Source organism: Miniopterus schreibersii (genome assembly GCF_964146895.1).
Source record: "Miniopterus schreibersii genome assembly, chromosome: 6".
In the NCBI taxonomy this organism is placed as follows: Eukaryota; Metazoa; Chordata; class Mammalia; order Chiroptera; family Miniopteridae; genus Miniopterus; species Miniopterus schreibersii.
The window spans coordinates 89,652,667-89,935,715 of NC_138107.1; the positions used below are offsets into that span (position 1 = coordinate 89,652,667).

At 55.0% G+C, this 283,049-nt stretch overlaps 6 protein-coding genes across 10 annotated transcripts; 1 reads left to right on the forward strand and 5 right to left on the reverse strand.

The window, feature by feature from the left end:
• Positions 1-18,122: 18,122 nt before the first annotated feature.
• PRR18 (proline rich 18) lies at positions 18,123-18,755 on the reverse strand (the record flags this gene model as incomplete). The annotated part of the gene is made up of 1 exon (XM_081141443.1): positions 18,123-18,755. One exon carries the CDS (start codon positions 18,753-18,755, stop codon positions 18,123-18,125), a length of 633 nt encoding a protein of 210 aa, XP_080997569.1.
• A 2,576-nt stretch (positions 18,756-21,331) lies between these two features.
• Positions 21,332-32,830, reverse strand: SFT2D1 (SFT2 domain containing 1). Its single transcript, XM_081140921.1, has 8 exons — positions 32,692-32,830; positions 29,978-30,064; positions 29,383-29,465; positions 28,196-28,277; positions 26,234-26,269; positions 24,679-24,737; positions 23,179-23,208; positions 21,332-21,833 (listed from the first exon to the last, which is right to left on the reverse strand). The coding sequence occupies exons 1-8, from the start codon at positions 32,752-32,754 to the stop codon at positions 21,794-21,796; spliced, it is 480 nt and encodes a 159-aa protein (XP_080997047.1). The 5' UTR covers positions 32,755-32,830; the 3' UTR covers positions 21,332-21,793.
• Positions 32,831-41,824: 8,994 nt separating this feature from the next.
• Positions 41,825-49,066, reverse strand: MPC1 (mitochondrial pyruvate carrier 1). The gene is given in 5 exon segments (XM_081139910.1): positions 41,825-42,311; positions 42,632-42,764; positions 43,387-43,483; positions 48,857-48,904; positions 48,908-49,066. Coding segments are annotated over 5 exon segments (375 nt in total). The 5' UTR covers positions 48,980-49,066; the 3' UTR covers positions 41,825-42,286.
• A 7,040-nt stretch (positions 49,067-56,106) lies between these two features.
• On the reverse strand, positions 56,107-137,681 carry RPS6KA2 (ribosomal protein S6 kinase A2). Of its 2 annotated transcripts, none has more exons than XM_081140980.1 (21): positions 137,416-137,681; positions 87,823-87,939; positions 85,751-85,832; positions 79,751-79,831; positions 79,471-79,550; positions 76,314-76,420; positions 75,881-75,918; positions 74,804-74,946; positions 74,615-74,685; positions 73,104-73,192; positions 72,455-72,519; positions 72,179-72,281; positions 70,424-70,554; positions 69,295-69,420; positions 67,202-67,291; positions 66,608-66,766; positions 65,986-66,147; positions 65,132-65,208; positions 63,433-63,550; positions 59,672-59,809; positions 56,107-58,946 (listed from the first exon to the last, which is right to left on the reverse strand). In XM_081140980.1, exons 1-21 carry the CDS (start codon positions 137,605-137,607, stop codon positions 58,821-58,823), a joined length of 2,295 nt encoding a protein of 764 aa, XP_080997106.1. In that variant the 5' UTR covers positions 137,608-137,681; the 3' UTR covers positions 56,107-58,820. The 2 variants fall into 2 exon arrangements, with proteins under 2 accessions (XP_080997106.1, XP_080997107.1); XM_081140981.1 differs by lacking the exon at positions 137,416-137,681 and adding an exon at positions 116,426-116,635.
• Positions 137,682-206,275: 68,594 nt separating this feature from the next.
• On the reverse strand, positions 206,276-219,109 carry RNASET2 (ribonuclease T2). The gene is made up of 10 exons (XM_081139500.1): positions 219,040-219,109; positions 218,696-218,877; positions 216,608-216,671; positions 215,961-216,016; positions 214,560-214,617; positions 214,173-214,243; positions 210,579-210,692; positions 208,722-208,770; positions 207,379-207,453; positions 206,276-206,654 (listed from the first exon to the last, which is right to left on the reverse strand). The coding sequence occupies exons 2-10, from the start codon at positions 218,791-218,793 to the stop codon at positions 206,472-206,474; spliced, it is 768 nt and encodes a 255-aa protein (XP_080995626.1). The 5' UTR covers positions 218,794-218,877; positions 219,040-219,109; the 3' UTR covers positions 206,276-206,471.
• Positions 219,110-227,342: 8,233 nt separating this feature from the next.
• On the forward strand, positions 227,343-253,655 carry CEP43 (centrosomal protein 43). Of its 4 annotated transcripts, none has more exons than XM_081139502.1 (13): positions 227,343-227,538; positions 227,857-227,910; positions 231,000-231,054; positions 231,476-231,564; positions 232,413-232,550; positions 235,083-235,163; positions 237,567-237,626; positions 243,099-243,319; positions 244,301-244,413; positions 245,690-245,758; positions 249,726-249,765; positions 250,542-250,638; positions 251,661-253,655. In XM_081139502.1, the coding sequence occupies exons 1-13, from the start codon at positions 227,431-227,433 to the stop codon at positions 251,739-251,741; spliced, it is 1,206 nt and encodes a 401-aa protein (XP_080995628.1). In that variant the 5' UTR covers positions 227,343-227,430; the 3' UTR covers positions 251,742-253,655. The 4 variants fall into 4 exon arrangements, with proteins under 4 accessions (XP_080995628.1, XP_080995630.1, XP_080995627.1 ...); XM_081139501.1 differs by having other exon boundaries at positions 227,350-227,538; positions 243,096-243,319; XM_081139504.1 differs by lacking the exon at positions 237,567-237,626.
• The last annotated feature ends 29,394 nt before the right edge of the window (positions 253,656-283,049 follow it).

The following is a 283,049-nucleotide window of genomic DNA, read 5'->3' on the forward strand; positions in this document are numbered from 1 at the left end:
ACCATCTCCACGAGCAACACACTCAAAAAGGTGGACTCATTGGGCACCAGAGCCCCGCTGAAGCAAGTCCTGCTCTGTGGGGTGGGCCCCTGTGCAGCTGGTCCTCCACGGTGGTCGGAGGTCAGTGGTCACAGCCAGTCCTTGCAGCCGATGGGCCTGGTGGTAAATCCCTCCCATCAATGCGCCAACAGCAATGAAGGCTCCACTACAAGAGGAGGGTGTCCCCAGCCCACACAGGGGGCACCTCGAGTGCCCAGCTCGGGTGACGGGGGAGGCTGTGCACAGGACACTTGCTACGCTAGGCGACTACCAAGCCCGGGAGGCGTCGCAGCTCTACCTAAAGCCACAGACACAGGGAGGTGGCCAAAATGAGGAGAGAAAGAAACATGCCCCAAATGAAAGAACAGAACAAAACTCCAGAAGAAGAGCTAAACCAAAGAGAGACAAGTAACCTAGATGCAGAGTCCAAACACCGGTCATAAGGGTGCTCAGTGAACTCAGTGGGAACTTCAACAGCATGAAAAAGGACTGGTCAGAAATGCGGGATTTACCAACTTAAATGAAGACTAATTTACTGGGAATCAACAGTAGAGTAGATGAAGCCAAGACTCAGATCAGTGATTTGGAGCTTAAGACGCAAAAACGCCCATCGGAACAGCAACAAGAAAAAAGAATTTTCAATAACGAGGGCAGCCTCAGGATCCCCGGGGCAGCTTCAAGCCTGTACCCACATTCGCGTCAGGGAACGGCAGGAGAGAGAGCAAGGAATGGGAACCTACTTGAAATAACAATGACAAGAAACTCCTCCTACCTGGTGAAGGAAATGAGCACACAACCCAGGAACACAGAGGGTCCCAGACAACAGGAACCCAGAGAGGCCCACGCGAGACACGTCCCATGAAAATGCCGAAGGTTACGGACGCAGGGAGGGTCTCAGAAGCGGTGACCACGTGGGGGCCAGGCGGGTGCGAGGTTTGTCAGGACGGTCGCCTAGTAAGCGATGTGACGCTTAATCACTGCGGCGCACACCTGAGACTAATCTAGGAATGTACGTCAGCTGGCACTGAAAATAAAAATGATTTCACAGTTAAGTAAATGAAGGGAACAACGGAACCATGGAGAAGTAAAAACAAATTCCAATGAGGCACAATAAAACTCGCCCTCACATCTTCTTTAAAAAGGTCATTACATTCTAGGACTGGCTAAAGAATTTCAAAATGGAAATACGGAACAAAAAATCAATGAAATATACTATTGAGAAAATAATCCTTCTTCAAACTTCAATGAATGCAACCCAGTGCACATTTACTGAGAGCCTAAAATAAATTCATGTCCTAAATGTAACTAAGTAAGTAATGAAATGAACACACAGCTTGATGTTGTCATGTGGATGCACGGTCGTCACTCCCGTGGCCTGTGAGCCCCTTTCCTTCCTGAACAGACAAAGGTCTGTCCTGCTCCTCCGGCCTTGTAACTCCCCGCAAACCCACGCGCTCTCCCACCCATCCTGACGATCCTCCAGCATTAAAGAGGGCTGCGCAGTGATGAAAGACAATTACGTGGCCCTTCACTGTGCTGCGGAATAGGCTTCAATATATTTAGCTTAGCCACGGAAAATAAATAAGTGTTTTTTTTTCTTTTGCCAAATGACACCACGTCCCTCTCAGATAGGTTTGTATTGCTGGTGACTCATCGGACAAGAGCAGCGACTCTGGAAATTCTAGGCTCCATGAAAGTCCTGCCCTAAACACCTGAGCAAGGAAACGGTGCGTCATTTAAGTGGGAAATTCACTCTGATTATGTTTCTTGTAAACGTAACTGCATAAAACCAGCCCAATCCCTCAAAAGTCCATTTTAAAATTCGATTGAAAGCAGAGCCTTTGCCCACCAGACTGAGTCCTCAGCTCTGTGCCTGAGGAAGGGACAGGGGATCTGGTGAGGGTGACGTGACCTGCCTGACACAGGTCACCTCCGGCAGGCGGCAGGCAGAGAATCTCGGGCCGTGGTAGCAGATGAGATCCAGGGTGTCTGGTCCGTCCCGCCCATCTCCCCGCCCTCCCCTCCCCCTCAGCCCTTTACAAAGCTGGAAACAGGCTGCAGTGGGCGAGGGCCCAGGGAGCCTACACCGTACAGCACTGGGTCCGAGAGCCCCCTCTGAGCCCACTTCACGGGGACTTCCGAGCCTGCGGGTGGTTTTAGGAGCGAGGGCAGGAGCTTTCCGCGAGGCTGAGTCTCTGTTAGACTAGTGCAAGCCGGGGGGCCTCGCTGTCCCCCGGCCCTGGGCAACACTGCGGGTACAACAAACCCGCTTTCCCTTCGCTTCCGTCAGCGGGACAATCGCTTGGGTGGCTCAAGGCCGTGAATCCCGCCCCAAGCGGGCGTCATCCCCGCAGCACTGAGAGCCCTGGGGGGCAGCACCCACGTCTCGGCCGCCTCTCTGGGGCGTCCCTCGCTGGGGGGCAGACACCGGGCACAGGCATGTCCAAGGTCTCTTCAACTCCACAGCCCGGCGGGTTTTAATAGTTTCATATCTTTGGTCATGAGAAAAACAAGGTAACTCAGTAAGTCCATTCAAGCTGTTAACATCATCAAGAAATCAGCCTCAGAGACAGAAACTTTTGTCCAAAAAACCCCCTATTTGACTTCTTGGAAGCATCAAAAATATATCCATATTTGCTGACGATCATGAAACCCTCTAACCTTTGCATTAGAAGCTGACGCGTTCTCGTGTTTACTCTCAGCACCATTTGTAATCTGCCTTCAGGGCCGAGGGCCATTCTGAGTAGGAAATCCAGCCCCGGGTCCATAAGGCCCGCGCCGTCAGTGACCACCCTCCCCCTCCCCGGCGAAGCCTTAGGTAGGAGCCGGCACAGATTCCCCGACGCAGGTCCTTTGTAGTCCCTCAATCGGCCGCAGCCTCACCTACGGCTCTGAAAGCAGCTGCGCAGCGCGTCCCGGGCCCCATTAAGGGCTGTCCCTCAGAAGTCTGCCCGCAGAGGGAAACGGGGGTAATTGTCCTTTAAAATGGAGAGGAGTTCCTTGCGGAAAGGAAATTCCCTGAGGAAGTTGTTTTAAAACAAATAACCATTCAGGGGGAGCCGGCAAAAGGTGGGAAGCCTGGCCTTTGATTCCCAGGCTGTGTATTTGAGCTCAGACGGCGCTTTATGCACATATTAGTAGAATGCTAATGAGCCTCCTGGGAGGGTGGCCGCGTTTGACACTCGGTACCGTCCGCAGAGGGGTCTGGGTGTGTCTTTTTACCCCCATCAAGGTGCAGGGGGGCCCTGGGGGGGAGGGGGAGATCCCGGGCCCTGGGAATGGGCTCCCGGCCAGACCTCCAGGTGGGTGGAGAGCAAAGTGATTCCCGGGTTTATCTGCACATCAAGGAGCCTCCTGAAGGTGCCACAGCCCGGTCCGCAGGTGGCTGTGTTTATTTAACCCCCTGGATCCCCGGGCAGGGCTTCGGGAACCCGAGTGGGCACCAGCATCACCTGGAGCCTCTCCCAGGTTTGCAGCCCCACCCCCAGGGCTGGGCGGGGCCTGAGCCTCCGCATTTCTAAGGAGCTCCCAGAGACACCCCGCCTGCTGGTCCGAGGACCACCCCCAGACACCCACTGCTCCCCAGCATCAATTTAGATCATCAGACACCCCGAAACCGTCATCTGTCCTCACATGGCCTCCTCGGTATGTGTCCAAATGTCCCTTTTTATTAGGACACCGGTCATACTGGATTAAAGTCACCCCTACTCCCGCATGGCCTCATTCTAACAGTTATATCTTCAATGATTCTATTTCCAGAGAAGTCACATTCTCCTTCGAGGGGACATGGCTTAACCAGTGACAGAGCTTATTCACAACTCCCCTGCTGGGGGGTTCTCCCCTCCTCTGTGGGTGCCTGCACCCTCCCCAAGTCCTCCCCCCCACTACTTACCAGGGGCCTGCCAGCTGCCCCAAGTGGTGTCTGGCCCCCAACAGCCACCTGCCCAGGCAGCTAATAAACATGAATTGCCTTGCTTGTGACAATGCTGGGGTCCTCTTCAAATGGGATGTCTCCCCACAGTTTCACAGGGTGCCCTGCCGTATTGTTTTAGGAGACAGGAGAATTTCCGACACATGCCGGCTGCGGAATACGCTCTATGGAAAGGAAACACCGTCTAAATTCACCCGTGGACAACCTCCGCCACAGCGGCAATAACACTGAGGGGCATCAGACTGGATCTGAAGGGCGGGAATTGTTAACTGAACTAAACCGTTTATGCCCATCTGCTGTTAAAACCCTGCGGCGGCTCCTCACTGACCCAGAGTAGCAGCCAAAGTCCTCTCTGGGCCCTAAGGACACAGTGTCCCCATCCTGCCCCCTGATGGCCTGTCACTGCCTCTCTACCCTCCAAGCACATTGGTGTCCTCTCTCTGTTCCACACATACCACAGACCCCAGGGCCTTGGCACCTGCTGCTTCTCAGCTGGACGGTCAGGCCCAGGGACCCACAGGGCTGCCTCCCTCTCCTCCTCCCAGTCACTCCCTGGGCCAGCCCTGAATGTCCCCCAGCACCCCACGTGTCCCTTATCCTAACTCACTGCCTTGTTCGCAGTCTCAGAGGGAAAGAAAGGTTTGGTTTTTTTCCCCTGAAGTGCAGTGTGACTGGTGTGGTTTTTGTATAGAGCCTTATCAAGGAGGTTGCTTTCTGTCCCTATTATCCTGACAACTTTCATCAGGAACTAGTGCTGAATTTTGTCAATTTTTTTTTTTTTTTCCTGCATGGATTGATACGATATGATCATTAGCCATGTAATTAAATTGATTGATTTGCAAACACCAAACTAGTCCTGCATACCTAGAAGGAGGCCTACTCGGAGGTGGAGTATTATCTGTCTACGTATTGCTACATTGTACTTGCTAGTGTTTTGTAAAGGATTTTTTAGTCTGTTTTAAGGAAGGATATTGCTATGTAGGTGTTTTGGTTTTCGGGGGGGGGGTTGTTTAATTTTGTACTGTCTCTTTCTGGATTTGGTATCAGGCTAAAAGCAACTTCATGAAATTAGTTGGGGTGTTCACTCCTATTTTCTGGAAGAGATTGTATAAAATTTATGTTAATTGATAGAGTTCTCCCGTAAAGCCATAGAGATCTGGGAATTTCTTTTTTGGGGGGGAGTTTTAAAATGACAAAATCAATTTCCTTAACAGCTACAGGGCTATTCAAGTGACCTATTTCATATTGGTTGTGTTGTCTCTGGGTTTTTTTGTTTCTCTGTTTCCTTTTCCCTGCCTTGCTGTGGGTTATCTGAACCATTTTTAAATTTCCATTTTGATTTAACTATAGTGTTTTTAAGTGGATCAATCTGCACAATGTTTTTAGTGGCTGTTCTAGGTCTCACATTATATACACATCACTGGTCTTTGTACAAGTCTGAGTGAAGGATAGCGACCATACCTCCTTCCTTCCCCTCCACTGTTCATAAAAATAATTGTCCTAAATATTTCCTATATGTACATTTAAAACCATATTAGACAGTGTTGTACTTTTGGCTCCAACCATCAAACATAATGTAGAAAACTCAATAAAAGAAGAAAAGCCTATTTTATTCACCCACATTTTTTCTTACTGTGCCCTTTCTTCCTCTTGGATGTTCCAAGATCCTTCTTTATTTCCTTTCTTTCTTTTCAGAAAACGACTTCAGTAATTATTTTAGGATATGTCTGCTGGTGACAAATTTTCCATGTTTTTCTTCATCTGAAAGAGTCTTAATTTCCCATTCATTCCTGATGGATATTTTCACTGGACATGGGATTCTGGATTGATAGTTCCCTCTTTCAACATCTGAAAATATTATACCACTTTCCTCTGGCCTCCATGGTTTCTGATGGGAAGTCTTCTGTGAATCTTATTAAGGATAAGTTTTCAATTTTCACTATCAAGCATGACAGTAATCAAGTTAATATTCCTCTATTCTTATTCATGTAGAGTTTCTTTTAATCAAGGATAAATGTTGAATTTTATCCATTTCTTTTAAAATATTTATTAAAATCATATTATTTTCTCACCTAAAATAATACTATGATGAATTATGTTATAGTAGTATATTTTCTAATATTGAACCACTCCTTCTGTCTTAATACAAACCCAGCTTGGTCACATATTATTGTTTTTATATTTTTTTAATATTTTGATGGATTGTAATAGATAGAAATTAACCTAGGATTTTTGAATTTATATGCACAAGACCAGGTTTTTTTATTTTTAGGGGAACTATCTTTTTCAAAATCAATAATTTTTATGTTTCAAAAAGTTGAGTAGCTTCTTTCTTCATGCCCTGGATAAGTTTGAATAGCAGAAAATGATCTGTTTTATGAAAACATGTTACAGCTCAGCTGTGAAATGTCAGAGTCCATTTTAGAAAGATCATTCTTTGATTACGTCTTCTGTTCCCTATCTGCTGACCTTCCCAGGCTTCCTTTCTTCCTCATACACACTTAGAGGACCATCCACTCCATGGAGATGTTCAGACTGTTTACTCCAGAGTTATACACAGTATGATCACACATTCTCTAACCAGTGGGCTAGTCTGGGGCTGTTCCTCCCAGAGTGACAGCTGAGGCACAGGGGCCCTGGCCCATCAACATGTTTGAAACACAGCATGCCCAATGTGTCTGCTAAGAGTCCATCAACTGGAGAAAATCACATGGCCCAGTTCCAAGCCGAATGTTGGGAACACAGACTCTCCACCAAAGATGTGAGAACTGCATAGGGAAGTCGAAAGGTCAGGAGTGCAGGGAGTGTGAAAACCTCACTCTACCATAGAGTTCATGTTCTTTCAGTGAAAGGACCCTTGGTGATCAAATCTCGCTCAAAAGTGGTCGCCCACTGCTACTGAGGTGTTATTGCTTCCAGGCCTTCCCAGGGACACATCTTAAAAATGAAGCATAACTTCATACTAATATTTCTGGGGCAAACATAACATTGCAAGGCTTAGCATAGACCCTTATTTTGTATCCACATTTTCTCTCTCACACTAAATACCCTTTTTTGTATCCACATTTTCTCTCTCACACTAAATACCTGGGTTTATAAGAACATTAAAAAGTAGTACTTTTTAAAAATCTTCTAACATTCATAAGTTAGTTTCAAAGCAATAATTCTAATATTATTATAACAACAAAATTACTATGTGAAGTTTAAGATATTTTTGTAATTTATTTTATACTGATACTATATTCCACTAAGCACATACAATAGCATAAGTAATAAAAATACTATGCTTTGAAAACCCACGAAATGATTTTTTTTTCCTTTTTATGGTTATGGTATCAATTTGACATTGTTAGCTTCACCCATTACAGTTTCCAATGTTCAGGATTCCTTTTTTTCCTGTTAATTACATGATACATTTACACGGTTCAAAAATCAAAGATGATTAGAGAGTTTGCGATTGAACCTCACTTCAGGCCATGCTGTTCTCTCCTACGTGTTTCCTGTAGGTTAGCCTCTGACCCCGAGTTTCTGGTTTATCTGTTTTCTTTTGTGACTGTCTATCCGTATATTCTGTTTCTCACCTACGGTACACAAGATGCGGCATTCTGTTTACTTTGTCCTGACCCTCGCTACTTTCCACCCGGTGGTATTTTGGAGATCATAGTGTCTCGGCACTCGGAGAGCTTCCTCTTTGCTCTTGTAGATTCCTAATGCAGCCCTGTACTCATGGGTGGTTCCATTGGTTATGGTCTTGCACCATTACAAATACTGCGGCGATGAAAACCACTGTGCACGGGTCATTCTCTCCCTGTGCGGGTAGGCATACCTTGTGATAGATGCTAGAAGTGTGTGTGTATGTTGGTAAGTTTCATAAGTTTTGGGGATGGGGGGTGGTGCTGCTGGGTAGCCGGGCCTATACTTTTCCCAGTATTGATATTTTTGGTTTCCATCTTTCAAAGAAATTTATGGGTCTCCCATTAGCATTTTTTTAACCTATGACCCAAATCAGGGAAATGTTATTTATTTTGCCTATTTGGGGATCCAGCTGACTGGAGATCCAGAAACGAGAGATGAGTCAGCAGCCTTTCGGGGGTTTCACTTCAGCTGCCCCAGGTGAGGTCAGAGGTAGAGGTCAGCACTGAGTTCCTCTGCCTGGGCCACTTGCGGGGACAAGCACGCCGCTCGGCCCCAGAGCCCTGGCGGGACTGGCTCCCTCACCATCACGGCCTCAGCTTTCCCGTGGTAGCTGCGTGCAGATTCAGGCACAGCTCCGCGTGTGTCACACAGATGAACCCATTAAACCGCCACGGGCACCGAGAGGTGGGCACAGCATTGGCCTAATCCTCAGACGCGCAGGCCTCGCGGACTTAACGAGGCTGCCACGGCCACACGAGGCAGAACACGAGCTGAGGACTTCAAACAGCAAGGACCACGCATTCAGTCGCTGACACGACGCCGCGGTCACCGCCCGGGGGCCAGACTCAGCCCCAGCCGCACCTGGGCCGCCCCCTCCCTGGGCAGCAGGTGTTCGCAGGCTCCCCGGGCCCCGCCCGGGCTGCAGACGCTGCCTCCTGCGTGAAGAGCTCGGAGAGCTGCGGGTCACCTCCAGTCCGCTCCCCACGCCCCGTGGCCTGCGAGTCCGTGGTCTCTGGGGGGAGGGGCCGAGGTCTCCCGGGGAGGCACCTGCTCCCGCGCCGCTTCCCCCGCCGGCCTCCAGGGGGCGCCGCAGAACCGGGAGCCGCGCAGCCCCCGCCGCTCTGAGCGTCCGTCCTGGCCCCGCGCGGCAACGTGTAAAACCCCGGACGCCCGCGGGTGCTCCGGGTTCCCCGGCTGTGTCAGTCTGTCGTGTTCCCCTTCGTGACCGCGGATGACCCAAGCTGCGTGAACTTTTCACGCGCGTTCTTGTAAAAGTGACCTTTTCCTGAAAGCCCTGATGGAATTTGCAGCCTGAGCCCCCGGCTCTACCTGCGTAGACTGTGGCCTGAGCCCCGGCTCTACCTGCGCAGACTGTGGCCTGAGCCCCCGGCTCTACCTGCGCAGACTGTGGCCTGAGCCCCCGGCTCCACCTGCGTAGACTGTGGCCTGAGCCCCCGGCTCCACCTGCGTAGACTGTGGCCTGAGCCCCCGGCTCCACCTGCGCAGACTGTGGCCTGAGGCTGGGGCTCCACCTGTGCAGACTGTGGCCTGAGGCCCCGGCTCCACCTGTGCAGACTGTGGCCTGAGCCCCCGGCTCTACCTGCGCAGACTGTGGCCTGAGGCTGGGGCTCCACCTGTGCAGACTGTGGCCTGAGGCCCCGGCTCCACCTGTGCAGACTGTGGCCTGAGCCCCCGGCTCTACCTGCGCAGACTGTGGCCTGAGCCCCGGCTCCACCTGCGCAGACTGTGGCCTGAGGCCGGGGCTCCACCTGCGCAGACTGTGGCCTGAGGCCGGGGCTCCACCTGCGCAGACTGTGGCCCGAGCCCCCGGCTCCACCTGCGCAGACTGTGGCCTGAGCCCCCGGCTCTACCTGCGCAGACTGTGGCCTGAGGCTGGGGCTCCACCTGTGCAGACTGTGGCCTGAGGCCGGGGCTCCACCTGCGCAGACTGTGGCCTGAGGCCCCGGCTCCACCTGTGCAGACTGTGGCCCGAGCCCCCGGCTCCACCTGCGCAGACTGTGGCCCGAGCCCCCGGCTCTACCTGCGCAGACTGTGGCCTGAGGCTGGGGCTCTACCTGCGCAGACTGTGGCCCGAGCCCCCGGCTCTACCTGCGCAGACTGTGGCCCGAGCCCCCGGCTCTACCTGCGCAGACTGTGGCCCGAGCCCCCGGCTCCACCTGCGCAGACTGTGGCCTGAGCCCCCGGCTCCACCTGCGCAGACTGTGGCCTGAGGCTGGGGCTCCACCTGTGCAGACTGTGGCCTGAGGCTGGGGCTCCACCTGCGCAGACTGTGGCCCGAGCCCCCGGCTCTACCTGCGCAGACTGTGGCCCGAGCCCCCGGCTCTACCTGCGCAGACTGTGGCCTGAGCCCCCGGCTCCACCTGCGCAGACTGTGGCCTGAGGCTGGGGCTCCACCTGTGCAGACTGTGGCCTGAGGCTGGGGCTCCACCTGCGCAGACTGTGGCCTGAGCCCCGGCTCTACCTGCGCAGACTGTGGCCTGAGGCTGGGGCTCCACCTGTGCAGACTGTGGCCTGAGGCTGGGGCTCAACCTGCGCAGACTGTGGCCCGAGCCCCCGGCTCCACCTGCGCAGACTGTGGCCTGAGCCCCGGCTCCACCTGCGCAGACTGTGGCCTGAGCCCCCGGCTCCACCTGCGCAGACTGGAGCCTTTTCATTTAAAGGCACAGCGATAGTTTCTGCCTGTGAAAATGCTGGTGGCTGAGGCCTTTCCATCCGCTTTCTCAGATGACCTCCCAGGATTCTTGACCTCCTAAGCCATACATTTCTTTTTAAAGCCTGTCAGATTTGGGGTCAAATCTTTCCTCTAAGGCGTGTTTCACATTGTGTTTTCCCACGCATTTGAGAGCACGTGGTCCCGGCGACAGGCTGGAGGGAGGTCCTGCTGTGCAGCTTGCTCTGTGCAAACTCACGTCCAGGAGGAGGGGCAGCAGACGGTGACCAGGGTCCACACAGTAACTGGGGTCCTAGAGCCCATGGGCGGCTCCCCTTCCCCACGGTGCCCGCTCTCACCCATGCCCTTGCTACCAGCTGAAGGGACTCCCCAGACCCGCCCCTCTCTCCCAGGCTCACTGGGGGCCTAGGATGGGCCAGGAGCAGGAATAAGAGTCTTCACTTGGGAGAGGAAGGTGGTGAGAGAGGGGAGTGCAGGAGGGAGGAGTTGGGTTTCCATGCAGCTGAGAGGGAAGGAACTGCCTTCCCAGGAACAGCCCCCCCCCCCAGGCTCTCAGCCACACAGAGGCCTTGTTCCCTCGCCTGGTGGTCACTCCCTCCTGGGTGCAGCCTAATTCCTCCAGCTTTAACACACACCCACCAGCCACCTGCGACCATCCCCGCCCCCCCCACATGCCCCCTGACCAGGTCAAGTTCACCTCCAGGGAGACAGAGGCCCCCTTTCTGCTGTGCAGGTGGTTGGTTGTCACCAGGTGTCTGCCTGTCCCACCCCTGCTCTCACCTGACTCTCGAGGAACCAGGTAAGGAACTTAGTGCCCTGCAGGAAGGGTGTGGCCCTGTGACTAGACCTCCTGCAGGTGGCTGGAGGGCCTTGCATCCTGGTGCTCAGAGACTGTCCGCGTGCCTCAGACTCCAGGCTGCTTGGGTTACAGCAGTTTTGTTGCAGGGCCGACAGTGATTCTCCACATCTCAGTCCCTCTGTCCGGCCCCCCGGGAACCAGCGCTCAGGCCTTCTCATGAGCTGTGCTGCTCAGAGGAAAATATTCCCGAGACAAGAGGTGGCCTCTTAAGGCACTGTGAGTACACGTGGTCACTCTAAGTGACCACATAATGAATATTCCCTTTCTTCAGTAATTAACTTTTCTGGAAAAAACTGCCCGAGTGTGCAATTTGTAAGTTTTAAGGTTTTAGGAGCTAAGTTCCTGCAACAGTGTGGTTACCTTTTTAACAGAGATTAGTATAACACTCATAAATGCATTGCGCCCCTGGGAAGCTGCGGTCTACCGGGGCTCCTTCTTTCTTCTGCTCTGTGTGGGTACTGATTTCCAGCCACGGTCGCCTCCGAAATTCCAGGTGGTTTCCATGGCAGCGCAGTCCAGAGCCACAGACCCAGTTCCCCTGCCAGAGAGTTGGAGAAATGGGGCAAAGGCCTGGAGAGAGGCTTCATGTGGCCATGAACGCCGGTGTTCCAATTTCCAGAACACTGGAGGCCATGCGGGGAGCTACAAGCATCACGCTGCGAACTGCAGGCCAGGCTCTGGCCCACAGCTGCTCTGGGAACTTAGGGGTGGGGGAGAGGGAGGGAGAGATGGAGAGAGAGAGAAGGGACAGAGGAAGGAGGGGTGGCAGACAGGGGGTAGGAGGAAACAGAGGCCAGCACAGAGCCAGGTCTCTGCAGTTTGAAATGAACTTCCCGCTCCTCTGTGGACCCCTTGACTGTGTTTCTCTGCAGTTTCCTTTCTTCCGTGATGATAGGAACAGCCGTGGCTCCTCCTGACTCACCACACTGTCAGCTACTTACAACTCAAGAGTGTGCAGCGCTAAATTCTACAATTAGAAATATTTTAAATTACATAAATTTAATTTTGCAAACAAAAATAGAGAGAAGTTGAAATGCATTTCTAGAGAAATCCGTTCTGACAGTGCGCATAAGCCTCCAAACCGGAGGAAACCTCCCCAGAAACTTGGCTGAAGTTTGAGGTGAATCCCTTCGGGAGACTTTGAAATCCTAAGACTGTTAACTCTTTTCCTTGAAAAACTTACTGGAAAGAAAAAAGAGGAAAGAAGAAATGATTGTCCTGCACCTTTATCGGTCCCGTATCAGTCAGATCCTTCGGGTGAAGACCAGGGTCCCTCCACGAGGTCCCCAAGGAAGGGGACCAGCACCTGTGGGCGCTGGGCTGCTGGTGCGTGGAGAATCCACGGAGGGCGGGTAGGAAGTACAGGTGCAGTCAGTGGTCCCCACCGCCGGGCACACATCACAGTCACCCGGGTACTTTCAGCGGATGCCCAGGCCTGACCGAATCGCCAGGGCTGGCTTTTGTTTTGTTTTTGTTTGTAACTATGGGGGAGGGGCAGCCAGGGCCTAACACGGGTCACTCACTCTGGGCACAGCAGCCAACTCAGCTGGGGCGGAAGAAGATTGTTTGAAAAGTCATTTCAGTGACTCCAAAAACTCCGCGCTATTGCCGAAATATTTAAGAATGTGATACGTGTTTTTTTTTTTTACTCTTTTCATGGAAATTGGAGGGGTATAACCATCTGCTCCCCATTGCTAGATTTATTTTTGCAAAACAAGAAGAAAAAATCTAAACCATACCAAACAATGTACTGTTTGTTTCCCGAGGTGCTGTTTTAAATAAAGGGGCCTCACAGGCAGAGGCCACACTCTCCAGGGGTTTTTAATCTCTAATTCTCTAGAGTCACAGTCGCCTGGGTCCTTCCTGGGCCAATGCAGGGGGCCCTGGTGGCCGCGCGAGGGGCAGGTGCTCTGAAGCGTCTGGGTGCCCATCCGTTTGTCCCCAGGGCCCCCTCCTGTCCCTCCGCGGTCTCAGGCTGTCTCTGTCTTTCACTTTCCTCCCCTCACCCCATCCTGGCCTTAACTCTCCAGCAGTCCGGCCACCTGGACTCACTGCTCCTGACTCTCCAGCCGGTTGTCACAACATGAGCCTGACGCCCTGGTGACGGACGGGCTGAGTGTCCATGGCCAGCATCCCCGTAATTCTCATTTTCCACCCGTCCAGCCGCTGCCTGGTTCGGACTGGAATTCACTGCTCTTTTTAGATTCTTCCTCCCGGCTCCCCGGGGTCTGGCTGCTGGAGCCGGACTGGAAGTCATCAGGCCCCGGGAACCTCTGCGTGCTCCACTGCAGGAAGCTCCGCGCACAGTGCGTGGTATTTGGAATCATCAGGTGGGGCACCGTGTCCCATGGTCGGGAGACACTGCGGCCCTTCCTTTTACACTGAATTTTACTCCAACCGGGACGACAGCAGCCCCCCATCAGAGACAAGGCCCTCGACCGTCCCATTTTAGAGTACGAGTCAGATACGAGGTGCGATGAGTGGCTTCAGGGGAGCGAAAAGCTCAGTCAGGGGGAAAAGGGGTCACTGAGGTCCCCGAGCGAGGCTGGGGCAGAAGAGCCAGGGGCCGGGAGGCGGGGGCCGGGTCTGTCCCGCACCCTGTTCCCGTGAGATTTAGGGGCTTCAGCACCAAGCCCTCGTGGACAGCGCACCTTTGCTCTGGAAGGGCTCCGGGTTCAGGTCCCGCCCGTCCGGGTCCCTTGGTTCCAGGGGGGCAGACACTTTGGCTCTGGGTGTCCTCTCCTCTGCACGAGCTTCGGCCCCTTCCCTTCTGGGCGGCACTTAAAACAGTTTAGCTCATTTTTCTAAAACTCAGGCAAATCTTCCGTTGCTTGTGGAGCAGTGGGTAGACTTTCTGGGCGTCCCTGAGAAGGGAGCCCGTGGCTTTCAGACCCATTGTTCGGATGAAATCGTCCCCTTGATGGGGCTCCCGGGGCCTTGGGCGCCGCAGGCTGTGGTCGGCCCCAGAGCCGTGCTTTAAGGCAAACGGGCAATTATTCGAGGTGATCTGTCCTGAGGTTTTAGGTTTGCCCCTCCGCCACTCCGGGTGTTTCTCCGCACACCCGCAGACGACTCAAAGTGGGGCTCACTGGACCTAAGTATAAACGAGCCCTTTGTCTGAGGCTCTGGCTGCACAGAGCGGGCACTGTCCCAGGACTCCCGTGCCTGTCTCTGCCAGGCCAGCTCCGCATCTGCGGCTGCCAGGCAGGGATCACCGCTGACTGACCACATCCAGCACCATGTGCCACGCGCCAGGCTAGCTGGCACCTGCCAAGCTCCGGGCAGCACCCATCACCCTCGTCCAGATGGGGACTGAGGTCACTGAGAACGCAGCGAACCTGGTGACATGCAGGCATCGTCCCCCTCCTCAGAATCCTTCCCAGGCCTCACTATGTCGTCTTAACACCATTATATGGAAGCAGAGATGCAGGCACAGTTTAAATAAGAGACTGCTGATGGAGGGCTGTCGGTATGGGAACCAGCCTCGAAGGCCAAAGGCCACCCTTAACCCTGGTGGGTACCTTGTCCCAGACCTGACTGGGGAGGCGCCCAGTCTCCAGCCGGGCAGCCGCCGGCCCAGCCACGGGAGCAGCAGCCCCTCTTAGCCTGTCAGCATCTGGACCGAGGCAGCACTGGTCCGAACTGGGCCACACGGGGCACTCGCCGCTGTAACGGCATTTGTGTGCGGCTCCTGTAACACGTGTTCTTACTGCCCGTGGTACATGAAAGACACACCACAGTCGGCTGAAATTTCCATCTAAAAAGCAAAGGTATAGAATTAGGATTTCAGACCCCACAGATCACCCAGAATTGTGCCATTTCTGGGGAAACCACACGACTAGTGGTTCTGACTTTCTGGTGTCCACTTTTTCCAGAACACAGATCAAGACAGAATCCATCTTAAATGCCAGGTTATCCCCTAAATACATGGAATTAAGTCCCACAGGCTCCTCCTTGGAATCCACCTGCACTTCCGCTCAGCCGATGGGTGACGCTGGGGATCTGACTGGCACGGAACCAGGGGCGGCCCTCTGCAGGGAGCCCGGCGGTAACAGTCCTGCTGGCACAGAGAGGGCACAGTGCCCACCTCCCGACTCCCACACACACCTTTTCTGTTTTCTCTGGGGACCCAAATCTTTGAAGGACAAACCGCATCTGTAAGTGGTTTCGACTATTGAAGGGTCTTGGCCATTTTCCAAATTGACCTTTGAACTTCTGACTGCTGGGCCCGACCCTTTTGAAATTACTTTTGGCAAAAGAAAAACACTCTAGTGAGTGTGTACCGGCGCTCTGGGGTCCGTGAGCTTCCTAAACCAGATGCCAGCGTCCCTTGCCGTGCTGGGCACGCTCTCAGGAGTGTGGAGCACAGCTCCCGGGGCACCGCGACCCAACAGCCTCATTACGACGGTATTTGACCATCGCTGAGTTTTACATCCTGGTCATTGCTGGTGGCGGTTCAAGCCCGAGAACCGTTGCTGACGCCTGTCAATCCCAGACACCCGGGTGGGGGCACCACAGAGACAGCACCTCGGACAAACCCGAAATGCCTCCGAGACCCCTGGCCAGATTTTACACCCTCCTCAGACAGAAACACCAGGCACCGGATTCCTCTTTTATTTAATGTTAAGAAGTTGCACCACGGCGACTCGGAAAACTTTCTCGGGATGTCAGTAGCAACACGAATAGGCCTCATGGTCGCCTCTTTTTTTTTTTTAACTAAGAGTCATCGACCGAGCAACATGGACGCCCCCAGATCCGCTGCTCGGGTGAACCGGGCACAGGGGACTCTACGCACCAAAGGCAGTGAGAACACAGTGACCCGCGTGGGGCTGCGGCTGGTCACATGGGGGGCGGGGAACCCGAGAGGGGGCGAGGAGAGGAAAACAAAGAGGCAGGGACGCAGAGACAGGCCAGACGGACAGACCCGGACGGCACCAGGACAGGAGACACGAAGGCAGAGGCAGAGGGGGGCTCCCCAACGTCCATTACTGTAGGAAAGTCCTTAAAACGTTATTGTCACGCTGGGCACAGACCGGGTCCCTCAGTTATTAGTACCTGCACTCAGTTTACGTAAATGAGACCACGTTACGACGCTGCCCACTGGGAACTCAGCTCTCTCTCCGCCTGCCAGTGACCGTCCAGGACCCAGCCCTCTCCCGGGAAACAGCCAGAGCTCCCTCGGGGACAGACGTCTCAACACCAGCTCAGCAGGGCTGCTGACTTTGCCTCTCTGGTGCTAACGGGTCCAGTTCAATGAGAAACTGTGGATCTCTCTGCACTCGGGGGTCAGAAAAGACAGCCACTCAGTGGGAGGGCTTTGCTTACGCAGCTCATCTGGGGGCTGACCCAGCTCCCACTGAGTTAAACGCATCGTCTGGGGGGGGGGGTTAGCACAAGATCTCCACAAGAAAAATATAAAATTGGTTTTAAAAAATGTAAGGCTTCAATGCAAACTCTAATTAAGACCTGACATACTAAAGTCTGACAAGAGAAACATTAGTCATTGGCTTTTACAAAACAGGCCCCAAACTGAGGGAACACATTGTTTTACCATAAACCTGTCTAATCTGATAACAAATTTTTCCTGCGCAACCTTATGTGAGTTAAAGGTAGTGAGATGCAAAGAGAGGGTACCCAGGAACTGGCCCCGAGTTAGCAGGGAAGGGCGGCCCCTAAAAGGCAGAGGAGTTTTACCCTTTATCCACACAGCAAACAGAGATCTTCTGTTTTAAAACCACCATGTGCAGCTGCACAAAGCCGCCTTCCACTGCTTTTCACGCCGCGGTTCAAAACCTGGGCCCTGCCCCCGCCCTGCCCCCCCAGCCGCTTCCAGCTGTGCCACCGACCCTCAGCTCCGGGCCCCCAGCTCCCGGGGCCCAGCTCCCGGCGCCCAGCTCCCGGCGCCCAGCTCCGGGCGCCCAGCTCCCGGCGCCCAGCTCCCGGCGCCCAGCTCCCGGGGCCCAGCTCCCGGCGCCCAGCTCCGGGTGCCCAGCTCCGGGTGCCCAGCTCCCGGCGCCCAGCTCCCGGCGCCCAGCTCCCGGGGCCCAGCTCCCGGCGCCCAGCTCCCGGCGCCCAGCTCCCGGGGCCCAGCTCCCGGGGCCCAGCTCCCGGCGCCCAGCTCCCGGCGCCCAGCTCCGGGTGCCCAGCTCCGGGTGCCCAGCTCCCGGCGCCCAGCTCCCGGCGCCCAGCTCCGGGCGCTTTCCCCGTCCAGTGGGCCTCGTCCCTCCCCGCTGGTGACTCGCCTTCGGTACGTGGCACAGACGACATTTGCCGGCAGCCCAGCGCAGGGAGACGATGGGTTTCAGCGGAGGCCGCGGGTCCCGCCCACAGCTCCCGGCCGTGCTGGAGGAGATGTGTCGGGGTGCGGTGCGCTGAGGGTGTCCGTGCGTCCGCGTGAGGGTGAGCCGGGCTGTGTGCGTGGGGTGTGGCGTCAGCGGAGGCTGTGGGCGTGTGAGTGAGTGTGAGCGTGTCCGCGGGGTGCCCCTGGCTCACAGCGCGAGTGCCGCCCGCAGGGCACCCCCAGGACGAGCTGACAACAGCCGCCAGGTGCACAGCCCCCCCCCCCCCCCCGGGCCATTAGGGCGCCTGGGTCCCGGGGCTGCCCGACCCGGCACCTCTGTCCTGTTCCGGAGAAACACAATCCCAAGCGCAGCCCGACCGCCACGTCCACCACAGACGGACCCTCCTGGTCCCCACCGTCCTCCTGCCGGCCACGGAGAGGTCCTGGGGCGGTCCGGGCTGGGGGCGGGAGTGGCCTGGGCAGGAGGCTGTCTGTGTCCACAGGGGCCCGGGACACGTGGGTGGTCCAAGGACGAGGCTGCGTGTCGCCCAGGGGGTCGCCCGGGTGGAGCCGCAAGTCCAGGGTGGGCTGTGGGCGCCGGGCGAGCGCGTCCGGCCCGGCGGCTCTGCTCCCGGGGCGCAGGGAGCGGGGGCGGGTGGGCGCCGGGCGGGTGGGCCGGGGGCGCTCAGGGGGGCGCGTCCAGGGCCCCGGGGCGGGGGCGCGCGGCGGTCGCCGACTCCACGCCGCGCAGCCACTCGGTGCACCTGCGGACCAGGCGCTCGTCGGGGGCCGCGGGCTCCAGCTCCACGTCCTCGTACCGGTGCCGGTCGCGGAGCAGCGACGCCGGGAGCGCGCGGCGCGGGCCGGGGCCCTTCGGGGGGCGCGCGTCCTGGGCCCCGGGGTCGCCGCCCCTCCGCGGACCCGCGGCCGTGGCTCGGGGGCCGGGGGCGAGCGGGCGCCGGGCGTCGGCGGAGGGCGCGGGGAGGGCCCGGTGGGGCCGCGCCGGCAGCTGCTGCTCCAGGTGGCGCCGCGGGACGGGCCGCGCGGCCTCGGGGGTGCGGCTCGGGGGGGAGCCCGCGGAGGGCCCCAGGGCGCTGAGGCCGGAGCCGCGCCGGGCCGGGGGCCGCCTCAGGGTGGCCGAGGGCCAGGAGCGGGTCGGCGGCGCCTCCGGCCCCTCCGGGGGCCGCTGCTTCTCGCGGGCGGGCGGCGCGGGCGGGGCGCAGGCGGGCACAGCCGCCTTCCGGGGGGCTCCGGGCCTGCGGGGGGGCGGGCGCGCGCCGGGGGCGCCCGGGGCCGGGGCGGGCGGCGGGAAGGGCATTGTGTCGCGCAGCCGGAGCGGCGGAGAGGACGCGCGGCCCTTCCTCCAGGCGTGGAGCCGGGCCCCGGCACTGGGGGGGCGCGCCCCTCGTCTCCCCTGCTACCCCCCCCCCCCCCCCCGTCCGCGCCGCCTCCCGCTCACCGGCCGGGAGCCAAGTCCCCTCCTTCCCTCCGCCCGGCCCCGCGCCCGCAGGAGGAGGCGGGCGCAGCGGGGCGCGGGGCGCGGGGCTGGAACCCGACGGGCGCCCGCGGCCAGGAGACGGGAGACGCCGCGGGGGGAGAGGGGACCGGCCCGGGGCGCGCGCTGCTTGTCGGCCTGAACCCCCGCGGGCCCCGCGCCTCCCACGTGCGGGGAAGGCGGCTGCGGGGCGGGCGCGAGGCTGGGAAAAGGCGTCTCGGCTCCGTGTCTGCGTTTGAACCCCGTCGGCCCCCTGCTGAGCGGCGGGCGCTTCAAAATTAAAAACCTAGTTTTCTGTGAAAAAGCAACGGAGGCGCTTTGGTTCTGCGGCGACGACACGGGAGAAACTGGACAGTCACGCGCCTGCGTGTCCGCGGCCGCGGCCGGGCTCCAGCGGAGGCGTCCCCGGTCCCCGGTCCCCTGCGGCAGGTCGGAGGCCCCTGAATAGCTGAGACCCGACGGCGAAGGCCGGGGACCCCCCCCCCCGCAGGGCCGCGTTGCTCCAGGGCGCCCGCGGGGGAAACGGGGCGCCCGCGGCACCTTGGACCGTGTGGGCGCCGAGGAACAGCGACCCCGCCGAGATCCCCAAACCGCGTGGGCCCTGCCCTTCCCGGGACCACCAGCGCCGCGGCCCAGGCGGGCGAAAGCCACGCAGCGGTGGGTGCGCCCACGTGTGCCCAGAGCCAGCGGTGCCCGGGCAGGACGCCCCCGCCCCCCCCCCCCCCCCCCCCGGCCGCCGCTGCCCCGCCGCACCCCCGCCCGTGTTCCAGCCGAGGTGGCTGCGGGCAGGGCCGGAGGCGCGCACGACCCTGACGGTGCCAGAAACGGTCCTCACGGCGGCCGGGAGGGGAAGGTTAGCACCGCGATCTCCCCCAGCACCCCCAAACGCCCCACAGGTCAGTCTCCAGAAATGTGCAGGTGCAGCTTCAAGACACAGCTCGGGCTGTCCCGTCACTCGGAGGCCCTCCGGCTCCCACCGGGGCCTGGGGCCCTGTCCGCCCGGCTCAGGAGTGCTGAGCGCCTCGGCGCAGGTCTCCGCAGGCTCAGAAAGCGCCCGTGCGCCGTCCCCCAGGCTGTGGGACCAGCTGTGAGCAGGAGCAGCGGAGTTTTGCCAGGAGTGGAGGACTGGAGATGGGGGGAAGGGGTCAAACACCTTTTCCTGTGGGCACAGCCCAAGAGGGAAGCTACTGAGACCAACCAGCAGTTGGACAGACACCCAGAGACTTGAGCGGGGCGTGGCCCCGGCAATGGCTTCTCTCCGCTCCCTCCCTCCCGGCAGCCTCCCAGTGCTCACGGGGCAGTCCCATAAGAACCCACGTGTCCACTGAAACTCCCCTGGCTTGTCACTCTCCACTCCACAGGGAAACGGGGGCCGGGGGCACCCCAACATCACACAGCTCCAGCAGGTGGGTGGGGAGGAGCTACGACCCAGCAGTAGGGTTCCAGAGCCCCCACACTGAGGTCTGTAGGCTGGGGACGGGTTAAGCAGAAACTAGCAGAAACTGGGCATTTCTTCCAAGAGAAAGTGAGGTTCACCACTGCCATGCACGTCTCCCCAGACTGGTCACTGGAGACCTGGCCTGAGGGATGTCAAAGGTCAGCCAAAGCCTTTTTTTTAAAATCCTCACCTGAAGATGCCTTTTTAGAGAGAGGGAGAGACACTGATGTGAGAGAGAAACACCAATCGGTTGCCTCCCAAGTGCACCCGACTGGGACCCGGCCACCACCTTTTGATGCACAGGACGTTCCAATCACCTGAGCCACACCAGACAGGGCACCTGCGAAGCCTTTTTTGTCCCAAGAATTTGGGATCCGCAGCTGGTTGAATCCACACGCGTGGAGCCTGCGGATGCAGTGGGCCGGCTGGGCCGTTCTGCTTTCCACGGAGCACAGGCCCACCCCCAAGGCTACGGTCAGGCCTGCGGGAGCGTGTGCCTTCTGCACCGAGGCAGCACTGTGCCCGTTCCCCAGGTGGGGCCGGACCTGCGTGTCCCTTTCAGGGTCTCCTTTGGTGAAAACCCCACCATGCTGTCTGCTTCTCCACCTCGGCTCCACCTCAAGCAGGCTCTTCTTTCCCTCGGTCCCCCAGCCCTGGGTTGCTGGTGGCTGGTCACCTCACCTGCCCAGACCTGGCTGTCAGCTCCCTCCACCCTGCACCCAGACCCTCCTCCTGGTCTTCCCCCTTGCTGTGCTCAGGACACACCCTGGACAACACACCTGCAAATGCACTTGGGGCACAGTCCTACCATCTTCTACACACCTGTGCCGTGAGCATCAGCGAGACTGTGGCTCACACATGCTCCACAGAGAAACCAGAGTCCACACCAAGTTCTACCAAACTGCACCAAAGTGCCGCTCACTTAAAAGATTTTAAATTTGATCCAGAAAAGGTTATTTTTCCAAGAATGGGTTTATTTCAAAAGTGTAAAGATTTATATATTATTTTTATTACATATAATAAACAATTTTTAGTTTAAAGTAAAAATTTTCACATTTAAAGTATTTTTTTAAAAAGTATTTTTAAAGTCTAGATATTTTAGAAGAACCAAAAAAGTTGACTATATGGCACAGCACAGATTTATCCTTAAATATTCACATCTCAAATGCTGTTTAGAAAAGATTAAAAGACTGGCTAAAAGTCATTCACAATGGGCGATGATTAAGCTCTCCCTGTGTCTGGAAGAGTATTAATGACACAGAATCTAGCGTTACAAGCATCCTGCAGTGTATCGAGCTCGACTTCACCAGGGCACAGGCGTCCCGACTGGCACTGCAGTGGGCAGGGAGTGGCCACGTATCAGGAAAACATGTTCCACCCAGAACAGCAGCAACTTCAAGCCCCTTTGTGAAGTTGCTGGGGTTTAGCCCAGGAGGGAGGAACAGCATTTCAGGACGGCATCCCTGGTGGGGAAAGGAGAAAACAACGTAACCACCTGCCCACTGTCAGAGAACATTTCTGCCAACAGACAAGTGCACGACCATCTGCGTTAGAACTCGGGGACCGGACACCTCACTGTGCTGAGCATCCTGGAATCAAGAGCGCAGTTGGACACACTGGTTAATTTCTGAAGTGACACTTACTTTAGGAACCTTTACCAGCACATCCACTAATCTTACTATAAAGGAACAGATTTAAATACCAAAGATAACCAAACAAAAGGACTCATTTAAAAAAAAAGGCTGGATTTTAAAAAAACAAACTGTAACTGCATGCTCAGAATTTTAAAAATTCATGTGATAAAATCCATTTGCCTTTAGTACTTTCTCTGTCTGCAGTATTACTAATACTTGTGTTTACTGGAACCTATTGTTTTTATGAAGCCTGTCAGAAGCAGGCACCCGAGCTGGAGCCCTGGGGGCCGACCTGCACCTTGCTCTCTGTGCAGGATCCGCACTCTGGGGGGAGGGCGGGCCCCGTTCTGGAAGCCTTGCCATGGCTGTGAGCTCGCGTTGCGGGGAGTGGCACCTGTCTAGGCGACCTCGCCCCTCGCTGAGAAAGGGCAGGGACCTCCTGCAAAGGGCCAAGCAAGGAAGTCACTCCAGTGCTCTTGCTCCGCAGCTTGCACACTGGACTCAACCACAGCTGGCTTTTCTTCCTTGAGTTTACCCGAAAGAATTATCCCCTTGGAATTCAATAGAAATAGAATTTCTACCCGTTTCCTTCACTGTTCTTATTAGGCACACAACTGCTGTTTCTCATGCACAACCTGTGTTTCCAGATTTTACAAAGAAGCAAAGCTGTGTGTCAACAATGTTTCTGACTCAGATTTAAGGCTACAATCAGTCTTGCTTCCCCCCCACGACCACATTAAGTGCATTTCTCTGAAAAAGCATAAATGGTCTTGACAAAGAATAAATGTTTCTACTGGCTCAAAACAGCACCCATGTGTCAGACCTCCCTTTTCCACTAACTTCCTTTTTTTAAGTAGAATTTGTTTTGCTGGTGTCTCCACATCCTATTTACTGAACATTTGCAGTCATGGAAGGATCCAGAATCCCGTGTCCAGGTTCCACGGCTGCAAAGGTTCTGGTTGAGGCAGAAGTTAAGTCCCAGCCTGCCCACTACACGCGCTGAGTGCCCTTACACACAGGCTCCTCCTACTCACCTCACTTACACTTTCATCATTTCCTTTAGGGGGAAAGTCAGCCTCATAAGTAACAATTTAATGTGAAAATTACTAAAACTGATGTATTTTTGTGAAGCTACTCAGAGGACCAGAAACCGATGGGATTCAAACAAGCTCACCTCGCATACGGGATGTAGGACAGGCTGTACCTGCAAGAGAAAGGCCAGCTGTTGAAACGTAACCTAGACAACGCCGTGTTCCAACACCACAAAGTAAAGCAGCACATTACAGCAAGGTTCTTCTCCACACCTGCCCAACCAGCACAACAGCACCGCCCAGGACGAGTTAGAAATGCAGATCACTAGGCCACACCACCCATCTCCTGAGTGTGAAACTCCATGTTTTCAAAACTCTCCAAGGAACTTTGACGCCTGCTAACGTCTGAGCTTATTATAATAAAAAGGCTACCCCCTTAAAGTTACTTTTTAAAAACATATTTTTACTGATTTCATAAAGAGGGGGAGAGAGAACCATCAATGATGAGAGTCACTGATCGGCTGCCTCCTGCATGCCTCCCATTAGGGACTGAGGAGCCTGCAACCCAGGCACATGCCCTGACCGGGAATCGAACCTTGATCTCCTGGATCATAGGTAAATGCTCAATTACTGAGCCACACTGGCCAGGCTAAAGTTATTTTCTAAATAGAAACTATCAAACAATTGAGAATAAACATATTCTCCCTTAGGGGCAAATCATTAAATATAGATAACGAAATAAAAAGCAACATATTACAGAAACGACTGAGGGATTCAAGTTAAAAATTTTCACATTTCACCAAGAGTGAAACCTCTCCACAGGGTCCCTTTGTAACAGGCAATAAGGGCATTTAACATTCGTTGACGGTACATGTATTGGTGGAAAGGTAGAAACAGGCCCAAAAAAGATGATCCCAGACTGGGTACCATCAAACAGGAGACCGAAAAGAGCAAAACCAGGGAGAGGGTTCCTGACTCCTGGAAGGAAAAAACAAAAAGCTCTAAAGGTAAAGGAAAAACACTCTAATCTCTAACGTGTGGGAAGCCTTCCCAGTCTCCCAGGGAAGCGTGCAAGGAGGGCACATCGAGTCCATCGCACGCGAAGGGCCTTCCCTGCAGCTGGACTGGGGGCGGCCAGGATGTGCTCACCAAAGGCAAAGCATGAGGGGGGAGGAGGGGTGACTGACACTGGGAGGGGCAGAGGCAGAGCAGAACCTTCAGTGCTCATCGCTGCGGATTCCCACGGAGTCAGCAGCAGCACGAACTGCAACACACCTGCCCAGCGAGCTGCAGACCCCCACTCCCCCGGGCTCAGCCGTGACACGGCCTCACCCCTGTGGATTCATGTGGTGTCATTTTTGCTCACATATCAGAAGACCAGTGAGTCATCCTGGTGTAACTATGCCAGTGCCCCCCCCCCCCCCAAGTCTCCCTGCCTGACTGCAGCCACCCCTGAGGCCGGCCTACGTCCCACGGGGGACACTGCAGACTCCACTCATCTGACCCCTCGGGAGGCCGGCCCCCTCCTGGGCTCATGCTCAGCCACCAGATGAAACCCCAACAACTTTCCTAGGCTCACAGGCTCAGAACAAGGTGCGCATCACAGCTCAGGGATGGTAACTTCCTGTGAGGGCAGGACTTACCAGGTCATCGACAGGAACTGCAATATGCAGAATAGTAAGGCCAGCCCCTTCTTGTGCCACTGACAGCAAGAGACAGACATAATGAGGAAAGGATTTTTCAAACCATTTTTTCACAACCACGTTTAACTCTTCCCCTTCAAAAATGTAAGACGATAGGTCCATTTTATTAAATCTTAGTATGACAAATTTAAGACTCAATAGATGTGAAACTTAACTATCCATAGAGTATATTTCCTTTATAAAATTCTGTGTCCATTAACTTAGATACTGCTAAATACATGGCATTAAATCAGTGAACTGAACATACCAAAACTCTGCAATGTGAGGTCCTTAAAGCAAATGTTAACGTTCCTAAATCAACACTTAAAACCCCACGGAGTTACTAGACTTACATCCTACGTAGAATTACAGACTTTACTTGGTCTCACTTGCTCCTTTCCGTGAGTTATTTTTTGAAGGAAAACTGTATTTTATTGTGATCTTCTGGAGTAATGTATAATAAACAGTTTCCACGAAAGTTTTTAAATGACCCATTTTTAGAATTCCTTGTCCATTCTTAATCTTCATTTATTTATTTAACCTACTGATTATAAACAAACAGGCTGCTAGCCCATTCCAAAATCAGAAACCAATTTTCCACAGGGATACGCAAAAATTGTTAAGAATATTCCTTTCACTTATCAATGGGAATGTGTTGTAAGTAAATTCCCACAGAACTAAAGTTCAGTCCTGACAGTGTCAAAATTAAAAGGAAAATCAGAACCGCTTTTGCTACAGCATTTCTAAGACATGACACACTACCCCTCCTTTAAACGGAGGCGTTTTGTCGATGGCTCAAGAGCCACCTCAAAGCCTTCTGGGGAGCAGGCCGGAAACCATCAGTCCACATGAAGGGCCAGGAGCCAGGTACCTGAGCTGAACTGTAACAGTGAGCTCTGTAGGGATAATGAAGCTGTTCGCCTCGCCCGGGTGGTACGGGACTAATGGAAGTTTTTGCTCATTTGTTTTGGTTTGATTTCTGGCCCTTCCTGTGTAGTGGCTTCGACAGTCTGTGCCCATAACGTGCCTTCGTCAGCGGCTACCTCCGCCCTAGCCGAGCAGACAGAGGCCTCTCCCAGCTCAGGGCTGACGGAGGAGCCTGAGCTACAAGGAAGGACAAGCTCGCCTCTGCCCATTTCAGGTGCGGAATCGAAGGCAAGTCTAGCCACCCACTGGGTGTCACCACACAGTACCTTAGGGACACATCTTTGGGGGGTTTTTTGTTGTGCTTTTTTTTTTTAAGTATATCTTTATTGATTTCAGAGAGAGGAAAGGAGAGGGAGAGAGAGAGAGAGAGAGAGAGAGAGAGAAAGATCAATGATGAGAGAGTCATTGATCGAGCCCACAACCTGGGCATGTGCCCTGACCGGGAATTGAACCCCAATTGCCTGGATCCCAGGCTGATGCTCAATCGCTGAGCCACGCCCGGCCGGGCTTTGGTGGGTTTTAAGAAGCCAGACTTTGAGCTCCTCTGAGGTAGCCCAGTTAGTGAAGCAGGCGTGGCCAATGTACTTACCCAGAGAGCAGCACACAGGGTAAGCACGAAACACAACTGGGGGAGGAAAGAAAGAACTGTGAGTCTGCATCCTCTCAAAGCTTAGTAAGAATGCATCCACTCCCTGCCTTCATCTGCATGGATAACATACTCAGAACAAGCCGGTGAGACAGCCGACTCCTGCTCTGTGCACACACTCCAGGGGCTATTCTACTTTAGAGTCTACGACCGCAATGCTCCCTGGCAAATGGAAGCACCTAGAAAATAATATGCTGAGTAAGTCAACAGAAAGAATGTTAAAGAGTGATTTAGTGACAAAAGCTGTTCTTAGGAATGACCATGTCCATGCTCAGTCACCACACTACCAACATGGCACTTAGTGCCGCTGAGACACAGTTGATTGCTTTACCCAGTTCATTCCATGAGGAGCCTCCTGCGATGCCGTTCACACAGAGACAGCGTTACCACTCCACATGTCTGTGCCCTCAGGAGGCAGGGAGTTGCAAGGGGGGGGCAGGTAACAGCAACAGGGACAGGCAGGACTCTGGAGACAGAGAAATAGGCGACATCCCAGTCTGACGCCCACTAGCCGAGTGTTCTGGGTTAAGACAGTTACTTGTCTAGACCTCAGCCGTCTTCCCTTTGAAAGGGCAGCAGCTACCCACCAGCTCTACAGGGGCACGTGAGAAACACATCAGAGCATGTCTGTAATGCGCTCGGGGAGGGGGGGTGGCTGGCACTTAGAAGGCGCTAAGTGTCCGTATTCCTTTACCTTCGCTATTGGGCACAAGCCTATGTCAGCAGCAAATGAGACTCTGCCAAGCGTCCGAGTAGGAATGTTCTGACAAGTCATCACTAACATGAGACCAGTGAATAACTAATGGTCTCGCTGGGGAGACACTTTATGTTTCTAAGTGTCTGAACACCTCCCGACCTTGTGCTCGTTAGAGAACATCACTGAGACCGGTCTCAGGGTGTCCCAAACAAAATAACCTACGTAAATCTTAGTGAAATACCAACCTGCCACAGCCCAACAGCGTAAGGTAACTTCTCAGTGACCTGGGTAAGTTAAACATTAATACGTATGCTGCTATACGAGCTAGTATAGGAAACTCAAAACTGTTGAGAAAGTCAGAATATGATGAAGCTCAATAAAGACACAAATAAAAAGGCTACAAATAAAAAGCAAGGAGAAGGCACACGTCACAGCTGAAAATGTTTCCAAACCTGTGAAACTGCAAGATTAGCTGTGTTTGAAAAGCAAATTAATAGTTAAAAGGATAAACTAGCTACGCTAACATTTCAAGTCAGAAACATGCTTTCAGGGGAAAGAACTCTGGGAGAGACACCAAACAGGCACATGAGCACCAGAGGCTCCGCGGAGAGGGGCTCAGGTCCCCTCAGCACATCACACCCCAAACGGCCATCTGTGAAGACCCCCAAATGCAGGACAGAGAACCTTGAATGAAAGAGGGACGACCCAACAGCCACAGACAGGGCCCACCCGCAAGGGCTGGCACAGGGACAGGAACTGCAAGTAAAGCCCTGCTGTTGGAAGTGTTTGTCAACTAGCCAACCGGGAGGGACAAAGCCAGGGGACAGGCCACTGAAACCAATGCCAACCCTCCCTGAGAAGACTCAAATGGACCCAGAAGTGACCTGTCCTCCAGCCCTGTCCTCCAAAGAGCACACACAGCAGCCCATAAGACACGCTCCCAGGGCTGGACCATAAAACACAGCGAGCTTGGATTTTCACTTTAACTGCAGAGCGCTAGCGTTAGACAGGTGCATGGGAAGTGGGATGTACCCAGGCGATCGTGTAGGGGACGCTGCATCACCCAAACTCTTCAGTCTCAGCCCTAAGGACACCATTGTCAAGCACAACAAGAGAAACGCGACAAGTACTCGCAGGAAAATGGGCACTTGCTTATAAAATAACACAACAAATACTTCAATAGTTTTTATGTTTTCATGTTTACTTACAATCATAATAACTGTCGCAAGCAATCTTGTGGTTTCAAACATTTTCTTGAGTTGCTTGAAGGGTCCCATCAAAAAGCATGTGCTGTTCGAGACAAACAGAAGAGCTGAGAGGCGGCCGACTGACCCCTGGTTACACAAACGCTCTCAAGAGAAGACATCCTGAGAGTTGACTCAGTAACAATCTCTCACTAAACCTGGCTTATTTTTCCTTAATGTTAAGAGGAACCTTGAGTCTTCTATCAGACATGAATGCCTTTTCACAGTGACCCACACTGCTACTTACAGCTCCACGTGAGCACGGGAGCCAAAGCCACCTCAAACTGGCGAGGCTGTTTTCACTGTGTGCCAGTGTCACCACCACCTTCTCATCTGCGGGCACAGTCCACAGCAGAACAATGAAAAAAGGACACCAGTGACCGTCAGGGCAGAGCCTCTCACAGCTACTCCAGAGCCGTGCTAGTCAGCTTCCTTCAGACCAGTCTGGACGACAGTCACAGGAACGAGCCCAGGAGAGCGGGCTGAGCCTGGCCTTGGCTCATGCACATTTACTGGACAATACCCTGATCCAGAAAACTCCTGGAGACACAGTCACCTCAGAGAGGTAAGCGCACAGAAACGCAGAGCTCTTAAATCTGATAATTGCACCAGCATATGTCAGTACAAAGATGCACCCAGGAAGCCTCAAAGAGGGGTCCCCAAGGCCAACCACCATGCCTCTGTATCACCACCCTGACTTCCTGCACAGCACATGTCCATACCTTCCCGCTGGGCTGCAGGTCACCTGACCAGCTCCCTCACTGAGAGTGGGACGCAGGCTTCCTGAGAGCAGGGACTTGGGGCTCCGCAGAACTGTCGGGGGAAGACTGCCTCATCCCCTCACTAGGCACATCCCCAAATGCTGGATGGGGGTGGTAACAGTGCCCACCTCATAAACTGGGGGTAGAAGCAACTCTGGCACACAGCGAGTGCCCCACATGCTAGCTACTCCTACCTTGAACACTATGATAGCAGCTGGCACACACGACAGCAGTCAACACATAGTTACCCAACGAATGTGGATTTTGTGACTGAGTCCACCCTACATCAGAGCTACAGAAACATGTCCTATCAGGAAAATGTTCATCAGGAAGGAAAATTTTGAGGCGATAGCAAATGAAACATTTTGAGAAGCTGACGCGGGCACATACCTGGCTAAGGCGGCAATATTTCCAAAGGTGTAAAACACTGCGAAAAGCTTTATGCCCCCTGGGAGCCACAGCAGTCCAGTCCCCTGAGTCAAGACACCAGAGTTACTTCAGTTTACCATGGCAACGGCATCAAACGAAATGCACCACAACAGTGTAATATAAATGTGCAACAGTGTAAGTTCTCAGTATAGATGTGCTCCATAGTCTCTGATGGTATCATTTTAAAATGTTAATTTTCAATGTTATTTACTAATTTGTATCTTGTGTCTATCTGCATATAAATGAGCCACAACACAATGTCCTATACGTGAATCTCCCTACTTAAACATTCCTTTCCAATGGCAAGTTAAAAAAGGTAACTAACATCTAAATGACTGACTCTGTGGCTCTTTTGATTCTTCTTAAATGACATTATTTTAACAAACCATGGCCCCCCAAATATTAATTTCTACATCTTTGTATTGGTCTCTGCTCCTTTATTCCAGTGACTGACTAGGCCCCATCAAGCAGTCTGAGAGCAATCCAGATAGGGCGACTGCTTGTTGGCACATGGGGCACAGAGCAGAAATGACCACACAATCCCATCTTCACTCACGAGGATGGAGAAGCAGATGCCGCTCACAAAGCAGATGGCGAACCACTTCAGCCTGGTGTTGAAGCTCAGGGATGAGGCGTCCAGGACCTTAGGAGGCGGGGGATCAGAACATGTGCTTAAGTCACCACACACCAATCGGCTCTTTATGCTAAGTTAAGGCAGGTTGCATTTTAACCCACAGTGTGGATGGGTCTCTGTGCTATTCTGCATATTGTAATGCCGTTTAACAACATTAAGACCCCATGACTGTTAAGAGAAGTATGAACATGGTCTGGGACCAGATGGTCCTGAGGAACCACTGTCACCTTCGGTAGGTGTGGTAGCAGGGCTGTGCTCATGTTTAAAGAGCACTTATCTGCTGGGGCAGTACATACACTCTGATATGGATGAAATGACATAATGCATAAGACATATTATAAAACACAGGGTAAATAAAAAAAAGCAAAGATTCAACAAGATGGGCAAACTGTTGACAGGTGAGGCTGGGTCGTGGTACAGGGGCTCACCATACCTCTCAGCGGCTGTCTAGGTTGCTTAGATTTAAGTGTCCTATGCGCAAAGCAGAGAAACCCAGGCGAAGTGGGGGGAGCTGGAGAGGGCAGAGGAAGGAACTGGGCAAGGACGAGGCTTCAGCTGAGTTCAGGGCAGGGCTGCAGTGCCAGCTGCTCAGGGTCAGTGCTGCCTTGAGCAGGGCCAGCCTTCTGGAGCCTACCTCATGCCAGCTGCTCACTGTCTGGAGGCTGGGGGCGGAGTGGGGGTGGCTGCAGGAGCTCCAGGGTGAGCAGAGGGGTACAGCCACTGGGGGATACACCCCCCTGATGATGGGGACCTGGGTGGCAACCTGTAGTGCCTACCATTAGACACACTGACAACTTTCCCTGTAAAGAGTTCTTCCCAAACCAGCTCATGAAAGCCTTGGTATCTGCCCAACCAGCATTACAAACACATCTGTCAAACCACCATTTATCCTAGAACAACGACATTCCGTATGTCATGCAAATTCTAACCACCGTGTGGGAAAAAGCAGTACTCTGCATACTTTACACAGCAGGACAGTGCAGCATGCAGCAATGCTAAGTACACCATTAAAACTTATTTTCCCAGTAAGCAGAAAAGTATCAAGAACAGCTCCTCCAAGAAACTAGAAACATACAATAAGAGTGTATTTTCCAGAATAATGAAGTAAAAACAAAGGTTTACACGCAAAAGCTCAAAATACCTTTGGCTACATCCTTACCTGAGTCGATTAATCTGTGAATCCTTATGTAGCATGAAAAGTAGATAAAAATAACTGAATAAAGATTCTGTCAAAGTAACACATCACTTTTTAACACACTTTAAATCTCTTAAAATATTTCGTTTAATTCAGACATTATTTCTAGCAGCGTCATCTGTTCGCTGGATTTTAAACAAAGAACGAGCTTGCCTGTAAAAACATCTGAATTTCACTCCTTCCACTAGGAAGAACACCCATCAAGCATATTTTAACCACACAGAACAAAATGAACCCTGAAGACTGCACACGACGTAGGAAATGACCCAGTCGCGCCTGGAAAACGGGAACCGTACCCCGAGACAGGCTGACTTCTGCGTGGTGAGTCCGCATGACCGGAGCGGGCACGAGAAGAAAAAGCGCCCGTTTCACTTTCTTACAAGTTCAAATCGCTCCACTGTTAGCAAGTTCAGTGCTTGGCTCGCAATGGCCAGTTTATTTTCTCTCAGATACATTGTACTTGTTTTTCTAACAGGAGGTGTTTCCCCGTGTTCCGTCTTCCACGGGATGATCTTTAAAATGTAACTGATCCAGTAAGTAGGCAGTAGACAGACAGACAGACAGACGGGAGCAGAGGAGGACAGGTGCAGAGCGCAGAGGTCACCAGGGCAGAAAGCACCCCCACCCCCGTGCCTAGCAACGGGCAGAAACGGGACCCCAAGGACCCCAGGGTCACCTCTCCCCCAGCACATGGTTGGTCGTGAGGCTGGGACCCCCCCGACCTTTCCTCCCCTGGCACGTCACTAGTCGCGTGGTAGGCCCCCTTCGAGGGCGAAGTGTGCATACATTTCGGGGGGACACCCTGCCTTTAGGGGTTCCTGCGTTACCCTCATGATTTGCAAACTGGTTCGCCTCGGGCTCTGACCCCTCCGGCTAGTCCGGGGTCCTGCCCCAGCCGCGCTGAACAAGCACACGGAAGGGAGGGCGGGCGGAGGGGCGAGCGAGGCCCCAACCCTACCCGGTTCCGAGCGCCCGTCCCTGGCGGGCAGGCCGGCCCGCGGCGCGCCCGGCAGAGCTCGCAGGACGCAGTTTCACTCCCGTTTTTAACTCGGCGGAGGAAGCCGCCTCCCCAGACCCCGTGGGAAAGCCGGCGCGGGCTCGTTACCCCTCGCGGCGCTTCACGCGGCTTCGCTTCGCTCCCAGCCTCCAAAGGACGCGGCCCCCCATTCACCTCCCGGGCAAGCGGGGGCGGCGGCCTCAGGGTCCGGGCTCCGCAGCTCGCAGGACCGAGCCTCCCCCGCGGCGCAGCGGGGTGCAGCGGGGGGCGGGCTGGCCGGCAGGGAGGACGGGCAGCAAACGGGCTCGGGCTCAGACTCCGCGGAAACTGGGGCGCCCCCTCCTCCCGGAGCTGGCCGAACCCCCGCACCCCGGCGCGGGCAGAGCAGCCCCGCCCACCTTCCCCGCTCGGCCCGCCGCCGCCGCGGCCCGGACGGGCTCCCACCTGCGCGGTCAGGCCCTGCTCCTCGTCCTCGTCGCCGCTCAGGACCCGCCGCAGCTTCTCCATGGCCCCGCTCCCGGGCCGCAGCGGCCCGCACTCGCTCCCCGGCCTCCCGTGCCCGCGGAAGAACCCGGAACCCGGAAGTCCCCAGGCCGACCGGAAATCCGGGTGCCCCGCTTCCGGCGCGTCAGCGCTGCCCGTGCGGCCGCCGCCGTGGCAGCGCGCATGCGCACCGGGGTTCCTCGGCCTGAGGGTTCTGAGCCCTCCCGCGGTGGTTCGTGGGAATCTGAGCCGGGGCCGCGCTGCTTCCCCGCCGGCCCGCTGGGTGGACTGGCCTCGAGGGGTCGCAGAGCAGCAGCTCGCGTGTCCACAGTCGCTGCCTCTCATCGCCTGAGGTCCGGACGCAGCAGACGCAGGGCCGCTGCTGGGTGGATGAAACCGACCCACGAACGCAGTGCTCAGGCCGCGGGGTGCTCAGACCCATGTGCTGCGCTCGGGCCCACGTGCTCAGGCCCTCGTGCTGCATTCACACCCACGTGCTCAGGCCCTCGTGCTGCATTCAGGCCCACGTGCTCAGGCCCACGTGCTTCATGCACCCCCCCACGTGCTCAGGTCCACGTGCTATGCACACCCAAGTGCTGCACTGACCCACGTGCTCAGACCCACGTGCTGTGCTCACCCACGTGCTCAGGCCCACGTGCTGCATTCACACCCACGTGCTCAGGCCCTCGTGCTGCATTCAGGCCCACGTGCTCAGGCCCACGTGCTTCATGCACACCCACGTGCTCAGGCCCACGTGCTTAGGCCCACGTGCTGCATTCACACCCACGTGCTCAGGCCCACGTGCTTCATGCACACCCGTGCTCAGGTCCACGTGCTGTGCTCACCCACGTGCTCAGGCCCACGTGCTTCATGCACACCCACGTGCTCAGGCCCTCCTGCTGTGCTTGCCCACGTGCTCAGGCCCTCGCGCTGTGCTCACCCACGTGGTCAGGTCCTCGTGCTGCGCTCAGACCCTCGCCCCGGCCCCCTTGAGGAGAAGCGCAGGGGGGGGGCAGACGGCGCCGACAGATGGGCCGCGCGGGCAGCATCTCGCCAGGAAGGAGCCGGGGCAGCAGGCCCGCGCTCTCCCGCCCCGCGCAGCCTGGCCCCACGGCACCGCACACCTGCTCTCCAGAGGCCCACGAGAGGAGACGGGGCCCCTCACTCACACCGTGGGGTGCTCACGCGGTTCCCCTGCGACCCGGAGCTTGAGCGAGAACCCCTCCGCCTGGGGGACAGCAGCCGGCTCATGGTCCCGGTTTTGCATAAAACTCTGCGGCCGCCGGAGCAGCGCCCGCTGCGCCCTGGCCAGCGCCGGGTGAACGGCCCGAGCAAGCTGGGGCGGCCTTTCCCCTCTTACCCTCCGTGCAGTGTGGATGCCAGAGAGCCTGGAGCTTTCCACGCGCGCCACGGCGAGGTCACCAAGCCACAGGCTCCGCTTTGCAACTTGGGGTGGTAGTGACAAGCCCTGCTGTTTTATTACATCACCCACTCTGTTCCCTAAAATCTGACAATTAAAGGTGGCAGCATCTCGCCAGGAAGAAGCTGGGGCAGCGGCTGCCCTCCTGAGTTCAGTGGAGAGTTTATTAACCTCATTACAAGACCCCCTAGAAAAGCAGAGCACACGCTTCCTCTGATAAAAGCCCAATGCTCACATTTGTCAGGCAGAACATGATTACATTTGGCCTATTTATACCAAAGAGTGAGGTCTTATCGTGTCCTTAACTGAAAAAGTCAGAAAACATGATAAACATCTGCTGCAAAATAATAAACCTCAATGGTTCTAGTTAATAAAAGTACATCTAGAAATATCCTTAAGGATTTTCCTTTTGAAGTATAGTAACTTCAGTTTTCCGTGTGCAAGACGATAACTGACACCCTCGCTTTCCAAGGACGCAAGGTTGAACCATGTGAAATGGTCTGTGTCCACCTGGCTGCAGGAAGCAGACTGAGCCAAAGACAGGTTCAGAGAGAGGAGCTAGTCAGCGAGGCCGAGGCTGCCTGCCCGGGGCTGGCCCATGGGAGCTGGGGCGTGTGGTCCTTTCTGCAGGTAACTGCCCCCAAATGTGGCCAACACTCCATCCCCTGCCCGGAGCTCTGCCCCCAAGGGACCTCACGCCCAGCCACCGCCCTACACCAGCTGAGGAAAGGGGCTCTGTTCCTGGAGGGTTTTAGAGGAACCCCGTGAAGGCATGTGGGAACCCTTCCCTAATGGCAACATTGTAACCATTTTGAAAGGTGATATAGAACCTCTTAAATTTCCTCTTCCTGTCACTAAGATTTCATAGTCTTGGTGGAAATGTGGAGTGTCAAACTCTCAAGTGACAATGACACTTGAATTGAGCCCGTGTGGTTGGAAGTACCTTGGAGGGCAGAACCCAGGAGTGTGGGATAGATGCAGTAATATTCAATCACTGGTCGTTCACTGTCCCATCAGATTGCCTGAATCACTTCTGTGGACGAGACCGCAAATCTTGATACAAAAAGGAACATAGTAGCTTTTCTTCCTTAAGGACCGGCCCCAGAATGCTCTGTGAGTGAGCAAGTCGGTTGCCTATTAGCAGGTCCGTCGCCATAGCTACCTGAGCCCACACAGCAAAGGATGGAAGGAAGGAAGCAAGCCCGTGGGAAGGACTGGTTGTCAGGTGTGGGTGGGAAAAAAGAAATTAGGGATGATTGCTTAGAGGGGATGACTGGAATGAAAGGAGCCAAACCTTTAGAAAAACACAGCGTTGGTTCTAATTATGCCTCTCATTTTCCAAGGAGACCCTGATTCTTGTCTGTGGCTTTTCAGTGTGTCTGTTCCTGACGTCACCTCTAGAAACAGGAGAACTGCTCTGACAACCATCGAGGCTGTGGGAGGGAGTGTCCGACTAGGACAGAGAGGGAGCCCCGTCCTCACGCAGGTACTTCTAGAATGATGCCATAATGACTACAGCAGATTGAAGATGCTGAGACATAAACTGCCTCCATGTGACCACTAGGGTTAGTTGTAGGGGAGAAAATAAGTCTTGGTGTCAACTAATTAACAGGTATGTGTCCCGTGTGGCAGGAGGCCCAGGCTGGCAGATGATGGAGGAAAGTCCTGCCCCGCCCTGAGATGGGACTGGCTGGAAGACAGGAGTCTAAGAAATCAACGGAAAGTCTACTCCCTGGATGGGAAAATGAATTGCAGTTTGGTGTTAAGCAATCTGTCTAATCAAAGAAAAAAGGAGAATATCGTGCTGCTGTGAAGGCCCACACCCAGGAGGCAGGCGCTGTGGTCTCGGTGCACACGTGCCCTCACTAGGGGCCGAGAGAACTGCACAATGTCTTTACTCCAGGGCAATGGACATGTGAACATCAAAAAATACACTGAGCATCCACCACAGTGACCAGTGCGCCTTCATCAGTTTCCCCATCACGACAAGGGGAATGTATTGTACAAAACATCCACATACTTATAAAAATCCCAGGCAAGCCCCAGCCAGTTTGGCTCAGTGGTTACAGTGTTGGCCCAAGGCCTGAAAGTTCCCAGGTTCAACTCCAGCCAAGGGCACGTACCTCGGTTGCAGGCAAGATCCCCAGTCCTGGTTGGGGCACGTGCTGAAGGCAACCAACCGATGTGCCTCTCTCACATCGATGGTTCTGTCTCTCACCCTCCCTCCTCCCCCCAAAAAGTAAGGAAAAAATATCCTTGGGTGAGAATTGAAAAAAATCCCAGGCAAGTGCAGTAAATACAATTGATTCAGATAAAATTTCCTCAATGATTAAATGAAAAACTGCTCAGTCCAGGCACATATGTGTTTCATATTTCTCTTAACGTAAATGGATGACTTGTGACAAACAGTAAACAAGTCAGGCTAATCCAAGTGTGTGCGCCCAGTCTCTAACCAGCCTGTCAGCGCTCGCTCTGGAATCGCTGCAACTGGAGCCCACCTGCTTGGCGAGCTCACTAAGTGTCCAGGTGGGTGCCCAGCTGTACCCGGGGTTGCTGCGTGGCCGCTGGTAGGGGCCGTTTCCCCAAACGCTACAAGGATTTCAGCTGGGTGCCCTGGGAGTCCTTCAGCCCTGTACAGTTTCTCTAGTAGCAGAGTTTGCACGTGTAATTGTTGCTTGGTAACCAGTGATGTGGTCTTCCTGCCCTGACACCGTCTCTTCTCCTGTGAAGAGGTGGCGCATCCCCTCGCTCCAGGATCAGCTGCATGAATTTAGGCCCCGAGTCTTTATCACCGTTTTTCCTCTCTCCACGGGTTCCTGGATCCAGCAGAGTCATATAACGCAGTACATGCACCAGGAATATTTTTCGCATGAGTGAATGAGAAGAGTTATAACGTCAAAAGTTCACTGGAAATTATCTTTTTTAATTTTTAAAAATTATTTATTTATTTAAACAAACCAAAGGTCCAGGGACATTCAGTGGCATTCTTGCAGTCTTACAGCTGGTTAGGAGCTGAGCAAATGACACCCGAATTAACAAAACCCTTTGTGACCAGAGACTTACTCCTCCGGGCCGGCCTGGGTGGGAGATGGGGCACCAGCCCCCAGGCTGCCTTCCTGACTAGACGTCTCCCCTGCCCACCACCTTCACCTCCCACTCAGAAATGTGGATGGAGGAGGGAGTCAGCTACAGGGTAGGGTTGGTGTGTTTTTATTTTGCGTCAGGGTCATTTGTTAATCGTGCCTGAGCAGGGGTTGGTTCAGACAGAAAAACAACGGTCTACAGTCTAAGAACTTTCTCGGCCCGTCGGCCCTGCCTGCCCTGCCCGGACACGAAACCTGGGAAACCCGTGCCTCCTGCCCTAGCTTTTCGTGCCTGTTAGCAGATAAGTGGTTGCTCACTAAGGAGGCTGTGTGTTTTGAAAAGTTTTTATATTCCTAAGGACAAACATTAGGTGAGCGTGGAGGGCAGCTGCCCCTCACCTGCCTGTTTTTTACTCCAATGAGGCCACAAGGTGGCGCAACTTTGCCACAAAATAGTCTCAGCGGGGGAGGGGCCGTGCTGAGCCCAGGCCCGCAGGAGGGAGGAGGGCCAGGGTGTGCCGGCTCCAGGTTCCCCCTGAAGTGCCACTTGCTCCCCGGAAGTCCACGCTGCACTCTCTCCCTGCACCCCCGTGACTGTGTCACTTAGAGACCTCAGCTCACACTGGGAAGAGCAGTTATCCCTGCAGATACACTGACGGCACGGATTTTGTTGACATGTATTTTATTACAAACTCCAAATATGTCATTGTTTACTAAAACTAAACAGACTGACAGATTCCTTCCTTCCCCGGTCTGTGCCGCAGGGACTCCTGCTCCAACTCCCCTCCCAGACTGCACTGAAGTCAAACGCAGTCACGTGTCCTGCCAGCAGGAGCTGCGTGGGTCCACGTGAGACATTTATCTCTGCAGGTGTTCAGGAGGCAGTCATGTTTATACCCCGACTCCAGGGCATTTAACTTGAGAGCTTGCAGAGCCCTGGGCAGTGACGAACCCTTCCCGGGGCCTCCCCTAAGACACTGCACTGTGGTAATGGTAAAAAGCACTTCTAGAGCCACCGATTGATTTCTCATCAGGAATTGTGGACATAAGACTAAGACGCCCTGCTCCCTGTCTGAGAGCCCTTAATGGCAAACAGAATCTCCTCCAACCCACTGAAGCAGGAAAGGGGTTCACGACACACTGCGATGTCCCTCACGGTCATGCAGTGTGGGAGCGAGCTTTGAGATTATGCTGCCAGGACCACGGCCCACGCCACGCTGGGGGGAGACTGGGGAGGCTGTCGTCACAGCTGCCGCCACCAGAACTGACGCCGTTCTCACGTGAAGGCCTGTGGGCCAGCAGGGTGGACAGAGTGCAGAGAGCCGCTCACTTTCAAAGACAGAGGGAGGCCACCTGCTTCTAGCTGCTGGGGAAGGCGTGGGGACAGCTGACAGATAGGAAGTTCGGGAACTTCCTAAATGACCTAAAGGCTATTGAAATCATTATGGGCTATGATTATGACAAATGTGCCCCTCGGGCCCGAAGGAGCCCACAGTCTGCAGAGGAGAGAAGCAGACGTTCAGAACTGCCGGCCTGAGGGCTGAGGCCCGAGCTAACCCAACTTGCTATATCTAATCTAAGACAGAGAGAACATGGAAAAGTGCCCACATTTTGTAGAGGGCGTGCCTAATTCTCCTTTTCAAATGAAAAGGGAGCTTTTTAATAAAACTTGCCGAGTTATCACTCACATGTGCAACAATTTTCAGACTAGTTTAACATCACAGTGAGCTTGCCCGTTTGGCTGAGACGTCATCTCAGTGATTAGAGAATGTTCGGGCATCTGTCCAGAAGTAACTGCTATGGTGCATTCCTGACCCTCGACTGGCCTGTGTACCCCAACTATGGTCTAAGCAGCACCGTTTAAAAACCCAATAAAGCCCGGCCGGCTGTGGCTCAGCAGTTAAGCGTTGACCTAGGATCCAGGAGACTACAGTTTGATTCCTGGTCAGGCACAGGCCCGGGTTGCGGGCTCGATCCCCAGTAGGGGGCAAGCAGGAGGCGGCCAATCAATGACTCTCTCATCACTGATGTTTCTACCTCTTCCTCTCCCTTCCTCTCTCTGAAATCAATAAAGATATATATATATTTTAAAAAGAGGCAACATATTATAAAACTATTAAAAAATAAAAATAAAAACACGGCATATCCCAGGTAAGGATCAAGCACAGAACACGTTAAGTCTATGAAAAGTCATGAGTCTGCTCTCATGCTCGAAATAGAAAAAGCCAGAAAAAATTCAAAACAGTTACAGCTGAAATAGCTGTTGAATCAATCTCTTTAGAATTGGGTGGAAGGGACAGAATGCACCTCAAGCTGCTTTGCTGGAAGGGCCAGTGTTTGGTGAGAGTGACGGCCTAGTCAGCAGAGGAAGCTGCACTGCACAGCAGGCTGTGCGGTGACCAGAGCTAGAAACCGCCCGCCTCCTTGGAGTGACTAGTTTAGGCGGTGTCAGTCCCAGCAGCATCACGCCTGCCTCCGAAGGGCCTTTCGGGCACCTGGAGGCAGCGCTGGCTGGTGAGGAAGGAACAGAGATGAGCTGGCATTTCCCCCCACCACTGATGGTGAGCGCCCTGCCGCTGCGCCAGTCTCTGCCCCGAGACCAGCCTTCACAATAACGTGCTCAGGGAGCAGCGAATCCTTGCTGGGCTTTTCTGTGGTTACTGTTAATTCCTCAGTTAACAGACCACCCTGGGGTCCCGTGGGCTGACCTGGCCCAGGTTCGCCCCAGCAGCTGCCCAGGGTCCAACGGTGAGGACCAGGTGGCACCTCTGCTCAGGACTCTGTGGTCTGGTGCCCTCACCCTCCTCAAGGCCACTAACCTGCCAGGTGCTCCAGGCCCACGTCACTTGAGCTTTGCTTTTGATGATGCAGTTTTGATGTTGGCTCCTCCTGTAGACCTTAAACAGGAAATTCTGAGATGATCGGGTGACTTCTATGTAGCCTGACGTCATGTTAAGGTGTCGGGACCTCAGGTGTTACGGCTTCTGTCTCCTTCCTCGCAACTGCCTGTAACCACTCTGTACAAACGAGTCTGAGAAAACAACTGAGAAATCTAAAGAGAAAACGTAGAAAAGATGGAGCAACTGAATGCAGCCTGAGGTGCGAACAGCGGAGCTGGGCTCCCACCGTGCGCAGTGGGAGGACCAGGAAGGAGGGACCGGCCCTAAACCAACCGCAGCCAGAGGGGACCTGGGAAACAAGAGGCCCTTGACTTCTCCAGTTTCCTGCCCTTGGCAGAGCTCACCTCGTGCAGCCGGGGGCTCTCTCCAGTGCCAGGACTCCCGCTGGCCCGGCCTGTTCTGGTGGTGCAGGAAGTACTTCACAATCGTCACCTCTGTCCCTGAATTCATTATGACAGAGGAACCAACACCGCACTTCAGTGCCGACGTCGGTGTCAGCTTCGTCTCGGACGTCAGTTGCAACTCATCTGGGTCTTCGAACTCTCTGTACTTTATTATTTGAAATGAAAAATATTTTGAGCCTTTGAATATGATTTTTAGAGAAAATGTTGTATGTGATAGTTTAAAAATTTGAGCATGTATTGCTGGGCTTTCAAATAACCCTTGTTTTCACATTTTGTTCTGCAGCAGTTCCTTCAACCCTCTGACGGCCAGTGCATTTACATTGCTAGCTGTGCTCCCCACCAGTAATCCCAGGCCCTCGGAGAATGCACTCAAGGGCCAGGTCTGAGGGAACCGTAAGTGTGCGCTGCTCTCAGACCAGACACTTCCCATGTCTCTAGAAGGCCGAGCTCTGCAAATCCCAGAAGAGAGACCAAGAGGAGCCTGCCCAGGACTCCTGCCACCCCATCAGTAGGTGTCCCCCAGCTTCTTGTCCAGTTCCTCACCCTATAAAATGGAAGCAGCCCCAAGCCCACTTGCCTCCCAGGGCTGAGGAGCTGAAAACAGCACCTGTGAAAATGCTTTGTCAACTGATACCTTGAAGGGGGAGAAAGAAACAGTGACATAAGAGAGACCATTCAGAGGGCGCAGGTGGATGGGGGACTGGCGCTCCTGGTGGGTACAGACCCCACGTCAGCTTTGTCTGGTGCTCTCATCCACCATCTCCAGAGCGGAGAGGCTGCTAGTGTCCCGGGGAAGTGTTATGGCCTGACTAGACTGGCACTGTGAGTCCTTACAAAGTGGCCACACTGCTCTCAGGTCCGAGTCACTGTCCAACTCCGGGACCACTCTGGGTAACAGGCTGTGCCCATACCTGGAGGTCCAGTCCTCTACTGGTACCTGGTGACTAGCACAGTGCCTGCTTCTGTGCAATCTGGGGCTGTGATCCCACCGGACACGGCACAGCTCTGATCACCGCTCCGGGAACCTTAGGGAACAGGAAGCAGTGCACCTTCAGGGCCAGTCCGAAGTCCTACTTCCGGGCATCTTCAGGGCAGCATTTGGGTGCATTTTCTAGTGTCGCCCATGAGAAAGAGTAGCTGGGACTATAGGTACCTCCAGAAGCTGCCTCCCGGCCTGCCATTTCCCACCATCTCAATCATTCAAGGAATTCCATGTTATCCTGTAATTGTCTCATATGGATACAGTCCTATGGTTTCTTAAAAACACAAGATATTTTGTCACTCTCATTTGACAAATATTTAAATCATTTATTGCCATTAGGTTACAGCATTTCAGAACACACGCTGCATGGAAACAGATACTTTTTCAGGCCCTGGTGATGAGATTTTACCGATGTGGCCAGCTGTCGGTTGTCTCATGGTGATTAAACAAAAGGCAAGAATTCTGAGTACTCAGGTTCTCAGAGTCACAAACTGTTCTCTTCTGCTTTCATTAAGTAAATGGTAATAGGTAGTATGCACGTGACTGCAGATAAAACGAGCAGGGTTACTGAAATGATTGCCTGTGGCTACTCTTTATGAGAAGTGGGGTACTCAGAACTTGTGCGCCAGCAGGTACAGGGGCTCTCGCTGTCCCTGTGAAAGTCGTCTGGTTGGTTAAACAGCATTCAGCGTGTCTCGATGATGGAGGCTGTGACTCAGCAGCTGGCACAGCCTCCCCTTGGAGCGCCAGGCCCTCCCCTTCCGTTGTTATGACGATGCCTTTTTATTCATCCTGGAAATAAACATCAGGGAAGTCAGTGAGAAGCAGCTTCACTGTGGCCTCAAGGCCTGGGGTAGCTTTAAGAAGACACTTTACATAACATCTAGTTCAACCTACAATTCTATACACACACCCTATTTTGTGCTATAGTAATTTGAGTCTGCACTGCCTTGTGTAACTGCCCAGTCACTGTTTCTAATACAACTGCAGTTTTGCTCAGCATCAAGTTTCCCATCCATCTGCACACTCACAGTCCGAAATGCCTCTTAGGAAAAGACTGGGCTTCACTGTCCCCATCCCTCCAAACAAAAAGGAGCCGAGCATCTGCTTACTTGTATTTGATGAGCCGCCCGCCCTGCACGAGCTGGGCAACCTCGTTGGTCGCGTGGCAGGCAAACAGGAGCCAGTTGCGAGGCTGCACCTTGTAGGCAAATCTCATGAACGTCAGGGAGTAACAGCAGAGGGCTGTAAAATACCAAAGCGAAAGGGAAGCGATGATTTCAATTTAGGAGACCTGGTGTGGAAGGGACCACCCAGATCAACAGCTCAACTGCTGTAATCAAAAGAAGAACCTCTTCTGTTGAAGCCTTGGACAGAGACACACTACTGCTAAAATGCGCCCGTGAATAGGAAGCTCATCAGGCATCTGACTCCTGTCAGGTGCTGTCGCTCCTCACCTGAACATTTAAGAATGGGGGTGTCGGAGGGAGTGGGCAGACATGAGTTCCAGTCACATTACTGTCCCATCGAACCATTTACAGTTCATCACCTGAAGGAGCTGCTATGTAGTCCCCTCGACAGTTTTCTGGTCAAATATCAGGGTTTCAAGTCAATGTAAGGACATGATTTCCAAACACAGTTCCAGAAGACACATCCTTCAACTGGGTACAGTCAGCCCGACAGGCAAACAGATCCCAGTTCTTCCCAGACACGTATTTCAGTCGCCTGTTTCTCCTCACCATGGAGAATTGACACCTCTGACACGTCATGTTGTGATGTCCTACCTGGAGCTACTGACCAGAGATGCGTCAGGAGCTGTTACGACTATGCAGGTGAAAGTCCCCCAGGTATTCAACGCTGCACTTACCGAACGTCATGCGCCCACTGATAATCTCTGGAGACTTCTTCATGTCATTGATGGCGGCAATGGGAAGACCCCAGTTGGCCACTGGGCCCCAAAAGTGCTGTGGAAAAGAAGGGAGAGAGAACTCAGGGCAGAGCTGTGAGCAGCTGTGGTTTCCTACCCCCCACAGTGTGAACCGCAGTATAAACTAGTGTGAACTACAGTGTGAACTGTGGGAACACATCTCCGTGTTTACGTCCCTCAGGGGTTTGCCTGTCAATCAGCACTTCTTGCAAGGTGAGCCCAAAGCCAGGAAGGATTTGGCAGTTTGCCATGGTCCTGACCTCCTTTCGGCTCACAGCTAAGTAACCTCTGTCGATTCACAGAACTGCAGAACAAGACTAACTCACGATTGCCGTGACTTAAAACCTATGGTAGCTATTCTCTACAATTTAATGTTTAAATCTGTCAAAACTTTTTTTTTTTTCAAATTTTCAGTAAGATATTTGACATCGCTTAAAGTACAGACCCTAAACTGGATACTTTTTCGGAAGAAAGGGACTTTATTTAATATGGGAAAATTGTTTCGGCTCATATGAGCTATTTTAAGATCAGACAACCTGGAAATCTACACTCAGAACCCTAGATATTAAGAAATTAAGATTAGAAAATGCTTTTAAAGTAATAGCAACAACTTATATTTTAAAAACGAACCAACAGTTTTTCATTTTGCAACTACACAAACACCCCAGGAAACCAATACTAAGCTGTCCATGTTTAACAGCAGCAACGTCCAACTTAATTTCTGAGGCTGAAATAAGTGCGGTGGCTTTTCCATAAAATTAACATTTGTTTTATCAACGTACAACTTACAAATACTTTAAAATGTGAAAGAAACCACACACTGTTGGTTAACCACTCTTTTTAGGTATCAGAACATTTAAGAGTGCTAACTTCTGCCTGTCAGCATTCGAGATAAACTTAGACTGCAAAATACATGTTTGGAGCTTGCATTTTTAATATTGACCAGTAATTAAAATCACAAAATTCCGTAAGAAGGAAAAACAAAAAAACTATATAGAAGCACACTGGGCACGATATAAGAATATCTTGAAATGTTGACTTAACAAGCTTAACTGTAAGCACGAGGCCCAGGCCCTCAACAGCTATAAACTGTCAGAGCTCCAACGTGGCCAGCATGGTGAGTACAGAGGGTTTGACATCTGCAGAGTAAACCCTGTGGACCAGAGAGGTGGCATAAAGAATCTGAGGTTCTGGGTGGCTCACCAGTCCCCTCGTCTTTGGGCTGGATGTGACCAGAATGAGAAACCCCACTGGAACTCAAACACCTCCTGTCTCTGGATGAGGGGAGCACCTTCCTCAGGCACTGGGCCTCTGCGAGGAGGGTGTGCCTCCCTCACCACCCCCTTCCCTCCTTCTTCCCATCCTTTCCTGGGGTCACTCCATTTTCACGCTTCTTATTCCAGGGATCTTCCTTTCCTCCTTTTTTGATTAGTCTTTTTCCACTAGGGTCTATTTTCACTTTTCCCCATAATCTCTTTCCGCTGCTCTGCCTGCCTGATGGTCTTGAGGTCTACTCCATGTGCATCCTCTCTCACAATGGGGACCAAGTAGAGACCATGCACCACCTGAAAACTCCAGGTGCCCTGGGGGATTTCCATCAAATGCTGGTACTGCAGGTTTTAGTGTGAGAGAGTCAGGGTTGTGTGCAACAGGGAAAAACTGGATGTGCACTGAGACTGAGACCTATGCTTAAAGTGACTTCTTAAAAAGTAGGTAAAAATAACTTCAACAGTATTACTAGGATATCTACCTTAGAAGTTTAATGCACGCTTTCTATGTAGTGCAAGGTTCTCCTTTCCCTTTTTGAAGTACCTTTGGTCTGTACTCTATTAGATATTCACTAGCCAATGTCTAGAAAAATGAGGAATGTCATGATTAATACTTGAAAGAAAAAAATGAACATTTTTGGATTACATAGGAAAATACTTTTATTCCACTATAATTCTTAACTTGGATAAAAGCACATTCACACACGAGGAGCACCATGGCCTATCTCTTGGTTTGCAGTCTCTGTCTCCAGTTCGTCAGTGGTCGGGCCCTGTGTTTACTGTGGTCAGTAAGGCCCAAGTGGCATGGGTCCCGCAGAGGCCTTCACCCTGGAATGGACCAGGACAATCACCAGGACACCAGGAGTGCACTTGGCCCATAGCTCACCGTCATGGTGGCGAGTCAGGCAAAGGCAGCCCGGCCTGCTGTCCATAACTTTGTTAATGTAGAAATCTGCTAAGGCTGAAAATAGGAACGACTTTCTTACCGTGCTATTTTGTGAGACATCACCGAGGTTCAGACAGGGGGACATGAAAAGAAAAAAAAGAGAAGAGAAGATGAGATGAGATGCTTTCAAAGGTTTGGTTCCATTGGCTACTCCAACTTCACGCTGCTCGGTCCCGCAGCAGACGCCCAATAGGCATCCCTTTCCCTTACATCAGTCTCGTGATATTCCAGTAACAACTTGGGCCTAATAAAGTCAAACCCTGATTTTATAAAAAGTAAGGTAATCCTTAGAGTGCTCCCATAGAAATACTGTGTAAGTCACCAACAGGAGTTGCATGTGCAACTTTAAATTTCTAAAAGGAAAACAGAAGTTAACTTTATTAAGTTCATTTATTCCAACATATCAAAAGTACTTTAATCTGAACACATAGCCAGTGAAAACTTATTAATAAACTATCCTATGTTCTATTTTGTAGCAAGTTTTCGAGGCCCGGTGTGTGTTGATGCTCACGGCACCTCTTGGTCTGGATGAGCCACAGTTCAGGTGCTTGGCTGCCCTCTGTGGCTTGTGGCTCTCAAACTACACATCACAGGCTTAAAGGGACCGTTTCTTTGAAAATGACAAGTTGGAGAGAAGCACCATGCTGCAGAAATCTGTTAACAATAAACTTTCCATTTTCATTTACTAATAGGTTACTGCCAGAATAAAGCCCCTAAAAAGAGCCACGTAATTTTGTTTTGTTTACTACTGCAACCCTGGAACCTAAAATGCCTTCCATTTACAAGGCTTTCAAAAAATATTTGTTGAATGAGTGAACAGTAAAACCTTTTGATGTTAAGCTTCACAACACTTAAAACATATCCAAAATTTTATAGTGAATTACTTTCATTTCTGAAATGGCAATTCTTATTGCCAGAATATGGGTTAATTGTTCCGTTTAGGCAACATCTTAAAGTGTATCTACTAAAAGAGTTATTGAAATACAATGATAAAATCTCTATGGAGACACTCACGCCCAAACGACACTTCTGGAGGTTTTGATCCAGAGACTGCAGAGGTTCTAGTTTACAGCACTTAGTTAACAGCATGAAATTACTTGTTGACAGTGCTAAACAGACTTCAAATAGGTCCTATTATGAAATATCAAAAGCAAAAAGCCTAATAAATTATGTCCCAGACTGTCCAAACGGAGCACAGCACTGTCCCAGAGGCAGAGGCGAGCAGTGACCTTACCAGGTCAGAGGGCGCAGCCAGTAGGACAGCCGCTAGTCCCTCTCCTTACCACATCTTGGCTCAGGGTCTGAACACAGGCCTTTTATTGAACCATATATTAGCAACAGCGCGTTTTTCTTTCCCTACAAAAATATTTTTAAAAATGAAGTGCTTAAAATCTACAATGTCACCTTGGAGATCATTTAGTTTTCAATTCAGGACTCTCTCCTTGAATTGTACAACAGTTCAGATTCTACCCTATTTTACAACAGGTGACTTTAGTACAAATACAAAGGGATACAAAAAACAAAATTCCTACCTTCCTACGCTGCTCGATCCAAAAGTCCTACATAAAAATGACTGGCAGCCATAATGTGAAATCCCACTGTTGCCAAGAATGGCAGGGAAAACAAGTTCCCTTAAAAAACTAACGAGTCAAACCTTAATTCAATTAAAGTAAAAGGGAGGGGAAAGGTACACAAGCATTAATGCTCCCTGAAGTTAATACTGGGATACAGGTTAGGCCATGTACCTACGTATTCTATTGAAAAGCCCGGCTCTCAGAAACCTACCTAGCAGCAAAAATACATATAAATTTAGAAAAGCAGGGCTAGCTCTCTTCCTGGAACATATACCTAACAAACTCGCCCTATGCAGCAGAGCGCCAGGTAGTAACTAGCACACTTGCTGTATGGATATGGTCCCAAAGCTTTACGCTCAGTTATACCAAAGGAGGTTGCCCTGGGCTGCACCTAAGGACTAGAAGGCACATTGCACAGGAGAGCACAGGATACAAGCTCCGGTGACATTCAGGGGGACCGTCACCAGGGACTAAGGCACCGCCTTGTATTACTGCTTTGCTCAGACTTTCCAACCGGAGAACCCGATGCGCCGCAGGATTAAAAGTAGCAGCAGCCCTGGTTACACTGGCCAAAGCCAGGGGCCTGTGGCTGCGCCCGTGGGGGTCACCCCGGGCCTCTCCCCGGGCAGCCCCCTACCGCTCAACCACTGTGACAACGGAAACGCCACGCAGCCCGACACCTGCCCGGGTTTAAAATCACACACAGAGGACTACCTAAAAATTAGACTCCGAAATAAACGGCTTAAACTGCTTCAAAGTTACTTTAAGCGTCTTGAAATAAAAGCCGGCATCTGAAGGTCACAGGTGAAATAAAACACGGAGGCGCGTCCTCGGGACTCTCGGCCGCGAACGCCCCGGGCTCCGGGGCGGCGACCGCGGGAACAGGGCGGCGAGCCCCGCAGCGCGTCCTCCGGGCGGCCGGCTCCGCTCCCCCGACGCGCCGTCCGCGGGGAGCGCCCAGGGCGAGCTGACCGGCGCGCAGCCCCCGCGCCCGGCTCCCGCCTCCGCCTCGGCGGGCACCTCCCGCAGCGGGCGAAGCTCCAGGCGCCAGGCGCCCCGCGCCTCCCGGGCGTGGCCACGGCACACCTGGGCACACCTGGCACGCCGGGCACACCTGGGCACACCTAGGCACGCCTGGGCACACCTGGCACACCGGGGCACACCTGGCACACCGGGGCACACCTGGGCACACCTGGGCACGCCTGGGCACACCTGGCACACCGGGGCACACCTGGCACGCCTGGGCACACCTGGCACACCGGGGCACACCTGGCACGCCTGGCGGGCAGGTGCTGAGGGACGGAGCGCCCGCCCCACTGGGCCAGGAAACTGCCCCGTCGCTGCCCGGAGCCCTCCTCCCCGGCCCCGGAGCCCCCTCGCCCCGTCCGGAACCCCCACCCCGCTGTCCGGAACCCCCACCCCGCCGTCCGGAACCCTCGCCCCGTCCGGAACCCCCACCCCGCTGTCCGGAACCCCAGCCCCGCTCCCCCCCAGCCCCGCGGTCCCGAGCCCCCGCCCCGCTCCCCCCAGCCCCGCGGCCCCGCGGTCCAGAGCCCCCGTCCCGCTGCCCCCGCCCCGCGGCCCGGAGCCCCTCCCCCGCCCGCCCGCTCGCGCCCCCCAACCCGGCGCGGGCGCGGCCTCCGGGGGCGCTCGGCGCTGGGCCCGCGTCGTCACCTCATGAGGTAGTCCCGGAAATCCTTGCTCCGGACATAGTCCGCCGCCTTCCGCACCAGCGCGCCCGCCATGGCCGAGCCGGACGGCAGCCGCCCCGGTGCCCTCGGTGCCCTCGCCGCCGCTCCTGCAGCCCCCCAGCGCCCGGCCCAGCGGACAGAGCGGACGCCCGCCTCCCGCCCGCCTCCCGCGTCACGCACTCGGCCCCGCCTTACGCCCCGGGCTCTCGGCCTATGGGAGGGCTCGGGGTGGGAGGCGGCCAGCGGATTGGCTCCCGCGCGCCGCCCACCTTCTCCCCGCCCCTCGGCGCCGCGGGGGCGGGGCCTCTGCGTAAAATGGCCGAGCCGGGAGGTGATTGGCTGGCTGTTGCTAGGCGGTGACACCCGGCCCGCAGTCCCCGCAAGGGCGCGGCGCCCGGATCTTCGGTCCCTCGGCCGCGCGCCCGGAGCCCCCCGCTTCCCCCGGGCCCGCGGGCCTGGACGCAGTGGGCGCGGGCGCGGGCGCGGGCGCGGGCGGGGCGGGGCGGGGCGGGCGCAGCAGGGCCGCGCGTCCCCGCGGTCCCAGGCATCCTCCCCGAGCCCACGGGCGCGCGCGGCGCACCGACTCGCGGGCTTGTTTCTGTTGCTTATTTTTCACAGTGGCCCAGACGCAGGCGGTGTGAGCCCGTAAGATGCCTGCGGTGAGCGGCGGGGCTCCCGGAGGCCCGGACGGCAGTGCGACTGTAAACCTCCCCGGAGAGGGTGGTGCGGGCGCTTCGCAGGAACAGTGGACGCGCCCCGGGCCCAGCTCGGCCTGGTGCAGGGAGGTCCCGGGACAGACGGCAGGGCCGCGCAGCTCCCCTGCAGCGCTGCCTTCCTGTGGGAGGGCAGGGACCCGGACGCCCCCCTTAGTGAAGTAGGGCGGGGAGCGCGCATTCGGTGGGATACTACAGAGCCGGCACAAAGCGCGTGGTGGAATACTATACAGCCGGCACAAAAAGCGCGCGGTGGAATACTATACAGCCGGCACAAAGCCCGTGGTGGAATATTATACAGCCGGCACAAAGGCCCGTGGTGGAATACTATACAGCCGGCACAAAGCCGGCGGTGGAATACCACACAGCCTGTATAAAGCGTGCAGGGCCTCTGTGTGCTGGCGTAGGGCGACCTTCAGCACCCACGAGGAAAGCATCAAGGTGCAGAATCGTGTGTAGAGCGTGCTGCTCTTTTGTGCACAGGGACAACGGAACTGAAACTTTATGTTTGCAGAGATTCAGGAGAAATGTTAGCAGTGACCACACATACGGACGGTGTAGGGGCTAGGGAGGGGGGGGGCGTTTCACTGTACACTCTCATTCCCTTTGAAGTTTGTAGAATGAACGTAAGTTACCTATTCAAAACAAGTGACACAAAAGAAGAAATGCATTTAAGAATGAAAATAGCAAGCCTGGATCAAATCAGATGCACTTTCTGCCAGGCTCTCCCTGGGTCATAGTCGGCCTTGACCTGTGAGTGTGCCTCAGGACACAACATTGCAATGTCATAGCAGCACCAGGAAGGTTGCTACAGTCCTCCGGTGCTTCGTGGAGGAGGGAGGAATGCATGACCTAAAGAGAAGCAAAGGGGTTTTGATTATGAATAATATCAGTAGCTACCTTTTGTTGACATTATTTCTCCTTCTGATATCAGCCCAGAAGGTGGGTGTAAGGAGACAGAATGGCTTCTTGAATAAAAACCAAACTGCCCCTGCAAGATTGAAGGAGAAGGGAGACCTGTCCCTCCTCGCCTGCCCCCCTCCCAACCCCCAATGAGACAGGGGGCTTCTGGATCTCGCTGTGTTCAGTCTTATCCCCAATATGTCTTTTTTCCTCTCATGAACAGAGGTTCTGAAATTTGAGCTGTCAAAATCATCTGTAGATTCTTAGACCCCCACCCCCCACCCTGAACTTTGGGGGGTCTGGAGTGGGGCCCTGAAAGCTGTGGTGTTAATGAGCATGTAGTGGTTCTGCAGCGGCTGACAGCACTTGGTTACTGTTACCTGCCCCTGGTTACTGTTACCTGCCCCTGGTTACTGTTACCTTGCCCCTGGTTACTGTTACCACGAGGCCCACTTCAGAGGAGTCCACTTCCACATTGGCTGCAGTTGAACCTTTGAGCTTTCTGTTTTGGTTTCCCATTGCTGAGCTGCAGTATTTAAGTAAAGAGTGAGTATTTCTATACAGGGACTAATGTCCTACTAAGTAGCTAACCTGGGCTCTGAGTCCAGTCCTCTTTGATTCTCCGTCCGTGGCTCCCCACTATTTCACGCTGCCACAGGGGAGGGCTTCTTTCCCGCTAGTATGCATCTTGGCTACTTGAAATACGGAGCAGGCGCTACAGTCTCACGTAGAAGACACAAGAGTAGGTAAGGAATCCAGCTACCTCACTTCATACAATTTCCAGAGGGCCCAACCCTGCATGCTCCCCGCACGGACAGTGTGGGGAATGTAAAAATGCCCATGTCACCGGTTGTAGTGATGGTGGAACAGCTCTGAATGTGCTAAAAACCATCAAATTCTACACCTGAAAGGGGTGAATTGGATGCTTTGTGAATTATTTCCCAATAAAGTTACTTTAAAAAACTTAACAGTAATAAAAGCCCTCAAAAAATGTATAGAAAGGCAAATAACACAAAATCCCTGAAATGCTGTCATAATCAGTGCGCAGATTCTGGGTAATTTCAGAGAAAGAGCTCTCACTTATATGAACTATTTCAGGTAACCTCGTAATGAAGGAATGTTCTTTCGAAATTAGTCCGAATAGGAAGAAATGGTAGAATTAGAATGCCAGTTTGCAATTCCTATGAAGTGACTGATTCAGACAGTAATCATCGAGGGGTGGGTGCTAACACCATTGGGGGCTGGGAGCTCCAGGGCAGCAGAGGCCCTCCCAGGGACTACTCACAAAATTGCAAGGAGGGACCAGCAGATGAGTTGCTGATGCCTCCCGGGGCAATGCAACACCCAGGAAACGGTGCGGGAGACCGTCCACCCCACACCTTGGACCTGAATCCCACTGAGCCTGTAGCCCCACCTCCAGGTCCCAGGAAATGAAAGGGTTAGAGGAACTAGTGAAGAATGAAACGTGTCCAGGGCGTGGAACATTTCAGGGGACAGCAGGAGGACAGGCCCCTCTGGTCCACACACCCGGCACGAGGAAGGGACCGACTGGCCAGGTGGGCGCAGCCCAGTAGAAATGTAACAGGAGCCACGTTAAAATGTAAAAAGAAACAGGTGGAATTAATTTTAGTAACCGAGTCAAAACATCCAACATTTCAATATGTAATCAATATAAAAATTATTGTTGAAATATTTATGTTTTCCTTTTCATACCAAGCTTTCAAAATCTGGAGTGAGTTTTAGACTAACAATTCATCTCCATTCAGATGCCAAATTTTCACTGGCAATGCTTGATCTGTATTTAAATTTCGTGGAATTTACATTTTAGAAAAGTATACCCATGTACCCAAGTTATTCCAAACACAGTGAAAAGTTTCCCGAACTGAACCGAGCACCCCCCAAACTCACTTTCCTTTCCCGTTTGCACGCACCTCGACAAAACTGGTTCATCTTTTTTTAAATAATTTACTTTGAAGCAAAGCAGCATTAGTTTGAAAATGACCTCAGTTCAAGTTGAGTAAATTCACCTCCCCTTGTTGCAACTCGGTTGTGTTAACATTGAACTCAAAGGTTAGTTGTTGCACAAACGGAACGGCATCTCTCCCGTTTGGGTGAATTTTGCAACTAATTTGCACAACGCTGTCTGTCACTACTAACCGTCTGCCTGTTCATGTTAGAAATGTTTCTGAAGTTGTGATTACTAATCTGTATTCCAAAAATTTCCACTGCAAATGAGTTCTACCTGTGTACCCGTTGAGCTGGGTCACAAATCCTCTTCCAAAGGGAGTTTATAAGCCCCGGGTTGAGCTCGCTCAACGCACTGTGACCCTGGTTAGGAGACAAAGCACGCCGCCACGTGTCCTCGATTAGCCAGCCTTTGGCACGTGTGCCCTTTATTTCCAGGAATTCTTGAACTGGAGCTAACGTCGGAGTGAATCTTGGGGAACTCCCCCAGGCCTCAGCTGGCGAGGCCCGGCAAACATCGGCACATTCCCTGGATTTGATGACTTCCAGTGGCTCTGTGAACATGCTAACAGAGCAGTTTAAAATCTCTATCCAGGGCTACTCATCATAGCGTCTGCCTCAGAAAAGGCAAAGTATTTTCAACATGTGCCACATTCTGGAACGAAGCAGTAAGAAAACATAGGTGTCTTTTTAAAAATTCTAATAAATCTCAATTTTCAGCCAATTGAAGTTATTTTTTCAAGTCTAGCTGACACCTTCAAAGACTCCACAGTACCCTCTCCACGCTTCTATTTCTCAGGCCTCAGCTTGGCAACGTTTCTGTCTGCACTGAGTCTGGCGTTGGCCTGGGAGGCGGCTCGGCCCCCAGCAGCCCAGCTGGTCTTCATTCATTCCTATCCCGTTCCCTATCAGGGTTAGTTAGGTGCACTTTAGATCAGTTTATTATTATAACACTTTTAAAACCTAAATGATGTTCCAAGAAGCCAAAAATTGTATGCATACTCTTAATACATAATGTTGGCTTAACGTGTTTTCCGTGAATGTGAATTCTCTTTACCCACCATGAGTTGCAGGACCTGCCGTTCTCTGAGCGTCGTCAGTCACTGGTTTCCTCTGACACTCACTCCCATGTCTCCCTGGCCGTGGCAGTTGTGCCACTGTCCTCCTGTCCTGCCTAAGTCACCCCTGGGAGCTCGGCCAGCCTCCCACAGCGGCGCCCCCTCTAGGCCTGGAGCAGTGGGCTGGAGACCTGAACACTACTGACTTGGTCAGGGCCTCAGTGGGCATGTTTCTAAACATGACAAACCCCGGAGATGGGAACCGCCAGCTGAACTGTGACATATTCGAAGTGAATACGCTGTGAGTGTGATACTGTTACGAAGACCAGCCAGAAACATTGAAGCACAGAATGAGCTCAGCCTGTTTCTCCGGAGACCTTCCACCTGGCAGGCGGGTTAAAGTCTGACGGGTTCAGTCTGTTGACCTCGGAGCAGCTTCCACGTGGGCCTGCGGCTGGGATCTGATGGCAGTTCTGAGCAGCGTATCTGAAAGCTAATATTTGGCCTCTCCGCATCCAACATCTTTGGCTGCTTTGTGCTCGACAGAATTGTGCTGATCGAGCAAACCCTGGCCTCCTTGGGTTGTTCGGCTGAGGCAAAGATTGACCTTGCTAAGGAAGCTACAGACCTGAGATCAGAACGGTCATCTGTTTGGAAACAGGCATTGACCAAAAATATTATTCACTTCTGTAGATTCTTTTAAATGTTGAAAATGAACTATATGTTCATAAACACTGGCTTTATAATCATTCAGAGTGCGTATACATTTTGGGGGTCAACCTATCGTGGTTTGTGCCCGGCATTGCCTGCAGCTGGGGACAGAAACAGGAGGTTTCTGTTGCAGGGCTGCTCCGGGTGGGCAGGTGGGCTCCTAAACCAATTCCAGCTTCAGTGTCTGCCTCACGGGACAAGGTTTAGTGGCGACAACGCCCGAGTTGAATGAGAGGATCGGGTGGACTTTGTCCCCTGGAAGGTCAGTACCTGATAATTTTAATAAATACTCGTGACCAGATTGCTCTCCCTGTCGCCCTGCAGCCCTCTTGCTGGCCCAGTGGAGCCTTCCCTGGCCCAGCTGAATTTGCCCACCATGCCCTCCCCCATGTCCCAGGGCCCTCTGCCCTCTGCCAGGCCACATGGTCTGTGTAATTTATTTTGTGAATGAAAAAGGGGCAGTGCACTAAACCTGACAAACTCAGTGATTGAAAGTGACCATACAGGGTGAGCTGGTCACAAGTTCCTACCTGGGCAGGTCACAGTGGGCAGTCAAGTCTCCAGGTCTGCAGCTTCCTTAGCAAGGGTCAATCTTTGCCTTAAGTGAGCCTTGTCCACTCTTCTCACGCACCTAGGATGACATACCTTCAAAATGTCACAATCATTTTCTTTTCCAGACCCCTCAGGGCACAACCTCCCACCAGAGCTCGACCGCAGAACCCCTCATTGTCAACTTGCTCCCCACATGCTGCAAATGTTCATTGTTAACTAACCTGTACCAGTCAATGTAAAAGACTGTGTCTGTCCACTTTGCTTTTTATCCAGTCCAGGGACAGGGGACATGTGCACCCCTGCCGGCGGCAGAGCCTGACCCACTCGGGGCTCCGACTCTGGGCCCTGAGTCACGAGGTGCTAGGATCTACTCCGAACAGGAGATCAACTCATTTTACCTGGCAGGTCACAGGCCAGGTAAGATGTCAAGGGGCCATTGGGCCCGAGAATTGGCAACTCTGGGGCTGTGTGTGGAGCCAGGAGCCCGGCCGTGGCTCCTTTCCCCGCCTCCCTTGTCCTCAGCATCTGGGGAAGTGGGTGTGGCAAAGGCCTGGGCCGGTGTCACTGAGGACGAGTGACCCTCTGAATCTGGAGACCGCGCTCAGCACTCTGATGGAACGGTGTCTGAGAGACTATTGTGAGTGGACGACACTATGGTGTTCGGGGGACTGTTTTCAGTCCCACAGGAGAGAGTTCTCCTCTCAGAGGCACTTGAGACGCAGTTGGCTGACGTGCCCGAGATAAAGGCAGCAGCCCACGCGGGCCAGGCCCCTCTCCCCGGCATCCCTCAGACAACGGTCGGGTCAGCATCTGGGGGCACAGACAGGGAGGAGCGCGGAGCCCCCGGCCCTGCATTTCTGCAGATCTTCTCAAGGAGCCTGCACGGCGCTTGCCCGGGAAGATAGGGGCCGTGTCACCCTTGGGGCAAAGGGCAGCCCTAAAGGACTGGGTTTCCTACGTCGGGGTGCCCGGCTGTATCATGAGCCCATGGTGTACGCTCACCCCCTAGGGCCCCCTGAGACCTGGGTGGGGAGGGGAGCTGGCGTGTCCCATGACAAAGCCAGGCTCTGCGTGGAGCGCACACACACGTATACACGCTCACATGCACTGCGCACACACGCTGTCTCAGTGGGGAGCTGGTGGCCCCCGGCCACCTCCCCCGCGACGCGCCACCTCGTGGCAGCAGGGGTGACAGCAGCCGGGAGTCGGGGTGTTAGGTAAGGAGCTCACCTGCAGGCCGTTACTGGCAACAATACAGAAAGGCCAAGACACGATGCTAGAAAAATATCACACTTCATAAAACCCGTGTTTATTTAAAAAAATCTATTCAGAAAGTCTGGAAAGCGTAATAAATACCTGTACAGGGGCCGCCATCTCAAACACAAACCGCAGCGGGGACAGAAAGGCCCGTAAACAGAACTCGGCTCGTGGACAAAGTGCAGGGCCAGGGGTTGGGCACAAAGCGCGCTCTGAGCGGGGACCACGAGCCTGGAGGGTTCCTGTCCCTTCCCCGGACCCCTGAGCTCGGGAGGCTGCACTGCAGTCACCTGTCTTTGCCTCACGCTCAGGACCCTGCTCCACTGTCTTTATGGTCCTGGCCGAGGTGAAGGACATGGGCTCGCGGGAGCCAACGCAGTGCAGTTGGCCGCCATGCACCGGGGACCCAGCAAAGGACTGGGACAGTCCCCGCAGGCGGCCTCGGGAACAACACCGTTTAGTGAACAACACTGGTCGACAAGTTATCACTCAGAAAGCAAACAGCCTTCCAAACATCGACACACACGAAGCCGATCAAAACACAGACAATCCAGCCGAGAGGGCGACACCGCGGACCGAGGGTGGCATCTGCAAAAAACTTCACACCGAGGGGCGCCCAGCGGGGGGGTGACACCCTAGAGGGTGTTGTGAAGGGTCTGTGTGGTGGTGGGCTAGGGGCCCGAGGTCCAGCGTGGGTTTCTCAGGACAGATTCTGGGGGTTTATGACCCAGGGGCGTGGCCATGTGTGAGCAGGGGCGTGTGAATTCTGACATCTGTGCGAATCCGGGAGCCTCCCCGAGCTCCGGGAGCCCGCACAGGCGCGGTGAGGACCCTAATAACCGGTCATGCCCTCGCCAACCGTGGCCACTGGCTCCTTCTCTAAGACTTCTGGAAGCTCGGTTTCCAAGGTGGGATCATCGCTTCTCTAGGCTTGGGGACAGCCCCGGGCAGACAAGCCAGGCCGAGGGCAGGTGGGCAGCGGGGGGCTGAGCAGCAAACCTGAAACAGGGCTTCGGTCTGTGTCCAGGAGGGCAAAAACTGGCCTGCGGGCGCTCTTGTGTTTCCTGTTTCTAATAATAAGTGAAGTGATTCAGACCTAAGCAAATCTATTGTGGGCAGAAGTCACCTGAGCCTCGGGGAAGCATGTTCTACTGAGGAAAGAACTGCCTGGCCGGGCTCTGTGGGAACAAGGGGCACAAGTCTGTCCCCACCTGTATGTCCTGTGGTTCTCTGAGGAAAAATACCTGTGGAATCATTAAGTTCACGTTCTAAGGTCTGAAAGCCACAGACCGAGCTGAGGAGTGATTTTTCAGAAGACAGCACATGTGCATGTGCGTCTGTGTGAGTGAGTGTGCGTGCGTGTGCATGCGTGTGTGCGTGTGTGCGTGTGTGTGTGTGAGAGTGAGTGCGTGTGCGTGTGCATCAGGTACTAGAGGGAGTTGAGATTGAGGGACAAGAGAAACAATAAAATATTGTCTTTTTATGGAGAACCTGGCTGTGACCAGCGGGTGCTCCTGCAGCCCCATCTGAGGCAGAGGGGCAGACAGACTAAGTGGCGAGGGATAGACGGACGAGCGGTGAGTGACAGTCCTCCAGCCCGGTAGGTGGGTGGCTCCTTGGTTTGGGGGCACCTGGAGGAGCCTGAAGGGCACAGGCACTGTCCCCTCCAGACCTGGGCAGGGGGCTAAGCCTGTCACGATTTTATTTAACAAAGGAGCGCACAGCTGGTGGGCGGCCCGCAGCGCCCGTGTGCACGTCCCGGGGACACGCTGACCGTCACTGAACGCCAGCAAAAACAGACACAAACACAGAACACAGCACAGCTCCACAAAGTGCCTCACCACCTGCCAGTGCTGCCCCTGTCCCCCCGCCGTCCCCTCCGGTCCCCAGTGGGGCGACACAGAGGACTGGGCTCAGGGTCCTGGGGGTCACAGTTTCTCGGGGACGGGAGGGGAGCAAGGTGAGAAAACCCAGTGCTGTGGGGAAGCAAGGCCTTGGCCGGCCAGGCCCTCAGACAGTGGACGCCCAGCGCCAGGGGGAACTGCCATCCAGAGCTGGGGGGGGGGACACAGGGCCTCGGGGACAAGGGACTGCAGCACAGGCTCCTGCTGGCTCCTTCCCGGGATGCGAGGTCCTCGTGAGAAGTGGTACCAAGGCAGAGCACAGGCCGGTTCTGGGGGCCCCTCAGGCTCAGGTCTGCCGCAGAGGACACCGCCTGCACCTCCGTCAAACACGCCGGGCAAGGAGACAGGGCTCTTTGGGTCATCTTCAGGGGGCTGGGCTCTGCTCCTCGAGTCCTGTGCCCTCTGTCATCCTTCAGCCGGGGGCAACCCCGGGACCCCGAAGCTGGACCCTCCCGAGGAGGCGCAGCCGTAACCTGCTCCCTCCTGCATGACCGGGACCACGCGTTGCAGATCTGAGGCGTGAGCTTTGTCGCTGGGAAATATCTGTCCGATGAACAGGGGCCGTGGTGGTAAACGGCCTACGGAGCTGGCAGGAACCGCAGGCCTTCGGCGAGGTGACTGCGGTGACCAGAGTGACCACTGTGACTGGAGTCCATGCGGCTTGCTGGGGAAGCAGGTGCGAGGTCGGCAGAGCGAGGCATTAGGAGGTCACGGTCGGACCGTCGGGCTGAACCAGAGGACGCGGGCCCAGCGGAGGCACCTGGAGTCACCCAGCACCGCCCGGGCCAGGCCCAGGAGGGGGCCCGCCGGCCGAGCGCCTGGAGTCCTGCCGCTACAAGCGCGTGGACGTGAGTCTCTTCATGCCCCTGCGCTGCGCCAGGCCCGACGCCAGCACCGGCTCCAGCCGCGGGGCCTGCGGCGTCCGGTTCAGAGCCAAGTAGGTGGCGGCCATCGCGCCCTGCAAAACAAGGGGGGCTGGTGACTGCAGTGCCACCACTCTGCTGGGGCCAGCAGCAGTGCCTCTCTGGCCTCAGTTTCCCCCACGTGTTCGGGGAGACAAGGCCGCTGTGGGACACCGAGCTCCACAGTGACCCAGGGTCCTGTCCCTGTGTCCACCTGGCACCCCAGGCCAATCTGAGCTCTGCTGCGATGTGGGGTAAATATTTCACACTCTCCAGCCCAGGCTGAGGTCAACCACCCCACTTCCGGCTGGGGGGCAGTCCTTTCTCTCGGTCTTTGTCTCTCTCCTTGTCTCTCTGTTGCGTGGGCACACACACACACATACACGCACATACACTCACACATAACATATACACACACGCATGCACTCACTCACATATACACTCACACATACACACACACGCACACACTCACACATACTCACATAACACACACGCACACACTCACACATACATACACTCACACATACACACACACACATGCACACACACACACACACTGAAGCTGCCAGAATGTTAACAGAACCTGTAACTTACTCAGTGTCCTGCGTGTGATCGTGTGTATGTGATGACATGTGCAAGTAAGTACATGTGGGATTCCCTTCGGGCCTGCAGTCAGCCCCCTTCCTGCACAGGTGATTCTCTGGGTTAATGGGGAGGCTTCACAGAACCTTTTCTGGGTCCCCCAATCCCTCCATTTTGCTCTCATGAGGCCTGCACGTACCTTCACCAGGTGGACATCCTGTCTGCTGAGCTGATTCTGGGACAGGTACTCTCTGTTCACAATCCACGGGTGTTTCAGGACCTGAACAGCAGTCAGGCGCTGGTGCGGGTCCACGTGGAGCATCTTGGATACCACGTCCTGCGGGGAAGGTCAAAGGCCGGAGAGGAAGGTCAGAGGCCGGAGAGGAAGATCAGAGGCCAGAGAGGAAGGTCGGAGGCAGGAGAGGAAGGTCGGAGGCAGGAGAGGAAGGTCAAAGGCCGGAGAGGAAGGTCGGAGGCAGGAGAGAAAGGTCGGAGGCAGGAGAGAAAGGTCGGAGGCAGGAGAGGAAGGTCGGAGGCAGGAGAGGAAGGTCAAAGGCCCGGAGAGGAAGGTCGGAGGCAGGAGGGGAAGGTCGGAGGCAGGAGAGAAAGGTCGGAGGCAGGAGAGAAAGGTCGGAGGCAGGAGAGGAAGGTCGGAGGCAGGAGAGGAAGGTCAAAGGCCCGGAGAGGAAGGTCGGAGGCAGGAGGGGAAGGTCGGAGGCAGAAGAGGAAGGTCAAAGGCCAGAGAGGAAGGTCAGAGGCAGGAGAGGAAGGTCGGAGGCAGGAGAGGAAGGTCAGAGGCAGGACCAGAAGGGGTGAGCCGTGCTGCTAACTGAGCCTCCCCAGCAAAATTCCTCTCTCCTTTGTAGGGCAAAACCTAACTGTTGTTCTTAGAGTGATCTATGCATTTTGAGGTGAGATTATTTATTCTCAGGTTTATAAGTATGTGATTGGTTTTTAAGTTTTAACCGTCACAGGTTTATATTGTGTTAAAGACGTTATGTCTACAGGGAAATCAGATGTGGGGATGTTCAATGGCGCATGTATGTTCCTGAAATACTGTTTCAGTAAAGATGTCATCCTCCCAAATCAGAAGCTGAAATAAGGAATGTCCCACAGATAATGAACCATTTCACAACAATGTATGTAGCTACATTTGTATCAGGATTGCCCACAAATATTTGCTACAAATGATCGCCAACCGTGGAATTGACAACCAGTAACCATCACACATGTCCCACAGGCTCCTGTCCCATAGACATGATTTGATTATTTGATTGTAAAGTGATAATAAAACTCCTAAAGCTGGTTAAGCACAGAGCTCCACATTACAGGTACATGTTGTGTTACATGTATGCACATGCACACACATGTAGTTACTGTGATTTCCACTTGCACAGCATTCGTGCACCTGTTCTTGTGAGTCCCCAGGATCATCCTTGGGGGAAAGAGGTGAATGTACTTTCCCTGTTCTACAGATAAAGATGCTGATGTTTAAAGTCATTAACTAAGTGCCCGAGGAGGACCCGGGATGAGAACCCGGGCTTTCTCACTAGCCCGTGTCCCTCCACACTTCAAACAAAGTAAATGAACTAGAGTGTGTGCACAATATAAAGCTGAATTACTCAGCAGAATTTCTGGTCATAAAACACCACAAGGAAATGCTATGTACTATAACACCACCCTTTCCCCACAGAAAAACCCGATGCCTTTTAACATATGACATTCATCTCCGTAACTTCTCGAACAAACACCTCCTGGAGGTACTGTTCTCATATCCACGTGTGATGGAAATGGAAGCAGAGACACCTACATCACCGTGCTCAAGATTCCCTGGTAAAGAATGATGTTCTTGTACATTCAGAAGGTGGGTAAAGTAAAAGCAAATGAGTCTGTAGGCTCTGCCTGTTTCTGGAGGATCGGGGGCTGCATTGTGTGGTAAGCACAGAGGTGGGGAAAGGCACTGGGGACTGGAGGAGGAGAGGACGTGGCGGTGAGGGGGCAGGAAGAAGTCGGCGAGGTCCCGGCAGCAGGGAAGTGCTCTGTCTGCAGCTGTGGGCTCGGTAATGCATCCTGCACTCAACTCTACTCCTTTCCCAACATCGTCTCCCTGCCCCTGGCCCCTGCTTTGGAGATCATGCCCCAAAGAAACCATCAGCACCCAAGTCCTGAACTGAGAGAATTCCATACTCATGTGAGACAGTACAGATAGAAGGGAGCACTGGGAGAGTCAGGGTCACTAAGGGCCAGCTACCATCACCTCTGCCATCACCTCCTCCATGACCACCACCATCTCCTCCACCATCTCCACCATCCCCACCATCCCCACCATCTCCACCATCCCCACCATCTCCTCCACCATCCCCACCATCCCCACCATCCCCACCATCCCCACCATCCCCACCATCTTCACCATCCCCACCATCTCCTCCATCATCCCCACCATCCCCACCATCTCCACCATCCCCACCATCCCCACCATCTCCTCCACCATCTCCACCATCCCCACCATCCCCACCATCTCCACCATCCCCACCATCTCCTCCACCATCCCCACCATCCCCACCATCTTCACCATCCCCACCATCTCCTCCATCATCCCCACCATCCCCACCATCTCCACCATCCCCACTATCCCCACCATCTCCTCCACCATCTCCTCCACCATCCCCACCCCCCCACCATGTCCACCATGTCCACCATCCCCACCATCCCCACCATCTCCTCCACCATCTCCACCATCCCCACCATCCCCACCATCCCCACCATCTCCTCCACCATCTCCACCATCCCCACCATCCCCACCATCCCCACCATCTCCACCATCTCCTCCACCATCTCCACCATCCCCACTATCTCCACCATCTCCTCCACCATCTCCACCATCCCCACCATCCCCACCATCTCCACCATCTCCTCCACCATCTCCTCCACCATCCCCACCATCTCCACCATCCCCACCATCCCCACCATCTCCTCCACCATCTCCTCCACCATCACTGTAAGAGGTCACGCAGTGATGGTGATGGCAGAGTTGGAGTCAGAACCCCAGATCTTCTTCTCTTCTTCCAGTCACTTTACAGTAGCACAGGAAATAGAATATTGGTGCTGCTTCTTACTAGTGCTTGGATTCTAACTTACTATTTCATTAGAGAGAAATTTGATGATGTCAACTAAAAAAGACCAAGTCTGATGAACAGAAGAAACAGGATGGTCACAAACAGGGCAGCTGCAGAGAAGCCCAGATGCAAAGTATCTAAAGTAACAGAGATGCACCTCCGGACCGGTGCTCTGCTCAGTCATTCTGTCATCAGTTGGGCAATCCTTTGGCAACATCACTAACAGTGTGGTGGTTAATTTTAGGTGTCAACTTGGTTAGGCTGTGGTAACCAGGTGTTTGGTCAAACACCAGTCTAGAAGTTTCTATATTTCTAGATGTATTTCTTAGATGAGATTAACATTTAAATCAACTGACTATGAGTAAAGCAGATTACCCTCCATAGTGTGGGTGGGCCACATCCAATCAGTTAACGTTCTTAAGAGAAAAAAGACTGAGCTCCTTGAGGAACAGGGAATTCCGCTGGCAGGTGGCCTTTGGAGTAGAGCTACAACATCTACTCTCCCCTGAGCCTCCAGCCTGTCACCTACTTTGTAGATTTTGGGCTTACCAGCCTCCACAATCATGTAAGCCAATTTTAAAAAATAAACCTCTCTCTCAGTCTCTGCCCCTCTGTACATACATATACATCTTATTGGTTCTGCTATACCAAGACTGTAGAAAATGTGAAAAGTGCTATAAAATATTTTTGCCCCCAATTTTTTTTTAGCTGAGCAGCTTTAAAAAAAAATCTTGAGGATAAATTATCTGTACTGTTGATAGGAAAGGGGTCCTCCGGCTCTGTCACAGATAAGATGGTTGCGAGAGAGTCTCCGACTAAGGAACAGCATGGGCAGAGGGCTCACCTTGGCCGCCTCGGAGACGGAGTCCCAGTTCCCCCCCGAGAGGGCGTACTTCCCACTGCCGATCCGCGCCAGGATCTCCTCGGGGGTATCGTCTGGCCCGTTTGCAAAGGGGGTGAATCTGTGTGATGAGAGGATTTAGGGCGATGACCTTCCACTTTGTAAACTTAAATGAAGTCCACAATGGAATGCAGCCTCTTTGTTGTTAAAAACAGCCTTTTCTTCCCCATTTCGCTCCCAATCGAGGATTACGGATAAACCATTCATTTCTTAATGCTCCGCCCATTGTCCTTACGTGGTCACTACTGGGGGTCGACAGAGCAAGTGAGCAAAGCTCTGTGGACCCAAAACGAGCTTTCTGGACCTTTTCGGGCTTCCCCGGTGACAGTGTGTAGCAGTGGTCTGCCTTGTGGCTCGGTTTCCATGGTGACGGCGTGACATCATGGATGGGAGCCTGAGACCTGAGCCTGGCTGATCTATCGCCCACTCTGGGATCTTTGATAAGTTAACTTTTGAGCTTGCAAAACGGGCAGAATCGTGTGCTCACAGGGATCCGTCTCAGCCGTGACACTGCAAACACGCAGAAAGTATGTGCCCCACCACGAGAGCGGGAGGGGCGCTCACTCTGCCTCCCTTTCTGTGCCCGGGGCCCGTGGGCACACACGCTGGGGGGATTACGTGTGGTTCTCACGGTGAGGCTGTGGCCCCAGCTTAGGGAGCAGCACCGTGAGCATCGGAGGAGCCACATGGGGACCCAGTGTGACGCCAGGAGGTCACGCTGCTCTCCTCTCATGGTCAGCACTAACTACGGATTTATTATAAATCCCTCAGTAAGGCCACAGAGACAGCGGGCCATTCCCATCCATTCTACTAGGGTATTTTGTCCGTTTCGCTACGGTGAACAGGACTGGATGTGCCCTCCACTTGAGCATTTAATAGACTTAAAAACATTGGCCCGGCCTGTGTGGCTCAGTGGCTGAGCATCAGCCTATGAACCAGGAGGTCAGGGTTCGATTCCCAGTCAGGGCACACGACGGGGTTGCGGGCTCCATGCCCAGCAGGAGGTGTGCAGGAGGCAGCCGATCAATGACTCTCTCTCGTCGATGTTTCTCTCCCTCCCTCTCTCTCTAAAATGAGTAAAAACATATTTAAAAACAAACATGACATTGGGAAGCAGAGGGATTTTTAAAAATTCTAGACCCTCATGGTTGGAAGGAGCCTCAAATGCCACCTGTGTTTCCCCTCATTGAGAGTGAGGGAGGTGAGGCCAGTGGAGGCCAGGAGTCAGCCCGGCAGCGAGCGCCTGGGGGAGACAGGACCCGCTTCCTCTGACCCAGGGGCCTCGTCCCAGGAAACCGGTCCACGCAGGTCTCAGGGCCGTGGCAGTCGGTCCCAGCACATTAGTGGCCGCCTCCTTCAAGAGGCTGTTTGACCGTGACTTTTATGGGCGCGTCCTGGCTCAGGAGGATGACTTTGAGGAGCAGGTGTTCGAGGTTTTTAGGGAATGCGGGCGCCTGAACCAGCGGCCTGGGCGTTCTGGGGGGAGCCCAGCTGTGCAGCCCACGTTCCCTAACTCTGCAGATGCCGCCCAAAGCAAAGGCAGGGCTGCCTTCCCTGTCCTGTTCCCAGCTCTCCTGAGAGGGGCCGGGAGGTCTGAGGTTCGCCCACGCCCGAGCCCCAGCCCCTCGGGGGCCTGCGTTACCCCGCCAGCATGGTGTAGAGCAGGATCCCTAGGCTCCAGACGTCACAGGCTGCGTCGTAGCCCTGCCGCTTCAGCACCTGCGGGAAAGACAGCAGCCGGTGAGCGCCTGGCGAGGAAGGCTCAAGGTCACGGAGGCGCGTTGTGCCCGTGGGACGGTGACCCCGGCAGGGCGGGGAGCAGGGGATGCCGTCTGCTAAGGCAGAGCCGCTCCGGTGTTCCGAGTGGGGCTCCCCAAAGAGCAGCACACGCGGGAGCCCAGGCTCCTGCCGGAGACGGGACAGAGTGGGACGGAAGCGTTCAGCTTCTAAGGCAGAAGGGCTTGATCACGGCGAGACGGGCACAAAGTGGACCATCTCAACCACTCTGAGAGGGGCATCAAGCACCTCCACAGCCATGCAGCCGTCACCCCGTCGTCTCCGGAGCTTCCAATTCTGCCCCATCCAGCACTCAGGCCCCACGGCCGGCCCAGCCCGGCACCAGCGTCCCCTCCGTCTCTGTAAACCTGACTCCTCCAGGCGTGGGCATCTATCCCTCTGTCCGGCGGACCTCACTTCACACTGTCCTCAGGGGCACCGGTGCCGCGGCGTGGGACAGGGCCTCCCTCCTTTCCAAGGCTGGGTAATATTCCACCGTGCGGCCGGACCCCACCCGGTTGCTCCATCCGGCCGCCTGGGTGCCCCCCCTTGGCCACCGTGCGCGCGGCGGGCAGAGAGCGACCAAAACCATCGACTGCGTTGCGTGCGAGCAGGGTCGGCGGCCGAACCTTTCTGACTCACGTCTGTTCCCCGACGTGACCGCTGAAACGACCCGCGAGGCCGCCCCGCCCCGTCCCCTGCCGGCCGGAGCCCTCTCACCTCCGGCGCCACAAAGTTGGCCGTGTAGCAGGGCGTCATCAGAAGCCCGTTCTCCGCACGCAGCTGCTTGGCAAACCCGAAGTCGCAGATCCGGATGGACTCGGGGTTCCCGGACTCGTCCATGTACAGTATGTTGCTCGGCTTCAGGTCGCGGTGAACCACCTGCGGGGCGGGAGGACCCGCCTCGGTGGGAGCCCAGGACGGGGTGGGGGGGGCGGAGCGGGAGGGCGGGGGCTCAGGGCGGCGGGTTCGCTCGGGAACCGTTTGCTCGGAGCGGGTCCCACAGCGAAGCAGCTCAGGCTGGGTGCTGCGGTTAGGGGCCCACCCCGTCCTGACACTCGGCCTGAGGAGACGGCTAACCCGAGGGCGAGTGAGTATCTGAAGGAATAAATGTGATGAGGGGACGGCGCAGGGGGCAGGAGAGAAAGGGGATGCGGTGAGTTCAGGTGACGTGAATGTAAAGGTTTCCGAGGGCGAATATTCTCCCCGCGCCCGCCACGTCCGCGGGGTAGGCGTCGGCCACCAGTGAGGGACACGGTGACAGGGATGACAGTGACGGGGATGACGCGGTGGCCGGGGCGGCAGCCGCCCTGAAAGCCGGGCCCCGCCGCCCGGCGCTCACCCCCTGGGAGTGCAGGTAGTCCATGGTCTTGGCAATGGTGCACAGCACGTCGCTGGCCTCCCGCTCCGAGAAGTACCTCTGCCGCAGGATGCGGTCCAGGAGCTCCCCGCCCCGCATCAGCTCCGTCACCAGGTACACGAACTTCCCGTCGTCGTAGACCTGGGGGCCGGGAGGAGCGGGCGGGTCAGGGCGCTAACAGCCCGGGGGGGGCGCTGGAGCCGCTGGCGCTCTGCACCCGGAGCTGCATCCCCGGCCTCACCCACCGGGGCCCCACCTGCGTGTTTGGGGATGCTCAGGAATGACGGCGGAGAGCAGGTACCCGTCTGGACCGGAGCTCTCATCGGTTACCTTCCCCCCTTTTCCGCTATGGGATTTGGAAGGACGGGGGGGGGGGGGGGGGATGTGAATGGTTGACCCGCACGCAGGTCAGGCAGACCAGCTGCTGCGCATTTCCGGGGGCGCGGGGCAGGAGCCCGCGTGGGCTCGCGCTCGGGCGCCACGTGCGGTCGGTGGACCGTGCGGAAAGCTGGCGATTCGGCGCCCGCTGGAGAGACACAGGCGGCAGCCTGGCCGCGGCTGCGGGGAGACACTTACGTCCTTGAGGGTGATGATGTTGGGGTGCTGGCCATACCGCAGCAGGATCTCGATCTCCTCCGAGGGGTCTCGCCTGCTCTTGTCGATGATCTGGAACAGACAGGCGTGGCCGTGGGCTCCCGAGGCGCCTGCGGCCGGGACCCTCTCCGTGCCCCTCCCGCCGGCTCGGCTCCTGTCCCGGAAAGCTCGCGGCTGCCCAGGAGTTCACGGCGACCGGCTCTCCCCACGGCACCCGGCCGGCGGCCCTCAGACGCTGACTTTGACGTATCACAAGGTCTCCGGGGACCGAGTGACGGCGATTTTAGCAAAGCTGAGTTCAGAGGGCGTCTCCATGAGCTTCGGATGGGAACACGAGGGAGACACGCCAGGCCCGCGTCACCGGGGCTGTTGCAGAGGCCGGCCGGGGCGATGGGGCTCCGAGCAGCGCCGTCCCGGGCGGGCGGGGTCGCCAGCTGGCCGAGCAACAGGCCCGTCTCTTTGCGCTCACTGGAGGCAGTGGGGGCTGCTGCCAGTCGCCCCACAAACTAAGGGGATCCTGTGAGTCGTGGCCTACGCAGGAGGAAATTCCATGACGCTAAGTGAGCATATGAAGCGTGTGCAAAACACCGCTCAGCGTGTGAACAAAGTCCCCTGAGGCAGGAGGCGGGTCGCCGTCCTCACATCTGCGCGGAGGGCGTCTGGATGGACGACAGTGGCCTCCTTCCCACCCTCCCGAGGAAGAGCGAGGATAGTCCAGAGCCTAGGATTAGTCGACCACGCGCCCGGGCTGCAGCCGCAAGCGGCCCGGGACACCGGCGGGTTCCCCACTGTGACCTTGGGACACGGCAGTGGCCTTCACTGGTGCCCCCCAGTCCTCCCCAGGACTGAACTAAAATTCGCGCTGAACTCCCTCCTCCACCCTCTCCTTCGTGTGCTCACTGGGCAGGCTGGCCGTGGGACTCCGTCAGCGGGGCTCACCGATTCACTGTTCCTCCACATTTAGATGTGCTTGCTTTGTTTGAGGAATTCAAGATAAATTTGTAAAAGGCCATGAATTCCTACCCTGAACGGAACCAAGGGGTGTGAGTTTTTGGGGCTGGTCTCTCGTCTGGCAGGTGAGCACTCCCTCGGGGTCAGTGTGGGGACACTGGGCAGGTGTCCCAGGGGACACGCATGCCGTTCCCGGGGATACACCTCTGGAAAAACCTGTTTCCATGAAGGGCAGGAGAGCGCGGGTGAGCTGGGAGGGACCGGGCCGCCTCACCGGGTCATCGCTCTGAACAAGGTTTCAGAGCTCAGGAAAATCACAGCGGGTGGCACGACGCCGTCCACACGGCTGCTTCTGGTCACATCTGTCCCCAGATGTTCTCTGAAGACCACGAGCAGCGCCACAGGCCGCACATCTGGGACAAGCCAGAGCGGGTCTGGGCTGGACCTGGCTGCTCGGGGTCCAGTTCAGCTTCGTGGGCGGGGGTGGAGTCGAGCAGCTTGGACAGAATGCACAGTCCCCGCTCCCCCCTACGTCAGATCACGACGCAGCAGGTAACTGGCTATAATCCACCTCACCAGCCGGAAAACCCCGGAAACCGATACTTTGTATTTCCAGATCAAATACTTAATCTTGCAACAATGACAGAAGCTGAAGCTACTCTGTGGAGAGGGACAAATTGGATTATAGATGATTGTTACTATTTACTGTCCTTGATGGTGGCCAGTGAAACCACCAGCTTCCGCCGTTGCCGACGTGACCCGTTTGCGCTTGTCTTTATTTCTTTGACTTGATTTTTGGGGACTGTATCTACCTTTCCTCCTTCCTTCCCCCGTCCCTTCCTTTGCCAATCGCTATGCCCGTCCCCAGCTCTACTTTCCCAAATACGGGGTGCCCAAAGCTATCGCTCCAGTGTGGATTCTCTATAAAGGGGGGCAGTACCTACATGCTGAGTAGAACTGAAAATATTCATGATTAGCAAAGTAGTGTTCAAATGGGTGACCCAGTGTCAAAGCAAATGGACTCCACTGTGTGGGAGCTCGGAAAGGTGAAGGGGCCAGGGCAGGCGAGCGGGGCCTGCGGGCCGGGCACACAGCTGCAGCGTCCCCCGCGCGCACGGCCTTACCTTCACGGCGTACTCCGCGTCGGTGGCTCTGTGTACACACCGCTTGCACACGGAGTAGGAGCCCACCCCGATGTCCTCCTTGATCTCATAGCCGTCGGTGAAGTGGATGTTGTTCCCGTGCAGCTGCTGGAGAGGGAGGAGGGCGCCTCAGAGCTCTCGGCAGGCACCGAGCGCGGGCACAGGGTGGGGGGTCCAGACTGTGCGCCCCCGACGTGGAGGCCAGAGGGGGCAGGGCCCTCTCACAGAAGCCGTGGAGCGTGCAGCCGTGGCTCCCGATCTAAATCCCGGCCTCCCTCGCCTCTCGAGCTATGACCACTGTCGACGCCGTAGTGCACCGTCGGCTGACCAGCCACGTTCCCTGACACACTGAGTGAGGATCTGGAAGGGCGGGGACGGAGCCCAGGAGCCCCAGGAGCCCCAGGGCGAGAGCTCTGACGCTGCATCCAGAGCGCGTGTCTGCATGTCAACACCTAACTGGAAATCTGACCCCGTGATGTCCCAGTGGCCACCTGCTTCTGTCCCTACAAAGCCTCTGCCCACCTACTTAGTGGGGACAGAAAGCACCCAGCCCAGGGTGCACCGTCACAGCCAGTGTCCATTAGGACATGCCGAGTTTCCAAAAGGTCATGGGGAAAGAAATATGAAATCCATGCCATCCAATCCACCCCGACTGGGCTCTTAGATAAAACTTCATCATGATTCCTCTTAGAGTTCTCCACGTCTGGTTAGATTTTATAAGGTGGAAAACTCTATAACAATGTCCCTTCCCTGACCTCCCACAGGAACATTCACGCAGGGAAGTGGCTCCCACGCACGGAACCGCTCTCCTGGGGTCCTGGCTGGGCTCCCCACAGCACAGACGCCCCCGAGGGCTCCGGCCACAGCACACCACGTGACCCTCAGCTCGGGGCTCTTTCCCTTTCTTAGGCTGAGTGCAAAGCCGGGGCAAGAGCCACGGCCAGATGCCACGGCCAGCGCGCAGAGACGCCGCGAGGCCGGAGGGGTCAGGATGGACAGCACCTGCCTCAGCGGAGACGGCCAAGCTGAGCTGGTCGCGACGCTGGCGACAGAGCCCCCTGACCGACCCACAGGCGCCAAGGGGTGGGCGCAAGGAATGGGGGAGGGTTACCTGCACGATGGGGTGAACGGCGGCTTTGTGCAGGTCCTGCTGCAAGGGCTCCTGCACCAGGTTGGAGGCCACGAAGCTGAAGCCTCTGAACAGATGGTGAGCGTTGGCGCTGGGGGGGACGCCCGGCGAGTCTGCAGGTAACAGGAGAGAAGTCAGGGTCCGGGGGAGCAGAGGGGCTGTGGGGACCGTGGTGCGCGGGTGTGGGGGTCAAGTCTGTGTCGTGTGTGCAGTGTAGTGAGAGTGCCGGTGCTGGAGGCGATCAACGGGCTGGAGATGGGGAACCGTGTGGGGCTACACTTTATCCTGGGTGGTGCCAGACGTTTGATTTTTTTAATGGCAAAAATACTCAGAACAAACACTGGATAATCATTGATCACAATGCACTAACTACTCCTTTCTCTTTTTTAAATCCTTACCCAAGGATATTTTTTCCACTGACTGGAAGAGAAAGAGAGGGAGGGAGAGGAACATCGACGGGAGAGAGACACGCCTCCCGCACTCGCCCTGACGGGTCGGGGATGGAGCCTCGCCCGAGGTGCACGTCCCTGGCCGTAATCGAACGCGAGACCCTTCAGTCCACGGGCCGAGGTTTCAGCCACTGAGCCAAACGGGCCCGGGCCGCACCAACTATTCCTAACGACAATCTACCCAGAACGGAGAGCTCTCCACCCCGCCCGCTGCAGACAAGGGCCACTGGGCACCTCGGGGGGTGCGTGTGTGTGGCCGGCGCACAGGGAGCCAGTTCTGCGTTTCGAGGTTCAACCTCGTGCGGAGACTGAAGCCTGGGGGTAAAGGACCCGCCCTGTGCCACGCGCCCCAGCCTGCGGGGTCCGCAGCGCCCCCGCTCTGCTCTGCAGGGCACTCGGGGGGGTACAGCCCTGCCAACTCCAGCTGCGACAATTCCATCAGCGGCTGGAAACTTGTAGCCAGATGAGCACTAGCTGCCGGGCCCCTCTCCCCGCAGGGACCGAGGAGGCTACTGCGGCTCCCAGCAACCTGCCCACGCTCGGCCGGTGGTTAAAGGTTAACGGCCGACGCTCGATCCGCGTGGCTGGATGGTCAGCGACGGTGGCACAAGTAGCTTCAACAGCATTAAAAACGCTTTCTAGTCACCCCGGGGCTGCTGCCTTTTAGGGCAGTTCCCACAGAAGAGCAAAGATAGGAGCCGGATAAAAGGAAATCTAAAGCTGAGCGCAGCGATCTCTGCAGACCCCGCGGGTATTTTCTGACGTGCGCTCAACGTTTAATGGGTTTTCAATCCTCGACGGGCAGATGACACGCGACCGGGACTGCATGCTGTCTTTAGCACTGACTTGAATAAAAAGGAAAGGCTGTGAGGCACTGCAGGAATCCGCCACGTGGCATCCAGGGCCCCCGGCCAGGCCTGTCCGCCCGCTGCTGCTGTTTCCCTCAACCCAGCCGGCGCCCGGCTCGCGGGCTGAGAAAATCCTACCCTCTTATCAATACATAACCAGAGAGAAGGCGATTCTTCCGCGTCCTCAGTGCTCCCGTTACCACCTGCCTCAAGGCGAACCGTGTGGGGTAACAAATCAACTTTAAGTAAAATCAACTGCAGAATTCACGAGGCGGGAAGGCGCCGTTTCTAGACAGCACGGGAAGGCGCCGTGTCCACGACTCTCTTAGTCCGACGTGAAAATAACGCTGAATCCCGTGTGCAGGGAAGGCCGCCGGGGAGCCGAGGAACGCCTGCTGCTCGCGCCGGCCCGAGAGGTGGGCGGTGCCGCGGGCACCCACCTGTGGGCGTCCGGGCCGTGAACTCGGGGTCGAAGTGGAAGGTGTCCTCGGGCCGGCCCACCGCGGGCTTGAAGGGTGGCTTGATTTCCCTTCGGTACAGCTTCTGTGGGGGCGAGACAGGGCCGAGCCCGTGAGACGCCGGCCGGCTCCGGAGGCTCCTGGGCGCCCACGCGGGCGACGGGTCCCCGGCGACCTCCGGTGCGAGCCGAGTGGCGGGTGTGCCCCTGGCCCTGCCACCCCATCCCTGTGTGCAGCGGGGACCACGGGGCCACTCACGTTCCAGTCTGTGGTGACGAAGAAAGGGTGGCGTTTGATCTCCTCCACGCCATCGCTGCCGGCACCTGCAGGACAGAGCACAGGGCGGGGCCTGACTCCGGCGGCTGTGTGAGCTGGGGGTCCCGCCTGCCCAGTGACATGCGGGAGGGACAAAGACCCTAAAGACCACTGTGGGAACCCCCCGTAGAGTTACTATGGATGAGTTAGATAAAAATAAATGACAATTTCACTGCTTTAAAAAAAGAATCACTATGGAAATGAGTTAGTATATAGGTGACCCGCATGTACACCTTGGTTTTAACGTTTGCTGAGGTGTCTTAAGTTAAAAGGAATTAAACTAGAAGCAGCCTCTCAATGGCTCTGTCCTTAGTTTTAGTTACAAAAGTAAGGAGGTGACACAGGTAGAAAAAAGTGCCACTATTTCGTGTAAAAACAGTGACCTTTAGGAAAGAGCTCGCACCACGTGGGCAGTGGCTGTGCATTTGGACCTCGTGGGCCCTCGTGTCCTTGGGGCTCGGGCGCAGGGAACGGCATCCTGACCCCACCCCCGTCGTGACCTCGGGAGACGGTGGAGCTGGAGCAGAGCGGGGGGCAGGTGGCCCTGTGGGCCCCTCGCTGTCGCCGGAGTGGGGCCGGGCCGGGCGCTTACCCAGCCGGTTGACCGGGTTCCGCTTGAAGAGGGCTCTCAGCAGGCTCTGCGCCTCGGGGCTGAGGAACTGCGGCATCCCCAGCTTGGCCCTGGGCAGAGTCAGGCGAGAGTCAGAGGCGGCCGGGGACCACAGCCCGCCCTCTGTCCCGGCCCAACCGCGCTAACAGACAAGTCCGCTCCAGCAGCGCCCTAATTTTCCGGTCTCAGGCCCTTTGTTGCTGTTGCTAACTCTCACCCGAGGATGTATTTCCACTGATTTTCAGAGAGAGTGGGAGGGAGGGAAGGGGGGGAGAGACATCGACGTGAGAGAGGCACATTTATTGGTTGCCTCTTGCAGGCAACCCTGACCGGGCCACGGATTGAACCTGCAACCCAGGTGTGTGCCCTTGACCAGGAATTGAACCCGTGACCCTTCGGTTTTTGGGCCGACGCTCTAACCACTGGGCTACAGCAGCCAGGGTGTCTTAGGCCCTTTTGCGCTGTGAGGTTTGTGAGAGCAACAAAGGGTTTTTGTTTATGTGGGTTGTACCTGTGATGTCGCCATATTAGAAATTAAAACTGAGAAAACGTTATAATAGCTATTTAATAATTTCTTTAAAACAATAAAGCCACTGAAAAGAAGCCACAGCCATCTCATGAACACAAGGACTTTCTAAATGGAAGGTGACTGATTTCCAAAGCGGCAGCAAGAGGGCTTTGGCGAGAACAGCGGCGATGCTCCCACCTGGGGAATCTCCTCGGGGGCCGGGGGAAGGAGGGCCTCGCACGCCCTGATGGGGGTCTCAGCCCCGGGGACCTGGGACCACAGCTGGGAGCTGCCCTCAGAAATGCTGTCACTCCCAGGGGCCCGTCACGAGCCCACACCCAGGGTTTTCTGGAGGGAACTAGTCCAGCTTTACAGAAAGTGCAGATCTTTCCCCCTTGAGATGAAAAGGAGCCGAGGTGATCACTCAGAAATGAGGGGCCGGGCTACATGTCGTCCATGACGTGAACCCAGGACTCTCCCCCTGGAGCTCGCTCGACGTCCCATCACAGGGGCCTTGGGCACATTGAAGATGCCACCGCAGGAGGCACTGGGGTGAGACTTCTGTTGGGGACTCTAAGGGCAAAACCCATCAGTGTGGTAACTGACTCACACTGTTTGCATTCAGTGACAGGGCAGCAAGGGCCTGCCCCGGGCAGGCGGGCTGGGGGACCTGCACCCACGGGGCCGACGGGGAGCGGGAAGGAAACCCCGCCCCCGTCCTCTGCCCCTCGGAACCTGTCAGTCATCACATCCCCCAAACCCACTATTGGTCCTCAGAGAGTCTTTTCTGGTGGGTAACCCTGTCTAGGGTGGAGAGTCCCTCAGAACTCCCAGTGGCCCCCAGGGCTGGCCATCCCCTTCATCCGCCGCGGTTATCATTACCCCCAGCACCTACTTAACGGCCCCGGTTTCCAAAACTGGGGCTCTTCATGTCAGAAGGTGCTGACAGGTGTGGGGGGCCCCCACGGCAGGCGCTTCTACTCACTTGAGGATGAGGGCCATGGTCTCCTTCCTGTCCTTCCCCTGGAACGGCAGGGACCCCGTGAGCATCTCGAACTGCAGACACAGAGCGGGGGGGCGAGTTCAGACCCAGGGACCCAGCGGCCGAGAAGGTTCCGGCAGTGCCCGTCCTGTCCCGGGACAGGCGCGAGGCCGACGCGGACCCAGCCCTCACCATGAGCACGCCGAAGGACCACCAGTCGGCGCTCTGCGTGTGTCCCCGCCGGTTCACCACCTCGGGCGCCATGTACTCGATGGTCCCGCAGAAGGAGTAGGCTCGCTTGTCGTGGTCGATGGCCTCCTTACTCAGCCCGAAATCTGAAGGTACAACAGCACCCGGCACTGAGTCTTTGAGGGGCGCAACGAGTGGCTTCAGGCCCACAGGCGGGCAGCTGGGACTGAGCACACGGGCTGCCTCCTGCGACGCCGTGTTCAAACACTCGCGGGTGAAGGACACGGTGCACACGTGGGGCTAAGTTTAGAGCACCTCTAGTTTCATCACCTATGAAAACAGGTGCCATCACCTCCTTCCAGGACCACGCGGGGCAGCGAGAACCTCACACCCCCCGTGGGCTTGCTCACTGCTGCCTAAGTGACTTGCTTTGCACCCCAGTGTTCGGGGGGTTGTTTGTAATTTGTGTCCGGCCAACGGACGCGGTGGGTCCTAGGGGCTGGTGGAGGCGAGGAAACGGATGCTCCCCGGGGCCCTCGGAAAGGAGTCAGCCTGATGACACCTGGATCTTAGCCCCGTGAGATCCACTTGGGCCTCTGGCCTCTGGAACTGTGAGGTGACAAGTCCGTGTTGTTCTAAGTCACCACGTGTGTTAACAGGAACAGCATCAAGGCGACTGGGACACCAATGGGGGCCGTGGGACTAGAGGGTGTGTATTGAGTTTGACTACACTTGGTGTCCACGGGGAGGGGGGTCCCTCAGAAACAAAGGCAGGAAGGGAAGTCGGGGCCAGGACCCCACTGGAGTGAGATCATGGACATTTGTCCCGAGACCCGCGAGGGCCACTAGAACTCCTGAACCAAACACCCGCGATGCTCAGTCGGCAGGGACGGAGCGAGAGGGCCTCAGGTCAGCAGGAGAGAAGGGAAGGCGGGACAACCTGGGACACCGTAGCATTCAGGACACCCCCCGCAACACAACTAAGCCACAGCTACGGGAAATCCAGCCACAGCCGGCGAGGTCGCAGCTGCAGCTGCAGCGGGAGGCGAGGGCCCGGGGGAGCCGGTGTCGCTTACACACCTGTGATCTTAATGTGGCCCTCTTCGTCCAGGAGGATGCTGCGGGCAGGGAGAGAACAGAGGCTCTGTCAGCGGCCGCGTGCGGGGCACGTCGCCCAGGGACCCAGGGCTGCGTGGGGCGCAGGCTCCACACGGGGCTTGCCTGCTGCCCAGCATATAATTAAGGTGAAAGTTTATCCTGTTTTAATCTTTTCTTTTCAGTGACACCTGATCTTTGCCCAGAAATGAGCAGCTTTCGGGATTAATTCCTCACTCACTTTAATTGACAACAGGACGTATTTTCTCCAGCCCTGCAATTACACGTCACTATTTTTCCCTAGAAAGATCCTTTTGACCTCCTGGTGAGACCTCACAGGGAAACGGACACGGAGCAGGCGCCACGGGCGGGACCAGCAGGACAGGGCGTGGGGCCGCGCCCCGCTGCGCCCACTTACTTCTCGGGCTTCAGGTCTCTGTAGATGATCCCCAGGCCGTGCAGGTGGTCTAGAGCCAGGGCCAGCTCGGCCAGGTAGAACTTGACGTCCTCCTCCGTGAACATGACCTGGCGAGCGGGAGAGAGCGAGGCCGTGAGCTGACCGGGGGCTGGTTTGTTTTAAAGACGCTGCCAGAGAGACAGTGACTCAGCCCACGAGATACACACTCGGGTCGGTCCTGCTCTGCACGGTCACCCCCAGGCCGGACAGCGCGCTGCTGGCTGGTGCGGTGGAAACACGAGTCCTATTTATAGTTTGAAGGTCAGGGAAGGCAGAGAGCACGTCCTACAAACATGCCATTGGCCTTGTGAGTGGGGCACCTGGAGCCTCCTGTCCTCGGGTCCTTCAGGCCCCACAGGTCACCCAGCTCTGGAGTGTTTTTCTGGGTTTACTTTTTCTGTTGTTGCTGTTAATCCCCACCTAAGGATATTTTTTCCATTGATTTTCGGAGAGAAAAGGACCTTGAAGAGGGGGAAGGGAGAGAAACATCGATGTGAGACACAGCGATCGGATGCCTCCTGCACGTGGCCCACCGGGGATGGAACCTGCAACCGAGGTGTGTGTCCTTGACCGGGAATCAAACCCGAGACCCTTCGGTGCGAGGGCCGATGCTCCGACCTGTGAGCCATACTAGCCAGGGCTGGGACTGCATTTTAATCTAAGTGCTTCTGATGTGAATTTGTAAGATTTAACACAAAACTGAGTCCGACAGGAGCTATTAAAAACAGGCTTGGAACTCACTTCTCCCTCTCACCTGACACCTTCACCTGGATTTATGCCAACTGGCAGCTGCTGTCTACCCAGTGGGGGATGGGCTCTACCAAGGATGACACACACGTGGGGTAGTGTCGTGGGGGGGGCACCCCAAGCCTGGGGCAGTGGGACAGGGGACACGTGGGTGTCAGGGTCCACGACTCAGGCACCCTGATTCAGGCTAGAAAGTCACACACCAGGTCAAGGTCATCGTCTCATACGGACATCCCCCATCCGCAGCGGCTGTCAGAAGTAGCACATACTTTCTGTGGCCACCTTTCAGGGAGCCGGAGTGTTATCAGAAACCACTGTTCACATTCCCCATGGAAATCAGTGTCCCAGAGGCGAGAAGTCCACAATTCTCCCTGCAGTCAGACACATGAAACCCACTCCAGGTTCCCTGGAAAGCGTGAGCTCATGTACGAGCACCTCGGGGACAGCAAGGTGACCGAGCCAGGCTCGTACAGGGGCAGGGACCCAGGCCCGCAGTCCTGCGGGCACGTCTGGTGCTGCCACCTTCCCTCCGGCCTCGGGGGCCTCCTGCTCTGTCTTCCGTGTTCAGCCAATGCCATTCCTGGCTGGGTGTTTCTTTCCTAAACTGCTGACCGGTCACGAGTATGCACATGTTTCCGTGTTCAAACACTGCTGACCAGTCACGAGATAATTGTGCCTGCACATGCATTAATTTAAGTGATTTTAAACACTTTGCTGACCAGTCGCGATGGAAAAGTAGCCGCCTGCACAGGTGAGTTCTGGCTCGAAAGAGGCGGCCAGCAAGGTGTCGAACATGTTCACGGCTCCCGCACGCCAGCCGGGGCAGCCGGGTCCTCCTGCCCCAGCCTCTGCACCTGGGTATGAGCACCAGGTGGGTCTGCGGCTTGGCGCTCAGAGGGGCCCCGCCTCCTCCACCAGGCCAGCTCTCCAGGCTCGTCTCATGGGGTCCCAAGTACACAGGACAAGGCGTGCCTCCCAGGAATGAAACACGGGAGTCCCTGAAGGCCGTCCGCGCAGTGACCAGTATGCAGCGGACACGCCAGACGACAGCAAGGGAAGCCCTTCCTCGTGTTCCCGGGAACCCCGAGAGTCTGCTCTGCCCTCGCTTCACAACCTCGCCTCTCCTCAGAAATAAAGGGTCCTATGGAGTCACACGTCCCTGCTGTGAGGCGACATAGGGCTTTTTGCTAATTGTTGTTGCCTTTTTGGTCAAGACGACGAACAGGGTGTGTCACACAAGATGCTGAACAAAACCAAACCCAAAGAGGCCTGATTCCCTGGAGATGAGAGGGGAAGGGAACGAATAAATGGACATCAGACGAGAAACTGGCAGATGCAATGATTCTGCGCCTTGGAAAAGCGGGCACAAGCTGGGGGGGGGAGGTGGCAGATGAAGGGTCAGACACCTGCCCCAGAAGGGACCAGACACCTGCTCTGAACGGGCTTTTACCAGAACTTCGATCTGGTTCTCCAGCTCCAGGCTGCAGCAGCCCAGTATGTCCCAGTGCCGTTGCCTGGGGGGCTGTCAGGAAATGAAGGGACACAGCAGGCCGAGGCCCCTGGGACCCCCACGCCTGTCCCACCTGACCTATCATTCTTTTCAGGGGCTCATGCAAGATGGAGGGACCTCCTGATACAAGAGTGCAGGGGAAGAGGGAAGGGCAGCTGGAGCCCACGTTACGCCCAGTACATCCCTGTGACACCAGGCTGCTCTAAGGATCATCAACACGAGCTGGGCCTTCATCACTGTCTCCACAAAGGACTGTCACACGGGCTCTGGATCGAGAGCCCAGCGTCGCCGCTGTGGGCAGAGTGTGGCTGGGAGCTCCTCGAGGCAGGTGGGGCCGGGGGCCTGCATGGGGCACTAGTAACACTCTGGGCTCCTGCGAGGCCGAGGAGAACCCTGGGCTAGGCGCGGCCGGGGTCATGGAGACGCGATTAGGTGTTCCTGAGGCTGCTCCCCGGAGGAGTGCTCAGCGTGTTAATAGCACGGTCCTGCCTTGGACAGTGAGATGTTGTGAGAGTCTCTCCCCACTGTCACCACAGACCAGCCTCCTGGGCCCACCTGTTCCACACGGGGCAGTAAACAGAGTGAACGGGAGGTTCTAGAGCTTCGTGGGGATCATTGGAAGATTCAGTCTACGGTCTTTCAAGGACCACAGGGGTCTTCCAGATGCAACTTATATTACTTTCTGAAGATACACACACACACAAATACACACACAGAACACACAAGCACACATGTACACATGCACACACACAGCACACACATGCACATATATAGGTGTGCACTCTCCATCCCTCTTTGTCCCTCGAATCCCAGACAGAAGCCGGCAGCCTGCCCCCCTGGAGGGCTGGAGGGGGACGTTACCTCTTTGGAGAGCCGGGAGAAGAGGTCCCCGCCCCGCAGGAAGTCCAGGATCAGGTAGAGCTTCCCTTCCGTCTGAAAGGCTGTGGAGGGAGAGTGAGTGGTCAGCAGTCCCTGTCCTCACGGTCCCCTGGCCCCTGGAGTGGACACCGTGCCCTCGGGCTCAGTCTCAGGCTCATACAATCCTGTGCGGTCTGTGACCCTGGGCCCTGTGATATGGGGAAAGCTGCCCTGGGTCCTCCCCATAGCAGGTGATTTTATATTTTATTTTTACTGCATTTACCATAATGGAGCTTCACAATGAAGGGGTGATTCACTTCTGCCAAGATGTCTCTCTCCATCTTCGACCTGACTCGGTCGCGAACTGCAGAACAGAAAAACGAAGGATTTCAGGAGCAGGAATCAGGGTTCTAGGGACACAGAATAGAAACACTGATGCGAATAGTTTCCCCAAACTTCTGCTACAAAAAATTTTAAACGTGAACAAAAGTTGAAATAGTAGGATAATGATCATCCCTAAACCCTCCAATAGATCCAACATGCACACACATGCGCACGCGCACACACACGTGCACACATGCACACACACATGCACACACACGCAGGCGCACGCACGCACACACTCACGCACACACGAACACACACATGCGTGCACACACATGCACACACATGCACACACACACACACGCAGGCACACACAGCCTGTAGCCAGAAACCTGACAGTAAGTGGCTGCCACCAGGACCCTCAGGCGCACCTCTGGGAATAAGGACGGCCCCTTACAACCAACGGACGGTTGTCCCTGAGGACGTTCGCTCTCATCCCACAGTATCGCCTAACGTCCACCCCAGACTCAAGTCCGCCCCCATGTCGCTGACAGCGGGCTTTCCAACCCAGGACGCCATCACGGTCACAGGGTGTCTGGCCGGAACGCTCCGTTACTCTCTCTGTTTTGGGAACAGAATGGCCCACCCCTCCCGGCATGTTCCCGGCGCATTTGAATTAGGTGTGCAACAGCGCTATTCACCATGGCCCCCGTGGCCGTCCACAGGTGCGTGGATGAGCAACAGGAGGGTCATCCGTACCATGGAGTGTAATTCAGCCTCAGAAGGGAGCGCCCCCGGTGACAGGGTGGGTCCTCCCTCTGGCCGGACTGAGGAGATGCCCTTATAGCTCGCGGGGCCGTGGGGAGCACGTGGCTCCATGCTGCTGTTTTACAAGAGAAGCAACTGAGGCTCGTGGAAGAGAAAGGCGGGTGCTCCACGCCCACCCCAGGGGGACCGCTGGGGGTCTGGCAGGCCTCCTGAGGCCAGCGGCTCGTCTGTTGGGAGGGTCCATGGCCACCCCTGAAGAGAAGCTGGAGGCGGAGCCTGGGTGGGGTGGGTAAGAGAAGGGGGTCTCTGGGTGCCACTCCGTGTCACTTAAGAAGTCCTGAGGCACCTTTATCAACACACACTTCACCCCCTCGTTCTCCAAAAGCAGTTTATGATGCAATGAAACAGGAGAGCCTGTCATCAAGCAGGACGCAGCTGCGCACCAGGGGGAACGCCTGCAGCACCTGCGGGGCTCCATCGGACGCTCCCCCGCACGAGAAACACCGCGGAGGCCCGAGGGCTCCCGTACCTGCCCCCAGCGCTGCAGCTCAGGACAGAACCCGGGAAGGCAGGCAGTTCGTGGGGAGCCGGGGAAGAGGAATCTCCCATTGCCTGCCGTCCCGTTTCAGGTTCCAACGGGCCACCTGGTGGACGCCGCAGAGAGGGTTTCAGGTAACAAGCAAAAGCTGAAGTCAGTCACTGATGAAAGATACGGAGGATGCCGGCCAAGGACCCTGAAGGGAGAGAGGGCAGGTGACGGGCAGGTGACGGGCAGGTGACGGGCAGGTGGCGCAGCGGACGCAGGACGGCTCAGAGGCACAGGCTGAGGAGGAGGCCTGCCCGGCTGGTCGGCAGACGGGTGGGAGCGAAGGGAGGGAGCGTCAGGAACCGTCCGGCCACGGGACTGTCCCTTCTAACGCTGTCCGACAAGAAGCCTCTCTGAGCAAGCCGTTGCGCGGACACTCGGGCTCTGCTGCGCCCCAGAGTTGGCGGCCTCCTCGCGGTGACAACCTCAACCAGTGCTGGTGGCCGGTCCAGGATGGCAGGGCCCCTGGGAGACCAGTCTTCTATCACCCTGAGGGGGGCCCTCTTCAGGGGGAAAGTCCCTGTTCCACCTGCCTGTCCGACCCCCACTCCCTGGCCCGATGACACGACCATCCAAAAACGGACGTCGGGGTCCCACACCCATCTTGCCATCCCCCTGCAAAGCCCAGCCTTCAACGCCGGTTAAGAGAATCCGAAAACCCTCCGGGATCAATGTTGTTGTCACGAAGCTCAGATCCGTTTGGAATTAATAGAACTGTTTGGTCACACACCTGACTGATAATGGAAACCAAAGGCCACACGAGCCTGGGGCAGAAACTGGACAAGATCCCACGTTCAAGTTTCCAAGGGGCTGTCCAGTTACAGCGGAAAAATAAATATCTATTCCCACCCTACATTTTACACAAAAATACCCCCCAGATCTGTTAAAGAGTTAAACGTTAGAGAGAACCAAGCCGGGCAAAGGCTCCCACAGATGAATTCTGGCCTGATGTCTGGGAATCTCTGCTTAATAAAGGCGGTGGAAGAAACAGCACCGGAAAGGGCGACAGGCCGAGTTACAAAACATCGACAAACTGACCGTCCAAAAAGGGCAAACAAAAAATGTAGGGGTTATCTGAAACAGAGCAAAAGGGCCGGATCCCAGATCAACAGGCCCTCTACACACCCTCATCGCGTCCGAACAACAGAGAAGCCCAGGCTCAGCCCGGCCTTGGCCTCGTGGCACGCAGATTCAACAGGCCGGGAAACATTTCCACCGCTGTGTTTTGTAAGACGGACGCCCTGGGCGCACACCGACCGAAGGCGGCAGAGCCGGGCCGGGGCAGGGGACAGGAAGAGGCTGCGACGGTCCGGCGGGGCCTCATCACCGCTGACAGCGGCTACGGGGCTGACCGGCGGCTGCCAGGGCCCAGCGCGGGACACGTGCAGGGACGCGCCGCACACCAGGGAATGCAGCTCTGGGGACTCCACGGGGGGGTGATGCGCGAAGCGGCAGCCGGTTGGTGTGGCTGCGGGCCCCGCCCGGCTGGGGGCCGCTGCGGACCCCTTTGCCCTCCGCCCACAAACCCCCACGAGGGCCGAAACTGCTTCCTGAGCAGCCTCCGGATGCAGAAATCCATCCCCACACAAGGCCGTTTGGCCTGCGAACAGCTAACCCGTGGCACAAAGTGGCCCCGCGACAAGCTGTGCTGCGGACATGGGGTGGCTGGAACTTTGCGGTGTTTATTACTCCAGAGAGAAAAAAGTAAGAAAACCACGAATAATAAAAATTTTAAAACGTTATCCACAGTGATCATGTATCGGGCGAACTCCCCGGGGCATCTTCTTCGCTCTCTGTGCTAAAGTACCCAGACGAGGCCGCGTGGTTGACTTCTCTCCCCGAGGATCTGTGGGCAGCCCTCAGCCCCACGTGCCCCCGCCCAGGCCTTCAGGGTGACAAGCAGGGAAAGGTCCCTTTCCTGCTTTTCACCTGTTTACAGTTCGAGGGGCGCGGTGAAAATGCAGTTCCGGTAGAAAGAAGCACGTAAGGGACGCCCAGGTAACAGGCGTTCGAGTGGGAGCCCTGTGCCTGCCTAAGAGACAGGGCGCCTCCCCGAGGGCCCCAGAAAGCGGACACCTGTGGGGGGTCCTTTCATTTTACTTTTGCTCTTCACCGGCTACCGGAGAGCAGAGACCCCAGCGCGAGGGGCCGGGTGCGGCTGCCTGGTGGGGATACGGGCCCCGGTGTGGCAGGGAGGAGCCTGGGATTCTGACCCCGCACCCGCCAAACCTCCTGCCTCAGTTTCCTCGTTTGTAGAACGAAGGTGAGGCCAACAGGGGCACTTAGCAAGCAGGGTTGGAAGCCGCCTTACCCACTCCACCCCCAGGGATCTGCAGTCGTCCACACGGGCATCGAATCACTTGAATGCCTTGGCGTGGAAATGCAGGGTGTGCCAACTAGGGCACCGACGGGCTCGGGGTCTGCGGGAGTCGGTGTTCTCCACGGAAGCTTCTCGGTGCCCGAGAGAAGGGCGGGAAGGAACGGTGCTGACGGCCACGTCCTGAGATTGCTGGACGGCCCTGACTTCCGTCCACCCTTTTCTAAGGGACGTCCCAGTTCCCGCTCCTCGCCCTGTCCTTGGGCGGCCGGCGTCCAGGTTTCACCGCCACCCTGCTCACTCCGCTCCTCCGCCTTCTTCAGGACTAACTGGCCTGCGGGCGGCGAGGGCCCGAGGGTGGGAGACGAGTTTGCGGAGCGTTTGAAGGACTCAGGCCCACGATGCACAGGTGTTGGAGCAAAAACAAGTTTAAATGGTTCTCTGAGCCACCCCCCTCCTTCAGCGGTGAGGGGAGGTGACGTCTGGAGGGGCCGGGCGTCGGCCCGAGCTCTGCACCCTCCGCCCCCCGTGACCGCCGAGGCACCCTCACGAAAAGGACTGTTTTGTAAACCCACTTTTTGTTCTCTTAAGAAAATAAATTCCAACTGCGTTTCTGGAAGAAAGTGCCTATTCATTACCGATGGACTGTTACGGAGCCTGATTTTATATATGGCATAAAATGAAGTTTGCTTTTACAGCCGCCCAGGGAAGTGGGAAAGGTTCTGCTCCTTGGTGCCTACACGGCTTATTCGCAAGATGTAAAAACGATTTTACATAGTCGAGCACATTGTTCCGGAATATTCCGCAAGCGACTTCACGTTACAAAAAGTCAGGGTTTTATTTTGATTGAACGCTTGAAATATGGAGCCTGGAGAAGAAAATAAAGCCAGCAATCAGGAGCAGTCTCCACTCGGGCACCTTCCTGCCGGCTCCACGTCTGTTCAGTGCTCGCTGACACCCGCTTCTCCCGGGCCTGCGGGACGCCTGCGCCCTCAGCCGCGCCGGGCTCCCTCATCCCCGGCCTGGCCGAGCAGCACGCACCAGGCGCTCTCGGGCCTCCGGGTCAGGTTGTAAACAAGGAGGAGACACAGCGTCCACCGAGGGACAGCTGCGGGAGGCCACGGTCAACTCGGACAGGCGGCAGGCGCAGCATCGGGTCAGACAGAGGACCGCTCGTGGCTACGGTGACGGGGAGGAGCGTCAGGGGGTGCGTGGCCCCCGGGAGCAACCCGATCGCAGGATGGACCGTATGGCGCCTTTCCGCTTCCACCTGCCTCTGTCGCGACCACGGCACCAGCTGCTCGGTGACCGAAGGGCCCATCTCAGCGCTTGAGGATGGAAGAGGGGGTCTGAGAAAATGGCCCCGCTGTTTAGCGGCTGTTGGTGTTTACGAATTCAATTCTCACAGTGGCTTTCAGGATGCTCACGGGGGCTGCGGCCGCCCCCACCGTCAGCTTTAACACAGTTCCATCGTCCCAGCCCCACGGCCACGGCCAGTCCTTCCCTTTCTGGCCGCACCCCACCCCCAAGCCCCTGAAACCACAAACCTACTTTCTGTCTTGGGTTTGCCTTTTCCAGACAAACCCAAGGGGCCCCTACGGTACTGGGAGCTTTCCTTAGCGTAACGTTGGCGAGATTCACCCCCGGGGTGGCGTCAATCAACACGTCCTTTCCTTACGGCCGAACGTGTCCACTGTGTGGCTGAACCACAGTTTCTCTCCCCACATTTAGCGCACGGATCCCTCACCAGCAGCGCACAGTGGGTCAGGGCAGGCCAGGCGGGGCTCAGCCTGCGCCTCGTGGCCCAGGTGACCACGGACGGGGGCGGACATCCGACGGCAGCCCCGTTCCCACCCGCTTAGTGCTGCTGCTGCCCTGAGGGGTGGGCGTCCCGAGGGCCGGGGGCAGGGGTGGGACGAATTTCTAAACCCGTCGCTGGGGCAACAAAGGGAAACAAAGCGGCCGAGAGTCACGCTTCGGGTGAAAAACTGAGCAATCCCGCCCAGGGATTCAGGCCGACCCGTCGTCCGCAGGCGGCACAGCCTGCCCGCCTCCCCCGAGGGTCTTCGTGCCAGGACAGACGTGGAAGGAGGGTGTTTGGGCAACGTGGCCCCGCTCCCCAGGAACCGCGGCGTCTGCGGGGCAGCGAGACCCCAGGGACGTGTTTACTATCAGCCAGGGGAACGCGCCTGGGTTACGCCCGAGAGACGTCTTCCAAAACCACGAAACGTGGCGCCGGCAGAGCGTGACCACAGCCCCCCCCCCGCCGTGGCGGCCCCGCCCCTCACCTTTCAGGGTGGCCTTCCTCAGGACCTTCATCGCGTACAGCTGCCCCGCGTCCGGGCCCGCGACCTTCCGCACCAGGAACACCTTCGGGGAACAGACACAGACCCGCCAGGCTTCGCGTCTCCGTTGTCGGAGGGACAAGGGGACGCGGGGGGGAGTTTACAGAACTTCTGATAAAACAAACACGCGGCAGGAAAGTTTTAAATTGAGAATGTGCGCCGCCGTCCGGGCCGCTGGGAATCGGTTCGGCTCACCCAGACGCCTCGGCGAGGCCTCGCTGTTCGCGGAGGACCGTCGTTTGTTTCCAGTGCCCTTACCTTTCCGTTGCTCATTTTAAGTCGGAAGTGAACTCCACCCTCCTTTTTAAAAACAAAAACCAGCCCGGCCGGCGTGGCTCAGCGGTGGAGCATCGACCCATAAACCAGGAGGTCAGGGTTCGAGTCCCGTCAGGGCCCAGGCCTGGCCGCGGGCTCGATCCCCAGCGGGGGGCGCGCAGGAGGCCGCCGACCAATGACTCTCATCATTGATGTTTCTCTCTCTCCCTCTCTCTGAAATCAATAAAAACATATTTAAAAAACACAATATTCACCAGTTTTAAGGGAGAGCGCCGGGTTCCTTGTAAATACCCGGTAACCCCACGGTGAAGGCCGCCCCCGTTACTTCCGGTCACACAGGACGGGCTCTCACTCATCCTCAAGGGAAATGTTGCTCGTATGTTGAGCTTTCTTCACCCACATTCTAGCTTTGAGTAGCTTCAGCTTATAGACTGGCCTCTAAATGGCTCCTACACAGACTCTGTGGACATTTAACACCTTCGGAAGCGTTTTAGACCAGCGTTTGAGGGAGGCTGAGCGGACAGTCGTCGTGACGGTGCTGAGCAAGTTAGTAAAAACAAAACAAAACACCGAACACAACGAGTGTCCTTTATGGAAAAAAAACAGTAACAACAAAAAATCCCACCTCCCATGCAAACAAAAAGCTGGCGCGGGGTCTCCGGCCCGTATTTCCCGGCCCATGTGGCCATCGCGCAGGCGATGGGGGGTGTCCCGCACACGGGCGATGGGGGGTGTCCCGCACACGGGCGATGGGGGGCTGTCCCGCACACGGAGGTGCTGCCGAGGGGTGCGCAGCAGGGAGGGCGGGAAGCTCCCCGAGCCCCGAAGACCCGCCACCCAAACAGGACCAGCTCCAGGGCCAGGTCCCTCGGCGAGGAGCCTGTTCCCTCCCCGCCTCGTCCCAACCCCACGTACGCTCGTGGGTTCCAGGGGGACTGAGAACCCCGCTCACTAGGCCTGCACTGAGAACCACACTCACACGAGCAGCCCCATTAAGACTCAGCTTAAAGGACGTCAGATTTGCATCAATAGTTGCACAGAAAACCTTTTCCTTTCTTGAATTTCAGGCTTTAAAAGTGAGGTGATTGACAGTAATGGCTATTTTGCTCGTCTGTTTTAAAAAAAGAGTTCTACGTGTATTTTTGGAGAGAACGGGAGAAAATCCGTTCTGTGGATGGTTGTCAGGCTGGCGCCGTGCGCCAGGGGCCCCAGGGGCTCCCAGCCTGCGGCAGGAGCCACCCCGGGGCGAGCAGGGGGCCCACTGGGGCATCAGCGGCCTCGGAGAGAAACTGCAAAATACGGTAAAAATCCGTTTCAAAATGGACGCAGTCCGCAGAGCCGGCTTTCGCAGCTGCGTCCTGCTAGTCCTCTCCTCTCCCGTCCCTTTAGGTTCAGGGACACACTCTGACGTCCTGAAGCCAGTTCCCAGCAACTCTGACAACTGCGCGAAACGCAGTCCCTGGAGCTTGAATATCTAATGTCGCTGGCTCATTACAGGCCCCTCGATTCGTTTTTAGAATTGCCGCATCAGCAGGTCAGCCGTGTCTCCCCGGAGGTGGCCCCTGAGGACGCGTGGGGCAGGCGAGGTGTCATTCTAAACCGCCCCAAACCCCCACATCCGCGGGATCAGCAAGACCCCCACTTCCTGTGCCCCCCCAGACATCCGGGGGCTTGGTAGTGAGGTGGGGGCCAGCCACAGGGCCCGAGACTCGCTCAGAAGGGGTCAGAGATGCACTTACCTTCCCGTAGGATCCTTGTCCTAAAACCTTCAGCAGCTCGAACTGGGACGGGTCGGCCTTTTCAAATCCCTCCTTCACATGGTGGCTGATGTCGATCTCCTTGACGATGCCTTCTTCCTGCGAGACAGCAGGGCCTCAGTAAACAGGCGGGCCCGGGGGTCCCCGCAAGCGTCAGGCTTTCGTCCCACACCCAAGTCATGACTTCGATCAGCTCAGTTTTTGTTACTATTATTATTATTTTTTGGTGAAGCCTCACCTGAGGATAGTCTTTCCATTGCTTTTCAGAGAGTGGGAGGGAAGGAGAGAGGGAGGGGGAGAGACATCGACGTGAGAGAGACCCACCGACGGGCTGCCTCTGGGACACACTCGGCCTGGGGTGGGGAGCAAACCACAGGCCAGTAGGTCCCTTGACCAGGAACCGAACCCCTGACCACCCTTTGGTGTGCAGGCCGGCGCTCTAACCACTGCGCCGCGCCGGCCAGGGCTGCAGGGAACAACCCTGCGCTTGGAGCCATCACCGAGCCGCTGGCCCAGCTCCTAAGCTCAGCTTTCAGTCCTTCATCCTCGGGACTGTTCAGATGCGCGTCCCCGGAAAGTTCCCGCTGCCCTTCCCCGTAAGGGACGGCTCGGCTCCCGCTCCGTGTCAGGCCTCAGGGCGACCGCGCGCCAGGCTGCCAGGCGGCCGTGTGACGCCGAGTGTGGCACAGGCTCAGCCTGCCTCCCTGTGCTGTGAAACTAGACGCAAAGGGTTAACCACCAGACCGGAGCTGCTGACGGATCAGGTCCCACAGGGCTCCTGCGCCCCACTCCTCTCCCACCCGCCTGCGTCCTGTGGGGGTGCTCAGGACCCGGGTCAGGGCAGGCCTGCTGGTGCCAGTGAGGGCGGGTGTTGCTCCCTCCGCTGCTGTCCCCGGAGATGTGAGATCAAGCGACCGAACCAGCACACCGTCCTCAACAGTTTTCTTTCTTTCTTTTATTTTTTAAGAAAATAAATGTGACCTCCCGCCCCAGGAAACGTTCAGGTGAGGTGACGTGCCTACTCTGACGCCACCAACAACTTTATGGCAAGTGTTAAAAATACACATACAGCCCGGCGGGCGTGGCTCAGTGGCTGAGTGTCGATCCATGAACCAAGGGCTCAGGGTTCAGTTCCCGGTCAGGGCACAGGCCCGGGTTGAGGGCTCGATCCCCAGTCGGGGGCGTGCAGGAGGCCGATCGATGACTCTCATCACTGATGTTTCTCTCTCTCTCCCTCTCCCTTCCTCTCTCTGAAATCAATAAAAATATGTTTTTAAAAAAACCATACCAAAGAATTTATATGCATATATGCACAACCCAAGGACACGGACAATGGTGGGGAGAGTGACTGGGGAGGGGGCAGGAACGGGGGGGAACAGGTCATTGGGGAGAAAAAAGGGACATCTGTAATACTTTCAACAAAAATAAAAATTAAAAACAAAACAAAAACCATACAAATCGCATGTACACTCAGGCCCCATCAAATGAAAACCAATCATGAGCTTTACAAAAATAAATTGGAAATGTACACAATCTCGTTCAAAATGAGCGCAGGGCTTTTCAGCTCCTGGGCCTTTTGCCTGTGTAACTAGAACAAGGTTGAAGCAACGGCAGGGAACACCCGTCCACGCGCCGCCAAGGGTGACTGATTCCGTCAGCAGCCTGGACTCAAAGCTGCCGAAACAACTCGGACAGCGGCAGCCCCGGGAAACGCTCTCCTCGCAGGTGCGCGGCAGGTTTCACGCCAGGACAGGGTGCCGTCCTTCCGGTCAGTTGTTGGTGCATCTCTTTACGATCATTCCCCCAACCCCTCTAATATCTGAGATTTCACATTCGCAAGAGGACACAGGGTCGCCAGGGAGCGAGGGTGCCCTGTTCACAGACGGGAAAGGGCTGGAGGATTGCTGGCCACCAGGCAAGGGGCCACGCCTGGGGGTTCGAGCCCCCCAAACCCCTACGTTGAAGCCCCAACCCCTAGTGATGGTGGAGGAGGTGGGGGCTCTGGGGGTGATTAGGTCTGGAGAGTGGGCCCCCCTATGGGATGAGTGACCTTAGAAAACCTTAGAAAAGGGGCCCCAGGAGCCCATGTGTAAGCTCTGGGGAGCTCTGCTGACCGGCCAGGACCCGCGTGCAGAATATCGGGGCCCCACCGGGGCCCCACGGTGAGTAATTAACCAGGTACTGGATCCGCCTCCTGCTTCGTTTCCTAAGGAAACGGATCTACTCAGAGAGGCAGCCTGTTAGTGTTTCCCGGGGAAAAGGCAGAATTCACCCGATGGCGTCATCAGGCCCCGTTTATGGCCCTCTGCCCCCGGCCTCTCGCTGTGTCATCCGGGCCTCTCCCAACATCACATCGGAGGCTGCCTGTAAGTCTCGCGTGGAGAACGACCAGGTGTTGGCCTCATTGGCGCCGCCCCGGCCGCCCTGTGTTTCCCCGACGTGACCTGGGCCTCCCCGGGGCAGAGCCCGCTCGCTCACGGCCAGACCGGGACGAGCCTGACGTTTTCCATCCGCAAAGCGCCGACAGGTCCCCGGGCTTTTCACTTTCCTCCTCCATCGGGTGAGGCGCTCGCTGTCTGTCCCACGCTCCCCTCCCTCTGCCTCAGCCCCAACCTGCGTTTCTGAAGGAAACGAGAGACGCGTGGACGAGTCTCCGGGCGACCTCTCTTCCTCTCGGGCGTCCGTCTCGCGCCCGTTCAACATGAACCGTTCTGGGTTTTCCCCGCTGCGGGAGTTCCCAGCCTGACAGTCAGCACAGACGGATGGAAACTCGGGAACTTTCCACTGCGGAACATCCTGCACGCCCCCGGTCACCCAGTGGAGGTCGCCCCCCCGCGGCCCTCACCGCGGCCCAGGATCGCCTGCCCTTCCCAAGAGGCGGCTCTGGTTTCAACAGACCGAGGCCTGGGGAGGGCGGCGCCCGGATCCCCGGCCCTTTTCCGCAGCCGAGCCGTCCGTGTGCGGCAGTGACCGTGCTATCAAAGGTGATGCCGCAGATTGGGGGTGGCATCGGGGTGGGGGCGTCACCTCGCCTGCACGTCACAGCCCCACCCAGGGGCCACGTTACCCCGGGTGGAAGGTCACATTTCTTTTCTTAAAAAAACAAAAACAAAAAAACCCCCACCGAGCTGTTCCCCACATGTGTTGGTCTGGGTGCTTGAGCTCACGTCTCGTGGCCACGCAGGGGGCTCTCACTGGGTTCCCCGTACGAGGCTGTGGCAGGAGGAATTGGCTTTAAAACGTAAGGTCCTGGGCTTTCTCTCCCGTGTTGTTCTCCTGTCTTCCTTCCAACTTCCCTCGGGAGGCGCCTGATGTGACAGGCGTCTTATTCCGGCTCACGGGGCCCTTTGCCACCCTGGTGATGTCCAGTGTCGGGTGGTCCTCCCCCGCTATGGAACCAGCGTCCTCGCCTGGCCACCGGGGGGGACGGAGCCCGCTGGGAAATCAGCGGTCACTTCAGATGAGGCGATGGGCTCAAGACGAGAGTGAGTGACAAAGTCACAACCAGGACAAGGCAGGGTGGGAACCGGGCTCCTGACCCCAACACCCAGCCGGGAGCTCCTTCTACCCGAAACCACGGGCCACGCACCCTCACCCCGGCCGGGAACAGGTGGCCGCCACACACACAGGTGGCCGTGATTTGATTGAAAGTTTAAAACTGAGCAACCTCAGGATCTGGGACCTCCTGAGACAGCGGATCCGGAAGACCCACCTTGCGAGGGCGAGGTGGCCACCGGCTCTGGGACCGGGGCCTGGGGCGGGCTGCCGGGTCTCTGCCGCTAGTGGGCATGAGCTGCGTGACCGTGGCAAGTGCCTCAGCCATTCCCCACCTCACTCCTCTCCCGTGAAGCAGCGAGAGGTCAGGGTGCAACAGGGAAGCCTAAGGGGAGAGGACCTGGAGCCGAGCAAGCGCTGGAAGGATCTGAGCCCTTACAACACCACAGTGCTCTTCTCTTTCTCAAAGGCTATGACTCCAAAAGCCCCTCCTGACCCGAGGCTCCCGCAAAGGGGAGGTTTGGCAAAGCTGGTCCTCGGGTGACGCTGGCACCTGAACCAGGGGCTTCCTGACACGCAGGCGCCGGGCCTGGGCCGTAATCAGAACCTCGGGCCGACCTGGTGGCTTTCACCAGGTGTCCCAGCCCGTTTCTGTCCAGCGCCACCGAGCAGGTGCTGCGGGGATGCCCACAGGGACGGGCCCAGCGGTGTGACGAGGGAGAGCGAGACCCAGGAGATTCTGTGTTGAGAACCCAAACGTGGCTCAGTGCCTTCGGGAGATGCAAGACCCGGTACCCGTCACTTCAGTATTTAGCGAGAGGCCCAGGTGGAAGGAAGCAGCCATTCTGGTGTGGAAGGTAGAATCCGAAAGGTCACAACCGTGCGGAACAAGACGGGATGAGCAGCCGGGCGAGTCAGGCAGCCGGGCCCTGGGCACGGCCAGGCCCGCGGGAGGGATTGGTGAACACACCCAGGAGTCTGTTTATGCAGCTCAGGAAACTGTATATAGTTGTGCTCTGTTTTCTGGGGTCAGCATTTTTTGAGTAAAGTGATTAAAAGCCCCGGTTGCCACGAGCCCTGTGTGCGACCACAGCCTTCGGTGCAGAGCGGGAGGCAAGGCCCCGCCCGGAAGGCGCGCTGACCTCCCAGGGAGCAGGGGGCGGAAGAGATGGGAGCGAGGGGACTATGCTGCCAGGCCTTGTGACGGCAATTCTACTGTGAATATTCAAATACATTATCATTGCATCGCCAGTTATAATAAGACTGCATTTAAAGAAAATTTAGACATGAGACTATAGAGAGAAAATCCTAAAGATTCCACCAAAAAAACTATGAGAACTGAGAAATGAATCCAGTAAAGTAGCAGGATACAAAATTAATATTCAGAAATTGGTTACATTTTTATGCACCAATAACAAACTGTAAGAAAGAGAAATTGTGAGAACAATCCCATTTACCATTACATCAAAAAAAACCCTAAAATATCGAGGAACAAATTTAACCAAGGAGGTAAAAGACCTGTACTTGGAAAATTGTAAGACACTGAAGAAAGATACTGACAATACAAATAAATGGAAGCATATGCCATGTTCGCGGATAGGAAGGATTAATATTGTTGAAATGTCCATACTACCCAAGCCACCTATAGATTTAATGCAATCTCTATCAAAATACCAATGACATTTTTCAACAGAACTAGAAGAAATAATTCTAAAATTTATATGGAACCACAAAAGACCCCAAATAGCCAGGGCAATCTCGAGAAAGAAGAACGAAGTTGGAGGGATCACAATACCGGATATCGTGATATCACAAGGCCATCGTAATGAACACGGTAGGATACGGGCGTGAAAGCAGACATAGAGATCAGTGGGGCAGAAGCAGAGCCCAGAAATAAACCCACGCCTGTGTGGGCGATTAATCTACAACAAGGAGGCGAGAACACACAAGGGGTAAAGACAGTCTCTTCGGTAAGTGGTGCTGGGAAAACTGGACAGATACATGCAAAAAAAATGAAACTGGACCACTTTCTTACACTCCATACGAGAATAAACTCAAAATAGGTCAAAGCCTTAAATGTAAGACCCAAACCCATGAAACTCCTAGAAGAAAACACAGGCAGCCAACCTCTGGCGCTGCTCCCAGTGATATACTTTCTGGCGCGTCTCCTCGGGGAAGGGAAGCGAAAGGATAAACACACAAAAGGGACCACGTCAGACCGCAGAGCTTTCGCACAGCCAAGGAAACCATGAGAAAAACAAAAAGACGACCTACCCATCGAGGGAAGGTATTTGGCAATGGCACATCCAATACAAGGTAAATATCCAAAATTTATAAAGAACTCATGCAACTTAACACCAAAAACAAACAACCAATCCAATTAGAAAATGGGCAGAGAACCCGAATAGACACGTCTCCGAGGAGGGCACACAGATGCCAACGGGCCTACGGAAAGATGCTCAGCGTCACTAACCATCAGAGAGATGAAAACTCCATTCTGCTTTTAGTATTATCTGCTTTTCTCACTACAAAAACTTTTCCGCAGGGACACATATCAGGACCACGGACAGGGCTCCCGAGCCTTCCCGGGGTGCCCCTGTGCTGTCCCCCCTGGGCCTCTCGGACCCCAGGCCCCCTGCGCCCAGCCCAGGCCCCAGCCCCACACCCACCTGGACTCTTTCTACGCCCCTCTCACAGTTTACCCTCCGAGGGGGGATTCAGTAGTCCCCGCGCCCAGGAAGGGACCCCAGCAGAGGTCAGGCCACGGCTGGTGGGGCGGCGGGTAAGGTGTTGTAAACATTTCCCCTGACTTCTGTCACCTTTCCATCTGAATTACGGGGAACTGAGCCGAGACACACACCAGCGTAGGTCTGAAAAGCCGCGAGGAGCCAACTGTCCCTTGAACCTCGGCTGAGCGGCTGGGGTCGGGCAGGAGGGCCCAGCAAATAGGACACGGGGGAGGCAGAGCACCGGCCGCTGATCTGCTGTCCTGCCGAAGGCCATCAGGTCTGTGAGGCCGGCAGCCGGGGCACACACTTTTGGAAATAAAGCTTTTTCATTTGAATGGGGCACGTCTGATAAAACCAGACCTCTAGGGACAGTAAAGGCTTTTAAATCACTGCCTCCTAACCCACTGCACGGACCATTCACGGCGGCTTAGCCCCAGCGACATCAGGAACCGGTGTCGGGACAAGCAGTGACGACACTTACAAGCACCAATTACACTTGGAGAGCTAAACGCCCGCGGGTCTGTCAGTGATATTTTCCATCGCGAGGTTTCTGGTAGGACTCTAAGTTTTACAAAATTCCTAGCATAACGTAAACACATAAAAAAGTGAATACACATTAATTTTCTCTATGGAAAAAGTGCCAACTGTAAGCTGGCGGTAATGGGATTTCTATTATTAACGATGTTAGATGTGATTTGCGTCTTAACTAAAAAAGCAAGCGGCTCCGAAAGGAGTGTTAGAGGCTCTTATGTAAGAGCTGCCATGATGCATCCAATTTATAGGGTAGGAAAAAGCCTCGAACACTGAAAGCTGGAAAATTTAGCAGTGTGGCGAGAAGCTGGTTTTAGAACTTAAATATTTTTGTAACTTGCTGTGGAGAAGAATTCGGAGGTTGAGGGAAAATGCCCACTATATTTTCCCCTTTCCGCGCCTTCGAAATTCGTTCCCTTTATCTTAATTTGATGGCTGGCTTCTTGGAGTCACAAAGATCCACTTGGGGAAAATAGAATTAAAGCATATACACATATTAAAACTGGAAAAACAAAACCATCATTTCAGCATCAACTCTAATGAAGATAAAGCGATCTGGTAAGTTTTACTCCACATCTGCACATTTTTCAAAGGATGACGTTATACCTCGGCTAGTTCCTGGGAATGGCGGGATTGCTATCTGTGAGCTAAACGCACTGGAATTGTGCTTACTGAGCAAACACAGGGCCTGGCGTGAGGTCCTGGTCCAGCCTCAGTCACGGGCTTCCGGCGGGACCAGGTCATTGTCACCTCTGACCGGTGAAAACGGCCCCCCCACCTTGCATCCCCTGCATCTTAGGGACTGAACAGTTCACGAGATCCTCGCACAACTTCACGAGCGCAGAGGGGACACCGGCCGCCGGAGGAAGCGGGTTGGGAGGGCTCGAGTGTCCCGCACACTTACATAGCCGCGGTGGGGGCCGCGGGGGACCCATTCCCCCCACGGCCCAGACGGGATGAAAACACACCCCTGAGAGATACCTGCATGTGACAGGAGGTCATGAAAAACTAAAGCCAAGTGCATCGAACTCCTTTTGGGTGCTTATTAAAAGCCCCTGTAACCGAGAGGGATGACGGTCTCGCAAGGCGCCCGGCGTCCCCGCGGAGGCTCCTTTAGGCTCATTTCCATCCAGGAGGCGCCACAAAAAGCAAAGAACGAATCTGCCCAGGAAGAGACGTGCGGATCTGCCGGTTCCCATATCTTCCTACAGCATTTTACGTCCATAATAAATGTATCACAGTCAATACATTTATTTATCGTGATTTCACAAGCCCACCCAGTGGGGACAGAGACACTTTAAGTACCAATAAAAATGTGCATCGTGCAATGTGTCTTATGGCTGGAAAATGCCGTATAGTTGTGCCATGAAGCATCATCGATACATGAAAAGCTGCTCGGGCTCCCTGTGGACACACAGCCCTCAGTACGGAACAGACGCAACACTGTACCCCAGTGTCCTCACTGTCACACGTGGTGCTATTTGTCACTCTTTTAACTCCCAACTGAAAGTTTAAATGAGACGGGATGACGCTGCTTTGCCAAGTTTTCGGTAAATCAATTCTCTGAAGAGCTGTGAACACAGACATCAGCTCAGTCGGATTAGTTTCCCGCTGAGCAGATCACGAAGGATCTAGCGGAAAGGTGATGTTGATCCAGAAACGCAGACACTTTCGGCGGGACGCGGGTTTGCGTGAACAACCGTGACTAGAGAGTCACGTGGGGTATTTTAAGATGGGCAGGGGGGAGGCACACCAGGGCGTCTTAGAGACACGGCAGACGTGGGGACGTGCAGCTTCCCGGCTGCCTCTGGCCCTCGGGGCGCGGCCCACAGCGGACGCACGTCAGCAAGGACGTGGGCCCCGGGAGGTCAGGTTCCAGAAGATCAGAACAAACACGCTTTTCTTCCCACCCAGGATGTCCCGAAATAGATAAGGGGGCGCAGCCCTGGTCCACGCAGACCGCAGGGGCTTGGGGGGCTGGGAGTCACGCCCCCCCCCCCCGGGGCAGCATTTCATTCCCACAGGGGCAGTGACTGTGGCCCCCACATCGTGACGTGTCCTTTGGAAAATGAGGGACTGAGGTTGCTTACGTATCAGTACGATTAGTTCTCCGTGTGCAGGCCCGTGAGCAGGTCGCGGGAACGGGCGCGGCTCTGCCAGGGCCGATTCCACGGAGGGGAGGAGGCGCGGTGGTTGGGGGCTCTGGGAGGTGGGTGGCCGGGGAGCGGGCCCTTCGCAGAACAGGTGGAGAAAGCTCTGAGCCCTTGATGAGTCACAGCCGAAATTAGTAACGTAGCTCCCGGGGACGTTGAGTTGCCACCAATCTTTCATAAGTTTAAGTGCTTTAAATAAGAGCCCAGACTCTGTGGAAACAGATGGCCAGATTGACACAAAAATGCTGCCACGGAGCCAGCGCCTCCTCCCGCCAGCAAAGGCGGGACGTCCCCTGTGCTCAACCCCTCGCCCCGGACCCGGGTGCGCCCAGGCCCGCCCGGCAGGCCTCTGCCCATCTTCACACGGAGAAAGAACGGGGTGGGCAGGATCTGTCTGCAGAACACTGGACCGCGGTGTGGCCCTGTGGACGCTGTGTGTGGCTCCGTGAGCACATGTTCTAATGTGTTCTCACTGTTACGATTCGCGTGGGCCCTGGAAAGAGAGCCAGCGTGACTCACTGGGGGGACCCAGCGTCCACTACTGCGTCGACCCTGTCCCTGACACCGGGAGCTGCGCCTATAGAACAGAAGCCACTGAAATTCCTCATTTTATGGAAAAGCTGCACCCACAGTGCACTCCGCCCCGAGGCCTTAGTCACGATGAGGCCTGAGGCAGAGCTGGAGACTGGGGACTGCGCTCGGCTCTAACACCAGCTCCAGCGCTGACTTCCAGCAGAAATTTAGGGAAGAGACGTGCTTTAAAGATGCCTCACGGGGTCCCCAATGTCTCTTCCTTAAAAGCAGAGTGTGTGACATTCGTCTCAAAAGGATGTTCAGGAAATGTTTAGGCCCATGAAGTTGGGTCTGGTAGAAACATTTCCCAGGCATCTAACTAACTCTCTTACTTTGTAAACAAGATAAACCAAACTCTTGTGCTGTGAGCAGATGGAGATAAACTTGTAATCTAGTTGGGGAGACAAGATCTTCTGTCCCCAAACGCAGACATGGAGGTCGTGGACATGCCACGTGAGATGGGTGGACAGTGGGAGCAGGAGAGGTCAGAGGCGTCCGGACGGGCGGCTTCACCAGGGCCGGCTCCCAGGAGGAAACGGGCAAGGCGAGGGCCCAGAGACGGTGGCAGGGAAGGGCCCTCAAGGTGAGACCAGCAGCTCAAGGGAGAGGCAGGGACTGGAGGGGGCAGGCGTCTCGGGAACAGCGGGGACTACATCTGATTAGATTGGCTTCATTGCTGCTGTTTTGTTTCTACCTTTTGCTTAAAACTTGGAAACAGTGGGGAAATAAGTTCAAAAAAGTAAGTTACTGGTTTCCCGGTCGCGGGCTGGGAGGAGCACGGCCGTCCCAAGAACTGGCAGGAACGGGGGCCGTTGGGGTCTGGCAGGTACGACACCCATTTAAGGTCGATTTACAGATTCCCGATGTGACCTCAACCCCCCCTGAGACCCAGGAGAGGGGAGATCCTATTTCAGGGCACGGAGCACCCAAGAGGGAGGGACGCTTTAATCTTTCATAGACGGGGGATGGAAAGAGCCAAGGTCAAGGGCTCCGCAAAGATACCTGCCAGGCCCTGGGAGGAGCTGAGGCACAGGAGTGACATCAGATGGAAAAAGCTAAGCGGTCACGGTGGGAGAGCCCCATGGGGAATCAGCAGCGCGCGTTAGACGGGCCGTGGCGGGCTGCCTCCGCCAGCAGGGTAATGGGCGGGTGTTAGGGGTTTAAGTGTGTCCCCAAGAAGTATGCGGTGACGTCCTGGGCCCCAGGACCTGAGAACGACCTTATTTGGAAATGGAATCGCTGCAAATGTAACTAGTTAAGATCAGAGCATACTGGGGGGGGGGGTAACCCAACATGACTGAGGCCCGGGAAGAGGCCACGTGAGGCACACGGGAGGAGCACCGCGTGAGCAGGGGCAGAGGCCGGCGTGATGCTTCCACCAGGCCGGGCCCCCCGGCCCACCAGGGGCTGGAGGCAGGGAGGGGGCCCCCTCCAGAGGCTTTGGAGAGGGCATGGCCCCCCCCAGCACAGCTCGATTCAAACTTCTGGCTCCCAGGGCTGTGAGAACACACACTTCTGTTGTCTGAGCCCCCGGTTTGTGGTGGTCACGACATCCACAGAAAACCGACCCAGCAGGTAGCGGCCTGACTTTTACTAAAACATCGGCAGCCCCCACGGACAGTCACGACACTTCTGTGGGTCCGTATTGTGCAGTTTGTACCACAATATGTAGCAGCAACAAAGCCCAGGCCGACACAAAAGTCCTTCATACCTTTGCGGGAAAGAAAGTGTGTCTGACATGGAAATAATTCAGAGTGATAGATCCAGAGCCACAGCAGCATGGAACAGACTGCGGGACCCCAGAGGGAAGGCGGGGGGGGACGGACTAATTAAAGAACTTGTACGCACATGTGCATGACCCAGGGACACAGACAAGTGTGGGCAAGGCCTGGGGGTGCGGATGGAGGGGGTCAAGGGGGGGAAGCGGACAGCTGTAATACTTTCAACAATAAAGATAAACTTAAAAAACAGAGAAATAGTTCAGCGTTTACATAATGAGAATGACGGGAGATTTACTTCATGAAGAGACCAGCTTGCCGGACAGGCAGGAGGGACGCAGCAGGGCCGGGCGCTCGCAGACCCCCGGGGGGTGCACAGGAGACGGGGCGCCAGCCAGCACACTGGCGTCACAGAGCAACCGAAAGAGCAGCTCTGCCCGGGCCCGCCGGAGGGAGGATCAGGCCTGACGCTCGGTCCTGGCGAAAGCGACAGGAGAGCGGGGGAGCCGGTGCGGGGGGAGCGGCCGCAGGGAACAGCGGCCGGAGCCGCATCCGACACCAACCGCACTCACAGCGCAGAAGGGCGCGCTGGCTGGGCGGCCGGTAGGGAAAGGACGGGTCTCTCTTCTACTGGAAAGTGGGGGGGAGGGCGATGCACAAAGAAATTAAATGTGTACGTTAGAGTTAAATTAACATGTTGGAGAGTTAAATTAAACTGTCAGTGATTTAGGGAGAAAAAGGGCAATGATCTTGTCGTTGACAATGCACAAGACCAGCTCCAGTGGGTGCCACAGGCCAGACCGTTTCCACGAGGTCTCTGGATTTAACCGCCGGGTCGGCACGGGTCTGAGTCGGGCCCGTGGGCGGAACGGCCCCACATGCCCGGCGCCGCTCTCCGGCGGGCAGCCCGCTGTGCACAGGCCCATCCTTGGCTGCCATGGACAGTGCCCGTTGCTTTATTTGGAGCACTTGTCCCCGTAAAGGACCGCGGCGCCCACGCGGCACACGGAGCTTTTGTGCGAATGGTGCTTGTCTTCCTGTTAGCATGGTCCAGGCTGTTCCCATCTGAATGGGCTCAGAAGTGGGCTCGGCGACATCTCCAGTCACGCTGGGCACAGGCTGTGGCCACATGGGCGCCCGATGACCATAATCGCCGCTATTATTTCCCGAGAGGCAGACAGTAAACAAAGCCCTGCTCGGGAGGGAGGGAGAAGGCGGGAGGCATCGTGGGACGGGGCCCTGCCGCCTGCCTTCCTCCCCGGCCGCCTGCCTTCCTCCCCGGCCGCCCACAGGGGTCCTGCAGAAGGCGGACAGGGCAGGTGCCCACCTTCTCTCTCACGGGCACCCGCGCGCGTGGCCGGGTGGGGCGGTGTGCGGGGTCCAGCCAGGCCCTCGGCAGCGTGGGCGGGCGGGGCACTGAGAGTCGGGTTCCGTTCAGACTTTCAAACCAGTTCTGGGAGGAGAAGCTGGGATCCCACCATCCTCTGGACTTCAAGACCTTTGCTTACCGACCTGGAACCCGCCCACCAGGAGCTCAGTCTCGAGTGCGCTGTGCGGGGAAAGCTCTAAACATTTTGGTTCGAAGTGTCTGTGTTTATGCAGCAGACTTCCCTCCTGCGTCAGGCCAAGGAGCCTGTTTTCTCGCTGGGAGACGGCGGGCGGGGGTGGGGGGCAGCGGGCAAGGAAGGGAAGCACGTCGGGAAACGCAGGACGGCCCGGCCTGAGCACCAGCATGTCTCCTTCCCTCCACCCCCCTGCTGCCCAGCCGGCCAGGGCTCAGCCCCGCGGGCGCGGCCTCCGTGGTCCCTGCCGGCCGGGCAGGGAGGGGTGGTGGCAGCAGGGCTGCCAGGGCCCAGGTCACCCGCCCAGGTCAGCCAGGGCGTGGGAACCGCCCGTCCAGGCTGGTCACAGCATCGCGGCTCCGGGTGTGAAGACCTGCTCGTGGTGATGCTTGAGGAAGAGGGACTGATGCTGAGGCCAGGCGGAGGTTTCGGGAAGGTGGGGTCTGTGACCCCCGGGCCGGGGGCCCCGAGGGTAGCTGAGCGCAGGTTGGATAGGAAGCCGGGACTGAGGGTGGCCAGTTACACTAACCGGGAGCCAGGTTTCTCCCCTTCCTTCACGCGGCTACGAGGCAGGGAGATGGGGGAGGCGGTCCGCACGCTGTCCCTGCCTTCGGGAGATGTCCAATAAGGTTTCCCCACAGCCGCACCGCGTCAGGTGAAGCAGGAGCGACTGGTGGCTTCTTTGCTGCCTGACCAAGTCCACCAGAGGGGAGCAGCTGACCGATCCTGCCAGCCGGGAGGGAGGGCTCTGCGGGAGGGAGGTCTCTGGGGGAGGGAGGTCTCTGCGGGAGGGAGGTCTCTGCGGGAGGGAGGTCTCTGCGGGAGGGAGGTCTCTGCGGAAGGGAGGTCTCTGGGGGAGGGAGGTCTCTGCGGGAGGGAGGTCTCTGGGGGAGGGAGGTCTCTGCGGGAGGGAGGTCTCTGCGGGAGGGAGATCTCTGCGGGAGGGAGGTCTCTGCGGGAGGGAGATCTCTGCGGGAGGGAGGTCTCTGCGGGAGGGAGGTCTCTGCGGGGAAGGAGGTCTCTGGGGGAGGGAGGTCTCTGCGGGAGGGAGGTCTCTGGGGGAGGGAGGTCTCTGGGGGAGGGAGGTCTCTGCGGGGAGGGAGGTCTCTGCGGGAGGGAGGTCTCTGCGGGAGGGAGGTCTCTGCGGCAGGGAGGTCTCTGCGGGAGGGAGGTCTCTGCGGGAGGGAGGTCTCTGCGGGAGGGAGGTCTCTGCGGCAGGGAGGTCTCTGCGGGAGGGAGGTCTCTGCAGGAGGGAGGTCTCTGCGGCAGGGAGGTCTCTGCGGGAGGGAGGTCTCTGCGGCAGGGAGGTCTCTTCGGGGAGGGAGGTCTCTGCGGGAGGGAGGTCTCTGCGGGGAGGGAGGTCTCTGCGGGAGGGAGGTCTCTGCGGCAGGGAGGTCTCTGCGGGAGGGAGGTCTCTGCGGCAGGGAGGTCTCTTCGGGGAGGGAGGTCTCTGCGGGAGGGAGGTCTCTGCGGCAGGGAGGTCTCTGCGGGAGGGAGGTCTCTGCGAGGCCACATCACGGGCCGGGCTGGGGGAGCTCCTGCAGTGAAGGGACAGCCCACTCGCAGGGCGACAGATGCGTAGCTCTAAAAACACCGACAAACCCGACGGGATTTAACAGACGACTAAAATCGCAAAAACAACGGACCGTCTTATTCCTGATAAATGAAGACAATCGAGCTGTAAACTCGAGGAGCCGACTCACAAGGAGTCATAGTCCACTCTGAGCTCAACCATGTGACAATGACAATGGTGGGAATTACAGAAACGGGGAGATGACCGCGTGGCCTCCCTGGGCAGGCAGATCGCATCGTGGAATCAGTCACGGCCACTGTCCTCCAGGCGCTCCCTGGACTTGGGCTGTGGGGTCACGGTCCCCTCCGACCAGATCACCTCCCGCTCACTCCCCCGCCTACCGTGCGATCTCCACCCATCGCCCTGTCGGACTTGTCAAGACTTGGAGCAAAGGCCACCTCCCCACGAGCCCTCCCTCATCACCCGTCAGGTCCGACCCCTCGGTTAGCGGCCCGTGGCCCCAACAGTGCTGGTCAATGTGTGTCTCCCGAGCAGACAGGCTCTGCGGGCGACACTGGACACTGCTCGTCTCCTTCCCGGAGTCTCCCCGAGGCAGTGCCCCCCACGTGGCCGGCACCCCGCAGAGACCAGCTTCAGGGAAGCGAATGCACCGCCCAGCCAGAGGGCACTTTCCCTCCCTGACCGGCTGCCCTAGGAATTTGGGGACATCTCTTACTCCTGATGGATTTAAGATCCTCTGGTTCGGGGAACACGAATGCTGACCTTTAAATAGGCACCTATGCGAATGTCATGCCCACAGGTTGGCTGAGCCCGGCCAGCGCGGCCCAGGGGTTGAGCTTCAACCTATGATCCAGGCGACGGAGGTTCGTCCCCCGGGGCGGGGGAAAGGGGTGCAGGAGACAGCTGATCAATGACTTTCTCATCACTGATGTTTCTCTCTGTCTTTCCCTCTCCCTTCTCTCTCTGAAATCAATAAAAACATGCATGTATATATATATATATATATATATATATATACACACACACACACATATATATATATATATATATTTTTTTTTTTTTTTAAAAAAAAGGTTGGCTGAATAAGTGAATTCAGGGAGCACAAAACAGTGGTTCTTTTAACATAAAAATTGCTGTTCTTACCCCCTTTTCAGGACTAAATAATAAAGCTGCCTGCAGACCATTTTGAGTGAAATGAAATTTCAAACATGTAGAAATGGGGGGCGGGGAATCTCCTTATTTCTCAAAGTGAATAGAAATGGCGAATGGAATGCACGTGCATTTTTTAAATGGTCTTATAAAAATCAGTAGAAATTAAATTCCGAACCTGAAGTCATCTTTATTGTATTTTACCTGTTGAAATCTGTCCTGCTTTTGCCTCGTGGGCATGGGGAGCAACTTATTTAAATATTCTACAAAGCCAGTACTTCTTAGAAGAAAACACCTCTTGCCTTCACCTCAAAAAGACAGTGATAAATAAAAAAAGAATTATTTTTAAAAACCCAGCTAACTGGTCTACCTGAGCCTGACTAACTGAGGACTCCACGCAGGTATTTCCTGAGCACCCACAGGCTACATGGCATTGTAAAGAGAGAAATAAAAATCACAGCATATCTCTTTGCTTGTGAGCAAGTCATATACTAGCAGACACATGGGAAACAGAAAATGCTCTTAAATCCGTATAAATCACAGCTGTTTGTAATATGAATTCACAGCTGAACTCTACACAGCTCCACACTGCGTACAAAACACTCCCACATAAAGCTTATTATTTGATTTGTAAATTAACCCAGTTTAGGTTACAGAGCCGTGTCCATGACCAGCTGTCTCTGAAGGCTGCTGGGAGCGTGACGCTAGGATAATATTGAAGAAAAGCAGGTGAAGGTGGGAAAGACCTGCTGTGTTTGGAATCAAGACTGACTTTAAAGCAACGGTAAGACTGTGGTTGGGCACAGGTGAGACAGGGCACAGGTGAGACGGGGCACGGGTGAGACGGGGACAGAAACAGACCCAGTCCTTCTAGGGACTCCCGGGACGTGGCAGGGTGGCCGGGGGTCCGTGGAGAAAGGATGGGCATTCGGTAAGCAGTGCTGAGAAACCGGTTATCCTAATGAGCTCCAGGCCTGGGTAAAGAGCTCCAGCGTGGGACAGGGGGTCCCTGAGAGGTGGTGGGCAGACAGCTGGCAGGGCACCGAGGAAGACGCCAGCACGTCTGGGCTGACCTAGGGCACGAGTTAAACAAAGGCACAGGTTCCATCAGGGGTCCTGGTGTGGCCGGGCCTTGGTGCGGGGAAGGGGCTGGGGGCTGGCTGAGGCTCAGGTGCACCAAACGAACTCCTCATCCCACTGGCCAGAGAGAAGCAGCGACTTACAATCAAGGCAGCGAAGTCACCTGCACTTGGGCCCCGGCTCCGGAGGCCCACGGTCAATGGACACTCGTTCACTTTATCCACGGAGACTGCGGCCCTCAGAGCCGCTCCTCCTTCCAAAGCCCTGGGGTTCCACGGCAGGTTTACTTAGGGTAGGGCCCAGCTGTGGTCTACACCTCGCCTGTGACACGAGGTCTCGCAGCATTCAGGCCTCGGCAATATCCCTCTGTCTCCTTGGTTAGATTATAAGCTCCTTCGAAGGGAACTCTGGGCGGCACAGCCTGAAAGACGCACTTTCCTGGAAACCCTAAAGTTCTGATTTGGAATTTAGAATCACCTGCTAGGGTCATTCGGGTTAGAATACAATAACTTATCCCTGCAAGTCTCTAGTAGATATTCCTAAGTTTTAAAATGTCACGCGATCTAGCACTTAAATCCAATGTGACATTCTCGCGAAAAGCTAACACACAGCCTGTGATTCTAACTGAACGAGGGCTGCGTGGGGGGCGCTGGAGATAGGAATGCAGGCAGGGACGCCCCCAAGCATTCAGCTGAACTGTTTAAGGGTGACATAGAAATAAAAAACGGCACACACATTTTACAGAAAAGGGCAAACCCAAAGATGGCTTTCTGTGGCAACAGGACCCAAAACCAAGATGTGTGATGAGTGGTTGAGACGGAAGAGCCTGATCCTGACCAAGACTTAACCGCCCAAATAGAAAGCCTTTTACTTCGCTCATGTGAATTTAACCAAAGGCACAAACCCCTCCCATCAGATCACCGGCCTCCTGGGGTGGCAGAGCCCCGATCAGCTCCACAGGGAAGCGAGGCCGCCCGGCTCCCCGCCGACGGGCAGAGTGGGCGCCGCACAGCGGAGCCCTCAGCACCTTTTGTTACAGCTGCAGCCGGGCTGTGGCTTCCCCGCTTCCTCCCCCGTGAAAATGAACCGCTGAGCACAGCACAAGGCTGTTCCCTGGGCCACACCCCAGCCATCGCCACCGTTTGAGACCCACAGACCTGAGCACTTGCAGAGTTAAAATGGACCCTCTGAAACGCGCCCACCAGCTCACTGCGGGGGGCCAGGCTGGAGAGGCCCCGCCTTCCTGCTTTATTCCATGAGAAAGGCAGGGGTTTCATGCTGCAGACCCGCCGAACACAGCCCGCGGGGATCTGAGGGGCTGAGCAGGCCGCAGAGGCCTCCGGGGGCCTCAGGCCACGGCGGGATGGCCACTGAGCGCGCAACTCGTGGCACCTGTGCTACAGACGACACCACCAGGGACTGCATCCAGAATATTTAAACACCTCTTGCACCTCGACAGTAATTTTTAAAATCACGTAATTTTTAGCAACGGGCTAATGACAGACATCTCTCCAAGGAAGCCACGACTGGTATCTACATGCAGAGATGCCCAATGCCACCGGGCACAGGGGCATGCCCCTCAAGCCACCGCAAGGAACTGCCCCCACCACTGAGCAGGTGAACCGCAGCGAGCGTCGGTGCCAAAGCGGAGCCCTTATCACCGCCGGCGGGAAGGGAAAGGCTGAAGCCGTGCTGGAAGGCGGGCTGGGGGGTCCTCAAGAGCCTGGCCAGTTACCCGTGAGCAGCAGCCCAGTCCCAGGCGCGCAGCCGAGACGCATGAAAACACATCCACGCAAAGCTCGTACCCCGTGTCCACGGCTGCCAGCGTGGGCCCAGCCTGCGTGCCCATCAGCTGACGGCTGGACAGAGGGGGTGTGTTTTAGCCACCAAGCGGAGCACTTGGTGATAAAGGGAAACCCCTGCCCCAACACAGGCGAACCGTGACATCAGGAAGCACGTGTGAGGCCGTCACAAAAACGTCCTCTGGTTCCGTTCACGTGAAATGTCCAGAACAGGCCGATCCTCGGAGACAGAATGTGACCTGGGGCTTGGGGAGGGGCCGTGGAGTCCCTGCCAACGGCACAGGGTTTCGGGAGGGTGACGGAAAAGCTGTGGATTGTGGTGATGGTCACAGCTCTGAAAATACTGAAAGGCACGGAAATGCCCGCTTTAAATGGGTGAATTGTGTGGCATGTGGATGAGATTTCATAAAGCTGTTTATGAAAAAAGTCCTGGCATTCGAGGGAATTTGGGACAAATGACCCCTGAGGGGGCTCAAAGGGGAGACTGCCCCAGGGCAGAGCTGCTCTTCTCACAAATCTAATTTCAGTTCTGAGTCGATTCTCAGGGAAAATTTGGAATTCTTCACGGAGACCCCAGGAGGCGCTGTCTCGGGGTCCGGGGGCAGTGACCACAGGATATTTGCTATGAGGAGTCTAGGATGGGACATAACCCACTTGGGATGCGAGTCCCACGGGCGTGACTGCTGCCAGGCGGAAAACAGCCCCTGGGCTCAGCAGCGGGGTAATTTCACGGGGGTGCCGGGAACCGCACCAACACAGCCGCGCAAACTTCGTCCAACGGGGCGCCGCCAACGTGAAAATGCTCGGCTCAAAGTGCTCTCATCTCCCTTAACCTCCGGTGGTCCCTGAAGAAAACACTCCACCTGAGAATCCCCAGTTACGGACGTGGGGTGACTGCGCCTGGGAGGGAGAATCAGGAGTGGCTTTTGAGGCTCGTAGAAAACTGGCATTTTGACTCTTGTGTGGACGGAAAAGGCCTTGGGACAGACGTCCCCAGACGCCCCACGGGGAGGGCCCCGGCGGCTGCTCCCCGAGGGGCCTTGCGGGACTGTCCCCCTGGCTGTCCAGGTCGGCTCTGGGGGAAAGGACCTTCCCGGTGTCGCCGCCCGGGCCCCTCCCAGAGGGGCCGTCCTCTGGGTGCTCATCCCGGCTCCTCCGCGGGCTGATCCACATTTACACAAAGTCATGTTTATCCCAAATCCAAGCAGCCAGGAAGCTAGGAGCCCTTTTTAAAAATAGAACGTTTATGAAAGAGAAACAGGAACTCGGGTGAGCGACAACAATGCGAGGTCGGGGTTTACTGGGAGCGCCGCTTCCGGCCCCGGCAGCAGCCTCGGCCCCGGGTCTGGATCGGGGCTCACATCTGGAAAACCGGCGGGCGGGGCGGGGCGGGCGAGCTTTGGTCCCTGCCCAGTGGGACGAACGGGCGCAGGTGATGAAGATGTTCCTCCCCCGGGGATAAATGCTGGTCGAGACGGGTGGTTTTCAAACTGGGGTTCTCTGGGAGCCTGGAGTCCCCGTGGCCAGGCCACGGGAAGAAGCAGCAGCCACGGGGCAACCAGAGCGTCTCTCCTTCCAAACCTGCTTTGTACAGCGCGGTTCTGGGCAGGATGGTGAAAAACGGGAGCCCACGGGTGAGACAAGTGCTAAACCGTGATTTACGCCCAGGGACAGAGCAGGGAGGACTGCTGGCCGCCTGGCAGCTGAATCCCACGACCCATCGCTTCTCGGTGAGACAACGTTGTTGCGGCGACAGTGGCCGGCCCGCGTTGGATATTCACACTGACCCGGGCTCGTCGAAACATCGCAAGGTATATTCTGAATCACCGGACTCTTAATTTTATTTAGAAATGCTATAGCGTCGAGTACATCTTATTAACCCGCGACTACTCGAAAATGGGGGGTTCAGGGACTGAAATAGTCAGGGAATCAGAAGACACCTTCCCGCACTCACATCAACGTGAAGAGAACTTATTAGCTTGGAATCACAGTCTTGCTCTTTTACATATTTTTCTAACCATCCTCACTCTCTTTTCTCTTTCATTAGGTAGAAGCCCGGCTTCCTGGGACGTGGACTCGGACACCGATTTGTTCTAGAACCAGCATCACTCACGTGAGGGCGGAAAAGCAACAGCCCGAGGGCTCTGCCCCTTGTTTTGACTTTTCCCCGCTCGCGTCTCCTCTTACAGCTCTTGCTGTTTATTTCAACACAGTATCTGCTACTCCCAAGGAGCTTGCCAGAATCAGCCGTCTTTAGTGGTAAATACCGCGAACAAGAGGTACCCCGGGGCGGCTGTGCGCGTGCGAGGCGTCCCGCGACGTGCGGCGCGTCATCCAGGGAAGGTGTGGAAAGGGGGCCGCTCTTTTCACTCCAGCAGCAGAAGCAGCACCGCGGGGGCACCCGCAAGGAAAACACAACCCGACCAACACAGACGGCACAGTGGAGGCAGAGGACCCACGGGAAGCGGGTGTGAATCTCCCGAATCCTGAAAGAATCGGCTGCCCGGCGCCTCGAGGACACAATTCAAGGGGGGGAACTCGTGGCAAATGCAGGCGACAGGTTTAATGACGCCAGGCGGGCGGGTGCCTCCAGGGCAGGAAAGGCTGCTGGCTCCCGAGTCTCGCGTGGCATAGTTTTGTCCTTTGTCGTATATAACAAATTCCTTCTCCCAATTTACCAAAATACAGTCACCACAGTTAAGAGACAGCGCTGGGGAAAAAAATTGGCCACAAAAGCATATGAAATGTAACAGCAAAGAAAACAATGTTGCGATGTTCTCATAAAATTTATTTGATAAAATGAATACATACATAATCGTTTATTGCGTAGAGTTGTAACTTTAGGAAGCAGGAAGCTAAGTATAATAAATAAGATAACTTTTCTAGACTCAATCTTGTTTTCTATCTTGTTTTGAATCCTTTCTTTAAATCGTTATTTACATAGTGCAGGTTTTAGACTGCAGATGATTGTGAGAAAGAAAATACACAGAAAAGGAACGGAAGTGTCCTTAGGCCCACAAAACACACTGGAAGACTAAAGAATTGCAAACATTATAAAAGAATATATTTCATTTTTTTCAATGAATAAAAAAATCTAATTACGATCTGAGTTAAACTGGGAAATCTGACAAAGTGTTTCTACTATGTTTTGAAACATAAATTTAAAAGTGTCATTGTCTTTTCCAAATACACGTACTATTAAGACACGTCAATATTCTTCACGGGTAGCGACTTGGCGGACTTCTCTCAACGTCTCCAAGAACCCGATGGACCACGAGCGTTAGAGCGTCAGGGGACCCGGCCCCTCCTTTCCCTCGGGGGGGCACGAGCTTTGCCTGCCGCTGCCTCCGGGACGACGTGCATCTAGGAGAAACGTCCTCCAACGCGCCGGGGGCCGCCGGCGATGACACGGTGCTGCGAGAGTGAGGTTCCTAGAGCTCGCGGCTCGTGAATTCGGGGAAGTACACGGAGATCTTTAAGCCGTCGTTCTGGAAGCTTCCACCACAGACCTGCTGCCCCATAAACCCGTCCCGTGGCTCTAACAAGTATTCCCACTGTCCCACGGGCGACGATGCCGTCTCACATTTATCTGTCTCCACCCCTGCGCGCCAGGCTCTGCCCACCAGGCTCGGGTGGCCTCTGGGTCCTCGGCTGTCCCCCAAGGGGAACCCAGAGGGCTCTCCACATCCCCACCCCCACCCCCGTGTCCCGGGTGTGACGTAAGAAACCGACTCCAGTGTGTCTGGGTCTCAGTGCCGGCTGACGGATGTTTACGATCAGCACATGGGCCGTACCTGGACGTCCCAGCTCTGCCGGGGGACAGTTCCACACACGCCCGTGGACAAGCAGACACACCTGCAGACACACCAACGCCCGTGGACGGTACCGGCGGGCACCGCGGGCCTGCGCCCTCCAGGGCCCTGGAGCCTCTGCGTCTCCAGCCCCTTCCCGGCTCCTCACACCCCACAGTGAGGAGCCGTCTACTTTTTCATCCTCACAGAGAGATCGGCCGCACTCTGCTCTGGCTGCAAAAGCGCATTTGGATGTGACCGTTCTACCCTGTTCTACAAAGGGTGCAATTACCGGGTCAAAAGTGATAAACTTGGGACCTGAATGAGCGATTTCTACCATAGCCATTCCCAAATAGAGCCTTTCAAAGGAAACACCCCATCCGTTTCCGATAAATTCGGCAGCACTTTTTTTTAACGGATATGTTTTCCGTTGCGTTTCAGAGAGACTGGAAGGGGGGGGGAGAGAGGGAGAAACATGGGTGTGGGGGAGACACATCAACCGGGTGCCTCCTACACGCCCCCAACCAGGCCGGGCATCAAGCCTGTAACTGAGGTAGGTGCCCTTGGCCGGAATGGAGCCGGGGACCCTTCAGTCCGCCGGCCGATGCTCTAAGCACTGAGCCAAACCAGCCAGGACTCGGCCGCACATTGGAATGAGAGTAAGTGCTGGGGGCCTGTGGGCCTTGGACGTCTCCCTGCAGAGAATGACACGGCTCACGCTGACCAGGCACAGCAGGCGCCCCCTCGGGTCCGGCTCGTGTGCACCGGACGGTCCCAGCGCTGTGACTGGCGGACAAATCGTTCCCGGGCAGCGCGTCCTTCTTAGCTTGGCCGTCTCGCCTAGAGCGTGTCCTCGGGGAAGCAGCGTGCGGGCCGGCAGCCTCCACGCTCATCCTCTGATTCATTTTTCAAGCCTTTACTAATTTTACGTAGGACAGTAGAACCGCCCAAAAAGGAAAAACAGTTCTTTTCTGTAAAAAGCCAGATCAGACCCCTGCCGCCTCCCCCCTCGGCTGGCTGAGCCTCGGGCTGACCTGGGCAGCGGAGCGCGTCCCCCGCTGAGTCACGTTTAACACGACAGCCGGGTGGACGGAGCCCCACGCTCGCAACCGGAACAGTTACAGCCTGGGCAGAGCCGGCCTCGTGGTGGTAACACGGCCTTGAAACACGTGTGCTCGGGGGCGGCGGGGAGGAGGCTGGCGACAGAGGAAACCCATTTTGTCAGAGTCGTAGAGGGTCGGCCGAGGCCAGCGCCGTGTGACACCCCAGGGGCCAAGCGCAGACCCTTCCCTGACAGGGCTCGTGCCACTCGGCAAGCATCCGGGGGCGTGAGGTTAGTGTGACACGGTGGTCCCATGTCGCAGGAGCCAAAGGGATGCAGCAGCTGACGAGGCCATAGGAGGACGAGGGGATGTGAGGGGCCGGGGCAGGGGCAGCCAGCAGGGTGGGCTGGGCCGGGGCAGGGGGCAGGGGGCAGGGGCAGCCAGCAGGGTGGGCTGGGCCGGGGCAGGGGGCCGGGGCCGGGGCAGGGGCAGCCAGCAGGGTGGGCTGGGCCGGGGCAGGGGGCAGGGGGCAGGGGCAGCCAGCAAGTGGGCTGGGCCGGGGCAGGGGGCAGCCAGCAGGGTGGGCTGGGCCGGGGCAGGGAACGGAGCACAGTGCTGGGCTCAGTGCGGGTGTCCAGGGACAGGGACACTGCCTGCGGGGCTGCAGGACCTTTGTAAACTGGAGCTTGTAGCTCATGGAGAAGGAGTGGCCGCTGTATTTGTAGCTGGAATCAAGGGGGCTCTCTGACCAGCAGGGCCCTGGATGCCCTTTAAAGGGCCTCAGGGAACATGTGCCAACTGCCAGTAACAACCACCGTGCCAACACTTTCTAAAGACGGAGGAAGACTCTTCAAGGGACCCTGCAGAGGGGTCGTGCAGCAGGGGAAGGGCTGAGCCCAGCGCCAAGGCCACGGGGAAGGTGGGGATTTATGGCCGAGGGCCGGCCGTGGGGGGCGGTGGATGGAGATGTGCTCAGGGGACAGGCTGAGCGTCTCTAGACTGACCTGCCAGGTTCCTGTTGAAGGCACCACCTGGGGCAGGTGGGATGAAGAATTAGGTCAGATATTGAAGGGGATCGAATGTGGAGGGTGGGGTCCCTCTAAATCCACTCAGCAGGGTTCCTGCTAAAACTGGGTGTTGCAGGCCCACAGGGGCCGCAGGGAAGCCCGAGGTCGAGGAGAGGGGTCAGGGGATGCCGGGTCGAGTTTGGGGGACAGTCCTTGTCCGTGCACCTGGGTGGTTTCAAACGCCGGCTCCTGCTGGGCGACGGCACACAGCCCCGCGGGCCCCGCGGGCCCCGCACGTTCACCCCCCGCCCGTCGGCGGGGGCCCGGGTTTAACATAGCTGCCCCGCAGCAGGTCCCCTCAGCCGGCTTGGCGGTGGGGAGGCTACCGACACAGCTGCAACTCGGAGGTGACGAGCGATATTTTGTCCTGAATACATCTGCATCCGACCCATTCGCGTGATTGAGTCACACTACAGCTCAACAGAGACTATTTGTTGATAATTCCGACTTGAGTTTAATTTCACAGCTTTTACCAGTTAAATATATCAGCAAACATATAATGCTGGGGAGGGAGAAATACAGCACAACACGTCCCAGCGTCATCAGAAATAAAAGCAGGGCACTGGCGGGCACGGGACCCGCCCGGCTCGTTTAACAAGCAGGGAACCTTGGAGAGAAGTCAGGAGTGTGTCTGCCTCCGTCTCTGGTCACTTCATACAAAACAAACCCATCCCAGCCTCCCCTCATTTCAAAGCAGCGCCTTCCACTAGAGACACGAGTGCACTGAGTGAGCCACCGACGCTGTTAATATTCCCTCCCTTCCTCTGCTCACGGCCAAGGCCTGTCCCCCAACCCGCCCCCGTCTCGGGGAGTCCGCACATCTGTCCCCTACCCACATCGAAGCAACGGATCCCCCAGCGTGCAAGACACAGAGCGAAACCCTGGGTGACAGTGAGTCGGACGATGAGGACAGTCCGTTTTCATGGAGCGAGCTTCATTTCATTCCTCTACTTCCAAACAAATGCACTCAAGCAGTCTCGCTGCATCGAGACCTGGGGCAGAAGACAGCGGGCACGTGAGCTTGTTGGAAAGATGGGGAAGGGCGGTGAAGAGAGGAGAAGGGAGGACACCTCAATATATTTGGGTGTCTTTCCACATATTTTTGAATAAGCCACTTCGGGCATCTTCTTGGGTGTAAGGAGAAAGTATGTAATGAAGTTACACAGATAGGCATGCCGCAGAAACAGCGACCGCAAGTAAGAAACTAGGCTTAGTGTCTTTAAAATAGAATGACGCATAAATAAGCAAACTTATAAACCAATTAAACATTCACTGACTAACATGGACCCTCTATCGTGGTCGCCTCTGATTTTTTGTTGCTGTTGTCTGAAAGCCCGATAAAATCAAGATTAACATAGAACTTCTTTGGGGGCATTTCTTAAAAGTACCTGAAAATTGTTTTAATTAAAAATGGTTTTTCTGGAAAGCGCCCAAGACCTAGAAGAAGAGCTCACCTACCCGGCACCAAGAACAAGCCGAATGTTTAACTCTCCAGGAAGTTTCCTCTGCCCCGTGGCCGGAGCCAGCGCTGCCCACAGTATTTGCTGAGTCCCTTAACTTGACTTTATTAGGACGCCCTGCTTCTCTTAAAAAAGGGGTGGGCAGGTAAAATACATTCATGTTCCCACATAGGTAAGGCTCGATCATCTGAGGCCATGAGAATGAAAAAGAATTGACAATTGATATAGTTAAACGACCTCCAAGGACATCAACAATTCCACAGGATTTACACCCTACGCAGCAGGCGGCTGCCACTGATGCTCCGCTCAGGGAGGGTGGGGATCGATCTTCCTGCCCCAGTTACTCAGCACCGTGCACGTGGCCCTATATGCTGAGCACGTGTCGAGTGTGCAACAACTTAGCAAAAAAATAAGTAGGATTCTTCTCCCACTAAGCTTACCAATACCAACATCCCAGTTAAAAACCTTGCATTGGATTCTAGATACAAAGTTAAACATAAAAGCCAGTATGAGAACATTCTCTCCCTGAAAGCCTTTATAATAAAGATATTGTTTTAAACTTAAAGCAACGACTCTTACCTTCCTGTTTGTGTCACTAGATTTCAAATTTCAAAAATCAAAATTTTTCAAGGTCTCCATGTATATTTTTAAATATAAATGTAAATTTCAAAGAAACAAACTTTTTTTTGGAAAAATGTGTTATCTTTTTCATTAGTCCAAACACAGGAAATATGCACATGTTAAGGGCTTTCTATGTCCTATGTCTCAGCCTCGAATTATTAACTGGCCTCCCCTCTTAAACGTGACATTTTTTGATGAGTGATTCTTAGCTTATAATCTGCTGTGAGAATACAAAGAGGCAGCTTCTCTGGGAAAAGATGGGAGGGTAGCTGGGCAGAGTATGGAATCTAATGGACCAACGCACAGGGCCGGCCACTTATTAGATCCCCCAAGAGGCGGAGGCACCCTGAGGCCAGGATTTCTGGGTCCGGTATTTCTGAGCTACAATGCCCTGAAAAGGGCTGAACACATAGCAGGTTCCCCACAAACACCTGCAGAGTGAATCAGCTGGTAAGCCTTCAACAAGACCCTCAGTTTCTCAGGGTTTTGCCCCTCGCGATAGAGCGAGGACCTTAGGGCACGCCTACTAGTTTCACAGCGTCCCAGACAGAAGCTGGTGAGCACACCTGCGGAGAGTGGGGCACCGTGTGGGTGCTGGTCATCTTTATTACTCATTAGTAGCACTTCTCTCCAGCACCCCGCACGGGCGTCGGGTCAGGTGAATGCTCATTGACGACGCGTGGACAGGCCACATTTCTCCTAGACGGTCAGACCTGCCGCATAGCTGATGGTTTATCAATGGCTTTAGGAATGTAATTTTCATATTGAAGAAATTTCATTTCTACCCCCTCCCGCCCTCGGTTCCATCACATTCTCTGTGGCACTTACACAGCCCAGCTCCCTCTGCTGAACCAGGTGCGCGGACCCTGCCCCGGGACAGCTGAGCCTCCCAGTCCACCCGGCATCTTCCTGAGGACCCTCGGAAAGGACAATAGGTGAAGGAGACAAGCAGCTGGACAATAGGCTTGGTACCTGAATGAATAAAAACCTGTCAGGCATGCAGGTAAATGCTGTTCTGAGCTGCTGTTTCTGTCAACTCCGGCTTTCTAAAGCGCCTGAGACCCAGGACAACGACTTGTCTCAATGAACCCCTGTCTAATCTCCGCCGGCGCGGGGTTTAAAGCAGACCCTCCTCCGTCATTTGATTTAATAAGTTGCGTTTGCTTGAAAAGACGTTTTACCGGCGGAAACGAGCCCCAGCCACAAAGATCCTTTCCAATACTTTAAATTCTGATTTAGCGATACCGCGACAGGAACTTTTTAAGCAAGTAATTCCAGGCTGCTTTTGTGTCTACCCCCAAGCTTCGCTTAAAGACCGTGATTGTCCCCGAGCCCCTGCCTGTATCTCAGATCATGGCAGCTCGAACAAAGAAACCCCGATGGAACAGGGGACATCGTTCCAACTACTCTGACTTCGTTGGAGACAGACAAGCCACAGCCTCCGTGGCTGCCAGCCGTGTGGCAGAGGCCAGGGCAATGCCGGAGGAAATCCCCGAGGTGTGTTATCCGCCCCCGGGGCCCCCACCCCAATGTCTCTTCTTCACTTGAACATATGTCACCATTTTGTCGTCTACAGATTCAACCATGCGACCGGGACACTGCATTGGAGAGAGTAAGCCTGGGTCGCTGGAATGGAAAACGCAGCAGAGAACCGTCCGCCGATGACTTTGGAAACCCGAAGATGACCCGCCGGGGGGCCGGAGGAAAGAAAGGCCGCGACTCCCCGGGGCCCTGGGTTCCGGGGGATCTGCGCCCCGAGCCGCAGGCTATTGCATCAGCGCTCGGGGCGGCCGAGTGGGTCCGGCTGCGCTCACACGCCCTTTTTTGTTCACCCCGCGCGGAGCCCAGCACGCCCGCCGCCCGCCCCGCGGACGCACCACGCGGCTCCGGGCTCCAAACCCGCCCGCAGCCGCGGCGGGGGTAGGGCGGGAGGTCCTGGACCCCGGGCCCCTGGGTGCCACCGGAGCAACGGCCAGCCCCTCCCCCAGGGCACCCGGGGGCACCCCGAATGCTGCCCAGAGCGCGGAACGGCACCGGTGAGAAATTCGTTAGGGGCAGAGTTGAGTCTCCACCGGGGCCCGAGGGCCGTCCCCGGGTCCACGTCCGCAGCAGTAACGCTGGGCTTTAAGGAAACGGGACCGGCTCTCCCGTAACTTTCGCTCCCTGGCAGCGCTGCGGGCACCGCGCATGTGACAGCGCGCAGGGCGGGAGGGCCCGGAGCCGCAGCCCCGCGGGGCGCGGCGGGACCCGGAGCCCGCCCGGGGCGCCCGCAGTTACCTCGAGCCGGCCGAGGCTGGAGCTCTTGGAGCGCGACTTCCTGCGCAGGTAGACGGAGAAGAACCTGCGCACCGTGAACTTCCTCATGCTCAGCTCCATCGCCCCGCGCCGCCGGGGGAGCCGCGGGGCCCGGGGACGCGCATCCCCGGGCGGGGTCAGGTCCGCGGGCGGGCGCGCGGGCCGGGGCGCGGCGGGCGGCCACCGCGCGGGGCGCAGGCTGCGGGCACAAAGGGCAGGCCGAGCCGGCCGGAGCGGCCGGGCGCCAGCGGTCCCTCCTCCAGCACCGCCGCCTCCAGCTGCGGCCGCGGGCGAGGACCAGCGGCGCCGCCCCGCCCGCCTCCGCCGCCGCCAATCAGCGCCCGCCGCCGGGGCGCTCCCTCCTCTCCATCCAGCCCCGTGGGGGACCGGCCCCGCGCGGCCCCGCCCCGTGCCCCGCCCCGTGCCACTACCACCAATCAGCGCCAGCCGCCACGCCCGGCCACACCCACCGCCTGGTCTCCTCCACTACAGCCAATCAGCGCCCGCCGCCGGGGCGCTCCCTCCTTTCCATCCAGCCCCGTGGGGGACCGGCCCCGCGCGGCCCCGCCTTCCGCCCCGCCCCGCGCCACTACCACCAATCAGCGCCCGCCGCCACGCCCGGCCACACCCACCGCCTGTTCTTCTCCACTACAGCCAGGCAGCGCGCACCGCCCCGCCGCCCCAGGCGCTCACTCCTCCCTCGTCCTCCTCCCCCCGCCCTCCGAGTAGTACTCGCTCGGCGCAGCCCCGCCCACCGCCCTCCCGCCAATCAGCGCCCGCCGAGGCGCATACCTAATGAGGCGGGCGGAGGGCCGCGGGGCTCAGCCGCGCCCGGGCTGCGCTGGGCTGGGCTGCGCTCCGCCCGCCTGCGGGGCGGTTTTCCTGGGTAAGGGGCGTCCCTACGGTTTCCATCCTGAAAAGGTGCGTTTCCACTCTTCGCCTTAACGCTCTGCGGTGCCGAACCAGACTTTAATTTCTGATGAGCCAACAGCTGTAGAAAATGGAACAGAGTCCGCGAGGGCACGTGCTCTCTGCACCTCCTCCGGCCCCACGACCCTCTCCCCGCGCCCCACAGCCCGGGCGCCCAGACCTGGGGTCCCCCCGCCACTCCCGGCGGGGAAAGGATCCCCACGTGGCCGGGCCGGGCCGCGTGCGGGGGAAAGCCGCCCCGGGCTGTGGTCGGAAACAAAGCACGTCCGTCCTCCGCCCTCCGACTCCTTATATAGAACCTCGCGGGCCGCGTGACCCGCGGGCCGCGGAGCCGGCTCCCAGGGGCCAGCTGCTGGCCGCGGGCGGCAGGGATTTGCCTTAAAGGGAAACAGGCTCCCCCCCCCCAAATGCTCGCGGGAGGGCGGAGGCAGCCCCAGATCTGCGGGCCGGGGTCCGAGCGCCCGTCTGGTCTGACCCTTGCGCGTGTCCACGTGCTGCGTGTGTGCAAGGCAGGGTCCAGCGGCCTTGTTAGCCTGCTGCCCCAGCCCCTGAAAAGCCCGGAGGCAGCGAGGCGGGGCCAAGCAGCCTGAAAATCCACGGTCACGCCATCCCCTGGGCAGAATCGAAAGCTGCATTAATACCCGTGACAGGCCATCGGTGCTCAGTGAGGAAGGGGGCAGGTGACCCCAATAAGAGCTGGCACGGTCAGGCTGCATGCAGGTCACAGGTGAGGTCAGACAGCTCCCGGGGTCTAATGGAGGCTGCAGGCTCCAGAGGCCAGCACAGAAACCAGTGTCCGGAGGCCGGGCCTGCCACTGCCTTGCCTGGTGAACTTGGGCTCGCTGGCCATTTTATGCTCCCACTGGGGATCTCTAAGGTGAAAACATGCCCGTCAGGCCCGGGCCCTGCTTCCCCGAGGGTTCTGCGGGAGGGGATTACTCCTACTCTGGGAACCAGCTCCTTACCACCCTGTGTTCACCCCGCCCCAGCCCCCGCCACACACACACCGCTCAGGCACCCCAGGCCTGAGCCAATGCAGACAGGTGGGGCTGTGCCACGTTGCCGTCTGGCAAAGGGAGCCGCTGACTGACGCTGGACACCGGCCGGCCACCAGCTCCAGGGCAAGGGAAGGACCATCTCCACCAAGCTTCTTGGTTGGGAGCGGGTACTACTCACGAGACAGAGATGGGTACCTTATGCCAACTGCCAGCTCAGGGCAAAAGCCTCGGGGGTGTGATGGGGCTGGAAAGGAAACATCTTACGGGACATTCACGACTCCCCTAAATTTGAGGGCATCAAAACTGTCCCATTGAACTTGAACAACCCAAAAGACCAGAAGAAAAGTTTTCATAATTTAACTGTGGAATTCATTTCATTGCCAGGACAAATCTGTTTCCTCTGTCTTTGTCCTGGTAAAACAGGTGTCTCAACATCCCTACAGCCACCCACCTACCACAGTGCATGTGCCTGCGCAAGGAAACCCTCCAGGCCACCACGTCTGCGGTGGGTGTCAGGGTCCACTTCCCCTGGGTCCAAATACCAGAGGACAGGTGAACTTCATTAAGGCTGGTGCCGAGGAGGGAGAGGGGAGCTTGGAGAGGAGACACGGAGCCCAGCAGACCGCTGGTTACCTCCAGTCGTCTCCGGTTTCTCTCTGACATACGCACAGCGTGTGGGACTGGGTTCCATGGCTACGTTCGTGTCTGGGAGAGCGCCGGGCTGGCTAACGCGCACTCCACTCAGGCCAACCAGTGATGGCGGATCACCTCCCAGCACCCAGACTGCGCTCGCATTAGGGATGCGGAACGATTACACGGCTGCTGACCTCCAGAGGTCCACAGGCATGCGGGTGTGGAGTGGGCAAACAGACACACAGGATGTGGCTCTCAAGAAATGCGAGGGAACGTGTAAGAAATGCTGCATGACCAGAAATAGATGAGAAGTCGGGCGGGGGTGGCATTTGGGGTGACTCCTGGGGTTAAGGGGACATTTCCCTGGCAGATAGAGCAGGTGGGGCCCCAGGCTGCAGAAAAACAGGGCGACTGAGAACTTGGACAAATAGGATTTCATGATTGATTAATGAAAATTAAAATTCTTACCACCAAGTCCCCAAGATACATGAGGCATAAAATTTCAAAATTTCAAGGACAAATAACTATGCCAATTAAAGGAGAGGCCAGAGCCTGTTCTCCAGGCCTGGGAGTCTCATTCTCTGTGAGAACACAGAATGTCCTAGACAGGGAAGGTGGGGGAACCTCTACTGCAAGCCCCCCCATGAAATCTGTTGTTTGCTGGGCACATGGCAGTGTAGGCCTGGCGTCTGGAGCACAGCGCAGGGATGAATACCGCTCAGGGAGGCACAGAGGGGCTCTTCTCTGAGTGACCTATACCCACAGGGCTGCTGTCGGAGGCGACATGACAGTTCCCTATGGGTCAGAGGTGGCCATGCGAGAGAGGGACCAGTCTGGAATCCCTGAGACCCTACCTGGAGCAGAAGCCCAGGGCACCAGGCCCAGGGCTGAGGGACGAATTCTAAGAAACCCCAAACCGAGGGGCCTCTGTCTTGAAATCCTGACCCCTAGGGCCTCGGAACATGGCCTAATTTGGATATAGGGTGGATGGAGGTGGAATTAGTTAAGGTGAGGTCATACTGGAGTAGGGTGGGCCCACTTCCAATATGACCAGTGTCCTAACCACAGACACAGCGAAGGCCAGGTGACCGCCGAGGCAGAGACTGGAGCGACGCAGCCACCAGCCAGAGAGCATTACAGCCACGCGGCAGCTAGGGGAGCCGAGGCAGGGTCCTCTACATGTCTCAGAGCAGCATGGCTCTGCCCACACCTGGATCTCAGACTTCTGGCCTCCAGAACTTGAGATGAAGCATCTCTGTTGTTTGAAGCCGTCACAGGAGACCCACCTTCTCATTCTGAGGGCTCCAGGGAAGCTTTGAGTCAATGATGGTCACCAAAGAGGCGCCTTATTAACAGAGCACTTGGTCTAACAGTCTAGAGGGAAACCCAGCGGTGAAGAGAAATGAGGGGCTGTTTGGGGCCAGTCACGCCTGTATATAAATTACAGAGGGGATTTAAACGGGAGGGAGTCAGCAGGAAAGAGGAAGCGGGTTAAAACTATAGCAGGAAGGATTTCTGGTTACTTAAAAAGGAAAAAAAAAAAAAAATCCCATCACGGGAAAGTCTCTCAGGCCCTGGAGTGGGTACAGAGGAGACTGTCAAGTCCCTGCCAGAATTTTTTTCTTTTTAGCAAGAAATATTCATCCTTTAAAAACATATTCCATAGACATCTACAGCCTTTCAGGCACAAAATGCTTATATCAGAGATGGGAACTCACTGCACACGTACAAGAAATGCTCAGGGAAGTAAACACAGTGGGGTGCAGGCCATGGCCCCTGTGCCTGGGGTCCACCTTCCCCTCTCCCCAGTCAGAGGGAGGAGGCGGGGAGGCACCAGTCTCGGCTACCCATAGGTTACTGTGTGGAGGGCGGTTTCCTGAGACACACACACGTGCTGGATAAACAAGGGGAAATCGTGATCTTTCGAAAGCATGGCTGATCCAATAGTAAGTGGGCGGGGAGTGAATTTAGGCCAAAAATGAGGCTAAGACGGTGTTCCCCAATGCTGCAAGCTGCATTTGTCCTGCAGTCTGTGTCAGTCCCTGTAACCAGGAGCCGAGGTTATAACAGGGTCAGGAGAAGGGGGAGACCTGGAGAAGGAGGGGCCTGCAGCGTGGGGTGAGGCCAGAGCCACCCTGAGGAGGTGAGGACCCTCCCAGGTGAGCCGGGACCAGGAGCTCCTGCCCTGTGGGCCTGGAGGGGACAAGGAAGGGACTCTTTCCTCCCGGATTCCTGCAGCTTCTGGCTGCCTTGTGAGGCCATCCCACTCCCAGGGCCAGCTGAACAACTCCGAGCCAAATTTACTTTCCCAAAGGGCCCAGACTGCAGCACCCCAAGGACCAGACAGAGGCAACTGTCCGACCTCTGAGACACGCCTTAAACCTGTCTCAAAGCTCGAATACAGAGCAAGCCTAAGGAACACGACTCAATCATAAATGTAAACACGCAAGGAAATAAGCTACCGTGAGCAGGGGTCGGCAGGCACAGCAAACTGCAGAATCAGACTCGTGAGGCCGCACAGGTTGACATTGTTGTACAAATAGTATAAAATGTTTGCTTAATGTTTTTAAAAATCAAAAGAGGGGAATGACCGCATTCCAAAGACATTAGAGATTACGAAACAATCAAGCAGGTTTGTAAACATAAGTAAAACTTTTAAAATTAAACTATAATAGTTTAAATCAAAAACGTGATAGATTAGATAGATGATAGATAGATAGATAGTTAGATAGATAGATAGATAGATAGATAGATAGATAGATGATAGATAGATAGATAGTTAGATAGATAGATAGATAGATAGATAGATAGATAGATAGATAGATAGATAGATGATAGATTAAACAGCAGTTTAGGTAAAGTCCAAGGAAGAGTTAATGAAGGAAATGTTTGATCTGCTGAAAATGGACAGAATGCAAACCAGAAAGTCAAACAGGAAGGAAGGAAGAAAGGCAGGTAAGAGGTGTGGGAGCTGGAGAGAGAGAAACCCAGCCTTGCCGAGCCTCAGAATGGGAGACACAACAGCGGAGAATTATTCAGAGTCCACAAAATACACCAATCCTCGTATTCTCAAAGGCCCCCGAATCTTAAGAATTAAATAAAAATAAATCCACACCTAAACATGTCATATTAATCCTGCAGAATGCCAAAAGCAGAACAAATCTCTCCAAAGCCACCAGAAGACAAGACAGATTTTCTACCCATGAATGTGAGACTGTCAGCTAACATCTCCCCCGGGAGCCACAGGAGGGACAAACAACATATGCAGCGAGCTAAGAGGAAGGGATTTCTCTACCTTGCGGAAGGTCTTTCAGAAACGAGAGCAAAAGAAAGACTCTTCCAGATACACCACCCAAGGACGTTCGCACCCAGTGACATGAACAGGTGACGCTAAGCGCTCACGGACGCACAAAAAGAAATAAGAGTATCGCACACTTTGTGGACCAATCAAGCTAAAAATCTGATTTTAAAAATAGCAATTGAAGCAGGAGGGTGATCATCGAATACAGCGATTTTCAACCTTTTTCATCTAATCGCACACACAAAATAATTACTAAAATTTTGCGGCACGCCAAGAAATATATGTTTTGCCAATCTGACAAAAATGTAGGTATAATTTTGATTCACTCACACTGAACGGCTATTGTTGTGTTGGCTGTTGTCATTTTTTAACTTGACAATCTAAAGGGAAAGAGGTCAGTGCCCTTGACTAAATAGTCCGGTGTTGCATATTTTAAAAATCCTCGTGGCTCACCAGTAGGTGCCTGCAAATCAAAGACGTGCTGCGTGAACAGGCAGGTGGGCCGGGCAGAGTGTGGAACGAAGGCCCACGTAGCAAAGTCAGGTCCCCTCCCCTTCCCATCTCTCACCTGGGCTAACTGAGGGGACAAGTCAGTGACCCTAAATAATACTTGTAGGCTTGCTAGGGACATATGACATGTACTATGTACAAAAAAAGAATTCTTTAGTAGGGAACGGGTGAGGATCCCCGTAGTCCATCCTGAAGTTCAACGCTGTGTACAGCCCCCATTTCCCAGCCAACGTGTGCCCCCTGCACCGTGCCTGCGCCTCGGTCCGTGACGTCACCGCTTCTAGCTATCCTGTGGTCATCCTTCCTTCCCGGGACAACTGGCCGGGGAGTCTGGCGACGGTTCAGGAAGTCTGAGACTCCAGTCCCGTCACCATTTGCCGGGATGCGAGTGCTGCAGCTAATCTCCCAATCTTTTCAGGGAGGGATTAGACATAAGCTGCAAACATGAAAGCATATTGCAAAAGCATTTTAGCTCGGAAGTATTTTAAGTAACAGCTTAAAAATATGAAAAACCAAAAAGAAATGGAAGTCTGAGAATTCTCCACTTCCACGTAGTAGTGACAGGACTAGTGTTGTGATTGGTGTCCCCCAATCTGTATTTATAACATTTCCTCCAACACCCGCATCTCGTCCGAGCTCCTCACCTTTGTCATGTCCCTGCCCATCTCCTGACCACTCAGCCATCAGACCCAGACGTGGGTGCCTGGCCCAGGGGGAACCTCTACCCTTCCCTCTCACCACCCCTTAGGCATCCCTTCCATCGCCAGGTCCCGTGGAGTTCACCTGGGCCATGTCTGCAGATTCACCTTCCCCTGCACAAGCTCCGCCCCAGGTCAAAGCTCCCCCAGCTGACCTCCTTCCTGTGATCTTATCCCACCCAGTCGGCACATCACGCACCGATTAGTGCCTCTGTACTGGGCGGCCCTCAACCTCTGTGCCACCAGGGCCAACTCCAACTCCAGCTGCCATTCAAAACACCCACAGCTATCCCCACCTGCCCTCCAGCTCACGTCTCCAGCCAGCTGGGCCAGACAGCTGCCAGTCACGTCCTGTCCTTGCTCTGCCCTGGCTCCCCTGCCCCACTCCCCTGGCTCTGCCTACAGGCCTTCTCTCCATCTTTGAAGGTAAAAATCAAATAGAGCCTTTTATTTGTGCATTCTCTTTTCCCAGTTAGAGAAAATTTTTGTCTGCAAAACCCTTGGTACTTTGTAGCTATTATATTGATGATCATATTTTTTAAAAACTTATCTTTATTGTTGAGATTATTACAGATGTCCCCTTTATTTGCCCCCAATGACCCCCCCTCCTCCCCACCCCCACCTCCTCCCCAGGCCTTCCCTGCCCTATTGTCTGTGTCCACGGGTTATACATTCGGGCATATGAGTTCTCTGGTTAGTCTCCTCCCGCCCTGCCACCCCCCCAGAATTGTCAGTCTGCTGCATGTGTCCATGTCTCTGGCTCTCTTCTGATGATCATATTTTAACTCTCATTCTAGTTACTTGTTTTTATCATCCTTCCCGTTAAATCACACACTGCTTATGGGCGGGGTTCCACCTCACTCGCCTACGCTTCCTGGCCAGCGTCTCCTGATACGCAGCAGGTGCTCAGCGACGGGCTGCGGAGCTGGACGGGATTTCAGACCCTGGGCTGAGCTCACGAGGATAACCAGGGCGTCGGGGGCTCCTCGCGCCTCACCAGGCACGGGAACCTGTGTGCTCAAGGGCGGGGGTGCACAGCGATTCCTAGGGGAGCGCACAGCGCCCGCCCGGCATGAACCGGCAGGACCGCAGGCTGCTCGGGGCCTGTTCTGCCAACTCTCCCAGTACAGGGCTCACCAGAGGCTTCAGGATTGGGGGTCAGATCTTACGCTGACAGGTAGAAGGTGCCATGAGGGTAGGGAGATGGCAGCCTTTAAATTACGCTTACTTAAAAAATCCTGTTGCCCTTCAGGAGACATTGGGCTCAAGGCTGAAGGGTTAGATGGGGTGACGTGACGGCTCTCAGTCCCAAAACCACAGAGGCTTGTCTGCCGCGAGGAAGATGCCCTCAGCACCGCGCTCTTGTGTCTTGTTCAGGATTATGCAGAATTTACTCCCCCAGCCCCCAGCTGCTCAGCAAGGTCCCCATCTACCTCTGTGGGATGGAGAGGCCTCCCCCAGGTTTCTATTCTGGGGTCCCCACAGGAATCTCATCACTGAACTCTCACTCATAGACTTGGAAACAGTGTGGCGTCCCCTCTGCATCAGGGGCTGGGACAGGGACAGGGACAGGGACAGGGACAGGGACAGGGACAGGGACAGGAGGGGCTCTGGCTGCCCAGAGGCATGGGGGTCGGGGAAGAGGGGTCAACGTTCATAGTCTCTTTTTACCGCCATCCCTTGAAAGTCAGAAAACGATCTTTCCAAGCCTGCGTCCTACATTCACTACAACGTGTCTCAGACACAGTCCGGCAGCATCTTTCTCCCTAATGTGGTGCGTAAAGGTAAACTGAGTCACACTCATGCGCTTGGGAGACATTCTACAAGCTCGGGAAAGCCAAGTGCTGGCTTCAAACTCACCCAGTTCCTCCCCCCACCATGTCCCCGTTGAAATCCTGAATGATTTCAACTCTCAGAGCAATTGCAGGAGGGTGCCCCAGAGGACCACAGGCAAGGCCGAGGGCGTGTCTGTCGGGACGGCTCAGCGGGACTTGGGTGGTGCACCAGCCGGGAGGCTCAGGTTGGTTTGGGTCTATACCTGGATGGCCCTTTTTTTGTTTGTTTCAGCACCTGTCATTATGACCCATGGACATCTCTGTGCAATGGTCCCCCGCCTGCCGGGACGCGTACTCGCTGTGACCACGTGACAGACTCTCACTCCAGAGCTGCGGACACCGTCCACCAAAAACGTGGGAGCTTTGCTCAGGATCCCAAGTTAGGTTAGAACCCAGGTCTCTGGGCTTCCCATTGAGGCTTTTTCTACTTTATCTCATAGTCCCATCTTTTTTGGGGGGGGGGGTGGAAAGCAGAACATATCTTTCACTTCTAATTGACCATCTGCAACCATTTGCACAACTCAGCAAGTACAGAAAAGTGTGGCATCGTGTGGGCAGCAATTCAGACTCTTTTATCTGCTTATGCAATTACCTCGATGCGCCCGTTACGTAAGTGTACCTGACAAACACGTTCCTGCAAACAGCGGAGCTGGAGGCTTGCAGTTCAGCAACCGCTTCGGTATTTCTAAAGTTTGCAAAAGATCTGTAATGTCCACAAGGCCACTGTCTCGCTTAGTTAAACATTTTATCAACAGTAGACAATTCTTCCCGGAAAGGAGAGGGGAACCCAAGGAAAGCTGTGGGAACTGTCATCTTAGGAGACAGAGAAAAATGTCCTCGACGCTCTTTACAAAGTATTGGTGGCAGGGATCAAACATGCCCCCAGTGACTAACCCGGCTTAGGATCCATTTAGATGACAGCAGCCCTTGCTCAGGATTCCCGAGCAGGACGTGTGCCTGGCTAGCGAGTGAGGGTTACGCAGCGACAGGTGTCCCCGCCACGGTGACCAGTCCCCGCCCTGAGTGCGGACCGTGTGCTCCGTGGGATGGCAGGGGCGGGACACGCAGCTCCCCAAGCATGTTTCGTGCCTGCCTCGCCCTCGCTGACCTCCACTGGTTCTTGCTACCAGGTTTTGGCAAACATTGATGCTAAAGGGATTTAAGGACGTCGGAGGATGTTAAATAGAGGCCACATGAGAATATTGTTCTTCACGCATCGCCGCTCCGTGAAAAGCAGGGGACTGGAGCCAGGGACCGTCTCAGGAGCACCTTCAGGTCACACGTGGCAAAGGCCATTTGGGGGGATCCGTCTTCTCATCTCCACCTGCTACCTTTAAAAAAAAATCTCACCAGGAACTTATTTCCATGGGCACTTTCATTCCAGTTTCCTTTCCCACTTCAAAAATTGTATTCAGTGCCTTCAGCTAACTTTCCTTGGGAAATTTACACCAACCGGTTTCCCGGGCGCGGTGGTCGAGATTGCTCAGCCCCGGAACGTCAGCGGGACCCTCCCTCCCCACCCGCTGCGTGGCCCACGTGCCAGCTGCGACGGCGCGCTCGGGGCAAAGAGGGGACGCGCCAGGAGCATGAACCCCATTGCCGCCTGACAGGGGATCGAATAGCCAAGTACCACGAACGAAGGCCTCCCAGTGCTGCCCGGAAAAGGGTTTGAAGGACCCGCCCCTGGTCCCTTCCGGGCTCCACACGCTTCCCCGGCAAGTGGGCTCCCTGCTTCACGCCACTCGTCCACCCTCCTTCCCGCCCGCTGCAGGCGACGGCAAAGCAACTTAACTCTCCAAGGCTTTCTGTGGCTCTTACGCGGGGACCACAGAGTCATCTGCTGACGGGGGACAGATGTCCCAAGCGAAGCACTAATGAGGCAGGAAGAAAACAAGTCAAATATGCTAAATGTATTAAGACAGAAAGTCCCATTTCCCAATATCAGCCTATCAATTAAAAACCAAAATGAAAATTATGGAGGGTCGCTCGTTACGTCTTTCATTTAAACACAAGCTGACACAACTAACTGCACGAGGACTCTCCCCAGCTGTCCCCACGGCCTCGGCTCTGGAAGGACTCCCAGGGACCGAGGCATCACAGAGGGTGCGCCATCCGCAGGGAGCCCGCACTCGCCATGGTGCTCGTGCACAGGGGACAGGGCTGAAGTCACTCAGAGGGATGGACTGTGTCATCTTCATCACTGTCCTGGAAAGAAAGCGTGTGCTTCCAAATATTGTTTTTTTCTTCCCTAAACGGGCTGTAACCACACATACACATTTTATTAAAGGTCTACACTGAGCAGGTGTGGCCCGTTGTTAATTCCAGGGCTCAGGCGTAAGCAGAAGGAGTGGCCCAGGGCCGCTGGTCCCCAAAGGCGGTGGTGGGAGCACATGGGGGGGTGTCCACTTGGAGTCCGAGAGCTCCGGCCCACGTCCATCTGCCCTCTGGCACCAGCACCAAGCATGTGGGCAGGGACAGCGTCCCCTGGAGCACAGGCCCTGAGTAGGAGAATGGGGGAGGCCGGCTCTTATCTTACGGGTGAGCGACAGGAATCGAAGGGAATCAGGGATAGTCAGGAATTACTTCTGTGGAGCGGAAGGCACCGGCTGTGTGAGGCGTTAGTAGTCGCCATCAGGAGAACTGAGGAATTTCAAACTCGTGCTAATTTCTTTCCAGAGCTAATAGCAGGCAGTGGTTTCATACGTCAGGTGGAGACAGGCCGTTTGTTAAAAGGAGAGAATCTTACTTGTGTAAACAGCACTACGGTTTTGGTTTGTTCTCTTACAACGCGTGTGCGTCCGCCTGCAGCTCACACACTGTGTGCGCGTGTGAGAGAGAGCGAGTTTGCAGGCTGGCACTCCAACTACTGAACCACACCGGCCCGGCCCGAGTATTTCTTTATTTCTCACTATTTGATACCTTAAAATCCAAAACAGTCTTAGAATTTATTACATCACATTTTTAATAGAAGAATTTATTACCAAATTTGGTATCTGTACTTGAAATAGCGACTGTTTTTTTCTTTCTTTTTTTAAGAAAGGAGGAGAGTGGGCATGTGGGCCATGCTGAAACAGTTATTGGTTTACGGGGCTCTCAAGGAGGGAAGGTCCGTGCCCAGCCTAACAAGCACCCACCTACGTTCTGCTCGGAAGAATCGGCCCTAAGCAAGACCAGCCTGTAGTCCCATGACTGTCGTGGGGCAGACTCTCCAGGGCAAGTGTCCAGAGAAGTGGCCTAATGATGCTAGCGGGGGGGGGGGTGTCATCTGGCCCACACACTGTGGGTTCATCCACAGAGCACTTGAGGTGTGCACTGGTCAGAGCGCCTCTAGGGTGGTGTCAGAGTACAAAGAATTCACTGAGCCAAAGGGTGTTTATAAAGCCCTTTGTGACAGGCGCTGAGCTTCCCCAGTGTGTCTGCACCCCCCTTTCCCAAACCCCAGCAAGGCTTACGGCCCCGGGTGCTCAGGCCCAGCCCCGGGAGCAGAGTCATCCACACAAAGCACTCAGGAGGGACCACGGTGCAGAAATCCGAGAGCAAACGCAAGTCTCTGAGGATCCTGTTTCCCTGGGAGACTGGAGAGCTGGCCCAGCCTCACTCAGAAAGGATCAGGGACGCGCAGCAAGAGGCTAAAATCGCCTGGCTGGCCGGAGGCAGAGCCCTGACCCAAACCCAGGGGAGACGAGAAGCCCCTGCCACAGAATGTACCCAGAGCCTTGTTTAGGGGGGAATCTGGTTCTCCTGTCCCCGTGTCCCCAAGAGGGAAGCTGAGGGGGGGGGGCAGCAGCCGCAGCAGAGAGAGGACCTGGTCAGAGCAGAGCCCACCCTGCCGCCTGCCCCTCGGCGGCACATTCAGGTAAACAGTTCATGTCACGATGTGAACCTGGTGACACATGACAACTGAAATCAAAGTGGGAAGCATACAGGGCTCTCTGTCCACCTCGCCTTCCCTGGGCCCCGATCTGAAAAGAGCGGCAATCAGTGATCCCAGAATAGAAACGCTATTGGAAGGCAATGTTCTTGCCACCGATTGATCCAGAAATGATGGAAGAAAGAGGCTGAGCTCTTGTCAGACGCCCAGGTCACCTCGGTGACCTCTGTGCACCCGGCCCCAGGTCATCCTGTGTGGCAGGCAGAGGGGACGTCACCCGGCGTCTTCCCAGGGGAGCAGAAGAGCTCCCTTTAAAGCGCCGATGGTCTCTAAGCCCGTCCACCTTCCTGCAAATGTCAGGAACAGCGTCCGCTTCGTTACGTGGTCGGCCAGGCGGCTGGACCCTGACACCTGTCTGCTCTGCGGAAAGGCAGGAAAGCAGTTTTAAAAGCCAGTGTGTTTGTGTTTGTTTGTGAAACAGGAGGATCCTTTCTGCAGAGGAGGGTGCAGGTGGCCAACAGGCACGTGGGAGATGCCCACAGCCACTGAGGCTGGGGAGACGCGGGTCGAAGCTGCCGTGAGACCCCCGTTGGGTGGGACTGGAAACCGGCGGGGCTGCTGGGAAAACAGTGCAGCCGGTGCTCAGCGAGTGAAGCCCGGGACCACCCGGGTTCAGCGACCCCCCTCCTGGCCTGCACCCCGAGGAGCTGAAAGCACAGCGTCAAAGGGGCACCTGCTCACCTACGTCCACAGGAGCCTCGGTCGGCCTAGTAGCCAAATGAGTGGGGGAAACAAGCCTGTCTGTCCCCGGGATGGACTGTACTTGGTCTTAAGAAGGAAGGAAATTCTGACACGGCTACACCACGGGTGAACCCTGAGGACACTGTGCCGAGAGAGGAATTCGTCGGTCACAAAAGCACAGACACTGTGATTTTCACTCCGAAACCACCCAAACTCAGAGAGGGAAGAAGTCAGCCGATAATACTCATCGGTCAGCTTAACACCAGGTAATAAGCAAAATTAACCAGCTAACCACAGACGCCAGGTCCTGTTATTTCCTGGGTTCTCCGTGTGAGCGCCAAGCTCTTAGTCACCCCCCTGTCCACGGGGGAGGTGTCCCAAGTGCCCCAGTGGACGCCTGAAACCGTGGATAGTACCAAACTCTATAAATACTAGTTTTTCTTACACATACATAACTTTTCACTTAAAGGAAGCGTTTTTAGGCTTCTTCCCGACGCATCCTAATCGCCAGCATCCCCACCCTGGCGCTTCGGGGCCATTATGAAGTGAAGTCGGGCGACCTGAGCACCAGCACCACGGTCCTGCGACGGTTCATCTGGTCACCGAGACGGCTGCTGAGTGGCCGAGGGCCGTGGAGGGTCCCTGGAGACGCCGGACAAAGGATGACTCACATCCTGGGTGGGACCGAGCAGGAGGACAAGAGGTGGCATCGCACCGCTCAGAATGGCGCACGGCCCGAAGCTCACGAATTGTTTATCTCTGGAGTTTTCCCTTTAATTCTCTCAGACCTTGGTTCACCGCCGGTGACTGAAACCATGGAAAGCAAAACCGCAAGTAAGGGGGAGCCACTGTCATGGGCAGAAATGCCTCAGACTGTCCCCTTGGTTCTGTGAGTGCAAAGGGGTCAGGCGATCCCCACTCCGTCTGCAGGGACAATTCCAACCGGATATTTCCAAATCTTTTCCTTGATTTCAGTTCAGAATAATAAAATCAAAATTGTTGACTCCTTTGAAAGACCTGTTGTGATTCTGACTGTAGCGGTTGTTTTGGGGAGAAACCGGACTCCCTTGACCGGGCGCCAGGAGATTTCTCAGAGGGCGACGGCTGGCCGGACAGCAGAGGGTCAGAGGGGACAAGGCCCCCTCAGTCCCGGGCAGCCCGGAGGGGAAATCCTTGCCTCTCAGGGGGGAAGCCTTGCTGGTGAGAGGGAGACGCTCACCTAGAGCCGCCCTTGCAGGAGCGCCCACATTCCCTGCGCCCCCGCCCTGAGCACGGTTTCAAAGGGGCCAGAGCGGGAGCCGGGCAGGACTGCCCCGTTGGGCCCCCAAGCCTCGGTCCTGTCTTCCCAGCTGTCCTCTCCCCGACCCCCCGTCTGCCTGTCCAACGTTATTCATACACTTATCGTAAAGGTCAGTGCTGACCGCAGTGACCGCAGCGGGTCCCTTGGGCCTGGGCACCTGTGTGCCTGTGGGCACCTGTGCCCCTTCTCTGCACCCCACATTCTCAGCCCTCCACATCCACGAAGGCTGCTCTTAGGGGCTGAGAGTCTGCACGGAGCTGGGACCCTGGGAAGGGCCGTGGAAACAGTCCTGGGCCAGAGCAGCCGCATCACTCAGTTTACACCCAATGAAATGGGTGGGGAGAGGGTGCTCGGCCGGGCAGGCGGCTCTGTCTCGGGCAGGGCCCCTGCTGGCTCCGAAGGCACAGGGGCGGCAGGAAAGGGATTGCACACCCGACACCAAGCTTGCGCTGGACGCCCCGAGGTGGCCACTTTCCTTATCATTTGTGGCTAAAAAGCACCTCGAATGGCGACCCAGGCCTAACGTGTAGGCCCATGGGGTGCGTGTGTGGGGCGCGGCTGTCCCGTGAGGGGGCCGCAGGGCCTGAGGAGCTGCCCCTGGGGCAGGGAGCCGGGCAACGTCCTCCCTCCTTTCTGACCGGCACCGTGGGCAGCAGCCCCGCCGCCCTGCAGAGCTGGGACAGGAAACGCCGAGTCCCTCACCAACACAATCGTCACAGCGTCCATGTCAATAAATAGATTGTTTTTAAAAGGAAAGCTACATAATGCGTTCAGGAAGTTATTTATGGGGCAGGAAGGCTCTTATTTGAAAAGCTCCTATTTGAAAAGCTCTGACTTCGACTGGGGACAATGGTGCTTTGAACAGGGCAGGTGGCTGCTGTGGAGGGGCCTGGGAGGGGACAGCGGGCGGGCGAGGTAAACGGGCACCTCTGCGGGTCTTGGGGGGGGAGGCTGGTAGGGCGCCAACCCGCCTGACACCACCCGCGTCTCAGGGGACAGCGGGCACCCAGAATGAGGCTGCCGTCCCTGCAGGGAGGCCGGGTGGGGAGGGCCCGGGGAGAGGAAGCACACAGTAGGAAGTCCGGGAGCTTGCACAGTGTGACTCGGGAGTCACAAATCCTACCCGAAAGGGGCGGGAGGGGACCGGGAACAAGCGCTGGGATTGCCGAGCGTTTCTTTGTTAATCTTGTGTTTCTACAAAACGCTCCTGACACTCATGCAGATTCGTGGGAAGTGACCGTCGGTGAACAAACACGTCGGGCCTGAGGCTCCAGATCCCTCCGTCCTCCGTCCGTGGCCACCGTGTGGGCTCTGCGCCCGGCCCCTCCCGGCCCGCTGAGAGGCACCCAGGGCACTGTCACCAGGTCCACTTACAGCCGCTTGGCAACGAGCAGAAATGTGAAACAATCGCCCCCACTGGGTTCCGAGGAGAGCAAGGGGCAGAGGAGGCCTCTGGGCTGGCCCCGGAGGGAGCCCACACCCGGGCGGGCGGAGGGGGGCCTGGCGGACAGGAGCTGCGGACAGACGGGACGGACTTCGGCTGGAATCACAATTTCGTTTGGGGTCCAGGAAATGTCCCAGGTGAGCGACTCGACCCAAATCCTGTGTGACAGGCAGGCTTGGGGACATGCCTTATACGTCACCAGGCTCACAGCAGCCTTACACTTGCCTCATGTCTCAGTTTCCCCTTCTGTAAAACGGGGTGGTAACCGAGTGGCCTGCCAGGAATCCTGAGGTTAAGCGAGTTCTTCTGAGACACGCACTGAGGGTGGCGGCTCCGGGTGGTGTGGCCCCTGTCAAACGGGCGTCAGAATCTCGGATCTCTGAGGAACCCAGGGCTCCACCCAGATTTAAACCTGCCGTCCAGGGGCCTCACCGGCTTTCTAACAGCGCAGCTGGTGCTTAGGGAGACCCGGGGTGAGAACATATTTGTCACAGCTGCTGTGAGGGACCGAGGGTCGGAACTGAGAGGTTGGGAGGCAAGGAACCAGCCCAGGGGACAGGCCCCGGGAGCTGGAGTGTGGGTCAGCCCCGCGTGCTCACAGACATCAGCACACGGACTCACACGGACTCACGCATGCACACACGGGCACACACCCGAGCTCCCAGGGTGTCATGACCGGGAAGAGAGCCTGGACGTAACCCCGGTCAGCAGGTGTGGACTCGTGGGGCAGAGGGAACACCTCCAAGACGGAAGGAAGACAGAAGTGACCGAGGCCTCGGGAGCTGACGGGGAGTGTCCCTGAGGCGTGACTTGTGCAGCCAGGCCTCCCCAGCGTGGGACCAGCCACAGCGCTGGGGGCCCCGCCAGCACACGCCCCTCGCATGGCAGACCGGGGTCGGGACACGCCGGCCCCTCAGACGCTGTCCTGGTGCCACAGCCCCTCCAGCTCCAGGGCCTCCCCTCCTCCCGCCCCCAGGGAGCGCTCGTCCCAGAGGGCGGCTGCTGTCCTTGGGCTACAGAGCGTGTCCCAAGTGCCTGGCGCCCAAACAGGACAAAAGGTCAGAGTTTCCTGACTGTGACTCACAGTGGGCACCTTGCAGGGCTGGGTCCCCGCGTCCGGCTCGGCTCCTGTGAGAAATGGGTCCTCACGCCCGCGGGCCCCGGGCTCATCCGTTTCCAAGAGACACAGTGGCCTGACTGGGCCTCCCCCGCGGCTGCTTTTAACCTCAGCTGGTTCCTTCAAACGCCTCCCATTTCACGAGGAGGGTCTGTCCCTCTGCCCCCCAGGCGTCCTCAGCATGGACACAAGTGCTTCAGCTGCGTAAAGACGCATCACTTCCCCAGCGGCAGGTGGAAGTGGCAGCCTGAGCGCCCAGGCCCCGCACCCCAAGGACCCTCTGGACCGTCTTCCTCTCAGTCCTGTGGCACTGGGGCCCCAGCCCCCTCTGTGCTTGCCAGGCCGCGGCTGTGACGACGTCACTCCAGGTATCAGCTCAGGTCCCCGACCCCGTGAGCCTCACGCCTCCACGAGAACCCACCGATTCTTAGCTTCTGTAGGAGGACTGGTCTCCCTTCCCCCACACGGAATCCACGGGAGAGAAACTCAAGCCTGGTGCCCGAGAGTGAGAACAGAGATCTCGACATGCCCCCGAACCATTCGCAGGGAAATCCTGACGACAGCCCTCCCAGTGTGCCTGCCATGGGCATCTCGCGGGAAGGGGCACAGACAGGCACACAGCGTGGAAACCACGCATCCCAACCCCAACGAGCAAACAGAGGCCCCGAGGAGAGAGGTGGGAGCACCGAGCGGGTCGGTGCCAAGGGTGAGAATCCCGTCGTGTCCTGGGACCGGGTCTGCCAGCTGCCCCCTCAGAGCGGTGAGACTCCCGGCCCAGCCGAGGGACCCGGGACGGGGTGGGTGACTGAGTGCACCTCTAAGGTACCCGGTAGAAGTCTGTGCACTGAAATAAACTCCCCCCAGTCTACAGGCAAATAAAGGTCTTGCCGCCTCTGGACAAGACCATAGCCTGTGGCTTGGGGAGCCCGTGGGGCAGCCGCGGCACCTTCTGCTTGTGAGGCTGGGCCCGGCGTCCGGACCGGTGGCTGGGACAGCATCGGCCACCTGCTCTGCGGAGGGCACCCATCAGTCTGTCCTCAGGCCCCAGGCTAACGGACAGGGAGGGGGGCAGATCCACCAGCCTCACCGAGGCCCTGAGGTGGCCGCTGGAGCCCAGGAGCCCTGGCCACGTCCCTCCCCAGGGAGAGGCAGTGTGGGGCGGGGCTCGGGGGCCCTGGGGGTGGCCTAGAGGGACACGTCCACGTGAGGACGGGGGAAAGACGGCAAAGACCAGAGGCTGCAGATCTGCAACGTGGACGTGGCAGCCCCAGGTCACATCCTGCACTCGGCCACGCTCAATGCTCAGGCCCTGGGTCATCAGCTCTGCTGCTGGGGCTGCAGAGGCCTCTCTCCCACGGCTCTCACGTAAGTCCCCTTTCCCGGGACAGTGCACGGGGTCCTTCTATCCAGAGGGGCCCATGGGAGCCGAGACCATCTTTCCACGTCACAGACTCTATTCCCAGGCACAGAGCATCCTCTGCCCAGAGCTGACGCAGACACGCAGACACGCAGACACGCCACCCCAGAGGCCAGGCAGGGTGGGCCTCTGCTGCCGCAGTTCCTCTGACCTCCCAGCACCGTCCCACCTGACCACCCGGCTCGGCCGTTTCCAGACACACGGCCAGATGCGTCAGGTTGGTCCCCGAGCCCTGGCTGTCCTCGCCTGTAGACGGGACACGAGTCACGCAGGGGGCAGGGCTGCCTGGGGGCCTGGCTCGCCCGCTTCCCCACCACTGTCTGAGTAACTAAGCAGGGCGTTCACGGAGAAACCCTCCTTCCCTCATCCACAAAATGGGCGGAAGCTTCCTATTTAGCAAACACCGTGGTAGGTCCTAGAAGCTATTTGTTTCAGACTAAATGGCCATTTGTGTACATCGAACACTGTAGACTGGCCTTGGAGATGCAGGCCTGTGCTTCTCAGTTTTGTTTTTTAAGTCTCACCTGAGGATATTCTTTCAGTGCTTTTCGGGGGGCGGGGGAGAAACATCGATGTGAGAGAACCATCACCTGGCAGCCTCCCGCACGCACCCTGACCGGGGGGATCGAGCCTGCACCCGAGGTACGTGCCCTTGGCCGGAATTGAACCTGGGACCCTTCAGTCCGCAGCCGACATCTAACCACTGAGCCCGCCGGCCAGGGCTGTGCTCCTCGATCGTAAAGGCGACCTCTGAATGGCCCCCCACGGGCGGGCGTGTGTGAGTTTGCGGCTCGGCTCACACGTCTCCGCTGCGGTGCTTTACAAGGAGCACCCACTGGGTGAGAACACTGGCCAAGCGGCCGGGTGGCCTGGTCACACCGTGAGCAGTGCCTGCGACACCAGGAGCGCGCAGCTGCGGGATGTCTCCTTGAAGGCTTTGAACAGGGAGTCGTGGAAGTAAAAATGACAGAACCCCAGGCTCCAGCTTCAGGCCTTGGCCGTCCATTTCGGGAAGCCGGGGGGCTTGTGACGCTGTGTTTCTTCCCTCGTGTGTGGCCGTGACCCATGACGTCGTGGACACTATGAGAAGGGAACCGGCCTCAGACCCGTCCTCACGGCCAGGCCGGTGGGGCCCCCTCAGCCGCCCTCCCCTCCTCACCCCCGTGCCCGCCTGGCCTTCCCGGCCTGCGACCCGCTCGCCGCAACAGCCTCCAAAAGGCTCCCTGGTTTCAGTTTCTCCCTCGTAATCCGGCGCGAGACCTGCCAGGCGGACCTTCCCAAAATAGCTCCGCTCCGTGTCGCCCGCAGTGGTCAGGAGGAGACCAAGTCCTGGGACAGCTAGAAGGGCACGCCCCGGGCCGCAGGCCCCCCGCGGCCGGTCAGGCGCTCGGGGAAGGCCGCTGACCAGGGAGATCCCCCTGTATCGGGATCAGCAGCAGGACGGGGCATCCTGTCTGGGGGGAAAGACTACGAACTGCGAAGATGCAGAGACTGGACGGCGCCGAAGACCCAGAGAGCTGGGCGTCCGGGCCCTTGTGACAAAGTCCCGGAGGCGGCGCCTGGAGCAGGACCCCCCCCCGCTGACCGTCACCCCCCCCCCGCACCTGCTCTCCCGGGGAAGGACCAAGGGGTGGCAGAGGAGACTATGGGGTAAAACAAGGGGAGAAAAGCAAAAGAAACATGAGGGGAAGTGTAAGGAAAAATAAAAGGAGTGAATGCAGCCGACCCCCCCCCCCCCCCCCGGGCTTCGAGCTCTGGATAAACCACCACCAGCCTCACGGAAGCGACGCCACGGGGAAGCCACGGCCGGCACCCACCCCGGGCCGGCGCCCCCGCAGGCACGGCCCTCGGCAGACTCAAGAGCAGGGCGTCGTCGCAGACAGAGGAGGGACCCACGCGAGCGGGACGCTCTGCAAGCCGAAATTTAGAGAAAACCGGAACACAGGGCCCACGTGTCTGTACCTAAACAAAGTGAGAGAGTGGCTGTAAAAATCACACCCTAAGTTTCATGTTCAGTGAAGCAGTGAGAGGTGAGGCAAAGGTTACAAACGTCACGCTTGGTTTTGAAAAAATAGCTCCCGAACCGACTTCCAAACAGGATCGGGGGCCACCTTTAAAAGAAAAACACAGCACCGCCCGCTCCAAAGTGCGCTCGGGCAGGGAAACGGGGTACTTACTAGCAGCGCCCCGTAGAATCTGGAGAAGGCTCGGCGGACGCGAGAGAGCATAGCGCCCGGTCGGCGAGGACGGTGGCGGTGGCCGGGCAGCCGGGCAGCCCTCCTGCTCAGGCATCGGGCTCGCGCCCCACGTGGCCCCAGCAGCCGCAGGTGGCGCCTGCACACGCTCGGCTGACTCTCGGGAGGCACCATCCCGAGGCGGGCGGAGGGCAACGCTCCCTTTCCTTCAGCAAGGGAAAGTCAGAGCCACTTTTAGTAACTGACTCGAGCCATCACCTCGGGGTCATTCGCTTAATATAGGGACTGCTCTTCCCATTGGGTGGCCAGTTAGCCAGGTCGGCCACCTGTTCTGGTGCAAGCCGCCCGTCTTGAGCGAAGCCCAAATCCGAGGGAGCCACTAGCGTGCAGCCGGCGGTGGCTCTGGCCACGGGATGACACCCGAGGCCACTGCTGCCCAGCCCAGGTGTCCTGTTCCTTCCACGCGCCCCGGGGAGACTGCAAGCAGGTCACTGGGAAAGGGACTCCGCTTCTCGTTGTTAATATTGTTTTGATGCTTCCCCCCCGCCCCCGGAGACTCTATTTTTGTCATTTTAAAACCCTGATTTCCTTGTGCCATTGGTAAGGCCTCTACTAAAGAAACCTTAAACCAAGAGAATATGAGCCCCGTCCAGGCAGCCACGCAGCTTAATCTCAAAGCCACCGAGATCCCCTGCTCCTTCCGTGCTGGCCGCCTCTCCTGGCGCCTAAACCCAAACCTCTCTCCAAATCTGTGGCCGTGAACATCTAATGTAGATGCAGGTCGTCCATAAAATGACCCACATACCTGAAAAGGATCTGAACCGTATCAATATTCCACCCCTTGCCCCGGGGGCTGCCACACGTGCTCCCACACTCCCTGCTAACACGGCCTGCCCACGGCCTGCCCACGGCCTGCCCACGGCCTGAAACCAGCTGTGCCCACGAGGCTCCTTCTCTGTGTTTCCCCTAACAGCAGCCTAATTGGCGTCAGCACTTTTGGGGAGAAAGCCAACAAAACTAAAAGCTGTTCATACAAAAGAAATGCACTCGCCAGGCTCTGGCTCAGACGCACCCCTCAGCCCAAAGCTCCTGGCCCTGTTCCCTGAGCAAAGGGGCCAGACCCTCCGCGGGCGTCACCCCTGGGGTAGAAGTGTCTCCTGTTCTCCCTGCGGGGAGGCTCCTCTCGCTTAATTACCCCATGGAACCCCCGCGGTCTCCTGATGCTTTCAGTTTCAGTCATAGGTGGAAACGCCCATCTAATCGAGAAGGACGTCTGTCCAGGCCAGGAGACTGGAACCCACCTGAGCGGCAAAAGACACGTTTCACGTTAATGGTTCTACTTTCTATATCTTTACACTGTGTGCCCCCCAAAACCAGAAAGCTGGGGGCCGCAGGCCTGCTGAGTCCTGGCTCGGCTGCTCCCAGCCTCCGACCGTGAGGAGCTCCCAGGACGCTGAGCCCTCACTGCCTTCCGCTCACGCGTGGACATGAGCTCCCGTCCCTGCTCCCCGGGGAGGCTGTTGTGGACGTTGGGAGGTAAGACCCACGAGAAACACGGGGCGATGCCACGCTCACGGCGAGCGGGCAACCACGGCTGACTCGTTACTGTCCCAAGGTCAACAGAAGACGGCACATATGCCCAAAAACAGCTTTACCCAAGGCGGGGCTCATTGCTCCCGATGCTGTAACTCGAGATGTTTGGTCCCTCGCCTGGCGGGCTTGCTGGCCACCCGCACAGCTTCCCTTCCTGAACTGCCCGGGGTCGCCAAGTGTTGCCCTCTGGGCACGTCCGCTCCAGGAGCCTCCTCTCCGTTCTCCTCACTGCTGTGTCCGGAGGAGCCAGAGCGGAGTCTGGCTATTATTTCTAATTTTTTTTTTTTTTAAGAAATTGGCCCAGATTTCTCACAGAACTTCGAGGAGCCGGAAGCTGACTTTGCATAAGAGGTGAGGTCACACCTGGGCCCTGGAGAACCACAGTGATACGTTCAACTAGGTCGGGAATCAGACACTTAATACCGCACACTTACAGGAGAACCGTGAAACAGTAACAGCGCGGGTGCTGACACTATGTAGCCAAGAAGCTGCAGACAGCCAGCATCCCCCCACCCGGCCTTCTACCAAAAAAAAAAAAAAAAAAAAAAAGCTCAGACATCTGCGAGCCCCTGGGGGAGGGTCTCCATACACGATGCCCTCTGACCGCACGTCTTCCTCCTCGGGGTCCTGCTCGGCCCCAGGTTGGAGGTGTCTTTGCCGGCTCCCCTGGGTCTTGGCCCGAAGACTCAGCACACACAGCGGCCCAGGCCCCACTGCCGGCTGCAGCCGTTCCGGGCAAAGCCTGCAACCTCCTGCGTCTCTCCGGGTCTCCCAGGTTGGCCCCACCCACCCGTCCTCACCTGTCCCCTCCCCCGGGGCCTCTGCCTTCCTCTTTATTGCAGGAAAGTTCCATGTATTTATTAGGAACTCAGTACTTTTTCCTACACTGGGACTTTTAATTAGGATTATTTCTCCACGAGAGCTCTGGCGCAGACTTTCCAGGGTTTTGAGTTTCCATTCCTCCCGTATTTCCCACAGGTTGCTGTCTTCAGTGGCTGATTCTGCACCCAGCAAGGGAAGGCACATTAGCATCTTAATGGTTCATGTTTAGTATGGAAACTTGGAGGAGTTTATAATTATTCATTTATCCAGGCATTTAGGTACCAGTGCCACGGTGTGTGATGTTTACGCCTGTGAACCAACTTCCTGCCTGGATGGGAGCCTTTTCCACTTCCCTGCAACCTAAGAACCTCTTAAACTGGGTGCTCTGCGCCGGCCGGCGTGGCTCAGCGGTTGAGCGTCAACCCATGAGCCAGGAGGCCCCGGTTCGATTCACATCGGGGCACATGCCGGGGTTTCGGGCTCGATCCCCAGCAGGGGGCCTGCAGGAGGCAGCCAATCGACTCTCATCAGTGATGTTTCTGTCTCTCCCTCTCCCTTCCTCTCTTCTCTCTGAAATCAATTTTAAAAAAACTTACTTAAAAAGATCTGTTCACTTTCACCTTTAATGACATTTTCTGAGCAGACGGCTTCTGAAGCCTCCACCGTTGAGCTTCATGAGCAACAAATGATAGAAACAGTAAATTGTCCCACAAAGTTAAAATGTATTATGTTTTGTGGATTCAGTTGAGCTAATTATACAGACGGGGGGGGGGGGCAGGGGGATAGAAACAGGGGTCTCTCACTGCCACCACTCAGTGCTCAAAGCAGCAGCAAACGTGAGCAGGATGCGCGCCCGCCGCAGGCCCTGAGCTGGACAGTGGCCGTGCCGGACTCCGCTGACCACCGCCCGCCCTGGGGCATCACCCGTCCTGGTCACTCATACCTCTGAGTTATCACGGGGCAGTAACACAGGCTGCCTCCCTCTGGGGCTTCGGGATGGTGCCCGCGGGCGGCCTGCTCGGCTGATGTACAGATCACGGCTTCCGCTAAGGGAGGGACAGGAACCATAGTCTCAGAGGCAGAAATAAAGGCGTCGCGTCCTTAAGGGGAAACACAGGCCAGTCCATTTCCAGCCATTGTCATTCTCTGCACCACCCGTGTCTCCTGAAAGGCAGAGTCCCAGTGAAGCTGGTGAGGACCCCGTCCCTGTGGGCTGAGAGGGTTTGCAAATGAAAACAGCAAAGAGGAGGGGAGGGCGGCAGTAACCCTGGAGCGGCCTTCAGTCCTCGCGTTTAATCCGGCCGGCCCCCCACCTCCCTGAGTTACAGGCGCCGACGTTCCTCCTCTAGTCTCCGCGGCGAATTTAATTACTGTCAGGAGTAGCTTTTAGATAAACACTTCAGTTCTGCTCCTGCCGCTGACTCACCGCAGCTGGAAGCGAGGGGTGGACAGGCCCACGCTGCGAGGTTTTCTAAACAGGGGACAGCGTTAGACACCGGCGAGGGCTTCAGTTTTCACAGGTGCCATCGTCCGTATTTAACCAGGGTGTCGATTCTTATTTCAAAGCTGGGACAGTGAAGTAAAACTTCAGCTCTGATCTCTACACGGCGCCAGGGCTTTGAATCAGTTACGGACCCCGAACATCGCTCTGGGCACCAGGCTTTCCCAGCATACGCACTCCTGTGTGTGTGAGCGTGTGTGCATGTGAACGTGTGTGTGAGCATGTGAGTGTGTATGTGTGCGTGTGAGCATGTGTGTGAGTGTGCGTGTGAGCGTGTGTGCATGTGAGCATGTGTGTGAGTGTGCATGTGAGCATGTGTGTGAGCGTGTGTGCGTGTGAGCGTGTGTGTGTGTGAGCGTGTGAGCGTGTGTGTGTGTGAGTGTGCGTGTGAGCGTGTGTGTGTGTGAGTGCGTGTGAGCGTGTGTGCATGTGTGTGTGTGAGTGTGTGTGTTAGCGTGTGCACATGCGTGTGCACGTGCATGTGCACGCGAGGTCAGGTGCCGTCTCTCTCCTTTGCGTCCTGGGGGTGTTCGCATCACGCACTCGTCCTCCACCTGCAGGATGATGGGAGACGTGCTTTTCCTACTTCTCTCCCTAAGAGTAACTAACACCTCGGACGTTTCCTGTAAAACAAGCCAGGGAAGGTGCTGAAAGGTGGGGAGGAGGCGGGTCGGGACCCGGGGAGAACACCGTGGTTAGTTCCACGCCCGACCTGGAGCTGGAGAAACCAGCGACCCGGAACTGCCAGTGGGCACAGACAGAAAGAGACGCCCACTGTCCCCTGTGGGGAGCCCGGCGCTCCACCTTGCCAGGCTGCAGTGAGGCACCCCAGCATCCCCACACCGGTGGCGCCCACTGCCCCGTGTTAATGAGGCCCCCCCCGTGTCAGTGGAGGTCAGCGGGGGGCAGGGCAGCCGCCCCACTGGAGAGTCGATCGAGCCCCTGCAAACCCGGGTTCCTGCGCCCTCCCTGTCGCAACGAGGTGGCCCCACTTCCCCTGGTGGCGACAGAGCCGCCGTTAAACCCAAGCCTTAGGCAAGATCTACGGACTCGCAGCCTAACAGCCACCAACCCGGGCTTTCAGTTAAAAAGTCTCTCATCTTTCCAAGGACCAGGGTTTTGTCTCAGTCAGAGCGAGACAAAGACCGACGTGTCAAACCGAGATGACAGATGAGAAAATTACCTGACAAAGACTCCAAAGCAGCCATGGAAACAATGTTTCAACAAGTGATGACAAACAGGCCAGAAACAAACGGAAAAACAGAAACAGTAGCAAGGAAATGGAAAGTCCCAGCTGAGGAACAGAAGATGCAAAGAAAGAACTAAGGAAATTTGGGATCAGAAAATACAACAAGGGAAGTAAAGCTCCCAGGTCACACTCGATAGCTGCACGGGGGGGAGATGAAACGCCGGAGCTCGGGCCTCAAAAGCCTGGAGGGAGAAGAGCAACTGGCCCCAAAGCTAACGCAAGGGCGGGCCCAGTAAGCACGGAGGGGACGCCCAGCTTCCCGTGCTGGTCGGTGAGGAGGAGGTGAGCCGGCCGGCTCCCCGCCGAGGGGGCTCACTGGAAACTCTGGCGCCGGGCTCTCCGCCTGCCCGTGTCTCCTCACCGCGGCCTGCGATTCGTCACTGGCGCCCCTGCCCTCGGGGGGAGTCGGGCCCTGCTGGGCACGGAGGGAGCGTCCGTGAAGGAGGCTGGGCTCCTGACGCCTTTAGGAAGGAAGCCGCGAGCGCAGGCAGGGATGGAGAACGCGGTCACGTGGTCACGAGACACGCCCCACCCTCCCACGGGAGCCACGTCTCCCGCCACGCTCTCGGGCTCGTGGGTTTAGACGCGCTCCCATCCTTCCCTGCGATCCACAGGCTGCCGCGCTCCGGGCACACGCATCCCCTGCCACAGCGACACTTTCCCACCCACCCGGGCAGGATACACCGTGCGTTTCGTTTCTTTTCCAGGCACAGGGACCCCAAGTCCAACAGGACCCCCCTACATCAGAACAGAATGAATCCGTGCCTGGCTTTCACACCTGAGCGTGTGGGTTTTCTAAAGCCATACCTGATTGAATAAAATGAAGGGCTACTGAAGGGCACGGAAGAGCAGATTTTCATGGAAAATGGATGTGATATCTGAGCAGATGGACTGTGCAGGAAAAAACATACGGAACAGCTCCTGCTTTTTGCCTGCTCTTTTAAAAGGCCAACGTCTAGAAATCTGGGTCACAGCCCTGGGCAGAAATAAAAACACTCATGCATGATACGGAGGGGACCAGACAACAGAAACATCCCGAGTGGCCGAAAACACAAAAGAACAAACAACGGATGAGTGATGAGTCGCAGCAGCAGAATCATCCCTGACCCCCGGGGTCCTCCGTTCAGAGTCACTACACCAGCAAGTAAAACCCCAAACCGAGTTTCCTGAAATATTCAGAGAAGCCAGAAGCAAAATACACGAGTCTCACCCGTGACGTGCCGGTCGAATTTGGCCGTGCTATTTGCAGAGGTGACAGATGTCCTGGCGAGATGCTCTAAAAATCAAAGAAACCGGCCAGCTTGCTAGTCTACCCATTGTGGCCGGCCAGTCAGTCACCAAATCCGATTGATTAACCCTATTGATTCCCTCTGGTCACCCACATTAACCATCACAGTCGCCATCACCCAGTCCGAGGCCTCACTGTGTCCTGCCTCGCCCCCCACGGTCGCCTGTCTGATCCTTTCTCTCCCTTTCTGTTCACCTCAGGACCTCTGCTGAGCTAGTCTCCCCGACGCCCCGCTCCAGCCACGCCGATTCCCCGTCAGCCGCCTACGATGGCGACTAATCCCCGCCCCACGATACCACACAGGTAGGTGCCCCAACGCTCCGCAGTGGGCAGCCTGGGAGGGGCTCGAACACACGTTTTGCTTGTTTGTGTGCCTCTGGTCTGAAACAGGACACACAGTCTCACACCGAAGCCACGCTTTGGGCAATACCTGGTTTTTCATGCTAAGCCACGGAAAAGCCACGTGGCTCAGAGCTGAGCCCTGGTAGCCTCCGCTCAGGTCTTGAGAAGACACAGCCGAGCCCGGCCGGGCGTGGCTCAGCGGTAGAACATCGACCTAGGATCCAGGCAATCAGGGTTCGATTCCCGGTCAGGGCACATGCCCGGGTTGCCGGCTGCAGCCCATCAATGACTCTCTCATCACTGATGTTTCTCTCTCTCTCTCTCCCTGTCCTTTCCTTTCTCTGAAATCAATAAAGATATATTAAAAAAAAAAGAAGACACAGCTGTGAGGTGGAAGAGGCAGGAGGGAGAAAACAGGGTATCTACTGGTCTGTTGTGGGTTAAACTGTGACCCCAAAGAGGTGTTGAAGTCCCACCCTCCAGAGCCTGTGGCCTATTTGGAAACAGGGTCTTTGCAAACGTCATCATGTGGAGATGAGGTCAGCAGAGTGGCCCTAATCCAGTGTGACCAGTGTCCTTTTAAGAGGAGGAGACAGATACAGAGAAAAGAAGGCCACGGGCAGAGAGATTGGGGTGATGTGTCGTCAAACCAAGGACCCCAGACGGCCCACAGCCCAGGAGCTGGGAGAACGGGGGGGGGGCGGGTTTTCCTCGGGGCTCTCAGAGGAGCCAACGCTGCGTCCGGGCTCCGGTTTCCGGCCCCCAGATGGCGGGAGAATTGATTTTGCTGTTTAAGCCCCCAGCGCATGGTTATTTCTTTGTTACAGTGGCCCTGGGAGACAGAGACCTGTCCCTGGGCAAATTTTTGTCAAAGTGCATGAACCGCATGTTCTAGATGGTTCTCTCCAGGCCCGAAGACCCAGGTCTCACCCAGCCCTGGGCACTCTCTCTCTTTGGATCCGGCCAGGGACTTGGTAACTCAAACACGTCACCCACCAAACACAGCGGTTTAGTAACGGGCCCCAGACAGCCCTCTGTGCGGCGACCGTGACGGAGGAAGGTGAAAACTCCAGAACAAATCCAGGCACGTGTGAGAGCTCAGGGCACGGTGATAGCTGAAGTCAGGACGGACAGAAAAGGCTATAGTCACAGTGATTCAGAAAGAATGGGCGAGCAGTTTGGAAAAAATAATTAACCCCCTAGGATACGCCTGCCTCACAACCCACCACACCAGAAAAATGAATCGTCCAACGGGAAGACTCACCCAAAGCACTAAAGTAAACCAGGCTGAACGTTCAGGTTATCTCTTGACGGATGCAAGTTTTCTCAGCATGAAATTGAGAACGAATTTGAAACTTCCGGATGTTGAAACGCCACAATCAAAATTTAAATAAACTGCAAAGAAATACGGGCAACGTGTTCAACGCAGGGTTGACGAGCCTGTAAGGAGCTGGCGCAGCTTGGCGGGGGACGGGAGCTGCTTACGGGCTGGGCAGAGGCCCCGGTGGGCGGGAGACGGGAGCGGACAGATGGACGGAGGAGGACGGACAAGGAGGGACCGGGCGGCCGAGAGCAGCGTGGGGGCGGGCGGGAGCGTGCCGGGCGCCAGACACGGCTGTGCGAGTCCCGGAGCCCCAGTGGTGTCGCCGGCCTCGCCTCCCGTTAGCTTGCACCGGGGGCAGGTACGTTTGACACTGATTTTTCTCTCATGGTTATTTCGTTGGAACTTTTTCTACAGAGACCGAAACGGCCCTGTGAGTCTCCATTCACAGCCCCTTGAATAGGCTCCTCCGTCACAGACGAGGGCGGCGGAGGGGTCTTACCTGCCACGGCCGCCTTCGCGGGCCTGGGGGACGCGGCGCCCCGGCTCCCGTGGGCAGCAGCCTCGCCTGCCGGCTTCCACTGAAACCAACCCTCGGAAACGCCGACAGCCTGTGAAAATGCTGCTCCCTTAACAAGACCAACGCAGCCCGGCCGGCGGGGCTCAGCGGTTGAGCGTCGGCCCAGGATCCAGGAGGTCGGGGTTCGATTCCCGGTCGGGGCACAGGCCCGGGCTGCGGGCTCGATCCCCAGTCGGGGGCGTGCAGGAGGCAGCCGGTCAACGACTCTCATCACTATGGTTCTATCTCCCTCTCCCTTCCTCTCTCTGAAGTCAATAAAGATATATATTTTTTAAAAATAAAAATAAAAAGACTAACGCATTCCACGTCTGTCTGAGTAAAATGAACATCCCTAAGGCCACACCCAAGCCTAAAGCAACACGCACCGACCTTAATCCTACGATAGGGTCGAAGATGTCTGATGGGGCGTGTGCCCCACCCCGCCGCCCGCTTTAATTAAACGTCTCACGGGCGCGAGCGTCACTCCCCGGTGCGTCACTCCGAGCAGACTCCCCCCGAGCCCGCCATGGAAGATAAACACGGTCCCTCCCTCCCCACCTCCCTTCGCTGCGGGTTATTAAATTCAATACTTAATTATTCCCGTAACTCAGTATCTTTACGCTTGACGCGTGAAGCTGCCCGACCGACTCCCCAGGGACTCATGGCCGGGGGCAGAGGAAAGACACAGGCCTCCCGGTCCTGCCCCCGGGCCGGCCTGATGGCTGCTTCGCGGGGTACACTCGAGACACTGACGCTCGCTCGGCTCCGCAACAAAATCCCGGCTGTTTGGCTTTGGTTTTACATTTGAACAGACCCAATGCTTTCTTTTATTTCTCCCCCTCAGGACTTTCCTGTGTGTCCTTTGCTGGCTGGACTCAATTTAAAAAATATTTTTTTAAAAAAGCCTGACTGTTGCTCCAGCACCTGAGCACGTCCCTGCTCTGGACTCTGAGATTCCTCTTCCGGGCCCGGGCGAGGGGAGGGGGGCAAAGACCCTCGGGGTACGGGGGACGTGGGAAGCTGGTCGCCCCAGGGATCCTTCAGCCCCCTTGAACCACAGGGGGGTCATTGCTCGGAGGTCGGAGGGGCCCTGCAGAGAGAGGGGGTTCCCCACGGCCACGGACAAGCCAGGAGAGGGGACAGGGCGGGTGTTAGCTGTGCTCCCCAACTTCAGCCACCGCTCCTGGGACGCACCTGAGCACCCCCACCTGGCTCTCCTCTCTCCAGGGAGCCTGCGGTTCGACCTGGACCGTGGGGTGACTGTTGACGCTGAGATGGATGACGGCGCGGTTTCCTCCCAGCCAGGGACTCGGGGAAAGGAATCGGGTTCTCCCTCCACATCCAGGCTCCGGAGACAAACCCGCGTCCTCGGCAGTCACGTGGCCATCTCCCACGTCAGGCGGCTGCGATGACCATGCTCACAGCAGCGGATGGCGGTCGCAAGGTAATTAGGAGGTTCTGGCCATCGGCAGCCTCAGACGCCCGTTAAAACGCTCAGCCGCTATTTATTACGGGCACCGAACAGCCTAGCGGATTTAACACCGGCGACGGGATGCAGGCGCCACCGGAGGCACCGATGGCGGGTTCATGCCCCCGAGACACTGGCTGACTTGTCACCGTGGACAGGAGCGCGGCCGCTGTGGCTGGCTCCCCGGGGCCGCCGGAGCCGGGGCCTGCGCTCGGCGAGGCCGTGTTTTAATCATAAAGCAGTTTCTCCTCCGGGGCACTTACACATGTTGCACGTTTATCTCGTGAGATATTAAACAGCCTCACGTCTCTCGCGGCCGTCTTCACGCGCAGAATAAGACGCCACCGGTCGGCGCAGCTCGGCCCCTGGCACCGCCCTCAGCGGAGCCTCCTTCAGACGGAGGCCCCGGGTCACCGGGCGGGTCTGTGCGGGGCCGGTTCCAGGGTCTGCTTCCCGGGAAGACGACCTGCGGCCGAATTCCCATCAAACCTGAAAGAGCCGAAGCGTCGCTCTGCTCATCCACGTGGGAGACCCGGGCGGCGACGTGGCCAACGGACATGAGCGTCCGGCTCCCAGATCCTCCACGTGAGGCCCAGGCACCGGCGCACAAGGAAACGGGCTGGCCGAGGTTTGCAGAGCGAAGTCGTGACACATAAAAAACGGGGAAATTCTGAATGTCTGCAGGTCACTGAACTGATCGAATCCTCACGGATGGGAGCTTTACTCTAAACAGAAGAGCTCGGTAGGAAAGGGGCCGAAGGAGCCGTGATTTACCGGCGCGAACGGAACCCAGTGGGGTCACGCAGGAACCGCCGTGTTAAAAATACGTTGTGCAGGTTCCCAAAGGCTGGCGGTCACAGGGAAACCCCTAAGGCAGCCGGTCCAGCGGAGCGGAACGGGGGCTGCACAGCGGCTCGTCCCGCGGGGGCTCGGCCCCGAGAGTTAGGGGGCTGGTTCCGCGCCTGCGGTGCTGCGGGTTCAGCGCCACGAGTTTCCGAGGCGCTGGGAGCTGAAGGCGGCTCCAGCCTCACACCTTAGGAGACGGGGGGACGTTACCCCTCTGAGAACACATGCAGGGCCCCAGCCGCTCAGTCGTCCCGGGGGGGCTACTGCGAAGCGGTGGCCCCGGCCGAGGCTCCGAGCGCCGCGGGAGTCACCCCGACGGAGGAGCGGCCCCTTGTTCCCGGAGACTCCCGGGCTGAGCGCCCTCCGCGTGCCTCTGAGTCCGGGCCTGTTGTCCCCTGTCTTCTGTTGCGCTGTCCAAACGCCCCCTGCGCCCCCCCACGGCCGCGTTTCCTGCCTTTGGGCTTCCACGCGGCGCGTCTCCTCCGCTCAGCACTGTCCTTGCCCCTCTCGCCTCTGCCCCAAAGTGCCCTGAGCCTGCGGCTGGCTCCGTCGTAAGCCCCCGAGGGCATCAGTTCCAGCATCCGCCCAGCCGGCGGTGCCTGTGATGACCGGAGCTCAGACGCCAGCTGATTCACCGGGAGGTAGAAAGACGCGTCTCCTCTCCGGGAAAACCTAAGGCAGGGGTGCGGTTAGAGGACACGAGCGGCCCCCCAGGACCGGGCAGCTCTCGCCACGCTCGCTGCCCCCAAATCCCGAAGATCGGAGATTCCCTGTTTCCATGAACCCTCAATTCACTTCAACTCTGCCTTCTTACCCTCTGTTTTTTCATAAAGAGAAGTTACCTTACTTTCCCGATTATGAAAAAACAACAACACTATTTCTCGTTGCAAAAGAAATGGAGAATACAGTACATTTACCAAGAAAAACAGAAATAACCTGCAGCGCCGTCACCCACAGAGTCACTCTGGGGTCCCTTCCGTCGCCCGGAGCTCACGCGTGTACACGTCTGCTGTTGGCTAAGGCGCCAGCTCTGCTCTATTACTGCCCCATAGCCTGCCCTTTGCATTTCATAACGTGGATATTTTTATTATAAATTAACGTTTGAAAATCGATTTCACTGCTAAATATTCCAATCCTGTATTAATGTACATTTAGGTTGTTTCCAGTTTATTTTTATTATAAATAAAATGACCAAAAGGGAAGTTATAGCTCAACAATCCTCAGAGCCACTGTTTTGAAGGAAAGTCCCCAACGCTTTAGAAACCCTCCCGGCAAATTCCCTGGGCCGGTCCCCAGGCACGTATCTTGCAAACCATGACTTTCGGCCGGGAGGCAGCAGAGCACTCGGCTGGGGGCCTGGCTTTGGAGGGACATGTAGGAGGACAGGTGCAGGGAGAAGGGAAGGGCCAGGCACCAAGGCCACTCGAGGGCAGAGCAGAGCAGAGACCGGGGCAGAGGCCTCCACGGCAGAGGTTCCACGGCAAGGCCACGGCCACCGTGCAGGCCGCAGGCAGACACCGCGCAGCAGCTGACGCGCTTTGCCTCTTACGGTGCCTCCGAGCAGGTGCCGCCCTGTAGCTTGGCCTATTTTATCTTTTCAAGCTTGACTAATTCCATTGTCCCTATAGCCCCAAAAGCAGTTACCAGGATTAGTTCCATTTTACAGATTAAAGAGAATAGAGCTTCTTAGGTTAAAAAAAAAAAAAATCTACCTAATTGGATGCAGTGTGGTCTGCCGGGGAGGGAGCGAACTTTACTCAGAGCTGGGGGATGCCAATCGCGGGGTTTCCAAAGGGAAGTCCTGGTGGAGAAACGTCTGATCCCAGCAGCGGGAGCTCCACGCCCCCCCCCCCCCCCCGAGACAATATCCAAAGGTTTTCAAGGCTATTTGTGCCTTTCCTGCTAGTGGCTCTCAGGAGACACCCCCACCTCACACGACCGGCGCAGCGAGAGCCCAGCACCTGACGTGCGTGTTTGTGAGACGAGTGTTGTGAAAACGCACGCGGCAGGTTTGGGCGCGTCCTCGATCTCAGACCCATGCCAGCAGCACTGCTTCAGTGGAGATGCAGAAAAAATCAGGAGTTATTTTTAAGCAGAGAGAGGAAAAGAAACACCCTAACACCAGAAATAAAATTTACAAGAGTTAGCAGATGTTTATAAAACTCATGACAATCTTCGTGTCTGCGGTGAGTCACTCAGATTTAACTTGTCTAAACGCGTGTCTTCGACAGTCTCACATTTCCTCTTTTCCTTGATATTCTTCAGGGTGCTGTTTCTATATTTAAATAGTTCTGATCTGCAAGTCAAAGCTATAATGCAAAAAAAACCCTAAGCAGATAAACTTAGAAATATGACTTTCAGGAAACCCACTAGGTCTAAGGATCCCCACGCGAGTTACTTGGACAGAACTGTTTGGTCAAAAGCACAGCCCTCGCTATTTGTGAAAACGCCCTTGCGTTCTGTCAAGGAAGTGTGGACCAGGCTGGGAGTCCGTCGGTTTCATCCGCTAAGGTGTCACCTATCCTGGGTCAGGTGGCTGAGATGTCACCGCACTGACCCTGTGTCTTCCAAACAGGACAGAGAAAGAGCTGTTGTCTCCGGATGAAGCACGAGCCTCGGGTTCAGGGGCGCCCACGCCGTGGAGGACACTCGCGCCTCCACGCAGCCCTCCCTGGGGCCAGCCCGGCCGCAGGAGACCCTCGACGGCAGGACACACACCTCCACCTGGGCCAACCCTTCGTCCTCGGGAGGCTCCGGGCTGAGAGGAGCTCAGTGTGACCCAGGCCTGCGTCCTCAGAGCTGCCAGCCATCGGTCCCCGGAACAACTACGAACACGCTCGTGGTGCGTCTGTTCCTTACGAGTGGGGGTGTGAGCCGAACAGTCATCGGTGTGAGCTGAGCCCTCGGGGCCCAGACTCAAAGCCTCTTCTGCACCAGGACAGTCTGACTTAAGTCCACATTGTCAGAAAGTGCGATTCGGAGTGGACAAGCTGTCCTAGGCCTACTTCAAAAGTCACGTTAGCCTAATAGTCTTTACTAGGGGCTAAGGGCTCATAGCACCCGAAAATGTGCATGTAAAACCAGCATGTGCACAGACACACAGACACACACACACAGACACTACTCAAAATGGGCTGTTCGATTGATCCACAGAGAAAAATTGTCTTTTCATACGAAAAATAAAATTAGATTCCTATCTCACCATATACAAAATCAAATTTACAATAATTTAATATTAGAAGAAAAAAGAAAGTCTTTGTTTTTAAGGAGGAAGAACTTCTTAAGCAACAAACAAAAATAATTTTTAAAAATGTGGGTTCATCTGAGAAGCATGAAACTAACCCCACCCGCAGAGGGTTAGAGACAAGAGACCATGTGGAGATATTTGCAGCATTTCTGACAAGGGATCAACGTCCCCAGTTTACGAGGCATGTCAGGAACCATCAGGAAGACAGACAACCTAACAGAAACAAAGATGGGAACAGACAATCCACAGACAGACAAACCAAATGGCCAGGAAAATATTTCAATAAATGCCCAACCTCTCCAGGAACAGAGAAACATAAAATATTTCAGGCTTCAGGTTGGCAAAACTTTCGAAAGGTCTGGAAACGTCGAGAGCTCGCCCACTGGGGTGGAATCTACGGGAGGGACGCTGGCCATGAACCGACTTGACGATACAATCCTGCTCTGTGCACGTGGCCCCAAGGACCTCCAGACGCCATCGCGGGCGTCACGGCCCAAATCCGGAGGCGCGGGAAGCCAGCACCACGCCGGAGAGGGCGGGGTACAGAGAAGTACGTCCACTGATCCCCATGAGGCGTTAACTACGTGGGACAGCTCTGTGCTCGGTCTGTGTTCTCATGCAGACGCCCCAAAATGCGCAGGCGCAGGCAGGAGGGGCGCCCGCCGCCTTCAAGCCCGTGGCTGCCTCGGGCGGGCGAGGGGTGGCTTGATTTTAACAGCGTCAGAGGCAACCGTTCGGGTGGGGCGGGCGCTCGAGTGTCACACCTAAGTCCCGGGCGTCACCCAGCGCAGGGGTCGCAGGGGACCTCAGGGCACTTCCTGTGGGGGCAGAGCCTCCACCCCAGGGATGCGGCCCCTGAGCGCTAACTTTGCAGGGTCCCGGGCTCACGGGGCAGGGAGGCCGGCGGGCCCTCGGGCATCCCCACGGCCCACGGCGGGACCAGCTCGGGCAGGAAGGCGTGTGGACGGAGGACGGTGCCCGGGACTCGCACGGAGCCGGCGGGGAAGGGACAAGCCCAGTCCCCCGGTCCGGGTTCCGACGGCACTGCCTGAGGCACGTGCACCGCAGGGGACAGCTGGGCCGCGTGCCCCCTCGCTCGCGGGAACGCCCGCGGCAGCTCCGGCTTCGTCTGTAACAACCGCGCTGCTCACTCTGCGGAGCTACTGGTGTCCCCGCGCCCGGGGCCGTGGACCCGACACGTCGCCACCTGCAAGAGGGCTCACGACGCGCAGGGCCCGGCTGACGCCCACCTTCCTGCCACCTGGAAGCTGCAGGGCTCCCCTTCTCCCCTTTCCCACGCCTGCCACCCAAGTTCCAACCGGCTTCCGTCGGGCCGGCCGGGCTCTCGGCCAGCGCAGGGCCCCCCTTCCCAGCAGAAACAGAAAAACAGGACAGGCACGGACCCCCCAGCGCTCTGAACAGCGTCCTCCTCACACCGGCCCCTCGGGCGCCGTCATCCCCACCGACCACTGAGGGTCAGGCCGGACCCGTCCCCTGAGCCCCAGGAACAAACGCTAAAGCCTGTGCAGGGCCACCCCCCCCACAGCACCCGGAATTCGCCACCAACCTGCATTTTCCTTCCCAGCGTCTCCGAGGACACGCGCCCTGCGCCCACGGGGCTCCCCGCGGCCTGGCCCAGGTCCCTCACCCCCACTAGGGAGCAAAGGCCTCCGAGCACCTGTGCAGGGCCCACCGCCCTGCCCGTCACGTGTGGGCCACGGTGGCCACCGACCGGGGCACCGGGAAGAGCAGCAACTGCTGCGGGCGCGTTCCCATGAGCTGGGAGGCCTCTGGTGTCCTTAGGGCCCCGGGGACCTTCCCGCCTCCGCAAACAGGGCCTCTATGGCGACGGCTGGAGCCAAACAGCGCTGGGTTCTGCTCCCTGAGAACAAGGGCCCTGCGGCAGCTGTCGGGGCACCGGGCGCTGGGCAGGGAGGTGCACCCCTGGGAGACAGCAGGGCCCGCAGGGTGGGGACAGAGCCGGGACAGGCCAGGGGCAGTGCATTCCCGCGGCTCAGACGCCTGCATCTCCCCGAGGGCGAGGCTCTGAGGTCAACTGTGAGGCCAGCCGCGGGGGGCGGTGTGGGGACTGGACAGCGCCATCCTCGCTCAGGGCAGGAGGCGGAGGGGCTGCCAGGGCCGGTGGGTGACAGGGTGACCGGGGCCGGCTCAGGGGTGTCTGCGGCGGGCGACCTCCGCGCCCTCCACGGTTCTGCCGCGTTTTCAAGCTGCTCTTCTCAGGGTCCCTGAAGCTTCGCTGCGACAGACTTGCTTCGAGCAGAATTTTCGCGGATGAGACGGGAAGACGGAGGGAACAGGCGAGTGCCGACCGAAGCGGCCGTGGACTCTCCCTGCCCTTCCTGCCGACAAATCCCGGCTTCCGAGCGGCCCGGATAGTACGTGTCGTCGGCGGGCTGTTCTTACGCCGCATTCAAAGTAAACTGCCTTTTAAAACTCCTCTCCTACTTTTATTTTAAATGGCTCTTCGAAGTGGTAGAAATCTTTCTCAATTTCACGTTTCTGAGGAATATAATTACGTTCCTCCCCCCGCAAAGCTCACTCCACCTGGAGTTTATCACGAAGCCCGGCCGGGTCGGTGCTCGCTCGTTACGTCGCGGAATAACTGGGCGACGCCGTCGGAGGGCTTTCTCGTCCTGTGTGAAGCAAAAGGGCCTCTGTTCACACAAAGCGCCCTCTGCGCTGACCTGTCACTCTCCTTAGTCACAGTCTCAGAGCCACTGCGTTGTAAAGACAAAAGGAACGTGGCCTCGGGGGTGAAGGACCAGTCCCACGGCCGGTCAGAGGGGCGCCCGCGGGGGACGGACCTGAGCGCTCGCCCGCGGGAAGCCGGTCACCGGCCGCCTCAGGCCGTGTCCCTGTGACCTGCTGCTGTCCGGGGCCTGATGATCATCACGCACGCGGTGGGCGTCCGACAGGCGGCACCGGGGCCTCTGCAGACAGACGGTGCCGTGGGGACGCCGTCCACCCCCGATGGGGCCGCAGGTGCTTCTCTGCAGAGACGCGCTCACCGGACCTGCTGGCCTTCAGGGCTGGCTGGTTGGTTTGTTTGGCTGTTGGTGGTTTTTCGGTTTGTCTGCCTTCGGCTGCGTCAGGTTCCCCTCCCGGGAAGCCGGCGAGCTCGGGGTGAGACCGCGACCCCCCGTCCGCAACCCGCTGGCCGTGGGTCTCTGTCTGGGCTACGAAGCTCAGGCCTTGCTTCAGATCCATTGTTTTTCTACCTTATTTCCTTCACCTCAACATATGTGCTCACTTATTTTTATCTCCTGTTGAAAATAGTTGTTAACTTGGTCAAAGTCCTTGGGAGTGAGAAGGGGACTCAGGAGGGAAAGCTCCTGGATGTGACGTTCATTTGTTCGGTGCCAGTGGCCCCTCGGCAAACGGCAAACAGCTGTGGGAGACCGTGGGCTCAGGGCTGGTGGGGGGCTCTGGGGGCAGGGCCAGGGGCTCTGGGGGCTGCACTTCATGGCCCCACTTCCACTAAACACTATCTGTGCCTCTGGACGTGCCCGGTTCTCTTCATGCCTCAGTTTTCTTAACCCCAAGTAGAAGAAAACACCTTTCCTTCACCTTATAAAATCATAGAAAATGTTATTTGAGTGATTTTACAGTGAAACACAAGTTTACCTTAAAATTACGTGTTCATGCATAAAGATCTACAAATATAAAAGTATTTATTCACCACAAATCTGCATGAAACTGAGGTTAGACGCACTAACAGCTATTGACTAAAGTAAGAGAATCGGGACATCCCTGCCCTACGCAAGCAGAAGTTATGTGCACAGAGTTGGAAAACCACGGATTTTCCTCAAAAGAGCGTCGAGACCCCAGGAGCTGACTCGCGTGTGTGTGTCAGTGTCTCGCAGCCTCCTTTTAAAATTCAGTTTGTGACATGGTTCAAAGTCACTTCTCCACCGAGCCCGTGGACGCTGTGGCCCTGCTCTCAGGCCTGGCCCCGCGAGAGCCGGAGCTCGCTCACCGCACCCGACGGCCGCGTGTCCGAGGGTCTGGCTTAAACGCGGGGGCCCTGGCCAGGCGGCTCCGCTGGCTGGAGCTTCGCCCCGAGGGGCCAAGGCTGCGGGTTCGGTCCCGGTCGGGCACATGCGAGAACCAACCAGTGACGCATCGGTAAGTGGAACAAAAACCAATGTCTCTCTCTCTTCCTCTCTCTCAAATCGATAAATTTTTAAAAAATTCTTAAACGACCGAGCTCTGAGGGTGTGGGAAGGGGCGGCCAGCGAGGACAGGGACGGGGTTTCAGGCGGGCGTGGAGAGCCCTCGGCGTGCGGGTCACACCGTGCGATGTGCTGAATGCTGCCTCACTGTGCGCTTGAAAATGCTTAAAACGGTAACTTCATGGGATGCGTATTTTACAACGATAAAAAAAGTTCTTAAAAAAGCAAAAGAAAAAATCTAAGGACGAACAGCTAGATCTGACCTTCGCCTGAAACACTGCTTTTTCCTAACCGTCCAGTAAACACCAGCTTGGTCCCAGTTGCCCCCTTTGCTTCTGGAGTTGCCGGGAAAGGACCCAGCGCCACCCTCCTGGGTTTGGAAACGCAGGCGAGAGCAGTAGCAGGAAGTTCACCGGCCGTGACCCGTCAGCAACAAGGGCACCCTCGCCCGGGCTGCCCACCGCCCCCCCACCGTGGCCCGCGGCACCTTCACCTGAGTGACCCGCAGGCTCCCTCTGACTTGGAGAAGTTTCTGAACTTGCCCTTCCTTGGCCCAAATCTGTCACGTTGGCAACTTCCCGGCAGCAAATAAACACGTTCCCGGGAGGACGCACCCACCTTCCAGAGACACAGCGTCTGCAGCTTCTTGTGCTGCAGCTGGATGGCCCTTCCTCCTCCGAGCCGGGGCCCCCACACCCTCGGCCACCCGCGGGGCACGTCCGGCTGGCCTCCCTGCGCATCCTGGGCCCGCCTCGCCCTCGCCCTCGCCCTCGCCCTCGCCCTCGCCCTGGGCTCACCCTGGTCTTGCCCTCTCCCTGGCTTCGCCCTGGGCTCACCCTCACCTTGGCCTCACCCTCTCCCTGGCCTCACCCTGGTCTCGCCCTCACCCTGGTCTTGCCCTCGCCCTCGCCCTCACCCTCTCCCTGGCCTCACCCTGGTCTCGCCCTCGCCCTGGCCTTGCCCTTGCCCTGGTCTCAACCTGGTCTCGCCCTCACCCTGGTCTCACCCTGGTCTCGCCCTCACCCTTGCCCTGGCCTCACCCTCTCCCTGGCCTCACCCTCTCCCTGGCCTCACCCTCTCCCTGGCCTCACCCTCTCCTTGTCCTCACCCTCTCCCTGGCCTCACCCTCGCCCTGGCCTCACCCTGGCCTCACCCTCGCCCTCGCCCTGGCCTCGCCCTCTGCCCGCTGCCAGCAGCATCCGACTCCCATCAAAGCACTGGGTCCACTTCCCCCCCCACGGCAGGGGTCGGGCTGTGAGATGCAGGGACCGGACCAGACCCAGCGGGAGCCGCCCGAGGGGGGGGGGGACCGGCCTGCAGACTGTCCGCTTCATCTCGGTGCCCAGCGGCTGACGGCCGAGCCCTCGCCGGTGTTAGCACCATATCTGGCTGAATCCCCATCACTTATAACGGGTCCAATGTTCAAAACTGTTGGAGACACCGCGAGGGGCGGCCCTGAGACCCCGGCCCTGGGCGCACCTGCCACCTGCCACCTGCCACAGCACCAAAAGGCACCTCCCAGCCTTATCTGTGTCTTTCCACTGACAGGAGGGACATAGATAAAACTATTGCTCATTTTTGTAGGTGGCACCGGGTCAGGCACTGCACATTGGTTCAGCAAAGGGAGATTGATTGCCCACTGCGTTCCTCCTTGGAGTAACACGTCAGCACATGGACACGCACATGGCACACACACGCCTACACATGTACACACACACGACACACATGCACACACACGCACAAGCACTCTCTCCACGCACACACGCTTTCTCTCCAACTACTGCAGCCTAACTTGGAGTGTCCGGTCTGAGAAATAGAAAAATCCGCTTTGCCTTCATGGTGACACTGAGTCCCCACGTTTCCTCCAGGACAGCCGGCCCCACGTGGCTGTCACCTGCTGCCCTTGGCCTGGGGACAGCCAGGGGCACTCGGGGTTTAGCCTGGAAGCACCTCCAAGCCCAGAGCTGGACCTAGGACGCCGGTTGAGTGTCTTTTTTATTTTTGCTGATTAAGCTTCTTGTTAGCGCATAAACAGGCTACCTCTGAAGACCTAGAGACACGCCGTGGAAAACCACCACTCACAATCGGCCTTTAGGTGACAGGCACTGAAGTCACGGCTAAGGATGTGGGTGTGGACTGCGTTGGTGTGAAGACACCGGGCGTGAAAAAGAAACGAAAGACAAAGAAAGGTCAAGGCGGAAACGGCAAAACTGCCCTGGTGAGGGACAGCCTGTCCGTCTCGCCCTTACTCTGCCCATTAAATACGGAACGAGTCCTTTCCAATCAGGGGAAGTCGCAGGGCGGCTGTCCGCTCAGCGGCGGCCCTTCCAGGAAGTTGGTTACCAAAACCACCTTCGTTCTGTTTGCTCCCGGAGCACACGCGCCACGCGTTCCTTCTCTTGGGCGCATTTGTCCAGGTAAATGCTGTGTGTGTGTGTGTGCGCGCGTGTGCATGTGTGTGAGTGCACTTGTGCATGTGTGTGCGTGTGCGTGTGCATGTGCGTGCGCATGTGTGTGCGCATGTGCGTGTGCACTTGTGTGTGTGCATGTGCGTGTGCTTGTGTGTGTGCATGTGTGTGCGTGCACGTGTGTGTGCTTGTGCGTGTGTTTGTATGTGTGTGCGTGCACGTGTGTGTGCTTGTGCGTGTGTGTGCACGTGCCTGCAGATCTCACACAAACAGCACTGAACAGAGCGGCAGAGTAATACCCAGGTCAGCCCTCTGGGGTCTTGCTAAGGTATAATCTGTATAAATCATACGTTCCATTAGAAAAGCTTTGGGAACCTATAATACAGGGTTTTAAAGCGTGTGCCATACGTCGACCCCTGTATACGCGTCTTTTCCATTCCGGAGCCAGTGGCCGTTAACTGATACCTTCCAAGCAGAACAGCCTCGCTCTTGAGCTGTGACTTGGAGAATAAACATGGTTTGTTCACAGGCAGGTTGTGCCAATGGAAGGAAATTAATAGAAACCAGCGTCCTGCCCATTCTCACCAGATTTCTTACCCGTCACTTTGTTTGGTTCCAGGCAGTCCCTGCAGGTCAGTCTTGAATTGTCCATTTGTCAAATCGCCAGAAGCCTCACAGTCCCAGTTCCATTATCTTTCCTAAAAAAACCCCACACCTCACTCCTTTCAAAAGCCTGGATCTTAAAGTCCACATGCAGCCGTCACAGAAACAATCAACCTTTCCTGGGACAACCTTTGCCACTGACGGAAGGTTCAGCTCACACTAGACACGCCTGCAGCCCCGTGGTCACTGCAGCCCAGCCCTGCCCCTCCCAGTGGTCACTGCGTCCCACTCCCATTCCCTCTCAGAGGTCATTCCTGCCCAGTCCCCTCCCCTCTAGTGGTCATTGCAGCCCAGCCCCCTGGTCACTGCTGTGGCAATGAGAACATTTAAAAAAGGGAAGCTTATGCCTCTTTGTGGCCCTTTCTGAATATTTAGTTTTAATTATTTTAATGGTTCTTTGAGTTACCCAAAGATCATAGTATCCAGGCTTGATTGAGGCTGAAAAGAGTTCTTTACTGAGTTTTTCCTGGGGGGTGCGAGGCTCCGGCATTGTCTCACACACGGGGACTTACTGTTACTGTCTGTAACCGATGGGGCCCCGGGAGAGGTGCTCCTCCTGCCTGGGCAATGCCCGTGGCCCACCCGCCACCCTGTCCCCTGAGAAGCTGCTGCCTGGAGAAACGAGAGGGGCCTTATTTGGAGCATAAACATTTTCTTAGGTTATTTGGTACACAGAATAAAATTAAGGCTCCTCGAGAAGGCGTTTAAATATCTGTTCCTAAGGGCATGTCTCCCTGGTCTAGAAGAAACCCCAGGGCTCAGCCGCGGCACCTCACCGACCACAGACGCTCACGAAGCCCTGAGCCGCCGCCTGGTCTGGTCACAGACGCTGGCCAGTCTGAGGCCTGGGCTCCTTCCCAGGAAACTCTCGGGGTCAGAGCAACAGAGACCACGGGAAAGCGCCGAGGGAGTCAACCAAATACGCCCATCGTCTCTCCCGAGCCACCGCGTTGCCCGGATCACTCGACCTCCCGCTCGCTGACTTCCCGTTCCCCGCCTGGGGTGGGCAGGTCCCCGGACGGAGCAGGACGGGGAATCGGGGCGCAGAGGGAGCAGGATGGGGAATCGGGGCTCAGAGGGAGCAGGACGGGGAATCGGGGCGCAGAGGGAGCAGGACGGGGAATCGGGGCGCAGAGGGAGCAGGACGGGGAATCGGGGCGCAGAGGGAGCAGGGTGGGGAATCGGGGCGCAGAGGGAGCAGGACGGGGAATCGGGGCGCAGAGGGAGCAGGGTGGGGAATCGGGGCGCAGAGGGAGCAGGACGGGGAATCGGGGCGCAGAGGGACTGAACAGGCCCGACCTGCCGTCGGAGATTTTAGTGTCCGAGTGTCCCGCCCGCAGCCCGCGTCCGCGTCCGCGAGAACCGAGAGCCATTGCCCAGGGCCTGGGCGTTAGCGGGCAGACGTGCCTTTGGTCCGCGGTGAGCGGAGGCCGTGTCAGATCGCCGGCTTTGCGGCGGAAGCCTTTCATCGCTAATGGAATTTAAATGCAGGTGTGTGCAAGCGTGTGGACCGCGTGTTGCCATGGTGACTGTGCGAGAAACTGCCTTCCGTGTGATGCGTGAGACGCTCGCACCGTCTCGGCTCACTCGTCTTCAAACACGCTCTAAAAATAAACCGTTTTGGAAAACGTCTCCCCCGTGCAGTGGCCGCCGTTCGAAGGGACTGAGGCCGTTGTCCTGGGGGCGTCCCTGCCCCGCCACAGAACAAGGCGCGCACGCGACGAGGCCCGAGGCAGAAGCCGCGGCACAAAGCTCCCGTCTCCCGTCCCCAGCGGACCCCGGGATGGCGCCTGAGGCATCAGCGGGCATCTTCCGCTGTCAAAGCCCCACAGGGCCAGGCGGGCCCGCCCGAGCTGTCGGGCGATACTGGGCGCTGCAGTCACGGGCGTCCCACGAGAAACCCGGTGTAAGGTGCGCGGGACGGTGCCCGGGACGTGAGTCTCTACGTGAAGTAAGTGAAAGGAAAGTAGGAAACGGGACAGGGAACCCTTGGCTGCACCGGGGTCGACTCCGGGAACCCGGAGACGTGGAAAGAAAGAGCATTTGTCCGTCTCCTCCCTGAGCCTAAAAGGGCTTCAGAGAAAAGCATTTTATAAATTCCAAGGCATCGCCCAGACGAGCCAAGGATTCCTCTGTCAGTCTGGTCATTATGATTCCAAGTCCACGTGCCCCCAGCGACGGTGACCACGGACAACCAGCCGCAGCGGCTTCCTGAGGGCGGAGCGTGGAGAACCCCGAAGGTGGGAGGCGGCCCAGGCAGCGGTGGGGTTGGCACAGTGAGGACTTGGGCACCTCGGGCTCATGCAGTCTCCCCAGCTGAGCTGCCCAAAGAAGCAGGGGCCCGAGGAGCTGTCCCTGCCGCCCGGGTTGCCACCCGCCAGTGCCCGGGCTCTCGGTGATGACCAGCAACCCTGCTGCCACCTGGCACCCCTGTGACTGGTTCGTGCCCCCGTGTGGGGGAAGTGGGTTCCGGCCCCCGCACCCCGGCGGGCACACGGAGGGGATGGAGCCCCGCTCAGGGAGAAACAGCAGCTGTTTAACTCTCAGCGGATTGTAGACGGGAGCCACCGTTTCCTTTAGCTCTTGTTTTACCCCCGAGACCGTCATTTAGAAAATGCTGCCCGATGCCCAGCCGGCGTGGCTCCGTGGTTGAGGGTCACCCCATGCAGCAGGGGGTCACAGGTTCGACTCCCGGTCAGGGCGCAGGCCCGGGCTGCCGGCTTGATCCCCAGTCAGGGGCCTGCGGGAGGCAGCCGATCAGTGACTCTCATCACTGATGTCTCTCTCTCTCCCTCTCCCTTCCTCTCTCTGAAATCAATAAAAATATATTTTTTTAAAAAAAGAAAGAAAATGCTGGGCTGAACTGGAGAAGTGGGTGCTCGAAGTCAAGCTGGCGTCTGTAAAAGAGACTTTACAAAGCATCCTATCGCTTGAGAGACACGAGGCCAAGCACCGCGCGTGGTGCCTCGGGGCAGGTTTCTGTTTCTCGGGACCTGCGTGTCCGTCTGTGAAACACAACGTGCGGAACCGCGGCCGCGGCAGACAGGCCGGGACGGGGCGGGGGCTCCGCGACCACCGGCTCTTCCAAGCGAAAGGAGCCGGGGGGGGGGGGCGGCCGCGCTGTCCCCTCGCAGTGACAGCCCCCAGCGCCGGCTCAGGATGAGCAAAGCGCTTCCTGCCTCTGGGTTCACCGGAGGCTGATGTCAACACGCGTGGTTGTGACACGGGGCAGGCACAAGGCAGATGTCACACGGAAAGTCCGCTGGGTTTGGGTGTATGATTGCGCTGATGGGGTCCTTCAGGCTGCATTGTACCTGGACATGGCTCGTCAGTTAATGAATTGACTTCTTTTCATGCAAATTGTCACTAAATGTCACTAAATGTCACCTTCCACGGGTGGAATGACCTAAGATACCAGAGTCATCCGTGGTACTAAACCCAAGACATTTATAAATATCATCACCTCTAATTAGTTATTTTAATACTTCTAGGAGGAGCCGAGCCTTAATGAATTCATTTCTTGACATGTAATTATGTTAGTAGTTTAGATTTCTTTGCAAATTATGAAAAACCATGAAGAAGAAATAAAATCACCTGTGATCCTAGAACTTAACGAAAAGCCTGGGGAATTTTTTTTCCTGTAAATCTTGTCCATTTGGGATTGGAAGTGGGAACAGCCGAATGTGCTAAAACTGGGGGTCGACTTTTTTTCTGACATTAATGTTTGTTTTTCCTCCAGTTTCCCCTAAATAAAGTTTAAAAGTCTGACCTCAATCAGAGGATTTTCCTGGCTCAAAATCTGCCTCTGAAACTTAACTGGTTTCTACTCAGATTTGGAGACACCAGCCGACGGCCACAGTAACATGAGAAAGACGCGGAATTTCCCCCTTTTGTGATGATCCGAAGACAAAATTAAAAGGCTCAGGGGTTGCAGGTGACTCCTGGTCAGCCTCAGGCACCTCCTGCTGACTCCCGTCTGGAGCCTCCCCTGGGTCCCCCCTGTCCCCTGGAGAGTCCCCCACACCCTGTGGCCCTCTGCCGCCCCAACACGCTTGTCCTCACCGCCAGACGCCTTCGTGGCCTTGTTCACGTGTCCAGGGTCTCCGAGGGGGAGGCCTCTTCCTCCCGCCACCCCGGCCCGGGGCCCGTCGCCGTGAGTCGCAGAGAGTCGTGCAGCGTGAGGGACGCGGAGCCTGGCTGGGACCCGAGCGAGCAGCTTTGGGGCGGCCTGTCCCCCAAAACAGACTGAAAACCGGGGCTCTGTGTTTTATTCCCTGTACTTGACCCACTTTCTAATGTCACTTGTCACCTTCCCATTGTCAACGCCATCAGAAAACAAAACACATCTCTGAACCCCGTTTCCTGGGCTCAGGACTCGGGCTGAGGAGGGGAGCGATGGAAACGAGAAACCCGAGAATCGGCCTCATTCAAGGGCTAACGGCCCAGAGGGTCACCTTGGCCCAGGGTCACCTCGGTCAGGAAGGAGAGTCCAGCTCACGTTCCAGCTTCAGAAATCTCACCCGACCCTGGCCGGTGTGGCTCAGTTTGTCGGGCATCATCCTGGGCACCGAAAGGTTGGTGATTTGACTCTGGTCAGGGCACGTGCCCGGGTTTCGGGCTCAGTCCCCAGCAGGGGGCTGCAGGAGGCGGCTGATCAATGCTTCTCTCTCACATCAATGCTCCCCTCTCTCTAAAAATCAATAAAAAATATTTTTTAAAACTTATCATCTGAGAGCTGGTTTTGTGACTCAGCCAGGGGCTGTGTGTGACCGAGGAGCCCTGGGCAGGGCCCCGACTCCCCAAGGACTCGCACAAGGAAGCCGGGGCAGGTGCACATTGGCCCAGCATTTGCCGAGCGGCCGCCAGGTTCCAGGCGTATCAGCAGTTTTACCTTCCAAAGTTCTTTCCAAGGATTCATTTAAGCCACTGAGTTATCTTATTTGCATATCAAAGTATTTTGCAAAAGAACAGATTGTTTCACAAATTATTAAGAATTAAAATACCATCAAAACACACCCACACAAATACACCCCCCGCGATGTCAGGCAGGCAGCCAGCACGCATGTGTCAGGCACATCCTGTGTCGTCACGGTCTGGGCCCAGGCCTCAGAGCTCCTGGCACCGCCCGGGAGTCCACAGCCCGCAGGACTCCCAGGCCCACGGTGGGGGCTAAGGAGCCGACCACAGGACTGTCCACACCTTCCCGAGGCCAGCGACGCGGGACCGTTAGGAAGCTGCCAAATACGCAGAGCCCAGGAGTGTTTTCGTTTAGTATGAACCAGGTGCAGTCTCATGTGTTCACATAAACTAAAGACCCCTGACCGGGACCACCGTACCTGCCACGCCTGCCGTGACATTCGCGCAGAGTCACCGAGGCCACAGCTCCGCCAGTTCAGGGAGCATTATACCCCCTGGGCCCGTGGGAGCCGAAGAAACAGAGCACCCGGAAAACCACCTTATAAAACTCCTGATCTATAATGTTACCCTTCCAGCCACACAGCTGCTAGAAATACCATCAGAAATCGACCTGCCTCTCAGCTGATCCATCTTAGGCCTAATTCCTGGAAAAGCTCCCGGCGGGACCCTGAACTCCGCAGCAGGAGGCTGGGGCAACTGGCCAGCTACCTGCGGCCACCTGTGGTCACCTGTGGGCGGGAGGACTCAGCAGGGCCCCCCACGTCCAGCCTCATCGCTCTGACGTCTCTTTGTCCGTCTGTAACTTCTTGTGAAAGCATCTAATAGGGTTTTTAAAAGAACACTGCACATCGACTTAAACACAGGGTGTCCCAGAGCATGTACACACACTCCAACAGCTGATAACTCAATTTTCACCCCATTTCAGGTTTAATCGATCTGAAATATGGGCAAAGCCAGACTAAGCTTTGAACAAAGAAAATGTATCCTAAAGGGCCGCTAGACATTTTTGCAGGGACACATAAAAGATAAAGTTTACGATATAAAACCGGCAACAACTGATGACTTGAGGGCGAAACAAAACAATTCCTGATGTTGGCGAGTCCACTGCTTCGCGTTATCAGCAGGGCCTGGACCAGAACCGTCATCCATTTGAAAACAGGGGTTCATAGAAAAAATTACTTACGTAGATCCTTTTAAATTTTGAAATTGAGCTGGATGTTCACAAACACTGACTTCATAAGCAGTCAAAGTGTGTGTACAGTTTGGGGGGCCCCCTGTATGCGATCTCCCCCATGGCCCACAAACGCAGAGTGAAGCTCCGAGTCCGGGGGGAAGCAGGGCGCCCGTCCCTGGCACCAGGCAGACCCCTGCTGTGCACGGGCCTCGTTACAGGACCCGCGGGGGAACCTCACGGGCGCAGGCCGATGGTTACCCCGCGCCGCGCGGGCCCCACCCTCCCGAAGCACCCGCAGCCGCCCGCGGGGTTGGGCAACACGGACACCGAGGAAACGGAGAGAAGACCTTACACCTAACATTTCGTGTAAAAACCTAAGTCACACTCACGCCGCGGAAAATAACCCCAGGGGCTGTTTCCTACCTCGGCAGGCGTGGCCGCCCCTCTCGTCTCCTGCGAGGCAGAGTCACACTTGCCCTGTGGGAGCAGAAAGCGGAGAGAATCCGTGAGTCACGCACGTCAGAGCAGCGAGCAGCGTGGAAGCGGGGGGGCGACGCGGGCGCTCACCAGGCCGGGGAGCTTTCTGTTTCTGAACATTAACCTCCACATGGTTTGGGATGATCTGTGGAGTGTCCCTCGCCCTCGGGAGGCCTCTAGCAAGCGCCCGAAGAAGGGAACTTGCAGGCTTTTGTGCAACGTTTACTTTCAGCCAAAGGAAGTGATGGTGTCCCCATCACTAACCTCAGAACTCAACCCCCAAAAGGCCGCTTGTCTAACCCCTGTGCACAGCTGCACTGCAGCCGCGGGTGTCACCGGTGGGGCCGGGCCCGTCCCAGGGGGCTTCCGGGCTCCCCGTTCGCACAGGACGTTCATCCAGCTTCAGGGGAGCAGAGGCTTCTCACCCGGCAACACACCACGTGCACCGAATTCACACTCTCGCCCGGGGCACCCGCAGGGTTCAGGCCCGGGGCCCAGCGCCAGACGCCGGGCGAGTCACCCCACCACCGGCCTGTGCCCCGTCTGCTGCGTCGCGTGAGGCACAACTTGCCCGGGGGCAGCTGGGAGAAAGGCGCTGGGATGTTTGGGGGCCCAGCATGCAGTAGCAAACTGGGGACCCCCAAGATGTGTCGCCCCTCTCTGGGGACACTGGCATCCGTTTCTCGTCTGTGATCCCATCTCATGGGACCCCGAGGTGCCTGCATGGACCTAACTGTCCTTGTTGCCCACTAGGTGGCCGCCTCTGGCCGCTGAGGGAGAGACAGCAACCGAGAGCCGGCAGGTGGCACCGTTGCACACAGGACCGAGGACCTCGCGGGGCGCTGGGCCCCCCATCCCACTTCCTATGAGAAACTAGGCCACAAATCAACTGCACATCCTGTCCTTTTGAAACCATTTAGAAATTAGCAAAATAGTTTAAGACGCTGGGCTTCTCCAGACTCTTCTCTGCCGCGGTGATTCTTTACATGTCTTTGGGTGGTGGGGCTTCGGCACAGGCCCCCCAACACACACACTGGGGGGCCCACAGCCCCGCCGCTGGCGGCTTTGGAGTCTGAGTCCACAGGCCCCCCAGTCCCGGCTCAGGGCAGGGGGGCCCCTCCCAGCCCGCACCGAGTTCACCACCAGAGGGCAGCAGAGGACGCAGCCTGAGGCCCCCCCCCCCCCCCCAGGACCGTCACCTGCAGCAGCAGCCAGGCCTCTGTCCCGCAAAGTGCTGATTCCCGTGTGGATCAGGCTGTAAGGAAGGGCCGCCTGCTTCCCACACCGCCCTCCCTCCCGGGCCTCCTCTCCCTCCCCCTGGGACCAGGCCCCACGGCCTGGGAGCGCTCCTGGAGCTTTAGGCGCAGGGGTGAGCAGGTGACGCTACTTTATCAGCCGAGGAAGCCGCCCGCCCGCGGCTGGTCCCGCGTCCGCCAGGCCAAGAGGGCGGGCGACCGGGCTCAGCGGCGGCCGGGCCACGGCCAGAAGTGGGGTGTCCCGAAGGCAGCCTCCACTGTGCCCAAGCCCTGGTTCTATGGGTCGTGTGTGTAACTTTGGGGGAGCCGCCTGACTTCCCTCCGCAGCGTGCGAGGGCCGGGGCCCGTCTCGGTCAGAGCCGGCTCTTCTCCCGTCATCACCATCACCGTTCCCACCGGGCCCGGGGCCCTCACCGTGGTTCTGCTCCCCTAGTGCTCGGTGGTGCTGAGCGGCCGCGTGGGGTGGTTGGCGTTTGAATCGCTTCTTTGGAGAAATGTCTATACAAGTCTTCGGTCCTTGTAAAAGTTGGGTTGTTTGCCCTGTTGTCGTTCGGGACGCGTCGGGTGCAGGGAGTCGGTCCAGAGCTGCGCGTTTTGGAGGGTGACACGGGCAGGGGAGAGTCGCCGGGCGATGCGACGGCCGCTTAAGGAGATTAAATTTTATTCATCTTTTTAAAATAAGAGTCAAGACATAGTCTTCCACCTGACTGCTTGGACGTTTCTTTGGTGTTGGTAAGGTCATGGTCTGCTAAGAAACCTGACACACATAGTAAATGCTTTTTTTCCCCTTTTCTGTTCCTTTTGGATGCTGGTGCTAAACCTCCAAGTGTCGTGATTTAAAAAGAAATTTTATGCCCTGCTTATTTATTTCTAGGATGAGGGGAGGATAACATTTTTTGCTTTCTTATTTGACTCTCTTTGAAAATGTGCAGCATGAAGTTCCTCAAAAATAAAATTTTTACCCTTGAAAGGAAAAAAATAAATAAATAAATAATAAATGTCATAATTACTTTTTTTTTAATCCCCACCGGAGGATGTGTTTTTACTGATTTTTAGAGAGAAAGAGAAACATCGGTGTGAGAGAGAAGCGCTGGCTGGGTGCCTCCCGCACGGCCCCGATGGGGAGGGAACCCACACCCCCAGGGGGAGAACCCTTTGAAATGTCTGTGCCTCCGGGGCTCTCACAGCCAAGGGGCTGATCCTCTAGCAGGTCTGGCCGTTCCCCACTCTTGGTTCCCAGCAAATTTGCAGGAGCATCTATTCAAATTGTCAGCCGACGTGGCTTTAAAAATAACTACCACGAGGTGATTTTTGGCAGACAGCTTGAAAGGAGCTCAAACACATCGTGACATTATTTCAATAAATCTCTTTCCATTTCCACCTTTTATTCCTGTTTATGTGAGCAAGTTACTTCAGCTCAGCTCGTGAGAACAGAAACTAGAGAAAGTTCTGGTGCTGGGCCCCCCACACCTGCATCCCCGCCTCGCCCTGGGGAGGGCGGCCCCCTCCGTCCCGGGCTCTGGATGTCCAGTTATTTCACTTGTTACACTGAAGAGTGATCGACGTTTAAAAATATTTTATTTTACTCAATTTTATCCCAATAATATTATTATAATAATTCAAAAGAAAGTTAACAGTTTTGCGGTTACAGAGAATTCAATTTAAAAATCCATTTCAATTTATGAGATTTTTACTGCAAGAATATAAGGGGAGGAAGAAAATACTGTTTATCAAATACCCATACGCCTGACGTTCGGTAATATTCTGAGGAGGTGGGATGGAAACCGGAATTTAAGGAGTGAGGGCCCCACAATGTCCTGTTGCCCCGAGAACAGCATTTTCCTGTAACATTTAAAAAGATGACGCTGGGTGATCAAGTCATGATGGCGTTTAGATTCCAGAGGAAATATCTGTAAGTGATGCAACAGTTTTACCTGGAAATGCCAACATTTTCCTAATGCCAGAGGACACCCCTTTGTAACTAAACGCTGACTTTTAGGCGACACCTGAAAGGCCTCGTCTGGGGCCTCGCCCTGAGCCCAGCCGGCGGCCTGCAGGTGGGTGGGAGGGTCACCTCGGCTGCCCCGGCGGGTGCTTGTTTGGGTCCTTGCAGCTCTGGCGGCTCCGATGGAATGAACTCATTTAAATCCTGGAAATCGACCCCTTCAGTTAGGCCAGCTCCTCCAGAGTTCTAGACAAATATTTTGAGTCAATGAGCCATTTGAGTCCCCAGGGAGAGGACACGGGTGCAATTAGCCGACCCAGGAACACGGCTGGAGAGAGCGCCACGGTTTAGGGCAGGGTGGAGGCAAAACCAGCACCCCGAAGGTCAAGGTTGTGGGCACAGTCCCTGTCCACGAGCTGTCCCCGCCACATCCGAGAGCTGGGCCTGGTGACAGTTTTTAAAAAGAAAACAGCGCGGGAGGGGAACACGAGCCGTGAGAACGAGCCGCCAGCCGCATATCCTCGTACGTGTCTGTGTGGTTGGCATTTACCTGGGATAATTCCAAATCCCCTCGCCCTTCACCCAACTTGCCCCAAGAAAAGTATTTTATTTTGTAAGAAAAACTGGAAACATGTGCCTCCGGTTTGTCCTGTGATTGCAGAGAATATTCTTAATGTAAAAAACCTGAAACAGGATCCCTCCTTTCAGCTTTTAAAGTGGAAAGAATCGGAAAGCACCGGCGCTTCTCTACAAAGGGTGGGAGAAATGCACCGTTTTCGGCAGAACAGAAAGGAGGGTGAGACGGAGACAGTCTCGGGGCTCCGTGGACGCGAGTCCGTGCGGAGGGAGAGACTGAGGAGACCATTGAAACCACGACGTCAGCACTTAGGCAAATAGTTTTGCTGAAAGTATCGTCCTCAATTTTGTAATAATTTCATTGTGTCTGCTTTTTAAAAAAAATTTAAAGCATTAAAAGGCTCTGATATGCCAGACGTGTTTGTTCTGCAAACAAAACACAGAACATAAAGAGTGTCCAGGGAGAAAAGAAATGGGGGGGTAAAGGAAAGAGAAGGTTTATATGATTTTTAATGACTAATTTTATTCACCTTATTTTCAACTTTTAAACACTAAAACTATTTTATCTATTTAAAATGTCCTATATACGTATACTCTTACATAATTTTAAATCAGTGAGTGTATTTCATTGCAAAGAATTAACATTCTGAGAAATCAAACTAGTCAAATTTATGTTTTTTACTCATTAGTTGTATAAATGGTTTATAACTGATTAGAGGAAACCTATTTGGGGGAATAATTATTTAACTTATTTAATGGTCTTAAAGTTGCCATGATTTCAAAAAGCTTGTGGGGGCGAAATTTTTCAAAAATTTTTTTGAAACCCCTCCCTAGACAACAGCAAACACTAAAAGAGACGTGAATTACTTTTAATTGGTTGTGATCTTTTATTCTAATTTATTCATATAAGAAAGATATTAGAGAAATAGACTATATAAAATAAGATTTTAAAGTAAGACCCAGGCTAGGATTTTGAAAGGTCTGTGTGCTCAAGTCAAATCCTGACAACAGGTGACAGTGACCGTCCCACAGCAGTTCCGCTGCCGGCTGGGCGATCCTCGGGCTCATTTGGTTTCAGGGCATCCCTCTGAATGAGCAACAGGGAACCCCACGTGCAGCTGGAGAAACTGAGTCACAGAGACCTGGACAGGCCCCATGGTCAGCCTGTGCCCCAGCCAGTTCCCGGGACAATATTACATCAGAGTAAGTTCAGCCGGCGGCTCCAGGCTTGTCATTTATCAAGAAATAGAGAAAATTAGACAAGCCTCTTTATTAATAAAGACAAAATAATTGGGATGTCACCATAATGTTACCTGCTCCTTAAATTAGAGCAGCTATTTTTAAAATAATAGTCTGCAATCGGGCGGGTGGTTTTGTCTCACTTGTTCTCACTTACATCCCCTCAATAGGGGAACTGAGCTTGTCTCCCGGCCCTGAACTTTGTATAAACCGATTGGGGTCAGAGAAAAAAGACTGTCCGAAAACAGAGGCCAGGAATTATGGTGCCCTTTGACCCGTACCCCCCGAAAATCACAGGTGTTTGAGGAATGAAGCTTCTTCGGTGGCGTGGAGAAAGGGTTTTACACCCTCGGGTGCTGCCTGGGCAGGTGACGACTTTCCCGGTTCCCCGTGGCCCCCGAAACTGAGCCCTGACGCGACGCCGCTGGGGACGAAAGCACCGGGCAGCTGCCTTTCCAGGCGGACATGCCTCTGCCTGCGTGGACGCCCACCCCGGGCGGCACGTCACAGCCCCGCCCCGCCCCACCTCCCCTGGCCCGTGGGTGAGGGGCCGACCCAGCCAGGGGCCCCTGCCCCTCGCCCTGGGCCCTGCCCCTCGCCCTGGCCCCTGCCCCTCGCCCTGGGCCCTGCCCCTCGCCCTGGCCCCTGCCCCTCGCCCTGGGCCCTGCCCCTCGCCCTGGGCCCTGCCCCTCGCCCTGGGCCCTGCCCCTCGCCCTGGCCCCTGCCCCTCGCCCTGGGCCCTGGGCCCTGCCCCTCGCCCTGGGCCCTGGGCCCTGCCCCTCGCCCTGGGCCCTGCCCCTCGCCCTGGGCCCTGCCCCTCGCCCTGGCCCCTGCCCCTCGCCCTGGGCCCTGGGCCCTGCCCCTCGCCCTGGGCCCTGCCCCTCGCCCTGGGCCCTGCCCCTCGCCCTGGGCCCTGCCCCTCGCCCTGGGCCCTGGGCCCTGCCCCTCGCCCTGGCCCCTGCCCCTCGCCCTGGGCCCTGCCCCTCGCCCTGGGCCCTGCCCCTCGCCCTGGCCCCTGCCCCTCGCCCTGGGCCCTGCCCCTCGCCCTGGGCCCTGCCCCTCGCCCTGGCCCCTGCCCCTCGCCCTGGGCCCTGGGCCCTGCCCCTCGCCCTGGGCCCTGGGCCCTGCCCCTCGCCCTGGGCCCTGCCCCTCGCCCTGGGCCCTGCCCCTCGCCCTGGCCCCTGCCCCTCGCCCTGGGCCCTGGGCCCTGCCCCTCGCCCTGGGCCCTGCCCCTCGCCCTGGGCCCTACCCCTCGCCCTGGGCCCTGCCTCTCGCCCTGGGCCCTGCCCCTCGCCCTGGCCCCTGCCCCTCGCCCTGGGCCCTGCCCCTCGCCCTGGGCCCCGCCTGCTGAAGGGTCTTGAGAAAGGGAGGGAGGGAGCCAGCGTGGGGGACGCGTCGCAGGTGAAAATCTGCTGAGATAAAAAGCCCCGCAGGAGGGCCGGGGGTCTGTAGGAGGGGCCAGGACGCTTGTGGCCCATCCTGGAACCTCAGCAGGAAGACCTGGGCCAGACTCAGCCGGGGGCTCGGTCCCCCTGAATGCGGAGGCTCGGGGACAGCACTCTGAATGCCTCCCGCAGTTCACCTGAGGATCTGGCCGCTCCCATCCCCTGGCCGGGATTCTCTTAAATTAGGGCCCGGCCAGGACACCAGTGCCAAGGGCCGGCTGACTGGCAGGTGGGACTGGCATCGGGTCTGGGACAAGGCCCCGGGGCCCCACGGAGACTGAGCCTCCTCTGAGCTATCCGGTACCCGGGAGGGAAACGCTGGGATGCACATGATTTAACATAAAACCTAGAAAACTGCCCCTTACATTTTCCGTAGCTGCGCTTCTAAGCCTTTTAAAAATTCAAACAAAGAAACTCCCCTGGGAGGAGCAAATGGCTGGAAATTGCTTTGAGGAGGGAGGGCGGTTCCATGGGACGCTGCTGAGATACGGCAGCCGACGGGCCTCTCAGTCGGTCCCCGGGGAACTAGGGACACACCGACGCCGCGTCCCTGGCATTTCCACTGGAAAGCTCTGGGTTCCGCTCCGACGTGTCACAAAGCTGTCCCGGGGCGGCCGTGACCAAGCGCCACACGCCGGGGGCCTAAAGCCGCCTGGATTCCCGGTCAGAGTCCCGGAGGCGAGAGGTCGGAACGCCCGGCGTGGGCAGGGCCGCGCCCTCTGACGCCGTGGGGAGGCTCCTTCCTTGCCCCTCAGCTGCTGTGGCGGTGCCCGGGGGTTCCTTGGCCTGTAGCTGCGCCGCTCGGGCCGGGCGCCCACCGCCACGTGCCTTCTGGGCCTGCGTCTCTCCTCCGGTCCCATCGAATGAGGGACCCTCAGGACCTCAGCGTGGCCACATCTGCAAACTGTCTTTTTCCAAATAACATCCCGTTCGCGGGTGGTGGGGCTGGGACGACGGGGCATCTTCTGGGCGCGCTCAAGTCAACGCCTGTCATGTGGTAGAGAAGGTTCACTTTGACTTAAAGAAACCTCCTTGGCGTTTTGGTTTCTTCTGAAGGAAGCATATGAAAATCGCAGCGGAACGTGGAGCCCGTTACGAGCGATAACTGACGAGGTTCTCACGCCCTTCCTCAGGCTCCTTGATGTTGGACACTTTGTGCCTGAAAGAATAATCACGGCCGGCACCTTGCGTTTGTCTGGCATTAAATATTAACTGCTTGACCGGCAGTTACTAACTCCATGTCACTGGTGTACACCTATTTTGCAATAATAGACATATTTTAAGTTTACAAGGATATAAATGGTTTTATGCTTAAAACTTCTAACTGCACCAGGATAATTTTTTTTAAAATATGTTTTATTGATTTGAGAGAGAGGAAGGGAGAGGGAGAGAGAGAAACATCAATCATGAGAGTCATTGATCGGCTGCCTCCTGCACCCCCCGACTGGGGATCGAGCCCGCAACCTTGGCACGTGCCCTGACCGGGAATCGAACTTCAATCTCCTGGATCCTAGGTCGACGCTCAGCCGCTGAGCCAGGCTCAGCCGGGCACCAGGATCATTTTATTGGGACACCACATGGACGACATCACATTTTTTAAAAAAGATTGTAAAACCAACTGTAATCAAGGACCTTTTTTTTTTAAGGACCATTTTTAAATGCTGACTATATTCATCAGTAAAAACCAAATAGAAAATATTTTTTAAGTCTAACCTGAAAATCATACGAGCCAAGACAAGTGTCTTTCTCTTAAATCGCTCATTATGATTCAGAGAAGCTGAAGAATGCTATCTTGGCAATCGGCGCTGACGCATCCCACAGATCCATTAGAGCCGGGGTGTCGCAGCCAGCATTGCGGAGACGGCGTCCGGGCGTGACAGAGAAAAGGGAGCGCTAAGGAGATGCTGCTTCTTGTGCGAGGTCTATTAAAGAAATAGTGGCGAGAATCACTTCTATGGAGATGAAGCATGAGTTGAAAATTGTTCCGCAGTCACCACCCACATAGTCCAGGAAAGTCTTCATCTCCTCGCTTCCCCCCGACTAATGTGGGGGCCAGGGAGGCCCGTGGGGGCCCCGGGGACGTGGGGCTGCCAGGTCGACGGGGCCGAGCCCCGGGAGCCCAGCCCAGCTCACCAAAGCTTTGCTGGGTGCGATGTGGGGAAGATGAACATTCATTCTGTCAAACTGCTGATCTAGGAGGACAGCGTTGCTGCTTTTAGGCCGCTTTGGTTTCTAGTTGCTGACGTACAGGGACGGTTTCCAATTCAGACACTATTGAGGCCTAAATTCCAAAAAGCAGGCTCTGCCAAAGTGGCACCATCCGCCCGACCTAAGGCCTGCAGGGATCCATGAGCGTAGGCAGGTGTCCGGGGCGCAAAGGGAGGCAAACGGCTCACTGAGGCCTGGCGTTGGCCGGAGGTCCCGTCCCCCCCTTCTCCCCAGGACGCAGGGCCATGCGACTGCGGGGACGGGCGTCCCAGGAAGGCAGTGGGCCTGCGGTGTGTCCACGGCATCAGAATTGGAGAGCAGGAGGCAATAGAGAGAGAAATTCAAAAGGACTGCTGGTGGGATACGTGGGGAATGACCACGGACGTGCGTAGCCGGTACCATGGACAGGGCCTCGCCTTCGCCTTGTTCCCTTAATTTTTCATCTACAAATAAAAGGACTGGATTCCAACCAAAGCGTAGCTCACACAGGGAAGCACCAAGCCCGGAGGGGCCTTCGGTCGGTTTAAAACACGATGCTGGTGGGGCCCCTGCCTCTTCTGGAGACGACAGAAAGGTGTTCGAGTGAAGACGGCCGAGACCCGCAGCTCCACTTATAAACCATGAGTATGGGGAACAGAGGACGGGAGACGTTCACTGGGGTTTTCAGACAAGGTTAAGAATTTCTCTATGACCTACACAGCAAACCCTGCCGCCCCCCACTGCCTTCGCAACCACACGGCCACGTCACAGGCCCCAGCAGGCACGTGGCCTTTACTTTAACTAACCGTTGGCCTGACCTGAACCGGACGGTGGCCATACACCTTCCCCACTGCTTCTCCTTTGAGGAAAATAAGTGGTAAGTGGATAGACAAGGACTCCGTCTGATTACGACATGTTTTACACGGGCCTCTTGTATGCGCCTCGCCACGGGAAATGTTCAAAACTTAGAGTCGAAATCTCTCTCAGAATCAAAATATCAAATGGCCAGGCAGGGAAAAAGCCAGCTTTTAACGCCATACCTGCTCATATCCTGCCCTCCTCAGGCAGCTTCTTTAAAACCACCCACGAGGGGCTGCCCTGCAGAGCATCGGTCACCGGCGGGCGCCTGGGAACACGGGACGGGTCGCCCAGGCCTCCCACGCGCACAGGTCCCCCGACGGCGTGAGTGACCGCAGGCCGCGGCTCCACACGGAGGACAGATTCTCGGTTTGTACAGAAATGGGTGACGCGTGAGTAAAGGGTGAAGGTGAAGAGAGAAAATGTGCTTTTCATTTTAATGGCGTCTAATGAAAGTCGCAATGCGGACTGAATGCCAGAGAGCACGGTCGTTCCTCCCGTCCCCGCCCCCTCGGCACCTTGACTTCAGCCCTGAATTTGAGGATGTTCCCAGGAGCTCAGGTCTCCCCCTGGGGACTCAGTCTGGCCCACGTCTCCGTGATCCGACGGGGAACCGAGATCCACACGAGAGAGACAAGCCGCACACGCGTGTGCGCACTCACATGCACGCACACGCACACCGGGAACCACAGGGAGGTCTACATGTAAAGGTAAAAACCTCCCGGGCAGTCATGAGGACGCCGGCAGAGCGGAGCATCGAGCTTCTGAACGTCTGCAAATACGCTGGATGAAAGCGGATACGCCAGGGTAGCCCTCACCACGTTTATGCCCCGCGGGTATGAGTGAGGGTCATTTGTCCCTGCTCCTGTGGATTGCGTGGTTTGTCCCCTGCTCCTGTGGATTGCGTGGTTCGTTCCCTGCTCCTGTGGATTGCGTGGTTCGTTCCCTGCTCCTGTGGATTGCGTGGTTTGTCCCCCGCTCCTGTGGGTTACGTGGTTTGTTCCCTGCTCCTGTGGGTTACCTGTAGGGATCTTTGCCCCTCTTTCTACAGGGTTAACCCAGATAACTGAACAAAACCTCTTCTTCTACTTGTCCCTAAGTTCTAAGTCCTCTCCCTCCTCGGCCTCTCCATACGCGGTTTATGCCTTTGCCGTCTGTAAAACCGCCAGTGCTTCCTGCACCTCTGGCCACCCGGCCCTCCCCTCACCAACTCCTCACCATCCTGCGGACACCCCACTTCTCCTCAAAGATCTTCCCGATTTCCTTCCTCTGTCTCAACCCCAGGTTGAGTCCAGTGCCTCCTCTCCAGTCCCACGTTCTCCAGCTTAAGTTACGTTTGGATTCCTGGGCTGTGTCGACCGTATTTACAGAGAAGCCTCGAGCGAGCACAGGGCTTTGCCCTGGGACCAGGAGGCCCTGGGCTGCTCAACAAGATCCAACAGGTCAGAAAACGTTCACGCTCCTGCCAGCACCGGATGCACCGTGAGCGCTGGGATTGTCGCCGCGAGCTCGAGTGACTGTCTCTTTGCTGTGAAACACAGAATGGGGGGGCTCATCTCAACGGCGCCAAGAAGAGCTGACTTGCAGGCTGGGATTTGATACGTACGTTATAGAAAAACCTCGCTTCTCAGAAGGTTCGTTATAAAGAACTGTGCTTGAGAAATTTTAAACGGCTTTTGTCATAAGAGACTAAATTGCCTCCTTCACAAAAGATAATTAACCCACTTAGGAGAGCCTCGAATTATTTTAATTATCGTGAACCAATTACGAAGTTAACAGCGCACTGTTAATTACTAGCTTAGGAACATCACTTTAAATTACTTCTCTTTGCCTAAATTCTTATGCAACTAAAACTCAGTATCTCCAACGTGAATCTTTAGACGCACAAAACGGTGTTTGACCACAGGGGGTGCTGCGGGCTCAAGGCCGCGGAGACTGGAGCCTTGGCTTTGGGGACGAGGGTCCACCCTGTACCCACAGGCAGCTGAGCTACGATGTGCACTGATCAGGATAAAAAAGTGTGGAGTAGGCACATCTGAAATGTGATTTCAAATTGTTTAATGGTTTTATTTTTTAAATATAGTGGTGACTACCTAACACCTGGACAGGCGTTTCTTTTTTTAAATATGTCTTTATTGCTTTCAGAGAGAGGAAGGGAGAGGGAGAGAGAGAAACATCAATGACGAGAGAGTCACTGATCGGCTGCCTCCCGCAGGCCCCCGACTGGGGATCGAGCCCGCAACCCGGGCCTGTGCCCTGACCGGGAATCGAACCCCGATCTCCTGGATCCTAGGTCGACGCTCAACCACTGAGCCACCCCGGCCGGGCTGTACCTGTGTTTCTTAAGCTCCTTCTCCACCGGACATGCCCCAGAGTGACAGGTGGCTCCCCTGCGATCTCGCCCCCCCCGGAGCAGGGTGAAAACCGACGGGGTGAACTGGGGTGTCTCCACTGCGGATGCGGCTGGAGGTAAAGGCGTCGCTCGCACGCCCCGCACCGGCACCAAGCCGCGCTCGGGTGTGGAGACGAGCCGGTGAGCTGTCTGCTGGGATGAACCGGCCGCCGTCAGGCCTCATCAACCCCCCGCCCGTCTCCTTAGAACTTGTCTCTGTCTCTTTCTTGTCTGGGGGGGTCAGCCCACCCCGTGATTAACGGAGGGGATGCTTGGTCTCTGCCATTCCCAGCCTCAGTGGGGACGGCAGCCAGCCTGTGAGGGGGCCTGTCGCGGCGGAGGAGCGTGGCAGGGGTGATAATTGTGTTCCTCTCGGCCACTCGGAAAGGATGACAAAGCCCACACAGACACGGAAATGCCAACACCATGAAAAAGCATCACACACTATGTCTAGACACAAAAATATGCTTCATCCCTTAAAAATGAGCCACCGAGCCATGAAAAGATCTGCAGGAACAAGTTCCTGTGACTAAGCGCCAGAAGCCGCCTGAAACGTCCCCACACGGTAGGATTCCAGCTGCATCCGATGAAAGGACACGTCAGGGCTGAAGGTTCCGGCCGGACAGGGAGAGAGTGCGGCCTGCTGACCGGGTGGGGACACAGGGAGGGGACCACACCCAGGGAAGAGAAGCTAAGGCTGAAAAAGGCCGAACGGCCACTTTCCTGCACAGCCCGTGACGGCCGAGGCTCGGGACCTGGGGGCCGCGCGGAAGGTGACAATTTCTAAAAGGAGGTAACCCGGGACTCTTACTCTCACAGGCCCCGAGGGCAAAGAGCCCCTCGGGCCAGGCTGGACTTGGTCCTGGTGGCCAGGGGACCCTGGACCCTGGCAATGAAATCGCCCAGCAGGAAACAGCAGGACCCTCGGTGTGCCTGTCACCCTACTGTCCTTTCTTGTCAACACTCTTGAGTGGAAAATAAAGAAAATAGGGTTAAATTACCTACAAGGAGGAATCAAGATCAACACAATATGAGTCATAAAATATAACACTTTGGACATAAATAAACGTTCTCTTTTGGCAAATTTTCTAGGGTGGCGGGTATTTTAAGTTTCACTGAGGAAGACAGATGTGAATTTTATTAAGTGGCTGGAATAGCTGGAGAGAGAAAATGTTTTCCTGCGTTTTTCTCTGTGTCCCTCACATCAACTCCAAGTTGATATGCAGTTTATATTTGTGATCTAGAAAAGGACGTGAAGTTTTCTGATTGTCCTGAGGAGACAGAACAGTAATAATCTGTGATAACTATTTCCCCAATTTGTTATGTTTAAAATGTTAAATTCTATTGTATACAATCAACCCAAAGAGCATAAATTGACTCAAAATAGATCAAAGACCTAAACCTAAAACCTATAAAACTCTTAGAAGAAAACAAGGCAAAGCTTGGTGACATTCGTTTTGTCGATGATTTCTTGGATATGACACCAAAAAAATAGCAACAGACCAAAAATAAATAAATTGGGCTCCATCAAAATTTAAGACTTTGGAGTCTCAAAGGATGCGATCAACCCACGGAATAGAGAAGATATTTGCAAATCATACATGAGATGAGAGGTTAATATCCGAGATGGTAGCAAACAGCGCCCCGCCCAGGGCCCTGAGCGGCCCCCGGCCCTCGTCGCGGCCCCCGAGGCGGGGAGACAGCCCCGAGCTGGCGCTCGCTCAGCCCACTGGGCACCGCGCTGTTTGCTACCATCTCGGGGGAAATGCGTTCCGATGATTCCCTAGAGATTTGCGTGACTCATGCAAACTGCAACGTCTCCTCGCCCAGCTCCCGGCTGCATCTGTGCGATGAGGTAAGATTCTGTTTGTTTCGCTTTTATGACGGCAGACTCCTGTGTCTGAGGAATCATAAGCTGCACGGTTTTCTACCTGGCACCTTGCTCCTGACCCCCGCCTTGCTCCTGACCCCCACACGGGCTGCATTGCACAGAGGAAAATCCACTTACGTGAAATACAGACCCTCTCCAACCACAATTACTCAAATGATCCACGTGAGGTTAATAAAAGTCTCGGGGTTTTATAAAAGGAACGGTTGTAATTCCTGCGAGTGATCATGGATTCCACCCGTGACAGAGGAGAGAAAACACGGGGGGCGGGGAGTAAAATTTCAAAAGCAGCTCCAACTGAAGCTCTCCTGGGTTTTTTGTGCCCATAAAAAAAAGGAACAATTTTGTGTTTTCCCTAGTATAAAAAAAAAGGAGAGAGAATTTGGAAGGAGAGAGAATCCCTGTGCGACAGGGTGGGGTCAGTGGGTTCCACTCAGCCCCCCTGGAAATGCAGATCTGGGGTCTCCGGTGGGCGCGGAGGACTCAGCCGGACAGGAGACACCGAGGGTGGGCCAGGCCGTCCAGGGCACAGCGGTCCCTGTCACGCTGCTTTCGTCCCAGGGGAGAGGACCTGCCATCGCGCCTGAACCCAGCCCTGATCCCATGGGCAAGTCACCCCCAGCACAGGCCCGCTGGGGAGAGTCGTTGAGCCTGGGAGAACAGGTCAGTAGGAAAGGCTCTGGTTTAAAATCCCTCATTGGTTCTCTGCTGTGCTTAGCAAATGACACCGTCTCCACTGGCTCAATTTCACCTCCTGAGAAACAGGGAAAGTGGCAGCCCCCTCCCAGCGCCGGGTTCAGGAGGGTCCGGAGGATGTGATGGCATCACGTGGGAAGGCAGGGCCCTCTTTCCTCACATCGCTGGATCCCCTCTGCAGTGGGGTGCGCCGCCATTCCTGGGGTTCAGACACAGGAGCCCTAAGACACCCAGAACTAGGCCTTCAGGCTTCACAGCCCACGGCTCTGCGCTCAGGGGCAGGGACGAGCGGCTCCCACTGAGAGTTTTGCTTCATGATTTAGCAATGACCTCAGCACGGAAGGTCATGCATCCTTGGCCATGACAGGTGAGCAGCTTCCCAGGAGAACCAGCATTTTCTGTAGGAGACCAGCTCTGCTGGAGCTGTGCTGGCAGGAAATGCCCCGTGGCCATGGCCGTGGCCCACCCACACCGCCCAAGCAGGCCACACAGGCCACGCAGGCCACACAGGCCACTGGTGTGTTCACATGCTGGAGCCAGCTCATAGCAAGATACGAACAATTCTCTCTGCTCCCCCAAATATGGGACCACGTTGCCGCCTCGTGTGTCCAGGACGGCAGGGTTGGGCCCCCACAGTGCCAGGGTGTGAGGAATGTTCTCATCAGCCCTGAGGAATCCTTTCATCTTCAGAAAGAAAGCACCCTCGGGAGGGAGCTAAGTGCCGACACTGTCACAGACGCAGAAAGAGGAACGCAGAACCGAGACAACCGGGAACAGCCTGTACATCCGGTGGATTCATAGCGGCCACGAGTGACAGTGGGGCAGCCAGGGGAACAGATGTCTGTGGACGACAGAGCTGGATTCCTCGCCCTGGGTCCACTCTTGTAAATAATCACCAGACACATCAAACAACACGCTGCAGGATTTACATTACAAATGGGGCATTTCCTTCCCCATAAATGCCAGCGTCTCCCAGGGCCCACGGTGCCGTTACCCACCCCCAGTGTTTACACACAGACGGGTTTGCCCACAGCTTGGCCCGTCGCCCTTTCTCCGAGTGCTCTGTGTTTGCACTGCCCTTTCCTAGAATTTCGTAAGGATGCCAGCGATTCCTTTCTTCTGCTGGACAGAAAACAGTAAGAAATGCAAATGTACATGGTGACCTAGTCCCTGTGACTTAGGCAACGGGTGCGTTAAACGCAGACGGCTGGCAGGGCTCGGGAGGTTGCCCCAGCGATAGATCTCTTCTCTGTGAACCGTAACCGCCCTGCTCCTAATTGCTCTGTTAGATCTGAGAATTCACTATTCTTCTGTCTCATTTCTACTCACACCGGCTTGGACTGTGTTTTCTTTCTTTTTAAGGAACGGTGGAACTGTCCCGACTGCCGGGTGGATGGGTAGGAGGTAATATCTTGGACCCCGCCGGTGACCTGGGTCCAGGTGGCTCAGCCTGACCCGGGGAGATCCTGCTGTTTCTGTGACGTTCCACCAAAGGGCTCTGCTGGCACTCCGGGCTGGTCCCTCCGTGCGTGAGGGGCTCCTCGTGTACCCCGGACTCCCTACCACCCAGACGAGGGAACGTTAGGAAACAGTAGTAATTCCCTCTATCTTATTTCCCATTTTCAAAAAGCACCTTCTCAGAGGCAGGTTCGTTTCCCTGCATTCTTGCAACAGATGAACCACCACATTCCCGGAAAAATGTGAACAAGACAGCTCCAGACCACGGGGCCCGAGGAAGTGAGGACTGTCAGTGAGAGTGAAGAGCTCTGCTGTGAGCACTTCTGAGCAGATCCTGTTACACAATCGCCCAGCCTACCCGATGGGCAGGCCCCTGAAGGGGACATTCCACACGCATGGGCTCAGAGCCATCCGCCTGCCTCCCGAGGCTAACTGCTAAGTCACCACACTCGCCGCGTGCAAGGACTACGCTGAAGGTTTCCTGGGGGCCAAAGTCCCCACGAATGCTGAGTGAAGTGCCATTAAAGGTGACAGGCTATGCTCGGCTCCCCTGAGACCCTGGGCCTTGGGCCCTGGGCCTTGTTCAGTGCAAGGGGGTCCTCCCCCTCGTTTACCTGCCCCTGGGCAGGTGCTGAGTTGAATCCATCTTTTCAGGAAGGCCTCTGGCTCATGTCTTTTCCGTCTCACCTCTGTGGAACTGGCAAGAGCAGGGCTCCGCCCGCCCCGCTCCCCGGGAGTGAGAGGCGCAGGGCCGGGCCAGGTGTTCTGCTCAGGAACCCGGGGGCCGGCTGCAGACTCGGACCTGCGCCAGCTCCGTCCTTACTCCCGGCTCAGCAACAAAAGCACCGGCTGAAGGGCAGCCAGAGAAGATGAGGCAGCTTTGCACCATTTATTTAGCCAACACAGGATGTCCCGTGATCACAAGATCCGTGGCTTGGAGCTTAAAATGCGTATTGCTGTGTGTGCGTTTAGTCGGAAGCAAGAGGCAGGCTCCAGCCTGGGAGCAGAGGGTTCCGCAAACAGGCGCTGCCCATCGCCCGGGCCCCTGCCCATCGCCCCCCCGGCCCTGCGACTCTCCCCTCCCCTCCTGGCACTCCACCCTGCCGGCCAGTTTAAAAGTCAGCAGACTTGCAAATCTGACCACGTCCGTGGCTCCAGGCGGCGCGGCTGAGCCACCGGGTAGCTAGGTCTTCATAACTGCCTGTTGCCTCCCTTTGGAAGAATTCTTCATAAGGGATAGAAAGATGACCTCTAAGAAGGACCCCTTTCCTGCTGCCTCAGCTCAGCCTTGGCCTTCGCTCCTCTAGAAACCCTTGTGACCACGTCTCCCCATGACACCAGCGTGGCCGGGGCTCCTCGCCCTCAGAAACGCTCCCGTTGCCCCGACTCGCCATGACCCGGAGGAAGAGGCAGGGCCTGCTCGCTCCCCTTTGCCACGTTCTGTCCACCTCAAGAGGCCACCCTCCCAGCACACCCATGTCCCCACCACTGTCCCCACCCCCTCCAGGCGGCCTGGGCCCTTGTACCTGGTGCGGACCCCCGACCTCCTCTGGCCGCTCAGGCTGTGCCCCGCCGCGAGCCCGCTCCCCTCCCGCCAGCCCTGCCCATCACCGGGCTGGCGGCTGCGATTCCTGACTCCCGGCAGGGGAGTTATCACACCTGTGCCCGCCTGATTCCCCCCACCTGACAATACCGTGCATCTCCCCTTTACAAAGTCCGTGCAGGCCAAAGGAACTGCTCACGGGCTGTTCACGTCAACATCTGCCCCCCCCCACTGCCCCCTCCTCCCCCAGGAACCCGGCCGTGACAAGAGGTGCACACTTACTTCGGCCGCGTCTTCTGTGGCGGGCTCCGTGTCCAGGTTCAGGTCCTCCTCGGGGGTCTGGTAACAGATGTTCGTGAAATAGCGTTAGCAGGACAACGTGCTTGCAAACAGCATCGCGGAGACGTGCATCGAATAGAGTCGGCGGGACCACGCTCTTGGGAGGGCATGGGGCGGGTGCGGCCGGCACAGCCAGACGCCCACGTCAGCGCAGCGGAGCCTGGGGACTGCGTCAGGCCCCTTCCCACCCGCACGCCCGCACCCACACGATGCCTGCGCCAGAGACGGCGCCTTCGCCAGACAGGCAGCAAAGGAGGCGGGAACTGTTTAAGCCGCGAGGACACGGGACTGAGCAAGCCCAGGTGTGCCGTTTACACCGCACCTCGGTGGCGTCACCTGGCGTCTCCCATCCCGGGAATCACAGCGGGGCTGAGAGTCGGGCACAGGGAAGTGGCAGGGAAGGGTTTGTGGGGTCCCCGCTTGACGGGAGGGCCTGCCAACCCCAGGCTCAGCTCTGAGAAGGAACCGAACCTGGGAGAGGAAACCCTGGCCACTCAGACCGGCAGCGCCGTGGTTTGGCAGGGGGGCGTCTAACCGGGGTGTCTGGGCTCAGCCTCCGCTTGCTGCTTAATGACCTCAGGCAAGTCCCTGGATGTGGGCCTCAGTCTCCCCACGTGTGGAAGCAGGGCTGCCACAGCACCTCCGGCCTAGGGGCGGGGGGGTAACGCTGCCACGGGGCAGCCACGCAGCTGCTGGCACTGTTTCTAGTTCCATCTTCTGGCCCGGGAGCCACAGGGAAATGTCACAACATGAGCTAGAATAGGAAACGTCTCGTCTGCATCGCTTAAAAACGGGGCTTTTCCTTCCCCTGATGCCCGATGACCTCCGGAGAGGACGACTCGGCTCGGTCCTCTGAAAGGGCACTTGTCACACGGGCCGTCGGACCTCGTGGGCTGGGTTAGTACTTGCCACCCTCAGTGTTTCCCCCAGGCCTCCCCTTGGCCTTGTGACCCTACGTCTGGGACGTGCGTTTAACCTCCTGAGTCATAGTTCACACAACTGCATGAGCTTCCCTTTAATGCCACATTCTTCAGGGATCTGGTGGCGGTCCCAGTTTTAATTAGTACACGTGTCCTTGTCAACACACCCAAACAACTCATAAAACCACAGACACTTTCCCTAGACACTCAGATGAATTTCCCCCGGTCTCGGTGCTGATTTTTATAAAGGATAAACAGGATTTTTTCATTCAGTGAACCTCACACCCAACTTGGCTCAGGTCCCTCCAAGGACAGATGAGCAGTCAGAGGGAGCAACTCAGAAAATACTGAGCCGCCCGCCTGGGCGTGGCTCAGCGGCTGAGCATCGACCTGGCATCCAGGAGATCGGGGTTTGATTCCCGGTCAGGGCACATGCCCGGGTTGCGGGCTGCAGCTGATCAATGACTCTCTCATCATTGATGTTTCTCTCTCTCTCTCTCCCTCTCCCTTCCTCTCTCTGAAATCAATAAAGATATATTTTAAAAAAGAAAGAAAATACTGAACCGCCCTGGCAGCTCTGGCTCAGTGGTTAGTCTCAGCCTGTGGACTGAAGGGTCCTGGGTTCGATTCCAGCCAAGGGCACGCGGCCTCGGTTGCAGGGTTGATCCCTAGCCCTGGCTGGGGAGAGTGCAGGAGGCAACCAATCGACGCGTCTCCCTCACATCCATGTTTCTCTCTCTGTGTCCCTTCTACTCTGAAAAAGCGATGGAAAAAAATATCCTCAGGAGGATATTTTAAAAAACTAAAAAGGAAAGTACTGAACAAAACAAGACTCCAAGGCAGGGGCTGCCGGCCCCCGACACCCAGCGTCCAGCCACGTTAAATCCGAGTAAAAGCAGGTAACCAGCTGGAGGGCCCCTCACAGGTTTCCTCCTGGGAACCGCATGGGCTTCCGCGCCAGGATTTACGACGTGCAGCTTGGTGTTTGGTGGCCCTGGGTGCTGTGTCTCGATCTGCCCAATTTCTTGGTATGTGAGTTATTTTAAGATCTCACAACATAAAACAAGGGCAGAGCCAGAAAGTAAAACCAGCCTCCGAGCTCCGGAATCGACAGATGTCGCATCTTGGTGGAACGGAAGTTTTCTCAGGACCTGAAGTGCCCAGGGGTCTGTCTCTCAGGTTTACTCTTTGGGCAGAAGGAACTGACTTCTGGTCCCAAGCGCCAGGGGTTGACCGCTCGGCCTCCGTAGGTCCACCCAGGGGGTTCTGCCCGAAGCACTTACCCAGGGAGCCTTAGACCGTTCTGAATTTACCCACTTTTCACTCTTTGTTGCCTACACAGGGTGTCCCCCCAAAATGCAGACACTGAAACAGCTGCTAGCTCAACTTGGAAAAGGAAATGGACTTTAATAAACTCTGCCTTCGTAATTTTTCAAAGTGTGTGTAGACATTTTGGGGGGAGACCCGACACATCAGCCTGGGACACTTTAGACATTCGCGCTCTACACAGTGGCAACGCGGTGTCGTCTGTCCGTCCACTCCGCTGTGGGCTCTTTTCATTTTCAAGTCCTTTTTAGGGTCGTGACATATTTTTAAAGTGAGTATATTCACTGTAGGTCCATATCCAGTCAGTCTGAAGAATATTTAAAACACAAGCTCCTCCCCGGAGCTTCGGTCAGTGACAGTGACATAAAGGGAAAGGCCCAGGGGACATGCTCAGAGCCCCCTTCTTGCCTCACTCCTGCCCATCCATCTAGGCCCGTGGCCAAACCTGCCCTGCACAGGGGCCTCCTTCCCGGGGCCGGTGGCTAAGGGGACAACGGCTGGGCCTCTACCCTGAACACACGCAGGTCAGACGACCAGGAGGGCCCAGAAAGCACCAGGACACAAGGAAAGGACTCTGGCCAAGGACTCATTCAATGAATTCATCAATTCCATTAAAAAATAAACTTGAGTTTCAGCCCCTGCACGTGATAGGCCGTGTCTGAGGTGCGGCCTTCCGGGCCGGAGGCTGGGCAGCCTCGCGTGCGAGCAGAGCCCCCGGCAGCCTTGACGGCCGCGTCTCCTTCCTGACTCAGGTGCCTCCCGCCGGCAGCCGCGCCGGGCTGGTCCCCGACGCTGGGCCCAGCGCCCACACTGCGCTCGCCAGCCCCCGCTGAACACCAGCGTATACTCCAGGCTTACTCAGCCGGCTTGGCTCCCAAGATAAATATTAAACATAAAACAGAAAATTCTCTTCTAAAACAGAATCTCTCACTCAGCTTGAAATTATGTTACCTGACTGTCTTTATATAGCGTGTCCCCAAAAGTGTATACAGACTTTAACAGCTGGTAGCTGTCAAATGCAAATGTATTTTAATAAATATTGCCTTGATAATTATTCAAAGCAATTATACATTTGGGGGGGCACTATAAAACGCTTTATATATAAAACATTCAAAAGGGCAAGAATTAAATTTGTAGGTATGAGCCTGGGTATAGGAAATTAGGCAAAAATTAAAGCTTAGAGTTTGTGAGGATTTAGCCAGGTATTACAATTAGCCATTTTCAAGTACAGTTTGAGTTGCTGTAAACAGCCCAAGTCTATCTAATAATTCAGTGGGTGTTAATGACTTTGGGGAACTTCCTCTTCTAGAAAAAATGTGTGTTGGTCTCTGTACTTCAAACTAAACAAACTGAATCCCAGGGAACGAGCTCCAGGTCCCGGGAAGGCAGGCAGCTGAGCAGGTCAGCAGCGCCTCCGGCCCCCGCCGGCCGCGGGCCCCCGCACTGTCCTTCTGTGACCTCCCCCCCCCTCGACCCTCCTCTTTGCTGGACATGCCCCGGTAGGACTGCGCCACCTTCATGCCTCTGCTCCTTAACAAACAAGTCACTCTCGTTTGCCTCTGGTTTCACCCGTCACTGCACCAAATGGAGTTTCATCCTCAGAGCCACTTGTTGAAGGGAAATCGCCCCCATGCGGGTTAGTGGGAAAGGCGGAGACCGAGACACAGGCGCCGGGAAGCAGGCTGAGCCGCGCTCAAGGGCAGCGACTGTGCCTTCAGTTCATTCATGTTCTTAAGAACATTCCCCCCCCACAATGCCGCAAGCGTGCGTGTGTCCACACATATATAGTGTCCATGCGTATGTCTACAGACAGGCACACGCGTTGTATGACACAGGGCACACACCACACACGTTAAGCACCCAAGTCCCCCCGCAAGGCTGTGGCTCGGTAAACCCGAGCTCCCCGTAGTAAACGCTCCATTTGGCACAGCTGCGATCTTCCCAGGCACGGCGAGAAAGTGCATTCTTCGCGGTTACTCACCTCTATCTCCATGGGCTCCACCTCGATCTTCTTCCATAGCTCCAGCAGCTGAGCAATCGGCATTTTTACAAACTTTCCCTCCGATCAGGGGCCGAGGGGGAGAAGGGAGGCAGGCGGCCGCTGCCCGGGGCAGGCGGGTGGGACGTCAGAGCCTGGGCAGAGGCGAGGCCCCGCAGGCTGGGGTCCCGGCAGCAGGGCCGGGGTCCTCAATATGGCTGCTGGGCCGGCGTGTCCCTCCCCGCCACCCGCCACCCGCCACCCGCCACCCGGGGCTCCGGCTGCCGCTTCCCGCTCGCCGCTCGCCGGCTGCAGCAGGAGGAGGAATCCAGCCTGAGGATCTCGCTGCCTTCGGAGGAGCGCACGCCTGACTGGCAGCCTCGGATTGGTTTCCCGGCCTCCCCGCCCCCACCCGACACTGCCACTCCCCCCCCACAATTTTACCTTAATTGGCTCTAAATGATGGGTGAAAGTTGGGTCTGAGGATGCTGCTGCCATAGAAACTGCCTAGCAACCAAGGGCTGGGGGAGGGGAGGGCCGAGGGAGGGGCTCTGCTGCAGGTTCTGCCCTCCTCCCTCCCAGTGTGCACACACGCACACACACACGCACACGCACACACATACACACGCACACACACATACACACGCACACACGCACTCACACACATACACACGCACACACACTCACACACATGTACTCACACACTCACACGCATACTCACACACATACACACTCACACACGCACACACACACACTCACACGTGCACACACGCACTCACACACATACACACACGTACTCACACACACGCACACACGCGCACACACACTCACACGTGCACACACGCACTCACACACATACACACACTCACACGCACACACACTCACACGTGCACACACGCACTCACACACATACACACACTCACACGCACACACACATACTCACACGTGCACACACTTGCACGCACGTACTCACACACTCACACGCATACTCACACACACGCACACACGCACTCACACACACACACGCTCACACACGCACTCACACACATACACACGCACACACTTGCACACCCCCTCCCTGGGTCTCAGGTTACTTCCCTCTAAGTGTTGCCCTAATGCCCGGGGGTGGGTGGGGGCGGGAAGAGGCGGCTTCGGCGGCCCCTCAGCAGTAACTGGGTGACACGGAGTCTCTTCAGTACTAACGCAGGGAGAGCAGCTGCCTCTGTGCCTGGCTTCTCGCCCGGTCCCCTCGTGTCCTGGTGGCTGAAGGCGGCCGTGGGGGCTCAGAGGAGTCCTTGGCAAGGAAGGGAGGGTGTGAGCGTGAAATACATTCATGTCCCAGACTCCTGGGTGCTCGGCGGACTCTGCTTTCGGGCCCCTCCCTTGGGAAACTGTGTTTACTTCTGATGCCATTTAATGTTGTTTCTGGACTGTATTTGTTTCTGTAGCAAATGCCTTTCGCTTTGAGAAAAACATCCAAGGAAACGGCTTTAGTGCTTCAAAAATGATCAGTCTTTGTCTTTTTCATCTTTATAAAATCACTAAGAAATCTAGTTTATTAGCAAAACATCCTAAATTTTAAGAATATTACCCAAATCCCAGATGCTTTGTATTTCAGAGAAAAACAAAAGATAGAGTCCCACTTAACAGAAGAGGTTCATCTAGGGCTGATTTAAGAGTCTGTGGTCGGCCGTCAGACAAGAGCAGAGCAAGGACCATGGGCCAGCAACGGGCAAACTGGGAAAGCCAGGAGCTCGCCCCGGGTGGCCTTTCCTCCCCTCCATATCGCTGGTCAGTCCTGCGGCGTAGACCCCCTGGGAGGAGCAAGGGGGGGCAGGATAGCTTCATCCGACTCCCACAGAAGCCCCTGGACGACCACTCTCTTAGCATTCAGCCCTCAGACAATGAGGTTCTGATCAGCATAAAATAATCTTAAGGACAAAGCCTGGGTCTGCTGACCACTGAGACAGAGTTTTGGCCGAAGTCGAGACGACAGCCAGGCCTCACCTGTGTCCCAGCTCCAGGCCCAGAAAAGCAGCGAGAACACAGGGAGCGGCCACAGCCTGACCTGGGAGCAGCTGCGCTAATGGCCCTGCTCCGCCCACCACTCAGCGGAGACCAGGCCCTGAGGGGACCCACCTGGGAAGCTGAGGCGCACTCCATGGGGGTCCCCTCTGGGCCGCCCTGGAATCCCCGCCCTGAAGGCCTCTGACCCCCAGACCCAGCTCTAGAGCCCACGCCCCCCCCCCCCCCCCCCCCCCCCCGTTTTCCTCGCCTCCCTCCCCTAAGCCCCAGGGGCCCTTCCTTGGCCGTCACTTGGTTGCTGAGCCCGTGTCTTCCACCCCTGACTTTCTCACTAAACTTCCTCTGACAGCTGGGGACTGGGCGCTGACCCCCTCTCGGCCCGGACTCAGGGCTGCTGGACGGAGGTCAGGTCTGACCCCACTGGACGGACGCCTGGTGCCGTTTCCCCACCAACACCTTTGCCTTTCTACCGGATGCGGCTAGTGAGGACCTTGAAAACCAATTCCATTCAAAATCAAAGTAATTCCGGCATCGCTCCTTTTCACAGCGGACACTCCCTGACCCCAGAGCAGAGAGAGGAGGAAGTTCGGGGCATCGTGTGGAAGGTCACAGGTGAATAACAGACACAATCGAATGGTTTTTATGGGATAAAGGCAGAGAAGCCATCAACGTGCAGAATCGCGCTGAAGCCCTGGCCAGTTTGGCTCAGTGGTCAGAGCGACAGACTGAAGGGTCCTGGGGTTGATTCCAGCCTAAGGGCACGTACCTCAGTTTCAGGCTCGGCCCCGGGTCCGGGCGCCCGCGGGAGGCAACCAATCGATGTCTCTCTCTCTTCTTCTCCTTTCCTCTCTCTGAAATCAATAAAACATATTTAAAATTTTAAAATAAATAAACCCAAGAGGCTGATGCTGCCCATGAGAAGCCACGAAAGTCACGCCTGAAGAGATGAGAGTAATTTAGCCAAGTTCCAGGAAAACTCGAATAGCTTTTCAAGAGGAGTAACAACATAAAAAGCTGATTTCCAAGAACCCCACACGAGCACCCGTTTCCATGAAGCTTCTCGCTGGGAAGAGTCCTTAACGAGGCAGCCCGGCCACAGAGTCCTTGAGAAATGAGATGCGTGACCGGCCTCAGACTCACTGAACAGGCCCCGGTGCACGTTGTTACTCTCCCGTGAAGGGAAACCTGGGGACCCTGTGTGCTCACAGCCCCTCAAATCTTAAAAAGCGTCTCCAGGACCCGGAGAGAGCCCCCCCCCGTGGGTTCCGATGACCAAGGGAGAAGCTCAGTCTCCCCAGAACAGACGTGGGCATCGGGACACCCAGCTCCCGGCCTGCCTGGTGGACGGAACAGCCGCTCTGACGGCTCTCCCTGCGTGGCGCCGAGACACGGGGCGCTCGGGCGAGTGGGGCCAGTTGGCTGGGCTTCGTCCCCTGCACTGGAAGGTTGCAGGTGCCCAGGTTGTGGGCTCCATCCCCAGCAGGAGGCATGGAGGGGGGCAGCCGATCAGTGTTTTGCTCTCACATGGGTGTTTCTATGCCTCCCTCTCTCTAAAATCAATAAAAAAATCTTTTAAAAAAACTTAAAAAACCATGGGGGAGTGTGTTTCCTGAACCAAGAGAGGGTACCTGGTGCTCGAGGTGACGTTTGTGCTGACTGTGACGGACACTTTTAAATGACCCAACAGGTTTTCCCGGAGCTGTTCCGTTCTGCAGGTCAGTGTGTCCAGTTGGTTCGGTGACGTGAAGAGAATCGTTAATTCCTAGTGGAGCGATCTCCAGCCTCACTATTTCCACTCTCCAGAGTTTCACAAAATTCTTCCCAAACCACAGCACCAAACAAATTTTAATGTGAACAGAAAGGCAGGCTCTTCGTTGTCAGGGGCTGAATTGCATCCCCCCCCCTCCAAAAATTTTTCCACCTGTTGAAGTTCTAAACCCACCACCTCGGTGTGTGACCTTACGTGGATCTAGGGTCTCTGTAGTTGTACTTTCTCAAGATGAGGCCACTCTGGAGTAGGGTGGGTCCCAATCCAACGTCCTTACAAGAGGCTTATGCGGACACAGATGCACACAGGGCCTGCGCCACGTGAGGACTGGAGTGATGCCACCAGGAGCCAATGACCAACCAGACACTGGAGAGAAGCCGGGGACAGACCCCTCCTGGAACCTGCAGAGCGGGCACTGTGCCCCCACACCGAGACCTCGGAGGGGAGACCATGCATTTCTCCGTTAAGCACCCAGTTCATTGGGCTTTGCTCAGCAGCTGAGCTTATACGCCTGGGGAGGGGAGGGGAGATGGTAACCGTCTACAGAAAGCCCTCGACGGCCACAGTCCACGTGGTCAGGAGCCGAGGTCCAGGTGAGACGCTGCGTGGAGACCCTTGTCTACAGCTCCTCCTGCAGGGCCACCCGGGGCCCAGGCAAGTCACTGCCGTTGGCACCTGCCGAGCTTCAGAGCGGCTCACAGAGGCCCACGGAGGCTTCCAGAAGCCCCTTGTACGGGAACACTCTGCAGTTCAGTCCAGAAAGACACAAAAGGTAATTGGAGCGCAAGTCCCCCTGTCCTGCAGGATAACCCAGGGCCCCGTTTCCAGCACAAGGGAGTCGTGACTCACTGAGCCACGAGGGCAGCTTTTCCCAAAAGCGGTTAATCACCCGGAAGAAAAGAGGCTGAGCTGCAGAGCAAACGGCCTCCCTTTCTCATGAAGAGCAGATTATGTGCCAGGAGAACATTTTAAAGAAGGAGCTTTTGCTTGTGGTCCTCCCAACTGAATTTTTATCTCGCTGGTGAGAAGAGTCAGGGTGACCCGGCCCCGGGGGTCCTTGGGTCACCTCTCGCCGGGCCGGGCCCTGCTGTGTGTTTCGAAGGGTCTTCCCTCTGGGGTAGAAACAGCCCTGAGCCAACAGTTACGGCTCCAGCTGCGCGAACCTCACACTGACGAAGGGACATGGGCACACACACACACACACACACACACACACGGAGAGTAAAACGGTGAAACACCTCCAGTTCCTTTTCAAATCGCCCATCTTATTTGTTCACATATGACACTTCCCAGAACTAGGCACAGTCGTGCAGAAAAGCTCCATGGCATCGCCAGTCTTCCGAATATCTCCCCTGCGACGGGTCTGAAGTACATCACGACCTTCACGATTATACCACGAGGACTATCGTGGCGCGGAATTCTCTTTTATAAAAAAAAGGGGGAAGTTTGGAATGTGGGTGGGGCATCATGTGAGTCCACAAATGAGGCTCCTCGAGAAAAGAAATGCAGGACAGGAGGCTTTTCAACCCGAAATGCAGGTTTCTAATCACAAGAGCACATCTGGCTCCGGGCACCATAAGCCCAACTCTGCATCTTCCATCCACATGGACCAGCTTTTTCATGCCCTTGACTTTAACTTCTACATCTGACTTTTTTTTTAGTTGTTTTTTTCTAAGATGAATGCTTGTTTATGTCCTTAGGAAAATGTAAGAACAGAACAGACGAGCCGACCTTGACACACGGTCTTCCGCAAAGAAACAGCTGTTGGTGAAGTGTTTCGATCACGGAGTGACTAGCACAGTCAACACGATGGGCTTCAGCACCTCGGTGTCCAGGGGAGAGAAATGAAAAGCACATACAAAGCAGAACATGGAAAGACACCCCGTAGGGCGATAAACTAACAAACTAAAGGACAGCCACCCCCCACGAAGCAGAGGCATCATCACATTTGCGCCGGTCGGTCTCAGAAGGTGCATTGAAGTTCCCTCCATGGGACAGGTGAGCGGGACAGGTGAGCGGGACAGGAGAGTGGGAGGCCCGGGTGCAGGCGACAGAGCAGAGGGATGTCCCTGTTCGCCTGGGGCGTCAGGAAGTCTGTAAGACAGTGACCCGAGGACAGTCCCCAGTGTCTGTGTTGATGAACATAAATCCAAGCTCTGATACACTCCCAGAGGACATGTCATTCTGGCCCAAAGCACCCAGGCATGCTGGACACACATCAGTTATTAATAAACAAGGATTGATCTTTTGCTAAGGGAATTTTTAAAGGTATCAACAAAATTGCACACGTGTGTGTGTGTGTGTGTGTGTGTGTGTGTGTGTGTTCGTGTCCCTGCACATGGAAGGGTCGCAGAACTGCCCCGTGGTCTCGCCCCTCTCTGACTTGGTTCTTGGATCATCCGAGCAGACGGCTGCGGCTGCTTGAACCCCTGTGGTTCTCTCCTCTATCTGAGACTATCTGAGGCAGTGGAAGTTGGGAATGGAGGGAAGACCAAGGGAGGGACCCAGCAGATCCGTCTCCCAGGACCAGTGCATGGGTTATGGATTTCACCAAAGTGCTCTAAGGAAGATTTTCCCCCTAGTTTTAAATGCAAATCCTCTAAGATGAAATTGACTGCACTCATGAGGACGCTGGTGAAAGAATCATAATAGCAGGGCATTTCCTTAAAAAGCAAGTGGCCCTTTGCAATTACCGGGCTGTTTCTTGAGAATAGTTCACCCTAACCTTGAATTCTCAGACCAGCTCAGGGAATGTAGGTGTATTTCTTGTAAGGATCAAGAGTCTTGGGAGAAGCCAATTCTGCCCCCCAAGTCCCGGGGGGACCCCTCCACACACCACGATGGGAGGCACATGGCCTGCGGCCCCAGGTGAGGCGGATGCAGTGCCTGAGTGGGGCGGGGCACCCAGGGGAGGGCCAGTCTCTCAGCCTCAGCAGGAGCCCGTGGCAGGAATCACAGCATCAGGAGCCCGTTTGCCCTTGGTGCACCCCACCCCATCTACTCCTAACCGCCCAGCCCCAGCCAGGCCAGCCTGTGCCTCCTGCTTCCACAGGGCTCCCCACGATCAACACAGATGCCCAGAGAAACAGCTGGGGTCGAAAGAAGCAGGTGACCGGGCAGTGGGTGACCAGAGAGGCCCCCAGGGCTGTGTGGTCATTGCATAACTTGGGGGAGACCTCTGAAGGCCCCCAGGGTCTGGGGTGGTTGGGGCTTCGTCTCAAAATTCATCAGATTTACAGAAAAGAAATGTGACATTGGTGCCCAGCTTCCCCCTGGGCTGAGGTTTCTACCCACCCGTCAGTGACTAGAGTCGGGGGTCCCGCAGCGTCGATGACAGTGGTCAGCTTTGCTGCGACCTCTCAGCAGCCAGACCCTGGGAGCTTCCTGAACAATACAGTCCCGTGTGCCGCTGGGCGAGCCCGATGCCCCGGGGTAATGACAGGAGGTCCTGCGTACTTTCCTGCTGTTATCTGTGACCCCGGCTTGTCATGTCCACAGCACGCCCCGCCTCTCCGTGGGCCGGGCCCGGAGCCCACCCGCCTGGAGCCCTGACAGGGACAAGAGCAGCCACATTTCTGGGCCAGCGGTTTCGGCTCATTGTGTGTTTTCAGACCCGAGCTCCTTCACGTAAAAACACTCGCGTCGGCTTTTTGAAACAAGCCCACAGCCTTCCGATGTGTGTTCCATGCAGCCTTTTTGCTGTCCGTGATTTTCTTTGAAAACAGCCTTTGTCTCGTGTTTTGAATGCCTCCCTTCCCCACAGCTGAGCCCTGCAGCCTTTTAGATGGCACATCCGTCAGCCCGAAGACTCAGATCAGCTTTCTCCTCCTGCAGCAAAAATAGACGTTTTCTGATTTGAGTTTGCGGCGTTTTCTCTGCCCGGCCGCACGCGCTCCTCCCCGGTGCACATCTGCCGTCTCTTCCGGAGTGTCCTCTGCACGACCTTTGGGAAGCCGGGGGAGAGGGGAGAGGCTTTTCTTGACCTGAGAGTGTGGGTCCTTGACTATCTGGTGACCGCCCTGGAGGGCAGGGCCCATGGGTCAGGGACACCCCCCTCAGGAAGGTCACCAGGTGAGATGTCGCCAAGTCTGGCCAATGTCTCCACGGGAGTCAGGGTGATCCGTGGGAAGACAGGACGTGGGGTGCCCTGACCTCCTCTCTGTACCTCCCTCTCCTGACCCACACAAAGTCATCAGTCCCTGAGCCGTGAAGTGTGACTGAGCAGGGACCACCCTCAGGGTCATGGGCACCGAGGGGAGCCACACTCCCCCTCCCTGCAGAGCGAGGCTGGGGCAGGTGGGCAGGGCGAGGGCAGTGCCCTCCACTTCCTCAGTCCCGCCCGGGGAGGCCCTGCCCTCCAGCTTTGCCGAGACAGCCCTCAAGAAACTGGTCACAGCTGTGACCTCTCTCGCTTACCCGGGCCCTGTTCTTGCCTGTTCGCCGCCCTCGGGAGTGAGCACAGCAGGGGGTGACGCTGCCTCCAGCGGGAGCCGCGACGGGCCTTCGCCGTCACTGAGGAGAGCTGGGCACAGGAGCGCCCAGGCCGCCCTCACTCAGATCCGCTGACGGAGCTTGTGGGCGCCTCCAGGCGCCTCCCACGGCCTGGGGATAGGCCCGAACAACAGAGACCCGTTTCCCCGCCCAGTTACGCTTCAGCCGGAGGACCCACAAGCACCAAATATGCACCACGCCGGGCAGAGGGTGGGTCGGGAATGCCAGGCGCGGTGAAGTCTCGACAGGGGGGTGGGGGGGTCCGCCCACGGGGACGGGAGGTGGGAGGCCGGTGAGGGCCCGTGGTCGTGGCTGTCTCCCGGGAGGGCCCAGGCGGGTGGAGTGAGGACAGAGGCCTGAAGGGGCCACGTGCCGGGGCATGTGCTCACGTATGAACTCAGGCGTGGACTCAGGTGTGTGGTGAGTGCAAGAGGCGGCCAAGAGGGGGTTTGGCCATGAAGACAAGCTCCTCCCCACACGCCGTCTGCAGTCACTTTTCAACACAAGCACATTAAAATCTCTCGCCTCACAGCATCCCCGGATCACTTTAAATTTCCATGTAAAGTTCCACGGTGCTCGTGGAATCGCTCCCCACAGACACTCTCGCTTCAGTGAACATCACTGTGCTCAGAGCTTCCAGGCCGCTCCTACGGAAAATTCCCCGATGTGGGCTTGCTCGGTAATGGGCGTGAAAGATGCTGTGCCTCTCGTAATGCGATACAATAAAACATTTTTAATGTGAGTTCATCTTACAAATAAGGAGCAATGAGCTTTGTGTATGTGGCTGATTTTAAAAGATCTTCGTGACTCAAACACACTTTCTTTCCGTTTTGGCCCATTTTCATGAAAGCGGAATCAGCAGCATTGAAGGGCTGGCTTGTTCACATAAACAAATTAAGTAACGTTCCCATGTTCCTGCTGGGAAAACTGAAAAATGGTAACAGGGATATTCTACAAAATTTAATTGTAATTTTATTGCAACTACAATCAGAATCCAATTGTAATTTACAATGGGAGGCAACTGACAAGAGTTTAAAACCAAAAACAAAGGAATAAAAACAAGAACAGCCTGGCTGGTGTTGCTCAGTGGTTGACAAGCGTTTACCTATGAATCAAGAGGTCACGGTTCGATTCCCCATCAGGGCACATGCCCAGGCTGTGGGCTGGATCCCCAGCAGGGGGCGAGCAAGGCAGCTGATAGATGTTTCTCTCACTCCCTCTCCCTCCCTCTCTAAGATCAATGAAAACATATTTTAAAAAATAACAAGAACAGTGTCTGCTGTGTAAGACACAGCGTTGGCGCTAAGGGCACATCAAGTGAGGCAGAGGGGTGGGGAGAAAGTAGCTCCATTAGTATATACCTGGACCTGCAGAAAATATACCTGGACTTCCAGTGTGATGGGAAAAATACTGAACAGCAGTCAGAATGGGGCAGGTTATTTAATTGCTTGTGGAGAAATCGGCCATTTGGGAGAAAAAAATAGTTTAAAGTCTCAGTTCCCAAACGCACAAAATTAGAGATAATTAAAATCTTTATTGTAAAATATGAAATCACAACAAAAAGAAAACATAGGTGAATGTTTATCTGATTTGTTTGGGGAATAACTTTCTAAGCATAAAAAATGGAATAAATCCCAAAGGCATAGACTAATGGGTTCATCTACATATATGTTGAAGACGGTACTTAACATCCTAATGTGGACAGTAAGTTTTGCAACAATCAGTTTCCATAACCCATGTTATTTACGATTAGAAGCAATGGACAAATCCGTATCTTCATTAATATGAATGTATTTATGAAATCTTCCCCTTTTATGCTTAGAAACAAAAACGGCCTTTCTCCCTGTTTAGGGGAAGGGAGGTATTCGTAACCATGAAGTCGAAGTTTTATCTGTATATTTCATTATATGTCTGTAACACTTATGATGTTTCCTACATTTTAATGAACCATCTGTCCAAACATGATTTTCAAAAGTGAAGACATTCATAATTGGGTAAATTATAGACCTGTTGATGCTTATGTGATTGACTGTGATTTAACCATCTGAGCTAAATGTTCTGAGAAACGAGGAGGCATTTGGCAGGTTTGGGAATAGGACCCTAGACAGGCAGCTCATAATGACCCAGTGACAATTACAACTGAGACCCGAAAGCCACCAGGCTCTGTGAGAAACAAAAATGCACTTCACTGTGTAGCCTTGAGAAAATCTCCACATGAATTGAAAACAAAACAAAACAACTAGATTCACTTGGACGAGATTAGGAGGCGAGCAGAGTGGTATAGGGTGTTCACAAAGTCACACACAGAGGATGGGGGATGGTCACAAAGTCACACACAGAGGATGGGGGATGGTCACAAAGTCACACACAGAGGATGGGGGATGGTCACAAAGTAACACACAGAGGATGGGGGATGGTCACAAAGTAACACACAGATGGAGGATGGTCACAAAGTCACACACAGAGGATGGGGGATGGTCACAAAGTAACACACAGATGGAGGATGGTCACAAAGTCACACACAGAGGATGGAGGATGGTCACAAAGTAACACACAGATGGAGGATGTTCACAAAGTAACACACACAGGATGGAGGATGGTCACAAAGTAACACACACAGGATGGAGGATGGTCACAAAGTAACACACACAGGATGGAGGATGGTCACAAAGTAACACACACAGGATGGAGGATGGTCACAAAGTAACACACACAGGATGGAGGATGGTCACAAAGTAACATACAGAGGATGGAGGAGGGGGGAGTAACACAGAGGCAGGACAGGGAACCAGGGACCCAGTGTGAGCAGGCGATGCCCGACCTGGGTGTGAGTAGAGACAGCGTTAAATCCACTGTGGGAAGAACCCGGGCTGGCGGTGGAAAGGCCACGGTGTCCAGGCTCTGGCTCCCTTAGTTACTTATCACATGAGCTGGGTGCACGGCTTCCCCCTCTGAGCTCAGCTCCCTCCTTGGAAATCAGAAGATTGGTATAATCCACAGTAGCAACGAGCACACCTGTCTGGAGCCAGCAGCTCGGTGACCAGTGAGCTCCCCCAGGACTGGCCGAAGGAGCACCTGCCACTCACCCTACCAGAGGCCCCCAAACCAGGGGTGGTGTGAACAGGGACCCCAGGAAGGCCAGCATGCCCACCCGAGGGAGCCAAAGCCCCAGGGCTGTCAGTGGATCAGGAGGTGAGGGAGCTAAGCCTGCAGGACACGAGGAACAAGCGAGGGAGATGTGTCCTGTCGCGTTGAAAGAGCAGTGTTCTCGGCGGGTGGCCTGAGGGATCAGCCGGCGGCTACCTCCTGGATGGGAGCCCAGCCAGTGTGGAGAGATGGGCACCTGTCCACCTGGATCAGCCTCACCAAGTCCCTGTGGGGATCAAATACGTTAATGTTTGTGACCCTGTGGAGGGTTTTCATGTCACAGTCACCATGCAGTGTTCATTTATTCTATTGTTGTTGGCAAATGATCCTTCAGATTTCATCTGCCTTCAACATTTGCTTCTCCTGAGGCTTCCCTGTCTTCTTCCAGGGCCACGTGCACCATGCAGGTAGTCACTGCCCACCTGGGGAGGGGCAGGGGCTCATGTCAGTGGTGACAGTGGCACTGTCCCTGGCCCAACTGCTGTGCACCGTGTCCCCCACGCAGACTGAACAATGCTTCTCAAATCCACACTGGACTTGGTCGGCCTTTGTGACAGTTATCTGAGCGGGCTATCATCACCTTCATACCTGTTCCCTGACGTTTCCCACCCGCTCACTCTTCCAGCCTGGAATCTAAGGGCCTGAGGACAGAGACCTTCAATTTTCAGCTTCATCTCTAACATCTACAGGCGGCCTGGGAATTTGCCTCATGGGTTAATCATGTGAATTTTTACTGTTACAGCTTGAAATTGGCTTTCTTTGTGAACGCTCAGACCTCCTCTCGGTGGGACTGTGGCACCTGCGGTCCCAGGGCCAGCACGGGTCAGGACAGGCGAGCCTGGACCAGCCGGCGGAAGGCAGGCCCACAGGTTGACCGGGAGGCTTGCGGGCCGGACCCAGTCAGGCCCAGAGCAGAGGAGGGAGGAGAGGGTGCTTCCACCGTGTCTGACAGCATCGATAGGGATAGTGTTCAGGGTTAAGTAAATTGCATTTTTTTAAAATAAAGTTTGGTTTTGTCTCTTAACAGACCAACCTCCTGCGAGCAACAGTCACTATGTGAGAAAACACAAAACGACCACCCGCGCGGGCTCTGAGCGTAAACTGAAGCAGGCAGGGTTCGGAAGGGAGACAGATTCGGAGGAAAGGACGACCGCATGGCGAGTCTCTTGTTATGATTTTTAGCCTGAGTCACAATATGGTGAAGACTCAGAACCAGCCAGGGTGACGTAACGGGGGTGGGATTTACCCTCATGTCACAAACAGAAAGGCACATGAAACACGTTTTTTAAAATGTGTAACAGTGGTCTGGGTCATAGCTCCCTGTTTCTGTGCGCGGCTGATGACCTTGGTTGACGCTGGACACTTCCAATCTCAGCGCCGCGCCCGGCTGGCGTGGCGCAGTTGGTCGAAAGCCCTCCGTGCACCGGGAGGTGACGGCTCGATTCCCGGTCAGGGCACGTGCCCTGGTTGCGGGCTCGATCCCCAGTAGGGGCGTGCAGGAGCCGATCCAAGTTTCTCATCAATGTTCCCCTCTCTCCCCCTCTCCCTCCTGCTCTCTGAAGTCAGTAAACACATACTTTAAATTCCAGCACAGGACAGAGGTTCCAAGGACCATTCACGTGAGAGGGGGAACCAGGGAAGCAACCCCTTAGCCCCAGCTGGCCGCCTGGGGACAGCTTCCAGGTCACAGGGCAGAGCCCAAACAGAGCCCGGTGGTCTCCTGGGGTGGAGACGACAGAATTTGGGGCTTGGAAGTAGACGGTTTCCCTGAGTTCTATGAGCCATTGTAGCAAGTTCATTGAACCCACCGAGGGGGCTGTAGGGGTCTCTGATTTATAAGCGGTCATCAGATGCCCAGATGACGACCTGGGCTTGCCATTGGCATCTGAAGGGGGGTCGGGCAGTCTTGTGGGACCAAGCCCTTAACCAGGGGGGTGTGCTGTCCCCAGGTAGGTGTGTCAGCACTTAATTGAACTGTAGGACACCCAGCTGGGGTGGCAGAGTTGTTGGGGGTCAGACCCAGACACATCCGATGACCAGGAGTGGATGACACAAGTATTCTGTGCTAAACCAGCAGGGGAAGAAGAGGCATTTTTTAAATGGTTCTATCTGCATTGTGGGATCATAAATTTTATTTCCTTTCCAGGGGAGGATTGGCCCAGGGGAGGCGTGCAGGCAGGGCAGTGGCCCCACTGTCTGGGGTGCTAAACGCCCGAATTCTCGACCATCCCAAGTAGGCACAGGCGTTAGGCCCTCGATCGCAGTTCCAGCCCCAAGAGTAAGCAGCACAGCCTGACGCTGCGTTTATGTCACAACACATAACATCCTATTTTCCTGCCTGCTCCCTGCTCGCAGCCTTGACCGTGGCAGGCGGGAAGGGACGGCCACCGAGGCCTGGTTTCCATGGAGGTGACCCGCAGCACCCAGCTCTGGATCACACAATAGCACCTGCAGACACCACCGCAGAGCAAGGACAGCCCCGGGTCTGACTCCAAGAGGCCCTGGGGGCTTTGTGCAGAGATTCAATGGTTTTCTGCGCTGGAAACCATGGAGACGGGGGAGGGCAGACTCGCTGCTCAGGAAATGAAACAGACCTGGAGGCAGAGAGCAGGGACACGTGGGGTCCCAGGCGATGAGCGTGACCCATGAAGTCCTCAGAGGGCCCCTGCGCCACAGCACCAAGCAGGACCCTGGCCCCACGTCCCCGCCCCCGTCGCAAAGACCATCGAAACTTCCATCCCCTCCTGGGCCGTGGCTCCCTCCTCCCCGGAGGGGCGCTTGTGGCTGCTGCTGCGTAAACGCGTTTATGAGTAACGGTGACCCCGAGTGGGAGCCCCAGGGATGCAGAGGGCACTGGGGAGCCAGGCTCTCCCTGGGCAGCCTGCTGTCCCGTGAATAACACGCTTACAAAGCATCACGCAGAAGCGCGGCTTAGAAATCAGCACCGGTCTGTGGAAATGAAAACAAGTCTGAGATGCACCCTGTCCGACAGCCTCTCCCAGAGATTGTCAGCCAGCGAGGCCGGGGTGGAGACTCACGTCCCGGCAGGCGGGGCAGCCGTGAGGCCACGACGCCCGGAGCGAGCTGCTCGCACAGTCTGTGTAGCGGTCGTGCCGATAACCCCTGTCCTGCAAACCGGGACAGAGAGCAAAGTGACAGTGGCACCAAGGTGAGGCTTCGAGCGGACCCCTCGCTTCATCCTCAACAGGCCACACTCGCCTGGGGGCCACTAACTGCCCTCGGCCCCTGGGGCAGTGAGCGGCCCTATTATCTAACCTGCAAACGCAGCCGGCTCTGGAAAAGGAACTCTGAGTGACCAGCGGAGTGGCCCTGGGCTCCCGACCCCTGCGAGGGAGAGAGGTGGGGACAGTGGTCGAATTCGAACTCAAGACTTAAGGCGACTAGAACTGACAAGAGGCCAACAGGACACAACCGGGAAACTATAGGGTGTTTTGAAAACAGGTACACACACTTTAACAGCGAATAAGTCACTTAATTTTCACTCCTTTTCAGGTTTAAATGATTGAAAATCATGGGTGAAGCCAGATAAAGCTTTGAACAAAGAAAATTTATCCACTCGACTTTAATGGGGACACATAGAAGATAAAGCTTATGGTACAAAACCACAAGTCGATGCACTGAGAGCACAAATGCCGCAGGAAATGATTCCCGATGTTGGCGATTCCGTTGCTTCGCGTTGTCAGCAGGGCCTGGACCAGAACGGTCACCTGTTTGAAAACAGGCATCGACCAAAAAAATCGTATTTCTTTAGATTCTTTTAAATGTTGAAAATGAACTGTATGTTCGTAAACGCTGACTTTATAGTCATTCAGTGTGTGTACATTTTTGGGGACACCTATATTTTGCTTCAAAAAAGTCTCACGTTGTCTCCAGGGCTTTTGTCCCCAGAACACAGGTGGCGGTGCCGCCTGGGTCGCGGTTCCCTTCGGTTCTCACTGCCTTGATGTGGTGACTGCAGGGCTGGCAGTGTCACATGCCCCGAGCAGCCAGCCCGAGACCCGAGTCACCACCACTTCCCGTTCTCGGGGAGACAGAAAAAGGTGTCATCACAAACCCGATTTGCCCTGATGTAAAACAACTCTCAGTAATTGCATTTCCAGCCAGCAGGGTCCCTCCGGGCAGGGGTCACCGACCAGCTGGGACAGACCAGCACCTTCTCATCGCCCTTTGGGGCGCACTGCGCGCCTGCCTCGAGGGGACCGGGCAGTGTCCGCAGGAGCCCTGGGCACACCAAGCACCCTGGGGCTGTGCACCTTGTGGCAAACTCGAAGCGCTTTCAGCAAAGCATCGGTTTAAAGGGCCACCCACCCCAGGGGGGCCCCCACCAACTCCTCCTTTCATAAGGAGAGTTATGAAAGGCTCAGCCTCAAAGTGAAAGTCGGGGGGTGCTGGGCATCGGCAGGATGTGATGGCATCGTGGACTCAGCTCCGCGGCACCAGCTGTGTGCACCGAGCGCGGCCGGGGGGCGGGGGCCGTGCCCGGAGCAGCGGCTGCTCGCTCAGCCTCCTTCACTCTCGCTCTGGCTTCACAGGAAGTGGGCCCAGCTGGTGGTTTTGCAAGTCAGCCTCACGGGCCCTGAGCAAGTTGGTTAATCACCTACCCCATTTTTAGGTAAAATGGCAAAGATCTCACCCTGCAGGGCTGTTGTGAGAATTAAATAACACTCGTGTCACCCTGGCCAGTTTAGCTCAGTGGTCAGAGCGTCGGCCTGCGGACTGAAGGGACCTGGGCTCGACCCCCAGCCCTGGTCAGGGCGGGTACAGGAGGCAACCCATCGGTGTGTCTCTCACACATCCATGTTTCTCTCTCTCCCTCCCCCTTCCGCTCTCTGAAAAGCAATGGGAAAAATATCCTTGGGTGAAGATAAAAAAAAAAAGTGAACAGGAAGAGCGATGGCAGAATTTCTGCTCCCCGGGGAAAGGGCTCGTGGGTGACAGGCTCACAGGCCTGCGCTGTTCAGGGCGGATCCGTGTGAAGAAAGAGCTGCTGCAGCCGCTCTCAGCTCACACACGTCCTGCTCCTAACCACCCGACCTGATCATCCGAGCCCACAACGCGAATTCTGTCCCGTAGGTCTACCCAAAAAAAAAAATTCCCATCAGAAAAATCGTACGAAGCCACAGTGTTTGTCAGTCTGCCAGGGTTCTGCTCAGTAAGGAAGCCTCAGCTACCCACCTCCATGAGGAAAGCAGCCCAGCGCACCCCACGGACAAGGCCACATCTTCCCCCAGAAGCACCGATGCCAACTTAAAATCGGGGTGATGCCCGCTAATCTCAGGCCAGACCTCGCAAGCGATGCAGCTTTCTTACTTCATCCACGTGCCCCCGCCCTCTGAGGTGGTGAATTAGCCAACGTTGCTGGATTTGGAAAAATATTTACAGCGCAACTTTCACCTGCCTTGGGGCCTGGATTAAATTCTCTGTATTCCTGGTCAAAGTTCAGAAACCACCACGGAAAGAGCAGACAGACAGACAGTTCCACAGCCGGTGAGCTTTCCCGGCCGGGCACGTGAGAAGCGGGGACCCAGCAGAGGGACAAGGCTGCCGTGAGGAGAGCGACGCACACCCAGGGTCGGGGGCTGCGGTGATGACAGGGGCCTGCGGAGGCAGCACGTGGTCCCTGTACGACGTGAGGCTCTGGCCTAAGTCAGCGACGGAAGGGAAATGGATCGAGCTAAGAAATACACTTCACGAAGGAGGGAAATAGAATGAAGAAAACTTCCAGGTGAGATTTGCGGTTTTTACGTGGATCAGGGTGGGGCCGGTGATGTCACTGGGACGGAGGTGGGAGAGGCTTCCACGGGAGGTAAAATGCACCATCTGAATGTGATAGCTGCTCATGAGCACGGTAACCGCACACACGAGGACCTTAGGCGTGACCACGTGCACGAGAGTCTCGGGTGATTGCTTCATGGGCAGCTAAACCACCTGCAATGTGAGCCCCGCCTGCTGAGGCCACGGGGCTCAGGAACACCCTGCCAACCAGGGGCTGGTGGTCTCCAAGGGCCTCACAGCGTCTGTTTTCTCACTTTAGTGCACGGTGTTCGGTTTCCCCACTTCCGTCTGGGCCCAGGTGAGGATTCCTCTTTCCCGCAAAACTCACGGGCGAAGGGATGCGCCCTGGGAGCCCTCAGTGCCGCCCTGTGGCCCTCCTGCTGGCAGTGCCTGTCCTGCTGATGCCCCTTCTGTTCCAACCACACATCCGCCTCCCCAGATGCTCTCCTCTGCAGCCCTTCCAACCTCACAGCCAGCTCAAGGCCCTGGGGTCACTGCCCCGCGTTTGCGGGAAGCACCTAGGCAGAGCCACGGGTCAGTGAGCAGTGCTGGGAAGCTTGTGAGGATTGAACTGTCAGATGCCCACCCCCCGGGGTGCAGACTCCTTCCTGCATCTCCACTGCTCGTCGCAGGGCCTTGGACATTGGGATTCGATCAACCACGTATGGACTTACTATCTGCCGCTGTGTTCGGGGCCAAAACACAAATGCTGACAAAAAGCCACCAGCACTTACTGGACGGTGATGGCGTAATAAGTGGCTAAACTTTCTCCCACGTTCTACTCTGTCGGGTCCCCAAGGCAGCTCCTAGATGACCCGGGGTTCACTCCACAGCCCATCCCTCCCACCATGACGCCTCCTGTTTAAGTCCCTCAACAAACACCCAGACTAGTATAATAAATATCTTTTAAAAATAACTGCTTATTAAGAAACTGGAAAGGTAAATTTCAGTGCACGGGTGTCTGGGGACATCGACAGACCACTGCTGTCCATGACTCTCCAGGGCTAAAAATACATGCAATTCAAATAGGAAGTTTGTTCAAATTCACTGGCTAGCCTGAAAATAGTGAAGTTAAACCCCAGCCTTGAGCCAGGTATTTGCAAAACTGATTCTAAAGAAACAGCAGCAATCTTTGTGAGGTGAGTCAGGAGCTGCCAGAGGACAGCGAGGTCATCGGGGACATGGACCCGTCTAGGGACACGATTTTCACACAGCTTCAGTGCAGGAGAGAAGCTAACCCACTGGGGCTGGCCCCCAGACAGCCTATGCCCATGCCAGACGCCATAGGTCAACGTTTTATCACCTCTGGCCTCGTGGACTGAGAACTGTCAACCCTCAGGAAGGAGGTGGGGACACCCCCAGCTCCAGGGCAGGTCCCAAGGCCACCCTGTGCCCAGATAGCAGCTCACTCAGAGGGACAACAGGGAGTCCTCCCAAGTCCAAGCCATCTGCCCAGATGCTAAGGTGACACCTTATCTTCCAAAGATGCCAAAGACATTAATAAAGGGGGAAAAAGAAAATGCACTTTTATTCCATCTGTTACAAAATCCGCTCGCTCGCTCGCTCATAACATGGAAAGCAAAGCAGCTGGCACTGCAGGCCTGCACACACAAGGCTCCACTATGGAGTTGCCTTTTTAAAGCGATGCTTTGTGAAGTCCTCTTACTATTCAAAACAGCTGATTTCCAACTGTAGCATCATTGCCTGGTCCCGGGGGGCGGGGGGTAGAAGGCAGGGCCGTCTGCACACACCTCCAGGTTCCTGCTGGGCCATGGCATGCCCCCCAGCGCCCCAGGCTCCCCGGGCTCCGTGCAGTTCCGCAGCTGCAGGTCCTTCGTGAAGCACAGCTCGATCTGGCCGAGCATCTGTACCTCCTGGCCCTGCCCACGAGAGACAAAGACGCATTAGAACTCGGACCTGGGATCGTCCTCACAGCTCTACGTCATCATGACTCAGAACCTGAACACAAGGCAGCTCCCAGCCTGGGACGCGGGCTCCAGGAATGAGCCCCTCCCTCCAATGCTGGTCTGGGCCAGGGGCCCCAAGTCCCCACCCAGAGGCTGCTTCCTTAGAAATCCACACACAAGGCCAGAGGCAGTGTGGACACAGCGGCTCACGTGCATGTGCCCACGACACTGGGAGCAGACGGCTTCATAGAGAAACCAGCCTCCTGATCTGAAAAAAATCAAGTTGCCCTCAACTGACAGATCACAACTCGTCCATAGGATGGACAGGCAACAGCCATGAGTCACTGAGGCTCATGCTATAAACATTTCTAACCCAGAAACGTTCAACTACAGCGATGTCCTGCCCGCCGGCCCTTCCAGGACAGGTGCATTCTGGGTAGGGATAAGTCGTGAGAAAAACTCTGTCCTGGCATCGAGCCAAAGGGCAAGGTTATTTCTACACACAGCACACCCGTGGCACGTGCCATATGCACACCAGCGAGCGCACACAGCACATGCCTGCATGTGTACCCACACGTGCGCACGTGGCTCTCACACGCAAGCAACACACTGGGAAGTCCACGTGAGCACAAAGCTGCCGGCAACGTGGAACCTGTCTCCTCAATACAGACAAGAAGGTCAGCAAACAGCACCCGACCTGCTCTGGGGGAAGACACTGGACCTTGGGGATGACTCCGTACACGCTGGCGAGGGCGTCTCTGATGTCTGAAACCTGAAACGAAATGAAGTGCATTAGAAATGACAGTCCCACAGAGCCCAGAGCTGTCTATTCAGATGTGACACGCACAGCTGACCACAGTGACCTCGCCGAGTGCTGCCCTGGCCGGCAGACAGGACAGGTGCTGAGGATGAGCCCCGCCCCCACCCACCAGGCCACCATCTCACACTCTTGTCCTCTGCACAGCTCCCGTCCGCACCCGGAGCCTGGGGGCGGATGCAGGAGCAGAAAAGGCCCTGATGATAAATTAGACTGACTCGTGGCCAGGACCTCCCATGTCTGCACACACTTCATGCTGGTCCTGATGCCCAACGGTGCTCACAGCATGGGGGTAGGGCTCCGAAACCCTGCTGTTACTTCTGCTTTATCATCACTGAAGCCAAGTTCAGGGCAAAGAGGTAACACAATCCCCTCACCTACGGGAACGTCAATCCAGGTGAACCCAGGGGCCCTGCAAACACTTCCTCAGGGCTTCCTAGAAGGATGGTCAGAGGGCAGCAATACTCCGTTCCTAAGGTCACGGCCCCTCTCCTCGCCCTCGGTGGGGGGAGGGACAGACGCACTGGACCAGCCGCACAGACACCATGGAGCAGGACTGCGGCCCCTGGGACGCCCCACTCTACCCAGCCACGGTGCCGGGACCACAACTACTAGCGGTGACTAAACCTCACCCACACCAGTGATGGATATAAAACTAGCTCCAAGAATGGGACATGCTTCTCTAAAGTGACAGGCAGCAAACGGAGCCAGTACCGGGCCAGAGCGTGAAAACGTCAGGCTCCGTGGTCACACGGTCTCTCTGCTGGGCGGAGGCTCAGTGGTGCCACAGGGGACAGGAGGGGGTGGTGTGGCCGGGAGCCAAAGGGGCTGTGAGCCAGTAAGACCCGGTCACGCTTCAGTTTCTACGCTTTTATCATAAAAACAAAAAAAATCAGTTTCATCAAGGAAACAAAAACAAATTGTTTCTTCCCCAAACAACTGTCATGAAACCGAATGCTTTGCAAACCGCGTGTTCCCCCTACCCCGTCCGATCCTGGAAAGCGCTCTGTGCTTCTCCTCTGCTGGTCTAAGGAGCCCTACCCTTCGTGCTCCACACTCAGGAAGCAACACTGAGACCGCGTCTGCTTAGAAACGGCAGCGAGGTGGGGGGGAGCCGGTCTGACCTTTTTAAAGCACACGTGCGGCTCACAGGCCGACACCTGAACTTGCCAGGTGGCCTGGTGAGTAGACGCACCTGCCGAGAAGCTCAAAGCAAGACTTACCTGGTAGTAATTGCCACCCGACGGCACTATCCCCAGTTTCTGGAGCACGCTAAGATTTAAAGTAAAAAAAAAAAAAAAAAAAGCTGTTTAACGAAGGTCCATTTCCCTTTCTTGTTTTCAAACATCACACTTCACAAAAGTTAAGATGCTCTTAAAGGTACGTGTTCTTTTCCCTGACGCTGGGCAATGAGCCTGTTAACAAGGCCAGGCAGGCGGTGGCTGAGGGCGGCCTCCCTGCACCCAGGGCACGGCGGTCGGGCTCTCCTCCCGGCTCCTGGACACTGAACGGCGCCGCCTCGCCACACCTGCTCTGAAGGACAGCTCACAATCGATTTTGGATCCTAGGCTGGTCCCAGGAAACCACACTTGGCCAAATCTTTAAGTACATTTAACACCCACTGCAACGAAGCACTTCCCCAGCACGGGGCCTTAACCAGCTGGAGCGAATCCTGCCAACGCACCACGTGGTTAACCTGCTACAGTCTGGCGGACAATAAAAAGTCTCAGGTTAATCGTACCCCCCACCCCCCCAAAAAAAAATCCTTGGCCCCATCAAGCTTCTCTGGGTCATCTGGGTTAGGACCACGCGGGGCGGACGCGGGAGGGGAGTCGGCCTCAGCACGGTTCCTCTTCAGCCCTGGTCTCTGACAAAGGTGCTGTGGACAAGACAGCTTCTCCCAGCTGCACTGTGGTCCCCGGGCCAGGCCTCGACTGTGATGTGGGTGCAGCAGGCGGGAGGGGCAGGGGGAGGGCAAAGTCCTGGACGCCCCAGAAACCAATGTGCCCGCGGCCACCTTGAGCTGTCCGTGTGGGACAGGTGCCAGATTTCAGAGACTTTGTGCCCCAAAATGCAAAATTTCCCGAATTTATACATTTAAGTTGCAGTGATAATACTTGAAATGTGTTGGATTAAACAAAATATAAAGTTAACCTGTTCTTTCTGCTCTTTTTCGTGAGGCTCATAGAAAGAAAATGAAAAATTACCCCTGCAGGTCACACCCACTCCCTCGGGCTGCACTGGGTGGGGCAGGGCCCTCCTGACTCCAGTCACCAGGAAACAAGGCAGAGAAACATCCCGGAGATGCATCAGCCCAAACTGGTGCCCACTGTTTTCCACAGAGCTCCAGCTGCTTTGTCATTAATCCCTGGCCCATCTTGTCAGTTCAAGATATTCTGCATTTTTTCAGGTTTGCTGCCTTTACAGAGTGAAGAAAAGAAAGCGCTAACTTATGGTGATTTGAAAGGCTTGCCTCTAAGCAAAAGGCAATGGTCTACAATACAGAAGGAAGTACGGGGGATTTTAAGGTTTTCCTTAATTTTAAGGCCTGAAGGGCGGGTTGGGCCTGGCCCTCGGCAGGCTGCCCCGGGGAGGGCTCCTCGCTCTTGGGTACCCAAGGGCCTGGTACTTCCTGGGGCTCCCAGGACCTTGCCCGTCACCACCCCCTGCTCGTCCAGGAGCATCCCAGCAAAGAACCAAAGATCACTGCTGGTCCGTCTTTAGGGAAACTGTCTTGTGAGCTCAATATGCTTTTGTCAGAAATCACAGCTGGACAAGGCACGCCCTGGCTGGACTCCTTCTCCTCTGGCCGACACACTGTCCAACGACATCCGCGCCCAGAGAGGCGGCCACAACCCTGTGTCCATGCTGCGTGGCCGTGACCCAGCGCGACATGGGAAGGCCTGGAGGAGGCACGAGCGTTTCTCAGAACGATCACACTGCTGTCCACCGGGGTCCATGGCACTGGAGGGGCCGCTGCCGGGCACAGCGGCTCTGGGCACATCCCAGGGAAGGAACATCACATCTGAGAGTCGGGGAGGCTACAACACACAAGGAGCGGCCAGGCCGGGGGTGCCTACCTGTTGAGGGCCAGCCCCCTGTACAGGTCCAGCCCCTCGCCGAAGTACTTCCTCTGGGAGTTGAGGGCGTCCAGCTGGGCTACGCAGGTCCCGTGTTTTTCCCACTCGTGCTTCCTGGAGATTTTATAACATCTCGAGTTAGAAACCCATGAAACCAAGCCCCAGTCCACAGGCGCACACGCGTTCTCTCCCGCGCAGGGCTCTCATGTGCCGGAGGCAGGATGTTTCCTTCACAAAGTGAAAAGGAGAGGATTATGCTGAGCAAAGTGAGCCAGTCAGAGAAAGACAAGTGTCCCATGATCTCGCTTGTACGTGGAATCTATTGAACAAAATAAACCAACAGACAAAACAGATCCAGAGACATGGAAGCAGGGAACAGACTGAGGGTCTCAGAGGGAAGGCGGGGTGGGGGTCGGGAGAGAGAATCCAAGAACTTACACGCACATCTGCATGACACACAGAGGCCTGGGGAGGCGGTGGGGCAGGGGGAGGGGATCAGTGGGGAAAAAAGGGAGACATCTGTAATACTTCCAACAATAAAGATAAATAAGTATTTAAAAATAAAATTGAAAACAAGCATAACATCCCTCATTCACAGCACAGGCAATGATTTAACCCGCACCCCCCACCTGGAACACGACCCAGTGAACACGGTGGCCTCCGAGTCTCCACCCTCTGCTGCAGTGACCACGCTGGGGTCAGGGCCGGGCAGGAGGAAGGGCCACGGCTGTGCCACTCGCACAGGCACCGGGCCCTGCGCCCGTGCTCAGCCAGGGCTTCCACAGAGCAGCGACTGCGAGGAAAGGCGGGGTGCCCGCTAAGAGATGCAAGGCCTGCTCCCCACTCGGCCTCTCACCGGCGGAGCTGCTACCTCCCTCCGACACAACAGCCCCACCCACTGGGCGCCCACGCACAGCACCTTGTACTCAGGAAAGCTCCTGTTATTGGTAATTCTTTAGTTTGCTGCAGATCAACATCTCACGAGGCATTTTCACTCTCTCCATTCTCACAACTCCACAATGTGAAACCAAAGCTGCTGGTTTAGCGATGGGGAGACTGAAGCCCGGAGGCGCTAGCTGGGCACCCCACTAAAGGAGCCCACGTGGTCAGGGCCCTCCGGTCGCACAGCCATCGGATCCCCCCGGCCACCTGCAGACAACGTACCCACCTTCACAGTGACGGGCAGCTGGCCGGTGCGGGTGTTAACCGTCAGCGTGAAAAAGAAACGGGCATCGGGTCCCTCAGCGTTACCAGCACTTAGTCCACCCTGAGGTTTTAATAGGTAACGTTTCCCGAGCTTTCACACAGCACGCACATCCCGCGCCTCAGAAACACACCTGGACGCGCTGCACTAGTTCACCCCGACGCCCCCGAGCCAGCGTAACTACCTACAAACCACGAGGAGACAACACTGGTGGGTCACGGGCCCCCTTCTTCTAGAACAGTCTCCAGAGTGAATTACTGGGTAACTTGCTACACTCTGTGGGGTGGAAAATGGAGACTGTCTCCACCCAGTGGAAAGTGCACCTGAACTGCAGGTGCCTTGGTTTCTGTAATAACACAAATAATAACCCCAGAACCTGCTCCCGGGGCAGTGGCAGGGTAAGGAGCTGACAGGGACAGTTCCTAGTGCAACGTAAACATTCAATGGCAACTATTACTTGTTAACTCAATAGATGTCAGGCATAAGAATACATTAGAGTATTGAGATTAACGTAACTTGGAAACATTTAATCACAGCATTTAGAATGGGATGTTTTTCATTTAACACAAAGTTGTCAGTTACCAATCAGAAGAGACCACTGTGTGGCCCTCTCCCCGCCCCCCAGCCTCCGTGAGAGCCGGAGTCACCCTCCCGGGACTGCCTGGGCCGCCCCAGGGCTGACCACTGAGGCCCAGGGACACCTTCCACAGGAGCCTGCATGGCCAAGCCGGGCATGGCCCACTCCGGGTCTTTCCTGACATGACTCAGAAAGCAGACAGAACCCCTACTTTGCATGTGGTATGTTCTCATTTTACTAAGAGATTTCATCTTAGAGAATGACCTCGAGCACCCAGGAATCCCAAGGCTGTCTCTCCTGCATGCCTGATTCTTAGTTGGGATGATACAAACAGTTTTCTAATGGAAGCCTCTCCCCACTGAGCTGATGGCAAAGCCGGGGGAGGGGGGCCAAGGACACCTCAGCATCTCCAGCAGTAAAGGCAACTGGGCAATCAGGGCCCAGGTGCGGTGATCGGGGAGACGGTGATGAGAGCGCCACATCCCCAGTCTCCACACCTGTCCTTTTGTGCCGACGGGCTCTGGAGAGCATAAATATTCGTTAGTGTACGGTATTTACCTTTGTCATTTAGAACAAAAAGGTTTTAAGTGTGCAATTTAACTGTCCAACCTGAAAAAGGTAATCACTTTGCCTTTATTGAGCACAAAACTAAGTGCCTACTTGGCCCACACTATTTTGATTAAATCTTCAAGGACTGAGCCCCCAGGAGACAGTCTTTGTATGTTTATTGATTTATTTTTAAGCCATGTGGCAAAAATCTGACTCTCCGGTGAAACATTATAACAGCTGGAAATATTCCACTCTGTGTACTTAGTTACCACACCCCGAAGTGCTGTGCGAACGTTTCATCGTTTTTCCTGTTCCAGTTATTTCACTATCCATGTGAAACTATTGTCTGGAATGCTGGCTGCACAGAACCTGTCCTGGAGACCTGAACCACTCAGCGCCCAAGATTTCAACCCGCAGCCCCAGGATCCACCCTCAACCACTTCCCTGCCACGGCTCCCGAATGAAATCTCACACCGAACACCAGTGACCAGGACCACGGACACCATTGTCATTCCGTTTCATTTTCAAAAGTTTTTCTCTAACCTTAACTCTTTTCCTGAAAATTCTAAATAGACATATTTCAGGTTAAATGAACATTTTTGGACAAAATCTGATCAGTTGTAATCTGAGTTATAAATTGACATATGGGAGTGAGATGGAGAAAATATTTTTATTAACTGAAGATAATTAAAAAGAATATTAATTTTATCTTCTTCAAAAGCAATGATTTTCATGAAACCCAGCATTTTTCTTCTCAGCTCAGCTCTTGCTAAATTGAAAGGTGTTTTAATGGGACAGCCCGAGGACTGAGCCTGCAGTGAAAACCTCCCTTTCTCTCCTCCCTAGGGCAATCCTCATCTTCTGAACTGTGTCTTCTTTTTTCTGGATATATTTCAAGACACCAGCACAATCTCTGTGAGAACTACTCTCTCACAGAGCTGATCTGGAGGGACAGCTCCTAAGATATGCAAGTTATTTAAACCTCAGTAGAGAAAAGTTTTAAAACAAAGTAATGAATGAAATACTAGATTAAAAACAGGTTTATAAAGTAAATTTCACTTGCCCTCACTTTCTATGCACTGGGGAGAGGGAGGCACCAAGAATGGCCTAACAGGTGAGTTTGTTCCAGATTGGAGGTTGCTCACGCCTCTCAGCTCGGAGGAAGGGTTCTGTCCTCTGTCGTCTGTGTTTCCCACAGTTCCCCTGAGCACACGCTCGAGGGGCTCTCACCGTGTCTCAGGGTTCATGATGGCTCAGAACTCACCAGAAAGAGGTGCGATTAGGAGAGGGGTGGATCACGTCGGGCCAGTACATCTTCATTTCTTGCAATAGATCCTACATATAATAAACAGAGAATTCAGAGAAACGAGTGCAAGGAAAGACGGAGCGCTGCTCATTAATCACACTCAGGTGGGCGTGGTTATAATTCTGGGCTTATTTCGTTCCCAGGGGGTTGGGCCAAGGAGGAGAAGGTGCGTTCTTGTTGAACTTGTGGGACTGCTTTAGATACTCATTTATACAGGGTGCCAAGGGGTCGGTCCTGGTGAATGCAGTCAGGACCCTCACTTTAAAACTCGACTCTGAGGGCACGCTCGTTAAGAAAAGATGCAACCCAGGGCAGCACCCTGCAGTAGCACCAGAATCAAAATACCTTAATCTCCTCTGGATGAAAGGGCCACGATCGATTACACTGTTCTGCTTTGTCAGCCCTCAAAAAAGAAAATTAAAAAAAAGAGATGTTAGTGTTGGTTGGGATGGGTTCCCAAGGACACGAGAAAGGAAACACGTGGTCTGCAGAGGACCAAGGGGTTCCACGTGGGAATGCCGCAGGCCGGGCGGTCATTTAACAGAGGGGCTCAGGGACGGTACAGCCATTGGGTCGTTTAACAGAGAGGCTCGGTTCCACACAGCAGTCCCAGCCCCAGTTTCAGAGGAAAGAGGTTGTGGGGAAAGGCCCAGGCCTGATGAAACAGCAGAGGAAGCCTAACAGAGGCCCAGCAGGGGACGCTCCCAGTCAGGTCCCCAGGGTCTCCAGCTGGGCCCCAGGGATCCGCCCTCTGCAAACCCCACTCCACGACCACAGGCGAGGCCAGCAGGCCTATTCCTTTAACTGGAGATGGGGAGCAGGAGACAATGTACCTACGGGCTCAGTGCCTGGTAATGAGGTCAGATCAGCTGGGATGATCTTTTACAACACCAAGCCCCGTCGCCCTCCCTCTGTCTGCAGGGAATTCTGTCCTCACGTGTCATCTCAGTCCACGAGGCCACCAAAATCTACTCTCTAGACCCCCGTTGTGTTTCCAGCCTCAACAACTATTCCTGACCTGAAACCAGCACCACCTGCCACGGGGACGGGGGCTTCACCATGCCCTGTCTTCCCTGCTCACAGGTGAGGTGGCAGAGGCAGTGGAAAGCCAGGGTCCCAGCACTAAAGCACCCAGGTCCCTGACAAGCCCGGGGGCAGGTGGACTAGAGGCCAGGTCCCCAGACCCCGGTTTAATCTGCTTTCTGCTGACCCCTGCTCCTGAGGAACACTGGTGCCAGCTAAAACCGGGAGGGCCCTCCTCTCATCTGAGCACCAGGAGAAGACAGATCAGTTGACAGGGCCAATTGATGTGTGCAACGTAGCACCACGAATACACACACAGGTAGCAAAAGATAAACTCAACAAAATGCGGGCAAAACCAGAAAATCTGGGTGTCTGTGACGTGTCTATAACACAGATTAGATAGTATATCTATACTACTTATTGCCCCCAAAGAAGTGAGAAAATTAAAACTTAGTCATCCTAAAATACACCCAGAATCCTTAAATGCATATGTAGACTAGACTGTTAACATTCTATCAAAACGGAATTCAACAACAGAACTAGGGTTGTTAGAAACATTACAGATACTTTTAAATGTGGACCTTGTCTATTGAATAAAACTGTAGGGTCTATCAGAATAAACTCCTAACAAAACCTCAAGTGTGACTGTTAGGACCAGACTCCAGCTGGGGTCTCGGTGAGCCAGCTGCCTGGACTGCCTGGGTTTCTCTGCAGAGTACTTGCCATAATCCGTGGATTGTCCAGTAATCCGGGGGCTCTCTACAGTCATTTTCAACTTCCTGGGAAATAAGACACACAGAAAATAACTGGTTCACTGCTTATTTACATACATGTAGCAGCCTTCCTCTCTGACACCCATCAATGACAGGACTCACACAAAATAAGTTCTGTGTTAATTTGCAATAAATTCACTCCAGCAATATATTTGTGAGGAAACTCCAGGGGGCTGGATGTAGTATTAGCAATGAGTGGACCAATCCTCAATCTAAATGACAGAATTAAAAACCCATTTTTGCTCTTTGTGTGCTCAAAAATTAAGTCGACCTGATGGAAACACTCCTATTTGTCTATGAACAATTTTCCTATCATATAACCGATGATACCCCACTAGCCTCACGTTTGTTCAGGTACCAAGTCCAAATACATCAGTGAAATAGGAACAAATTTCTGGAGTTCTGAGCCAGCCAGGCTGTGGTGCAGTGTGACGCCCCTGGGAGCCTGTCACGGGGCCTCCTGGGGGAAGTGTCCCGCAGGGAAGGCCCAGCTCTGCGAGCAGCGGCCCGAGGCCCCAGGGAGGAAACATCGCACAGAGCACCCTCGCTCAGGGCTTCCCTGGCTCAGGGGGCCACAGAGGCAAAGCGAACACTCACCTTGCACACGGTTGCCGGCCAGTGGTGGACCATAATCAGCTTCTTCCACTCGTGGTTGTCACGGCTGAAAGGCAAAGTTATGGGAACATGAGTCCACCCGCCCGTCCATCCATTCGTGCCCTCATTCATTCAGGAAACAGGGAGTGCCCCCTGCAGGCCAGGCTCTTCCGTGGAACAAGGATACTGTCCTGAGTGAGGGACAGTCCCTGGGCACTTTGTGGGATGGGGGTGCTGCCCTGAGCAAGGGAGGAGCCCCCACCCTCCTGAGACGCACATGCTGTGAGGGAGACAACGGCCTAGTAAGTAAAGCACATTTCAGTGTCACGTGGAAAAAAACGGTAAAGAATATAACTAAGGGAGCGATGGCACGGCAGGGCGGGGGGGGGGGGGGGGTGTGTGCTGAAGTTTAGGTCAGGAGCCAGAAGGCCTGAGGGAAGCGGAGACCTGGAGGAGGGAACAGCCACAAAATGCCTTTGTCCTAAGGATGCTCCCGAGTTAGAAGCAGACCTGTCACCCCTTCATCCCACTGGTGAAACCCAGAGGCCCTGAAAACTCGTTCATTTGGCACCAAAAGGACCCGAGTAGCCCAGGGTGCCTCTGACCCCACCCCACTCAGGGAGAAGCTGCACTTGCTCCCTGCAGACGGGTCACGTTTGAGCAGAGGGTGCCCTTCACACCCTGGGTGCCTGCTGCACACTGAGACTACCCCGTAAGGGACCGGAGCTGTCACAGCGGGGATCTCAGCAGGAAACTCAACCCTGTTTGCCAGGCTCAGCAGACAGACAGACAGGCGGGCCATCTGCAAAATTACTCAGGCTGCAGATGAAGGGTGAAGACCGGGTGGGGGTGGGGGCCTCCGCACAAGGCTCACAGGGAAACAGAACTGAGGCCCCCCACAGTCGCTTTCGGGAGTAGGGAGCACTCAGAGTAACTACAGAACTCACGAGGTTATGAAACCTTAGTTTTAAGTCCAAAATAGTGAGGCAAGAGCTCCGTATAAAAGGAAAAAACAGAGGAACAGCAGCGTGAGAATTAGAGCTGGGAGACCTGTTAGAAGCTTCCTTTCCCTGGATGCAAAAACCTCTCTTCACACAAGGGGGGACTGAGGCTGCAGGTTAGGCCATGGCCCGGGGACCAGGCCAATACAACTCTGAAGCCTCCGCGCGTCTGTAACAATCTCCCCGCGCAATCCAGAGGCCTCCTCGAGGCAACGGAGCAGCCGCAGGGCCCCCGCTGGGCACAGGGAGAGGCCAGTCACTGCCTTCTCAGCCGGACTCGCCTGGCACCGGGCAACACGCCCGCTGACCTGCCAGCCCTAAAAGGGTCTGGGTCACCAGCCATGCCTCAGGCAGGGCAGCTGACCAGGTAGAGCAGGTGCGTGGCCTGGGGAGGGGGGCACATACTCCGGCCTCCGTCTTTAGCTGACACTGGCGGGTGACGCCTGGCCAGGCAGCGCTTTACTCGGGTCCCACTCGGTAGCTGACTTCTCCCGGCACCGGCTGTGCTGTTTCTACTTCACAGGGGAGCAGACTGCTGCGCCCAGAGTCCACAGGTCACCCTCACCCAGAAGCACAGCACTACCCCTCCAGTGACCCCTTAACCTGATGGCAAAACCGGCGGCCGGGGCTCTTCAGAAAACACACTTCCTGGGGAAACCGATACACGATGTTACCTTTTGAAGTATAGGATAAAACAGCAGCGGTTTGATTAAAACAGTCATTAAAAAGTTACAACCCACCTTTCCCCACACCCGCTGCACAAGCATGAAATCCTTCTATCAGTGCGATCATTGCCCAAATAAAGAAGGGAAAAACCCAAGTCTGGTATTCAAATGTTGGTTCCCCGTCCAGTCAAGTGAGGATCCGCTGGAGCACAGCCCGGTTACCCCGCTCCTCAGCGGCACGGGGAGCTTGAGGGGGGCAGGGCTGGGGAAACCGAAAAGGGGGAACCGGCACCGTCCCCAGCGCGGCGCTGAGTCTCAACCGCAGCCGCGCGCAGCCTCCGGCCCCCGAGGCTGGGACCCTCCGCAGGCCCGCCGCCCGCCCGGGAACCCGGGAGTCGGGCCCGCGCGCCCCGGTGCGCACCCACCTGGTCGGGAGCCCGCGCGCGCAGCACAGGTGGCAGAGGGCCAGGCAGAGGGCCAGGCAGACGCCCAGGAGCGCGCGGCGAGGGGCCGCGGGCGTCATCGCGCCCGAGCCGCCGACGGGCCCGAAGGCTCGGCTTCCGAGGCCCGCGGGCCACTCGCTGTCCAGGCCGGGCCCTGCGCGTCCCTGAAAACGGACACATTTCCTTAAGCGCGTGTCGGCCGGGCCGGCGGGCAGCCGCAGCTCCGCCCACGGGGGGTCCCGGCCACCAGGCGCCGGAACCGCGTCCCGAGCGGACCGCAAGCCCTGGCCCGCCGCCCGCCGCCCCGCCGGGGCCTCCAGACGCACCCGCGTCCCCGCCCGAGCCGCGCCGCCGCCCCGAGTGGCACCCCCGCCGCTGCCGGGCCCGAGCCTTTCCACCGCCCCGCCCCGGCCCCGGAACGCCCCGGACCCGCCCCACCGGGACGCGCCCCCGACGCCCGACGTCAGCGCGGGGCCCGCAGGCCCGCCCAGGGCGCCCGGCCCGCCCCGTCTGCAGGACACGCCCCGGCCCGGGCGGCCCTTCCCGCTGGCCCGGGACAGGCTCTGCTTCCAGCCCGGCGGCTCCGCTCGCCTCCCGCCCGTGGGGCCTGTTTTAGAGCCTCGTTCCCGGCCCCTCCGCGCTGCGCTGCGGGGCCCGGGCGGTCTCCCAGGGCCAGGCTGTCCCCTCCAAGGAGTCGCGTCCCCTGCCTCGGGGCCTCCCAGAGCCCAACCGACCAGAGACCTCCAACCAGGTCCTGTCCGCTCGGGTCCAGCCTACACTGACCCCGCCTAACGCCGCGCGCTGTGCTCCAGGCACAGGGTCCCCACTGCGCGCGGCGCTTCAGGACACTGGAGAGCCCGACGGAGGCCGGACCTCGCCCACCCCTCCCCGCCCCAGGGCCTCAGCCTTGAGGACAGCGGGGAAGCAAGCCTGCGACCGCACGCCGGCCACCAGCCCGCAACCAATGAGCCTAAGACCCCGAGACGGGCGACCCGTCCAAGCTGGGTGGAGGGAGGCGCCGCCACCCGCTGCCCAGGCCTCGCCGGCCGCGCGCGCCCCTCCCCCGGGGCCTCAGTACTGCCGCCTGACCAGCCGCACGCCCCACGCCGCAGCCCGCGGGTGGCTCTGAACCGAGAGGTCACCTGGTCGGGCCTCTCCGTGGACGGATGTCCAGCGTCTCGCCGGCCGCCTCCGGGCGAGCCCGGAGACTCTCGGGCGCTGCGGGGTGGGGGGCGCGCACCGCCCCAGGGCTGGCCCCGCACACGCGGCCCTGGTCAGGCCCTCGGCCATTTCCCTGCTGAGAAGCGGGCCCTTTAGCTCGCTCCTCCCAGCGCCCAGGCGCGCCCCGCGGTCCTGTCCCCTTCTCGCTCTTTTTTTAGGGTAAAAAATACCCATTTCGTGAAACAGAACTACCTCCCTAACCCCGGCTCTCCCGCCAACCGCGGTCCATGAGGTCAAAGGCCTCCTCCTCCAGGAGGCCTTCCCTGACCACCGCCAAGTAAGAAACAGACCCCGGCTCCGCGAGGAGAGGCTTTGGCAGGAGGGCCTCGGAGCGAGACGCGCGGGCTCCGGAGGGCGAGGAAAGGTCCCTGCGTGGAGGGAAGTCAGCAGTCAGCGGACCGAGTGGGGAGATGGGCGCGGCGCTCAGGGGTGGTCCCCCCAGGCCAGGCTGAGCATCTGGCCGGCCAATCAGAGCGGAGAATGTGTGAAGCCGACCAATCAGGAGATGCTATTTTGACCCATCAGCCTGTGCCCATTTGGATCCCTCGTTTGCACAGAAATGAACCAACCAGGAGCCAGGGAGGGAACTCTGTAAAAAGCAGCGGCCGCGTGGTCTCCACTAAGGCCCCTTGGTGTCCAGCGGGGCCTGCGGGTTCCTGGTCTGCAGACGGTCACCTGAGGGAGGCCCCTGCGCTTTCCGCCCGCCCCCGGACTGAGGGTTTGTTCACCTTAGACGGCTGGTGGCAAACCTTTGCTGGCAGCTCTGCACCCGCGGGAGGTCCCTGCTTCTCCATGTTCACTGCTTTCCACGCGCCCCCCAGGAGGCGCACTGACCTTGAGGCTGGTGGGAGCTTGACCTGCGCTCGGGTGGACCCTGCGCCTCGATCTGCATTCCTGACTTTGCATTCCAGCTCTAGGACAGGGGCCTTCAGGTCGTATGCTTTCACCCCCCAACCTGGATGTGGCCCTGGGTGGTCATCTTTTTCAATGCTGTCCACCTAGCAAGATGCTAAACAGCCCCATGCAGAGTGAGTGTTGAATAAACATTCATGCAACATGCAAGAGAGAGGAAGGGAGGAGGGACAGGGACAGCTGGGGCAGAGGCTGCAGCTCGGGAATGAAGGCCCTGGAAGCTGGCCAGCTGTCCCAGAGAAGAGTGGAGATGGCTCCACCCTGCAGGAGGCAGAGAAGCCCCAGGTCATTTTATTGGCTCCCACGGCAGAAGTCCTCGTCACTCTGGACAGAAGGAACAGAAATGACACCCTCTACTCAAATGGTCCAGCAGCGGCACAAACCACACGTGGCTCTGAACACGCGGGGGCTGATGTCTGGTCTCCACTTGAATTATTTTGGCCAAAACAAGTCATGTGGTCATGCCTGGCATCCCTGGAGTAGAAAAATCTCCTACAAGGAAGGGCACTGCAGTCACAGGGCAAACGTGGGTAACATGTGGGGAAGGACAGCGAATACCTGGGAAGAGTAACGGCCCACCATAAATGAGGCTGAAATGGGACCTTGGAAATGAAGCGGAGGGTAGATGCGGGCAGCATGGGTGTTGGGGGGGAGCCCTGTGCTTTCCCGGGGCAGGGGAGAGGGTGCAGAGTAACGGGACCCTCAGGGAAGCACCGACTCCCTGCCAAGCTGTGCATGGGTGAGCAGCGTACAGGGAATTCATCAGACGCAAACTAATAAACAGCTGTCAGCTGAGGGCACCAAACGTCACAGTGCAAAGTTGTAAAGCATTTTGCTCCTTAATGTCTGTATTTGTCCTTGAGGAGAGACTTCCAGGCCCCTGGAAGTCAGGGTCAGGACCAGTGAGAACCAAGGCAGGATGCCTGTTAGTTGGGTTCAAGGCTCATAGTCACTGGGTGTCTCCAAACATGCAGCGTCGCCCTGGCCAGACGGGCTCCGGGGTCAAGGGCTAGAGATCAAGCCTGCAACCTAGGGACGTGCCCTTGACCAGAATTGAACCTGGGACCCTTCAGTCCGAGGGCCGACACTCTAACCACTGAGCCAAACTGGCCAGGGCTGATGACAAATTTTAGGCTCAAGACCAAGGAATCATCACACTTTTACCTAAAAAGTCTATTATTTATACTATTTCTGACTCTTATCATAAAAGGCTTCGAAAAAGGAAAAGAAAAAACTGAGCTCAGTCTCACACACGTGCACACACGTGCACACACTACACTCCCACATGCACACGTGTGCACCCCATTCACACATGCACACACATGCACACCCGCACATGCATGCTCCCACATGCACACACGCACACACGCACACGTGTGCACCCACATGCACACACACGCACACACACATGCACACAAGCACACCCCCACTCACACATGCACATACTCCCACACACTCCCACATGCACACACGTGCACACACTCCCACACACACTAGTATGCACTCCTTCATGATATTACAAAAGACTGTTTACTTGGATAGTTTTCAAAATTTATCTTAAAAAACAAGTAGACTTCTGCGGTTTTATTACATAACTGAGCTGCATTCTCTGGAGAAGCGCTCTGCATTACCCATATCGGTTGAATATCACAGGTAATGTGTAGACAGTTTATAAATATTCAGTCTTTTAAAAAACTTTGTATATGTTCACATTTATTCCACACTCCATTTCAAAAGTATATGAGCTACCTTAAAATGTATAAACAAGAGATTGTGAATAAGTTTACAAAATGTAAAGAAAAGTAAAATAGAAGCAGAGACAGGATGTTCCCTGATATTTATGCCAAGAGCCCTTTATCCCTACAGCTCATGTGCATTAGCCGGTGTGATCATAACAGCCCCTGACAGGGGAAAGGCTGGGCGTAATTAACCCAGTTTTACAGGTGAGAAAACTGTGTTAGGAGGCGCTTAAAGGACCTTCCCAAGTGAAGACGGGCTGGACCAGATCTAAGTTTCCTAGCCTCTAGCCCAGCGCTCCGTTTCTGACGCCAGGCGGGAGACCCAGGGAGAGCGGGGACGGCCCACTGAACTCTATTTTGCCCGTCTTGCGGTTCAAGCCCCTCTGCTCTTTGCTGGCTCCGTGTCCTCCACTCCTCCACCTCGCGCCCACCTTGTCTCATTGAGACTCGATTCCTAATTAGCATAGTCATTCTATGCCTTCATGAAAACCACCCAATCTGGTTTTCAGGGCCCTCAGAGGCTAATTCTGGGCCCAGTAAGGACCAGCTGAGTGTGTACATTAGATTATGTACGTTAAGGCAAATCGTGAACCAAAGGTCATAAGTATAGGGAATGATGTTGTGGCCTCGATAAAATAAAGATCCTTCTAACAGCAGGGTGTCTATGCCCAGAGTGGGCCGGGCAGGCGAGGGAGGCACAGGTGGGTAGCAGGCCCCCATCCCTGCAGCAGCTCCCACCCAGGCTCGGTGCCCACCTGTCAGGGACGGGCTGGGCAGGGGTCTCCTCGGCCTCCACTGGTTGGATTAGATGCCTCTGCCTCTGCTTCCAGCTCCTCGGGGTTTTAGGGAGACTCCCTTTCCCCCTGCATTTTCTTACAAACGTTTTGCTATGCGTAAATATAACAAATGAATAAATATTGGGTTAAACACCAATTAGGTGCATGGACACAATGGACACCCCTGGGCTGTAACAGGAAGGAAGTCCCGTCCCCCAGGAGCGGGGAGGGACCTGGGGAGCACCAGGCCAGGGACATGAGCCAGAGACAAGCACCACACGACCCCCCTCCAATGAACAAAACCAGCAGAAAAACAGAAAAATGCCGTAGTGCATTTCCCCTTATTACCTGCCACGGAAATGCCCCTAGACGCTGAAGACACACAGTCCGGCCCCTGGAGCTGCCTGTCATGCCTGTCACAATAGTGGCTGCCTTTCGCAATAATAGGGCACTTGTCGCGATATTGGGGGTGCTTGTCGTGATATTGGGGTGTCTGTCATGACAGTAACTGACGAGGAAAAGGTCTCCTCTAGGGAATTCCAGCTAAAAAATGAAGAAGAAATGACAGTATTACACAGTATCACCATTTCACAACCCCCTCCCCCCAAAATAATGAATCTGGGCCTCCATCATCTACAGGAGCTAAACCACTGGGGGAGAAGCCGAGAGGGACATTTATCGTGGATGGATCGGCGAGGTGTCCCTGAAGCCACGATCAGCGTTAACATCGCGGAGAGAGGACGGGACAGGAGGAGTTTCTGATCCGATGCAGCAGGAAACGCTGCACCGCCTGGCGCACCCTGGCCACAATCCCGCGCTCCTGTGTATTTTGCTTTGGGTTGTCTGGTGCTCTAATTTCAGGGTTTCTTTATAAAATTTCCCTTGTATAATTAAAACAATCCCTTTTTGTGTTATGTTTGCCTCCGATTCCACATCAGTCAATATCCACATTGCTGTTCCTGCCTTTTTCTGTTAAAGGAACCCTGGCTCCTCGCGGTGGGACCTTGGACTTAGAGACCATAGTCCTGGTGCTCGTTGCTACAGGGTTGGTCACTGCTTCTGCTGATTTTCAAAGCTGGGACACACGTTTCATTTGTTTGCTTTAGGGAAATACATCCTGAGCTCACATCCTGAGTTTATGAATAAATTTAGGAGGAAGGGCTTTCTTGTTCTGTCTTATTTTCACATATCTTTGCATCTCCCTTTCATCTCTTTCTTTCAAGATTTAATTGGCCCCAGATTAAAAGGGGGACTCTATTTATCTAATGCTATATGCTCCCTCTTCAAAACACTGCTAGTCATCCCAGTAATTTACCCCTGCCCTTGGGCTGGTGTTGGCCTGGGAAGCCAATTAAACCACAGGATGGTTCACCTGGACCAGATCAAAGCGATGACTCAACTTGTCTTAACGAGCTTGCCCAAGGCTTTTTCCCCGGGTGGCTGTCGTCATTATCTTAAGAAGCCTGAGTGGTGGGGAATCATTTGGCTCGTCGCTAATAATATTAACCTGCTGCACCTGTCTGTTAGTACAGCTTCAGAGAGGCAGGAGAAACAAAGCTGAGCGTGGGTTGTGGGGAAGGAAGGAGGGCTGCCTCCTGCTAGACCAGCGGCAGGACGAGAGCCCAGACGTGCCCAGGTGCAGAGGCAGCCACGGGCCGGGCACGTGGGCCGAGACGAGCAGAAGTCACGGGTGTTCCCAGCCCGTCTCGTGTCCCTGCTGAAGTGTGAGGCCTGCTTTAGTCCTGCTGGGAGCCTCTGCTCCTCCTGCGCTAGATCCAATCCATTCGAACCTGTAGGGTTTTTTTCAACAAATACTGTAAACGTATTTTCCCTACCTTATGATTTTCTTGACATTGTCCCCTCCAGCTTTACGTAAGGATACTTTTTATATAACACACGTAACATACAAACACACGTGCTCACCCGCTGTTTACGTGATTGGTAAGGATTCCCGTCAGCAGTGGGCTATTAAGTTTTGGGGGAGTCAAAAGTTATACACCAACTTTCGACTGCATGTGTGTGGGGGGTCGACACTCCTAACCCCCGTTGCTTAAGGGTCAGCTGTGCAGTATACACAGTATCCAACCACGTGCTGCGCACCTGAGACTAACGAAATGTTACAAGTCGGTTGTATCAATAAAGAGATAAACCCTGTGCTACATTCCTCAAAGCGCAACTCACGCTCCACCCTTTTCTTGACACTGGACCCCTGGCCCATCCCCCAGCTCCGGGCCTGAGCTCTGCCTTTTCCTGTGCGTGGGTAGAGGCCCCCCCCCACATCACCAGCACTGCGGGGGGCAGCCCCTCTAGACGCCAGGGGCAGCCCCTGGTCGTGACCACCAGACATTGCAGATGTCCCTGTGGAGCCACGTCCCCGGTGGGGGCCAAAGTGCTGGGTCTTCTGGCTTCAGAGGCCCTGGCACCTCCCGTGGACCCAGTTTAAGAAGCGGGCCTGGGGGGGGGGCATCTGGGCGACACCAGCGGGGCTATAGGGGGTTTTGCTCTCAGGTGTCCGGAACAGTCCTGAAAACCCACGGACAGGTCTGTGAGTTGGCACCCAGATGTCCTATTCCGGGTTCACATAACTACAAAGGATGTTCTCTGCCGTCCTGACACTAGATGCGCTTTAAATACTCGGCACCAAAAACCTAAAGCTGACAAGAACTGATTAAATGTGTGGAGATTGCTAATCATCAGAGAGATGCAAATTAAAACCACAATGAGCTGTCGCCTCACACCTGTCAGAATGGCTCCATCAACAAATCAACAAACCACAAGTGCCGGCGAGGGTGTGGGGAAAGGGGAACCTGGTGCCCTCTGGTGGGAGTGCAGACTGGGGCAGCCACTGTGGAAAGCAGTGTGGAGGGTCCTCAAAAAATTAAAAATTGACCACCATTTGACCCAGTGATCCCACTTCTAGGAATGTATCCTAAGAATCCTGAAACACTAATCAGAAAGAATATATGCACCCCTGTGTTCATAGCAGCACAGTTTACAATAGCTAAGATCTGGGAACAGGCCAAGTGCCCATCAGGAGATGATGGATGAAAGCTGAGGGACATTCACGCAGTGGAATACTACACAGCTGCAAAGAAGGACCTTTTATCCTTTGGGACAGTGTGGAGGGACCCGGAGAATATTATGCTGAGTGAAATAAGCCAGGCAGAGAAACACAAGTACCACATGATCTCACTCATGCGTGGAATCTAATAAACAAAATAAACTGATGGGAAAAGTGGATCCAGAGACACGGAAGCCGGAGCAGACGGAGGGGCCTCAGAGGGAAGGCGGGGAGAGATGATGGAAGAACTTGCATGTTTATAAGCATAACCCATGGACGCAGGCGTGGGTCTGGGGAAGGCCTGGGCCTGGGGTGGATGCGGGGTGGGGGGGTCAATGGGGGTAAAAGGGGGCACATCTGTAATATTCTCAACAATAAAGAAACTTTAAAAAAAATGTGCGGGGAGCGTCCGTGAGACAGCGCACCCCATCTTCGCCTTCGGAAGGAACCGACCCGGCGCCCCGGGCTCCCGCGCCCCTAAAAGGCGACAAAGCCCAAGGAAGGGGAAGAAAACAAACGGGGCCGAGAGGGGCTCCCGCGGGGAGGCGGGGCTCAGGGTCCGCCGCAGGGCGCCCCCCGGGCCCGCCCCGCGCTCCGGGCGCAGGGGCCGCAGCCGGAGCACAGCGGGGCCGCCCGCCGGGGACTGGCCTGGCCGGGGGTCGGCCCCGCGCTAACCCCGCCCCCCGCCGCGCTGCACCCCGGACGCGCCGTCGGCGCCCGCGCTTCCCCCCCCCCCCCCGCCGCCCCCGAGCTGGGGACGCCCGTCGGCGCCGAAGGGCACCTTCACCGCAGGCCCCGCCCCGCGGCCTGGCCCCGCCCCGGCCCCGCCCCTCGCGCCCACCCAAGCCCCAGGCCCCGCCCCGCGTCCACCTGCGCCCCGAGGCCCCGCCCCGGCGTGAGGGCGGGCTGCGTGCGCCGCGCGGGGGGCGTGGCCTCGGCGCGCGCCTGCGGGACGCGCGGCGCCGCTGGCCGTTGGCGCGGCTTCGGCGGTTGTCTTGGAGAAGCAAGATGGCGGCGACGGCGACGGCGGCCGCGGTGGCGGCCGAGGAGGACACGGAGCTGCGGGACCTGCTGGTGCAGACGCTGGAGAACAGCGGGGTCCTCAACCGCATCAAGGTCGGCGGGAGGCCTGGCCGCCTGCGGGGGCGCCGCCGAGCGCGCGGCCGCGGGGCCTGTGGGGACGGCGGGCGTCACAGAGGGACGGGGCCCCTGGGGGCCGCCGGGGGCGGGAACGGGGCCGGGGCCGGGGCGGGCGACCTACCTACGGGGTCGGGGCCCGGGCCCCGCGTCCCCAGCTGCTCGCGCGGCGGGCTGCGGGCCGCGTGGCGCGTGTCTGGGACCCGGCTCCTCGGGCGCCGCTCCCGGGGCGGGCGCGGGGGGCGGGGCGGGGGTCGCCCGGAAGCTGCTCGGCCCCAGCGCCCTTTTGTCTCCCAGGCGGAGCTGCGGGCGGCCGTGTTCCTGGCGCTGGAGGAGCAGGAGAAGGTGGAGGTAGGACGTCCCGGGGACTGCCGGCCGCCGAGGTCGCCTCCGAGTGCCCGCTGCGGTCGGGGCGGGAGCTCGGGCGGCCGCGGGCTGCGTCCCTTTATCCGAGGCGGGGGTCGGAGTCACCCTTCTGCGCCCGCGGGCGGCCGGGAGGCGGGCGCCGCGGAGCCTCGAGGGTCGCCCCGCCGCGGGGGCCCCGCCGTCACAGCTCCTGCGGGCGCCTGGAGCCCTGGGGCAAGTGCTCGGGCGCCTTCCCCTGAGCCGCCGCGGGTCCTCGTGTCCGCCGGCCGCGCCTCCGCGGGCAGGTGCGCGGGCTCCTCGCGGCCCCGCCCCGTGCGCGGCCGGGACGCTGTCCGCGGGGCCCCCCGCCACCTCCGGCTTCACCCTGCTCAGGGCCTCGCCGGCCCCTCGGACCAGATGCCGGCTCCTCGTTACCTCCGGAGCCCTTCGCTTGGCTCCTCGGCGTGTCCAGTGTCAGCCTCCCCTCCGCTGCCTTCTGGTCTGGACCCCGTGGACCATACGTCAGATCCTCACCTCGTGGCTGCACTCGGTCTGGAAGAAAGTCTTACTGGTCGTTGAAGTCAGCACGCTAACTCCCTCCCTCCCTCCCGCCTGTGCACCCTGGAGCAGAGTCCCCAAGCCCGCGGGTTGCTGATGTCCCTGAATGGTGGCCACCACCCTGGCGAGGCCCTTCGGCCTCACTCCTGACTGACGGTCTAGTGCCTGGGGGGACCAGGCGCATCAGGTGGTCAGGCTGTGTCCTCCCCCAGAGGAGCTCCTGTGTCTGTGTCTGTGCCTCCCTCCTGCAGAGGAGGCTCGGCTGCGGCTGCCTTCGGGCGCTGTCAGCTCCTCCGGGAGGCGCTGTATCTCAGCCTCGCTCTTGCTGTTGTCTCCTCGCTGGAGCTTGAAAACTGTTCCCTCCACTGTATTTTCCCCTCACGGGCACGTTTTGAAAGAGTGTGTCTGCACTGTTTCTTATGCCCCAGGCGCCCTTTAACCCGTTAGCACCCCTAAGCTCATTACTGCTGCACCTAAGTGCTTTCTGCTGCGGTCAAGAAGGATCCTCATTGAGAATATCTTAGTTCTCGCCTATCTAAGCTCCCTTTGTGGCACCTGGCGTTGTTAATCCCTCTTTCCGTCCTGAAAATCTCCTTTGACTTTGGGGAATTTTTTCTGTTCGTTTCCTCTTGATCACTCTGTTTCTTCAGCATGGTCTTTCCTCCTGCTCACCTCCTTGGGGTCCTCGGTGCAGTGTCCCAGAGTTGTCATTCTGTATCCTGTCCCTGAACAGCCATCACCACACCAGCAGCCTCAGCCCCACATCTCGCATCTGCTTCGCCGCCTGAGCTTCAGGACGTGTGCCACACGCCTGCTCACCTGATCTTTCTTATGGGGACTTTACTTAGCCAGGCAAGAGATCAGAGACACCCTGCTCTTCCTCCCACGTGTCTGGCCTGGTTCTCTGTCGGTTCTGTACCTGATATGTCTGAGGAGGTTCCCGGCTGCCCCGTGGCCTATGCTTAGCTATTTCTTTTCCAGGTCACTTCCCCTCTCCTCCTGCCTTCACTGCTGTCCCTGTCCGTCTTCCTGAAGCCCTTTCTCCATGCTGCTCCCGCGTGGGCTATTCGCAGTACACTTGATCTTGCCCCTGCACTTTCTTTAAATATTTCAGTTGACTCAACATCTTACAGTTTTCTATAGCAGCCACTGAGGACCTTTGTGGTCTTTACCCTCCTTGTCTTTTTTGAGTTTTCTTAAAACTTAATTGAGGTATAATGGACCTACAGTAAATTCAATAGACTTAAAATGTATAATTTGATACATTATAACATATTTATGCATCTATGGAACAGTCAAGATAGTAGACATGTCCATGACCTTTAAAGTTTCCTCACGCGCCCTGGCCGGGTGGTTCAGTTGGTTGAGAGTCGTCCCTTAAACCCAAAGGTTGTGGGTTTGATTCCCAGTCCGTGCATATGGGAGGTAACTGATTGATGTTTCTCACATTGATGTCTCTCCCCCTGTCTCTGAAGTCAATAAAGAAACATATCGTCGGGTAAGGATTAAAAAGAAAGTTTCCTCAAGTCTCTCCACACCCCTTTGTAATACCCCCAGCCCTTGCCCCACCCTGGGCAACCCAAGTGTTTCTAACAGCTGGTCAATTGGGATCGTACAGCATGTACTCTTATTTTTGGGTCTGGCAGTGTTCACTCAGCATACTGAATTTAAGATTCATCCACATGGTGGTGTGTTGGTAGATGGCTCCACCTGGTTCCTGTGTAGTGTTCCACTGTAGAATGTACACAGTTGGTTAGTCATTCACCTGTTGGTGGACATTTGGGTGGTTTCCACTTTTCAACTCTTGTAAATAAGGCTGCTGTGAACATTCATGTACATGTTTGTTGCTTGGATCTGTACTTTCTTTGCTCTTGAGGAAATATCTAGGAGGGTAGATCACATGGCAGGGGTGTCTTTTACTTTTTAAAACACTCCCAGACTGCTTTCTAGAGTGGTTGCCCCATGTTCCTCAGCCGTGTATAAGGCTGCCCCTATACCTGTACTCACGTAGCCTGCTTGAAGGAGCTTCCATGTACTACAAGGTTTTTTTCTTTATTTACTCAAATAAGTTGGCCTGTGCACCATGTAAAGTTATGTGTCCTCCCACAGGTGGACTAAGAAGGAGCGTGTGTAATTCAAGTCCTGTTCGTAGTGAGTGTGTCATGAGTGGTGGGTCGCTGAGATGACAGTATCAAACTTCATATAGTTGATGGTTATTTTTATAAGTAAACTTAATGTCATTTCACATGAGTATTTGAAGATCTGGCTTCTAAAGTAGTTAATTAATAAGCAACTTATAAAACATTTAAAAGTGAGGACAAGTCTCCTATGCAGTTTAGTTTTATCATTTTTGAGACACTCTTTAAGTAGCACAGAACAGTTTTCTTAGTCATCAGTAGTTGTGGAATGGGGTTGACCATAGTTTTATGGGTGACAATATTTCATTTATATCTTTGTCAGAAAATTATCCTGTAATCCACATTTTGTAGTTTTCATGATAAACACATGACACTTACAGTATTTCATTTTTTTAACAGAACAAAACCCCTTTAGTCAACGAGAGCCTGAGAAAGTTTTTAAATACAAAAGACGGTAAGATGTTCCGCTCTTCTTTCTTATTTTGTCTGTCTCTTAAGTTTTCAAATTGTGACTTCACTTGGGAGAAATCAAGAATTTCAGATTATTTTTTAGAGTCTGTGATTCTTATAGGTCTTTATTTTAAAATCAGATTTTATTGGACAACAGTTAAATTGCTTTGCCTATTACTGATCATGGGAAGTTGTTGGATAAACCAGTTTTGCTGTAAGACGCAGAACTCTGATCTGTTGATGAACTGTCACAGTGTCTTCCTGATAGTCACTGCCAGACTGGGACCCTAATGGAAACATGGGGAGACCGGGTTTTCATACTTAACTGTACTTTCCTCCCATTGATGTAGCTTGTCCTGTTCAAGTGTTGGTGGAGAGGCTGCAGGCTCAGGGACTTGCTCACCATCTCTTTCTCCTCTTTGCAGGCCGGCTGGTGGCTAGTCTGGTGGCAGAATTTCTTCAGTTCTTTAATCTTGACTTCACCTTGGCCGTTTTCCAACCTGAAACTAGCGCAGTAAGAATGATTTTTGCATGACCTTTGAAGCCTTTGATACAAATGAGTTCATTATAAGGTGAAACTTAACATTTGACAGCTTTCAGTGTCCTGCATAAAGATGGTTTTTGTAGTTACCTGTTTTTCTTAACCACCATATGAGCTGGCAGCAGGCTCCAGGTTCCCTGCCTTATTTAACTAAGAAGGAGTGTTGTAAAGTTGATTTGTTATGATAATAGACTATACCTGTTAATGTAGAATTTGGTAAAAGAAGTATAGAAGCTGGTAAAAGAAATATAAAATAACCCCCCCCCCCCCCCAACTCTTACATTTGCCATGTGAAAAATTCCAAATAGAAATGTGCTCATGTTGTGGTGTGGTATTTTATGTGTTTATGTCACACACATGAGCAACTGTGCTTCCTGTGGAAAGAAAAAATATCATTAAACATTGTGGGTGTTGGAGTCCACTGCCCCATTCAGTGAGTATTTGGGAGTAAGCCTCAGGTTGGGGTGAACCACCAGTGACTCCTGTGGCAACTTTCAGTCTCCCTCTCCCTGCAAATACATATATGTACATACATTCCCCCAAAAATGTATACAAACTTGAATAATGATAAAGGCAGTGTTTATTAAAATACACTTCATTTTCCAAATGTAATAGAATCAGCTCTTAAAGTGTGTATCCATTTTGGGGGATATCCTGTATATGTAATTTTTAAAAATGGACATTTTGTTCATTAGAAAAACAGTCTCTGAGTTTAGAGATGTCTTTAAGATCTGACAATATTTTTTCTTTAAACTCTGAAAATAATTTTGTTATATATTTCTGCACTTATAGCTTGCTTTTTCATCTTATTTCTTCCCTAGTTTCAAGGTCTTGAAGGTCGAGAGAATTTAGCCCGGGACTTAGGTATTATTGAAGCGGAAGGTACTGTGGGTGGACCCTTGTTATTGGAAGTGATCAGACGCTGTCAGCAGAAAGAGAGAGGGCCCGCCTGTGCAGAGGTGGGTGCAGTCCTGTGCTTTTTCATCTTCTATTAATACAAACATAGTGAACCAAGGTTTAAATAAATTTTTCCTTAGAAACAAAATGAAACATTCAGATCGTATAAGGGCACGTCTTAATGAAAACAAGAGGTGTAGACACTCTGAGGCTGCTGCTACCCCTGTTCTATTGATGGACCCTGCTCCCCCACTGACTAGTGCTAACCTCCTCAATCCCGTGCTGACTAGTGCTAACCTCCCTGCTCCCCTGCTGACTAGTGCTAACCTCCCTAACCCCCTCCTGACTAATGCTAACCTCCCCAATCCCCTGCTGATCAGTGTAATCTCCCCACTGACTTGTGCTAACCTCCCCAATCCCCCACTGACTAGTGTAACCTCCCCGCTGACTAGTGCTAACCTCCTGGCTCCTCTGGAGATGGGATCCAAGAGGTTTTCGTGGGCTGCACGGGAAATGCTGAGAACACGCCACTAGAGTCAGTTGTCATTTTAGTGCTATTTAAACAGAAAAAGGCCAACTTGCAGGGTAGTTAATATTTTAACTGAAAGCCTTTTTTAAACTAGACCTAAAACGTTTGAGCTATTGGTTTTGCTTAGTTTTTAAACATTTTCAAATTTCTGTGTTTTTGATTAACCATTACGTTTCTTACTCTTATCTTTCCTTTTTAGAAACAGTGCTAGAGAGATTAATAGTCTGATTTCTACTTATGGAAAGGTACTGCTGACAGGTATAGACAGCATTTTAACTGTCCAGATACTATAGCTGGTTACACATGTGCTTCTAGGCACAGCTGAGGGGTAAGAATGTGGAGGGTGTGGCTGCCGGCCATTTCTTCTGTCTGGACAGTGTCAGGGTTTTCTGTTAGTGTCTTGGAAAATCAGTAAAGCTTGACGGAGAACTCAAGGCATAATAAATAGGTTCTTCTAATTAAAAATAAAATATAGGACAGTTTTATGTGCAGTGCTAGAAAAATTGAGAGCTATTCAAGATAAGATGTTTTCATGAGAAAATGGACATTTAAATGATGGTTTGTGATTTTAGAGGAAGTGTCATACAATAAATGATTAGCTCTAAACATTTTGAGTAATTATTTTTACTCAGAAGGGGGCATTGTTGTTTCCTGTTGAAATTTTGTTCAGCTCAGCCTTAACCAGAGAGCAGGGCAGTGCCTCTGGGCAGGCAAATCAGGTGGTCTGTCCAGAGCACAGGCTGTCACCACAGCTTGTGCATCGTAACTTCATTCACACATAATTATTTGACAAGATTTTGCTGTGCGCTTATAGGATGGGCACTGAGCCGTGCATACAGTTAAGGAACCCCAGACAGTTATGGTGCCCACTCTCTCCTGAGCCAGCAGTCTGTACGCAGTGGTGACAGCTCCTGGCTTCTGAGGCCTTGACCTGTCTCTCTCCGTGCTTCCCTTTCATTTCCAGTCCAGCTGCTCCTGGGTTCACCTCACGCATGGTGGTTGCCCATGTTTTCTCCCGGGTTTGCTCTTCCTCCCTTAGTGCACTGAGGACAGCTTGGACTCTGGGGCCAGGCTGCTTAGGTTCACACCCCAGCTCGGCCTTGCCCTGCGTGCGGCATCTTCGGTCACTCACCTCCATGTGCCTTAGCTCCTCCCCTTTGAAGTGCAGGTAGCAGGAGGGTCAGCCTGGTGAGCTGCAGTGAGGACTGAAGGCACCAGTCTGTGTGAAGCTCTTGGGACGGTGCTGGGCATTGGTGATGGGACAACACTGGCCATTGTGATGACTGTTCCTGGTTTTGTTGCCGTTACTGTTGGATGACTCCCTAAGTCCCGCTCAGCCCTTTCCCCTGCTCGAGACCAGAATTTCAGACCCCTCCCATGGCACAGCCATCCGGTTACCCACGGAACGCTGGAGCCCTGCAAAAGGGCGATTCATTCTCTACTCCCAGCAAAGTGAGAGCAACACCGACAGTGTTCTGTTCCAGTCCTCCTTCCACATGTCTGTTCACGTGGTTCTCTCCCTCCCACCCCTTGCTTCCAGCCCAGGGACTTGCCTGAGTACTCCCTGAGCTGTCTGTCCTTTGCTTTGCCTAATGGTTTTGTGAAGATACCCAGTGAGGCCAGGACAGGAGCCAGGGCCCTGAGAAGTAGAGAGAAAGTGGTGGGAGGGGAAGGAAGTGAGGGCTGCCCTTTGAAGAGATCAGCGTCTGCCAGAGAGTGGAACTCGATGACATTTCTTGGGACAAATGAAGCAGGGCAGCCAGTCCTGGGGTGGGAAGAGCAAGTGTCTGCCAAGTGAGATAGGACCAGTGGGGAGTTGGGCAGGGAAGAGGGCTTAATGGTGCAGACTGAGTGAGTGACATGCTCTGCAGGTAATCAGAATCCAAGTGTGTTTTGCTTTTTTAAATTAAAATTGGGAAAATCTAGTAAGGGTATTTACATTAATTAGGAAGAAATCAACATACCAACATGTGTAGTGGTTTTAACTGTTAACGTTCTGTTGAGGTGTAATTAGTATGTTTATGTTTTATTTGTAAATGTTTTCATTTTAAACTGAATATTTTAGGGTGCGCTAGATCTGGCTGATCTACATTCTCCACCAAAGTCACCAGACGGAAAACCGAGCTCACACACAGGTCCCAGCAAGGTAAGTGGGCAGGGCACAGGGATGGTCCAGACCGAGTTGCCCAGCTCGGGGTTTCCTCTCTAGTCTTGCTCGTTACACACTGTGTTGCTTTGTAACACAGGTGCTGTTCAGTTTTTTGACAGTGATTTCCTCCTTTTGATGAAGTATGTATTTTTAAAAGTTATTTTGCTTTAATTGCTAGTTTTTTGAATTTTGTGGCATAGAGAGGAATATCCTATTAAATAAAAAAATTGTAGAATTGTTGGACTCATTTGGTACTTTGAAATTTTGTTCCCCTTTTCATTTATACATTCCTAACTTGAGAATATTAGGTTCAGGAATATAAAATGTTGTGCTGACTACTGTAGATGGTGCCCAGGCTTGGAATTGTAAGCCATGGTGGTGGGTATTTATGTTAAGGAGCCGTTTTGAGGATTTATGAGAAGGTCTGTGCTTGGGTTATGTGTGTGTGGTCTAGGAGTGGTCAAAGTGAGGGCCTGCTGGTTCAGGGATGTGGTGTAATGGAAATGAATTGAGAGGAACACTCGGGTTCAAAGTCAGGGGTCTTCATGCTAGTGACAGGCATGGGTGGGATGGTGGTCCTCAGGAGCGTGTTGTCTCTGGGATGTGCTGGAGCAGGGCGCAGGGATAGAACCTGTTCTTGCCAAAGGGCGGCTTTCGCGGAGCATGGTGACTGGCCCTCTGGCTCCACCCTGGGAGCAGTCAGGTGAGGCTCCTGGTGCAGCCGGGCTGGGGGATACCTGTGGGCCCTCTCTGATTAGGCGCACTTGGGGAGGTGGCAGCCACGGCTGCTTGTTGGGGGCCTGGGCACAGGCAGGGGCGGATGGCTCCTGCTGTTGTTGATCCTCTTTATTGTTTAAATGTAGAAATGAAAGGAATTGGATACTTTGTTTCTAACCAAGCAGAGAGACCCTTGTACTGTTGATGCTGGTAACTTTTCTCAGGTCTGGTACCTGCTCTGCAGGGAGCTGGGTCCCTGAAGGCTTTTCCCCCCTGATGCTCATGGGGAGGACAGAACAGAGAACCAGATCGTGAGTCAACTCAAAGAGTCCCTTGAAGTGAATTACAGAGAGAAGAGCCTTTGTAAAGAGTGTGGCTTTCTGTGAAAATACCTGGCTTTAGAAGGATTAAAATTAACTCATATTCCAAATACCATATTAGTAGTACCTAGCACGTTGAGCTATTTGGAAGTTCCCTTTTTAGCAAGTAATTATTTTTTAAAGCAAAGTAGCAATGCTAACCTTTCACATGTGGTATGTCTTCAAGATAAAAAATGTCTGTTTTACATATTCTAATTCTCTTCATATTTTTTAGGATTTAAGAATTATGATGAGAACCTGATGTTTTAAGTTGGTTAGGAAATGTTGCTCTAAACCAGCGATTTTTCAACCAGTGAGCCGCAAGAACTTTTAAAACATGCAACACCTGACTGTTTAGTCAGGGTCACTGACCCCTTCTCCTTAGAGCGTCAGATTTAAAAATGACCACAGCCAACACTACAATAGCCGTCCAGTGTGAATGAGTCAAAATTATACCAATTATTTTGGTCAGATTGGCAAAAGATACGTTTTTTTGTGAGCTGCAGAATTTTAGTCATTAGTTTATGTGCCATGAGATGGAAAAGGTGGGAAAATCGCTGCCCTAAACAGTCCCAGAGAAGGGATGGAGATTTCTGAGGTTGATTAGAGAACAGAAACCAGACCTTCAGGCGGCCCCACACTCCTTCACCTGCTGACTGTTTTTCGTGGAGCCTCAGCCTCAGTCATGTTTACAGGCCTGTGTGGCAGTGGCTGCGTCTAGAGTGCCACAGCTCATCTCTGCTGGGCCTGGACTCGTGTACAGTTCCATTTTAGTTTGGGATTCCAGTGCTTTCCTCACCGGCTTCCTCCCTTCCCTCAGTGGTCTGGGAGTCATTGGGGACTAGAAGGGCCTGTGCCTAAGGGGGGCCTCCTAGTCTGGAGAGCCACAGGGAGCACGAGGGACTCTGGGAAGTGTGGCCAAGCACAGGGTCCGGCAGCCCTCGGGAGCCTGCTTTGTGTGCCCCTGAGGAGGGGAGGGCAAGGCCAGCGCTGTCCTAACTGCAGCTGCTCAGGAGTTCAGGCCTGGCTTTCTCAGAAGGCTGCTCAATGGAGCACCAAAGAGCTTGCCCATGCAGTGGGGCAGGGCTACAGTGTCCACATTGACCGGTAACTGTTGGGCAGAGTATTTAAACATGAATTGAACCCCTTGAGGAAGAGAGTTAAGAAAAGACCAAAAAAGTGGGTTTCTAAGAGAAACACATTAATCGATGTCTCCATTTTTTAGAAATTTTCTAATAGGAATCCTTGTTAGTTTGTTTATAAATTAGTTTACTTTTAAAGATTTATACTTTGTGGTAAAATATCATTTTATTCTCATGCTCAGATACCAAGGTATAAACGACAAGGTAAGAAGAAGACAAGCGGGCAGAAGTCTGGTGCCAAGGTAACGCGCATGAGGGCAGAGGAACGGGCAGCCCCGCGGGGCAGGCCGGCCTGTGTGGGCCCCACTGGGCCTGCAATCCATGGGCCTGGGGTCACCTCTTTGAAAGGTCACACTCTTACCTGTAGTCAGACATGGTAAAGTCATGGTGGCATAAACAGGAAGTAATTTGACTCTCAGTTTTTATCCAGGTGAAAATCATACTGCCATATATATATATACACGCGTGCGCGGCTGCCTCCTGCACGCCCCCTACTAGGGATCGGGCCCGCACCCTGGGCATGTGCCCTGACTGGGAATCAAACTGTGACCTTCTGGTTCATAGGTCGACGCTCAGCCTCTGAGCCACACCAGCCGGGCCATACTGTTATACTTTTAAATTACACTGTCAGTTTTATGTTGAGGATTCCTTGGTTTTTGGCAACAAAAAAAGTTGAAAATACTTTTGAATGGATGGCCATGTACGTATTCTTAACATTATGATTTTTATCTGAGGTCAGTAGACATAATACTACTTTTTGCTACATTCCAGTTGGTAAGTTAAAGGCTAAATTTAGTTTCCTTCAGACGTTTTGTGCTCAGCAGCTGTGAAACCATCACACATTGCTGAGGAGGGCAGTCCCACAGTGAGCAGCTATGGCTGCTTCCTTCCCAAAAATGAACTAAGCCAGTAAACCAGCCACTTTTAAATTTTAGGTATTAGAGTCTTAGGAGCATTATCCATCAGTCAGTTTTTACACGAGTTTAGAGTAAGATAACTGTACTTAGCTTTTAATTCTGTGGAGTTCGTGGCTCTGTTGATCCTTGGTTCTTGGATCGATCCCTGCGGACCTCCAGAATGGAAGGGTTTACAGTGTGTCTGCTATGTTGGTGGCTTTTCGTCTGTGGGTTTCAATGGTATATTCCTGTCATCGTGTTTGTTTACACTATTTTTTATGCCTTACCATACAAGGTGTTTTAAAATGTTATTTAGCAAATATGTCTGAACACTTACCTAGAGAAGCTCATGTGTTAAGTGCTCCGGGTGCGACATTTAATACAGTCCTCACTTCAGTAACTTACAGTCTAATTGAATTAAGACATACCTTAAGAAAGATAAGTAAAAATATAAAACAGCATATTTTTTATAGATGCTTTTAATCAGTTTCTTGGACTTTTTTAAAAAATTAAGAGCATATTTTATATTACCAAGCTTTCATAATCTTGTTGTTCTCATGGGTCTAAAGAGGTTGGAATGTTTTGAAGAAGTAGATACACAGAAACAGCCCATGGAGACTCAGTTCACTCTGTGCATGGAGCAGCTTGGTGGGCCAGGCTTCCTTCCAAGGGCAGGGCCTCAGACACTCCCAGACCCGAGGGTGGCTGAAGAGTCTGAACAGGCCCATATCCTGTAGTTCCTGAACCCAAAGGTTTTATTTTGAAACCTTTTTCCTCTACTTCCTGGTCTTGTTGCAGAACTGCTGTAGAAATCTGTCGTACCCAGCAGTTTCCAGCCTCAGAGATGTTTCTTAGCTCTTCTTCCTCTGCCTTTCCGCTTTGCCTTGTGCATGCAGCAGGTTTCCCATATCCTTAATGCCCCACTATCCTAACATCTTAATAACTCCACACCAAGCCACACGTATGTGGTCATTGAGGTTGTACACAGCCGGACTCCAGGGGGCACCATTCACACGCAGGCAGGTAGCTAGCATTCTCAGCTGGGCAGAGCTCGGAGTTTGGCCCTTGTCCAGGAACATGGGTGGAACAGCAGGAGAGCACGGGGCAGGGCACAAGCAAGGCCTGTGGGTGTGTCTTATTGCTTCTTTTGTATGCAGAAGGCCTGTTTTGAATGGCTCCTTCAGAGACCCTTAGCTGTTTTCAGGGAAGCTATATTACAAAGGCCCTTTGAAAAATCATTCCTATGTATATAAAAATTACTGTTGTGAACCTGTCAAAATGCAAAGCAAGATCTAAGGTTTTTAAACTAATTTAACATGGGTAAAATAAAAGTTATATTTCTGGGTTTTGCTATTGTTACCAGTCTATAAAGGATGGACACAAGAATTAGAAGGCTAGGTGGTGGGGGGAGGGTGTTTCTTTAATGAGTTAGCATTTTTTTAACTCTATGCTAACACTTCCAAAGTGTGACCTGTTTCAGTGTGAACCATTTGTCGCTGTCTGAAAGAGCATCAGAACTTAAGCAGACTCTGAAGGCACCGCTAACTTGGGGTTTTCCGCTCACTTAGAGAAACTGAGTGAGATATCCCATGTTTGAGTTCTTAATGTAACTTAGAGTAAGATGCTTCTCTATCACATTAAATATAATGTGGAAGGTCAGCCTTTTTATAATCAGTTTTCAGGTGTTTTAAAACTAGTGTGTATTGAGGTATTTTTTGCTTTGAGGTCTTTAAAAAGGGCCATTTCTTAAATAATTCTTGGATAAGCCCAGCTTCACGTCGATTTAGGGCAGTGATGGGGATCCCACTGTGTGTATGTTTGGGGTGAGGTGTTTCTGTGTTTTTCAGACACCTCAATTTTCTAGATAAACCGGGCATTGTCATTCCCTTCACACACACACCCATACCCATTCTGAATGCATGAATGCACGTGGTGAGCAGTGTGCCCAGCACTCGGCCCTTACCGTCCTGCCTGGCCAGCAGCCCAATCCTGGTTGCTTCAGAAGCAAGACCTGACATCTGGGCACTACTGTCCACTGGGCCCCAAGCAGCTGGCTGGGTAGGGCGGTGCATGGAGCAGCTGTGCAGGGTCGTCTGCTAGTCTGATTTCAAAGCCAGAGAACTGGTCCCCTTGTGCACCTGTGGGAGTTACAAATTGCTAATAGAACATAGGAAGAGTTTCTTTAGAAAAACGGTTTTTAGAAAGGAGTTAGAATTTTTGTGAATCTTGAATTCCACAGTTGTTTACTTTCTAGGTGAATGAAACTTTTAAGAGTGAGTGTGTGTGTGTGTGTGTGTGTGTGCGCGCGCACGCGCGTGCGCTACAGCTATAGTAAAATTACTTTTCTAAATTTATTGGTAAGTCTTGGGTCAGATGCTGCCTTTGGCGGGTTTGAGGAGGGGAGCTAGGGTGGGGGGTTAAGGGGCAGGAAGAAAATTTGCATGAACTTCTGAAACTTGGAAAACTTTGGCTTTGATGTTTCTCTATTATGAGCATTTCAGAATAAGCCTTTAGTTTAGAAAAGCAATTAATTTTTTTCTAGGTTCATAAGACATTCTAGTGATAATTCAAGTTTTTGGCTATTGGAAGATTAGTAGTTATTTTCACTGTGAAACCTCTCTCTGTGATGTTAATTTTCTGTTAATCTAGAAATTTTCCATAAAGCTTATTAGTCTTAAGATCCACTGAGGGAATTGAGTGGCTGCTGCTGTGCTGTGCAGTAGTTCTCCAATTTTAGGAAGAGACCAAGCTTTATTATAATAAATACCTTGGTTGAGAACAGTTTTCACCCTGGCTGGTGGTCCTGGAGGCTGGAAGTCTGAGAGGCAGGAGTCTACAGGGAGAGTCTGTTCCAGGCCTGCCCACCTTCCTGTGGCTCGGGCAGTCCCAGGCTTATCCCCATTGTCACATTCATGGTGTTCTCTTGTGTGTCGACACTCTGCTGTAAGGACACCAGCTTGTTGGGTTAAGGGCCTGTCCTGCTGAATATGACCTTGCTGGCTACCTCTGTGGCTCCCCTATTGTAAGTAAAGGCACACTCTCCAGTACTGGAGGTCGGCCTCAGCGGGTGTGCAGGGAGTGAGTTCTGAGACCGCTGTGGATTCTCCGCGTTGTCGTTGGCTGTTGGCCGCTGGCCGCACTTCTCCGTGTTTGACGCTGCGTACCAGGAAAACTTCAAGGAAGTTGTCAGGAGATTTTTTAACTTTCTGCTGCTTTGAAAATATCTTGTGTTGTCTAACAGGACAAGGACTTGGTGTTTATTTTTGCAGACAGCTCTTTTCAATCATTAATTGCTCTGATAGCATGTGGACGTATAACTCCATACAAGGCCCAAACACCGTACAGCATAGATTATGCCCACTGTCGGCTAATCATGGTCTCTAGCTAGTGTAAAACAGAAACGTGTCTTAATATGTGCCCAGTGCATTGTCTATACGCACATGAAAGCAGAAACATCTGACCCACATGTTACCCCCGGCCGGCTTCAAGTCTTTGGCTTCCCCAGCCTCCCAGCCTCCTTAACTCCTAGTAATGATGAGACTGGAAAGTGCTGCTCTAGTTTAGTTCTCAAGGACGCTCATGCTGGAAGGGCATTGCATTTTGTGCGAAGCTGCAGTAGCAGCGCAGCGTGGACTGTGTCCCCGCCCATGTGAGGAGCGTGCCCTTCTCTCTCAGGGTGGAAGGCGGGGCTTGGGAAATTGCCATTTTGAACCCACAAAAACTGCAGTTTCATAGGACTCAACCTAAGAGCATAACACACGTACTAAGCACTGGCCTCTGGAGTCAGGTTGTGATGTTTACCTTACCCCTGAACTCCCCAGCTACCTTGGCAAGTGGCTGAACTGCTTGTACATCTTTTCTACATTTGCTTGCAAAGCAGAGTGAATGTGCCCCACACCATGGGGTCGAGGGTTAAAATGACATAACGTGAGAAGCATTGAAGGCTTTTAATAAATGTCAGCTACTTCTATTACTGTCATTCATATCTTTTGTTTTTGTTGTCATCTTTATTTTTGACATAGGCATGTCTAAGGGCAAAAAGAAATCAACAAAGGACAGAATCAAGCCAGGTTGTGAGGGTCAGGGCCCACTGAGAACAAGGAATTGCACACAGTTTCCTGCAGCTTCTCCAGAGCAGTGGGACAGGAGTGAAAGTGCTGAGTCTTGTGTATTGGTCTAGATTCACAGGGACGTGGCACACGTGCTATGGACATTCAGGAGAGGTGTGGGTTGGGGAGTCCTCTGACGTCCCAGTTAAGGCCAGTGCTGTCCTGGTAGCAGATCTTGACATTAGGAAGGGGGGTTGTAGAGGCGGTGTCTCTTACCTTATGTTGTCGGCTGTATCAGGCGCTGGGTGGAAAAGTGCTGTTTACTTTGTTTTAATACTTGGTTCATCTGTGTGAGCTAATCTTCCTTCTCTGCTTTACTAGTAATGCCTTTTATTTCAAGCTGAAAACATTAATTTGTGGTAACTTATGAAGCAATGATACATATGTAAGAGGAAATGCAAAGTTATTTATAATGGAATAGGTATAGCAAAGGTGTTTACAGTTAGGGAGTGAGAAGGAATGGCGTTTACGTGGTTCTTTGACATTGTCCCTTCAAAAGTGGGCAGTGCCCCAGAGCCTGGGGGTGAGGGGATAAGTGGTAGGTTGCTTTGGACCTCAGGCAGTTAGCTGCAAGACCCCTACTCCCCACACACACATGCTCACACACTCACATACAGAGATTTGCATATGTTCACGACTTTTTATTATTTAAAACATTAGAGTTTTATTTTACCAAGGAGCCCTTCTCTCTCCTGTCTCTCTCGAGAAGGGCGGCAGTGATGCTAGTCACAGCGATACAAGCGTCTCCTCATCAGAACCAAAGAGCAGAAGCAGTCTTCACCTCCTGGCCCATGAAGCAAAAACCGGGTCTTTCTTAAACAATCCCAGTCTAGACGCCCAGGACAGAGCTGGCCCCGGCCCACAAGACGACGTGGATGAAGACTCTTTCTTTGATGACCCCCTTCCCGAGCCCGAGAAAACCTACGGCTGGTGAGTCCTCGGTTTTGGGTTATCAGAACAGAGGCTTAAAAATATAATTACTGAATGGTTTATTTACAGTTAAGGAATGGTGAGCTGCTAAAGGTTCTGTACGTATTGGATTTGTAAGTCTGGTTTTGTGTCATCAAAGCCTTCTGTGTTGTAAGGCAGTTCCAGATATAGGGAACCTAGGTGTTACTCCTTCCGTAGGCAGGTGTGCCAGCTGCTGTTGGAGCTGCAGGGCCCAGGGGTGATACAGGCAAAACCTCTGCAGATGGGGCAGAGGCCACTGTAAGAGGCACAGCGAGCTGTGTCAGGAGAGCAGGGTAGTGAAGGGAGGGAGTGGGGAGGGATGGGGGGTGCAGGTTTCCATAGGGTGTCAGAGAAGGCCTGCCTTCCAGGGGCTGTTGAGCAGAGAGCCAGAGGAGGTATTACAGGTTTGAGTGGGCTCAAGAAAGAACAGGAGGAGAGGACTATAGATGGTGAATACTTTTCTGGTGAACTTTATTGTAAGACTTAGGGGCCGAGGAATGGGGTGGGGCCGGAGGGCAGGCGTGGGGTCGAGAACCATTAAAGTGGGCAACATAACAGCACCTGTGTATGTTGATAAGAACAGTCCCATTTTAAAGAGGGAAGTTGATGGTGTAGGGGACTGAGGATTTCTAGAGAGCTGCACTCGAGGCCCAGGGCCTTTGTCCTGGCTGGGGGTGGAAGTGTGTGGGTGCGCTGTAGGCGGAGGGTGTGATGGTAGGAGACAGGACTCCTGTGTTGCCCTGCCCGCATTTCTGATAGAATCACAGACAGTGAAGGTGAGTCTATGATTGGATGTCACACAGAATTGTGGGGAGCGGGGAGCGGATGTTGCCTTTCGGTGCTGCGTACTTTGTATATTCTTTATGGTGCAGCCACTGTTCCCATGAGACCTGCGTAAGCTGCTCTGTTCTAGTGCAGGAGGTAAGAGCACCACCTAACTGTGCACCTGTTTCTTGTTAGGAGAAGTGACCCCGGGAAGCAAGGAGGAAACCTTGCCTCACTCTCTGATGCCCCGTCCTTGAGGAGCGGACTCGGCTCCCTCCCTGGAGCCCCCTTATTGAAAGACTCCGAAAGTGAGTGCTGGACTGAAGAGGTGGACGCTGAATACTCATGTTTTTCTCTCTAACTTGTTCAGTAGTATATGATCATTGCTTATTTTTCCAGAAAAATGTATGCAGAATCAGAAAAGTAGCCCATAATTTTTCCATTCAGAACATTTTCTGTTAATACTGTGTTCTATTTTTTTAATTTTTAAAAGTATGGTTTGTATTCTGTTTTTCCTATGCCATCAAAGTACTATTAGGAAATTGATTTTCTAGCCCTCTGTCACATGCTACATACAATTTTAAACCTTCTCTCTTTTGGACATTTAGATTGATAAGTAGGATTTAATTCAGTTAGTTTAATAAGCATGTGTTTTGCAGATTGCGTGACACCACAGTGATCATCACAGGGTGAGAGGGATTTGGGCTTGACATGTCTTTCTGTGCAGCAGAGACGGACTGTCAGCTGCACGAGGAGTGACAGACACCCTACAGCACATGTCTCCTTCCCAAGCCCCCCACAGCCCCGTTACCCACAGTGACAGGACCCAGGGCTCACACCGGCAGATACGGAGATGAGCTTGGATACTGTATGTAGGAAACAGAGGGTTTGATCAGCACAGTGTTTAGAGCGTAACTGTGCCTCTTCTGAGTACATTTTCTAAAATGTAGATTAGCTCTGTTAGGAAATTACAGTGTGATTTGCACCATTTTGCATTACGTGATGCTACTGCAGGGCCTTCAGGCACACAAGATGGTCTGTGGCATCTCTTCACCCTCTGGCCCACCAGCCATGGGTCTGCGACTGTGGCCCCACCACATCGCCTCTCTCTTCTTTCCCACGTCATCATCACCTGCAGCAACAGAGTCCAGGGTATCGTGATGAGGTCACCCCAAACTGATTAGGGACAAATGGTGTAGAGGGGCATTGAGAACTAGGGGCTGAAGAAATAAAACCAGGGAGAGAAGCTCAGTTTGGTAAGTGAAATCGTGATTGAATTTTGCATCAGCAGAATTTAGAGGTCAAAGGAAAAGCAGTATGAGAGTAACCGTAGTCCATGTGGTCGTACGTAAGGAAGAAGCTGGGCAGAATCATGGTGATGGTCGCAGTCTAGTAAAGAGTTGTGTGTGGTTAGGAAGGGGTGTGATGCGTGATGACACAGGCAGCCATTCATCATATCTGGTCATTTCCTGTTAGTTTATTAAGCAGCTGTTGCAAAGAAGCCCTTGTTCTGAAAAAAACTGATGTGGTTTAGAGACATTTGTGTTCTGTTGATTTAATGCCAATGTTTTTCCCTGTTCGCAGGTAAAAGGGGAAACGCGGTTTTGAAAGATCTGAAATTGGCGAACGATAAAGCTGGATCTCTGGGATTAGGTAACTAGATGTCCAGTTTTAGTGTTGAGTGCTCGGAGGTGATTATTTTATAGAATAAAATCGTAAATGATGTGAGGTATTCATCCTGCAGTGAACACCTCATGAGCACACGCCTGCCTGGTTCAGTGTGTCCAGGCTCAGCCCGTGTGCCGGGTGGACCTAGCAGCAGCCATGGCAGATGCTGCTGGTGGGTGTTAGGCAGGCCCAGCAGACTCTGTGGGTGGCAGGGGAGTCCGTGCACGTGGCATGAATGTGGGGAGCAGGTCCCCTAAAGCCAGCCCAGGCTTTCCTTCTGGAAAGGCCTCTCCTAGGAAGTGACCTCTCTGCTCAGGTGACCGGGCACAGTCCTGGGTGCTGAGAGCTCATGGTTAGGCCTAGGGAATTGCTCTGATGGGGGAGACAGACTTGTGCCGGCACTGTGGGTGTGGGGGATGGGTGTGATGCAGAGTAGCACCTGCGTTCCTGCAACAGTGAGAGCCTCAGGGTGAGCACAGGGCCTGGACACAGGGCCTCGCCTCGGCTCTCTGTCTGCAGACCCGGGACCATGTGATGGGACACTTCATGCCTTACTGGGTAGCTAACCGCGAGGATGCAGCTAGTGCAGCCGGTTCTCTGTCACCATTTCCTTCCTGTTTGGAGGACGGCGAGAGTGTGTGTGATACAGCTCTAGGCCTCCTAGTGCCGGCTCCCACCAGGCAGCTCCGGGCAGGCCTCACTGGCAGGGAGTGTGTGGCCCCCTGCCACACTTCTTAGACCACAGGCGTCTGAGAGGACGGCTCTCCTGCAGGAACAGTGCGGACGGTTTGGAAGTGGATGATTCAGAAAGTCCCAGATGGGGCACCTACTAAGTGCAGTAAGGAAACAGCTGTTCCCTCACTTGTTAGTGGGACTAATAACATCCACCTGGTTGAGGAGTAACTACATTGGAAACTGGGGGCACATACAGGACAGTGCCCGGTAAATGTTAGCTTCCTTTTTACGCTACTTTGTTCCCGTTTGCAGCCACTTGCAGCAGCATAGATGTTTCCTGAGCTGCCGATGTGTCCCACAGGGACCTGGCCTCGTGGTGCCTCCAAGTTGCTGGTTGCGGGCTGGTCAGCCAGGTGCGCCTACTTCCTCCTGCTCATTTTCTTTCCCCTGAGGTGTGGCCACATTTCAGGTAGACATTCTCTTCCAAGGCCTGATGGAAAGTCTGCTCCCAGGACTTTTCCCCCATGAACAGCAACCCCTGGAGACCTGCCTTACCTCCAGCCTGATAGCTGCCCTGCCCTGTCGTGTGCTGGGCTCTGGTCTCTTACCTTTTCAGTGGCTCACTGTTGCCAAACCGTTGAGCTTCCCTGTGACTGCTCTGTTCTCCATCCACCTGTGAGGAGGAGCTGCCCAGAATCCTCCTCCTCGGTGACGGTGGGGCCGTGCTGCTCAGAATGGGAAGGTGCTGGTAGGGGGAAGGTGTCCGTGCTTCTCCCTACTCTGCTGGCACCTGGAAGGACCCGGGCTGGGCGTTTGGTAGCCACTGCTCGCGCCCAGATGTTGAAATGCCACTTCAGTGGGAAGTGAGCTCTGAGCTCACAGATCAAGCTCTAGCCCAGCTTGCTGTGGTTCGGCAGATGGGGGCCAGTCACAGAGAGACAGACTTGGCACCGTTACAGTGCAAACCCACCCACTTTCTGTGCAGGGTTGAGCAGTTGATCCTTCAGGGTTTGTGGGCACGTGTGGTCTCACACTTTTTTTCACCGTCCTTGACAAATGTAAAAGCCATTCTTAGCCTACAGTCTGTAGAAAAACAGGTTGTGGGCCAGTTTTGGACTGTGAACCCAGCTTTCATGTATCTGTAGTCTGTGTGTCAGCAGGAAGTCAGGGTGTCATGGTCGTGAGTCCTGGCACAGCTATTCCCTGAGGGCTTGGTCTTGGATTGGCTCCAGACACTGGAGTGGGGTTCAGTTGGCTCCCTGTGTTCACACTGCAGCGCAGCCATCCCCACTGCCAGCTGAATTCTCACTTCTGCGCTGAGTTTACACGGGAACAGGGACGGGTCTTGGAGGCTGCCTCACGGCTCTGTGGTTTCTCTTGACGCTTGCAGACCAGCACCTGTGTGGTTATTTCAATAGACGCTTCCACCCCTTGTCCCCTCCTGTGCTCTGCCTGACAGTCTGAGGCCCCGAGTCATCTAGGCTGAGAATGCAGGTGGGCCGTTTACTCGAGAGATGCAAGCAATCTGGAAACTGGAGGCCACTCACCGATCAGCTGCAGGGATTCCTGACTCATTGTTGGCAGTGATCTGCCTATGGCTGAGCTATGATTCTTGTCTTCATTTCTGAGTCCCTCCTCCCCACCCACACAGCCTCTCTGTCAGATATCAGCACACAGGCCACGTAGCCCTCAGCCGCAGTCGTCTGTGACCTGGGCCTCGCAGCAGACTCCAGCTGTCCTTCTCTTTATTTTTGCCTCCCAAGGACATTTCTTCCTGTGGGGTTTGGAGTGTGTGGGGAAAAAAAACAGGCCTCACGCACCTGTCCTCTTTCACTCCTCTCCCTTCTTTGCATTTACGCTGAAGTCCTGACCATGACCTTACTGGCCTCGGCCAGCCCTTCTGCTCTCTGCTCCTCTTGTCTTCTCCCCACCCTGCCCCTAGATTCATGATGCTATCTCTACCAGCTTCCGTGCTGATTTTCCAGCCACCACAGCCTCCCCATGTTGGGGCCTTTGCACATGTTTCTCCTTGGAACACACTTTCCCATGATGTGTGCACCTGGCTCCTTCTCTAGGCTTCCACTCAGCTGCCACTCAGCCTTCCCAGCCCCTCCCAGTTTCTGGCTTGCTCAGCTGCTCGCTGCCCCTTCTTTCCACTGGAGGGTGAACTCCGTGAGATCAGAGGTGCCGCCTCACCCAGTGATGGGCCTTGGGACCCAGCAGTCACCGTCCTGTGGGAAAATGAATAACAACCAGGGGATTGTATCGAGAGAGGACCACCGTGTCTGACAGCTCACCCAGAACTCGATCCTCCTCAGCAGTGCCGGGACATGGTCATGGGCTGTCTGGTCTTTGGGGACCCATGGGCATCCCCAGCGGGAGCGTCTCTCTGGCTCGTTACTGAGTGTGGCTCCCTGTCAGGGTCCACACTCCTCCCTCGGTGGCCATGCGATCCCTGCATGTCTTCCACATGCAGTCACTCATGGTTAAGGCGGCTCTCGTGGACACTTAAGTGTTTGCTCTGCTGTTGACAGCCGTTTCCTCAGCAGCCCCCAGAAGATAGCAGGAGTGAGGGCAGTGGGGTCAGCTGTGCACTGTCCAGGCCCCAGGTGCCCTTCAGGCACCGTGGGGCTGCGTGGTTAGTGAGCGACCCTCCCTTCGCGGCATCCTTTTCACAGAGTTCACGGTGCACTGACGTCCTGGCCACATGTAACACTTCACCCAGCATTAACCTGTGGGGGCAGGTGACCAAGCTCAGAGCTGAGGGTCATCAGGGATGCTCACCAGCTCCCGGTCACAGGACTCAGTTCTGGGCCCCTGAACCAGCTCTGTTTGAGGACGCCCTCATTGGCTGCACTCGTTTTTTAACTGGATCTCTGTTATAGAGTCAAAAACATAACAATAGGGGGTTGGGGCTAACACACTTCTGCTGTATGTCCCATTACATCAAATGTTTAGTGTTAACATCAGATGACGTTATAAATGCTAAACATGCAACGTGATGCAGCTTCGATGTCTGGAATAAAAGGTGTTAACTGCACTTTATGTAGTTATATCGTTATGTAGGATGTAACACTACTGCCTCTTAGGTAGGTTACTTTCTCATTTGCTTTTATATATGGGTAACTATTATTTCTGGTCTTTGGGACTTCTTTTGTAACGATACAGTATTATTCAGTAATGTAGTTTTTGGAAGAAAATGTGTGTGTTTAATTGTAGATAAATGGTTAAGTATGTTTATGTAAATGTAACATGTATCTTTCCCTAAACTTACCAGGGACTGGAGAAGATGATGACTATGTTGATGATTTTAACAGGTGAGAAAAAGAGTTGGACAACAAAGATACATCGTGAGCAGCTTCCGGACACTGGGAGGCTGACAGGTCACCCTGGTGCCTGTCGCAGTGGGCTTGTTCCCCTTTCATAGGACGGAATAAAGATAGTCCGTCCAGAGGTGTGCAGGGGGCTCTGGAAGCATGCCTCTGATTCCGAATCAGAATGTGGGTGTTCAGGAGACTGGATGAGAGTAAGATACAGAAGCAGCTGCATAGCTGACTCGGGTCTTGGAAGCAGTCAGGGCGCCATAGGATGAAGACCCCACCCGTCTGCTCCCCTCCTCTCGGTGGGAACCCTCCACATCTGCTTACACACGTTGCCCTCTCGCATATCTTTCTGATCCAGTTGACATGTAAGCATAGATGTAGCATAGGAGTTGGCTAGTAATTAATTTGGAAGTAGTGTTTGTTGTGGATAGGTATGATTAGAAATTTTAAATGAGAGGCTGAGAATTTTATGTAACTAACAGGGTTTTTTTTCCCAATTGGGAATTTATGTTTACTTTTTAACAGAATGACTTACTATGCAGCAGTTGTTTTGAGATGGCAGCATGAACCTTACTTTTCTCATCTGTTCAGTTGACCACTCCTGCTGCCCTTCCCACGTTATTTTAAGGGTCAAATGAGAACATGTGAAAGTAATGTTATTTATTATTTTAAAGGATTAAGATAAACATGTGAAAGGCTGAACAATGGTAGTTGCTCTGTAAATGTTTATATTCAGAGTTCTTATTTTTCTTCTTCCCCTCTGAAATTAGCACCAGTCATCGCTCAGAGAAAAGCGAGCTAAGTATTGGGGAGGAGATCGAGGAGGACCTTTCTGTAGATTTGGACGACGCCAACACCAGTGACAAGGTCAGAGGTCTGGTTCCCTGGAGGGCTCTTCCTGCCTGTTTTTGCTGTGATTTACTGCTAAGCTTTGGAAATTTATACAAATTAGTAAAAACAGTTGAAAATTGAAAAGTTTATGACAGAATTACCTGAATTACAAAATTACCTGGCTCAAGTCTGAAAAGTGTATTAAGTGAAGATGTAAAACTGCGTCCATTGTCAGTCACTCTGGTCACTGGCCAGGTTTTCCAGAGCGTCCGGGTGTTATTGCTGGGCATCATTCTATGGGCGTGGAGGGCCATGGCAGGGCTGGGTCGTTTCGGAGAGGTCTCTGTGGAGGTTGGTGTGCATGTGGTTGGTGTGCGTATGAGCCTGTGAGTGCAGGAGGTGTGGCTGAGGCTGTGCACCATGCCAGGGGCTCTGTACAGGCAGGTCAGGCACCAGACCTCCAGGGGAGACAGCCGAGCAGAAATGGCATTGGGTAGGATTAAGAATCTGTATCCAGGATCCAAATTGGCTTGTGGTTAGGTAGAGAGCAGAATGTACTTGGGTGTGTGAGATGGTGTCTCAGGATTGCATATTGGTGCCAAGAGAGCTGGGTCCACCTTAGAAGCTGTGGCTGCTGCAGCTGGTGGGAGTGGGGCTGTCCCGATGATCACGTGGGGGGTGGGGGAGCCTTTGAGGGGAGCAGCACTTGTAGTCGAGACAGTCTAAGGCAGCAAATCTGGGCTTGAGTCCTTACCGTCTGTGCCCTGAGAAAGCTTTTTAAAAATATGTTTTTATTGATTTTTAGAGAGAGAGAAACATTGATGAGAGAAAAACATATTGGCTGCCTCCTGCACACCCCCTACTGGGGATTGAGCCCAAAACCCAGGCATGTGCCCTGACTGGTAATTGAACTCGACCCTTCGGTGTGCGGGCCGACTTTAACCACATTGTAACACTGGCCAGGGCAAGATAATATTTAAATTATAGCGATATATTTTAAAAATACTTAAGACCCTACTTGCATTCTGATGCTTATCTTTTCTGTCTTGAACCACAAGCTCGAGGACCTGACCCAGGACCTAACAGTGTCCCAGCTCAGTGACGTGGCAGATTACCTGGAAGATGTGGCGCACACCTGAGGGAAGCAGGTCGCCGTCAGGACAGAGGACTCCACCCAGCTCCATTCATTTTCAGTCACTGCTGGAAGCCAGCTCTCTGTTGGTGCCTGTGTTTCAAAATGACTGCAGATATTTTTCAGAATTAACTTTTCATTATACTAAACGAAATACTTCCTGTCGGAGCCCATGTCTGGAGGATTTATCGTCTTCTTCTGGTTGACCCGCGCATCTCACTGCGGGAATGAATTGGCTCAGATCATGGCAGGGGGTAAACCCACTAAAACAGCAGTGCTGAGAGCACAGTGAAAGGTGTCAGTAAAGCTGCAGGCCCCGCAGCCCTGGGCATGCGGCCTTGGCCTTCTAGAGTCCAGCAGGGTTGGTGCGGGCAGTGCTGCAGGGTGTGGCGGGACCGCAGCTTGGAGCCCAGCCCTAGGGGGGGACGGGTGTCAGCTCCTCCTTCTGCTTCCTTCCATTCGGAAGGTCTGTTAGACCGTTAAGGTTATTAAATATTCTCGTGTGTGCTACTTAGTTTTGCTCGTTTTTAGAGAAACTTAGAGGCGGTTGTGGATTTTAATTGGTGCTGTTGTCACTGACAGCATTGTGGTTGCTGCCTTTAGTCTAGGGTGCTCTGTGAGAGCGCTCATTTATCATTTGTGACAATGTGAAACGCCAAATTCCAAAACCACCTGAAACCGTTGAGCAGTGCTTCCATTTTGGACCTGAGGGCTCGTTATGTTCAATCCAGGCTACACTGGTACAGTAGTGATGGCCTGAGACCATCCATAGCCAGGTGGACAAGCCTTCTGTGTGTACATAGTTTCTTTGTAACCCTGTAAAGTGCACCGTGGGAGCATTTCGAGCCGTCACTCGCGTTCACTGTGCCCAGCGGGCTGATCACAGAGGTCACTGATACTCATGGTACTGAGCTGGACAGCTGGGAGCGACCATGCCTGTCGGTGTAATTACAAGAAAAGCTGTGACTGTGCGGTGAATTGTGTACTTTTTTATTTCAATTAAATGATGGCTTTTTACTGAAAGTCACCTTTACTAATAAAAGGAGTTCATTATCTCAGGAGGCAAGCAGACTTGGTGGTCTGTGTTGCCAGTTTTTCATTTCATGTTAGCCTCCGCGTTACAGAAATACTTGCTGGGCCCTATAGGTAAAGAGAGATGATACTGTAAGGACTAAGGTTGTATAACATTGGAATCTGAATCTGTAAAATTTAAGTAAAACTGAGCCATACACACAGAGAAAATAGGACAGAAAGTGGGCTGGGCAGCCTCGCTGTGCTGTCCCACCCTTGTGTGGGGGCCATGTTGTGGGTCTCAGCTGAGCTTTCCACGTTGTATGTGCGTGAACTGTGCTGCATGCAACGTGGCCTGTTGCTGACGCCCACATGGTGTGTGCTCGTGGTTCAGTGTGTTTCCCTGATACCATCTCTGCACAGTTGCTCTCTGTAGAGCTTTAGTCTGTCTGCCCCCTGGAGTCTGTCAGGTGTGTGATTTATCTGTTAATTGTCAGGAGCTAGATCTCAGTGAAATAGAGGACAGCAGGAGATGGTTTTTAATTTATGGAAACTTTTGAACAGTAGTACCTGAAATTTGTCATTTTTCTGTTACCCAGAGAGTCTGACCTTTTGGTAATATTTGGGGGGGGTGGGGGCAAAAATGCCCAGTGGAGCTTTCTCATCAGCGCTGCGTACACCTGAATTGTAAATAATACAAAGTTCAGCTGTGAAGAGTTTCATTCCCATGTGTGTGCTTTGATTAGACAGGATTTGAGCGTGATTTGTGTTTTTTTGTTAAATACATATTGAAATATTAACCCATGAAATACATTTTTATGGAAATCCTGTATTTTACAATAGAGTTTTTCAAATACTAGGTCTCATTTTATTGGTGGTAACTGAAGGTGAATAAAAAGCTCTCACCTTCTCTGTTTTGTGGTGTGTGACAGTGACCAAGCGTCAGCTGTGGCCGTGGCGGTCTTGGTCTTCATCTCGGCCCCTCCTCCTCGCTCCCAGCCAGCCCCAGCACCCACCCCCAGGCCTCTCTGGTCGCCCATCCCCCAGAACTGTGCCCGGCTGGCCCCTTTCCATCTCATTCTCAGAAGTTCCAGCCTGGAGGTGTTCCCCTGCCTGCCTGCCCCTCCGTCGCATTCACCCTGCGTACGCTCATCACCTCGTCCCTGTCTGAGGGGCTGCTTCTTGTCCAGAAGCTCCTTCAGCAGGAGCTGTGTTGAACCACTGTGTGCTTGGCTAACGCAGCGTCCGCCCACAGACTGCTCAGCAGGCTCTAAGCCATGGCAGGCATCCTGGAAAGTGTCATTTCTGGCTGGGCAGCTGCCTCCCAACGACACTGAACCCCTGGGACCTCATGTGGTCCACTCCACCAGCTTCCATTCTAGGAAGGGGCAAATTTGGGAAACTCCATGGTAGAAACCAGGGCAGCTCCACCCTGAGTCATCCACACGGCTTCCGGAACAAAGGATCCCTGGCCCAGCCGCCGGGAAAAGGAGCAGCATGTTCCAAAGGCCCAGGCAGAGTGTATCTCAGCGGAGACGGTTCAGAAAACAAAATAAAAACTTCACTGCTCAAGATGGGCGATGACTCGTCCCTGAAACGCTGCTGTGAAGGTACAATCAGTGATTCTGATTAGAAAGTTGATGGGTTAAGTCATTCTGTAAAAGGGCTGAAAGGCAACTCAAAAGAAAAAAATTAGCCACCAGAATGACCAAGGTGGAGATAACAGCCCCAGGACGGCAGCGTCACCAAGGACTGCAGTGGACGTTTCCGCAGGGTGGAAACGGGCAGGCAGGCGTTGGGTTCATGAGCACCTGGTGTGGAGCTGCATGGAGGACAGGCCCACAGCCAGTGTGTGTACCTGGTGACTGGATGATCTGAGGTCAGGGAGTGAGGAGGACAGTCCACCAGGACGCAGTGAGCATGAGGTTAGGAGGAGGATTTTGAACACAGAATTTCCACTCTGCTGAAAAGGAGCTTCCTGCCATCGGAAATGCAGCCAAAGCCAGGTCTACGGCAGCAAGGGGGCCTGCGGACTGACTCGTCACCTGGAACACGCCCCGCCTTCACGGGGAGCCGGCAGTTAAGTTGTGGGAGGTCAGCGCTTCTCCGAAACTGGAAAGAAGGGGAGGCCAGAGACCTCACGGGCCCTGGATCTCAGGAGGGACAGTCAGGAGAGGAACAGGTGGGAGCTACAGGATGAAAGGTTCCCTGCACCGGCTTCTGCGATGGCCATTTCTGACATTTTAACTTGAGTTTGCTGTTTTTGGCAATTTATGCAACCTTCAGATTTTATGAAGTTATTTTTTCCATAAATGTTTTGTTTTCAAACATTATTGAGGTGAAGCCGATTTTGCCAAACTGTTGGATATAGGTCTTAGTCTTCTAAATGATGTATTGCCTAGAAAACTGAATCATACCTCTTCTGGAATGAAAATTTTGATGAAATTCCATTTTCATTGAAAGCATTTAGCATTTCTCTCCTGTCCTCAGTCCACATGGTGTGTAGTTTTGATCTCACCTGATGTGAGTTTTAAACTTGGTGGAAAGGATGGTCCCTTGCTGACTGCTGTCGGCGGGGGGAGGGTAGGTCGGTGACTCTTCAGAGCCTTGCAGTGCCGTGGCTCTTGCCTGGGACACACAGCTGTCTCTCCTCCGCCCTCTCCCTCATCTCACACACCTGGGCAACTCCTAGTCTTTGTGCTCTGTCCAGGCCCAGGTTAGAGCGATGTTCTCTCTGTCCCTCAGCATGCCAGGCACTGGGACCTGTACCCTTGTGCCTCCTGCACTCCCTGTCACGGGGAAATAGTACCAATTTTCCTACAAATGTTTAGGGTGCTGGGTGTAGGCATTTGTCAGCTGTGCACACATACTGAGACATCCTGGTGTCCACCCACAGTCGGGGACAGGGGCCTGGGACTCGAGGGCTGGGCTCCATGTGCAGAGGGCAGGAAGGGAACTGGGCAGCCTGCCAAGCCTCCAAAAACCGGATGGATGGATGGATGGATGGATGGATGGATGGATGGATGGATGGATGGATGGGGAGTCTGGACCCCAAGTGCTGTTGGAAGAGGGTGACCACCAGAAGGGTGATGTTTGAGGCGACCCTTGAACTTTGGTGCCCTGGCAGACAGCCAATGGGGTCTCCCAGGATTGGTGGACTCATGCAGTGAGCCAAGGCGACTGAGGAAGGTTGTCGTCCAGTAGGGAGCTCGGGGCGGAGATGCAGGAGGCAGCTTGGTGGGAACCTGCACAGGCCAGAACTGGCTGTCAGGGCTGTGACTCAGTGACGCCTGGACAGGGAGGGTCCACAGTCCCACTCACGGCTGGGGAGCGGTCGGTGCTCGGCAAACAGCAAGCACCCAGGAAACAGTACTGATTTTTACCAGCAAGCGAAGAGTCAGGATGTGGAGGGAAGGAGAAGAGAGACTGGCTCTGTTTCTCGTGAATTTCTGTTCCTCCTCTGAGGCCCCGTTCACGTGTCACTTCCCTAACGTCTTTCTGCGGCTGAGCCCCCTCCAGTGTAGGGTCTTCAGATCTGCTTCCCACCCCTCTGACCTGTCAGGGCTGGATCTCCACTCGCCACCACCGATGGGAAATGAAGTGGGAACCACACAGGAAAAGCAGGGTGCACCAGGAAAGGTGACGTTGAATTTCATTTCAGCTTCCCCAAATGCCTTGTAACTCTTCACAAGGGAATTGTGGAATAAATAACACGTCCCGGTGCACTGTGGGCCCAGCTGTCCGGGCGTGAGGGGTGAGCTTCACCTTCCAGGTGCACGGCTCACACAGCCCTGCTGCATGGATCGGATCATGCGACAAAGGTGGGTAACAGCATCGGAACTGGCCTGACGTTAACCTTCCGATTGTCACAAAGTGCCTGAGGTCACGCCAGAAACAGCCATTCGTGAGCTGCATTTTAAAGAGAAATGATGACTATGCTCTTGTATTATTTGATAGCCCATCCCCCAGAACTATGAATCTGGGGCTTATACACAGCACTCTTTTCTGAGAGGAGGAGAGGCTCCCTCTTCCCTGTGCAGCCACGTCCCCAGGAAGAGGAGGGGATGACATGGGAATGTAGGTAACTGCCCTGGGAAGAGACATGTGGGACTGTCTTCATGGCTCCTGGAGTTGTGAGCGCCGACCACAAGGAAAGTGAGTACATGTCCAGTAAATTCCAAAGCCAGAGCTTGATTCTAATGCGCATGAAAACCCAGCTAGCTCACCCGCCTTCAGGAGATGGGGATCCCTACACGGGTTCTTGCCCAGGCTCCTCCCTCTGCGGCCTTCATTCTCGACTTTGTGGGCTCCCTACTGCTGTGCAGCCAGAACTGGGATGTTGAACAATAACTGACATAGAGGATGGTGGTCCAGAGTTAATGAAAGACCCTGAATCATTGAAGAAGTTGAAAATTGGGCATTCATTGAGAGAGAGTTAATTTTCCATTTTATTTTTTATTTTTTGAAGTGGAATTTAATATTTTACATGCTTTCAATGTTAAAGTTTTCTAATCTCATTTAAAGAGAATACTTAACTACCAAGAGCACTGTCTCTGAGTCGTCTCATCAACCAGGTCTTGCCTTGCACCGTGTGGCCTCGGGAGGCCTGATGGCCGGGGCGGCTGCCGTTACATAACAGAACAGGCTCTCGGCAGGCACATCGTTCTAAACCACAGAGGCCAAACCACAGTGGAAAATGCAGCCTCTCTGGAGAGAAATAACAAGATAATCTTCTGCAAAGTTTCCTATTTTGGTATGCCTTCTAAGGTGGCCTATATTTCTAATGCTTCGTGAAGCCCACACAATTAAGGAGGAGTTAGTCTCCATGCAAAAACCAAAAACTTACGTATAAACTTCATCGTACTATGGTTAAGACTGGGAGCATATGTATATGAAATAGTGCTTGTAACACTGTGCTTTGTGGGAAAGAATCGACCATCCACCCATCCACCCATCCATTTCTTCATTCGTGCTTTTAATACCTTGTGCCAGGTATTTTACAAAATAAATCCCTCTGTTAAGTTGTTTCCTTGTTGTTGGCTTTATTCCTAAAGGTGACACATAGAACTAAATTTTAGTAAAATGTTTCTTGTTGGAGGAATTCAATCATCAAAGTTTTACTAAATTACTTGAAGAGGTAAAATAAGACATTGGAGGGAAATAATAAAAATAAGTCAGGGTGGGGAGGAAGGGCCATAGTCATCACTTAAAAATTACATTTCTTGCTGCTTTTTCCATATCGTTGAGAATAGTTCTTGCTCACCAAAAATGAAAGCCATGCTAAGAACCTGAGTGAAACTTTTTCTGTAATTAAAAAAAAACTGATATACTCTTAATTTCATAATCCTGGTCAAAGACCTGCTAGAAAATCAACAGCAGGGCAAAGATGACAGAGTAATGAATCGGTGAGCTTGAATACTAACCAACAAAATTACATAATTTGAAAAACAGAAAAAATGCACAGTCAGGGAACTTTGGGATAATACCAAAAGGGCTAACATTTGTGTCCTTGTGGAACACCAGGGAGAGATGGGGAAGAGTGTGTACAGAAAAATACTTGAAGAAATAATGACTAAAAAATTCCAAATCTGGCAAAACCTGTATACCTACAGATTCAAGAACCCCAACAACCTCCAAGCAGAATAACCCCAAAGGGGTCCATATCTAGACACATCCTGAGCAAAGTACTGAAAGCTAGACAGACAAAAAGCCAGAGTAAAACAATGAACTACTCATAGTGGACCAAAGATGCAGGTGAGTGCAGATTTCTCCTTGGAAACCGTGAAGGCCAGAAAGAAGTGCTGAAATAAAAGAAGTGTCAGCCCAGAGTTTTATACCCAGTGAGAGTGTCCTTCGGGAATAAAGTGCAGTAAGTTATATTTAATGAAGGAAAACAGAGAACCCACCGGTGGGAGATCCACTCTAAAAGGGCAGCTCAAGGAAGTTTTCCAGACAAAAGAGAGATGCAACCAGAAGGAAACATGAACTACTCGGAGTAAAAAACATCAGAAACAGTATTATATAAGTAAATATAATAGACTAATCTTGAGTTTTAAAAATGTTTGATTGTCAAAAATATTACAGCACTGCGGTTGGGGTTTTCGGTGTATGTAATGTATATTGATGCAAATACACAGAGATGTAAAGGTGACAGGTGAAGGGACCTGTGTGGGAATTGGGTTTCTCCATCCAATTCTAAGTGAATGTTAATTATGTATAATGTAATCCCTCAAGCATATTTTTGTATATATACAAAAACATATATTAAAAAAACTAAATAAATAGCATTGGAATGCCATAAAATGTTCAAATGATCCAAAAGAAAGCAAGAAGGAAGAAACAAAAAATAGAAGGCAAAAACAAACATGGTAAACCTGAAGGCAAGTATATCAATAATTATATTGAATGTTAATGGTCTGAACACACCCATTAAGAGAGACATTGTCAGGATAGATTGAAAGAGAGAAGCTGACTCAGCATCTATAAGAGTTTCACACTGATTAGAGTGATATAAATAAGAGTAAAAGGATGGAATGCACCTTTTATACAGAGAAAAACAGGAAGTGAGAAATAAAAACTCAACACTAATAGTTGGAAACTTCAATACCTCCCTTCCAATAGTTGATAAAACAACTAGAAGATCAACAAGCAAACAGAAAACTTTGAACAGGACTCTGAACCACTGGACCTACAGACATCTGTAGGACCCTGCACCCAACAGAAACACAATTCCTCTCAAGTGCCCATGGAACGTTCTTCAGGTCAAGCCGTGTGCTAGGCCAGAATTAGCCTTTATGTCTAGACATAATACAAAGTGTGTTCTCAACCATTTTGAAATGAAATTCGAAATCAATAGGAAAAATTTGGGAAAAATCACAAATATGTGCAAATTTTTTTTAAAAAGTACTAAATAACCAATAAGTCAAAAAAGAACTAAAAAGAGAGACTTGAAAATACTTTGAGATGGGAGAAAATAAAGACACAATATACCAAACCTTCTGAAGTGCTGTTAAAGCAGGGCTTAGAGGAAAATTTATAGCTCAAAGTGTCTATATTAAGAAAGAAGATCACAAATTAATAACCTAAACTTTCACTTTAAGGTACTGCAAAAAGGGAAAACTAAACCTAAAGTTCACAAGAAAGGGTAATAAAGATTAGAATGGAAATTAATAAAATGGAGAATTGCCCTAGCTGGTTTTGCTCAGTGGTTAGAGCATCGGCCCGTGGACTGAAAGGTTGCAGGCTTGATTCTGGTCCAGGGAATGTTCCTGGGTTACAGGCTCGATTCCCAGCCGCAGTCCGGGCACCTGCAGAAGGCAACAAATCAATGTGTCTCTCTCACATGGATGTTTCTCTCTGTCTTTGTCCCTCCCTTCCACACTCTCTAAAAAAATCAATGGAAAAAATATCCTTGGGTGATGGTTAACAAAATAAATAGAAAATAGAAAAAAATAGAGAAAATCAATAAAACCCCAAACTAGTTCTATAAAAAATATAAACAAAATTGACAAACCTTTAGCTTGATTGATTACGACTAAAAGAAGACTCAAGTTACTAAAGTCAGGAATATGAAGCATTACGTCTGAATTTACAGAAATAAAAAGGATTTTAAAGACATGAACAGTTGTATGCCAACAAATTAGATAGCTTGGATGAAATGGGAAAATTCCTAGAAAGACAAACTACCAAAGCTGGCTCAAGAAGAAATAGAAAATCTGAATAGACCTAAAACAAAGTTACTGAATTATTAGGAAAAAAGGAGACACCTAACAACAGAACTTCAAAACATGCAGAAAACAAACAAACAAAAAACACCGAAAAAAACCACACGCCTGAAACAAGTAAAAGACAAATCCACAGTAATAGTTGAAGATTTCGATACTCCTGTCTTAGCAATTGACAGAAATAATAGAAAACCTGAAAGGACATAGAAGAACCAAACAACATTCAAGTGGATCTAATTGACATTGTAAAATGCTCCACCCCATAGTAGAATAAATACTCTCTTCAAGTGCACCTGGAATAGTCACATAAACAGACCACATCTTCGGTAATTTAAAAACCCGTAATGAAGTTAATTGAACTGAAATGATACGAATATATTTCTGACTATAATGATAGATTAGGAGAGAAAAGGAATGTTAATAATATCGCTGATAATATTCTTGAGGTTTCACAGAAAACAATCTAAATTCTTAAAAATTAAACAGTAACTTTCTATAATCCATGGGTAAAATAGGAAGGCTCAGAAATGTTAGGAAATAGTTTGAGCTAAATAAAAATAAAAATACAGTAAATCAAAATGTATGCGTGCTTAAGACAAGCCAGAAAGCAGAATTTAGAAGAAAACTTACAGCATTCAGTGCTTATAGCAAAAGACTGAATCAAATCAACTTAAGCATCTACTTAAGAAACTGTAAAAAGAAAAAAAATAAATGCAAAGATGACAAAATTTAAAGTCCATGAAATTGAAAAGAAACAATAGAATCAATGAAACCCAAAGCTTATTTTTTGAAAATATCTATAAAACGTATTAAGCTGTAGTAAGAAAAAAGAGAGACGATGCAGATTGCTTATATAATAAAATACAGGCTCTCACTTTATTAGAAGGTAGTAAATGTGAAAAAGACAATAAATAAAATACTACGAACAACACCATGGACATAAAGTTGACAACTTGGATAAATAGACAAATCCCTGGATAAACACAAAAGTCCTAAAACTCACTCGCGAGGAATAAACCTAAATGGTCCCAAGTCTGTTAGAGAAACTTAATTTGTGGCTAAAAACCTTTCAAAAAAGGAAACTCCAGATCCAGATGGTCTCCCTGGAAAATTCTACCAAACATTTAAAGACGAAATAACACAAGCCCTTCGCAAAGTCTCGTCAAAATCTCAGCAGAGGGAACACTTCCGAAGTCACCGCAGGCGGTCGGCGTCACCCCGATCCCGACACCAGGCGCCGAGGCAGGAGGAGACCGCAGGCAGGTGTCCCTCATGAACGCGGGCGCGGAAACATTCGCCACACGCTCAGCGTCTCGTGGGCGCCGAGCAGGAGCGGGAGCAGGAGGGGTGCTTGTGCCCTGGGCGCTTCTGCTGCGTGTCCCATGGGTTGGGGACCCAGGTAAGTCCTTGAAAAAAGTCTCGGTTTCGGGTCCCCCGGGAGACGTCCTGGCAGTCAAGGTGCGGAGCTTCTGGTTGCCGCCCCCCCAGAGCGAATCCCTGCGAGAGCTGCGAGGGCCCGGGCCCCAGGCCTGCTCAACCCGCCCCCAACCCTGCGTCCGGGCCACGCGCCAGTCACCTGAGCCACCCAACCCGACGGGGCGACCGCCCCTTCCTTTCAACAAGAAGCCGTGTTCCCGGTGCTGAGCGTGGAGAGATGGGGATCACTGGAACCGGCGGGTTCTCCGTGAATCTGCAGGCCTCTCACTGCAGGAACTTGGGGCTGGCGGACACTGTGGCCAAGGGCAGCCGACCAAGCAGCGTCTGGCGTGGCCTCTGCGTCACAGCGACACCCCAGTGCCCTTTCGCCCAGGCGGGGGCCACAGATCAGCAGTGTCTCTTCAGGGACCCAGGGTGGCTTTGGGCCAGGGGTGCGGCTCCGCGTGGCCAGAATCGCTGCGAGGCTGCCAGGAGCCCCCGAGTCCGTCCCAGCTCGGTGGGCGGAGGGGACGAGGGGGGGGCGAGAGCAGGAGTGCGGCCACCGGTGCGGCTCCAGGCTGGGCCCCCGGGTGCCGCCTGGGTGGGGCCAGAGGGGCGGCTCCTCCCGTGGGTTAGTCTCCTCGCTGTGGAGCAGCAGATTAGGAATTTTCTTTCTCCCATTCGGGAGGGGTAGTTTTCAGGCTCCACCAAGTAACCAAAACGACAGCAACTCTGGCGTCCCCCTGATGAGCCGTGTGGCCTCCAGGTGGCGGGAAGAGGCCCTGCCCCACCCCTGCGGCCCTGCTGTTCTCTGTCCCTGCCGACCCACTTCCTGCACCGGGCTCCTGTATGTAAAACATCGACTGCCGGGGCCTGGTGTCTGCAGACCTGTCCCCAAATGAGTAATCCTCCTGCCAGCGCTCTGGAGGCCTCCGAGCGGCGGGGCCACCCCAGTCTCGCTCGACAGCTGGGTCACTGCAGTTAGACCTGTGCAGCTAATCTCTCAAGTCTCCTTGGTCTCAACCTCTTGGATCTATAACACCCACTGCGTGTCACACGGGTCCCTGGGAGGTGGCTGCGTCCCCAGGAGTCACACACAAGGGGACGGAGCCCAGAGGTCGGTACTTCACACCCATCTCCCAGGGAACACGCGGACCCGTCAGGGTCCGATGCTCCAGTTCCCAGGTCTGGTGGCCGTCACTCTGGTCCTGTCAAGACCTGCGCTTCGGGTGTCTGTGTCCCAGTGCCCCGTCCATGACACGCAGCCTCAGGCCTCGGCCATCATTTACTTCCATGCCCTCTCTTGTGTTCCTTCATCATTTGCCTGGGAGGGAATTTCAACTTCGGAAGGAAACCCGGACAACAGAGCCCCGCGTGGGCTCCGTCACCCCTGAGATGCGCAGCCTGGGCCTGGAGCCGCCGCGCGTCGGGCAGAGGGAGAGGCCTCCCCCGAGGAGGCGCTTGTGTGCCTCTGGGGCCCCCCACGGGGCAGCCGCTGTGAGGGTCACGCCAGGGGCCGGGAAGGAAGCTGCCTCCCCCTCCAGGCCTCACGTAGGTGCCCCGCGTGGAGGCACCGACGCTTTTCTCTTTCAAGTCGAAACCTCTTCCCTTTCTGGGGTGACAAATCACAAACTGTGCCTGCCCCAGATTGCGGCGGGGTCCCTATCTCTGCATCAGTGACGGGCAGCACCAGATCAGGCCCTGAGATTGCCGCGGGGGCGAGATGGGCCCCGAAGCCCACGCTCCTTCGCGCACATGCCCATCGCTGCTCCGCTCGTCCATCCATCCCCTCGGCAGACACTCCTGGGGCCCTGCGGTGGGGACACCTGTTCCAGGCGAGCAAAGCAGGCTGGCTCCCGCCCTCCTGGCTGGCACACCCGTGGTGGCCAACACGCAAAGGTGCCGGGCGGGGCAGGTAGGGCAGGGCAGAGAGGGAAGCGAGTGTAAGCCGGGAGGTCCGGGAGCCGGGCACTTGAGGAGACCCCTGAGGAGGGGCGAGGGGGTGGGGGGGGTGGCATTCTTGGCACAGAAACAGCAAGGACAGGGCCCGAGCAACCTCCTGGAGAAGCCTGGTTGCCAGGGCAACCGTTGCCAACAGTAGAGGGGCTGAGAGCACAGGAGGGTAATTCCCGTGAGTTTGGACAAAGTTAGGCCAGGGTAACCACAAACAGTTAAAATATGGAACATTCCTACCACCCTCAAAAGTTCCCTGTGCCCCTTTCCCACCACCCCTGCCCTCCCCCCACCTCTCCCTAAGCAACCGCTGGTCTACTTTCTTTGACTCCATACCAGCTGCGTCCCCTGGAAGTGTGTGTCCAGGGAACCACACGGATCGTGCTCTGAGCGTGCTGTGTTCAGAGTCCTCCGTGGTGTGGGTTGTGCCCCACGCTGGGTGGGAGCTCACTGGTCCAGGCTGCTCATATTCCCCATCCTGTCTGGTGACATTGTGGAGGTGGCTTGACTTTGGCCAAGGTCGGAGTATTTACACCAGAGCAATGAGCAAGAGCTACCAGTCAGGAACTTTTTTTCCTCCTGAGAAGCCTGTTGGTGAACACTCTGGTCATGTCATGGAATATTCAGACTTATTTCCCCATCGCTGTTCTGGTCACATTAGCAGAAAACTCAGGTCCACTGTTGCTTCTGTCTTCCCAGCCCTGATCACACCTCGCTGCCCCGGGTCCCCCAAGAGTTCTGGGAGCTTGTCCTTCCAAAGGCACCACAGAGAGACAGACAAAGGAAGACTCTGATCCATCCCCTGGCTCAAGTGCATGGGGCACACTACCTGTTGTCCTTGCCCCTGTCACATGGAGAAGGGGTCCTGTGGCCAGGATATGCATGCTGCCCTGCTGTGGTTGGTCTAGAGCCTTGCACAGGCCAGGGGTTTCCAAAGGAAGCGGACACCACCCTGAGTTAGGGGTGTTCTGTGCTCACACACACTCAACACTGTTCCCCGTGAGCTCAGCCCCCGGGTGGGGAGATGGGAACCTGTGGCCAATCCTGTGTTAGAGTGTTGTGTCCCGGTCACCTGTCAGTTCTCCTTTCTTCATGGGTTATTCTTGCTGGGGGTGTTGCTGTGCTTTCAGCCAGGGGACTTCAACTGAGACCACCCTACGCATCAGAGAACTTCATCGATGTTGAACCTACAAAGAAAAGGGATTTCTCTTCCCCTTGGTCCCCTGATGTCGATCTTCCCAGGTAGATTGAGGGGTTTCTTCCGGAGCCTCCTAGTTTTCAAACTCAGAGTCAAAGAACAGCCCTACTCGAGCCAGCACCCGATGGTCCCATGACAGCTTGCCACCCTGCTGCTGAGGGCCCTGTGCTTACGAACCTCTGAGCACCCAGACCTGTTCCCGGGCTCCTCGCTGCTTCCTCCTCGGACCCTCACCTTCTCCGCCAGTGCAGTTTTTCCTTCCTGCACCTGCTGTCACACCTGTGTCTCCACACAGCCCCCTCCCCCACGAATGCCTGGAAGCTTCCTGACTGTCTCGCATGGATGAGAAACAGCTCCGTACGGTGCTCTTGTCTTCACACAAAAACCCTGCCCCTCGCAGTTCTGAATTCTAGTTCTGGTTCTGTCCACGATTGCTTTGCATTAGCCCAAAGTCAAATTATTTCTCTGTGTGAAGAAATAAAGTGAACCAGCCACACGGGAACAGTGACTACTAAGAATTCAGGGCACATGGCCTCCCCTCCAGGTCTGTGGTTAGCGCTGGGTCTGCGTGACCCACACGGATCAGCACCCACACTCTCTGTTTCACTTCCAGTTTAGCCCCTGGTCTCACGTGACCTTTCCAGTTACTTAACCATCCTGTACTTTTTCACTGGTTAGGGTAGCAAAACAATTTACCAAACACCTAGCAACTTGGGCTGATGTTAAGACTGATTGTATTATCTGATTGGGGGACCCTATGTCTAAGTGTGTTTGTCCCCACAAAGCGCCATGATGGGCTCCCCCAAAAACGGCCAGAGCCCCGCTTCTAGGGCTGAGAGTTGGATCACCCCTCAGACGGCGGCTCTGGGACCCACACCAGGGAAGGAATCCCCTCGTGAGTCTCTGCCTAAGTGCTTTCCATCTCAGACGCACCTGTGGCAGGTGGGCTATTTGATATTAATGATTCGTTTCACTTGTTGGAACATTCTCCTCTGAAGGAGCCAATATCCCCTGGAACTTCCTTCCTCTTCCTTGGACTCTGCAACCAGCCAAGTTCCTGGCATATAACAAACCTTCTAAACCTACTGAGGAAGCGAGACTAAGACTGCTTCTTGCACAGGATAGCACTTCACAATTGAAGATAGCTTTGGTGTTGTCCCCTAATTCTCTCATTTTGGGACTAAACACATTAAGTTCCTATAAGTCTTTTTAAAAAGGCATGGTCCCAAGTGCTCGACCATTCAGGAGGCATCCCTGAATGCAGCTCACATCACTCCTAAGATGGGGTGCCCAGGCCTGGAAGAAATGATCCCCTTTTGTCTGACCAATATAGGCATCTGTAGTCCACCACCTGATGTGGGTCAATGGCCCCAGGGGCCCCAGGTGATGGGCTCCCAGCAACCCTGCCCTTTGCTGTGTGATCTCCTGTCAGGAGGCAGACTGGGTCCCAGTCTCCTGTCAGTTCTCCTTTCTTCATGGGGGTGTTGCTGTGCTTTCAGCCAGGGGACTTCAACTGAGACCACCTTACGCATCAGAGAAGTTTCATCGATGCTGAACCTACAAAAGAAATGGATTTCTCTTCTCCTTGGGCCCCTGGTGCTAATCTTCCTGGATGGTGAATCAGTCTCGGCTGGAGGCTTGCTTTGGTCATGGAATGTGGCAAAGGTGAGGTGTGCCTGTTTTTGTTATGTAAAGGGAATGCCCATAAGACCATCAGCAGATTTTTTTCAACAGAAACTTTAGACCAGAAAGCAGTGGGATAATATGTTAAAAGTACTGGAAGACAATTACTACCAACCATGAATACTCTACCTGGCAAAACTGTCCTTCAGAATTGGAGAGAGAAAAGTTTTGCAGACAAACAAAAGCTGAAGAAGTTAATCACCACTAAAATGGCCTTCCAAAAAAATGTTGCAGGGAGTTCTTTATGCTGAAACAAAAGAACAGTAGCTGGTAACAGGAAAACATGAAAGTGTGAAACTCACGGGTAAAGGTAAGTATATATAGTAAACTTCAGAAAACCTTAATGTTGCAGTGGTGGTGGGTAAGTCACTTATAACTCTAGTAGGAAAGTTAAAAGACAAAGTGTTAAAAGTCACTGTACTATGATAATTTGTTAACGGATACACATTGTGGAAAGATGCAAATTGTGGCATAAAAATGGGGGTGGGGGAGATTTGGTGTGTGTTCAAAGTTGAGTTATTATCAGCTTAGAATAGACTGTTAAAAATATAAGGTGTTTTATGTTTCATGGTACTGACAAGACAAAAGCCTATAGTTGATTCACAAAAGAGAAAGAGAAAGAAATCTAAGTATACCAGTCATGAAATCATCAAATCAAAAAGACAGAGTAAGAAGGGAAGAAAGTAACAAGGACTACAAGACAACCAGAGAGCAATTAACAATAATTAGCAATCACAATTAACAATCATTTCTTTACCTACCAATAATTCCTTTAAATGTAAATGAACTAAATTCTTCAATCGAAAAAGCATAGAGTGACAGAATGGATGAAAAATAAGACGCAACTATATGTTACCTACAACAGACTCACCTCAGCTTTAAGGACAGAGGTAGACAAGGTGGATGGGTGGAAAAAGATATTCCATGTAAATGGAAACTTAAAAAACAAAACCAAACCCTGCCCAGTGTGGCTCAGTTGGTTGGGCATCACCCCATGTACCAAGAGGCTGCTGCCGTGATGCCCAGTAGGGGTCATGCAGGAGGCAGCTGATCGATGCTCCACTCTTGCTTCAATGTTTCTCTCTCTTTCCCTTGCCCTTCCTCTCTCAATAAAAATATATTTTTTAAAGCAGAAGTAGCTATAATTATATCAGACAAAATAGACTTCAAACCAAAGACCGTAACAAGAGACAAAGAAGGTCATTATATAATAATAAATGGGTCAATTCATCAAGAGGATGTAACAATAATATATATTTATATGCCCAACATAGGAACACTTGAATATATAAAGCAAAAATGAACATATCTTTTTTTTTTTTTAAATATATCTTTATTGATTTCAGAGAGGAAAGGAGAGAGAGAGAGAGAGAGAGAGAGAGAGAGAGAGAGAGAGAGAGAGAGAGAGAGAGAGAGAGAAAGAAACATCAATAATGAGAGTCATTGATTGGCTGCCTCCTGCAAGCCCCCGACTGGGGATCAAACCCGAAACCTGGGCATGTGCCCTGACCGGGAATCGAACCCCAATTGCCTGGATCCTATGTCGATACTCAACCACTGAGCCACGCCTGGCTGGGCAAAAATGAACATATCTTAAGGGAGAAATAAATAGTAATACAATAATAACAGGAGATTTCAATACTCTACTTTTAACAATGAATACAACATCCAGACATAAAATCAATAAGGAAAAGTTAGACTTAAACTACATGTTAGATCAGACGCACCTAACAGACATATTCAGAGTATCTCCCCAATGACACACATCTTTCTAGGTGTACAAGGAACAGTCTCCACGGTGGGTCGGGTACTGGTCCACAGAACAAGTCTTAATAAATTTAAGAAATCTGAAATCACATCAAGCCATCTTTTCCAACCACAAAAAAGCAGTAAGAGGGAAGTGATAAACACATACATTAAGAAAAAAGAAAGATCTCAAACAAACACCCTAATTTTACACCTCAAGGAACTTTACACCTCAAGGAACTTGAAAAAGCAGAACGAACTAAACCCAAAGTTAGCAGAAGGAAGGAAACAGTGAGACCGGAGCAGACACAAGTTAAACAGAAACTAAACAGCAATAGAAAAGATCAATGAGACTAAGAGTTCTTTTTGGCACAATAAACAGAACAGATAAACCGTTATCCAAACTTACCAAAGGGGGGGGGGAGGAGAGAAGACTAAATAAGTAAAATCAGAAATAAAAGAGTTGTTACAACTGATATTACAAAAATACAAAGGATAATAAGAGACCACTATGAACAATTATACACCAAAAAACTGGACAACCTACAAGAAATAGATAAACCCTAAAGCATCTCACTGCTCCCAGGAGGCAAGGTATGGAAACCACCCAGGGGTCCATCAGCAGGTGAGTGGATGAACACGGGATGGCAGGGCAGTGCACAACAAATATCACTCAGAGCTGAAAAGAGGAAAACCCTGTCACTTGCAACAACCTGGATGCTCTTGGAGGGCATTATGCTGCGGGAAAGAACCCAGACAAATATGAACACCGCATGGCTTCACTTACGTGTGGAATCTACAAAAACACACACACAAGTCAAGTCATGGAAACAGAGAGTAGAAAAGTGACTCTCTGGGGTTGGGGGCGGGGAAAGAGGGAGAGGTTGCTTCAAATGTTACAAACTTTCTGTTACAAGATGAACAAGGTCTTAGCATCTAGCATAGCATGGTGACTGCAGTTGGTGGTGCTGCATTGTTTCAGTGAAATTTGCTGAGAGTAGGACTGGTGACTGCAGTTGGTGGTGCTACATTGTTCCAGTGAAATTTGCTGAGAGTAGGACTGGTGACTGCAGTTGGTGGTGCTACATTGTTTCAGTGAAATTTGCTGAGAGTAGGACTGGTGACTGCAGTTGGTGGTGCTGCATTGTTTCAGTGAAATTTGCTGAGAGTAGGACTGGTGACTGCAGTTGGTGGTGCTACATTGTTTCAGTGAAATTTGCTGAGAGTAGGACTGGTGACTGCAGTTGGTGGTGCTACATTGTTCCAGTGAAATTTGCTGAGACAGAACCTGGTGACTGCAGTTGGTGGTGCTACATTGTTCCAGTGAAATTTGCTGAGACAGAACCTGGTGACTGCAGTTGGTGGTGCTACATTGTTTCAGTGAAATTTGCTGAGAGTAGGACTGGTGACTGCAGTTGGTGGTGCTACATTGTTCCAGCGAAATTTGCTGAGACAGAACCTGGTGACTGCAGTTGGTGGTGCTGCATTGTTTCAGTGAAATTTGCTGAGAGAGTAGAACTGAAAAAAAAAAGTTAATTATGTGAGGTGATGAATGCATTAACTCACTGGGGGAATCCTTTCACAGTGTGTATCAAATCATGTTGCACACTTCAAATGTTTTACTGTTTTGTTGATTACACCTCAATAAAGCTGGAAGAAATAAGGAAATGGAGTTGCTTTGCGATGCTGCTCCAAGTGTTTACCACACTCTCCTAAATGCGCACAGAAATTCTATGGAGCAACATGTTGTAGAATATTCCTGGGATGTCGAGTCGTGACTAGTTTTATGATTGTTTTTCATGTTTTCTTTCTGCAATCAGGACATTTGCCATCTTTAATTCTGTGGACACCTTCCCCAGAGCCTCTGCCTGACACTCGCTCAGACAGGAAGCGTCCGACGAGATCGCCACTGAGATGTCATCTGGGGCATTCACGGGCCGTTCCAAGCCTGAAACTATACGCAGAGCCGCAGAAGGTGAGGCAAGGTCAGGTTTTTCACTTACAAAAGGGAAAAAAGATTTTCCTGGACAGTTTGGGAAAGCTCATCACCTTCCCTAAGCCCCTCTCCTTCACTTTCTCACCCCTCTGTTCTCACACATTAAGGGCTGGTGACACATTTCCCCAGGTGCCCCACTCCTTCCGCTCTGAGCCCTGTGTGCCTCCTGCGAGTCTTGGGGTCTTGTGGGTGCCTGGACAGGAACAACTGGGGACCCTCCTCTCATAGGTGCGGCCCCTCCGCCCAGGGCTGCTCACGCCGTTCCCTGCAGCCTGGGACCCTCTCTCCACACTCACCTTGGGGGCAATTCCTCCTCCAGGCTCAGCTCAAATGTGGGTTTTCAAGGAAGCTGCCCTGAGCCCCACCGAGGCTCAGCCATTAGGTGCTTGTCCGGTGTCCTCGCTGCTCCAGGTTTACGCCTTGAATGAGCTGTGTGGGCTCTGCAGTGGTTCCTGCTCGGCCACTGTCCCACGAGGGCAGGGACACCGCTCTGCTCCTCGAGGATCACAGGTGCCCAGCCTGACGTGCGCCCACAGCGTGTGCCCGGCACCCACGAGGGACGGACAGGCTGACGGGTCATCCTCGCCCCTCATGTTCTAACTCCGATCCTCGGTCCTGCGCACTCTTCCTCCCACCCACTCCCCGTGTTTCTGTTGTCCCCCCACCCCCACCGGTGTAGGGAGGAGAGACACTCTCTGTGCGCCCCTCCCCGGGCCCTGTCCCGGGAGCGACCGCAGTCTGATCAACAGGAGAAAACAGTTTATGCACAAGGCTCCCGCTCACACGCGGGGAGCCAGGACCACCTTCCGCTGGGGCTTCTGGGCGTGAGAGGTAGGTTGTGGGCTGGTGACCAGAAGAAGCCTGGGACACAGGGCTTCGGGGAGGGCGTGCCTGCAGACCCAGCCGAGTCCCCTTCCTCCCACGGTGGCAGAGGGGCCCTCGCCCGGGCGGGCAGGTCTCCTTACAGAGGAGAAGGCGTTTGGGTTCTCAGCACCTTGCCTGCAGCTGCTCATCTCAGGGGCTTCAGGTCAAAATAATCCCTGTGCCAAAGAGTCATGTTGGGGGTGGCCTTTCCGTACCCCTCACCATGGATCAGAGCAGACCCCTGCACCCGCTGGCTGCCTCCTCTGCCCGGGTCTGCGTCCCCAACCCAACCGCCTGATGGACTTCACTCCAACCAGCTGCTTTCCACCTGCCTCCTGCGTGTGACCTTCATGGCCCCAAGGCCCTGGGTGAAGGCTGATTCCTCCAGGGCCAGCTCTGTCTTCTCCGCCGCGGATCCGACCTCCTTCTGTCTCCCAGTTTGCGTCGTGCGATGGGCTGTTTGGTGGAACTGGCCCTGTGTCGGGGTTGTCGTGGGTGGGGTTTCAGGGAAGCCCTGTGGCTGGTTCGTGCCATTGTTCACAGTGAGCGCCGAGGGGCCTACAGGGACAGGAAAGCGATGGAATCTCAGGCGAGCCGGAGCCTGGTTTCTCTCATGGAAAAACGCTGTAGCTGTGTCTGGGAGGGGAGCCCGCTCTGCTCCAGGGTCCCCCACAGCCCAGGTCCTCCGGCTCAGCCACTCGCTGCCCCTGGATGTGGCCCTGTTCGCACAAAGAAGGTGGCATCGCTGTTCCGAGCAGTCTGACGGTCGTCAGAGGGCACCGGGCGATAGCTCAGGCTCCCCCGGACCCTCCCGCGGAATGGCCCAGCCAGAGCCTCAGGACACGGTCGCTCCTCGGTGCCATGGAGGCTGCCGTGCAGACGTGGGGCTTTGTCCTGGGCGCCCACGTGTCCGGGCAAACTCCTCTGCTATGGGAGAAAAGAGCAGCTGTCTGCACAGCGCCCGCCTGCACCCCCCCCATGTCTGAAGGAGGCAGAGTCCCCACACCTCTTCCCTCCACCGGGGGCCCCGGGCGGCCCGAAGACAAAACAACCAAGGGGCTGTGGCTGCTCGTTCCCTGGTTTCTGTGGTTCGGGTGCGATGCCTGACGCACCAGCTTCCTGGAGCCGAACGCGAGCACCTTGTGTCCGGTTCTCACAAGGCTGCAGTTCCAGCTGGTTTCAAACCAGAAATGAATGTGGAAATCGAGTCCCGTGACACTGAGGGAGGAAAAGCTGCTCTCACCCCAGATTTGTCCTGCAAATGGATGGCCACTGTGGAGACCCAGAGGAGCAGGGATGCCGGGCTTGGTGCCTGCCACCTGCCACCTGCCACCTGCCACCTGCCACCTTGGTGACTGAGTGAAACCTACCTGTCGTGGGGGCACCGGAAGTACCCAAAAGTGCCCTCCCCTCGCTGATGGTGATGAACACGCTCAGGGTTGGTTTGGTTAAAACCACAAACCCCCGGAAAAGAATGGGAGAGAAACAAGAGGCAAAGCATTTATCTGTGACCAAGAAAAACAGGCCGTTCCCAGGCTTCCTGGAGAAGGTACAGAACCCATGACTCTCAGTCATTTCTAACACTTCTGTGTGTCCGAGGAAATGTCCCACGAAACATCCCAGGAACCCGAGGTCATGGGTCCAGAAGACGACCTGGTTCCAGGGAATGAACCAAGAACGGGACTCGGGACTTGGGGACATTTCTGCCAGAAACACGCATCCTGAACCTGGTCCCAGGGACCCACTCGACAAACCCAGACTGAGGAACATTTACAACCTGCCATCGTCCACAGTGTCAGGGTCATGAGACCGGGGAGAGGATGAGAAACTCTGGACTTTGAAGGACACCGAGAACCAGGCGCGTGATTTTAGCTCAGAGCCGGCTGCTCTGACGACCTGAATGGGAGGGTCAGCGAAACTCAGGGCCCGAGGGCGGGGGTGGGTCTGCGCTAACTGCGTGGGCGCTGGCCCTTCCCGCATCTCCCACGCGTATGTCCATGTACACGACAGGAATTTTCTTACGGTTTGAGAGTACTGGAGGGCTGGCTATACACAGAAAAGCCAGGACAACCTGAATCCAACGTTAGAAATCTCTGCCCCCGAGTTCACGCCGTTTCATTACACGGCCTGATGTCACCTCAACCCCAGCCCCTGGCCTCGGGCCTACGGTCTTGGGGCCGTCACTAGGATATTCGGGGGGCGGTCAGAATGCACATAATGTTATACTTCATCTCACGTACTCTCAGCCCACTGGCCCGCCCTCTGTCTTACTCCGTTGGCTAAACAGCAGCCCTGGTTGAGCTCCAGCCTCCCACGCAGCTCGGCACCCGCGGGCAGCCGACAGCCGTGGTGGCCGCTCACCGAGGGTGTCCCCTGGGGCTGTTCACTCTCTGTCCTCACATGTCGAAGTCCTGAAACCCCTTTTCCCACCTTCACTCTTAGCCGATGACCTGGTTTCTTGCTGCGCAGAGAACAGGAACCGGCAGAAAAGACCCCGCCGAGTCCCTCGCGGTCACACCCGCCCGGCCGCGCCTCGGCTCCTGGCGGCCGCCTGTGGGGGAGCCACCTGCCCCCAGCCGGCCCGGCAGCCCTGGCTGGTCCCCCCGGCCCGGCCTCTGTACCGGGCGGTCCCACCGACGTGGGCTGTCTCATTTCTCCCTTCGTAACAAAATCATTTCTTGACTCTAGTGCCCCCTCCGGCTACTGCCTCCGTCTTTCCGCCTCGTATAAACGTCCTGAAATAAATGTCTGTGTTCTCTCCTATCTTCAGTCCTCTCCCAGCCAGGTTTTTTCTCTACACCACTCAGCAAAACTGGGTCTGGGTGGCAGTGGTTTGCATGTTGCTCAGTCTAATGTGGGTATTTTCCAGGTTTGTGCTGCCCGGGGTCAGTCCCAGCAGCACGGACGTGGTTAATCATTCCCGTCTTCAAACACTTCTGCGCCGGGCCTCCGGGGCCTTCTCCTGGCCGCCTGCACCCACTCCCTTGGGGACGTCGGCCACGGGTAAGCTGATGACCCCTAAACTGACACCACCAGCTCAGCGCTTCCCCGGACCCCACATTCACATGAGCAGCGGGGTGCTGGCCGCGCCCCCCCCCCCGGGAGAGTCTGAAATGTGTCCCCATCTTCTCAAGTCCCTGACAACTTCCGATACCCTTCCCCCCCTCAGCCGCCGCTTCTGCGCGACTCCCCCCATTTTTATGGAACGACTTCTTTCCATTGTTCGGGTCGTCGTTTGTGCTTCCGTTTCTCTCAAACTCCATATCCCGTCCGTTGGCCAGTTCTGTTCCCTCCCGATAGACCCGTCCTCTCTTACCAGGATGGTCTTTCTAATTCCACCCAATTTCCTCCTAATCTACCCGAACACAACCGCCAGGTGATCTCCTTGAAACGTAAGTCAGGGGATGGCACTCAAGCCTCCCACTAGCTTCCCGTTGACCCTGCGGAGGAGGTAAGGTCACTGTGACGGACTTCAAGGCCCCACGGCCTGGCCCCGTCACGTCTTTGACCCCAACTCCCATCGCCCGCCATCTGGCTCGCTCCAGCCACGCTGGCCTGGAACACGCCCGGCAGGTGCCTGCATCGGGGACGTGGCCCCGCCCTCTCCTTTACCCGAAATGTTCCTCCCCAGGTGCACGTGGCTGACCCCGCCTCCGGGCTCTGCTTCCCTGTCGCCCTGTCGGTGAGGCTGTCCCTGTTCGTCCGTCGCCTCCCTCAGCCCCACCGGCCTCCCGCCTGGTTCTCCGTCATGGCTCCTCCGTTGTCTACCATACTGTGCACCTTTTCATTTATTTTCTTTGTGGTCAGGCTCCCATGATGGGAACGTGAATCCCTCGGGGTGAAGGCTTTTGTCGGTTTTATCCACTCCTGCAACCCTTTTGCCTAGAAAAGTGCCCGGCACGTAGTAGGTGCTGAGTAAGTGCCTGCGGCAGGCACAAACGGGCGGCGGATTGGTGCGAAGGGGGCGCAGAAGACCCAGCTCTCATTTTTGCACCCACTGCTCTGATTCAGACGCTCGTCGCCAAATTACTTGACATCTTGCTGTGCTAGTTTCTTTTCATCTGTAAAACATTTTACCAGAATTGTTTGTCAGGGTTACGTGGGGTGAAAAATAGGACGGTACTTTTTAATTTGTATTGCACAGTGTTAATTAACGCAAACAATACTATTTATGATCAGAAGACAAACCACAGGGGTATATTCCCTCTCCCCATCCTGTGGAGTCTTTGGGGTTTTGTATCAAGGGCCAATTTGGGACTTTTCTCGGGGCCACTTGTAGGTTGACTAGCGCTCGTTTCGGGCTTAGGTGTGAAGATAACCCGGAGCCCCTCACATCCCGGGGCTGCTCCCAGAGCCAATGCCCATAGCTCCCCAGGGATACGGAAACTCAGGCCCCTGCTGTCCCTCAACCGGCCGGGTCATCGTTTCATGTCCACAGGCCATGGCAGCTGCTCCGTGAGGCCACGCGAATCTTTTGAGGGGGTGTTTCCCCCTCACCGCCGGGCTGTGCCTCCTTCGGACGGCAGACCCACCGTATCGGACACCTGCTGGCTCCCTGTTTGTCATCCCTTTACCTACAGAAACGTAAGTCGTGTCGTTTTTCAGGCTTTTCTTTCTTTTAAAGAACAGGGACCCGGGCAGTTGGTGATGCCGTTTACTAGCTGTGCTGCGGAGCTTTTCAGAAAACTTCATCATCATTCTAACAAATCTGGAATTTCCAAGAAGTGGCAAAAAAAAATATTCCACAGATGAATAATTCTGAAACACGCTCAACAAATTTGTATCTGACACTGAAATGATCAAGTGACCTAGTTACATAAACCTGCCTTCCTTCCGCCGCCCATGTGTCACCTTTCTGTGATCTGAAGCACGAGCCGGCGGAGTTGGCGCTGTGGTGAGACAGTTGGCCGGCCGCCAGCCCAGGTGCGAGCGCCGAGCAGGCCAGCGCTGGCCCCGGCTGAGCGCGGCGGGCGGCTGCTCTGTCCACACCGCGTGGCCAGGAGGGGCCCACGGCGCTTCCCCGGGAAGGGAGATCTGAAGGCCTCAGAGACCTGAAAGTCAAGAGGGCGGCTCGGGGCCACTCGCCTGCGGACCACCCACCGGCTTCTCTGTCGGTAAGTGTTTGCTTTCACCTGGCATCTGGGAGACGCGGCCCCTCTGTGGCCGTGGCTGCTGCTGTGGGCTGTGAAGTGAGCGTTGCTGCGCAGTGTGTGTGGCCGGGTCCCACGCGGACGGAGGCTTCTTCGTTGGGACTCCTGTAGTCACGGCCGGGAGAGGACAGGACGCTCGCTCCTGCTGGGTCCGATAGGGACACACGCGCCGGTCCGGAGACCTCACCTGCGTTGTTTCGTGTGATTCCGGGAAGTCCTGGGGGGCAGGTGTGGGTAAGGAGCTAGAGGGACAAGGTTGCCCCACCGCGTGGAGCAGTGGAGGGACCTGGGTCCGGCCTTTCCCACTCCAGCCTGTGCTCCTCCTGCCTCCCAGACATTAAACGTGACCTTCGAGTCCTGCGCCTGCGTGTGCTCACCAGCCCCTGTGAGAAACTGTGGGACGCTCACAAAGGACCCAAAAACCGGGGCCACCTTTGCAAGAGCATCACCTCCATGAGACTTGACTACAAGGAAGAAACACAGACACTAGGAACCAAAACCCAACACAGTCCCCGGAGCGCGCGGTCCGCACGTCCGCTGCGGGGCTGTGCCTGCGCCATAGAACGGGGTGTGGGCTGGGCCTGATGCGATGGCACCCAGAGAGGCAGCCGGCTGTGTCGGGGGGACAGGGAGAGGTGACCGGCTGTGTCGGGGGGAAGGGAGAGGTGACCGGCTATGTCGGGGGGAAGGGAGAGGTGACCGGCTGTGTCGGGGAGGGGAGAGGTGACCGGCTGTGTCGGGGAGGGGAGAGGTGACCGGCTGTGTCAGGGAGACAGGGAGAGGTGACCGGCTATGTAGGGGAGAGGGGAGAGGTGACCGGCTCTGGGGGGGTGGGAATGGTCTAGGTGAGCAGAACAGGGCCGGAGCAGGTCCTGTCTGGACGGGATGGGTGGGACCAGCAGCGAGGAGATGGGGGAGAGGGAGGAATGGGGGGCCTGGGGCCAGCTCAGCAGTATGTGCAGATCCCCGTGGGAACACGCCGTGCGTGGATGTCCTCACGGGTCAGGTTAGATTCTCGGCGCCCTGATTCATAGGAAGACATTCTGGTGACAACACCGTCTCCCAAGTGAAAGTGTTAAGTGGGTGGCAGCCGGGGCTGTGGGCTCACGTGTTGATGCTGTTTAAAAGTATCCCTTGCACGCACACGACCCTGCCGCAGGCCCGGCTTTAACTGTGCACCCCGCCTTCTCCGTTCAGCGTCTTGAGCCTCCTGAGCCCTCACCTACCTGGAGGTCTCTCCTCTGTTAAGCGAAGCCTGTGAGACAAACCGAGAGAGGAAATGAGCCCACAGAGGCTCTGGGGCCAAAATAGACACCCGCGGCCTGTACCCTGGACCCTGTGCGCTCTCCCCGGGGAGCCCCTCAGGTGCACGCCCGGAGGCGCTGCTCTATTTGGGGCGCAGTTCTCATAAGCAGGCTGGCTTGGCCTCCTGCCCAGGGCTCAGTGCTGGAGGGGCGGGTGGGAGGGGCAGCCGCTGGGGTCAGACGCAGGGAGAGCCCGGGTGGGACGGAGGCCGCTGCTCCCGAAGTCGGGCTGGGAAGCCCCCAAGTCCAGGTAGGACGCCGCAGGGTGCTGCACTGAGAAATGCAGGCGCAGCGTCCTCGGGCCTGCACCACCTCTGGGTGCCCTGGTGCTGGGAGGAGGCCCGGGTCCCGGTGTGACCACAAGGCCAGAGACGGGCTGGGCGACGGCTCTTTTACTAGAAGACACGCTCGCTCGAGCAGGCGCCCATCAGCCACGACTCCAATTTTAGAATATCTAAAAATGCCAGCGATCAACTACAGTCGCAGGGGAACCGGGGACACCTTCCCCCAAGAACAAGGTTGGTTGAACATTGGCCTGTTCCTGTGTCGTGTGCCGAGCCCCCAGGGCAGGGGCCGGGGCTCCGAGGACAGAATGGCCCGGCCCGAGGCCCAAAGCTAAAGAGGATCCCCTGTGAGAGAGGACTGAGGACCCTCCAGGCACCCCCGTTCCTGTTGTGGGGAGAGAGGGAAGAGCTGGGCACAGGGAGGAAGGGCACCCTGGACAGGGAAGCAATGACGGGGGGGGGGGGGGGGGGGGGCGCCTGCGGGACTGGGAGGGAGGAAAGTGAGGCCGACAGGCAGGGCCGGGGGTGGTGCAGCCGCTGTGCCCAGGGAGGGGACAGGCCGCCTCTGTGACGGTGACCCCGGGCTCAGTGGACTCTCATCTAGCAAGTGGTCAGATGCAGAGTGGGGCTGCCTAGCACGGGGGGAAGGGGTCCCCTAGCACTGGGGTGGGGCCAGGCCCCTCAGGGGGTCCCCCCCCCACTGCTGGTCCCTTCAGCTCCTGTCTCCTTGGAGGGTGTTCAGCATTATAAGGACCCCGTGGTCCCCCAATATCCCTCCCGCTGACCACACCCAGCGCCTGAAGTGCTGGGGCGACTGGCGGACGAGCTTAGGGGGTTAGAAACGCTGTGCACTCCGCCCGCGTGGTCCCTGCAGGGTCCCAGGCCTCACTCCAGGCTCAGTCAGAATCTGCGCTTGACCCTGCAGGCGAGGGTGGTTCGAATGCACAGGAAGCTTGGACACCCCTCTTCTAGGCGCAGGAAGCCTCCGTCCCAGGGGGTGTCCGTGTTTCCGAGGTGGAGGCTGCTGCTCTTGAGTTCGGTGCATTTTAAACATGGCTCAGGGGCGGCGGGTCCTTTCCTTCCAAACCATCTCAGCGGCTGCCCACTGTGCCCACGGGGAAGAGGCCGCCTGGGGCTGTGGTCACACGGTCACATCACCCTTTCTCATTCCTGTAGCACTTTTTTCTTTTTTAATTTATCTTTATTGTTGAAAGTATTACAGATGCCCCCATTTCCCCCTCATTGATCCCCTCCACCCCCCCCCACTTTCCCCACACTACTGTCCCTGTCCATGGGTTATGGATTTATGCACATAAGTCCTCTGATTAATCCCCCCCCCGCCTTCCCTCCGAGATTCTGTGGCACCTTTATAAGTAGCAGGGTTGTTCCCCTGAGACAGAATGAAAATAGAGGCCCAGAATCTGGGTCACGGGGGAGAGCAATGAGTCAGTGGGGGCCCAGGCCCCTTGCTCAGCACCCCCGGCCCCCGTGAGGCTCAGTGAGCACCAGTGGGCTCAGTAGGGCAGTGAGTTCCTCAGAGTCAAGGAGGGAGGCTTTGGATTTTACCTGTGGGTTTATCTACCAGGAGAATCACTCAGGGGGGCCCCTGCACTGAAAGGATGTGCGGCTTTCAGATTCCTTTCTGGTGAATAAGAAGATTTTAGTAAATCTAAAAATCACTGTCTCGTGTGTATAATGCAATGGAATAGGCCGGACTCCTTCGGTCTTGCTGGTGAATCTGAGCCATTTCAGATTCTGGAAAACAGGATAGAATGGTCTGCACGTCCCCTCCCGTGTCCCCTCCCCTTCTGAACGGTGGCTGTCCCGTGAGAGCCCTGGTCTCCTCCGGTCAGGCTCGGGATGGACCCTTGCCTCTGACTTCCAGGCGGCCAGAGGCTCAGAGCCCAGCTGACTAGGTCGCAGTGTCCCTCGAGCTCTCAGTTCAGTGGGACCGGTGAACGGTGGCCTCTCTGCCACCCCACTCGGTCCATTCGGTGGAATCAATCGTGGCCTCACTGAAGAGTTGGGGTGATTTTAATAAGTAGGTCCAAGCAGAGCCACTTCCACGGGGAGTTAGAGCCCGAGCTCCTTCGAGCGGTTGTATTGGCGGCGTTGAGCTCGTCAGGTGGGCGGCACCGGGGGCTCTCATTTCCCGTGCTGAGCGGGGTTGTGTCCTCTCCGCCGTTTCCTGTATTTGACTGAAGTAAAACAGCATGTTCACTGTTCTGGAAACTGACGAAGGGAAGCGGTGGCTCCGGGAGCCCCCGGGCGATGACTGTCAGGACCGTCTAGAAGGTGCGATTTTCCAGCAGTGAACTCTAGCGATGCTCTAGTTAGTCTTTCACTATTCTTAGAAGCCCCCGTTCATCCTACCGGCGAGGCCCCTCTTGTTAGACGCGGGGAGCACAAAGGCGTAAAAACAGAATTACCTCTCTCATGTTTCTCCCTCCCCAGGTAACCACTGTTACCATTTTAACACATTCCTTCCCAGGCTGTGCTCTGAGCCCCATTTCCTCACAGTTTTTTACTTTTACTCACACATTTTGGTAACTATAAGGCTGTGTCTAGAACACTGAGTTTCAGATTAGAACCTTACATGTGGGACCTCAAGTAAAATTTTTCAAAGGGACAGCTATTCTCATGAGGCCAATTCAAAATCTTGAGAAACTCCCTCTCCTCCTCCCATGTCAAAGGTCCCCAGCATGATAAATAGAAGGAATACTGGTTCAATCAAATTCATCTTTAAATAGTCACCGTGACTGCCATTGGACACAACCTTTGAGTCGTGGGTACTGTGACCCTCCAGTCATGAGCAACGTGCTTGTCAGCCTATTCTTATGGCCACTTTTTTCTGTCACTTTCCTAATTTCAACTTTCCTCTGCTCCCTAAGCATAACTACAAGCTCCCAGAGCTTTTGTCCACATATTTGAGCTCAGTTACAATCTCTCTGTACAAAACTTCCTGCACCTCTCACTATAGCTCCTCTTTAAGACCCCATCACCACTATCACCACCACCATCACCACCACCACCACCACCACCATCACCACCACCATCACCACCATCACCATCACCACCACCACCACCACCACCACCATCACCACCATCACCATCACCACCATCACCACCACCACCATCACCACCACCATCACCATCACCATCATCACCATCACCACCATCATCACCATCACCATCACCACCACCACCATCACCATCACCACCACCACCATCACCATCACCACCACCACCACCACCACCACCATCACCACCATCACCATCACCACCACCACCACCATCACCACCATCACCACCACCACCATCACCATCACCACCACCACCACCACCACCACCATCACCACCACCATCACCACCATCACCATCACCATCACCACCACCACCACCACCACCACCATCACCACCATCACCATCACCACCATCACCACCACCACCATCACCATCACCAACACCATCACCATCACCATCACCATCATCACCATCATCACCATCACCATCACCACCATCATCACCATCACCATCACCACCACCACCATCACCATCACCAGCACCACCATCACCATCATCACCATCACCATCACCACCATCATCACCATCACCACCACCATCACCACCATCACCATCACCATCACCACCACCACCACCACCACCATCACCACCATCACCATCACCACCATCACCACCACCACCATCACCACCACCATCACCATCACCATCACCATCACCATCATCACCATCACCATCATCACCATCACCATCACCACCATCATCACCATCACCATCACCACCACCACCATCACCATCACCAGCACCACCATCACCATCACCACCATCACCATCACCACCATCATCACCATCATCACCATCACCACCATCACCATCACCACCATCATCACCATCATCACCATCACCATCACCACCATCACCATCAGCTTGTTCTTATGTGCCAAACACTGTGGGAGAGATGCACTTTACGGGTCTCCGATCTTCACACTATTCCTTTACAAATCTTTAATCTTTATTTTTATCAATAAGGAGACAGACACCCAGAGATTAACTTGAAAAATGACCTACATGTGGCTGACATGGATCTGAAGTCATGCCAAAAATGTCCAGTTACACAACACCTCAGCCTCTTCACATTCTGTGTATCTTTTTTTTTTTTAATTTAAATATATCTTTATTGATTTCAGAGAAAGGAAAGGAGAGGGAGAGAGAGAGGTAGAAACATCAATGACGAGAAAGTCATTGATCGAGCCCACAACCCGGGCATGTGCCCTGACCGGGAATCGAACCCTGATCGCCTGGATCCTAGGTCGACGCTCAACCGCTGAGCCATGCCGGCCGGGCTCATTCTGTGTATCTTAAATGAAACTCATTTCCTTCCCTTAAATCAGTTTCTATAACTTCTCTATGTACAAATATGTTAGAAACTTAGAAATAACTTTTCAGTCCTGATTTCCTTACTTCTGTTGAGATGGAAAATTTGGCATCATTTGGTCTTTAGTGATTTTTCAAAATACTTTGGGATCATAGGACATGACTCTGAGCCGCAGCTCTTCAGGTGGGTGACTTTGAGGAAGCTGCTTTCTCTCTGGTTTTCAGGGTAAGGACACTGACACCATCTAGACTTGCTGTGTGGGTTTGTGACAGAGTGAGGGAAACATCAAGGTGTCAGCCCCAAGCACCTAGAAGCTTGTTGTTAGCACAGCCATCAGCGGGCGTCCCTGCCCGCTCCCTGTGGGCGCGCCCGTCTCCCTGCCTCCCCTCCTCGCCAGTCCTGTGAACCTGCCCCCTGTCACTCCACAGCTCACAGGCGTCCTGTGCAGTCCAGCCCCTCACCTGCTCCGGTGTTTGCTCCATGGTTGTCCTTCCCTTTGCTCACGTTGTTCCCCTCCCGCCCCTCCCTGCCTGGCCTGGTTCCCTCCATCTCCCCCGGCTGAGCTCTCCCTGCCCCCTTTACGCTCCTCA

Coding starts and splice junctions, on each gene's coding strand:
- RNASET2 (XM_081139500.1), bottom strand. CDS start 218,793: ATGACGCCCGCGGCCCCTCGCCGCGCGCTCCTGGGCGTCTGCCTGGCC. Junction 216,017..216,607: donor GGCCGGCAACCGTGTGCAAG/GTGAGTGTTCGC, acceptor CTTATTTCCCAG/GAAGTTGAAAATGACTGTAG. Junction 207,454..208,721: donor CGGGTGGCAATTACTACCAG/GTAAGTCTTGCT, acceptor ATTTCGTTTCAG/GTTTCAGACATCAGAGACGC.
- CEP43 (XM_081139501.1), top strand. CDS start 227,431: ATGGCGGCGACGGCGACGGCGGCCGCGGTGGCGGCCGAGGAGGACACG. Junction 232,551..235,082: donor GAGGGCCCGCCTGTGCAGAG/GTGGGTGCAGTC, acceptor TGAATATTTTAG/GGTGCGCTAGATCTGGCTGA. Junction 237,627..243,095: donor GGCAGAAGTCTGGTGCCAAG/GTAACGCGCATG, acceptor GTCTCTCTCGAG/AAGGGCGGCAGTGATGCTAG.
- RPS6KA2 (XM_081140980.1), bottom strand. CDS start 137,607: ATGGTGCCTCCCGAGAGTCAGCCGAGCGTGTGCAGGCGCCACCTGCGG. Junction 85,833..87,822: donor GACAAGGATCCTACGGGAAG/GTAAGTGCATCT, acceptor TGTTCCCCGAAG/GTGTTCCTGGTGCGGAAGGT. Junction 59,810..63,432: donor CCGTCTCCGAGGCGGCCAAG/GTGAGCCCTCTG, acceptor CCTTCCCCGCAG/GACGTGGTATCCAAGATGCT.
- SFT2D1 (XM_081140921.1), bottom strand. CDS start 32,754: ATGGAGAAGCTGCGGCGGGTCCTGAGCGGCGACGAGGACGAGGAGCAG. Junction 29,466..29,977: donor GCATCTGCTTCTCCATCCTC/GTGAGTGAAGAT, acceptor GTCTTGACTCAG/GGGACTGGACTGCTGTGGCT. Junction 28,278..29,382: donor AATATTGCCGCCTTAGCCAG/GTATGTGCCCGC, acceptor TGTCTCGAACAG/CACATGCTTTTTGATGGGAC.